Source organism: Schistocerca gregaria, chromosome 10, assembly GCF_023897955.1.
Source record: "Schistocerca gregaria isolate iqSchGreg1 chromosome 10, iqSchGreg1.2, whole genome shotgun sequence".
Taxonomy (NCBI): Eukaryota; Metazoa; Arthropoda; class Insecta; order Orthoptera; family Acrididae; genus Schistocerca; species Schistocerca gregaria.
Window position 1 is genome coordinate 214747738 of NC_064929.1, and position 275435 is coordinate 215023172.

The 275435-nt window shown below is 43.8% G+C and overlaps 1 protein-coding gene across 3 annotated transcripts; it reads left to right on the plus strand.

Moving 5' to 3' along the window:
* Positions 1-107412: 107412 nt before the first annotated feature.
* LOC126293693 (synaptic vesicle glycoprotein 2A-like) lies at positions 107413-232365 on the plus strand. Of its 3 annotated transcripts, XM_049986995.1 has the most exons (12): positions 107413-107488; positions 136751-136828; positions 159101-159262; positions 161441-161603; positions 174598-174719; positions 175426-175667; positions 186283-186455; positions 195690-195854; positions 201592-201878; positions 211367-211526; positions 221732-221859; positions 232167-232365. In XM_049986995.1, exons 1-12 carry the CDS (start codon positions 107479-107481, stop codon positions 232226-232228), a joined length of 1752 nt encoding a protein of 583 aa, XP_049842952.1. In that variant the 5' UTR covers positions 107413-107478; the 3' UTR covers positions 232229-232365. The 3 variants fall into 3 exon arrangements, 2 of the variants coding, with proteins under 2 accessions (XP_049842952.1, XP_049842953.1); XR_007552343.1 differs by lacking the exon at positions 211367-211526 and having other exon boundaries at positions 107420-107488; XM_049986996.1 differs by lacking the exons at positions 161441-161603; positions 174598-174719 and having other exon boundaries at positions 107420-107488.
* The last annotated feature ends 43070 nt before the right edge of the window (positions 232366-275435 follow it).

Here is a 275435-nt window from a genome sequence, read left to right on the forward strand (position 1 = left end):
GGGCACTGGAGAACCGTATCGGTGGAAGTGGTGGATAAGAATGGTGAATGCGAAAAAAATACAACAGTATAAACTGTATATAGACTCTGACATTGTTGCAAAAAATGAAGGCTAGAAAGAGTCAGTGGATTGGTCATGTAATGAAGTCGCAAGAGGACAGATTTATCAAGGTTTTGGTGGAAGAACCCAAGGATAAGAAGTTCTTCCAGGAGAGCCAAGAATGATATTTCTAGAAGATGTGAAGATGTGGAAGATGACATTCAATTTTTGAAATTTACTTACTGCAGAAAATATTAGAAATACAGACATTTTTGGGATGTTTTTATGTCAGCAGCAAACAGCTTAGCTATATGTGTCCTAAATCAGCATTTAACTTTGAAAAGGACTGAACATTTTTTAAACCTCTTGGTAGATAAAAAACGTGTGGTGGCCGAGAACTCGAAGGTGGGTGGGACCTTGATTTCCGTGGGCTATGCTCTTACCCGCAGGCTGCAGGTAAGCTATTTTCTCCGCAACAACCATTCTGCGAGCAGTTGTGCTCTCGCAAGGTATGAAGGTTAGCCCCTGCAACAAGTATTGGCCAAAGTGAAGCTCAGATGTTAACAGCATTCGATCTTCAAAGGAAGGCCTACAGTCCGGCATATAATTTTATATAGCTTGAAATTACTTTGTAATAACAACCTACTGACTAGTGACACATTTCCATGGGGTGAAATCCACTGTTATTCCACAGTTTTCTTTCTCTTTTTTTGTGCGAGCAATGCGAGTTACAATGCAGTGGGCCCTGCGCCCGTTCATTATGCAGCACAGCGACACAGGCGCCCGGCGGGCGTGCATAAGTGCCAGGCGTAAGCATGTCACGGGGGCACTGCGGTTTCCATTCTCTCTCTCTCTCTCTCTCTCTCTCTCTCTCTCTCTCTCTCTCTCTCTCTCTCCCCCTTCTACTACGTCGCCTTCTTCACCTTGCTCTCGTCGCCCTTCCTCATCTAGCCCGCGTCGCCCTTGCTCTCCGGAGTGCCAGAGGAAAATGCCGCTCGGCGCCGAGCACTTTATTCGGCAGATGCAGTCAGCCATCGATCGCAGCCGAAGCGCATTGGCCCACTTTTCACGGCCAAGAGTCTTCTGATAGCGACCCGTCGCAGCTAAAAGCTGAAAGCCTGATGGCATCGTACTTTGGATACACCTTCCTCATATCCTAGGAGTATTTATTTATTTTTAGGCTTCACTTTTTCGGCCAACTTCGCAGTATCTCCCATCTCTTGCAGCAATACTCTAAAAGTTTTCCTGTATAAAGGCAGTTTCCGTAAGAGCGTGCAAAAATTGAACAGCACATTCAGGTGCTCCACTGAACAATTTGAGGTAGGGAACCTGAGCCCGGAGAAGAAAAGTTAAGGAGATATAAGGAATAAAATCACATTATTGTGTACTTTTTATTTACATTAGTTAACTGCAAATATCATCACTGACACAATGAATGCACCATTTATACTGTATCTAAAAAAAAAAGTCCTTAAACTGACGGCCATTAGTCTGAATGCGAGCATGGTTCAAATGGCTCTGAGCGCCACGGGACAACATCTGTGGTCATCAGTCCCCTAGAACTTAGGACTACTTAAACCTAACTAGCCTAGGAACATCACACACATCCATGCCCGAGGCAGGACTCGAACCTGCGACCGCTGCATTCGCGGGGATCCGGACTGAAGCGCTTAGATCCGCTCCGCCACCGTGGCTGGCAATGCGAGCATGACATCGGCGGACAAGATTCTGACGCACCCTTGCAAACATCCCAGGTATGTTTCCAAGCAGCTACAATTCTAATTCTATCTACGTACCCACTAGGTATCATACACGATTGTCTTTAGCTATCCCGATAGAAAATAATGAACGGGATTCAAGGTCAGGGACGTTGCGGGCCGTGGAGCAGCACCTCCCCTTCAAATCCAGCGACCTGGAAATACTGTACCGGTACTGCTCTGTACGTCTCTGAACAACACTGAGTAATGAATGGTTCTGCGTCCGCAGCTCGTGGTCTTGCGGTAGCGTTCTCGCTTCCCGCGTACGGGGTCCCGGGTTCGATTCTCGGCGGGGTCAGGGATTTTCTCTGCCTCGTGATGACTGGGTGTGTGTTCTTCATCATCATTGACACGCAATGTCACCGAAGTGACGTCAAATGAAAATAACTTGCAATCCGGCGGCCGAACTTCCCCGCATGGGGCCTCCCGGCCAACAATGCCATACGCTCATTATCATTATTAACACTTTCTGTCACTGGACAATGTTAATACGATGCAAGAGAGCCACATTATGAACAAGTAAACAAACTGTGTACCATGACTTGCTGGTAATGATGTTCGTTCTCCTTGTTTCCGGGCATGAAATAAAGAATGTACATTAAACAGTACAGTAAGTGTAATCTTGTACGCATATTAAGACTGAAAACAGTAAAATCCCCAGAACAACCAAGGGAGGTAAAGAGGGTGTTACAAAAAGGTACGGCCAAACTTTCAGGAAACATTCCTCACACACAGATAAAGAAAAGATGTTATGTCGACATGTGCCCGGAAACGCTTAATTCCCATGTTAGAGCTCATTTTAGTTTCGTCAGTATGTACCGTACTTCCTCGATTACCCGCCAGTTGGCCCAATTGAAGGAAGGTAATGTTGACTTCGGTGCTTGTGTTGACATGCGACTCATTGCTCTACGGTACTAGCATCAAGCACATCAGTACGTAGCATCAACAGGTTAGTGTTCGTACGCTTCTCAACAACAGATTCGGTGACCGATGGATTGGTAGAGGCGGACCAATTCCATGGCCTCCACGCTCTCCTGACCTCAACCCTCTTTTTCATCTTCGAGGGCATTTGAAAGCTCTTGTCTACGCAACCCGGGTACCAAATGTAGAGACTCTTCGTGCTCGTATTGTGGACGGCTGTGGTACAATACGCCATCCTCCAGGACTGAATCAGCGCATCAGGGATTCCATGCGACGGAGGGTGGATGCATGTATCCTCGCTAACGGATGACATTTTGAACATTTCCTGTAACAAAGTGTTTGACGTCACGCTGGTATGTTCTGTTGCTGTGTGTTTCCATTCCATGATTTAAATAGAAGTAATAAAATGAGCTCTAACATGGAAAGTAAGCGTTTCCGGACACATGTCCACATAACATATTTTCTTTCTGTGTATGTGAGGAATGTTTCCTGAAAGTTTGGCCGTACCTTTTTGTAACACCCTGCATTTGAAGTAAATAATAAAAGGCTCTGAATAATATTATATTGAAATAAACGACAAATTGATTATGAAAATGCATTAAATTAGCTTCAAAGAAAGACTATATCGAGTGCAATGTAATAAAAAGACATTATTTATATTAGATGAGATCGTTGTGCATAACGTCCGCGAAACTAACGTTATTATTTTTGTCACATATATAAGAGAAAAAAGATATTTAAATTCACTTCGAGTCAGATCATTTCTTCTGCTGTATGAAAGGGACGCTTGCTATTGTAAAGCAGTAGCTCTTGTTCTGTTTGTTCTCGTACGTAGCGAATGATTCAAGTGTGTATTCTGTGCTTACTGGAAATATATTTACAAAAAGTAAGTGCATTGTGTTGCTTAAAGAAACCATGCAAACAAGTCTTCCTGAATTAATAATTGCAAGAAGTTATTCAGCATTTTTTTAGTCTCTGCTAAGCGAGCAGCGGTGATCTTTGACTGGCAACAATTGGCCGGCATTACGCGGCGTACTTAAATTCATTTTTTTTTTGTGTAACATATCACCACAGCCAGAGCAGAAAGAATCATTTCAAGTTATTTACTAACGGGAAAAGCTTCATTAATTTTATTTCGTCAAAAAAATGGCTCTGAGCACTACGGGACTTAACTTCTGAGGTCATCAGTCCCCTAGAACGTAGGACTACTTAAACCTAAGTAACGTAAGGACATCACACACATCCATGCCCGAGGCAGGGTTCGAACCTGCGACCGTAGCGGTTAATAATAATTAATAATCACAGAAAGGAAGGGATAATATAAGGCCTTAACTTGAGGAAGAAATTTCTGAGCACGTACCGTTTTCAGCAGAGCACTGTACGGCATGGAAAAACAGACCGCGGGAAAACCGGAATACAATAGAATCAAAGCATCTGAAATGCGGTGCCACATGTTGAAAAATTAAGTGGACTGTTCAAGTAAGGAATGAGGGGGTTCACCATAGAATCGGCGAGCAAAGGAACACATGGGTAACACTGACAAGAAGGGTCAGGATGAAAGGTCATATGTTAAGACATCAGGGGATAACTTCCACGGTACTAGAGGGAGCCGTAGAAGGTGAAACGTGTAGGGGAAGACAGAGACAAACACATCCAGCGAATAATTGAGGACGTAGGGTCCAATCACTATTCGAGACGAAAAGATTGTGAAGGGAGAAGAATTCGTGGCGGACGGCAAAAAACCAGTTGGAAGACTGACGACCCAAAAAATGTTCCAGACATGGCTGTAGATGTTTGTCGTATATCCAGTGGAGGGAACATCGGACATTTGCGACAGGTAAATGAGACGTTTGATCTTATTCATTTTTGGAAATAATAGCTTTGTAATCGTGTGTGTAAGTTAAAATTTACTTCAAGTTTCCATCTTCATTGAGGCAGGAGTTAAATTGTCTTATGGAATCTGATGAATCTGTTTGAAAGTCTTTGAACGGCGGTTCAAAACGTGCATGACGCTACGGACCCAAGCTGATGGGAGCAGTATTACGCTATGAGGGGCTCTCTCCTGCGCTTGCATAGGATCTGTGGTAGCAATCGAAGACACGCTAATAGCTACGTACCGGCTCCATCCCTTCATGCTCCATGTCTTCTCCGACGGCGATGTCATGTTCCAGCACTAGAATTGTCCTTATCTCGGTTCAATCCCGCGTCCGGCCATCCTGATTTAGGTTTTCCGTGATTTCCCTAAATCGCTCCAGGCAAATGCCGGGATGGTTCCTTTCAAAGGGCACGGCCGACTTCCTTGCCCGTCCTTCCCCAATCCGATAAGACCGATGACCTCGCTGTCTCGTCTCCTTCCCCAAACAACCCCCCCCCCCCCCCCAACCTTATCTCGGAGTCAGAACCGTTGTATAGTGGTTTGCGGAGCAATGCAGTGAACTCACGTTGATGTGTCGGCGACAAAGTTCTCTTCATGTAAATTCGATGGAAGCCTTTCGAGTCAGCCGAGCGGTTCTAGGCGCTTCAGTCCGGAACCGCGCTGCTGCTGCTGCTGCTGCTGCTGCTGCTGCTGCAGTCACAGGTTCGAATCCTGCCTCGGGCATGGATGTGTGTGATAACCTTAGGTTAATTAGGTTTAAGTAGTTCTAAGTTCTAGGTGACTGATGACCTCAGATGTTAAGTCCCATATTGCTGAGAGCCATTTGAATCTTCTGCGTCGCTATAGGGCGCCATCATCGCGTACACAAATAAGCGGTCAATTATTTGCACGAATTACATGGCGTGTGAGTAGGTATCTAACGCAACATACCCCAACAAACCTACCAAGAAACTGTCGGATCCCTGATGCATAGAATCAGGTGATGCATTCAGTCCCAAAGACAGACAAACAACGTATTAAGGATGTGGCCATATTGTTTTTGCTCATCAGCGTATTACTTTCATGCCACTGACTATTCGCAATAAATTGTACCCACATATGCTGCTAAACATAGCTACAAATCTGTATCACGGCTCCACATATAGTTCAGGATAGTTAACATTTTAAACACTCAGATATGTGAAAGAATGGCGCATCATGCTTGGAGTTATAATACTTTTATTCTTTACTAATAGGACAACCCAACAGCCGAGTCAACTTCAGGAAGTCCCTGACACCTCGCAGTACTTTTGACAGCTTTCAACTACGAAGCGCGAACTGCTCTAGGATAAACTGATAGCCCTCTATACAGCTATGAAGAAGTGCTGCAATAGAGACGTTCACAAAATCGCGTTGTAGACACGTGGAACAGCTGCACACAGCAGACACAAACTGTCCGCGATCACGCTTCTTAATTTCGATACCATACTCACACATTTATCTTTATCTGACACTGTCAGTGGGGTTGGGATCTGGGAATGGGGGGGAAGGGGGGGGGTGGCTGAAGGAGGGCGGCGGCTTTGTCTCCGATCTCTCGATTTAAGGCATCTATGGATAAAAATCCTACGTCAAGATCGCAGATTACCGGTTGCAACTCTACCGAGCCACCTGCAGATGAATCTAAAATATTGTTCAGTGTGTGAAACTCATAACACACTGTCGTATTTTTTTGGAGCTAAGTCGTCCTAATTCAATAAAAAAATCCGGAAGTGAAAATCTTCTTTGGTTTTGTAAACTGACAACTTTAACCACCAATCAAATGTTGTTATAGTTCTCATTTTGCCACAAACGTGTACAAACGATCAACAGCAATGATAGTTGCATCGATGCTGTACTCAAACACTTGTGCATTATGGATATTTCTTTTTACCACTGTTTCATAATTTGAATTGAATTGAGGTATGTTCTATGGGACCAAACTGCTGAAGTCACCGTTCCTTGATGTGTGGCTTATGAACAGCCGCTCGACCATGAAATCCAAGTTTTCTCACCTCCCGTCTAACTGTCATAGTACTTACAGTGGATCCTGATGCAGTCTGGAATTCTTGTCTGACGGTTTGCACAGATGTCTGCCTGTTACACATCACGACTCTCTTCAACTGTCAGCGGTCTCTGTCGAGGTCGCCCTGTACACTTTTGTGGTGTAGCACGTCCCTTCACGTTTCCACTTCACTGTCACATTGGAAACAGTGGACCTAGGGATGTTTAGAAGTGTGGAAATCTCGCGTACAGACGTATGACACAAGTGACACCCAGTCACCTGACCACGTTCGAAGTCCGTGAGTTCCGCGGAGTTGATCCGGCCCGCCATGAATTCCTTTCCTGTGCTAACCTCTTCATCTCAGAGTAGCACTTGCAACCTAAGTCCTCAATTATTTATTTGGCGTATTCCAATCTCTGTCTTCCTCTTCAGTTTTTGCTCTCTACACCTCCCTCTAGTGCCATAGAAGTCATTCCCTCATGCGTTAGCAGATGTCCTATCATCCTGTCCCTTCTCCTTATCAGTGTTTTCCACATATTCCTTTCCTCTCCGATTCTGCGTAGAACCTCCTCATTCCTTACCTTATCAGTCCACCTAATTTTCAGCATTCGTCTATAGCACCACATCTCAAATCCTTCGATTCTCTTCTGTTCCGGTTTTCCCACAGTCCATGTTTCGCTACCATACAATGCTGTACTCCACACGTACATCCTCAGAAATTTCTTCCTCAAGTTGAGGCCGGTATTTTGGCCAGAAAGGCCTTTTTTGCCATAGCGAGTCTGCTTTTGATGTCCTCCTTGCTCCGTCCGTCATTGGTTATTTTACTGCCTACGTAGCAGAATTCCTTAACTTCATTGACTACGTGACCATCAATCCTGATGTTAAGTTTCTCGCTGTTCTCATTTCTACTACTTCTCATTACCTTCGTCTTTCTCCGATTTACTCTCAAACCATACTGTGTATTCATTAGACTGTTCATTCCGTTCAGCAGATCATTTAATTCTTCTTCACTTTCACTCAGGATAGCAATGTCATCAGCGAATCGTATCATTGATATCCTTTCACCTTGTATTTTAATTCCATTCCTGAACCTTTCTTTTATTTCCATCATTGCTTCTTCGATGTACAGATTGAAGAGTAGGGGCGAAAGGCTACAGCCTTGTCTTACTCCCTTCTTAATACGAGCACTTCGTTCTTGATCGTCCACTCTTATTATTCCCTCTTGGTTGTTGTACATATTGTATATGACCCGTCTCTCTCCATAGCTTACCCCTACTTTTTTCAAAATCTTGAACAGCTTGCACCATTTTATATTGTCGAACGCTTTTTCCAGGTCGATAAATCCTATGAACGTGTCTTGATTTTTCTTTAGCCTTGCTTCCATTATTAGCCGTAACGGCAGAATTGCCTCTCTCGTGCCTTTACTTTTTCTAAAGCCAAACATCGTCACCTAGCGCATTCTCAATTTTCTTTTCCATTCTTCTGTATATTATTCTTGTAAGCAGCTTCGATGCATGAGCTGTTAAGCTGATTGTGCGATAATTCTCGTACTTGTCACCTCTTACCGTCTTCGGAATTGTGTGGATGATGCTTTTCTGAAAGTCAGATGGTATGTCGCCAGACTCATATATTCTACACACCAACGTGAATAGTCGTTTTGTTGCCACTTCCCCTAATGATTTTAGAAATTCTGATGGAATGTTATCTATCCCTTCTGCCTTATTTGACCGTAAGTCCTCTAAAGCTCTTTAAAATTCCGATTCTAATACTGGATCCCCTATCTCTTCTAAACCGACTCCTGTTTCTTCTTCTATCACATCAGACAAATCTTCATCCTCATAGAGGCTTTCAATGTATTCTTTCCACCTATCCGCTCTCTCCTCTGCATTTAACAGTGGAATTCCCGTTGCACTCTTGATGTTACCACCGTTGCTTTTGATGTCACCAAAGGTTGATTTGACTTTCCTGTAGGCTGAGTCTGTCCTTCCGATAATCATATCTTTTTCGATGTCTTCACATTTTTCCTGCAGCCATTTCGTCTTAGCTTCCCTGCATTTCCTATTTATTTCATTCCTCAGCGACTTGTATTTCTGTATTCCTGATTTTCCCGTAACATGTTTGTGCTTCCTCCTTTCATCAATCAACTGAAGTATTTCTTCTGTTACCCATTACCCATGGTTTCTTCGCAGCTACCTTCTTTGTACCTATGTTTTCCTTCCCAACTTCTGTGATGGCCCTTTTTAGAGATGTCCATTCCTCTTCAACTGTGTTGCCTACTGCGCTATTCCTTATTGCTGTATCTATAGCGATAGAGAACTTCAAACGTATCTCGTCATTCCTTAGAACTTCCGTATCCCATCACGGATACATTACTTGAATTGAACAGCAATGATGTTACTGGTAACACAATATGCATATACTACAAATAAAATAGACTACATTCATTTATGGTAATAAAAGTCTTAGATTATATCGATAAATCAATAATATACAGATGGATAAAAACACTAGGATGAGTTACATGTAAAAGAGAAAATGTGGTTTTTATAGACATTAGTATTGACAAATAGAGCTTCAAGTTGTAATAAAAACTATAGGTTAATATCTCAAGTATCCAGCCAGGAGATTGCTTCCTCAGAGACCACCTCCAGCATATTTGCGTAGGGGACACTCTGTGACTATGTGGTGTATTGTTTGTCGTTGGCGTCCGCAGTCACACTTGGCGCTTTCAGCGATTCCCCACTTATGCTTCAAGTCCTGGCATCTTCCGTGCTTGGTGCGTATGCGATTTAGGGTGGTCCATGACCTCCTAGGTAAGTGGAATCCAGGAGGGACTCGTGTAGGATCAGCAGTGAGACCTGCAGAATCGGGATTGTTTGCGAACCATTCTTCCCGCCATGCTGTTTCTGGTTGGAACCCTTCAGAAGTAAGCATTTTTCCAAGTCTCCAGGAGGGTTTCCTGGACTTAAGACGTTGCCTTTGAGTGGCATCACAGTCCTGGTGTAGCGGTAACTTGGGATTCTTGGAGCCTTTCTCCCATTCCCTTTTCAACGCTGCTTGTCGTCTTAACTTCGGTGGTGCAATATTAGACAGAACAGGTAACCATTCTGTGGGTGTGGATTTTATTGTCCCGGATACGCTTCTCATGGCTACATTCAGCTGCGTGTCTACCATGGCTGTGTGAGCGCTGTTCAGCCATACTGGGCTGCAATATTCCCCGACAGAGTATACAAGTGAGAGGGCAGTTGTTTTGAGTATTGATGCCTTAGCTCCCCAGCTTGTTCCGGAGAGTTTGTGTAATATATTGTTTCTGGCTCTCATTTTTAAAGCTGTTTCAATTAGGTGTTTTCTATATGTTAGCGAACGATCCAAGGTCACGCCGAGATATTTTGGGAATGGGTTATATAACAGCAACTGATTTCTAAAGGAAATTTGCGGTTTATAGCGAGCATGCCTATTACTCAGATGGAAGGTGGAGGATTCAGTTTTATTTCTGTTTACTTTGAGTCGCCATCCATTAAAAAATTCATCTAGAATTCGCAGATCCTGAGTGAGAGTCATTTCTGAAGTTGTAAAATCGTTAGCCTGCGTCACCAAGGCTATGTCATCAGCATAGATAAATGTTCTTGCTTTCGTTTCTGGCAAGTCAGCGACATATAAATTGGAAAGTACGGGGCCAATACTGATCCTTGTGGTAGTCCGTCATTTAAATTCTGTACCTTGATTTCTTGACCTTTTAGGCGAACTTGCGATTTCCTGTTGGATAGCATGTTATTGAGTAGTTGAGCAATCCTTTCACATGGAATTATTCTTAAGAACTTAAGAAGCATGCCTTTCCGCCATACTGTGTCATATGCTGATGTTAGGTCAGTAAACACGGCCATTGTTTTTTTCAGGTCTTCGAAGCCCTTCTCTATGTATGTTGCCAACGCTAGCATTTGATCGCTACAACTGCGGTCTCGTCTGAAGCCAGCCTGTTCTACAGGAATGTGTTTCAGGATAGTTGGTGCAATTCTGTTATAGAGTACTCTCTCCAGCAGTTTATAGCAGACACTTAAAAGTGCAATTGGTCTATAGTCTTAAGGATTGTTACCAGATTTTGACGGTTTCAGGATGGCAATTATTTTAGTTTTCTTCCTGTTGCGAGAATTTCATTAAACAGTGCAGTTAGCCACTGCACTGCACCGCACCTTGGCCAGCATGTTTAAGGAACTCCGGGTATATACCATCACTCCCAACCGCTTTACCAGATTTCAGAGTATCTAGGGCTGAAACAACTTCGGCTGCAGAGATTTTCAGTGCAAATTGCGAAGGCTGTACTTGAGACATTTTAGACTTAAGCTCATGTTTTATTTCTTTGGCTTTCTGTTTGTTGTTGTTGCTTGGTGTTCTTGTTATATTAACAATCCTGGCTGCTATTTTGTTAGGATTTATTTTGTCTGATAAGATACTAACTTTTGTGGCACTGCCAAGCTTTCTTAATAAATTCCAAGCTTTCTTACTCGAGTGTTGGAAAGACATGTTTTCAGTTAGTTCCATCCATTTCTTTTGCCTAGCTGAATCTAGGGCCGAAATCAATTCGTCTGCTACCTTGAGGTCTCGAGTCGTTTTAAATTCGTCATACAATTCTTGACATCTAGGGATACATCCAAGAATGTAATTCTTTCAGTAGCCTCTTGGAATATGTTTTCTGGCAATGGAATGAATTAGTCTACCAAAGCGGTCTTAGTGCCTAACTTTAGGTGGAATAAACTAAGTAATATGATCAACCTCTCCAGACAATTTTTACGATTTGGCTTTTTGGAAGTTCCATCGTGGCTTTGATATAGACTTCACTACTGGGATTTCGAGTCCAATTTTCACCAGTACAGGTCGGTGTTGGCTTCTAGGGAAATCACTGAGCATCTTCCTGCTGCTCTGCAAGGGTAATCCTTTGTCGTTAGTGGTAACGAAACAGAGATCGGGAGTGTAGTCCTGAGCCCATCTAGCTGAGCGGAATGTCCCTTTGTCCTTACCGTCAAGTAGTAAGAAAAGGCGTTCCATTTCAGCCCATTCTGATACTTTCTCACCATCTTCATTCGTGGTTCTGTAGCCCCATTGTGTGTTATGGCTGTTGAAGTCTCCAATTACTATTCCTGGATGTGGAATATTTTGAGCAGCTTATAGATGTTCACAATGTCTGTGTTGGCGACTTTCAGCCTGATGGTATGGATGTTATTTTCCGTTTTTTTTTTGGACATTGTTACCTCTTCAACATCATTCTTGATATATGTCGCAGATCCGTAACTTGCATGGTATGTCGCAGAAGCTAACGTGTAGCCAGGGAGCTTACACCTGGAATGAAGTTGGGTTTTGTCTGAGCAGTGGGTTTCCTGTAGTAGAACAACGTCCACCTTGTTTTCAATCAATATTTTCTCTGCTTGTTCCCTCTATGTTTAGCTGTAAGAGCCGGAGGGTGTTCCCTAAGTCCTTTGTCGGGTATTTCTTGGCAGAACTGTTTTGCTTCATTGCTCTGTATCCTCTAACAGCTGGGATATCCTAAAGCAATTTGCAACCAGCAGAGGTCCAGCAGCCTATATCTGTAGACTGTTTAGCCGTAACTTAGTTACGTTGCCCGGGGTACATCACTTGGAGGCTGGTCTAATGACTACTGAGGTCGGTGGACTACGTGGCAGTAGGCGGCAGCACGATGCACCTAATATGAGAAACGTATGTTTCTGGGGGTGTATGGATACTTTTGGCCACATAGTGCGTATCCCGTAATTAATATACATGAAGTATATATTTGTTCCTCTAACCCATCACAAATTTTCACTTTTATCCTCCTTGACTGGCTTGTAAAACTCATTGCTTTCGCCTTCCACAAATTTATCTTAATTCAATACTCCTTTTAGCTGCTTTTCAGTTCTTTTAACATATTATAAATCTCCTTTTCGTTTCTACTTAGTAATACCACGACATCAGCAAATCGTATACCATTATCTTTCCCCCTGTTGTCACACTGAGGCGTAGCTCCGTCTAACGATCCTGCCTTGGAGGCGGTTAAGTGGGAGATGTGTCTCAGAGCTGGAGAGTGACAGATGTTGACGCGAGACTGGACGCACACATAGTTTATGTATCAGCCGATAGAGGGACTGATTTAGTTTAGATTGTGCCCAGTAGAGTGCACTAAAGTAATAGAATGTTTTTCATAAACTGTTCTAGTATTTTCATAAAGTGTGTTTTAGCAGTATAAATGATGCGTGAGTGTGGATTAATGTTAATATGAAGATAATTGTTTAACGAGTTATGTAGTAGGATTTAGTGTGGAAACATTTCGAAGTAATATGGATATGAACAAAGTGGATTTTTGTGGAATAGATTTGTAAAGTAAGTTTATGGTAAAGGGAAAATGAATTCAGGTATAAATAACAATAGTAAATAACTTTATGCATAACAAAAACTTCAGCAAATTAGATAATTACGTCGGTAAAAAGTGCAGTCTTAAGGTTTACTATTTTGCGATTGGTTAAGAATGAAAAGAGCTGACTGACGCGGGAGAGTGTTATTTTGCTATTGGCTGTTGAGTAAACTGACCAATGTTAAAGCAGTACTCTTCGCGCGTCTTTCTCTTCTGGTAAAGAAGACTTAGAGTATTCTAGGGAAGAGGAGTCGAAGCCTAGTCATGAAACAGTTTGGACTTGTGTAGTAGCAGTTCCGATGGAAACGATAAATTGCCGGATCTAGGAGTGTTTCATTCATCAAAAGTGTAGTGAAGTGACGGCATAATTATTCCTATGGGCGTGTAGAAACTTCGGAATTTTTAAGTGAATTTTGTGACGAGAACAGACATATATTCCGCGTGGCGTATTGAGCAGGTCTGTGGCTAAAAACTGTGACTGCATTTGGTATCGACAGACTTAATATTTGGCGAGCATTCTCAGTCAAAAACACTCAGTATATTTCTAGCTATTACTTTTTCGGGAAATGCAACACCATAAACCTGCTAACGGGAGTGAAAGGGATTGTGAGTGACCGTGTTAACAATAGCACCGGCTTCGCAATACACTTCTTCACCTACGTTTTAGAATATATTAATTGAGGAAAAAATTTCCAACCTTTCATTTAGTAAAAAAATTTTCTGCAGAAACGTAGATTAGTGACTTTAAAAGCAGCCTGCTTCACGTCGAAGTACAGTAGGTTTCACTCGGCTTCCCTACTGATGATATGCTGAGACAATATTCACATGTAGGTGCAAGTCCGTCGTAAAGGGACGGAAAGAACCGCACCGCCACAACACCATAAAGTTGTTGGAAGCAGTTTGAAACTAAATCATCGCAGCAGATATTAAACAGATCGGTGAAAGGCAACAGCCTTGTCGAACCCCTCTCCCAATTATAAATTTTTCTGCCGTTACATCTCCTACTATTAATTTTACTCTTTGTGTAATACACACTGCAAAACACAATTAAAGGTTCAGATTTTTTGAAACCCTCTAACTATCTCCCATTGCGATGCAGAAGTTCGAAATTTGTCTCCAATGTGCCTACAACGTTCCTCTGTACTGCTGCAAAAGCGTGGTAGCCTGCGGTGTTGCCCTCTGGGACGCTTCGTAAAGAAAGATGTCGACACTTGAGAGGAAAAGATCAGAGGTCAGAAGATAACGTTAGCCATAACGTCAAAATGGTTCAAATGGCTCTGAACACTATGGGACTTAACTTCTAAGGTCATCAGGCCCCTAGAACTTAAAACTACATAAACCTAACTAACCAAAGCACATCACACACATCCACGCCCGAGGCAGAATTCGAACCTGCGACCGTAGCTGTCGCGCGCTTCCAGACTGTAGCGCCTAGAACCACTCGGCCACCCCGGCCATCTTAATGATGTCACCTTGGTTCCAAATTTCATCACAGTTGTGCCCAAAGCCAACGTGGATACGACACGCGATTGGGAGGTCGCTACACCATCTCTTACCCACATTTTGTCCCTTCGTTTGGCACCTCTTTATGGAAGTCAGAACCGTTACGCACGAATTTGAAATAACGTGGTTTTCTTATAGATGACCGGACAAAAAACATTTCAGACACACTGACACTAATAATCGACATGAGCATTTGGCATAAAGGGGCTTAATGAAAGCACCCTTCAAAAAAAATAGTTTACATAATTTCCTTCATAAGTATGATCCTGTTGGAATGTGCCATTTGGTAGTTAAAAGAAATTACAATAAACTTAAAACAACTAACTTAAACGAACCAACTAACTTAAACCAACTTACGCTAAGGAGAACACACACACACACACACACACACACACACACACACACACACACACACACGCCCGAGAGAGGACTCAAATCTCCGACGGGGGGAGCCGCGAGAACCTTGGGAAGGAGCGTCAGACCGGGCGGCTACCCCACGCAGGTTCCTGTTCACGCACGTTCCTGTAAGATAATGAAAACACGAGTGCTCCAGAATGTGTGTGAGGACAGCCGCCACACGCCCAGACAGGCCGTCGCGGCAGCACAGACCAGCCACCTGCCAGCAGCGGACGCCCGCGCCAGGTGGACGCCCTCGGAGCTGCCAGTGAAGGACCCTGGCGAGCCGGAGAACAGCACGGGCGGGGAGGTGGCGTCGCGCCGGCGGCGTCGCGGCGTCGCGGCGCCCGCTGAGCGGAACGCAGCGCCGCGACGCCGGTGCCGCCTGGCGGCCTCTTCGCAGAACTCGCAGCTGGCGCCTCCCATAGCGCCAGGTGCGACACCTCACCTCAGGGGCCGCTGGAGCGCCACTGACACCGCCACGGGTCCGATGAGCGCTGCAAGTGGCCTCGCTGGGAATGTGTGCAGAAAATAGCACTGGTTATGTACGCCCAATTACAGACCCAATCACGAAAGTACATCTACACCTACGTGATTATTCTGCTATTCACCACGTTCAATCTGTCACTCTACCGTTCCACTCTCGAATGGCACGCGGGAAAAACGAGCATTTAAATTTTTCTGTGCGAGCCCTGATTTTTCTCATTTTACCATGATGATTATTTTCCCCTATGTACGTGGGTGCCAACAGAATGTTTTCGCAGTCAGAGGAGAAAACTGGTGATTGAAATTTCATGAGAAGATCCCGTCGCAACGAAAAACGCCTTTGTTTTAATGATTGCCACTCCAATTCTCGTATCATGTCTCTGGCACTCTCTCTCCTATTTCGCGATAATACAAAACGAGCTGCCCTTCTTTGTACTTTTTCGATGTCATCCGCCAGTCCCACCTGATGAGGATCCCACACCGCACAGCAGTACTCCAGAATATGGCGGACAAGCGTGGTGTAAGCATCCTCTTCAGTAGACCTGTTGGACCTTCTAAGTATTCTGCCAATGAATCGCAGTGTTTGGTTTGCTCTTCCCACAATATTATCTATGTGATCGTTCCAATTTAGGTTATTTGTAATTGTAATCCCTAAACATTTAGCTGACTTTACAGCCGTCAGGTATGTGTGACATCGCGTAATCGAAATTTAGCTGATTTCTTTTATTACTCAAGTGTAACTTCACGCTTTTCCTTATTCAGGTTAATTGCCACTTTTCTCACGACACATATCTAAATAATTTTGCAAGTCGTTTTGATCATCTTATGACTTTACAAGACGGTAAGTGACAGTATCATCTGCAAAGAATCTGAGACAGGTGCTCAGATTGTCTCCTATGTCGTTAATATAGATCAGGAACAACAGAGGGCCCATAACACTTCCTTGGGGAACGCCGGATATTACTTCTATTTTAGTCGATGACTTTCCGTCTATTACTGCGAACTGTGACCTTTGTGACAGGAAATCACGAATCCAGTCGCACAACTGAGGCGATACTCCGTAAGTACGCAGTTTGGTTAGAAGACGCTTGTGAGGAACGGTGTCGAAAGCCTTCTGGAAATATAAAAATATTGAATCAATTTGGCATCCCCTGTCGATAGAACTCATTGCTTCATGAGTATAAGGAGCTAGTTGTGTATCACAAGAAAGATATTTTCTGAAACCGGGCTGACTAGGTGTCAATAAATCGTTTTCCTCGAGGTACTTCATAATGTTCGAATAGAGTATATGTTCGAATAGAGTATATGTTCGAATAGAGTATATGTTCGAATAGAGTATATGTTCGAATAGAGTATATGTTCGAATAGAGTATATGTTCGAATAGAGTATATGTTCGAATAGAGTATATGTTCGAATAGAGTATATGTTCGAATAGAGTATATGTTCGAATAGAGTATATGTTCGAATAGAGTATATGTTCGAATAGAGTATATGTTCGAATAGAGTATATGTTCGAATAGAGTATATGTTCGAATAGAGTATGTGTTCGAATAGAGTATATGTTCGAATAGAGTATATGTTCGAATAGAGTATATGTTCGAATAGAGTATATGTTCGAATAGAGTATATGTTCGAAAACCCTACTGCAAATCAACGTTAGTGAGATAGGCCTGTAATTCAGCGGATTACTCCTAGTTCTCTTTTTGGATATTGGTGTGACTTGAGCAATTTTCCAGTCTTTAGGTACGGATCTTTCTGTGAGCGAGTGGATGGAGCTATTGTACCAGCATACTGTGAGAGGGATCTGACTGGTATACAATCTGGACCGGAGGCCTTGCCTTTATTAAATGATTTAAGCTGCTTCGTTACACCGAGATTATCTACTTCTATGTTTCTCATCTTGGCAGTTGTTCTTGATTGCAATTCAGGAATATTTACTTTGTCTTCTTTGATGAAGGTGTTTCGGAAAACCGTATTTAATAACTCTGCTTTAGTGGCACTGTCATCAGTGACTTCACCTTTTTTATCGCGCAGTGAAGGTATTGATTGCATCTTGCCACTGGTGTGCTTTAAGTATGATCAGAATCTCCTTGGGTTTTCTACCAGATTACAAGACAGAGTTTCGTTGTGGAAATTATTAAAAGCATGTCGCCTTGAAGTACGAGCCAATTTCGAACTTCTGTAAAACTTTGCCAATCTTGGGGATTTTAGGTTCTTTTAAATTTGGCATGCTTTTTTCGCTGCTTCTGACCCGTACAGTACACTAAAAAACAAGGACGCACGACAAAGGACTTATCTATTTGAGACGGAAATCGGTAGATGTGGTGCACATGCACAGGCAAACAAATTGTTTCAACGTCAGAGAAACGGACTCTTCATGCAAGAGAAAAAGCTTCACAAACTGAGCAAATAAGTAATGCATTCGTGCACCTCTGGCATTATGGAAGCAGTTGCTCAGCTTGGCATTTACTGATAAAGTAGTTGGATACCCTCCTAAGGATATCGTACGAAATCTCCAACTGGAGAGTTAGCTGATCAAAATCCCGAGTTGGTTGAAAGGCCCTGTCCATGATGCTCCGTACTTTCTACAACTGGGAGAAATCCGGCGACCTTGCTGGCCGAGGTACGATTTGGGAAGTGCGCGGACAAGCAGCAGGAACTCTCGCTCGCCGCGTGCAGTCGGGCGTTATCTTGCTGAAATGTAAGCTCAGGATGGCTCGCTACGAATGGTAACAAAACTGATCGTTGAACGTTGTCGACGTCCCATTGTGCTGTAAGAGCGCTGCAAGTGACGCCAAAGAGGTGCTGCTGTGAGTACCCCACAGCATGACTCCCCACTTTCGAGCCATACGACGGGTGAAAGTCAAGTTGGTAGCACACCGCTGTCCGGGACGTCACCAGACGCTACTGAGCCGTGCGTGGCTCGTGTTCATGCCGTATCTCATTTCACATCCTGTTTCTACTGTACTGCCACCTCTTTATCTTAATTTCAATTACTGGTGTCACTGAGTTGCCGTCTTGCCTGCCCGTGAGCGGTAGCAGCGGCGCTTATCGACATAAGCCCTGCCGTATTGTCTTTGCGGACTGTGTCGTCGTGTGTTGTGAGTCAGTTGGTACGCGCCAGGCCGGCCGAAGTGACCGAGCGGTTCTAGACGCTTCAGTCCGGAACCGCGCGACTGCTACGGTCGCAGGTTCGAATCCTGCCTCGGCCATGGTTGTGTGTGATGTCCTTAGGTCACTTAGGTTTAAGTAGTTCTAAGTTCTAGGGGACTGATGACGTCAGATGTTAAGTCCCATAGTGCTCAGAACCATATGAACCATTTTTTGGAGCGCGCCAGCAGTTAGTTCGGACCTGGCAGTGTTCGAATTGGTACGCGGTACAAGTTCAGTCGTGGCGCGGCTGCAGTGAGGTCCGGACCGCCATGACTCGCCCGACGGTTGCAGACACACAAGGTTGGAGTCGCGGCGACTTTGGTTGGTCGTAGGTCGGTCGTCTTTCCAGACCACTTGTATTTGGCCGGCGATCGCTTATGGGTTCGATATGTGTTGGTTCAAATGGCTCTGAGCACTATGGGACTTAACTTCTGAGGTCATCAGTCCCATAGAACTACTTAAACCTAAGGACATCACACACATCCACGCCCGAGGCAGGATTCGAACCTGCGACCGGTGGTCGCGCGGTTCCAGACTGTAGCGCCTAGAACCGCTCGGCCACTCTAGCCGGCTGGCTATGTGTGCCGGCTTGTGATTCGTTCTTGTTATTGTACACTCACTGCCGTTAGCATTGTCTAGTTCTTCGTGCAAGTGTTCGTGAAACTGTGTGTAGTTTGTCTGATTTTAACTGACAAGTTATTTTAAATGTTGTCGGCGTACTGGGTCATAGGAGTCGGTCGGTCGGTGTGGATCAGCCAGGAAATCTCCGCGGCACAGTGGGGGGGGGGGGGGGGGGGCAGCTGGAGGTCTCTACGCAGTGTCTGAGTGTGTGGGAGCTGTTCCGATTGCTATGGGGTTCGTGGCTCACCGACACAGGACATGAAAGTTGAGTGGTAATTTATTTACCAAAGCCAGTCTGTTCACATTGTGCCGTTGGTTTTCATGGTTCGCCGTTGGGGGTATTCCCGTGAGCAACAGCGAGTGTTGGAGTTGGCGAAATTCTGGCCACCATCCGGTGTATTTTAACTGTATTCTGGTTATTTGAAGTCCAAGTGCACCAGAGCAAGTTTCTGCCTTGTGACCATTAGCGTTCCGGTTACCTGCACTGGCCGCTAACTTAAAATTCAGTCAGTGTCCTTTCCTGACCGTGCTGTCGCTGTCCAACACCTTTGTGTAGTTTTGACAGCTTCTGCATACTTGGTTGTGGGCGGTTACGCCTTTTACGTTTTGGCTTTGCAGTTCCTTGTGTACTGGTTGGGTGGAAAACAAGTCGTCTTCTCGGTGGGTCCGTTGACTGTCTCTTTGTTGAGTTGCCGTCGGACCGGATATAGCTGGGCCGACTACCTGTCTCCCTTAAGCGAACGTTACTATCTCGAGTGCAGACCGACCCCCAGAAACTTCTGAGCGCCACTGGCTGTACAGCCTTTTCTTATTGGTGTTTGATTGTGTCTTTTAATGGCTCATAGCCGATTGTATGAATTTGTATGCTGACAGTTGGGTTTTAAATAAAGGGCCTTCTGCCCCTTTAAAATTGGAAGTTCCTTACTTGTCAAATTTTGCATTGTTTGGGCCTTCAGCCTCATTTGAAATATTATTTAACGATAAAACCTTGCGCTTTCTGCCGTAGTTGGGTTTTAAATCATGGGCCTTCAGCCGTTTTAAAAATCAAATAGGTTGTGACCTTAAGCCATGAGATTGTGTGACATATTCAGTCGATAGTTAAGCGCGGAAAATTGCGCTGTAATATTTGGGCAAGTAAATAAAGTTATATGCGTTCGTGTGTAACTGACAGCCACTCAATTTTTGCCCCTTTCCACAATTCCAACTACCTGTTTTGTCCTGCGTATTTAACCAGGCATTTCAACTTCTTCGCTGGTCATCGAAGCGCACTTCAAAGAGGGACTCATCAATGATGACAATTCTACTCCATTCAATGAGCTTCCAGACCGAATGTGTGGGGCACCATTGCAACCGGGGCTTGTCGGTGTACAGAGGTCAGTGGTAGTCGACGCAAGGGCCGCCTATTAATGGTCCTTGTGGTCGCTGAAGCACCAGCTGCCCGTCCGATCGATGACGATGATAATGATGATGATGATCATGATGATTCACGACGACGACGACGACGATTCATCCGGAGCTATGAGTGGCTCTCTGACGGCTGCCCTGCCTTCACGTTCCGTCGTCTCTTCAGGTCTACCGCATCCTTCTTGCCACTGTGTTTGGCCACGGTTCACCCTTTCCTGCCAACATCGAGTAAGAGCATCGTTCCTATTGAACTTTCGAGCGATTCGGTGGTTACTCTAACATTCCCCTCAATCTATACGTCCTCTATCAAATGCTGACTCCTCTATGAATAGATCACGCGGGTGTTTGCGAGGCGAACTTACTACTCAGCTGCGTACACACAATGAAATTCGCTAATAGTTTGTGCTCGGTATCCACAGCTCCCTTGTTTACGATGCTTACCACCTGCGCTGTGAAACTACGATGCAGCGTCACACGTTCATTCATCTGCCGCAAAAGTTCACAATTTTGCGTTTTCCGATGGTACCTCTGTGATTATCATCTTTGATGAATTTGCGTGACTACATCGTCATGTGTGGTTTGTTTTTTCCTCAGAGTGTACTACATTGACGCTACCCAACTTCATTCCAGAATACAAAGGTCACCGAATACGCAAAACTGTTGGTCAGTTAGCTTCATTGAATATTTAAATACACAGCCTCATCTTGTGCGGACGAAGTAACCGCCTGAGATACGAAATGTATAAATGCTTAGTCTTACAGAAAAAAGCATATCTCATGTGTTGTGACTGCCAATTCGCAATTTTTCACAGACACAACTTTCATTGAGCTATGTTCACAAGTTTGCTGCCTGAACAACAAACGAAAAGGTAACAATAACGATGCTTGTAAAAAGTCTCCTAACAGAGGCAAACAAAAGTTCACTTCTAATTTTCCACAAATGTTCGTGGTCACACACACACACACACACACACACACACACACACACACACACACACACACACACACACACTAGTAAGAGTCCAATTCAGAGACGAAGACATAATCTTCAGCAGTCGACGTACACCAGGCCGCCATCCGGAGTGAACTTCAGGACTGGTTCTAGCTCCTCCAGCCAATCACGTTTTGGCGGAGTGATACTTCCTGCAGGAAGTAGTTAGTGCTCGGAATGTCTGTTTGCATTATCTTGTACACTCCTGGAAATTGAAATAAGAACACCGTGAATTCATTGTCCCAGGAAGGGGAAACTTTATTGACACATTCCTGGGGTCAGATACATCACATGATCACACTGACAGAACCACAGGCACATAGACACAGGCAACAGAGCATGCACAATGTTAGCACTAGTACAGTGTATATCCACCTTTCGCAGCAATGCAGGCTGCTATTCTCCCATGGAGACGAACGTAGAGATGCTGGATGTAGTCCTGTGGAACGGCTTCCCCATGCCATTTCCACCTGGCGCCTCAGTTGGACCAGCGTTCGTGCTGGACGTGCAGACCGCGTGAGACGACGCTTCATCCAGTCCCAGACATGCTCAATGGGGGACAGATCCGGAGATCTTGCTGGCTACGGTAGTTGACTTGCGGACGTGCATTGTCCTGTTGGAACAGCAAGTTCCCTTGCCGGTCTAGGAGTGGTAGAACGATGGGTTCGATGACGGTTTGGATGTACCGTGCACTATTCAGTGTCCCCTCGACGATCACCAGAGGTGTACGGCCAGTGTAGGAGATCGCTCCCCACACCATGATGCCGGGTGTTGGCCCTGTGTGCCTCGGTCGTATGCAGTCCTGATTGTGGCGCTCACCTGCACGGCGCCAAACACGCATACGACCATCATTGGCACCAAGGCAGAAGCGACTCTCATCGCTGAAGACGACACGTCTCCATTTGTCCCTCCATTCACGCCTGTCGCGACACCACTGGAGGCGGGCTGCACGATGTTGGGGCGTGAGCGGAAGACGGCCTAACGGTGTACGGGACCGTAGCCCAGCTTCATGGAGACGGTTGCGAATGGTCCTCGCCGATACCACAGGAGCAACAGTGTCCCTAATTTGCTGGGAAGTGGCGGTGCGGTCCTCTACGGCACTGCGTAGGATCCTACGGTCTTGGCGTGCATCCGTGCGTCGCTGCGTTCCGGTCCCAGGTCGACGGGCACGTGCACCTTCCGCCGACCACTGGCGACAACATCGATGTACTGTGGAGACCTCACGCCCCACGTGTTGAGCAATTCGGCGGTACGTCCACCCGGCCTCCCGCATGCCCACTATACGCCCTCGCTCAAAGTCCGTCAACTGCACATACGGTTCACGTCCACGCTGTCGCGGCATGCTACCAGTGTTAAAGACTGCGATGGAGCTCCGTATGCCACGGCAAACTGGCTGACACAAATGCTGCGCAGCTAGCGCCATCCGACGGCCAACACCGCAGTTCCTGGTGTGTCCGCTGTGCCGTGCGTGTGATCATTGCTTGTACAGCCCTCTCGCAGTGTCCGGAGCACGTATGGTGGGTCTGACACACCGGTGTCAATGTGTTCTTTTTTCCATTTCCAGGAGTGTATGTAAATAGCCGGTCTTTGTCATGGTGCTTTTGGTACGCCTTGGACATAGACAACCTCGTCCTCTGTGGTGTAAGATGGGTTGCCGGCCCTCAGGGGCTACCTTGACCCAAAATTCTAGCTTAAGTACTTTGCCACACAAAGGTTGAAAATACTAAATGACAGAATAAACACTGAAAGGATCCTACGAAACCGTGACCTGCTTTGAAGCTCTCAATGCAAAATCATGTAAGTTCTCAGAATAACAACTGTAATACGTAAGCATAACGTTGTTCACTAATGTTTTACTTATTTACTGTACTTTTGATTATTGTGCTGCAGACAGCTGAGAGTGACCTAAGGTCGAAACTAGCAAGCTATGTAATTTACATGCAAGGGCATTAAAGGAACGAAACTGATGGCTTGCGGTGGTAAAAATGGTTACACAATTCAGACGCTAGATAGAGGCTGTAAATCCGTCCACGAGGCAATTAACACTGTGCATACAAAATAAAAAACAATTGAAGTTGGCCAGGTGCGAGTACGACTCAGGGTTCCGTAAGAACTAAATTATATGTGCACCCCGGGTGTTTCAGAAGTGGTGGTCAATATTCAGGGATATAACAGGAATGATCGTTCAAAACAAACATGAGCTCCAAAGCGCATGCCTTAAGAGCTATGGGCAATTCTTGATTTTCGATACTGTGTAACAAATCTCTTCTACTGCAAGCTCTTTGCTTTCCATATTTTAGGAAGTGATAGAATGCATCGCCGGCCGGGGTGGCCGAGCGGTTCTAGGCGATACAGTCTGGAACCGCGCGACCGCATCGGTCGCAGGTTCGAATCCTGCCTCCGGCATGGATGTGTGTGAAGTACTTACTTTAGTTAGGTTTAAGTAGTTCTAAGTTCTAGGGGACTGATGACCTCAGAAGTCAAGTCCCATAGTGCTTAGAGCCATTTGAATTATTGATAAAACGCGTCAAAACAACAAAATTTGGAAATTTGTTGTATGGTCTTATGGGACAAAACAAAAATGTGTGTGAAATCTTATGGGACTTAACTGCTAAGGTCATCAGTCCCTAAGCTTACACACTACTTAACGTAAATTATCATAAGGACAAACACACACACACCCATGCCCGAGGAAGGACTCGAACCTCCGCCAGGACCAGCCGCACAGTCCATGACTGCAGCGCCCGGGACCGCTCGGCTAGTCCGGCGCAGCTGGGACGATACACTACTTAATGAAACGAACTTACGCTATGGACGACACACACACCCATGCCGAGGGAGGACTCGCACCGACCGTGACAAGACGCCTCAAAAAATGTCCGGTAAACAGTTGCTCTAAAATCCGTATCTTAAAGGCTATGAGCACTTGTCCATCTTCGCTACTTTGAAACAACTTTCCAACTTTTGAAATGGATAAGAGCTCATAATTTTTAATGTACCCATCTTAGAGCACATGTTAAATACACATTTTTTCTTGTTTTCGTCAATATTACCACTTCTCAAAATATGGAAAGGAAAGAGAATGTAGCACACGAAATTTGTTCCACGCTATCGAAGATTAAGAATTTCTCATAGCTCTTGAGGTATGCGTTTGAGAGTCCTTCTTCACTTGACTTTCTCGTTCCGAATGATCGTTCCTGTCATATCCTTGATTATTGACCATCACTTTTTAAACGCCCTGTATACACAGTTTCTCCATTCCGGAAATCGATAAACTTGATTTTTACCTGTTATCGATATTGATAATGACAATACTGTAGTTTCAGTAATTCCAAGACTTTCGAGTATGTTTTAATTTGAAGTGGGATAACAAATGACAATTTTTTCGTATGATATAACAACAAATTAACATTTTTCTAATTTTTTTTTCTTTGCTTGTGGTGTGAAACCTTTCTTCTTGCCAAATTTCACGGTTCTTTGTCAAGAGGAAGTACCCTCCAGGTTTTAATGAGTGAGTTTGCGGTTATCAGAACAGATAATGATGATGATGATGTTGGGTTTGTGGGGCGCTCAACTGCGCGGTTATCAGCGCCCGTACAAATTCCTAACCTTCTCTCAACCCAATGTCGCCACTTTCATGACGATGATGAAATGATGAGGACAACACAAACACTCAGTCATCACGAGGCAGGTGAAAATCGCTGACCCCGCCGGGAGTCGAACCCGGAATCCCGTGCTCGGAGAGCGAGCTGCGGACGGTATCAGAACAGGCGACGCAAAATGCCTCATCTTCTGATAGCATTCACGTAGAAGTTAACGTTTGTTATAGCGATAAGGGACCATGCAGTTTAGTATGTCACACCAATTTCAATTTCTTGCGTCTACCCGTTCCTGAGAAAAAAAGGGGCCCTAACAGACGGACGGAGAGACAGACAGTCTGGTAGCAAATGACCAACGTACTTTCTTGTGCACCACAATTCCAAATTAAAAATTTACAGAATTTTTTCCTTTGTACTGTGACACTCTTTTTCTTGAAAAGTTTCATGATTCTAGGTTAATAAGAAGTTCCCAGCACTTTTCGATGAGTGACTCTGAGAGTATGGAAATAACTAATATAATTGACCGTATCTTTTGACTGCACTGATTTATAAGCTCCAGTTGTTTACCGTAGACCTTTAAGGGTATCGGCTTCGTCGACTGAGGTATGGAACACTAATAAAAAGGGGGGACTGGTCGAGATTAGACAGGTAGTATACAGGGTGAAAAGTATTTGAACCGACATACTCTTGGAGGTTGTAGGGGACATCAAAACAAATACTTTTCCCTAATGTTATTTTTCGTATGAGGAGTATTTAAACTGGTAGCGGAAGGTTTCTCTGGCGCCAAATTAATTAAACCAACAAACACTTTTCCATTTTTTTATGACCAAGAGACAACAACAAGGTAGCATATACGGCCCAATTACATAGTCTCCAACAACACCGACCCACACATTAACGAAGAACCGCACTTAATGAGCGTTACTAACTGTGGCATGTGGGTTATCCTCACTCCAAACATGCAAATTGTGCATGTTGAAGACTCCATCACGCCAAAACGTTGCTTCATCGGTAAACAACACAGAGGATGGGAATGTAGGATGCATTTCACACTGTTCCAGGTACCACTGCGAAAACTGTGCTCTGGGTGGATAATCAACTGGTTCCAGGTTGTGGACACGCTGTAAGTGAAATGGACGTAACAATTGCTCTTGAAGGACTGCTCTTACATTCGTATGATTCGTCCTCATGTGACGTGCAATTGCACGAATGCTGATTGAAGGATTCTGCTCCACATGCTGCAAGACAACTTCCTCAAATTGCAGCGTTCTTACCGTGCGACGGCATCCCTGCCCAGCTAATATGCTAAGTGACCTGGTCTCACACAGAAGCAAAGGCCGTATGATGCGGGATACGGCGATTAGGATATTGTTGTTGATAAACCCGCTGTGCAGCTCGTCCGTTGTGCTGTGCTGCGTAGTACGCACCAACCTTATCAGTGTACTCACTCCAGGTGTATAGCTCCATTAGTAAACAGAGACAATGCACTACTACATTGGTGGACAGCAGTTGCCAAAACTGTAAATCGTAATACGGCCTCTATCAACTGTAAATCGTAATACGGCCTCTATCAACTGTAAATCGTAATACGGCCTCTATCAACTGAAGAGCGTAATACGGCCTCCAACGGTTTAAATAACCCTCGTAGGAAAAATGACATTAGTGAAAAATATTTGTTTTGATGTGCGCTACAACCCCCCAGAGTTTGTCGGTTTAAATACTTTTCACCACGTAGTTGGGTAACAGGTTAGGGTTTCGCACGCTGCGCTGGCCGTGACAATGCAGCAGCGACGCACGCCGTGTAGAGAGCATCGATTGCCTGTTTGCAGGGCACAGGGTGGCCAAGCAGTCGCGCCGCGTCGGGCGCCTCAAGGACGCGCCTGCCTTGTGGAACGCCTTGCGAAGGACACGCGGCGCCAGGAGAACACGCGAGGCGCGGAGGTGGCGTCGGAGTGGCGCGCGACGCCCGGCGTCGCCACGTGGTCCTGAGGGCATGCGCGCCAGCCGCTCAATAGCGGCCCGCTGGCAGCGCCGAACTGCACGGACGTGTGGGGCCACGCCAAGGGCGGGTCCGGCAGTGCGACGGTGCGAGGCTTCTGACACGGACGTGTGTTGCATCAGTTACGGCCGAAATTCTTTTATAATGTTAATTATAATCCGTCTTCATTGCAAAATGTTTATTCACATGACCGGTTTCGGTTCAGATGTGCGATTTCGGTTACAGGAGTAGTCCGCCCACACTCAGCAACCTTCACATGCTGCGTCACATTTAATGTGGTCTGAAGATGGTTCTAGAGGAACCGAAACCGGTCATGTGAATAAACATTTTGCAATCAAGAAGGGTTATAATTGACATTATACAAAAAGTGATCGCGGTATCCCTGCAGATATTATGTCTGTTTTTGCAAAGGACATCCTTTTGTCACCCTGTGACTGGATTCCTACTAAAGTAATCTTCCTTTCATCAATGATAAAATCTGCTACACTTATGTATTCCCAAAAAGGAAACACGAACCAGTTTCAGAACATGTGCCGCATCTTCAGGAGCGTACTAAAATAAGAATCCACAAAGGATGCATAACTGAGATTAAAATAGCTTTTAACCTATTTTGTCCTCAGTTATGCATCCTTTTTTGGACTCCTATTTTAGTATACGCCTGAAGATGCGACCCATGTTCTGAAACCGGGTTGTCCTTTCCTTTTCGGAAATAATTGATTTTTACAACTGTAGTGGATTTTATCACTGCTGATGAATAACAGTTGGTGACGTCCCGTCAAGAGAAAAACCTACGACATCATTCTTTTGTGACTGACGACATTCTCCTTATCCGTCAAGTTCGTGCTGACTTCTGCAGTATCAGTCACACCTGCGTCTGCGCACATACTCCCCGTGCCACCACACGGTGCGCGGCAGAGTGTGCCTTCTACTACCGAAAGTCATTCCTCCTCCTGCTCCACTCTCAAATGAAGCGAGGGAAATACGGCTGCCTATACGACTCCCTGCGAACCCTGACTTCTCCCGTCTCGCCTTCGCGGCACTTACTAGAAAATTAGGCTGGCGACAGCAGAATTTTTCTGCAGTCAGCCGCAAATTCCGGTTCTCTAAAGTTTCTGAACTGTAAATTCCTGTCGTTTCACAACGAGACCGATGTCTGCATCAGTGTAAATAAGCTTCTAAAATAGAAGTTTTGCTGTCCAGGACGAAGTTGATACATATGATGATTACTATTTTCAGAGAAGCAATATTGCTATATCCAGATGTGTAAGTGTTTCAAATATCTTACAAGATTCATAATTATCATACGTAACGTTGACTCAGTTTTACGTACTATCGGGTACGTCAATCATAAACTGCCTACGTGCGGAACATTGCCACCTTGCCGTTGAAAACATGGAGTTAAATTGTGAAATTTATTACAAAAAAGAAAGCGCTGAAGAGAGTACCCCGACTCCTCCGTCACAGAAAAGACCCTCCCATGCACAGTAAGCACGCTAAAATGAGAGTCACCATGAACTATTTTAGCGCTTTCTTTTACGTAATATTTTTGATTCCACACTTTACTTCCAAGTTTCCAATGGCAGATGGCATTGTGCATATGTAGGATCTTAATATACCGTAATTCACTTATCGGATGTGTGTAAAACTGAGTCAATGTTCTTTTTCTAAATTACATATGATAATTATAAATCCTGTGACACATTTGTAACACAGATCTGATATTAAATTTTCCTCTAGCCGCTCCTCGAGTCTCATCTTCGTCTACGATAATGATGGAAGCGGCAGAAGTGCTGTGGCCAGGAGTTGAACCCGAGTCTCCTTGCTTACTAGGCAGGTCAGAAATACAGCAAACATAACTCCATGGAATATCCTACTCCAGTGTCTTCCCTAACGCAAATTTCGGTTCACATTTTCAGCTTATTTTCCCCTTCTTAGATCGCCACTATTGCCGAGGCTCTCCGGCATTAGAATAGCACCCCAGCGTTGGACATAATGGGGAACTCCTTCTTGTACCGCAGGCTTAGGTCGTCTATAGATATAATTAATGGTAGGCAGTCATACAGACCGCCCTCACACTGACGTCAACGTACATCTGAGCACAGAAGTTCTCTGCCCAGTTCGTGACCTCAGCTGGAACAGTCAACATCGTCGAGCAGGACCTAAGTTATTCAAGTCCCAGTTAGTAATGTAATCACGCAAATGTTGAACGTCGTATCTCGAGACGAGTTTGTTAACTAGTGCGTGAAGTGATGCATTATCAACACTCCTGTGGCAAAGGATTTTCTCAAGGAATTGTCTTATTTATGTTGTAGCTCAAATGAGCCATCTCGCAGAGCCGTCAAAGAACCTACACTTACGGTCGGATATAGTTCCCTCTGGTCATAACATTTCGCATTCAAGTATGGAATCTGAAAGCTGATACTGTCTCAGAAGATAGTTTTATCCGTCGGTAAGAAGGAGAAACATATACCATCACGCTTCGACTTCAATAGCAAAAATCAGGACATAGGATTTGTCGAAGTGCAAAAAGCGCTCGAAAATGTAAAATAGTGCATGACGATCGATATTCCAAATTGGGTAAGCTACAGGGTAATATACGATACGTAGAAGAACAGAGAGGGACGAATAAAACTGCGAGATCAAGAACGAAGTTCTCGGATTTTTTTGTCATCAGTCTACTGACTGGTTTGATCCGGCCCGCCATGAATTCCTTTCCTGTGCTAACCTCTTCATTTGAGAGTAGCAGTTGCAACCTACGTCCTCAATTATTTATTTGACGTATTCCAATCCCTGTCTTCCTCTACAGTTTTTGCCCTCTACAGCTCCCTCTAGTGCCATAGAAGTCATTCCCTCATGCGTTAGCAGATGTCCTATCATCCTGTCCCTTCTCCTTATCAGTGTTTTCCACATATTCCTTTCCTCTCCGATTCTGCGTAGAACCTCCTCATTCCTTACCTTATCAGTCCACCTAATTTTCAACATTCGTCTATACCACCACATCTCAAATCCTTCGATTCTCTTCTGTTCCGGTTTTCCCACAGTCCATGTTTCACTACCATACAATGCTGTACTCCACACGTACATCCTTAGAAATTTCTTCCTCAAGTTAAGGCCGGTATTTGATATTAGTAGACTTCTCTTGGCCAGAAATGCCTTTTTTGCCATAGCGAGTCTGCTTCTGATGTCCTCCTTGTTCCGTCCGTCATTGGTTATTTTACTGCCTAGGTAGCAGAATTCCTTAACATCAGGATTGATGGTCACGAAGTCAATGAAGTTAAGTTTCTCGCTGTTCTCATTTCTACTACTTCTCATTACCTTCGTCTTTCTCCCATTTACTCTCAAACCATACTGTGTACTCATTAGACTGTTCATTCCGTTCAGCAGATCATTTAATTCTTCTTCACTTTCACTCAGGATAGCAATGTCATCAGCGAATCGTATCATTGATATCCTTTCACCTTGTATTTTAAATCCACTCCTGAACCTTTCTTTTATTTCCATCATTGCTTCCTCGATGTACAGATTGAAGAGTAGGGGCGAAACGCTACAGCCTTGTCTTACTCTCTTCTTAATACGAGCACTTCGTTCTTGATCGTCCACTCTTATTATTCCCTCTTGGTTGTTGTACATATTGTATATGACCCGTCTCACCCTATAGCTTACCCCAACTCATTTCAGAATCTCGAACAGCTTGCACCATTTTATATTGTCGAACGCTTTTTCCAGGTCGACAAATCCTATGAACGTGTCTTTATTTTTCTTTAGCCTTGCTTCCATTATTAGCCGTAACGTCAGAATCCTCCCCCCATGAACCATGGACCTTGCCGTTGGTGGGGAGGCTTGCGTGCCTCAGCGATACAGATGGCCGTACCGTAGGTGCAACCACAACGGAGGGGTATCTGTTGAGAGGCCAGACAAACGTGTGGTTCCTGAAGAGGGGCAGCAGCCTTTTCAGTAGTTGCAGGGGCAACAGTCTGGATGATTGACTGATCTGGCCTTGCAACATTAACCAAAACGGCCTTGCTGTGCTGGTACTGCGAACGGCTGAAAGCAAGGGGAAACTACAGCCGTAATTTTTCCCGAGGACATGCAGCTTTACTGTATGATTAAATGATGATGGCATCCTCTTGGGTAAAATATTCCGGAGGTAAAATAGTCCCCCATTCGGATCTCCGGGCGGGGACTACTCAGGAGGATGTCGTTATCAGGAGAAAGAAAACTGGCGTTCTACGGATCGGAGCGTGGAATGTCAGATCCCTTAATCGGGCAGGTAGGTTAGAAAATTTAAAAAGGGAAATGGATAGGTTAAAGTTAGATATAGTGGGAATTAGTGAAGTTCGGTGGCAGGAGGAACAAGACTTCTGGTCAAGTGACTACAGGGTTATAAACACAAAATCAAATAGGGGTAATGCAGGAGTAGGTTTAATAATGAATAGGAAAATAGGAATGCGGGTAAGCTACTACAAACAGCATAGTGAACGCATTATTGTGGCCAAGATAGATACGAAGCCCACACCTACTACAGTAGTACAAGTTTATATGCCAACTAGCTCTGCAGATGATGAAGAAATTGAAGAAATGTACGATGAAATAAAAGAAATTATTCAGATAGTGAAGGGAGACGAAAATTTAATAGTAATGGGTGACTGGAATTCGAGTGTAGGAAAAGGGAGAGAAGGAAACATAGTAGGTGAATATGGATTGGGGCTAAGAAATGAAAGAGGAAGCCGCCTAGTAGAATTTTGCACAGAGCACAACTTAATCATAGCTAACACTTGGTTTAAGAATCATGAAAGAAGGTTGTATACGTGGAAGAACCCTGGAGATACTAAAGGGTATCAGATAGATTATATAATGGTAAGACAGAGATTTAGGAACCAGGTTCTAAATTGTAAGACATTTCCAGGGGCAGATGTGAACTCTGACCACAATCTATTGGTTATGACCTGTAGATTAAAACTGAAGAAACTGCAAAAATGTGGGAAATTAAGGAGATGGGACCTGGATAAACTGAAAGAACCAGAGGTTGTACAGAGTTTCAGGGAGAGGATAAGGGAACAATTGACAGGAATAGGGGAAAGAAATACAGTAGAAGAAGAATGGGTAGCTCTGAGGGATGAAGTAGTGAAGGCAGCAGAGGATAAAGTAGGTACAAAGACGAGGGCTGCTAGAAATCCTTGGGTAACAGAAGAAATATTGAATTTAATTGATGAAAGGAGAAAATATAAAAATGCAGTAAATGAAGCAGGCAAAAAGGAATACAAACGTCTCAAAAATGAGATCGACAGGAAGTGCAAAATGGCTAAACAGGGATGGCTAGAGGACAAATGTAAGGATGTAGAAGCTTATCTCACTAGGGGTAAGATAGATGCTGCCTACAGCAAAATTAAAGAGACCTTTGGAGAGAAGAGAACCATGTGTATGAATATCAAGAGCTCAGATGGCAACACAGTTCTAAGCAAAGAAGGGAAGGCAGAAAGGTGGAAGGAGTATATAGAAGGTTTATACAAGGGCGATGTACTTGAGGACAATATTATGGAAATGGAAGAGGATGTAGATGAAGACGAAATGGGAGATACGATACTGCGTGAAGAGTTTGACAGAGCACTGAAAGACCTGAGTCGAAACAAGGCCCCCGGAGTAGACAACATTCCATTAGAACTACTGACGGCCTTGGGAGAACCAGTCCTGACAAAACTCTACCAGCTGGTGAGCAAGATGTATGAGACAGGCGAAATACCCTCAGACTTCAAGAAGAATATAATAATTCCAATCCCAAAGAAAGAAGGTGCTGACAGATGTGAAAATTACCGAACTATCAGTTTAATAAGCCACGGCTGCAAAATACTAACGCGAATTCTTTACAGACGAATGGAAAAACTGGTAGATGCAGACCTCGGGGAGGATCAGTTTGGATTCCGTAGAAATGTTGGAACACGTGAGCCAATACTGACCTTACGACTTATCTTAGAAGAAAGATTAAGAAAAGGCAAACCTACGTTTCTAGCATTTGTAGACTTAGAGAAAGCTTTTGACAATGTTGACTGGAATACTCTTTTTCAAATTCTAAAGGTGGCAGGGGTAAAATACAGGGAGCGAAAGGCTATTTATAATTTGTACAGAAACCAGATGGCAGTAATAAGAGTTGAGGGGCATGAAAGGGAAGCAGTGGTTGGGAAAGGAGTGAGACAGGGTTGTAGCCTCTCCCCGATGTTATTCAATCTGTATATTGAGCAAGCAGTAAAGGAAACAAAAGAAAAATTTGGAGTAGGTATTAAAATTCATGGAGACGAAGTAAAAACTTTGAGGTTCGCCGATGACATTGTAATTCTGTCAGAGACGGCAAAGGACTTGGAAGAGCAGTTGAACGGAATGGACAGTGTCTTGAAAGGAGGATATAAGATGAACATTAACAAAAGCAAAACGAGGATAATGGAATGTAGTCAAATTAAATCGGGTGATGCTGAGGGAATTAGATTAGGAAATGAGACACTTAAAGTAGTAAAGGAGTTTTGCTATTTGGGGAGCAAAATAACTGATGATGGTCGAAGTAGAGAGGATATAAAATGTAGACTGGCAATGGCAAGGAAAGCGTTTCTGAAGAAGAGAAATTTGTTAACATCGAATATAGATTTATGTATCAGGAAGTCGTTTCTGAAAGTATTTGTTTGGAGTGTAGCCATGTATGGAAGTGAAACATGGACGATAACTAGTTTGGACAAGAAGAGAATAGAAGCTTTCGAAATGTGGTGCTACAGAAGAATACTGAAGATAAGGTGGATAGATCACGTAACTAATGAGGAGGTATTGAATAGGATTGGGGAGAAGAGAAGTTTGTGGCACAACTTGACTAGAAGAAGGGATCGGTTGGTAGGACATGTTTTGAGGCATCAAGGGATCACAAATTTAGCATTGGAGGGCAGCGTGGAGGGTAAAAATCGTAGAGGGAGACCGAGAGATCAGTACACTAAGCAGATTCAGAAGGATGTAGGTTGCAGTAGGTACTGGGAGATGAAGCAGCTTGCACAGGATAGAGTAGCATGGAGAGCTGCATCAAACCAGTCTCAGTACTGAAGACAACAACAACAACAACAACAACAACAACAACGTCAGAATTGCCTCTCTCGTGCCTTTACTTTTCCTAAAGCCAAACTGATCGTCACCTAGCGCATTCTCAATTATCTTTTCCATTCTTCTGTATATTATTCTTGTAAGCAGCTTCGATGCATGAGCTGTTAAGCTGATTGTGCGGTAATTCTCGCTCTTGTCAGCTCTTACCGTCTTCGGAATTGTGTGGATGATGCTTTTCCGAAAGTCAGATGGTATGTCGCCAGACTCATATTCTACACACCAACGTGAATAGTCGTTTTGTTGCCACTTCCCCTAACGATTTCAGAAATTCTGATGGAATGTTATCTATCCCTTCTGCCTTATTTGACCGTAAGTCCTCCAAAGCTCTTTTAAATTCCGATTCTAATACTGGATCCCCTATCTCTTCTATATCGACTCCTGTTTCTTCTTCTATCACATCAGACAAATCTTACCCCTCATAGAGGCTTTCAATGTATTCTTTCCACCTATCTGCTCTCTCCTCTGCATTTAACAGTGGAATTCCCGTTGCACTCTTAATGTTACCACCGTTGCTTTTAATGTCTCCAAAGGTTGTTTTGACTTTCCTGTATGCTGAGTCTGTCTTTCCGACAATCATATCTTTTTCGATGTCTTCACATTTTTCCTGCAGCCATTTCGTCTAAGCTTCCCTGCACTTCCTATTTATTTGATTCCTCAGCGACTTGTATTTCTGTATTCCTGATTTTCCCGTAACATGTTTGTACTTCCTCCTTTCAATCAATCAACTGAAGTATTTCTTCTGTTACCCATGGTTTTTTTCGCAACTACCTTCTTTGTACCTATGTTTTCCTTCCCAACTTCTGTGATGGCCCTTTTTAGAGACGTCCATTCGTCTTCAACTGTGTTGCCTACTGCGCTATTCCTTATTGTTGTAGCTATAGCGTTAGAGAACTTCAAACGTATCTCGTCATTCCTTAGAAGTTCCGTACCCCACTTCTTAGCGTATTGATTCTTCCTGAATAATGTCAGGAACTTCAGCCTACTCTTCATCACTACTATATTGTGATCTGAGTCTATATCTGTTCCTGGGTACGCCTTACAATCCAGTATCTGATTTCGGAATCTCTGTCTGACCATGATGTAATCTAATTGAAATCTTCCCGTATCTCCCGGCCTTTTCCAAGTATACCTCCTCCTCTTGTGATTCTTGAACAGGGTATTCGCTATTACTAGCTGAAATTTGTTACAGAACTCAATTAGTCTTTCTCCTCTTTCATTCCTTGTCCCAAGCCCATATTCTCCTGTAACCTTTTCTTCTACTCCTTCCCCTACAACTGCATTCCAGTCGCCCATGACTATTAGATTTTCGTCCCCCTTTACATACTGCATTACCCTTTCAATATCCTCATACACTTTCTGTATCTGTTCATCTTCAGCTTGCGACGTCGGCATGTATACCTGAACTATCGTTGTCGGTGTTGGTCTGCTGTCGATTCTGATTAGAACAACCCAGTCACTGAACTGTTCACAGTAACACACCCTCTGCCCTACCTTCCTATTCATAACGAATCCTACACCTGTTATACCATTTTCTGCTGCTGTTGATATTACCCGATACTCATCTGACCAGAAATCCTTGTCTTCCTTCCACTTCACTTCACTGACCCCTACTATATCTAGATTGAGCCTTTGCATTTCCCTCTCGGATTACAAAGGGTGTAAGACAGGGATTTAGTCTTTGACCCGTACAGTTCAATCTACACAGCAAGTAACAATTGTGGAAATAAAAGAGAGGTTCAAGAGAGAGAGACTAAAATTCTAGGTGAATGGAATGAACGTACTAGCCAATAGAGAGCATGGACTGAGAGTACGTCGAAGAAAGACGAAAGTAATGATAAGTAGCAGAAATCAGAATAGCGAGAAACTTATCAGAAATGTGGATCACGGACGAAGCTAAGGAATTATGCTGCCTCGGCGGCTACATAACCCATGATGGACGAAGCCGGGAGAATATAAAAAGCAGACTAGCACTGGCAAAAATGACATTCTTGGCCAATAGCAGTCTACTAGTGTCAAACACGTGTATTAATTTTTCGGAGAAATTTATGAGACTGTACGTTCGGAGCACAGCTTTGTATGGTACTGAATCGTAGACGATGGGCAAAACCAGAACCTAACAGAATAAAAGCATTTTAGATGTGGTGCTACAAAAAGTGGTGAAAATTAGGTGAACTGATAAGGAATGAGAAGGCTCTGCGCAGAATCGGAGAGGAAAGGAATATACAGGAAACACTGACAAGGAGAAGGGACAAGATGATAGGTTACCTGTTAAGACAACAGGGAATTACTTCCATAGTACTAGATGGAGGTATACAGGACAAAAACTGTAGAGAAAGGCAGGGACTCGAATACATCAGCAAACGAGTGAGAGCCTACTGCTTTACTGAAAATAAAGTCACATTCTTTTATCGAAATGATATTGAACTAATCGGATTATATGACATGCGATCAGTTTTAACATTAATGGACACATTAGGTTTTAGTCCTCCTCATGCAACTATACTAAAAATAATCCTTTTTTGTTTCACAGGGAACCAGTTTTGAACTAAATACACCACGGGCCATTAAAATTGCTACACCACGAAGATTACGTGCTATAGACACGAAATTTAACTGACAGGAAGAAGATGCTGTGATATGCAAATGATTAGCTTTTCAGAGCTTTCACACAATGTTGGCGCCGTTGGTGACACCTACAACGTGCTGACATGAGGAAAGTTTCCAACCAATTTCACATACACAAACAGCAGTTGACCGGCGTTGCCTAGTGAAACGTTGTTGTGATACCTCGTTAAGGAGGAGAAATGCGTACCATCACGTTTCCCACTTTGATAAAGTTGGGATTGTAGCCTACCGCGATTGCGGTTTATCGTATAGCGACATTGCTGCTCGCATTGGTCAAGATCCAATGACTGTTAGCAGAATATGGAATCGGTGGGATCAGGAGGGTAATACGGAACGTCGTGCTGGATCCCAACGGCCTAGTATCACTAGCAGTCGAGATGATAGGCATCTTATCCGCACGGCTGTAACGGATCGTGCAGTCATGTCTGGATCCCTGAGTCGACAGATTGGGACGTTCGCAAGACAACAACCATCTGCACGAACAGTTCGACGACGTTTGCAGCAGCATGGACTATCAGCTCGGAGACCTTGGCTGCGGTTACCCTTGACGCTGTATGACAGACAGGAGCGCCTGCGATGGTGTACTCAATGACGAACCTGGGTGCACGAATGGCAAAACGACATTTTTTGGGATGAATCCAGGTTCTGTTTACAGCATCGTGATGGTCTCATCCGTGTTTGGCGACATCGCGGTGAACGCACATAGGAAGCGTGTATTCGTCATCGCCATACTGGCGTATCACCCGTCGTGATGGTATGGGGTGCCACTGGTTACACGACTCAGTCACCTCTTGTTCGCATTGACGGAACTCTGAACAGTGGACGTTACATTTCAAATGTGTTACGAGCCGTGGCTCTACCCTTCATTTGATCACTGCGAAACCTTACATTTCAGCAGGATAATGCACGACCGCATGTTGCAGGTCCTGTACGGGTCTTTATGGATACAGAAAACGTTCGACTGCTGCCCTGGCCAGCACATTCTCCAGATCTATCACCAACTTAAAACATCTGGTCAATGGTGGCCGAGCAACTGGCTCAACACAATACGCCACTCTCTCCTCTTGATGAACTGTGGTATCGTTTTGAAGCTACATGGGCAGCTGTACCTGTACACGCCGTCCAAGCTCTGTTTGACTTTATGCCCAGGTGTATCAAGGCCGTTATTACTGCCAGAGGTGGTTGTTCTAGGTACTGATTTCTCAGGATCTATGCACCCAAATTGCGTGAAAATGTAATGCCATGTCAGCTCTAGTATAATATATTTGTCCAATGAATATCCGTTTATCGTTTGCATTTCTTCTTGGTGTAGCAATTTTAATGGCCAGTAGTGTAAAAATTTGTCCGTCGAATGGAAGGAGTTATAGAGGAGAAACGAATTTAGGTCAGATTTAAAACTTGCTTTGCCACCTGTCAGATATTTCATGGTATTCACAAAGTGATCAAAACTTTTCCCGCTGGATATTGAAGTCCTTTCTCAGCGACTGACAGCTCCAGTAATGGTTAATGAAGGTTATTTTCTCCTGTAGTCCTGCAGTGTGGACATCATATTTCTGCTCAAACTCTGATGCATTATATTTCTGAAGAGTTTCATTAGCAAATGTGAAAGTGCAACTAAAATGGCTAAACGGTTGAAGAGATTGTTGCTGGCGACATTCATTGCCTGAACCCTAGACGAAAGAGCTAGTTACAGGTGGGTACAACTCCGTTGAAGAACCAGAGCTCCAATGAATAATTTCACGTAACACTCTTACCGAGGTGTCAAAAACCATGGGATAGCGATACGCACATATACATATCGTCGTACTACCAGCTGCGTACACAAGATATAAAGGAGCCGTGTATGGGAGAAGCTGTCGTTTGTACTCGTGCGATTCATGTGAAAAGGTTTTCCACGTGACTACGGCCGCACAACGGGAATTATCAGACTTTCGTCTCGGAATGATACTTGGAGGAATAGCAGATTGCATTTCGGAAATCGTTAAGGAATTTAGCGTTCCGCGATCTGCAAAGTCAAAAGTATGCCAAGAATATCAAATTTCAAGTATTGCCTCTCACCACGCCCGATGCCGTGGCCGGCAGTCGGATAACGACTTAGAGCAGCGGAGTTTGCGTTAAGCTGTCGGTGCTAGCAGACAAGCAACACAGTATTAAATAACCGCTGAAATCAATGTGCAACGTACGTCGAACGTATCCGTTAGGAAAGTGCGGCGAAATGGGGCGTTAATCGGCCGTGGCAGCAGTCGACCGACGCGAGTGCCTTTGCTGACAGCGCGATACTGCCTGCCATGCCTCCTCTGCTGGGCTCGTGACCATATCGGTTGAAGCCTAGACCACCTTGGCTGGTCAGATGAGTCCTCAGAGCTGATTGTGCGGTTCGAGTACGGCGCAGACCCCACGAAGCCACGGAGCCAAGTTGTCAGCGAGACACTGTGAGAGCTGGCTGTGACCCCACAATGGTGTGGGCTGTGTTCACTGCGTCCTTCGGTCCATCTAAGTCGGTCACTGACTGGAAGTGATTATGTTCGGCTATTTGGTGAACATTTGGAGCCACTGACGGGCTTCGTGCTCCCAAACATGTTCAGGTGCCACAGTTATTCACTACAAGTTTGAAGAACATTCAGGACAATTCGAGAGAATTATTTGCCTACCTACATCTCCTGGCATGAATCCCATTTGAACATTCATGGTAGATAATCGAAAATTCGGTTCGTGCACAAAATCCTGTTCCGGTAACACTTTCGTAATTATGGACGGCTATACAGGCAGCGTGGCTGAATATTTCAGCAGAGGACTTCTAACCACTTCTTGAGTCCATGGCACTTGGAGTTGCTGCACTTCACAATGCAGAAAGAGGAATACCATGATTTTTGTCACCTCAGTCAGTGTGTATAACGGAAATTTCAGGTAATTACAGGTGATAATGTTACACCTCGAATTGATGCCATACGCCGCCGCTTGTCCAACAGGCCGACAACAGGCGGCAGCGCAGCGCAACACGAGGAACCGCCCCAGCTGCCCGTCTCCCCACGCCGCTGCCGGGGGCGGCCCGCGCGGACACGCCGACGCCGACGCCGGCGCCGACGCCGACGCCACCTCCGGCGCCGCTCTGCCCGCCTGGCGCCTTCCCGCTCCCCCGGCGTCGCTGACCGACGCTCAGCGCCGCGACGCCGATACAGCGGCGCTGAGTCGTGAAGGCGCAAGCAACCACTACACTACTCCCTCTGTAAGGCGAAGCGCAGGGCCAATCCGATGCGTTTGAGGTGATCGACAAATGTACGGTCCTACAAGCGATTTGGCTCGTTTGTCGCATCACGTTTAAGGGGAAATGTTCACGAAATTGAGTGGGAAATGTCGATATTCAATAAGTTTCAATGATGAAATCACATCCGATGTGCCTGAAAAATAAATGTGTAACGCGACCTTCCCGCCACGCACACTTTTTGCAGCAACACTTCAGTATCTACGGGCTCAGATAGATAAAAGCCCCTACATTCACAAAGAGATGCTTCCAAATTGAAACTTGTATCTTGTCAAGTATACTTACAGATTCCTGGCAGATCCTGAACTACTAAAAAACTGTGTTCGTGGCAAAATCCAGAATCAAAAGTTAGTCTCTAAATTCATTTCATCTGCTGCAGTTATTGCAAATTAGGTCGACTGAGAACGTTCCCCACAGAAATGAGTAGGAAAGGAATATACAGGGTGGTCCATTGATGGTGACCGGGCCAAATATCTCACGAAATAAGCATCAAACGACAAAACTACAAAGAACGAAACTTGTCTAGCTTCAAGGGGGAAATCGGATGGCGCTATGGTTGGCCTGCTAGATGGCGCTGCCATAGGTCAAACGGATATCAACTGCGTTTTTAAAAATAGGAACACCCATTTTTATTACATATTCGTGTAGTACGTAAAGGAATATGAATGTTTTAGTTGCACCACTTTTTTCGATTTGTGATAGATGACGCTGTAATAGTCACAAACGTATAAGTACGTGGTATCACGTAACATTCCGCCAGTGCGGACGGTATTTGATTCGTGATACACGACCCGTGTTAAAAAGGACCGTTTATCAATTGCACGAAAGGTCGATATTGTGTTGATGTATGGCTATTGTGATCAAAATGCCCAAAGGGAGTGTGCTATGTATGCTGCTCGGTATCCTGGACGACGACATCCAAGTGTCCGAACCGTTCGTCGGATAGTTACTTTATTTAAGTTCTACCGATGTTACTGCAAGATGTTTCACTGCATGACAGAATGGCGATGTACTTCCAGCGTGAAGGATGTCCGGCACAGATGTCCGGCTCATAGCTCGCGTGCGGTTGAAGCGGTATTGAATAGCATATTTCATGACAGGTGGATTGGTCGTCGAAGCACCATACCATGGCCCGCACATTAACCGCAACTGACGTCCCCGGATTTCTTTTTGTGGGAAAAGTTGAAGGATATTTGCCATCGTGATCCACCGACATCGCCTGATAATATGCGAACATTACCGAAGGCGAACTTCTCGCTGTTGAGAGGAATGTCGTTACACGTATTGCCAAATGCATTGAAGTTGACGGACATCATTTTGAGTATTTATTGCATTAACGTGGTATTTACAGATAATCACGGTGTAACAGCATGCGTTCTCAGAAAAGATAAGTTCACAAAGGTACGTGTATCACATTGGAACAACCGAAATAAAATGTTCAAACGTACCTATGTTTTGTATTTTAATTTTAAAAACCCACCTGTTACCAACTGTTCGTCTAAAATTATGAGCCATACCTTTGTGACTATTATAGCTCTATCTGTCACAAAGCGAAAAAAGTGATCGAACTAAAACATTACATTTCTTTACGTACCACACGAATATTTACCAAAAAATGGGGGTTCCTACTAAAAAACCGCAGCTGATATCCGTTTGACGCATGGCAGCGCCATCTGGTTTACCCTTCAAGCTTGACAAGTTTCGTTCTTCGTAGTTTTTTCGTTTGATGCTTATTTCGCGAGATATTTGGCCCAGTCACGATCAATGGACTACCCTGTATAGAAAACACTGAGAAGAAGGACAGGGAGGTGGGACACCTGTTAAGACATCAGAGAATGTCTTCCATGGTACTAGATGTAGCTGTAGAGGGCGAAAATTGTTAAGGAAGGTAAGAGATTGGAATATATCCAGCAAATAATTGTGGACGTCGGTTGCAAGTGCTACTCTGATATGACAATGTGGCATAGGAGAGAAATTCTTGGTGGGCCGCATCAAACCAGTCAGATGAATGTCAGAATTGCAACTTGTGATGTAGTTCTCGTAGGGGGGAAGGAGGTGTTAGAGACAGTGGGCGTTAAGACAGGAAATTTCACTGAAGACATTTTGAGAAAAATAGATTTACAGTGCCTCGCTGTAGGTGAGAAGTCAGTTGAAGACCCGGAAAAGGAAAGAAGGCAGAAAACAAGAAACCAGAAGAGAAGCTGTGAAGGGAAAGAGGACCCTGTGGGCTTCTGAAGACATAAGAAAGAACGTTACCTTGAACTGTAAATTGCATTTTCTGGATATTATGTTTTTGAAACTTTATGTAACTTTTACTCACAATCTACGAAGACTAGAATTAAGAAGTTTTGTACACTTATAGATATAAACCGACCATGTTGTCTCAAGACCAAATTTTGAAATCGTGAGTGTAATCTAAAATATGGGGTAAAATTCTAGGACGTTTTTACGAATTTTATGTTATACTTAGAGAATTATATTTAAAACATTATTGAAATTCTTGTATTTTATATATTCTGAAAACCTCACGAAAGAAGCTTACTATATGCAGAAAGATGAAGCAGAAACAATGTAGAAATCTCTGGAATGGTTTCTGATATACTAAAGCTTTAACTATGGTATTTTATAAATATGGGTATAGAATATGGAAACCTGAAAAAGGAGGAGAGGTAGCAGGAAAGGGGACAGCGAAAAAATTGGTTGTCGCGAAATAGACAAAGTTCAAGAAATCTGCGACGTTTGAATTAAAATAATACCTGCGGACTAAGGAAGTAAAAGATAAAAGGCAAACTATGACAGGCAGAGAGTACATTCCTGCAAACTTAAGTATGCTGTAAAATAGAGGACTTAATTTGAAAAAGATCTTTCTGAGAATGTGCGTTTGGAGCAGAGCTGTGGACTGTGGGAAAACAGGAACAGAAGAGAATCGAATCGTTTGACATGATGTGCTATGCGATAAAATCAGGTGGACTCGTAACGCAAGGAATTCCGTGGTTTCCACAGAATCGGCAAAGCAAGAAACACACGGAAAACATTGGCAAGAAGAAGGAACAGGATAAGAAGACATGTGTTAAGACATCAGGGAAAACTTCTGTGATACTAGGGGGAACTGCAGAGGAAATTGGGGAGAGAGATGGGAATACATCCAGCAAATAAGTGAGGGCGTAGGTAGAAAGTGTTACTATGAAAGTAATTTTGCGTATTTAGTTACAGGTCCTCTGGACCACTTTAATTCTTTTACAAAAATCATGTGGAGATAGTCAGTTTACATGTTGTGTGAGAAATTTCAAAATTGATGAACACATCACTACACTTTAACAGTTTCATTTCTGTTTCACAGGCAACCAAATTTCAACCGAATAAAAAAATCGTCCATGGAGTAGAAGGAAATGTCCAGGAGAAATGAATTTAGCTCCGAATCAAAACTTGTTTTGCTACCTGTCAATATTTTATGGTATTCGCCAAATGATGAAACGTTTTTGTTGCTGCATACTGAACTTCTTTCTAAGCAACTGACAGCTCCAGTAATGGATAATAAATGCTATTTTTTCCTCTTGTTTTGTAAGTGTGGACGTCGCTGATCTCCTAACATTGTGATGGATTATACAGGGTGTTACAAAAAGGTACAGCCAACAGGAAACATTCCTCACATACAAAGAAAGAAAGTATGTTATGTGGACATGTGTCCGCAAACGCTTGCTTTCCATGTTAGAGCTCATTTTATTACTTCTCTTCAACTCACATTAATCATGGAATGGAAACTCACAGCAACAGAACGTACCAGCGTTACTTCAAACACTTTGTTACGGGAAATGTTCAAAATGTCCTCCGTTAGCGAGGATACATGCATCCACCCTCCGTCGCATGGAATCTCTGATGCGCTGATGCAGCTCTGGAGAATGGCGTATTGTATCACAGCAGTCCACAATACGAGCACAAAGAGTCTCTACATTTGGTACCGGGGTTGCGTAGACAAGAGCTTTCAAATGCCTCCAAAAATGAAAGTCAAGAGGGTTGAGGTCAGGAGAGCGTGGAGGCCATGGAATTGGTCCGCCTCTACCAGTCCCTCGGTCACCGAATCTGTTGTTGAGAAGCATACGAACCCTAACCTGTTGATGCTACGTACTGATGTGCTTGATGCTAGTACTGTAGAGCAATGAGTCGCATGTCAACACAAGCGCACCGAATCCAACATTACCTTCCTTCAATTGGGACAACTGGCGGTGAATCGAGGAAATACAGTACATACTGACGAAACTGGAATGAGCTCTAACATGGAAATTAAGCGTTTCCGGACACATGTCCACATAACATCTTTTCTTTATTTGTGTGTGAGGAATGTTTCCTGAAAGTTTGGCTGTAACTTTTTGTAACACCCTGTATTTCAGCGGAGTTTCATCAGCAAATGTGAAGGTGTAGTTAACCGCTTGAAGAGGTATCTCCACCACGGGATTTGTTGCTGGCAATGTTCAGTCATTGAGAAGACACCGCATTATTCACTGCGTGAACCGGACTAAAGGGTTATTTATGGGCGGATAACACTTTCGCGAGCATTGCACAGAAAGGCGTCCGCTGTTCAACAAATGTCATTTTCAGTACGCTTCCAGCACGGTGTCTCTGCGAGCCACGCCCCCTTTTCGACGCAGAAGGGCGTTCATAAGCTGCCCCGCGGCCGCCGCCTCCCTGACCCGCCAGTCCGACCGCCTCCGCGCGGCTCACGCAGCTGTTGCGCCTGTCGCAACTGCTCGCGTCCTAGCTAGGTGGCAGTGCGGTCGCCGGCGTCGCGGCGCTGTATCGGCGCCGCCACCGCCTGGACTCTCCTGGCATCCTGGCCTCCAGAGACCTTCGCTGGAAGCTCCGAGGGCGTCCGCCCACCTGTGCTTGGCGCGCGTTGTGTGCTACGTGCCTGCTTTCTGTTGTTGCCACTGCGCTCAGTAATCTCTGTATATAAAGGGCAATGTCCCGACTTACTTACTGACTTGCCTCACCCACCATCGCCTAGTCAGAACCACTAATGACAGGAACTTGGCATTTTTCAGAGGGTTTTGGTTTTATACTGTAGGCGTCACTTAACTACGGATTTATCGAAATAGGGCATGAAAGGCTTTTTAAAATATATCGTTACTAGGGTAAATTTTGCATATAGTACTACGAACATTGGTATTTGGTTTCTCGGTCAGAAATACAGAAATACGTGTTTCAGCATTTTTGAAATAAGTCGTCAGAGACCTGATATAGTATTTTTAAAGCTACATCTTTGAAAATTGGTATTTTACTTCTTGGTGTTCGTCCCTGGTAGGAAATGTCATACCTAACGGCCCCGGGTTCGAGTCCCGGGTGGGTCAGAGATTTTATCCGTTAAGAGGCTGGTTGTTGTTTTGTCCTAATCATCATCGTTTCACCCCCATCGAGGCGCAAGTCGCCGAAGTGGGGTCAACTCTAAATAGTTGCACCCGGCGAACGTCTACCCGGCGGGAGGCCCTAGCCACACGGCATTTCCACTTCTTGGTTACAAATAAAAAATAAATGTTTCAGTGTTTTTGGAAATTCAACCGCAAAGGGAGTAAAATGTGGGATGCAATGTTTTGTGGAATATTTCAGTATGAAAGCATTTTTAAAGCAAAATCAATTTAAATTTGAATTTGGCTTCGGTTAAAAACAAAAAATGCGTGTTTCATTGTGTTTGGAAATTGAAACCATATGCAGGTCAAGTGAGGGAAGAAAAATTTTACGGAAATATTTCATTACGCATTCTTTCTTTGTAGTAAATGTATGAAAATTTCTACTAGGCAACTCTAGAAGAAAAAAAAGATACGCATTTCACTGGTTTTTGAAATGCGACTTCTTAAGGGACGAAATGTATGAAAATATTACGTTACATTACAAACGAGTTTGAAGCTAAAGCTATGAAAACTGCTATCTAAATTCTCGATGATTTGTAAAGAAATATTTGCTGTGGAAATCACAAGAACGCGTATACATGATTAACAAAAGCCATGGACCTCACGTATTAGAATCGCTTTTTGGTCAGAGGTATATTCGGTAAAGCCCGTGCTTATATGGCCTAAAATATCGTGAAAAGCTTAAAAAGTGCTGCGATTTGTGAATGTAAAAACTCTATTAAAGAAGCAAAAAATGTCTGTGCAGACCGTACAGTCTACGCGAATAAAGCGGCGGGTCCTGAGCTAGTGCGGTATAATAAAGGCCACCAAATAAAACACTAAAGGGTGTCGCGATGCGGGGTGCTGTCCCGTAACCTGAAACAGTTTTGTGAATGAAAAGTAGCTCCAGTTGCCAATAAAACCTTTTTGAAGTCCATGACTGCCTTCGGCCTCTACATCACGCCATTTTCAGGTGGAGTCATAAACTGCCATTGTCAGTGCATAATATGATGAATAGATGAATAATTAAGATAACAGGAGATGAGAAGCAGAGCTTAGATACCTGTAATAACAGTATAGAAGGAATATACACGATTCAATAACATGAGTCTGACCGCCGCCTGTTCGACATCAACGTGCAATAAGCACTCACAGGCAAAAGGTGACAGGTGACAGCACCAACAGTGCAGGGTGTATCAACCGAGCGGATATGATGAGTGGCGGGGGAGGGGGGGGGGGGAAGTGAACAATGCTGTCGTGGTCGTAAAGCGGCTTCTCAGACATCTAAAATGGCACGATCATTGTGTTTCTGCCATAGGTGGAAACACACACCTCGCTCTGTACGTGCGTGGTTCGAGGAGCAACAGGATGGGTCTATCGTACTCTCCTGCCCACCGAACTTCCTGCATTTAAGCCCAATCGAGACTCTGTGAGACAACTTTCATCGGGCTTCTCGAGTCATGGATCTTCAACCACGGAACCTGCTGCAGGTGGCTCGCAGCGGTCTGAGCTGGAAAAGGTGGTCATTCAGGCTATCGACAGGCGGTCACATTTACGTGACTGGACAGCGTATATCTTACACTGTGCTACTGTAAAGCGACGTCAAATGATAACAAAAATAAAAGGAGGATTTAAAAAGATATGCACCCAGTGACAACGTGACAAAAATGGGTGTGTCGTAACTTTAAAATTTCCGCATTTTAGCTGAATGATCAGTGCGGCTCGTTACCACGCCAAAGATCGGATCCGGGTTCGATTCCCGGCACTGCCACCGTTTTCTCTTCGCTGAGAGGACTCGTGCGAGGTGCACGCAGCCTCGTGAGGGGTAGCTGGACCTATTAGTGGCTGCTGGAAGCTCAACGAACCCTAAAGCGACCGTAAAGGCTGCCTGCTGGCCGGGTGCCCCTCCATACAGTAACCAATGACGCCACTGGCAGAGAACGAAGAGGTGGTCGGTCGTGAAAATTGACCCGTAAATTCTACAACGCTGAACATATATATCTTATTTCAGAGTCTGCAGATGATCCTTAAGCATTGAAACCAGTCACTCCGATTTAAAGAAATTTGCGATCAAGACTTTAATTATCATAATAATTAATAGATAATACACTTTATTATTACCGCTGTGTATTAATATAAGATATTAATATTAATCCATGGTAATAACATACATTGATTAAACGGTCCATTTAGATGTTAAAATATTCAAATCATGTAGAACACTAGACTAGGTGTACTACACACCACACACCGCTAACGTTAGAACTCCACTGTCGGGTTAAGAAAGGCGCTCACAGTTGTGTAGACAGGAGGCGCAGTGAGTATGTGTTGTGCGGGTTGCTGGCCAGCTGGGCGCCGCTCGCCTCTGCCGTTACGCGCTGCGCACCCTGCCTGCCTGCCCGCCCGCCCGCCCTCGGCGGCCACAGGGCGGCGAGTTTGCGCGCCAAACGACAGGAGAGCAGCGGCAGGTAGGAGGTGGGAGGTGTACCGTGTGCGCTGGCGAGGCGTCCGCGGCTGCAAAGTAGTGGGTGGATAGGGGTGGGGAGGGGTGGGGAGGGGTGAGGTGGGGTGGGGGGGTGGGCAGACGCCGCGGCGGCCGGCGGCGCCCGTGACGTCACAGCGGGGCGGCCCGCCGGCGGTCGATACCGCAAGTGACGTCATACCTGGGCCCGCAGCGCCGTGCCGGTGCGGAGCTGCCGGTGACAGCGCGGAGGTGTGCGGGCGACACCGACTCTGAGTCGGTGTTGGTGCGGGCCGCGGGGGTGACGTAACGCTGTCCCGCGGCAGTCGGCGATCACTGCCTGGTCTCCCGAGCGTGCGTCACCCCACGCTGGCAGCGTACCTTAGGCAAGGGGAAAACCTACCCGTTAAGAGAGATGCCTGTATTTTATGTCTCAGTAACCGGTATTTTTCGGTATTTGTTTCGTCTCGGTTACAACAGATCACTTTCTTGTCTGTTTGTCCGGCTGTCTAAAACCAGTTTTCTCAGGAACAGCGAGGAGTATACAGTTGAAATACAGTCTACGGTACATAACTCAATGTAAACAAAAGATATGGACGTGTATGTCACATATTCTCATACTCGCATACTCACTCATCAAAACCTACAGAATAATTCCCGTTGACCAGGAACAATGAACTATGGCGATAACCAAGATTTCACACTACACCCGATGGAAAAATTCAAAAATTATTAATTTGTGCCGGTCGTGGTGGCCGAGCGGTATTAGGCGCTTCAGTCTGGAACCGCTTGACCGCTACGGTCGCAGGTTTGAATCCTGCCTCCGGCATGGATGTGTGCGATTTCCTTAGGTTAGTTGGGTTTAGGTAGTTCTAAGTGACTCATGACCTCAGATGTCCCATAGTGCTCAGAGCCATTTGAACCATTTTGTTAATTTGTAATTATACCACACCAAAAACATTCTTTCTTTCATTTGTTATAATTCTGTCTGCCCATCCGTCTGTTAACACCCCTTTTTCTCAGAATCGCACAAAGTGGGTATTTGTCACATAATGAGTTCTATGGTCCCTTGGCGGTATAATAAACGTCAGCTTCAAAGCCAATGCAATCAAAAAGAGACGGCCGTCTATGTCACACATTTTGATCCTCGTAAACATTTTCATCATAACCTACACGTCTTCAATGGTTCAAATGGCTCTGAGCACTATGGGACTTAACTTCCGAGGTCATCAGTCGCCTAGAACTTAGAACTAATTAAACCTAACTAACCTAAGCACATCACACACATCCATGCCCGAGGGAGGATTCGAACCTGAGACCGTAGCGGTCGCGCGGTTCCAGACTGTAGCGCCTAGAACCGCTCGGCCGCCTCGGCCGGTTCATTTATTTAATATAATTTGATAATCGCAAACTCGTTCATCAAAATCTGTAAGATGGTTCCATTGGTATAAAATCATGGAATTTGGCAAGAAACAAAATTTCTTAGTGCAAGTAAAGGGGAAAATCCAAAATTCTTGATTTTTAATTATACCACGTGAAAAAAAGCATTTATTATCCGTCTGTCTGTCTGTCCCTCTACCTGTTAAGACACTTTCTCAGAAATGGGCTGACGCATCAACTTGAAATTTCTATCTTATACTAAGGTCTATCGTATTTTGGTGATATAAAAGTGTTAAGCTTCTAAGACACAGTGCGATCAAAAGATTTGGCCAGTTATCTCACATATTTCAACAGCCGCAATCTCACTATTAAAACGTGTAGCGTAATTCTCCTTGACGCCAAATTATGAAATTGGCAACAAAAAGGTTTAAAAGTACACGTAAAGGAAATAAAAGACAGTTTTCCATTTGTAATTATGTCACACGAAAAGATTTTGCTTGTATCATTTGTTACATGTCTTCTAACTTGAAACTGTAACATTCTCGAAAGTCTTGGAACGCCTAGGGCCGATATCTTGCCAGTACCAATATCAGCAACAGGGCAAAAATCGTCGAATCGGGGAAAGTATGAGCTGTGCATACACATAATCAAGTTTGTACGTAGCCCTCAGTGCGCCAGTCCTCCTTGCACCTAGCTAATTTTTATTTTTTAATAATAACCGAGGAAAAACCCGAAATATCTATTAGCCACAGCAGCAGTGCTAAAATTTTCCGTCTTTTTCGAAAGATTTTGCATTGTTTTGAAATATTGTGTTGATAGAAAATGGGAAAGAAATCGGTGTTATTTGAACAAAAGTTCCAACGGAAACGAGTGACGAACACGTGGCATAAAAATTAGCACAGCGCTGCCGAAGCAATCATATTCCCGTCGCCGTCTGTCGTGGCCAAAGACACGCGTGAAGGTGCAGTGTACAAGACTCGCTCCCACTTTGTCTATAAGGTTGTTTCTCTCTGTCGTTGCCGGACATCCGTTGTATTGCAGAACGTCTGGAAATATTTTTTCCAAGTGACTAGAAATATTTTTTCCAAGTGACGTAGCAATGAACTTCAATAGTTCATTCGCTCTCAATAGTTCATTCGCTCTGAAGGACTGAAGATTTGTCTGCCATTTCTATCAGACGATAAAAGAGAAAGGTGATTATGATAACAGTAATAAATTAAAAACTTAACAACAATTCATTGACATAAAAATAGAAAGTACCTGATCTGCTGCCTGTAACTAAGTGATATGCGTTTATCTGCTTCTAGCTTTTAAAACGAACAAATTAACACGAAAAACGGAGTTCTTCAACTTCAGTTTCCACCGGTTAGCACTGACTATTCCTAATGCCCAAATATGGTATGATCCCAGATTACAACACGATTTGTGAGCAGAATTTCAAAAAATTAGAATCAATAAGAAAATACTCGTGACTTTTTGGTAGTTTTCAGCTAGTTATCACTTTTCCAGAAGAGCAGTCAACGGTGAACGGGCTAAGTTTTGTTTTGTTTTATTTACCTACTTAATATAATATTTTGATTCTTGGTATCTTGAACTTGAGAGAGGCAGAATTTTTCAGTCTTTGTTCGATTTCTTCGTTTACTGCAGGAAATAACAACGTAAGGCCAATAATCGGTTAATTCAGAAAGCGGTTATTTAGAGTGGTGTTAACAGTCAGGTTAAATTGGTGTGGAAAAGAACAATGTAAATCAGAACTTCTTGTTAGAACGATAATAGTCATTCCTAGGGTGCTTGCCGCATATTCTGGTCGTTGTGTACAACAATGAATTATTTATTCTGTATACAGGATGTAAACCGTAACTGTTCACAGCCTATCACTGCGGTGTAAGGAGAGTCGAGACGAAGAGTTCGATGCAGGCCACTTGTGTGGTCTATGAAGCTGGCAAACGTCATCAAATTAGGTTACAATTCATCTAATCTGCAGCGCTTGCGCATAGCGCTAGGTTTTCGATACTTAACTGGCGGTAACTATTAGTCCTAGAGAAGAAACTAAATAGGGCCTTGTTCTTGGTAGTTTAATACAGTTTAGGTATATACTGGGATGCGTTTTCGCTGGTGGCCGCCGTTTTAGAGTGATCTTCAAACTCACGCCGTTGCCCATACTCATGCCTCCCCCCCCCCCCCCCCCTCCAAGCCCTCCCATCTGTCATGATTTCTTAGTGTGTTGTTTATAGCACTCCTGTGCAAAACTTAGCGACTACGCCAATTACTTTCTCGTATTCCAACTTTATCGGTCTTCATAGGTACGGATATTACGATACCAGCTTAGTCGACTGTTTTAGTAACATTATTAATCCAAACCTTCTCATAAGATTAATGAAAGAAAAAAGACCTGTGTAAATATTAGGCGAAAACGAACTACGTTTACAATCAGATCTAAAGTTAGCCATCACAAATATAGCAGTTCCGTAATCAGGCCAGACAAACAACTGAATCTTTAATTTCATGCTATTCACAAAACTGTGAGGTAAAATTTACACATTTGTAATCGGGACAACTGCGCCTGTGGTATAATATTAGCCCACTCAATGAAGATCAAAAGAAGTCGATTCTAGGGTGAGAGAGGGGTTGGGGGTTGGAGGGTGAGCGTCGGGATTGGAGTCCTTTTTAAGGGTTACTTTTCCAAGTGTTTCTTTGCTAACTAGGAAACTGCGGCCTCTATCGATAACGTACCACAGTAAAAAATTAAACTTCATTGAATTCCTTCCAAAAAAAACCTGTTCAGTTTTTTTCTTTAGGACCGATGGTATGCGCCAATAGAGCGAGGGAATACTGAGAATCTTGTACTATGCGCTTGCTCTACAGCTTGGGTGGTTCGTGTAGGCCAATTTTAGGCTGTCTCCCGACTTGATAGACCACAACGGTCCCCTACCAAATCGCTCGTCTCCACTTCCTCCACATCACCGTGGTACGTTTCACCCTACACGGCCACATCCACTCATTTCACACAGCTGTTGCGAAATGAGACCGTTTGGGCGCGAGGGGGAGACCGGTGGTTTTCGCAACGGAATGAACTGTAGAAATCATTGTCTTGGTCACATATTAGTGTATTAAAATTCATAAGCGGTTTCGCCTTTGAAGCCGTCATCAGATCGAAACAGTGTAGCAGCAACATGTAGGTGCTGATGTTCGTTTGTTTCGAAGAATAATCAGTATTAACTGGTATCGGTTTGGAAGCGCTGAGGGCTTCATATGAGAACACGTCAACATACTGTGCTACTGTAAAATGTATTATGTGATGATCATTTATTGTTATCAAGCAGTTGCCATACTTTAACTGAAAGGTTAAAGGAAATCGAGTTCGGTTATTTATTAATTCTTTGTAATGTCTTTGTTCTTTTCCAGTAGGTCCATTTTCCTGCTTTCCTTAACGGAATGCAAAACTTCGTGAGCTACATCAAATGTGTGGTTCTCTTTTAACATGTGATCGGCAAAGACGAATTTGTCTTTCTCAATCTCCAATTTTTCTAATGATCAGGTAACGTAAATGCCACAGATCTGCCCGACTGACCAACTTCTGTATTTTTCCACAGCACCAGCATTTGATTACGTGGCCACCATTTTGTGCCAAAGATAGCAATTTGTCTTTACTATGCAATAAAAATTCTGACAAGCTGTTCTTATTCCACAACACAGATCTGCAGCTGCGTGACAGCGGCGTTTTGGTGAGAATATCCGAACTTTTACGAACATGTGAGATGGCGCACAGATTTTGTAACTACTGAGTGTCGGTCGGTGTGGTGGAGAGATTCTAGGCACTAAAGTCTGGAACCGTGCGACCGCTACGGTCGCAGATTCGAATCCTGCATCGAGTATGGATGTGTGTGATGTCCTTAGGTTATTTAGGTTTAAGTAGTTCTAAGTTCTAGGGGACTGATGAACACGGATATGTAGGGTCCCATAGTGCTCAGAGCAATTTGAACCATTTTTTTGAACTACTGAGTGGTTCTTTCTGGACAATGTTCTGGACTGTATAATATCAATCACGGCAGATTACAGCCATTGCTGAAAGTCGTAAGTGTGCTTGTCTGTGGTTCGAAATGGAAGGCAGTCTCACATAATGGGATATATGAAGCGACGCACCTTAGAATAGAAAGAAAGACGCCTGTTTGCTTCTATGTAAAGTGTCTCCTTGCTAAAGTCAAATACAAAACTTATATCATGCAAAAAAAAAACGGATATAAAGAGAGTTTAAAGGCAGCCAGAGAAAGGAGTTCATGGTTCATGTAAGTATGAGTTAAATGTCTACACAATGAAGTTTTACGAGACCCAAAATATTGCTCTCTCGGAATTACTGGCGTGGCTTCATATTTTCATGGCCGTAAAATATTTGGAATATCTTCAGTGCACCAATTTCATCCACACTGAGCAATCGAACTTCGAGAATATAACTACAAGGAAGCCCTAATTAATTACTACAGCTCGTAGTTATCTCGGTGAGACAGCCAGTTTGGCGACTAAAGAGATATCGCTCAAGCCGGTTACTTGGCTTCATAGAAACCTGTCTTAACGCATTACAGAAATTAGAGTTATCAAATAATAGAACATGAGTCGACGCCTGAACCAAAATAAGAAATAATTTTCATTGGTACATCAAGGCCAGGAGGAGGAAAGACAACGAATAACGTTACAACAGAAATATGTCAGACACAAGAGAGAGACTGCTTTACAAAGATACCGTAATAGCGACTTGGTCTCCTAAGTTTGAAACATTATGGATTCATAATTTACATTTAAGGCTCTTTTCTTTATCACCAGTGACACAGTTCATAGCTAATTCATTGTATTTGTTCGTAGCAAATAGTAATTTTGCTAATGCAGGAAAAAAAGAATACAAATATATCGTTATGCATTCCAGTTGCAGGTTGTATACTGTCAGAATCTACTAAATCTACTAAGTAGCACAATCCCATGTCAAAAACTTAACAAAATAAGGCAAGTGTAATAATTATAAGAGAGAGAGAGAGAGAGAGAGAGAGAGAGAGAGAGAGAGAGAGAGAGAGTGTGTGTGTGTGTGTGTGTGTGTGTGTGTGTGTGTGTGTGTGTGTTGTGGCAGCGTGACGCAACGCGCGCAAACACCCAGACTATATTCATCCAGTATCTAGCAACGAGAGCGACCTGCGTAAGACTTTACACATAGTTTCATACCTTTACCCTGACCGAAAGTTGAAATGAGAAATGTTGCAGAATTATGACTCTGCATTTGCTGAGCACGTACTGAGTGAGGGCCACAACTACCAGGCAGTGTCCCATGTACTTCACTTAGCAAACAAAGGTCATAAACTCAATCTGCTGGAAGCCCTGGAAATTAACAAACATCTTGCTCACATTCCAGATCTCATCCTAAATGACCAGACAGCTCAACACTTCCCCTCTCCTAAACTTCATATAATCATCTTTGTTGTTCATTACTTCCCACACACTCTCTTCCTGCATATTCCTATTTCCCTGTATTCATTATGTTATTTTGTTTTGTTGAAGTTGTCTTTGTATTCCACAAATACTGTAGTTTCAATAGTTAAGGCTTTCTTTAAACTGTCCATGTTTAACACCCCTTGTAGTTGTTTCATCAAATACTGTTCATATTTTACTTTCCTCATTTATTTAATAAAAACTGTTACACGCCACTGCTTTGACTGTAATGTTAATGTTAAAGTACAGTTCAACCACACTCTCAAACTGTAGGTCCCCCCAAACATCTCCATTTTCCTGCATTTATTTATTTCTGTTTATCTTATTGACATTGCTTAAGTTCCTTATGTATTCTGTATTTACATTGATAACTGTCTCTTCTTTTAATTGGTCGTGTATCACTCTCCATGTTTCATACCTCCTGATGCAGCCTTGTCTAGTACTAATTTTATTTTATTAGTTTTGTTTATTAATAGAGTGTGTTATGTAGGCATGCTATTCCTATTTTGTGCTAAAGGATTTCCTGTCTGCTCTATTGTTATTTATGTACTGTTCAGTTTTTACTTTTTCATTGCAAAGATGTTACTTACTGTATATTTCTTCTTCAGTCTAGATATTCTTTGCTAACATTTAACTTTTTTCGTGATAATACTCAGTAAATGTCTGAAGATGGCCTTGTAAACCGAAAACCGGTTAACATTAAAAGTAATATTGTAGAACAAAAGCAAACTGGTGCTTTTCATTTATTGAAATGAAAAAATTTATTGCTTACATTTTCGCTGTTCATCCAGTAAAACCGCCGCATGATGCATGACGTTTTAATTTATTTCTTCTTTACTACTAATTCTACTTACAACACAATATTCGGAAGTATCATTGAATGTAGCTGCTAAGTTATATCATTGCACGACACACAGTTCAGGAGATTTCGCGCCGTGCACTCTGAGATGCGTGAAAAATTTTCAGTTGCTTGAAATGCAGTTCCCGCTACCTGCATGATATTCATTATATTCATCCAGTGGTTGACAAATGAGACCACGTAACGACTTCCAGCACACTTCAAACATACATTCAACCCTGTACTAAGCTTTCTCTCGCTTGCATGCTTAACGTCAAATATTTAACACATTACTTTGAATTACGAGCAACCGCGGCCAACAAACACCGCTCTGGCTGTAGAAATTTTATTATAACTACGACAGGTTACGTGCAAGTTTAGGTGTATCCTCAGGTAATCTAAACAGGGATGAGGAAGGAAGTATTTAATTTTCTTTGCACACAGACTTCGTGAAAACTGTTACACGGAGGAGAATAGACCCACACATCAGGTACTTAACTGTCTACAACACTGTTTACGCTTTTATTGAAGCCTCTCCCCGTTCTTCACATCACTGGTAAAATTTGCCAAACAGATAAAACCGTTCTCTATTTGACAAACGCTCGTGGCAGGTTTTAATTTTATCAGTGACGTAAAGGACGGGAAGGAGCTTCAAGAAAAGTGCTAAACAATGTTGTAGACACAGTTATATAAGTACCTAATATGCAGGTCTATTGTGTTTAATGTAACAGTGTTCACTAAGCCTGTGGAAAAACAGAAATTGTAAAATACTTCCTTTCCTATCCCTGTTTAGATCACCTGTGGATGCGACTAAATTGCCGTGAAACCGGTAGTGGTTTTAATAAACTTTCAACAACCAGAACAGTATTTGTTGCATACATATGAAAGTTTAGCACGCTCACCCACTTGTAAAATAATCGGAAGTTTGAGGATGTGTTATGGATGGGAATTCGATCTTCAAATAATCAGGAGTTTACCGGCAAAATGGATCGGAAGTTTTAGGATGTGTTATGGATGGGAATTCGATCTTCAAATAATCAGGAGTTTACCGGCAAAATGGATGAAAATCACGACACTCCATCTTTCACGTAATGGTATAGTAACCTCTTGAGATGTTCAAGAAAGAATAGGCAGTCTCGGTTGCGCAACGGTGGTTTATTTGTTTTATTTTGTGACAAGTTTCACTCTCAAGAGAGCACCATCTCGGTTGCGCAACGGTGGTTTATTTGTTTAATTTTGTGACAAGTTTCACTCTCAAGAGAGCACCATCACACATCGGGTAAAAACATGCGAGAACCACTGCGAAGTGTACAGGTCCCACAATCACCAAAAATACCACGTCATCCAAATCATTTTTGGTGATTGCGGGACTTCGTGTACACTTAACAATGGTCCCGATGTCTGAAGATGCTCCGTTGAGAATGAAACACGTCACAAATTAAATAGGTAAAAGAGATAGTCATAACACTGGCGGTCGCCAGACAGGTAAACACAGAGGGAGTGCACGTTAAGTGTTTTTTCTCTTTCGTGCCAACGCAAGCGCTTTGTGAAGGAGCATTGCGGCTTTTATTTTGCCACTTTTTCTCTCTCTCACTCCTTCTGCAGTTAGCTGGGCATCCACTACTTGACTACTCATCCGATCTGCTGTGCGGTGGTGTATAACTTTCAGCGGCAGTCGGCAAAAGCGCATGCTCTCCGAACAAAAGGCAGGTGCTTGATTTGCGGCGGGAAATAAAACTGTATTTGGAATAAGTTTGACAGTAGCATGTTGAACGTTGATATCGAAGGTTCGCTCCATAACCCAAAAAAAGAGTTAAGAAAAACAGAAACAATATCATAGCATTTGTCGACCGAGAGAAAGCATCTGCACAAAGTAAAGTGCTGTAAGATGTTGACAGATCTCAGAGTAATAATTACACGCTATAGGGACAGAAAGGCAAAGCTTAATACGTACAAATACCAAGAGGGAGCAACAATAACTGAAGGGCAAGAATGAAATGCTTGGATTAACAATGATGTTAGACAGGGATACAGTCTTTCGCTTCTATCGTTCAAGCTGTACATCGAGGAAACAATGACGGAGTAAAGGAAAGGTTTCAGACTGCTATTAAAATTCACAGGGAAGATATTTCAACAATAAGATTCGCTGGTGATGTTTCTGTTCTCACTGAAAGTGAGAAAGTATTTCCGGAGTTCCTGAATGGAATGGTCTAACAAGAAAAAAAAAGTGTATTCAGAGTAAACTGCAGAAAGACGAAAGTAATGAGAAGTAGCAGAAATGAGATTAGCGATGAATCTGACATCGAAATTGGGGACCCAGATGTAGACAAATTAAGGAATTCTGCTACCTATGCAGCCAAATAGCCCTTGGTGGATGGAGCAAGGAAGACAAACAGCAGACAAACACGGACGAAAATACTACTGAGAATGTAAGTTTGCATCACAGTATTGTAGTGGTAGTCAATCGTAGGACTGTGGGAAAAAACGAAATACAAGAACTTGAGATGTGGTGCTACAGAAGAGTGTTGAAAATTAGATGGATAGGTGGACTGATAAGGAATGAGGAGTTTCTCTGCGGAATCGGTGAAGAAAAGAATACACAGAATATACCGACAGAAGAAGGCATAGGATGATAAGACATTGATTAAGAATCACAGAGTAACCTTTACGGTACTAGAGGGAGCTGTAGAGCGTGAAAACTGCATGGAAAGTCAGAGATTGCAATGCATACAACAAATATTTGAGGAAGTAGGTTGCAAGCGCTACTCTGAGATGAAAATGTTGGGGCAGAAAAGGAAGCCGCACTGTATCAGCTAACAACATAAAGAAGCTATTCTATTTTCTGGAGATCGAATGTAAACTCGTAAGATTATATTCAAGATTGTTAGTAGTATGACAATTCGATATACACTAGGTGATCGAAAGTATCCAGACACCTGGCTGAAAATGACTTACAAGTTCGTGGCGCCCTCCATCGGTAAAGCTGGAATTCAATATGGTGTTGGTGGACCCTTAGCCTTGATGATAGCTTCTGCTGTCGCAGGCATACGTTCAATCAGGTGCTGGAAGATTTCTTGGGAGTGGCAGCCCATTCTTCACGGAGTACTGCACTGAGGAGAGGTATCGCTGTCGCTCGGTGAGGCCTGGCACGAAGTCGGCGTCCCAAAACATCCCAAAGGCGTTCTATAGGATTCCGGTTGGGACTCTTGCGCAGGCCAGTCCATTACAGGGATGTTATTTTCGTGTAACCACTCCGCCACAGAACAGGCCGTGCATTATCAACAGGTGCTCGATAGTCTTGAAAGATGCAATCGCCATCCTCGAATTGCTCTTCAGCAATGGGAAGTAAGAGGGTGCTTCAAACATCAGTGTAGGTTTGTGCTGCGATAGTGTCATGCAAAAAAATGGGGGTGGAAGACCCCTGCATGAAAAACACGAGCCGGCTGGTGTGACCGAGCGGTTCTATGCGCTTCAGTCTGGAACCGCACGACTGCTACCACCGCAGGTTCGAATCCTGCCTCGGGGATGGACGTGTGTGAAGTTCTTAGGTTAGTTAGGTTTAAGCAGTTCTACGTTCTAGGGGACTGATGACCTGTGATGTTAAGTCTCATAGTGCTCAGAGCCATTGGAACCTAGAGCCACACAATAACACCACCGCCTCCGAATTTCACTGTTGGCACTAGACACGCTGGCAGATGACGTTCACCGGGCATTCGCCTGCCATCGGATCGCCACGCTGTGTACCGTGATTCGTCACTCCACACAAGGTCTTTCCACTGTTCAGTCGTCCAATGTTCAGTCGTCCAATGTTTACGCTCCTTACCCCAACCGAGGTGTCTTTGGCATTTACCGGCATGATATGTGGCTTATGAGCAGCCGCTCAATGATGAAATCCAAGTTTTCTCACCTCCCGCTTAACTGCCAGTAATTGCAGTGGATCGTGATGCCGTTTGGAATTCCTGTGTGGAAGGTTTGATTTGATGTCTTAGATGTCTGCCTCTTACACATTACGACCCACTTCAACTGTCGGCAGTCAACAGACGAGGCCGGCCAGTACGCTTTTGTGGTGTACGTGTCCGTTCATATTTCCACTTCACTATCACACCTCTAACAATGGACCTAGTGATGTTTACGAGTGTGGAAATCTCGCGTACAGACGTATGATACAAGTGACACCCAATCACCTGACCACGTTCGAAGTCCGTGAGTTCCGCGGAGCGCCCCATTCTGCTCTCTCACTATGTCTATTGATTACTGAGGTCGCTGATATGGAGTACCTGGCAGTAGGTGGCAGAACGATGGACTTAATATAAAAAAACGTATGTCTGTGGGGGTATCCGGATACTTTTGGTGACAGTGTGTCTTTCCAGAACTCGTACAGTATCATACAAAATATTAGGTATAACATCCGAACATGGGCTCTGAAAAGTAGTCCTGTTTCGCAGGTATGATGATATGGTCACAAAATGAAATAGTGCACGAAAGTATGGGAAAATGTGAACTGTAAAATAAAGTAGGTCTAAAATTTTTGCTTGTTCTAGTTCGTGTTCTGTTTTCTTACGTCATGTAGTAGATATACAACCCTTTACGTCTTCACTCACCATCTGTCCCTAGGATGACTTACGTACCTCTTTATTTCTTACTAGTTTACAGCTGATTACATGTGTAACCATTTGGTTTTCCCCAATTCTGCTGATATAATCTATTCCTTTGTATATAGATACTCCTTTTTTATTTTTTTTTTTTTTTAATTCTAGAACTAGGACGAGAGTCAGGGGGCCATATACACGGGTTCCCACGTGGATGCCGTGTTTCTTGACTTCCGCAAGGCGTTCGATACGGTTCCCCACAGTCGTTTAATGAACAAAGTAAGAGCATATGGACTTTCAGACCAATTGTGTGATTAGAGTGAAGACTTCCTAGATAACAGAACTCAGCATGTCATTCTCAATGGAGAGAAGTGTTCCGAAGTAAGAGTGATTTCAGGTGTGCCGCAGTGGAGTGTCGTAGGACCGTTGCTATTCACAATATACATAAATGACCTTGTGAATAACATCGGAAGTTCACTGAGGCTTTTTGCAGATGATGCTGTAGTACATCGAGAGGTAGTAACCATGCAAAATTGTACTGGAATGTAGGAGGTTCTGCAGCGAATTGACGAATGGTGCAGGGAATGGCAATTTAATCTCAATGTACACAAGTGTAATATGCTGGGAATACATAGAAAGAAAGATCCTTTATCATTTAGATACAATACAACAGGTCAGCAGCTGGAGGCAGGTAACTCCATAAATTCTCTGGGAGTAGGCTTTAAGAGTGATTTAAAATGGAATGACCATATAAAATTAATCGTCGGTAAAGCAGATGCCAGACTAGGATTCATTGGAAGAATCCTAAGGAAATGCAGTCCGAAAAGAAAGGAAGTAGGTTACAGTACGCTTGTTCGCCCAATGCTTGAATACTGCTCAGCAGTGTGGGATCCGCACCAGATGGGGTTGATAGAAGAGATAGAGAAGATCCAACGGAGAGCAGCGCGTTTCGTTACAGGATCATTTAGTAATTGCGAAAGCGTTACGGAGATGATAGATAAACTCCAGTGGAGGACTCTGTAAGAGAGACGCTCAGTAGCTCGGTACGGGCTTTTGTTGAAGTTTCGAGAACATACCTTCACCGAGGAGTCAAGCATTATATTGCTCCCTCCTACGTATATCTCGTGAAGAGATCATGAGGATAAAATCAGAGAGACTAGAGCCCATACAGAGGCATACCGACAATCTTCCTTTCCACGAACAATACGAGACTGGAATAGAAGAGAGAACCGATAGAGGTACTCAAGGTACCCTCCGCCATACACCGTCAGGTGGCTTGAGCAGTATGGATGTAGATGTAGACACTGGGTGATCCAAAAGATTTCGCACTAAATAAGGAAGCTCAAAGAGGAGTTTAAATACGACAACTCTGGAACAGAAACAAACGGTCTCTGAAGTAACCGTGAGCCAGTGATCATGCGTCCTGAATGAGTTACCCACGATGTCTTCCAGACAGATACGGATGCAATTAGACAGAGCACCTAAACAGTTTTCTGCTCAAGCACGTGACTTACTGAGCGCCTGATATCCCTGGCGTTGGGTGTGAAAGGGATGTCGACTTACATTGGGGGCACCTCGCGTCCATGGTCCGGTACCCCTAGATTATTACTTGTGTGAGAGTGAGTGGTGAGAGTGAGTGGTGAGAGTGAGTGGTGAGAGTGAGTGGTGAGAGTGAGTGGTGAGAGTGAGTGGTGAGAGTGAGTGGTGAGAGTGAGTGGTGAGAGTGAGTGGTGAGAGTGAGTGGTGAGAGTGAGTGGTGAGAGTGAGTGGTGAGAGTGAGTGGTGAGAGTGAGTGGTGAGAGTGAGTGGTGAGAGTGAGTGGTGAGAGTGAGTGGTGAGAGTGAGTGGTGAGAGTGAGTGGTGAGAGTGAGTGGTGAGAGTGAGTGGTGAGAGTGAGTGGTGAGAGTGAGTGGTGAGAGTGAGTGGTGAGAGTGAGTGGTGAGAGTGAGTGGTGAGAGTGAGTGGTGAGAGTGAGTGGTGAGAGTGAGTGGTGAGAGTGAGTGGTGAGAGTGAGTGGTGAGAGTGAGTGGTGAGAGTGAGTGGTGAGAGTGAGTGGTGAGAGTGAGTGGTGAGAGTGAGTGGTGAGAGTGAGTGGTGAGAGTGAGTGGTGAGAGTGAGTGGTGAGAGTGAGTGGTGAGAGTGAGTGGTGAGAGTGAGTGGTGAGAGTGAGTGGTGAGAGTGAGTGGTGAGAGTGAGTGGTGAGAGTGAGTGGTGAGAGTGAGTGGTGAGAGTGAGTGGTGAGAGTGAGTGGTGAGAGTGAGTGGTGAGAGTGAGTGGTGAGAGTGAGTGGTGAGAGTGAGTGGTGAGAGTGAGTGGTGAGAGTGAGTGGTGAGAGTGAGTGGTGAGAGTGAGTGGTGAGAGTGAGTGGTGAGAGTGAGTGGTGAGAGTGAGTGGTGAGAGTGAGTGGTGAGAGTGAGTGGTGAGAGTGAGTGGTGAGAGTGAGTGGTGAGAGTGAGTGGTGAGAGTGAGTGGTGAGAGTGAGTGGTGAGAGTGAGTGGTGAGAGTGAGTGGTGAGAGTGAGTGGTGAGAGTGAGTGGTGAGAGTGAGTGGTGAGAGTGAGTGGTGAGAGTGAGTGGTGAGAGTGAGTGGTGAGAGTGAGTGGTGAGAGTGAGTGGTGAGAGTGAGTGGTGAGAGTGAGTGGTGAGAGTGAGTGGTGAGAGTGAGTGGTGAGAGTGAGTGGTGAGAGTGAGTGGTGAGAGTGAGTGGTGAGAGTGAGTGGTGAGAGTGAGTGGTGAGAGTGAGTGGTGAGAGTGAGTGGTGAGAGTGAGTGGTGAGAGTGAGTGGTGAGAGTGAGTGGTGAGAGTGAGTGGTGAGAGTGAGTGGTGAGAGTGAGTGGTGAGAGTGAGTGGTGAGAGTGAGTGGTGAGAGTGAGTGGTGAGAGTGAGTGGTGAGAGTGAGTGGTGAGAGTGAGTGGTGAGAGTGAGTGGTGAGAGTGAGTGGTGAGAGTGAGTGGTGAGAGTGAGTGAGTGTGGCGGGGGGGGGGGGGGGGTGCGCCATGTTAAAAAGCGTCGTGTACGTGTCACAAGTCTCCGACGGAGGAGGTGGTTTCTCGACAGGATGTTTGAAGCGTCTGACGTGCCACAGTGCTATTGTTGTTGATACAAAGCAGAGCAATGGCAACGATAAACGAAGGAAACGCTGCATTTTTTCTACAAAAACAGTTGGAAAAATCACATTTCGTCATATAGGAACCTTAGGAATCGTATACGCTCGACTGTGTGAACAATGTACGTGAGGTGTACAATGACGACGATACGTGCGTAACAAGTGAGTGATCTACATCTACGTCTACATCCATACTCCGCAAACCACCTGACGGTGTGTGGCGGAGGTTACCTAGAGTACCTCTATCGGTTCTCCCTTCTATTCCAGTCTCGTATTGTTCGTGGAAAGAAGGATTGTCGGTATGCTTCTGTGTGGGCTCTAATCTCTCTGATTTTATCCTCATGGCCTCTTCGCGAGATATACGTAGGAGGGAGCAATATACTGCTTGACTCTTCGGTGAAGGTATGTTCTCGAAACTTTAACAAAATCCCGTACCGAGCTACTGAGCGTCTCTCCTACAGAGTCTTCCACTGGAGTTCATCTATGATCTCCGTAACGCTTTCGCGATTACTAAATGATCCTGTAACGAAGCGCGCTGCTCTCCGTTGGATCTTCTCTATCTCTTCTATCAACCCTATCTGGTACGGATCCCACACTGTTGAGCAGTATTCAAGCAGTGAGCGAACAAGTGTACTGTAACCCACTTCCTTTGTTTTCGGATTGCATTTCCTTAGGATTCTTCCAATGAATCTCAGTCTGGCAACTGCTATACCGACGATCAACTGAATAGGATCATTCCATTTGATACTTAAACATATGTCGAACCATGTAATTCAACAGCCTTGTCCGACAATGGGCCCCAAATCTCGTCTCCAGTGGAACGTATCAAGGGACAGTCGTTGTCAAAGGACCGAATCCTAAACATAGTAACGAACATGGAAGGTCATCCGCAGCATAGTAAGGAAGCAATTATGAACTGGTTTCGAGTAAGTCCGCAGCAGTGCGAGCGTGTTGTGCGTTAAGAGGAACTACGAATATTCAAGGGAGGACAAGGCGGACTTGTTATAAAAACTGGTGTCTGTGCGTTTCAGGGATGCTCGATACAACTTACAGAATGTGCATGATGGTGACCTACTACGTTGTCCACATCAAACGCGCGTGACACAGATTACAGTGAGCCGGCCGCTGTGACAGAGCGGTTCTAGGCGCTTCAGTCCGGAACAGCGCTGCCACTACGATCGCAGGTTCAAAACCTGCCTCGTGCATGGATGTGTATGATGTCCTTAGGTTAGTTATGTTTAAGTAGTCTTAAGTCTAGGGGACTGATGACCTCAGATGTTAAGTCCCATAGTGCTTAGAGCCATTTGAACCATTTGATTACAGTGATTTAAAGGGAATCCGGTAATGGTTCGATAACTTCAAACAGCGCTGCAGAACTGAAAGACCTGAGATAGAGAAGTTTCAAACAAAGCATCAACTTGACGATGCACAAAACTGCGGAATCGGCCTGAAAATCTGTAGGTCAGATAAACAAATCCCATCCTTTAGTTAGGAATTTGCTTTCGACGCTAACCAATCGGGGGCTGAAGAGGAAATGCACAAAAAGTAAATCAGAAATACCAAGAGTGCTGTACCAAAAACATCAACGCCTTAATGCATTCGTGCACAGTTATACCAACTGTTAATATGGATGGTAAATTGGCTCTGAAGTTATTTATTGTGCTGCTAGAAATTGGAAGTGCTCTGCCCCTTAAAATTCATTCTCGTGTGCGTGATCTTGCAAGGGGAGTAGGGAGTACTTACGTCACAGCAATCAGGAGTGGGGGAAATGGATGTCAGAGATTTTAAACATGGCTGAAACAGCAACTGTTGACATTCTTCACGATAAAGGATGACAGCCAAAACAGATGCAGGATACAAATTTATTAAAATTCTTGACCAAGGTTTCGGTATATATAAATATACCTTCATCAGAAGTAAAAAAATCCTGAACAGGGTATGTTTTATTTAATAAGACAGAAGATTTGAATTAGAACAACTTTTAATAATTTTGATGCGCTTATGTATGTATCCATGGATTTTAATGTGCGCGTAGTGTCTGGCACATACCATAAGTGCCCTCTCTCGGCGAAACCATCTGCCCTAGTGCTTCCACACTCTCGTCACGACAGTTCATAGGCGAAGTACTGATGCTAAACCGCATTGACCGTGTGCCTATAGTCATGTTGTACAAATGGAGATGATGTCTCAATTATTGACGACGCCTTGGCACAATTGTTTTATTAATCTCCATTGCATGATGTAATTTTAGTAAGTAACTAAAAGATTTCGTGCCTGTATTACTATGGTAATTTAACTGTTACTTCAGCTTTAGTGTTTCTCATTTCCGATGCTAAGGTTTTGCTAATGAAAGTGTCTTCCTGTTCAGGATTTTTTACTTCTGATGAAGGTATATTTATATATACCGAAACCTTGGTCAAGAATTTTAATAAATTTTTCTCCTGCAACTGTTTTGGCTGTCATCGTTTGTCGTGACGGATGTTAGACAACTACAAATATGGTACGAGCACTGCTTTTGACCAATAGCTGGTCAAAATAACTGGCTGTTGCTCCATTCTTGGTCTACTTGTAAAAATCGTACTCCTAAAGAGCAAACTGTCGCTCTTGAGAAGTTCTTGACATTGCAGTTGATACCACGTGAAACCATTGGACCAATTCAGCCTCTGGATGCCAAACATATTATCGCACTACCTGCGACTACACTGAAACGATAGTGACTTTCACAACAAGCTCATCGACAGATTGTTTCGTATTCGGTTGCATGCAGCCAAATTCAAGCACTCATCGTCGCCCCGTTACACTAAAATGATTCTATACGCATTCCTTAAGAGCGGATACACCTACAAGAACCTCCTGCACAGTTTGTGACTATCAAGGAGTTTGCCTTCGATCTTGGTATAGCGAACCTTTGTGATAAACTGTGGTGCACCATTTTCCATTCGGTGTTCAAGGTGCAAGGTAATGGTTTGTTTTGCACATTTCTCGAATGTCGACGATGTTTTTTCTGTGAAGTGTAACACATACGTGCCATAGTATGTTGACGTCTGCACCTCACGGACACTCATTTTTTGTCGTCGTCCTGATGCACTTGGGAAAAAAAGACGCACCACCTAGGAATTAACCGAATGGGACGGTTAGATGGTAGATTCGAGAGAAACAGCTACACGAATTGACCACGTCAGTAACACGTTCGTGCACCTCAAGCCCTTATGGAAGCAGTTACTCGGCTTGGCATTCACTGATAGTAGTTGTACGTCTGCCTGAGGGATGTCGTGCCAAATTCTGTTCAACTGGGGCGTTGCATCGACAAATTCCCGAGCTGGTTGTAGGGCCCAGCATGTGATGCCAGAAACGTTCTCATCTCGATACCTCGCTGGCCGAGCTGCGGTTGACAAGCAGGAAGACAAGCAGCAGAAGTCTCGTCGTGTGCGGACGGGAATCACTCTGCTGACATTTAAGCTCACTTTGGCCTGCCACGCAGGGCAACAAACCGGGGTGTAGAATACCGTCAACGTACGGTTCTGATGCAGGGGTGCCACGGATGGTAATCAAAGATCCTAGATCATCACTCCTGGTTGTCGGGCTGAATGGCGAGCCACAATTAGGTTGGTATCCCACTGCCGACTGGAGTGCCTCCAAACACGGCTCCATCCTGGAATCCCAGCTTGACGGTCGCCCGCCACACTGCCCGACAGCCATAGCTGATGGCCTGGGAAGCGACTTCATTTCATTCCATTTCATAGCTGGGCCCCTTTGGTATGATCCGCAACACCCTTACAGCTCAACGGCACGTCGTCGATATTCTACGCCCCGTTTTGTTGCCCTTCAAGGCAAGCCACCACATGCTAACATTTCAGCAAGATAACGTCCACCCGCACACGGTGAGAGTTTCTACGGCTTGTCCACGCGCTCGCAAAACCCTGCCTTGATCAGTAAAGTCGCCGGATGCCTTCCCAATTGAGATCGTTTGCAGCATCATGGTCAGGGCCCTCCAACCAGCTGCCGGTTCTGACAATCTAACGCGAGAATTGGACAGAATTTGGCACGATATCACTCCGTATAAGGGCCAGATGTGGACCACGGTGTTATTGACTTGCTCAATTTGTGTAGCTCTTACTCTCGAATCAGTCATCCACTTTTTCTGATATTGCAATCCTTTGTTTGTTTGTTTGTTTGTTTGAATATGTACTATATATCAGGTCTAGCGATTCCCTTCCCATTCGTATAATTCCTTCGTGGTTCGTCGTTTTTTCTGCCATAGAGTGTACACTACTGGCCATTAAAATTCTTACACCACGAAGATGACGTGCTAGAGGCGCGAAATTTAACCGAAAGGGAGAAGATGCTGTGGTATGCAAATGATTAACTTTTCAGAGCATTCACACAAGATTGGCGCCGGTGGCGACACCTACAACGTACTGACATGAGGAAAGTTTCCAAACGATTCCTCACACACAAAGAGCAATTGACCGGCGTTGCCTGGTGAAACATTGTTGTGATGCCTCGTTAAGGAGGAGAAATGCGTACCATCACGTTTCCGACTTCGATAAAGGTCGGATTGTACCCTATCGCGATTGCGGTTTATCGTATCGCGACATTGCTCCTCGCGTTGGCCGAGATCCAATGACTGTTAGCAGAATATGGAACCGGTGGGTTCAGGAGGGTAATACGGAACGCCGTGCTGGATGCCAACGGCCTCGTTTCACTAGCAGTCGAGATAACAGGCTTCTTATCCGCATGGCTGTAACGGATCGTGCAGCCACGTTTCGATCCCTGAGTCAACAGATGGGGACGTTTGCAAGACAACAACAACCTGCACGAACAGTTCGACGACGTTTGCAGCAGCATGAACTATCTGCTCGGAGACCATTGCTGCGGTTACCCTTGACGCTGCATCACAGACATGAGCGCCTGCGATGGTGTACTCAACGACCAACCTGCGTGCACCAGTAGCAAAATGTCATTTTTTCGGATGAATCCAGGTTCTGCTTACAGCTTCATTATGGTCGCATCCGTGTTTGGCGACATCGCGGTGAACGGACATTGGAAGCGTGTATTCGTCATCGCCATACTGGCGTATCACCCGGCGTGATGGTATGGGGTGCCATTGGCTACACGTCTCTGTCACCTCTTGCTCGCATTGCCGACACTTTGAACAGTGGACGTTACATTTCAGATGTGTTACGACCTGTAGCTCTACCCTTCATTCGATCCCTGCGAAATCCTACATTTCAGCAGGATAATGCTCGACCGCATGTTGCAGGACCTGTAGGGCCTTTCTGGATACAGAAAATGTTCGACTGCTGCCCTGGCCAGCACATTCTCCAGATCTCTTACCAACTCAAAACGTCTGGTCAATGGTGGACGATCAACTGGCTCGTCACAATACGTGAATCACTACTCTTGATGAACTGTGGTATCGTGTTGAAGCTGCATGGGCAGTTGTACCTGTACACGTCATCCAAGCTCTGTTTGACTCAATGCCCAGGAGTATCGAGGCTGTTATTACGGCCAGCTGGTTGTTGTGGTTACTGATTTCTCAGGATCTATGCACCCAAATTACGTGAAAAATTAATCACATGTCAGTTCTAGTATAATATATTTGTCCAATGAAAACCCGTTTATCATCTGCATTTATTCTTTGTGTAGCAATTTTAATGGCCAGTAGTGTATTTATCAGACTTTTACAGATATGAAAAACCATTAAAAAACGCAGAATTTAAGGCATGATGATGGGGAGAGAAAAGGTGGGGGGGGGGGGGGCGGCGGCGGCGGCGGCGGCGGCGGCGTCGGCGGGTGGTGTCGTAAGCCTACCTCCGACTGTTCAGTTGCAGTGGTTTCACTTTACACCGTCTAAGCTTACGCCTTTGGGACTCTTGATCTATGCAATAGGTGTCGAGTTTATGTCCTGATTGACTAGTGGTATGACGGTCACGTGTGACCTGGTCGATGCTGATGTATAAAGTTTTGTTGCGTTCTGCATATTCCTGCGAGGGTCCAAGTCCCCTGTTGCTGAACACTTAAAAATCCAGCGAGAACATTTGTTCTGGGCTACATATATTTCATGGACTGTAGTTTTAGTCGTATGGCCACAAACGGAACTGCTCAGTTGTATTTTCAGAGCACTACTGAAACACTACGAAATGAGCTGTTCAGTTACTTTCAGTGCTGCATTACAAGTAATTTGTCTCATTAAATATTAGTGTAAAGGTTATTTATGTTTGCAAGTGGGATTTTCAGCCGCCAAGTTATTGTTAAAATTAACGACGAACTCTTCAACTGTTGTTTATTTTGCACAATTCGCTACTAGTTTCGGTCAATGACCTTACCAAGCTTAGCTGGCATTCACCGAAACTAGTAGCGAATTGCGAAAATAAACAACAGTTGAAGGTTTCATCATTAATTTTAACAACTAGAGGGAAGTGTTTAATAGATCCAGTACGGCGACTCCTCTTTCTTGAACGTCACATCACTCACCGTTAAAATTACCAATGATACTATAAAAGAGTGACAGAGCACCGTAATATGGCAGTTTTTGGAAGTCCAATGTATGTAGAACGCTTTATGGCTGTATGTTCCGACGGGACGGAGATTAAAATTCTGACAGATACTGGTTTCATACATGTAAGATCACAGACCACACTCCCAGTCAGTACTCCGGTAAATTAGCGGTCGTTCATTGATTACCAGCCACAACAACTTGACGTACTACACCAACACATTGTCATTATTTACTTATGTCCTTTCTTCCATAGTACTAAAATAAAAGACTTCACAAACCATAACATCATTTATCTGAATAATTGTACCAAATCTTGAATACTCTCTGTAGCAGATACTATTTACAAACATTACAACTCGACATCCAACACTACACTCTCTGACTCCACTTTCCACGTCGATATTTGTTTTTTAAAAGTATTTTACTACAACTTGTGTGTCTCCTGCACGTGCTGCTACCAACCAGGCCAACAAAAGCCATTACTCCCTTCTAGCCACTCTCTCACTACCGCCTCCTTTCCTGTTCCTCTAATTTTACATTCATTCCTAATAACTGTACAACAGAAATTATTCTTGTACACCAGCTTAAGGGTCTCTTATAACCTAGATGGCAAAAGGGAAAGAAAAATCAGTTAATAGTTACCCAAGAAATATTCATCACAATATATTCACACAAATAACAGTTACTGGTTACGATAATGATTTACCAGTTACACTGTTCTTCATATGACTTCTGTTGCGTTAATCAAAATGAGCTCCCTTCCTTATAATGCCATTGTCCCGTGTTCTGTGAACACACTAGTAGGTGGTAGTCCTGATATTATAAACTCTAACTGTGATCGTTAAGATAGGAGGGTTGCCGAGAAAAGTAATGCACGACATTTTTTTTTTTTTCATTCTAAAACAATACTACGAGTTCGAAACGTTACGTATACAGGGTGAGTCACCTAACGTTACCGCTGGATATATGTCATAAACCACATCAAATACTGACCAACCGACTCCACAGACCGAACGTGAGGAGAGGGGCTAGTGTAATTGGTTAATACAAACGATTAAAAAAATGCGTGGAAGTATGTCTTTTAACACAAACCTACGTTTTTGAAAATGGAACCCCGTTAGTTTTGTTAGCACATCTGAACATATGAACATATGAACAAATACGTTATCAGTGCCGTTTGTTGCACTGTAAAATGTTAATTACATCCGGAGATATTGTAACCTAAAGTTGATGCTTGAAACCTCCGACGTTCAGTTGCGTGTTGTAACAAACACGGGCCACGGTCGGCGAGCAGCATCTGCAGGAACATGTTTACGATGACGACCGTGTTTACGAGTGTGGCTGTAGTACACTGTTGTGGTTTGGTCTAGCTGTCGCAGTGTCCGCATGTAGCGCTTGCTGCTGTTATTCTGCATTCGTCTCCGCACGCTGACCAACTGTAGTACACCATCTTACCAGACGCCTGTGATAGTGTAGTGTTGTAGGAACTGTGACCATGATGTATTCGAACTCTGAAAAGGCGGAGATGATACTCATCTATGGCGAGTGTCGACGAAATGCAGCTGAAGCCTGCAGGGTGTATGCAGAACGGTACCCGGACAGAGAGCATCCAACGTGCCGCACATTGCAAAACATCTACCGCCAACTGTATGCAACAGGTATGGTCGTAGCACGAAAACGGGGCCGTAACAGGCCCGTCACAGGAGAAGCGGGTGCAGTTGGTGTGTTAGCTGCTGTTGCCATGATCCCACACATGAGTACACGGGACATTACGAGAGCCGGTGGACTGTGTCAAAGTAGTGTCATGCGCATACTGCAACGTCACCGCTTTCACCCGTTTCATGTGTCGCTACATCAGCAATTCTGTCAATGGGCATTAACAGAGAATGCGTTGCAGTTCTACCTGTTTACCGATGAAGCGGGTTTCACAGACCACGGGGTAGTGAATCTACGGAACATGCATTACTGGTCCGTGGACAATCCTCGCTGGCTCAGACAGGTAGAGCGACAGCAACCATGGACTGTAAATGTATGGTGCGGAATCATTGGCGACCACCTCATTGGTCCTCACTTCATTGCAGGGGCCCAAACAGCTGCAACATACATCGCGCTTCTGCAGAGTGATCTGCCAACGTTGCTCGAAAATGTCCCACTGGAAACGCGTCGACGTATGTGGTATCTGCATGATGGTGCACCTGCACATTCCGCAATTAACACTAGGCTGACCCTTGGCAGGATGTTCGACGGGCATTTCATAGGACGTGGAGGACGCATAAATTGGCCAGCCCGTTCTCCTGATCTTACACCTCTGGACTTCTTTCTGTGGGGTACGTTAAAGGAGAATGTGTACCGTGATGAGCCGGCCCGGGTGGCCGAGCGGTTCTAGGCGCTACAGTCTGGAACCGTGCGACCGCTACCGTCGTAGGTTCGAATCCTGCCTCGGCCATGGATGTTTGTGATGTCCTTAGGTTAGTTAGGTTTAAGTAGTTCTAAGTTCTAGGGGACTAATGACCTCAAATGTTAAGTCCCATAGTGCTCAGAGGCATTCGAACCATTTTTTGTACCGTGATTTGCCTACAACCCCAGAGGATATGAAACAACATATTGTGGCAGCCAGCGGCGACATTACACCAGATGTACTGCGGCGTGTACGACATTCATTACGCCAGAGATTGCATTTGTGTGCAGCAAATAATGGCTACAATTATTGGTCTGACATGTCGGGGCACACACTATTCCACTCCGTAATTGAAAACGGAAACCACGTGTGTACGTGTACCTCACCCCTCATGGTAACGTACATGTGCGTCAGTGAAAAAGACCAATAAAATGGTGTTAGCGTGTCGACGTAATGTGCTGTTCCAGTCTCTTCTGCACCTAAGATCCATCACCGTTCCCTTTGGATCCCTACGTAATTCGGTGCTCTCCGATACACACGATCGAACAGCGGAGGAGTGGTACTCAAGCGTCAACTTTAGGTTACAATATCTCCTCATCTAATTAACATTTTACAATGCAACAAACGGTACTGATTTCGTATTTGTTTATATGTTCAGATGTGCTAAAAAAACTAACGGGGTTCCATTTAAAAAACGTAGGTTTGTGTTAAAAAATACTTCTGTGCGTTTTTTATGGTTTGTATTAACCAAAGTACACTAGCCCCTCTCCTCACGTTCGGTCTGTGGAATCGATTCGTCAGTATTTGATGTGGTTTACGAAATATAGCCAGCGGTAATATTAGGTGACTCACCCTGTATACAACTTGAGGTCTCCTCAGTGGGCGCCAAGTTTCCGTCACTTTCGACAGATACCGTAGCAGCAGGACAGTTTCAAAATGGCGTCTGTAGCTGATGTATGCTACAAGCATTTAATTTCTCACTGCAGAGAAAGGAACTGTGGTGAATATTCACAAACACTTGTGCAAAGTCTATGGAGTATCTGCTGTGCACAAAAGAGGAGTTAGTCGCTGGGCACGGAGAGTGAGGTCTTCAGAAGGCGGTTCAGCGGCGTTCCACGATTTGCAGCGGTCGGGGAGACCATCCACCATCCACGGCTGTCACACCCGACTTGTTGCAGCGAGCTGGTGTTGGCATTCGCGAGGACAGACTCCATTCGTGGAAGACATTTTGCGGATGACGAGGAGGTGATTCACACAGTGGAGCACTGGCTCCACCACCAGAACAGGGACTGGGTCCCACAGTGCACACACGCCGTAGTTTCGGGCTGGGGGAAGGCCATAAAACGGGATGTAGTTTACGTAGAAAAATAGGGTGTGTAGACATAACACCATTGTTTCATGTGTGTAATTCTCATTATGTTCAATAAAGAACTGTTGAAGATAAAAAAAAGTGCGGTGGGTGGATTACTTTCTGGGCAGCCCTCCTATTATAAATTCAATTGGTTGTTTTTTTTTCCTTACGTGTAATATCGATGCTACCATATGCTCTCTTTGATGGGATTTGTATTCACTCGTTACGTTTGTATTCACGAGTTAGTTGTAGACATATCTGATTTTGACATGTAGACTAGTCAGTTTCTTTGCGTTATTTTTCCTCTTGAGAGCTTTGTTGACAGCCGATTAGCGATTTTACACATCTACCTCTAGAAGTAGGTGATGAATGGGAATTCGGTTATGTTTTAATTATTTTCTTAGATTTGGTGGTGATCGTTTTCTACCTGAAATTTCGTCTGATTTGTGTTGAGATTATTATGTTTTACTTTTTTTACGTAATGTTTTTCGTGGTTTATGATTTGTGATTTTTCGTGTTATATGTTTTTGCTGTTCAGTGTACATCCACTACCGATGTGTGTTACTTAGTGTCTCTGGTTTGTTTAATTTTATCCGTTTTTCGGCTGAATATAGCTTTTGTGCTACCAGTAATAAAACATAACCGAATTTTCATACATCACCTACTTCTAGTGGTAACTATAACATGTTATATCGCTGATCCACTGTCATCTAAGCTGTCAAGAGGGAAAGTAACGCACAAAACCTGACTAATCTGTATATTAAAAACAAAAGATTGAACAGTACATTTACAACGAATGTCCAAATACAAATCTCAAAGAGGACAGCATATGGCAACTTCGATATTACACGTAAGGTAAACACACCATTTGAACACTACAATATTAAGACTATAGTAATGTATTTACAGAAAACGTGACGATGGCAGTATGCATAAATGAGCTCTTTGTAATGTATGCAATAAAACTCAAAGAGCAGTGTAATTGGTATATTATCATGGTAATCAAATCACTTCAAGACATGTTTTGCACAGTGGGCCCCAAGGAACACAAAAGGAGGTCAGCAGCGCTGGTCGTAATATTGATGTTGTATTGATAGCAGAATCGATTTTCGATCACATAGTGATCATCTTCGGTGCTGTACACATTGAAGTCAGACACTGGTATCATGTTATCAATAACCAAAACTGATATAACTTCTCAGTTTTGATTTTTGGTAACTTGTTACCAGTGTCTGACTTTAATGCGTACAGCACCGAAGATGATCACTATGTGATCGAAAATCGATTCTGCTATCAATACAACATCAATATTACGACCAGCGCTGACCTTCCTTTTAATATAACATATATGGTTGTGGTGCACACAGCACTCTACAGAGTCGCCAATCAACGAAAGAAGGTACCTGGGATAAGGAAGGGAGAGAGTGATAATTACATAATTAAATTCTAACGTATCACCTGAAGCTGCTGGTCCCTTATACCAAATTACCCAGAAAAAACTCCTACCTGCCCTCCGACGTTTTATCAGTGAATTTCGGTATTAACACTGTGTATTACTCCGTATATGACTTGTTGAGTTAGACAATTCTGATTCCTCGCCCGAAATCCCCTTAAAGCCACGAGTAATAATAATAAGGGATGAGCAAAGATGTGGTGGACAGACTGCGTATAGCGTCAGAGATGCGGAAAGCACGCCCGCCTGCTGCACCACTGCCGTTTAGCGCGCTGCGCCGGCAGATGGCGGCGGCGGCGTCGTGTCGCGTGGCGTGGCGTGGCCGCCCCTAACCTCTCCCAACAGTCGCCGGCGGAGCCGCGCAGGGAAGCAACATGGCCGCCGGCCAGGCCAGGCCCCACCCCGTGGCGGCGCGCTCGGTGGCGGCAACTGCCCGGCCGGCATCCGCCGCGAGGAGGTGGCCGGCGCCGGGCGCCGGGCGTCCCTCTGCGTGGCGGTGGCGCCGCGACGCCGCTGCGAGACAGAGATAGCCGACGCCATTTGCGTCCGGGGCAGGCGCACGCGCGCGGAAACGAGACGCGGCGTCGGGGTTCACAGCGCTGTCAGCGGCCAACAGCGGAACTTTCTGCCCAGGATCGGCACGCGGAAGAGCTGTTTGTAGATCAAAAATACCGTACCTTATCACCTGCACGTCAGTCTACCGGCATCTTCATCTACACAATTAAGGTCGGTTCACGCTCTAAGGCCAAAACAATACACAGTGCATTTCCAATGGCGCCACACACGCTTGCCTTCAGCAGAGCATAGCGGGACGTCAACATCAAGGTCTTTCAGGATGACAGTCAAGGTCTTTCGGGATGACACTGGCCGGGAGACGATGTCACCGTCTGCTAAAATCCCAAGTTAAAACGTATTCGCTGGCTCATACTAGTCATAGTAGTGGATCTCGTGCTTCGTTTCTTCCTAGTCTTTGTGTCTATATAATGTCGAATTTTTGTCTGCCTACCTGTTCGGTAGAAATTTAGTAATTGATTTCAAACTAAATTACGATGTGCTAGTGGCTTATAAGTTCCAGCATAGCTCAGAACAGGTTACATGGTAATCTTAACTCACTCTCTTTTCCAGTACAGTGGGTGGTGTAGTAGTGGGTTCTCGGTTTACCTGTCTCACTTCACTAACAGCTAGACACTTGAAGCTACATCCGGATGACAATCAAAGCAGTAAAAAGTCGCTTTCATGCCTCGCTTGTGCTGAAGGGTATTTGTTTACCACTGTCACTTCTTGACAAGCTTTAGAGTCTGACAGGTTTGATGTGGTCCGCCACGAAGCCCGCTACTGTACCAATCTCCTCACCTCAGAGCAGCACTTGCAGTCTACGATCTCCATTATTCGCTGGATGTATTCCAGTCTCTGTCGTCCTCTACAGCACCCTCTACCACCATGAAAATTATGCATGATGTCATAACCCACGCCCTACCATCCCCTCCCTTTTTCAAGTCATGTTTTACACGCATTCCTTTCCTCTTTGATTCCCCCCAAATCACCTCATTCTGTATTGCATCAGTCCACCTAATTTCCCTCTGCAGCACCACATCTCAAATACTTCGATTCTCTTCTATTCGACTGTTCCCCACAGTCCATGTTCCATTACCGTACAACGCTGTAGTCCGAACGAACATTCTCAGGAATTTCTTCCTCATATTGAGGTCTAATCCCATCCAGATGGTCCTGAAAATTTGTATTTGCGAATTTTTAATAGTCATTATAATACTTGTGAAATTTATAACGAAAAACGTGGGCCACATGCAATGGATAGTAGCAAACAAGAGAAATCTTGTCATCCATCAATCATGTATAGTGCATGCCCCACACATTATTTCTGTTAAATCTTACTTGCTTTCACACCTAATAAAAATTCACAATCCCAATTTTTCAGTACTATCTATATGGAGCTGAGAATCTGTAAGGAGCTAAGAAATTTTTTTTGTTATGGATGCGATTTAATATGACGTCCGTAAAAAATGATTTTCGTTTAAATATATTTAATCTAATTTTGCTTTGTTTTCCTGACACAGTGCCAATGACCTGTGACAAATAGGATGTTTTTTCGATTCAGCGTTCTTTCAAAACAGAATCTGTTGTTGTCGTCTTCAGTCTACAGACTGGTTTGATGCAGCTCTCCATGCTACTCTATTCTGTGCAAGCTTCGACATCTCCCAGTACCTACTGCAACCTACATCCTTCTGAATTTGCTCAGTGTATTCATCTCTTGGTCTCCCTTTACGATTTTTTCCCTCCATGCTGCCCTCCAATGCTAAATTGGTGATCCCTTGATACCTCAGAACAGTTACAGGATTGCAAAAACGTGCCCCTTTCATTGTGTTGGGTAATGTATAGTCCATCACGTAGCTTAAAATTAAAAATAAAGCTGCTATAAAACTGCACACACGATGTTGTCAGAAGACACCTAGTTACAGAGACTAACAAGAAAATAATTTCAAAACCACTATTTACATGAAATAGTGAAAATCATACTTATGTTGCTCTAGAAGTAGTTAGGAAGACATCGAGTCTGTGGATCCATCTGCTGTTCCCTGGTATGGTCACTTAGTAATCGTTACAGCGAGGAAGCCCTGTAACAAATATGTCTGATAAAACCAAGTGCGGAACGGCTGTTTGGGGGGTCTCTGAGCTCGGTCCCTGCTTTAGCCGGGAACAAGAGGTAGAAAGTTTTTGGTTTAGCCTGGACCAGCGGACACTTGTATAGCCCTTCCAACATATGTCTTACTGTGGATATATTATCTTATATTAAGCAAGATTTGAAGAAGGAATCGGATCTGGTACCTTGGAACATTGTGCGAATCGATTCTTTTGCAAAAGATGTTAATTGGGCTAAAATTAATGCTTCACGGCACTATTTGTATATGCACCGTTCTGATTTTACTTGCAACAACATCAACATTCAGTTTCGGACAGGAGTGAGACTAATGGTTCAAATTTGGTCCATCGGTGTATCAGACCTTTTACTAAGATGAATTTTAACCGTTGGAAAAAAATCTTACTATGTTTGAATTTTACGTGCAAGAAAAACGTTTTCCTGCAAGAGTATTTGAAGCATGCCACTTGTTTATTTTAAAATTTTGCGAATCGGTTCCATAAAGGTAGACAACTGGATAAAGCCGAAACGAAATTTTTCTATCTGATAACCATTATCCGTTGTCGCAATGCGACGGTTTGAAGTCAAGTTAAACGTAGCACTTACAATTCATTCTCACGGGAATTCAATGGGCAAAAGCGGTTTAAAGTCATTCAAATCAATAAAACATGCTTCCCTGCGATAAAATTGAAAACTTGCTTTTAACAGTCTAGCTTTATTAGGATTTTACATGCAAAAAAAAACTTGATTTGAGATTTTTTACATGCGTCACTTGTTCGTTTGAAACTTGTGCGACTCGATTCAAATATCGTAAGTACGTCGACAAATACATGTACAGACACACATACGTGGTCGTCCAGTTGTTTTGTGAAAGCTTTATCCGCTGCCACGGTTCGAAATACAACGAAGAACTTATACCTCATCAGTCATCGCCTGAATCAACAAAAATCCACATCGGTTGCCAAGCTACGGCGATCTGATGTCAAAATTTTTGGGGAGAAGTTATCAGATAGAATAAAAAATTGTGCTATTGCAGCAAAAAAGACAAAAATGTCCTGAGCAGAGCTATAGACGTGAAAGAAAGTGGCTTAATTCTCGACTTATCTGTCAGTTTCAAACATACTTAAACCAGAACATCTTGACATAATCGCTCTTTTGTACGAGTTATCCCTAGTTCTCTACCACAGTGAGGTCTCGCAGTTGCAAGATGTTGGGGCATACCTGCATCTTGCAATTTATATGGTACACGGTCCCTTCTCCTGTGGCAAAATCCAGAAAATTCGGCAGCCATTCTAAACAATATGTATCATCATATGGAACAAAAATGACACATTGTGTCATGTTGCGCGCCATGACAAATGCCATGTTGGATGACACGATAGCATGTTCCATGTTATACGCAAGTGGAAATCAGTATTAAGGCATGAATATTGGTACAAAAATTAACCCTTTTGATAGGAATAGTTGTGCACAGTGTATAAGCAAAAATCGGTACGTACATGGAACCAGAACACACTAACCGTCAAACTGCTAAAAGGAGGACAGTTCAGGTACAGTGGTTCATAGTGCCGTCAGATTGGGCGCACTATGTGGACAGGACGGAAAATATGGTCGTAGTAGAAAGCTATCAGAGGAACAGGAAGGGTTACTTTTGCGCAAAGCAAGGGCCACAAACTACTCTTGTTCCAAACTTCCCCGTAAGATTCTATGTTGAGTATGCTACAAATATAGCGCCAATCTTTCCATCATCTATCAGAGATCATCGGAACAGTGGAAAGTTCCACGGAACTGGAAGAAGACCCAGGTCATAGCAATCTATAAAAAGGATAGAAAATCGGATGCACATACTTACCGGCCAATTTCACTGACATAGATTTGTCGTAGAGTCATGGAACATATTTTGTGTTCAGACATAATGACCTTTCTAGACTCTGAGAAGCTCATCTGCAGAAACCAGCAAGGTTTTAGGAAACAGCGGTCATGAGAGACACAGCTGGCATGATATAGAACAGGCTCTAGATACCGGCTTCCAGTTTGATGGCATATTTCTCGACTTTCGAAAGGCGTTCGACTCAGTTTCGCACTGTCGCTTGCTCCAAAAAGTGCGCGCTTACGGTCTATCCGATGACATATGCGGCTGGATAGAAAGTTTTCTGACAGACAGGGAGAAGTAAATCGTCCTGAACGGGGTGACTTCAACAGAAACAAGCGTAACTTTAGGTGTGCCCCAGGGCAGCGTATTAGGTCCGCTACTTTTTACATAAACGGTCTGGTTGATGGTATTGACAGCGGCATTAGACTGTTTGCCGATGATGCTGTAGTCTGCAGGAAAGTATATCACACGAAAGTTGGGATCAAATCAAAGCGGATTTGCAAAAAATAAATGCGCGGTGTAATGGCTGACAGCAATCTCTCAATATTAGTAAGTGTAACCTATTGTGTATGACAAAGCGAAAATCTCCATTAATGTACGAGTACAAAATAAATGCCCTATCTTTGGAAACGATAACATCCGTCAAGTACCTTAGTGTGACTATTCGAAATGATCTCAAATGGAATGATCAGACTACACAAATAACGGGCAAGGCGAACTCTAGATTGAGGTTTATTGGTAGAATCCTGGAGCAATGCACTCCTTCAGGAAAGGAAATAACTTACAATACGTTAGTTCGTAGGGACCCTTACCAGTTGAGTCTGATTCAAGAGATTGAGTAGGTCCAAAGAACAGCGGCAACTTTCGTGACTGGTACATTTAGCCACGCGAACTCGTTACAAATCTTATAGAAAGTTTGAAGTGGGACAAACTTGCAGATAGACGACGCGCTAAACGGAAGAGGCTGCTCACTAAATTCCGAAATCCGATCTTCACGGAGGATGCAGAGCACATATTATTACCACCAACTTTCAAATATGACTGGCGCGAATTGTACCCTCCGCCACACAACGCTTCGTGGCTAGCGGAGTGTAGATGTAGAAACTTGTTGCCGATTTACAGTTGCCAGTAACAGCCAAATGTGTACGCCAAATTGTCAATAAAAAAGTCTTGTACTCAAGAAACGACTGCAGGAACTTGCTCTAACACCCAAACACAGACAGTCTGAACTGGATTTTGCTGAAAAATATACGTCGTGAACTTCAGAATGGGATAAAGTGACTGTCAGTGACGAGAAGTGGTTTAGTTTAGATGGGCACGATGGACTTCACTACTGTTGACATGACATTAGAACGTAGCAGCAGGTGAAAATGAGCAGAAACGTTGGTCGTGGAAGTGTCATGATTTGGGCAGCCTTCTGCGCTAAAGGTGAATCATGCTTTGATTGGCTGAACCTTAGAATGAAGCCTAATATGTACACTGAGAGACAGAATTGATGGGAATGTATGAAGAAGAACGGTACTAAACTTTAATGTTTTGACAAGGTAACGGATCTCTTTATGGCTCTGCTAGGACCAGAAAGTGGTTTGACGATAAATATACCGACATCTTGCCCGAATTTCAATCCCGTGAAACCTTTGTGGAATACTTGCAAGCCATGTTTATCGCAATGGAAGACAATCTGAGCTGTATGTGAGCTGAAAGGATCGGTACGAAAAGAGTGGATGACAAATTCACTGCAAAAACAACAAACCGTAACAAAATCAATGCTGAAGAGAATTTTGGATGTAATTAGCAAGAACTCAGGCGGGACAATGCAATGAAACAACGGGATAGTGAGTGTGTCTATACAAATTTCCATCCAGGAAATGTAAACTTATTTTGTTACTCGTGTTGTGTAAGAAACTTTCTAATTACGTCGTTACTGCTTGCGTGTTTCTACTGCTTTCATAGTAAATTCGTTACATGTGTGCTTTGGAAATTGTACTAAACTGATAGAAGCCGACCTAGGGGAAGATCAGTTTGGATTCCATAGAAATGTTGGAACACGTGAGACAATACTGACCTTACGACCTATCTTAGAAAATAGATTAAGGAAAGGCAAACCTACGTTTCTAGCATTTTTGACTTGCAGAAAGCTTTTGACAATGTTGACTGGAATACTCTTTTTCAAATCCTAAAGGTGGCAGGGGTAAAATACAGGGAGCGAAAGGCTATTTACAATTTGTGCAGAAACCAGATGGCAGTTATAAGAGTCGAGGGGGCACGAAAGGGAAGCAGTGATTGGCTAGGGAGTGAGACAGGGTTGTAGCCTATTCCCGACGTTATTCAATCTGTATATTGAGCAAGCAGTAAAGGAAATAAGTGAAAAATTCGGAGTAGGTATTAAAATCCATGGAGAAGAAATAAAAACTTTGAGGTTCGCCGATGACAGTGTAATTCTCCCAGAGACAGCAAAGGACGTGGAAGAGTAGTTGAACGGAATGGACAGTGTCTTGAAGGGAGGATATAAGATGAACATCGACAAAAGCAAAACGAGGATAATGGAATGTAGTCGAATTAAGTCGGGTGATGCTGTGGGAATTAGATTAGGAAATGAGACGCTTAAAGTAGTAAAGGAATTTTACTATTTGGGGAGCAAAATAACTGATGATGGTCGAAGTAGAGAGGATATAAAATGTAGACTGGCAATGGCAAGGAAAGCATTTCTGAAGAAGAGAAATTTGTTAACATCGAGTATAGATTTAAATGTCAGGAAGGCGCTTCTGAACGGATTTGTATGGAGTGTAGCCATGTATGGAAGTGAAACATGGACGACAAATAGTCTGGACAAGATGAGAACAGAAGAATGCTGAAGATTAGATGGGTAGATCACATAACTAATGAGGAGGTATTGAATAGAATTGGGGAGGAGATTGTGGCACAACTTGACAAGAAGGGACCAGTTGGTAGGACATGTTCTGAGACATCAAGGGATCACAAATATGGTATTGGAGGGCAGCGTGGAGGGCAAAAATTGTAGAGGGAGACCAAGATATGACTCAACTAAACAGTTCCAGAAGGATGTAGGTTGCAGTAAGTACTGGGAGATTAAGCTTGCACAGGATAGAGCAGCATGGAGAGCTGCATCAAACCAGTGTTAGGAGTGAAGACAACAACAAGAACAACAACTATTACTTCCGTGGTACCCTGCCTTTATGTTGAATTCCAGTACAGTACCGCGTGACATGATGTATCATGTCACTTTACTTGGCACGATACAATTTGTTACATGACACGGGTACTAATAGTGGCAAGTGAAGAAGAGCTAGTATGTCAACATGTTTTGATTTCAGTGTCTTTGAAGCTGGATGATAAATCGAGAAGCCAGTTCTCTTCTTTTACCTGCCTAACTGGGCCAGGACGTGTTCGGCTTTCTTGTGTTACGACGTTTTGCTGATGCTGTGCGGTAACAACACACCGGCCCCCTCCTCCCCGCCTGCGCTGCGCGTTGTTGTACATAGAATGAATGACGCCACCACGGGTGGCGTCGCAGCTGCCAGTGAAGGACCCTGGCTGCCAGGATCTCAGGAGCGGCTAGGAGGTGGTGCGTCCCGGCGCCCCCGACACCGCGTCGCGACGCCAGTAACGCCTGAGCCATCTGGCGGGCGCTGTGCGGAACTAGCACCAAGTGCGTCTGTGGCAGCGGGACTTAGCGCAGTGGTCCCCTGCGATTCTGTTCACCGTTACCAGCACTTGAAGCTCAGTGCCCGGACATCACCTCTCTACAGCAGTACGACAGAATCCTAAAAGAACTAACAGAGCGTCTTTCAGGATTAGAAGATTTTATTACCATGCAAGTCTCGCAATCGAGATGACGTTGGTTCGATTGCCGATGATAGCAACAATTACTTTTACTTTTATTTTAATTCCATGTTAAGAAATTGAGGTGTTACTTAGGAAATGTCGAATAATAATTTGGTTATGGTAATGTGCGTGAAATGATTCAAATGGCTCTGAGCACTATGGGACTTTACTTTTGAGGTCATCAGTCGCCTAGAGCAACTTAAACCTGTTTTTGATAGTAAAAAGTAATTGTTGTTTGGGAACATGAAGTCCATGAATGGCTGCAGATGGTCTCAAAGTAGGCGAACATAATCAAATGGTTGAAATGGCTCTGAACACTATGGGACTTAACTGCTGTGGTCATTAGTCCCCTAGAACTTAGGTTTAATTAGTTCTAACTGACCTAAGGATATCACACACATCCATGCCCGAGGCAGGATTCGAACATGCGACCGTAGCGGTCGCGCGGTTCCGGACTGTAGCGCCTAGAACCGCTCGGCCACCTGGCCGGCTATGCCATGGTCGAATGGAATTCACGTTAAAGCCCAGCGTCTCTTCCCTATCTGTGGAGGACATTTCCAGTGGGGATCGTAGCTTTTTTTGAGTGTCCGAATCACATCCTGGCTCGTTACTGACTACAGCGAAATTCCGCTTCCGCGTGCTTCCGTGCAGTGACGTGACGTCACATGTTTTGAACGCACGGGCACAACCGCCCTTTGTCGACTCCCGTTGTCAGCTATTGCTGTCACCCCATGGTGGAACACTGGTACATATCATCTTCGGCACCAGACTCCAGATGTCATTCAGTTTCACGCCCTCCTCCTCCGTGGCTTCTCTCTATACCCTTTCATGCTATCCGCTTGTGGCTGCCAGTACTTGAGTCCTTTCAGAATGTGGTAGTCGGGAGAATCCGCCAGCGCTACGGCAAGGAAGAGCTGGTTTGTTGGATACAACCCACAGGTCGCATAATACGAAGTCGATCTGATTTGCGTAGGAAAGAAGCTGTGATGAATGTGCCGCCAGATCACAGTCCACAGCGGCGGGGACAGGGACGCTGGCACAAGGACGGTAAGTATTCGTAAATGGTGCATAACGTAGATCTCGATACCGCGGCGTTATTTATACATCGAGGCCATGTGAAGTCGCGCAGCGCGATAGCGTACGTTCGTAAGACCGAGGCCTCCTGCACGCGGGGGGCGGGAGGGTGTCGCACAGTGTACTTTAAAGATGAACGTAGCCGTGAGAAAATTATACGAATGTAGCTTGATTACGAGGGTTGTTTGAAAAGTTCTCGTAACGGAGTGGAAATGAAGTACTTACATCGCTGAAAATTTTCTTATTTTTCAATTTAATCTCCTCGTACGAGGACGACTAAAGCACTTGGGATCAAGGCGCTGGAACATCGTTGGACCATCTCGAAAATGAGTTTCCTCCAGGGCTGCAAAATAGTTGTCAACTCCGGCTATCAATTCTTCGTTTCAAGTGACTGTTCGTCCACCAACAAAAATTTTCAGTTTTTAGGAAGAGATGGAATGACGGAGGCATATCAGGTGAATAAGGCGGGTTCGTGTTATTCTGCCATGGCGACGGCACGTGTGTGCGGGCGTGTATTGTCTTGATGGGAGAGGACTTACTTCCTTGCTAAACCTGTCCTTTCTCCTCGTATATTTTGTTGCAGCTTGTCCAGGAGGTTAGCATAGCATTCTCCAGTAATTGTTTGCCCAGTGGGGAGATAAACTACAATCACAATCCCCTTCGCATCCCAAAACACTGATGCCATCTTTCCCGCCAAATGAATTGGAAAAATTGGAAATTTGTGGTAAGTCTTGTGGGATCAAACTGCTGTGGTCATCGGTCCCTAAGCTTACACAATATTTAACTTAAACTAAGGACGACACGCACACCAATGCCGGAGGGAGGACTCGAACCTCCGACGGAGGGAGCGGCACGGACCCCCGCCGAAGGATCTGACTTTGCTTTCTTTGGTGGCGGAGAATCAGCATGTTTCCACTGCTTTGTTGTTTCGTCTCTCGGGCGCAGTAGTGCATCCAAGTTTCATCTGTGGTCACAAACCGGTGCAAAAGATCTCCTTCGTTTCTCCTACAACGCGCCAAACCTTGTTCCGATGTGTCCATTATCATGCGTTTTTGATCCAGGGTCAAGAGTTGCGATACCCATTTTGCAGATAATTTTTTTCATTTCTAATTCTTCAGTTAAAGTGTGATATACCCTTTCAGACGACATCTGGCAGGTGTGAGCAATTTCACGCACTTTCAATCGGTGATCCTCCATGACCACTTTGTGCACTTTTACAATGATTTATGGGGTAGTGGTGCATCTTGTCCGACCACTGCGCGGATGATCAAAGCTCTCCCCACCACATTTAAATTCATGTTGACAATAGTGGAATATGAAGGCGTAAAGTCCCCCGCTGTATCCTGGAAATCGGCATGACTGTCCTTTGCCTTCTTACCTTTCTTTCCTGCTTGAATCTCGATTTCTCCCTGACATGCCACGTGTGCACACTCTCACCTCCGGTACGGGATTATTTTGTGGAGAAATTCTGCACATGCCATCAAAGCATCCAAAATTTAATGGAATGGGTAGGTAATGGCAAATCCTGTAGACCATTGTTTCAAAAAAGGATGATCCTGCCACTTCCTTGCATGTATGTACTTGAAAATATAATGTATTTAAAGCAAAACTTAACACACAAAAAGACCACCCATCACTCAAAATTACACAATACACAGCTACGATACAAGACAAAAATTGGATGTACATGTTCAAAGCGCCAACACAAAGTTATTTCAAAACGGTCTTTCCATCCTAGTATCAAACTATACAATGCCTTACCAGATACCATTAAACACGTACAAAACATTGGTCACATCAAATCTAAATTGAAGTCGTACTTGGTTGATCACTGCTTTTACACAGTAAATGAATACCTACAGAAATAAATTTTTCTATGTTAACCCAATGTAGTCCCATTCAGAAGAAAATTTTTATCTTATCTTTCTGTATACAGCGTAACAGCATTTATTTAAGTATTCATCATTTATTAATATATTGATGTGTGTTATGTACCAAGGTGTAATACATGTAAAACTATTAATATTAACATAAAATCCAAATATTTCTAGCACAGCGTGCTGCTGTAGATGAAAATGGATCAATAAATCAACAGTCCAATGAACATCACGTGAACAACTCGTTGCGCTAGTGCTGACCTCTCGTGGTGATTCGGAGAACTTTTCAAACCTCCTTCGTACGATGCCGTACCGTAATCGCCATCGATAGAGCCTGGGCTGTATGAACCTGTTCCTGTTTCATGACCATCTGCGACACAGATGTAACACCAACGTACTTAAACTTCTACTACTACTACTACTACTACTACTACTATTACTGGCGACATGCGGAGAGTCTAGTTTATGACACTCCGGTCGATACCCGCACGTACATGGTTTCTAGGATTATCGCAGCCGCGCAAGTAGCGTGCCAAAATCCTGGAACTCTGGTGCGTTTAAGGCAGTCGACGTTGCGTCGCTGTACGTACTGCCGTGAGCATGGCGGTCGAAACATCGAAGAACATCCGTAAGCAAACAGTTCTGTGTTTCTTATACTGACAGTACTGACTGAACACACAGTGATGCAGGGTCACGTGTTTCGTCTGACGACTGTTGCATTGTTCTGTGTCGTGTGTTGTACGTTTCGGTTAGTGCATGTTACAGACCTCTTCAGTGTTGTGAAGGTATTTTTCACATACATCAGACTGACTGCGATAACATATCAAATAAATCATAATTAGGTTATTACTCTGTACGAGCCACCATAGACCGTGTGTCCCTTATACCAAAATTCTCAGAAGGTATCCCAGGAAAACCACTGCCAGGTTGTCGGGGGAGCTCTGGTTCACCCCGTACGTATGTTCCACGATTTCTGATCGTCTGAAACTTGCTTTAAAATTCGAACCTACACTTTTGATCATACGTTTTTAATATTAGGTGCATTGTGCTGCCATGTACTCCATATCAGCGACCTCAGTAATCATAAAACATCGTGAGACAGAGGAATGGGGCGCTCCGCGGAACTAACGGACTTCTGACGTGATCAGGTGATTGGGTGTCACTTGTGTCATACTTCCGTACGCGAGATTTCCACGCTCCTAGCCGGCCAGTGTGGCCGAGCGGTTCTAGGCGCTTCAGTCTGGAACCGCACGACCGCTACGGTCGTAGGCTCGAATCCTGCCTCTGGCATGGATGTGTGTGATGTCCTTAGGTTACTTAGGTTTAAGTAGTTCTAAGTTCTAGGGGACTGATGACTTCAGCAGTTGAGTCCCATAGTGCTCAGAGCCATTTGAACCATTTTTTTTTCGTTACGGGAATGTGTGGAAACGTGAAGGGACACGTACAGCACAAAAGCGTACAGGCCGACCGCGTCTGCTAACTGTCAGAGACCGCCGACAGTTAAAGAGGGTCGTAATGTGTAATACGCAGACATCTGTCCCGACCATCTCCGTCGTTTCTGGGTCTCCGGTTAACATACAATACAATACACAATTGAGAAGCGCTTAGTGACAAGCGTGTAGATGCACTAACGTCAACACACAGGACAGATAATGAGGCACATTATAGGAGCAATCCAAGAAAGAATAAGGTTCAACCGCCAAAAGCAACACTTCTAGATTGGAAAAGACGTGTTTTTTACCTTTGGAAGGAAAAACACGGGAGAAGAAAGATGTGCTGGAGTCTCTGTTTCGATTGAAGTCTCATATGAAGTCGAGCCTCCCCCCATGAACCATGGACCTTGCCGTTGGTGGGGAGGCTTGCGTGCCTCAGCGATACAGATGGCCGTACCGTAGGTGCAACCACAACGGAGGGGTATCTGTTGAGAGGCCAGACAAACGTGTGGTTCCTGAAGAGGGGCAGCAGCCTTTTCAGTAGTTGCAGGGGCAACAGTCTGGATGATTGACTGATCTGGCCTTGCAACATTAACCAAAACGGCCTTGCTGTGCTGGTACTGCGAACGGCTGAAAGCAAGGGGAAACTACAGCCGTAATTTTTCCCGAGGACATGCAGCTTTACTGTATGATTAAATGATGATGGCATCCTCTTGGGTAAAATATTCCGGAGGTAAAATAGTCCCCCATTCGGATCTCCGGGCGGGGACTACTCAGGAGGATGTCGTTATCAGGAGAAAGAAAACTGGCGTTCTACGGATCGGAGCGTGGAATGTCAGATCCCTTAATCGAGCAGGTAGGTTAGAAAATTTAAAAAGGGAAATGAATAGGTTAAAGTTAGATATAGTGGGAATTAGTGAAGTTCGGTGGCAGGAGGAACAAGACTTCTGGTCAGGTGACTACAGGGTTATAAACACAAAATCAAATAGGGGTAATGCAGGAGTAGGTTTAATAATGAATAGGAAAATAGGAATGCGGGTAAGCTACTACAAACAGCATAGTGAACGCATTATTGTGGCCAAGATAGATACGAAGCCCACACCTACTACAGTAGTACAAGTTTATATGCCAACTAGCTCTGCAGATGATGAAGAAATTGAAGAAATGTACGATGAAATTAAAGAAATTATTCAGATAGTGAAGGGAGACGAAAATTTAATAGTAATGGGTGACTGGAATTCGAGTGTAGGAAAAGGGAGAGAAGGAAACATAGTAGGTGAATATGGATTGGGGCTAAGAAATGAAAGAGGAAGCCGCCTAGTAGAATTTTGCACGGAGCACAACTTAGTCATAGGTAACACTTGGTTTAAGAATCATGAAAGAAGGTTGTATACGTGGAAGAACCCTGGAGATACTAAAAGGTATCAGATAGATTATATAATGGTAAGACAGAGATTTAGGAACCAGGTTTTAAGTTGTAAGACATTTCCAGGGGCAGATGTGGACTCTGACCACAATCTATTGGTTATGACCTGTAGGTTAAAACTGAAGAAACTGCAAAAATGTGGGAAATTAAGGAGATGGGACCTGGATAAACTGAAAGAACCAGAGGTTGTACAGAGTTTCAGAGAGAGCATAAGGGAACAATTGACTGGAATAGGGGAAAGAAGTACAGTAGAAGAAGAATGGGTAGCTCTGAGGGATGTAGTAGTGAAGGCAGCAGAGGATAAAGTAGGTACAAAGACGAGGGCTGCTAGAAATCCTTGGGTAACAGAAGAAATATTGAATTTAATTGATGAAAGGAGAAAATATAAAAATGCAGTAAATGAAGCAGGCAAAAAGGAATACAAACGTCTCAAAAATGCGATCGACAGGAAGTGCAAAGTGGCTAAACAGGGATGGCTAGAGGACAAATGTAAGGATGTAGAAGCTTATCTCACTAGGGGTAAGATAGATACTGCCTACAGGAAAATTAAAGAGACCTTTGGAGAGAAGAGAACCACGTGTATGAATATCAAGAGCTCAGATGGCAGCCCAGTTCTAAGCAAAGAAGGGAAGGCAGAAAGGTGGAAGGAGTATATAGAAGGTTTATACAAGGGCGATGTACTTGAGGACAATATTATGGAAATAGAAGAGGATGTAGATGAAGACTAAATGGGAGATACGATACTGCGTGAAGAGTTTGACAGAGCACTGAAAGACCTGAGTCGAAACAAGGCCCCCGGAGTAGACAACATTCCATTAGAACTACTGACGGCCTTGGGAGAGCCAGTCATGACAAAACTCTACCAGCTGGTGAGCAAGATGTATGAGACAGGCGAAATACCCTCAGACTTCAAGAAGAATATAATAATTCCAATCCCAAAGAAAGCAGGTGCTGACAGATGTGAAAATTACCGAACTATCAGTTTAATAAGCCACGGCTGCAAAATACTAACGCGAATTCTTTATAGACGAATGGAAAAACTGATAGATGCAGACCTCGGGGAGGATCAGTTTGGATTCCGTCGAAATGTTGGAACACGTGAGGCAATACTGACCTTACGACTTATCTTAGAAGAAAGATTAAGAAAAGGCAAACCTACGTTTCTAGCATTTGTAGACTTAGAGAAAGCTTTTGACAATGTTGACTGGAATACTCTTTTTCAAATTCTAAAGGTTGCAGGTGTAAAATACAGGGAGCGAAAGGCTATTTATAATTTGTACAGAAACCAGATGGCAGTAATAAGAGTCGAGGGGCATGAAAGGGAAGCAGTGGTTGGGAAAGGAGTGAGACAGGGTTGTAGCCTCTCCCCGATGTTATTCAATCTGTATATTGAGCAAGCAGTAAAGGAAACAAAAGAAAAATTTGGAGCAGGTATTAAAATTCATGGAGACGAAGTAAAAACTTTGAGGTTCGCCGATGACATTGTAATTCTGTCAGAGACGGCAAAGGACTTGGAAGAGCAGTTGAACGGAATGGACAGTGTCTTGAAAGGAGGATATAAGATGAACATTAACAAAAGCAAAACGAGGATAATGGAATGTAGTCAAATTAAATCGGGTGATGCTGAGGGAATTAGATTAGGAAATGAGAGACTTAAAGTAGTAAAGGAGTTTTGCTATTTAGGAAGTAAAATAACTGATGATGGTCGAAGTAGAGAGGATATAAAATGTAGACTGGCAATGGCAAGGAAAGCGTTTCTGAAGAAGAGTAATTTGTTAACATCGAATATAGATTTATGTATCAGGAAGTCGTTTCTGAAAGTATTTGTTTGGAGTGTAGCCATGTATGGAAGTGAAACATGGACGATAACTAGTTTGGACAAGAAGAGAATAGAAGCTTTCGAAATGTGGTGCTACAGAAGAATACTGAAGATAAGGTGGATAGATCACGTAACTAATGAGGAGGTATTGAAGAGGATTGGGGAGAAGAGAAGTTTGTGGCACAACTTGACTAGAAGAAGGGATCGGTTGGTAGGACATGTTTTGAGGCATCAAGGGATCACAAATTTAGCATTGGAGGGCAGCGTGGAGGGTAAAAATCGTAGAGGGAGACCGAGAGATGAGTACACTAAGCAGATTCAGAAGGATGTAGGTTGCAGTAGGTACTGGGAGATGAAGCAGCTTGCACAGGATAGAGTAGCATGGAGAGCTGCATCAATCCAGTCTCAGGACTGATGACAACAACAACAACAACAACAACAACAACAACAACATGAAGTCGAGAACTGAAGGTGCTTACGACTCGGTAAATCGAGGACAATAATGCGAGATGACATGAAAAAAGACCTTAAGGTCAGATCATTTGGACCGACGTTCGTAAATGAGTTCTCGGATACAGGCCGGAATTTGCGCGTTTTAGCATTTGTTAACTCAAATTCCAAATGCAGTGAACCGTGCTAAGATTACGTTTTCAGATGAATGTGCCATTTATCGCAGCAGACCTGCTAGAAACATTGTCGTTTGGGCCAAAGATTATCCTCATTAAAGAGTCGACTTAGAAAGGAATCCGCCTCACGTAGTGATATGGGCAGCGATGACATAACACAGGCTTGGACCATACTTTTTTGAAGGTACTGTGAATGGCGCAAATTATTTACATATTTTACAAACATGGTTAATACCTGAGCTTGAGGAAAGGGGGCTCACAGAATGCATAAAGTGGTAGAAGGATTGAGCACCTTCTCGCTACGCTCTTGCAGTGCGCGACTTCCCAAATGAACACTTTCCAAGACGGTGAACAGGTCGCGGTTCACCACCAAACCCATCTGCCTGGAAATGGCCACCAAGAAGTCCCGACCACACCGCACCTGACAACTCGTTACGAGGAGTCATTCAGGCGCAAGTACTCGCAAGTAGTTATGCTACAGACGAAGAACTGAGCAATGCTGTTGAGAATCCGTTTCTCGTTATAACACCGGTCATGCTCAGAAATATGCCAAGAAGGTCTTGGAGGCGTACGGAACCGTATTTATAGCATGAGGGGGAATACACCGATATACTGGACTCTTAAGACCCAAGTAAGTACTTAAGCTGAAACAAACCGAATCAGGTAGCATTCGATACGGAAATGTGGCGAGGGCCTCCTGGCGGGTGGATCCCATCGCCCGGTGCAAGTCTTTTGAAGTGACGCCAATTCGACGACCTGCGCGTCGATCAAATGAGGATGACGATGACACAATCACTCAGTCGCTGAGCGGAGAAAATCGCCAACGCAGACGGGAATCGAACCCAGCCCTCCCCCCGGCACGCTGTCCGCTCAGAGACATGGCGGACAGCACTCGATAGCAGGTAGTAGCAGGACTTGTCGTCCACCCTGTACACCCGGTATCTGCCTGCACCGGGGAAGACAAGTCAGCTTCGAACGCAGTGGATGACCAACAGCTATTTTTTAATATTTAATGTGTTTCACGTTAACAAGGGGCGAGAATCAGAAATAGCCTGGTGCTGGTCGACTTTTAGTTTCGGGACAGACGATCCCTGATGAGACACCGTCGGTACAGTTCGACTTTGTCCTCGGGCAGGTTAAGCCAGAGGCCAACATTCTGAGCTGTTGCGTAACTCGTTTTGTAATCCGGCCGAGCGTTACAGAGATTTCTCGACTAAGCGCAGTGTGATGTAACTACAGTTGCGCTCGGCCGAAACTACGGTACGGTAGTTTTGGTACAGTACATAAACGACGAAGTAAATGGGAGGATCATCGGCAATATTCGTAGACTGGCAGAGAAAGAAACAGAAATGATTGTGTGACAGAAGAAACTCCAAAACGACAAATTATTTGTTTTCTTCTTTTCAAATAGCCAATTAGAACAGAACAACGTTCAGTGTTAGGCCACGTACTATTTTGTATCCTTACACAATATAAATCCTTACAAAATATAAATTGCATTTTGTAAGAAAAAAATTAGTTGATCACATAGATTCTGCGCTTTTTTTGCAACCAAAGCCATTACTTTTGGTGCAATACAGTTTACAAGCATAAACAAAAAACAATATAATTACTGTTATTTTGTACTCCATGAAACGTTCATCACGATCAAAAGCATGACTTTCCTGTTATTACTTATAATTGCCAAATTTGTTTATGAATAACAGAAACAGGTTTTATATATTGAAGCGCCAAAGAAACTGGTATAGGCATGCTTATTCAAACACAGAGATATATAAACAGCCAGAATACGGCGCTGCGGTCGGCAACGAATATATAAAACAAGTATCTGTAAAACAAGTGTCTGTCGTAGATGTTAGATCGGTTACTGCTGCTACAGTGGAAGGTTATCAAGATGTAACTGAATTTGAACGTGGTGTAACAGTCGGCGCACGAGCGACGGGACCCAGCATATCTGAGGTAGCGATGAAGGGGAAATTTCCCCATACGACCATTTCGCGAGGTACCCGGTACCTGGTAAAACATCAAATTTCCGACACCGCTGCGGCCAGAAAAGAGCCTGCAAGAACGGGACCAACGAAGACTGAAAAGAATCGTTCAACGTGACAGGAGTGCCACCCTTCCGCAAATTGCTCCAGATTTCAATGCTGGGCCATCAACAAGTGTCATCGTGCTAACCATTCAACGAAACATTATCGATATGGGCTTTCGGAGCCGAAGGTGCACTCGCGTACCTTTGATGACAGCACGACACGAAGCTTTACGTCTCGCCTGGGCCCGTCAACACATACATTGGGCTATTGATGACTGCAAACATGTTGCCTCGTCGGACGAGTCTCGTTTCAAATTTTGTCGAGCGGATGGATGTGTACAGATATGGAGACAACCTCACGAATCCATGGACCCAGCATGTCAGCAGGGGACTGTTCAAGCTGGTGGTGGTTCTGTAATGGACGTGTGCCGTTGGAGTCATGTGGGATCCCTGATACGTCTAGATACGACTCTGACTGGTGATGCGTACGTAAGCATCCTGTCTGATCACTTGCATCCATTCATGTCCATTGTGCATTCCGACGGGCGTGGGCAATTCCAGCAGGACAGTGAGGCAGCCCACACGTCCAGAATTTCTACAGAGCGGCTCCAGGAACACACTTCTGAGTTTAAACACTTCCACTGGCGACCAAACTCCCCAGACATGAACATTATTGAACATAGGGCTATCTAGGAGGTCTTGCAAGGTGCTGTTCACAAGAGATCTCCACCCTCTCGTACTCTTTGGGATTTATGAACTGCCCTGGAAGAGTCATGTCAGTTTCCGCCAGCACTACTTCAGACATAAGTCGAGTCCATGCCACGTCGTGTTGCGGCACTTCTGCTTACTCGTGGGGGCCCTACAAGATACCGGGCGCCTGTACCAGTTTATTTGGCTCTTCAGTGTGTAACCTTGAAGACTTCAGCAATGTTTCATATGTTTTTGTTTTGTGTTTGTTATTTTTTATTTTACCTTCACTTTGAGGAAACTGCGTGCTCTAGCGCTCATAAATCTTTATTGCTTTTTCTTTATTTTTGCTACAACATCCCCTAACATTTTCGAATGAATCTCCAGTTTGCTGTAAATAATGATAACATTTAAGTAACAGACAGTAAGACAACTATAGAGAACTAATATGTTAGGTAGGATACGCTGCCGTTTATACATCCTCAGTCAGTTTTTAGGCGGTTCACGTTTCCGTTTTTAGGAGAATAGAGTAAGACAGACCATGATCGCATACGTGTGAAAGCGATCGAAATGAGTCAAAGCCCAATAGATCTGCAACACACACAACGTTCAGGTATCGCGGTTATGAACTTAACTGACCAAGGCTTCTAGTAAAACTGCTGCATCCCATTCTACCGTAACCTACTGCAAAAAAAAAGGTTCAATTGGCTCTGAGCACCATGGCACTTAACATTTGAGGCCATCAGTCCCCTATTCTTAGAACTACATAAACCTAACTAACCTAAGGACATCACACACACCCATTCCCAAGGCAGGATTCGAACCTGCGAACGTAGCAGCAGCGCGGCTCCGGACTGAAGCGCGTAGAACAGCTCGGCCACAACGGCCGGCTAGCCTACTGCAGTTTTATAGCTCTAGGCATAACACACGCCTGAACCCACTACTGGTAAAATTTTATGCGTTGTTCTAGAGGAAAGTCTCATCACGATGGAACATATGCGTCGGTAGAAAATGCAATTACATTGTGATGTGGTGGTATGGACCATTCTGAAGGGAGAATACTATAAAGGATAATCCCGTGATGATAAAACTTTCAGGGATCGTGGAGAAAGGTAAATGGACCCATTTGCTGTGAGGGACACTAATGTAGATAAGTACGAATCGAACGTTACAAGCGAAAACAATTCTGATGCCTTTGTGAGCGGAAAACATGTACCGCTACTGTTGTTGCTATGATTGTGGTAGGCAACCCACACAACCACTTAGCTGTACAGGTTGGGATAACTCAACTAGCGTACTGTGAACTGAATGGGTAGCGCTGGTGTGCAACGTCTGTACTGTAGCAGACAGCAGTCTGTATTTACAAGTTGGATGTTCTAATATCGATATCTGGTGATGCAACTTCCAAACATGGTTTTCGTGTATGACCAAGAAAATGGATGCAGTAGAGAAGCTGAAAGGTTGTGCAGCACCAATAACCCACGTAGGAGTCTTTCGGCTCTCACCATGTTTCCAAGACTGTCCCTGTGATTAAGTAGAACATGTCAACGTACTCACTAATATTCTAACCATTGGTGGGAACACGTATTCTCGTTTAGTTGCAATTAGAGTTTATTTACGAAAAATCGAATGACAAATGTGATACCACATATACTGTAATTATAATGTTTGAAAACTGTAACAACCCTGTTTATCATACTGTCAGCTTTCTATGCTATTTGGTAACATATCTAATTATCTCGTAACTATTGTACCCATATATGACGCAGTAAACATGGATGGAATAATTGGGGTAATGCAGTTTCAGTTTAATTAACAAAAAGTAATGACCATTGTTTATTCTTATTCCTTTCTCTTATTTTCCTATGCAAAAAAAGAGATGTAATCGTCTTTGTATCACATTCAATGAATTTTTATTGTAACTACCGGATGAGAGCTTTTGTGTAATTATCAGCGACTTCTGCAATGGTGATTAACGAATTTACCATACGCAACAAAACACGAGTTGTTAGCAAGAGTATATACGACCTGCCAGAAAATCGAGATCCAGCATGATGTATACTATCTTGAGCAGCACTCTGTGACGTAAGAAAATGTACATCTGACGCAATAATTGAGTTAACACCTCATTTGCGAACCATTGTGTTCTCTGGTGCCATTCTCACTTCAGAAACTTACAGGAAACATGGTCGGTGTTTATTATTCTGAACAAACTGAGTAACACCCACCATATTTCAGGAACATTTATTTCAGCTACCTTTGCCGGCCTTTGTGGCCGAGCGGTTCTAGGCGCTTCAGTCTGGAACCGCGCGACCACTACGAATCTTGCCTCGGGCATGGATGTGTGTGATGTCCTTAGGTTACTTAGGTTTAAGTAGTTTTAAGTTCTAGAGGACTGATGACCTCCGATGTTAAGGCCCATAGTGCTCAGAGCCATTTGAACCATTTTCAGCTACCTTTGACAAAATTAATATTCCTTAAAAGCGATTACTTCGAATTATTTTCTATTAACAACATTTTTCTCCAGCAAGACGGTTGCTGCGGAAGCCTCGGGTTTCTGGAGAAAGAGGAACTTTAACCTTAAATTGACACTAAAATACGAAACGAAGAAGTGAAAAAAAACGGACGAGGAAAGAAGTCTTTGGAATGCTATTGCCAGAACAAGGGACAAGTCAGCGGGACATCAGATACGGTATCGAGGCGAAAAACAGTATTATGTTGGTGCACAAGTACTTAGCGTTTTTCTTTGGTATTCCGGTTGATAGGGAGTTACTTATCGATTGCCATTCTTTATCTGTAATGCACTGTAGCTATTTGAGTTGTCATTTTGTCATCTGGCGATACTGAGTGGACTGTGAACGGTAGAAGACGGATCGTCAAGTGGACACAGCGGAACATTTCCGACATATTCTTCTGCCTGAGTCCAGTAGAGAGTGCGACAGCAGCGGAGGCTCCTAGAAACCGTTGTGTACGGAGACAGTGGCATCCGACAGAGCACGGCATGAAAATGGTTCTCTCATTTTAACGGAGACCGTTTCCACATTGGTGACATTCCACTTTCAGGGAGAACTACAGCGTATGATAAAGATCGCATGCATCCACACTGGTCCACGTCACTGTACTCGAGAACCGGCAAATGTGGTGACTTGCGATCGTTCCACTGTCGTGCGACATTTGGTTGGAATGGTGGAGATTCAGAAATCTGGGGTTTGTTTACCGCGTGCTCTAAGCCAAAATCATAAAAATCAGCCGATTATGTGCGTCTCTGCTTGCTCGTCATCAATTGGCTCATGAACAACACTGATTATTCTTATCCTGTGTTGTTCCTGGTGACGAGAGATGCTTTTCTTATGCTAATACAGGGAAGAGAAAGGACTGGTTGAGCCCAATCAAAGCAGCAACTCGCCGTACAAAGACCTGCGCGCATCCACAAAAGGTAATTTTATGGGTCTGGTGGAACAGTGACGGTGTGCTGTACAACGAATTGCTTCCCCGAGGTGTAGAGATCAGTGCCGACATTTATCGTCAACAACTGAGACGTCTCGCAGACGCAATCTAAGAACAATTACCAGGAAGACTGCGTGATGTGATCCTACTCCACATAATGCCCACCTTCATTCTTCTACACTGACTAAAACGCTATATACGAATGGAGTTGGGAAGTCATTCCGCACCCACCTTATTCACTCGACCTTGCGCCCTCAGATCATCTCCTTTTCCGTTCTCTAGCGAACAACCTTCAAAGAACTTTCTTCCCGAATGAAAATGTGTTCCGGTAACAGTTCGACGAGTTCTTCGCTTCAAAGCCACGTGATTTCTAACGTCGCGGTATCGATATTTATCGCAGCGTTGACAGACTGATGTAAATAGTGGAGGAGAATATATTATTGATGACTAAAGTCTGTTACGTGTATCTGTTTATTGAACTTATGGAGAATCTCTGCGAATTTATGCACCAATCCTATATGAACAAAATGTAGTTAATCTTAGGTATTCAGTTACACACACGTGGAAATATTAGCACAAGATAATAAAATGTGGCTGACTGTACCAAAACAATTAGACTGATAATTAGATTTTAAAAAAAGGACGTGGATGAGTTAGTGACTAACGCGCTCTCTCTCTCTCTCTCTCTCTCTCTCTCTCTCTCTCTCTCTCTCTGTGTGTGTGTGTGTGTGTGTGTGTGTGTGTGTGTGTGTGTGTGCTAACAGAATACGCGATAAAACTAGTACTAGAAATCCTGATGTCACAAAAAAATGCTTCTTGCATCATTGTGGTCATGGCGCATGGCCACACGCATTAAGCAGGTCTGGCAGCAGAAACTGCACTGCGTCACCGGTTGCCTTGACGATGACGCAGCTGGCGAGATAAAACGCCGGAGGTCATCGGGTCGGCCGCAGGTCCAAAGCATTCCGAAAGACGACTCCGAAAGACGACACCGACAGCAATAGCGAAGCCGTTTCCACGCTTGAGAGACGCGCTGTCGAGTTTTGACAGCCGTTGTATTGCTACTATATGCAGACATAATGTGGGACAGATGCTTTTGCGTTTATTGAGTACTATTGAGGTAGTGCGGTTGTTTGGGGGGTGGGGGCTGGGGGCGCGATTTCCGAGTACTACAGAGTTCACGAAATGTAAAACCAAGTGGTGTAAAGAGCAACTCGTAGATTATGAGTATTGCTTTATGACAATCTAAACAAATGCACATGTAAAACCATTGAAAAGTCACGTGACCCACGAGCAACACCACTCATTCTGACAGAGCTTCCATTTTTATGGTTCACAGCGGAGTGTCCAAGAACATTAGGGTCAAAACTATTCAGTATTCTCAAAAGCATATTGCATTCACTATTAGGTCTCACCTAGCAAACTCGGTGTTTTCAATGCCAATCATCTTCCATAAGTTCAAATGATGACATCGAATTTTCATACTAAACTAGCCTACTGAATTTTCTCCTTTCGAGAAGACCTAGGAGTGATCAGTTTTACTTACTAAAAACATTCAGCAGCCAAGATCGCTAAAATATTTATTTATTTAAAACGACGGGCTTTGGTAAACTTTTCTAGCACCTTCAGGTCTTCTGAAACGTTTCGCAACAACAACAAATTTTCAACACCTGAAGATGACAGCAAAGTTTGTCGAAACCGATTGTTTTAAATAAATAAATATTTATGCGATCTTGGCTATTGCATGTTTATAGGTAAGGTAGAGTTAAGTGCTCAGTATGTCACCCTGTTGAGTTACCGCCGGCCGTTGTGGCCCAGCGGTTCTAGGCGCTTCAGTCCGGAACCGCCCTGCTGCTACGGTCGCAGGTTCGAATCCTGCCACAGGCATGGATGTGTATGATATCGTTAGGTTGGTTAGGTTTAAGTAGTTCTAAGCCTGGGGAACTGATGACCTCATATGGTAAGTCCCATAGTGCTCAGAGCCATTTGAACCATTTTTTGTTGATTCACCGTATTGCCGCAAGGATTCTGCAGCAGGCAAAAATTCGAAAAGTAAAGAAATAAGAGTTCACACACATCTCAGAAGAACTATGAGACAAGCTAAGGACATTGAGAGACTGGAACAAGAACTGCAAGACATTAAATGGGATATCCTGGACAATATGAGACACACCTACGAGGAGAAAAAGCGTGATGATATTGCATCAGGTCACGCCAGCTTACGAAATGATGGTGTTGCTTCATCTTCGTGACGTGAAGCCGGTGGCTGGTACATGATGGTACCAGGTGGCCTAAAATCGGAGACAATAAAAACGTTTGGAAGAGGCCCATATCCATCAATGGACTGAGACCGTCTGGAAAACAAAAAGAATGAAGAAATTAGGTCTTCCACGACAAATGTGCAAGATTATAAACTGCTTGCTATCAGCAAGTACCTTTTCCATATACTTGTATATCTTTTGTATGTGCTTTTACTAGCTGACACTTAATGCGGAACTCGTATTTTCTCCCGTATCACTTTTATATCCGAGCCTATATTCTCCCGTTCATCTGCCTTCAAATGCTTTGTCGTTGTTGTTGTTGTTGCTGTGATCTTCCGTGAGAAGAACGGCTTCACGCAGCTCCCCACACATCCTGCTTACTGTACTTATCACTTGACCTTTCTCTACAGTTTTTAAAGCTCCACTTGTCTCTGCACCACCAGACAGCAAGCCCCTTATCTTACATTGTTCCTTAAATCTCTTTCGTCGCCATCTCGATTCGTAACTTCTTCATTCCTTATCCGATCTTCCCGTCTATTCTTCAGCATTCTTCTGTAACACCACATTCCGAAAGCTTCCGTTCTCTAGTGTTCATTGTCCTCGTTTCACTTCCATACATGGCTGCACTGCAGACACTCTGGAAAGAGATTTCCTAACCCTTAAATTTATATTAGATATTATAGCATGTATGTTTTTCTAGAAAGTGTTTCCTGATACATCGACGTCTGCAAACACATTCTTCAAACCACAGTGTAGTGTATGGATGAGAGTAGAATGAACGGTCCCACATGTCAAAACTTCTTCCCTTTTTCCAGTGACGTATGGAGCGCAGGAAGAATGACTCCTGCATGCTGTAATTTATCTAATCTTGTCTTCACGATCAAATTCAAATGGCTCTGAGCTCTATGGGACTTAACTTCTGAGGTCATCAGTCCCCTAGAACTAAGAACTACTTAAACCTAACTAATCTAAGGACATCACACACATCCATGCCCGAGGAAGGATTCGAACCTGCGACCGTAGGGGACGCGCGGTTCCAGACTGTAGCGTCTAGAACCGCTCGACCACTCTGGCCGGCCCTCACGATCACCATATAAGCGATACGTAGGAGGCTTAATAGTAACTCTGTATTCTTCACTGGTTCTTGAAATTCTGTAAGTAGGCTATTGGAGGCGTCTGCCAATTATAAGGTGGTTCAGCATCTCTGTAACCCTCTGCCGCGAGTCAAACAAACGTGAGTCCATTTGTGCCACCCTTCTCTGTATACTTTCAGTATCCCGGTTGGTGCTATGTAGTATGGGTGCGACGAACGCCAGCAACATTCCAATGCTATCGTCAGGTTTGGAAAAATTTTACAGAAGCACTAAATTTAGTGCAATTTCATAGCGAGATTTTTTTAATTAGTTACCACAGCGAAACTACACTCCTGGAAATTGAAATAAGAACACCGTGAATTCATTGTCCCAGGAAGGGGAAACTTTATTGACACATTCCTGGGGTCAGATACATCACATGATCACACTGACAGAACCACAGGCATATAGACACAGGCAACAGAGCATGCACAATGTCGGCACTAGTACAGTGTATATCCACCTTTCGCAGCAATGCAGGCTGCTATTCTCCCATGGAGACGATTGTAGAGATGCTGGATGTAGTCCTGTGGAACGGCTTGCCATGCCATTTCCACCTGGCGCCTCAGTTGGACCAGAGTTCGTGCTGGACGTGCAGACCGCGTGAGACGACGCTTCATCCAGTCCCAAACATGCTCAATGGGGGACAGATCCGGAGATCTTGCTGGCCAGGGTAGTTGACTTACACCTTCTAGAGCACGTTGGGTGCCACGGGATACATGCGGACGTGCATTGTCCTGTTGGAACAGCAAGTTCCCTTGCCGGTCTAGGAATGGTAGAACGATGGGTTCGATGACGGTTTGGATGTACCGTGCACTATTCAGTGTCCCCTCGACGATCACCAGAGGTGTACGGCCAGTGTAGGAGATTGCTCCCCACACCATGATGCCGGGTGTTGGCCCTGTGTGCCTCAGTCGTATGCAGTCCTGATTGTGGCGCTCACCTGCACGGCGCCAAACACGCATACGACCATCATTGACACCAAGGCAGAAGCGACTCTCATCGCTGAAGACGACACGTCTCCATTCGTCCCTCCATTCACGATTGTCGCGACACCACTGGAGGCGGGCTGCACGATGTTGGTGCATGAGCAGAAGACGGCCTAACGGTGTGCGGGACCGTAGCCCAGCTTCATGGAGACGGTTGCGAATGATCCTCGCCCATACCCCAGGAGCAACAGTGTCCCTAATTTGCTGGGAAGTGGCGGTACGGTTCCCTACGGCACTGCGTAGGATCCTACGGTCTTGGCGTGCATCCGTGCGTCCCTGCGGTCCGGTCCCAGGTCGACGGGCACGTGCACCTTCCGCCGACCACTGGCGACAACATCGATGTACTGTGGAGACCTCACGCCCCACGTGTTGAGCAATTCGGCGGTACGTCCACCCGGCCTCCCGCATGCCCACTATACGCCCTCGCTCAAAGTCCGTCAACTGCACATACGGTTCACGTCCACGCTGTCGCGGCATGCTACCAGTGTTAAAGACTGCGATGGAGCTCCGTATGCCACGGCAAACTGGCTGACACTGACGGCGGCGGTGCACAAATGCTGCGCAGCTAGCGCCATTCGACGGCCAAAACTGCGGTTCCTGGTGTGTCCGCTGTGCCGTGCGTGTGATCATTGCTTGTACAGCCCTCTCGCAGTGTCCGGAGCAAGTATGGTGGGTCTGACACACCAGTGTCAACGTGTTCTTTTTTCCATTTCCAGGAGTGTATCTCGAAATCTGTCAGAAAATCCACAGACATTCTGGTCGTATGTGATGTACACCAGCGGCAAGACACAATCAATACCTTCACAGTGTGATGGGAATGATGATATTACCGATGAAAGTGCCACTAAAGCGAAGTTACTAAACAAGGTGTTCCGACCACCAAAGAAGACGATGCGAGTTTTCCAGAATTAGAATCAAGAGCTACTGGCAACATAACTTAGAAGTAGATACGCTCGGTGCAGAGAAGTGGCTAATACCACTTAAAGTCAAGACCTCCTGTCCAGATTATATATCAATTACGTTACTTTGTCAGTCGCTCGACGAAAGATCTGTACTAAAGACTGGAAAGTTGCATAAATCACACCAATACTCAAAAAAGAAAGAGTAATACGATGAATTAGAGATCCATGATACTGACATCGATTGGCAGTAGAATTTTGCAACATGTACTGTGTCCCGTCATTGTCAGAAATATTGTTCTTGTGAAACCTAACTAGTTTCTTTATTCTCACGAAGAAACGAGTGCAATCCACAGGACACGTCATATCAATTGCATACTTTTAGATTTCCAGAAGGCTTCTGACACCGCTCCTCACAAGTGATTTCTAATTCGATTGTGCGCCTATGGAGTATCGTCTCAGTTGTGAGACTGGATTCGTAAGTTCCTGTCATAAAGATCAAAGTTCGGGATGACTGACGGAAAGCTACCGAGCAAAACTGAAGTGATTTATGGCGTTTCCCAAACAAAGTGTCTTTGGCTCTGTATTGTTCCTGATGTACACAAATGATTTAGGAGACAATCTGAGCAGCCATCTTACATTCTTCGCAGATGATGCTGTCATTTACCGTCTAGTAAAGTCACCGGACTGTCAATACCAATTGCAAAATGATTCAGACAAGATATCTGCATGGTGTTAAATGTAGCAGCTGACACTAAGTAATGAAAGGTTTGACGCCATCCATGTAAGTACTAAAAGGAATCCGTTGAATTTCGGTTACACGATGAGTGACACAAATCTAAATGCTCTCAATTCGAACTAAATACCTAGGGATAACACTTAAGAACAGCTTAAATCGTAACGTTCAGATAGGTAGCATTGTGGGGAGAGCAAACCGAAGACTGCGTATTATTGGCGGGACATTTAGAAAATGCAATAGGTCTACTAAAGCTACACTACGCTTGTACGTTGTTTTCTGGAGTATTACTGCGCGGCGTGGAAAGCGCATCAGATAGGGATAGACGGAGGACATCGAAAACGTATATCGAGAAATAGGGGAGAGTGTGCCATGGATACGATACGTGAATTGGGGAGTCAGTCATTAAAACTAAAGCGTTTTTCGCTGAGGCGAAATTTTTACGGAATTAAAATCGCCGATTTCCTCTTCCGAATACGGAAATAGTTTGTACACAGGAATAAATAAGCATCGTAATAAAATAAGACAAGAGTTCACGCAAGAAGATTTGAGTGTTCGTTTTTGTAGTGCGCTGTTCGAGAGTTGAACGGTAGAGAAATCGAGAGAAGGTGATTGAACGAACCCTCTGCGAGGCACTTTAGTGAGAACTGCATATTAGTCATGTAAATGAATGTGGGACGGTGACTCCGTTGAAAACTGGCTCTGTATTTTCCTAGTGCCTTACCAGCGATGAAGTCTGCTATCGCTCTCACCTACAATGCATCCTTTATGGTCATTCCATTCCAGAGATGTGCGAACTGTTAACAGCTAGCTATTTGTACGAGTTCAGTGATTCAACTGTGAATCAGTGATTGTCTGAGTGAAAGGATGCTACGTTGTAAGTCTGCATTTGACAAACTCTTTGCATTTGCCATTATTTGCCATCATTTTGCTTTCCACATGGTAAAACTCGTCTCCCACTTTTAGTGTCCCAGTTCGCAGTCTAATTCCCTACTGCCCTCTTTCCACTTTTATTAATGTTTCTCTTACCGGTATGCATGTGATAGCTCGCGTACCGTACATAACATGTTCCAAAACGCCGCGCATAAAAACGGGATTTTCCGGTGCTAATACTTCTATTGTTACTCGCGATAAAAAGATAGAGCGAAGTATTTTTGATAGCCCTGGGGGTAGCGACCATTTGTATAACCAGCATTAGGATCGTCTTAGTGTCACTAAGGTCAAAGTACAGGATCAAAGTATGAATATTACACTCTCCCTGCTGCTTAGGCAAATGGAGCAAATCGCTTTTTTTTTTATTTGATGTGGTAACGGTGGGCTTGATGGGATTTATGGGAGCACCATTAATTAATGTTCGGTTCCTTGGAAAGCTGCACAGAAAGCGTTTCTTCACCACATTTTCGACATCACCAGAGGACCTAGACCTAGCCGAGGATTCGGAGACTGCTATGTACAGAAAATGGCTGGAAATTTTACGAACAACCTTGAAAATTTTCTTGATATCTTTATCTATTTCCAAGACGTAGAGCTTCAAAGCTGCCCCACTTGCACACGCAAAATCCGGTATGAGAAGAAATGCAAATAATAATAACCGTAACAAATTGCTTGAATTTTAACGGTATATTCTCTAGGCATTTAAGTAGAATAGCCATCTATCAGTTTTCAAAAATGTGTGTTATCGTGAAACACCCGAAAAACTTGTATGTTTTCCTAAGACCCCTATTTCTAACAACCTTGAAAATTTTCTTCTTATCTTTATTAGTTTCCGAGGTACAAAGGTTTTAAATTATCCTACTTGTACACATAAAATCCGGAGTGAAAACGTAGTTCATAAAGTGACTTAGTGAGGAGAAATATATTCTGAAGTGTCCAAAAAAATGGTTCAAATGGCTCTGAGCAGTATGGGACTTAACATCTATGGTCATCAGTCCCCTAGAACTTAGAACTACTTAAACCTAACTAACCTAAGGACATCACACAACACCCAGCCATCACGAGGCAGAGAAAATCCCTGACCCCGCCGGGAATCGAACCCGGGATCTCAAGTGTCCATCTGGAAACTGCACCTTATAATACTGAAACACATGCAGAATTGGTTTGCACGTAAAACACGATCTGAGGCGTAAGGATTAGTCTTGCGTTATTTCAGTTTCACATAAATAAATAAATATCTAAATTTTGTTGAGCAACACAGTATTGGTTACAAGCCCTGCTACAGCAAGGAACCAGCAGAAAAATGCTAGAAAAAAATGCGAATGTGTTCCTATTTATTTAAAAGGCTTTGACTGAAAAGTGGGGTACGAACTGCCTCCATCTACCTTCTTTAACACCTTTAAAAATTATCCCGAAAATTTTGGCATGCGAACACACTGGTGCCTTTTTTTTAACATGTAGCTCACCTGAAACTCGCACAATCTCTGTAAACTGTAACTCGCTCACACCTACTAGTCCATCACTGTTTCCCGGGTTCGATTCCCGGCGGGGTCAGGGATTTTCTCTGCCTCGTGATGACTGGGTGTTGTGTAATGTCCTTAGGTTAGTTAAGTTCTAGGGGATTGGTGACCATAGCTGCTAAGTCCCATAGTGCTCAGAGCCATTTGAACCATCCATCACTGTAAACCGCTCACACCCTGCACTCCTAGTTGCCGTTTTTCACTCACTCATTCAGCCCAAGTGATTGTGATTCTCTCTCTCTCTCGCACTGCCACTATCTCATTGTTTCCTTCAAACTACTGCTATCCCTTCTCGTCTCTTCTATCTGTCTCTTCCTTGTTCACATTGTCATATACTCTGTCTCTCATTGAGTCTCACCCCTTTCACTGTATCTCTTCATTCAACCTCCTCTGACAATTTTTGCTCTCTTCACCTAGCACTGTTATGTCACTGTCAGCTTTGTTCCGCCGCAACTGTGTCCTCTATTTCTCTCACACTGCCGTTGTCTCCTTCGCTCTTTCTATACCAGAATCGTTTTCCACTATCTTTTAATATTTATTTCTTTTCCGTCTCTTTGACAGTGTCACTGTCTTCTCTCTCAGCATAAAACATTGCTGATGTGTTCGCACACCAAAATGAATGTAAAATGAGGGAGCTGGTACCCCACTTGTCAGTGAGAGTCTTTTAAATAAACAGGAACCTATGCCAGAATGAGATTTTCACTCTGCAACGGAGTGTGCGCTGATATGAAACTTCCTGGCAGATCAAAACTGTGTGCCGGACCGAGACTCGAACGCGGGACCTTTGCCTTTCGCGAGCAAGTGCTCTACCAACTGAGCTCGCATAGGAGCATCTCTTTGCTGGTAACGACTTCCCAAGACAATGTCCACTAAAAATGTACTAGTGTGTGTACGTGATTTGTTGACGTCACGAAGGGCGGGCGGTGTGTTGAACGAAAGACGCGGACGTCCCGGGCAGTTCGCCGGTGATGAGCGAGGCGCGCGACTGATCGCTCCCCGCCGTGTCCTGATGACGCGGCTCCTGGTCTGCGCGCGCAACGCCGCTCCTCGCGTCGGCTGCAACAGCTCACACACAGCGGCGCAAGGCGGCGGCCGGTCATGGCTCCCGGTGAGTACCGCGCGCTTACTGTGTAGCTGTGAGCCGTCCTAAAGGCTGGTGCGCTAGCAGGCACCGCTGCGGCGTTCCTGCAGTGTTTGAGCGTCACTAATGCGACCTGCGTACACCAAAGATTTCCAGTGTCTCCGCGAACATCCGTATCTGCGACCGACCTGGCGTTTATCAAATTCTGCGTTATTTCCTATCGGTGGATACCGACGCTTTAAGAGGTATGAGCACTTGTTCATCTTGGCTACTGTGAAATGCATCTCTTCTGCTGTAAGCTCTTTGTGCAGTTACCCAAACCTACACAATGCAGTAAACAGCTGGTGACGTGTTACTCCGTTACTGAGAAACAACAGAGCGTCTACAGCTATCTGTTTGGCATTACATACGACCTGCCCTTGCGAGCCATCCCTGAAGGATAAAAAACACACACACACACACACACACACACACACACACACACACACACACACACACACTGTACATTCAATCTAGGTTTCTCTGTGACCTCCAGTTATCAACGTAGTGTACTTATTTATTTGCCAGAGAACTACAGCAATGGGTCGTTATTTTTTAAATGTATCTTCTTCTTCTTCTTCTCCCACTTCAAGGTTAGGCCTAAAGCCTGTTCAGGTCTCGCCATCTCATCCTCGATATTCCCACAGCTCTCTTGCCCCCCGATTTATAATCCGCGTTGCTAGTTCAAGAAGTCTTTGTGGTGACATAAGAAGTACGCGATCTCTTCGTTTTTCTTTGTACTGGATTGCCTTTTGCGTTATTGGCTGGAAGTCCTAATTCTTCGTTTCTAATGTCTTCCCGGCGCTTCTAGTTGCCGCAATTCTTTCTCTCTCACGGTGCAAATTTCTGCACCATATAATAAAGTAGAAATTGCCAAGACTTCATAAAATTTCAGTTGTGTTGTCCTCGTTTAACCCTTCAGTGTTCTCCTTATTGTGCCACATACAGTCTGTCAAGTATTACTTCTGTGTATTTATATCTTGTTCATACGAAATGTCACATTCTATATACTTGAAACGGAGTGCCATTTTTACTACTTTATTACTGATGACTGTTTTTGTTCGTACTCGATGACTATCTCAAATGCCATGGTTTTAGTTTCATTTGTAGCAGAGGTTTCCAAACTTATTTTCTCGTGGACTACTTTCAAAGTTTTACTGTTTTCTGTAAATCCCTACTGCTACAGTTCTACTATTTTCCCAAATACTCCTAAAAAATGTCACATGTCACGGTCGAATCCCAAACCTAAATTCGGAGTGGTAAAAATAAAAATAGCACATTTTGTTGCCTCCTGTTTATTAAAATAATAATTAAGATTATTGTCTTAATATGATTAAAAATAAACATTGATAACTTACTAATCAAAAATCGATAAAACATCAACAATCAACTCTAAAATGCAAATAAACTATTTAAGAAAGTAGTCATAATTTTAGTGAGACGGATTTACTTGAAGAATAGACAGCAAATTATCAATACTTGGCTTGAATTTTGCAAGGAATAACCTCAAATTTCCCCCTTCTGTGATATTCAATCAGCTCTTTTTTTGTTAATAGGCTGGTAACGACACAAACTTTTTTCGGCAACATATAACGAGGGGAACGCTATCAAAAATTTTCTCGAAATTTCCCACAGCCCAGGATACTTTAGGGTATTTCTGCCTGCAGCCAAAGTGTTTGATAGCCTTTTTTTTTTAATTTCACCTTCAGCTCCCCTTGGTGCTAAGTTCAAGTAGATCCTCTTGTAATACCACATTCACCACTTCCGTTTCATCAAATCTATTTACGATCCATGGTGGTACTTCCATCGCCAGAATATCCTCAAATCTGTTTTTAAAGTCATCATGCAGGGTAATTAAGTGTTGAGCATATGCCTGAATATCCTCATCAAGACATTCTGCCTGTGAAAATTCGCGCCGACTAATATTTTGCTTCAAAAAATTTCAGTTTACCAAAAAAACGCCGAAATTACACCCTTTGTTTTTATTAAATTTAGTCTGTCCCCTTGTAAGTGCAAGTCATCAGATGTTTAAGGAATTCCTAGTTTTTTCCAGCTATTGCCCCTAGCTTCTCTCTGTGAATTTTGCCAAATGCTTTTTCATAATTAACTGATAATTGGTGAGTTTCCACATCAAATTCTCGTCTCTTTCGAATTACCTGCTTCACTGCAAAAGCATCGTCTATATAGGATGTTCCTTTTCGGAAACCTGCTCGTTGCTTCATTATAATTACGTCTCAGGTATTTCATGGTCTTTCGTTTATTATTCTGCTGTAGATTTTCTAAACAATATTCAGTATAGTTATGCCCCAATAGTTAGATGTATTACTTGTTTCACCTTTCTTATATACTAAAATGACCTTTGCTACTGTTACGGTCGCAGGTTCGAATCCTGCCTCGGGCATGGATGTGTGTGATGTGTCTTGATGTATGGATATTGTAATCAAAATGCCCAACAGGCGTGTGCTATGTACGCTACTCGGTATCCTGGACGACATCATCCTACTGTTCGGACCGTTCACCCGATAGTTACGTTATTTAAGTAAACAGGAAGTGTTCAGCCACATGTGAAACGTCAACCACGACCTGCAACAAATGATGACGCCCAAGTAATTGTTTTAGCTGCTGTCGCGGCTAATCCGCACATTAGTAGCAGACAAATTGCGCGAGAATCGGGAATCTCAAAAACTTCGGTGTTCAGAACGCTACATAAACATCGACTGCACCCGTACCATATTTCTATGCACCAGGAATTGCATAGCGACGACTTTGAACATCGTTTACAGTTCTGCCGCTGGGCACAAGAGAAATTACGGGACAATGACAGATTTTTTTCACGTGTTCTATTTAGCGACGAAGCGTCAATCACCAACAACGGTAACGTAAACCGGCATAATGTGCACTATTTGGCAACGGAAAATCCACGATGGCTGCGACAAGTGGAACATCAGCGACCTTGGCGGGTTAATGTATGGTGCGGCATTATGGGAGGAAGGATACTTGGCCCCCATTTTATCGATGCAATCTAAATTGTGCAATGTATGCTGATTTCCTATGTAATGTTCTACCGATGTTACTACAAGATGTTTCACTGCATGACAGATTGGCGATGTACTTCCAACATGATGGATGTCCGGCACATAGCTGCCGTGCGGTTGAAGTGGTATTGAATAGCATATTTCATGACAGGTGGATTGGTTGTTGAATGGCCCGCACGTTCACCGGATCTGACGTCCCCGGATTTCTTTCTGTGGGGAAAATTGAAGGATATTTGCTATCGTGATCCACCGACAGCACCTGACAACATGCGTCAGCGCATTGTCAATACATGTGCGAACATTACGGAAGGCGAACTACTTCCTATTGAGAGGAATGTCGTTACACGTATTACCAAATGCACTGAGGTTGACGGACATCATTTTGAGCATTTATTATATTAATGTGGTATTTACAGGTAATCACGCAGTTACAGCACGAGTTCTCAGAAATGATAAATTCACAAAGGTACATATATCACATTGGAACAACCGAAGAAAATGTTCGAACGTACCTACCTTCTGTATTTAGTTTAAAAAACCTATCTGTTACCAACCGTTCGTCTAAAATTGTGAGCCATATGTTTGTGATTATTACAGCGCCGTCTATCACAAAGCGAAAAAATTGGTCCAACTACAAGATTCATATTTCTTCACGTACTACACGAATATGTAATAAAAATGGGGGTTCCTAGTTCAAAAAAAAAAACTCTGTTGATATCCGTTTGAACTACGGCAGCGACATCTAGCGGGCCAACCATAGCGCCTTCTGGTTTCCCCCTTCAAGCTAGACAAGTTTCGTTCTTTGCAGTTTTTTCGTTTGACGCTTATTTCGTGAGATATTTGACCCGGTCACGATCAATGGACCACCCTGTCTATACGAGTAGTGTCTATTGTGTGGGACATATCCGACAGAACACGCTCTCGTTTATGTACAAAACTGTGTGTGTTTTGAGGCAGTTTAATTCACGGAGCACAGATACCCGGACTTCATTCATCCAATATTAAAAATGAGAGAACTTAGCGTCTTCTGACCAGTTTTACAAGTAATTGGAGATCTTCATGAAAGTTTTTCTGGCTGACACATCCTCACAAACCCAATCAATCCCTTGCCGACCTGTCTGGCGTGGTAGATGGAGACAGCAAAACGAAAGCCGAAGATTTAAATTTCATATTCAAGTATTCGTTCACACAGGAGAATAGTGGAAACACACCGTTACTTCTGCATCGGCCAGATTCCCGTATGGGCGACATAGTAATAAACATCACTCACCTATCCTGCATTTATCGTGACTGACTCTTCCAGCACAAAGTCCGAAGTGGCTGGAAAAAGTGCAGGTGTCTCCAGTATATAAGAAGAATAAAAAATGGACCAATATCCTTAATTTCGGTTTGCTACAGAATCCCTTAATATATTCCCAGTTCAAATACAATAAACTTTCTTGGGACTGAGAAGCTGATGTCCACAAATCAGCATGGTTTTAGAAAGCATCGCTTGTGCTAGACTCAGCTTGCCCTTTTCTGACATGATATATTGAGAACTACGGATGAAGTGCGACAGGCAAACGCCATACTTCTAGATTTCTGGAATACGTTTGACAAGCTGCCCCATTGGAAGATGTTAACGAAAGTACGAGTATGTGGAATAAGTTTACAGATAGGTGAGTGGCTCGAAGACTTCGTAAATAATAGAACCCAGTAAGTTGTCCTCGACGGCGAGCGTTCATCAGAGACAAGGATATCGTCAGTATTGACCCAGGGAAGTGTGGTAAGACCGATGTTCTCTATACACATAAATGATAGATCCGAGGAAGACTTCGAAGCAATTCGGATGTGGGCTGTTAGATTTGTTACCGGTAGGTTCGAACAACGCGTAAGCGCTACGGAGATACTTTGGTAACTCAAATGGAAATCCCTGCAGGGCTGGCGACGTTCTTTTCGAGAAACACTGTTGAGAAAATTTAGAGAACAGGCATATGAAGCTGACTGCCGAAAGGTTCTACTGCCGTCAACATACATTGGCGTAAGGACCACGAAGATAAGATACGACAAATTAGGGTTCATGGGGGGGTGGGGGGGGGGAGGGGGCATATAGATAGTTTTCTCTCGCTCTATTTGCAGTGGGAATAGAAAAGGAAATGATTAGTCGCGGTACTGGTAACACTCCGCCACGCACCGTACGGTGGCCTTCGGAGTATGTATGTAGACGTGGATGAAAGGAAGAAACTTTATCGCTTACTACATTTCTGCTCTTCAAGCAGTGAAACTTCAGTATCAGGCATGGAGTTTTAATTTATTACTTCGGAAGTACAGATGTTGTGCTGAACTGCGAAAAAATATATATTTTGTTGCGTAATTTATTAGATTGATTCTTTAAGAATATCGTAAGTTTCATAATCGAATTCTGGCTAGAAATATGTTTTAAAAAGTTTATTTGGGGCTCTGCGTCTAACACGCCCCCTTTTTCTCTTCTCTGATTCACACCTCTACGCTAGAATTTATTTGTGAGTTAATTTTTTCGCTCACACAATCGAAACGGACTGCAGATGAGTCTAGAAGGCTATGAGGAAGATTATCTTTGCTCGTTCCTTTGTTTACAACGTGCTTTTTTTTAAAAAAAGCATAAGTAGTGATACAAGCTAATTTAAGTTTTCAATTTTGTACATATCAACCTGTTTGTCGAAATGGGTCGTAACAGCGGACGCATATTCGAAAATGTGAGAAACGTCGAATTTCATGTGTAAAAGGTACAGGAAATTTAAATAACACTGTTGCAGATGCTGCTCCTAAGTGTGAAGAACAGTTTTCAACAAAGTCACTGAGTTCATCGAAGAAGAAAATTAGTGAAGGAATTGATATTGTTTTTACAGTGCCAAAGACGAGTTTTCAAGTGCATTTAGGTTAACTGACTTAGAAATAGTTGCCCATATGATTCATGTTTCATGTGCATGTGGTGATCGTGAGTCATAGGGCGATAGACTGTATGACAGTGACAGAATTCGGAAATTTTTAAATTTGATGTTCAGTTCAATACTTCTGCTTTCCATGGCAAGATGTATGTGACGAATACAAGATTGTGTTACGCTACGAGATGCTTAGGTGTAGGTGGAGAAGACAAATTTGATCTGTGGCTTTAAGAGCATGCCTGCAACAGTGACTAGATTTAGTGATAACAAGAGAACACTCCTCAATGCAACGAGGACTTTAAAGCAGCTGTTGAGGTAGCTGTATATATTAACAATGAAGGGCAAGGTGGACACTGTAAAGTGAAGAAAGATCTGTGGGTCTCTTGTGATGGAACGCTGTATGATGTGCCATTAGTGTGGATACTGGGAAATTTTAAGACTTCCAAGTAATGGGCAAATATTGTTCTCAATTTGACAAAAGAAAGAACAATGATGGCAGTGAAGAAGAAAGGCGGCAGCATGAACACAAGAAAGTCTGCAGGAAGAATGATCAGGGGACAAGTGGAGGGATGGAAGAAGCTGGGATGAAACTAATATTCCAAAGTTCAGTTGAACAATATGGTATTGGGTCCATGAACTATCTAGGTGATGGAGATTCCAGTGCTAAGAGAGCAATCCTTCTGGATCACAAACTAAAATTGAAAAACTGGAATGTGTGGGGCATGCTCAAAAGCGAATGGGAGGTATTTTCAGTTTGAAGAAAGAAATGAAAGGCAAGAAATCGAAGCTGGAAAGCCACTGGGTGGTGCTAACAGACTGACAGACAAGGAGATTCACTCTTTACAAATATATTGTGGAAAAACTGTGAAGGGTAACTTACATAGTGCGAAAACAATGCAGCAAGCCGTATGTGCAATACTCTTTCACAAACTCCACAGATGATAATCCTCAACATACCCATTGCCACATATCGTGGTGCAAATATCTTCAGGCAGAAACCAGTGGAAAGTCATACACCCACAAACATAGTTGGCCATTTGCTGTTCTAGATGATATAAAACCAACTTCAAAGTACCTAGCCAATCCTGAACTGCTGAACAAATGTGTATGTGGGAAAACACAGAATACAAATGAGAGCTACAATCACCTTATATAGGTGCATTGTCCTGAAACAGTATTTGTGTTCTGAATCATTGTGAAGACAGTTGTGTGTGTTGCCTGCACTGAAAATACAAGCATCGATGAAGCGTGACTGGACAAATCTCATGCAGCAGAAGAAAAAGTGCAAATGTTGGCTAGGCAAAGGAGGCATGGGAAGAGATTACTCCAGGAAGACTGAGAAGAGAATAAAGATTAAGGATATGGACAGCATTAATCACTAGAGGTGTAGCAATATTACCAAAAATTGAAAGCAAAACTTTAAATGTGAACTGCCCTAAATAGACTTCTTTTAGCTAGTGTACCTTTTCTCGTGATCTATAAAAGATAACGTGAAATTTGGCATAGTTCTTAAGAATTGTTCAATAAGCCTGTGCGGCACTTTTTCCGTTATCGTTTCTCTGAGAACAGTTCTCCTCTTAAATTTGAAATAAACAGAGCAGTCCCAGGTAACACATAACTGAAAAATTAATTTCAAAGCAACTATATCCTTAAACAAAAACCTGTTCGACGCGTTTTATGCCTATTATGCAGATGTAAACTGTGAAATTACAGTTTTGTTGCTTGATTAGTTTACGATAAAAGGTAAATTATAGAAACAATGGTAACTGAAAATTCAAATCCTTATAAAATGAATGTCGATGCGGATTCTGAAACAAAGTTTCACAGAAGATCAAGCATTATGTTGTACATAATAGTCTCCAGTTTTAGTATTTTAGCTGTAATATTTATGGAGATTTATACGTGTAAGTGCAAGAATGAATTTTTAAGTTCGCAACACACTGTGCAGGCAGTATCACTGAACGTACCTGCACTGCTATCCCACTAAGACACAGTTTAGGAAATGTGAGGTCATGAACATTTACATGCATGAATAACAAGATTATTCCTAAAACGGAGCGTAAATTTTCCAGTCTATGCTCATTCAGCATTTCATAGTGGGAGCAGTTAGCGACTTCCAGAAATCTTAAAGAATAATGACGAACCTTTTCTTAACTACTTCTCGTTTACATGCTAACCGCTAAATACTTAACACATTAACTCATATGCAATCGGATCTTTGAAGCCGTTTTACACACGGGAAGGCTAAGTTTTGAAGAATCGGGGTTTCCTGTTTCCGAAATAATTGAGTAGTAACTGTTCTGTCTTCGCGCCATTACGTAACACCAAAAATCAGCAGTGCAACGACCGCGGTTATGATACAGAAACAGGGAACGACAGAAGCGTGACACTGAACTTCGAATAGCAGAAATATGATGCGGAAATCCGTACTATAGCTTTTCTAAATAAGAGTACTAGGTGATATTGTTTTTCATTTATACTTGACTGGTGTGTCTAGTAATCTGCTGGTGGAGTGTGTGTATTTGCAAAACCTAATATTGCAATTTCGACAGTGTGACATACTCTGAATTGAACGTAGATATGTTTCTCGTATTATGTTTAATTTTTCGTGTTATCCGTAATCTTGCCGGCGGCGATGGCCGTGCGGTTCTAGGCACTGCAGTCCGGAACCGCGGGACCGCTACAGTCGCAGGTTCTAATCCTGCCTCGGGCATGGATGTGTGTGATGTCCTTAGGTTAGTTAGGTTTAAGAGTTCTAAGTTCAAGGGGACTGATGACCTAAGATGTTAAGTCCCATAGTGCTCAGAGCCATTTGAACCGTAATCTTGGCTATGGTAAATATTCCATATTTCGTTTTGATTCGTGTGAAATATAAACTGGTTTCGTCACATAGTATTCCGTGGACTCCTGTCTATTTGGTGCCGCTGACGAATCTGCGTGTGAACCGCTGGATTTCAATGCAGAGTAAGTATATTGCTCGTATTATACAGTATTTTTGTTACCATCAGTTTTTGGTACTCTCGATGTAATGGAGGCTACTGAAATTATCGTCGACTTCTGTTCTACATGACTACTCTGCAATTCAAATTTAAGTGCTTGGCAGAGGGTTCATCGAACCACAACCATACTATCTCTCTACTATTCCACTCCCGAACAGCGAGCGGGAAAAACGAACACCTAAACCTTTCTGTTAGAGCTGTGATTTCTCTTATTTTATTTTGATGATCATTCCTACCTATGTACGTTGGGCTCAACAAAATATTTTCGTATTCGGAAGAGAAAGTTGGTGACTGAAATTTCGTAAAAAGGTCTCGCCGCGACGAAAAACGTCTATGCTGTAATGACTTCCATCCCAACTCATGTATCTTATCTGCCACACTCTCTCCCCTGTAACGTGATAATACAAAATGAGCTGCCCTTTTTGCACCCTTTCGATGTCCTCCGTCAATCCCACCTGGTAAGGGTCCCACACCGCGCAGCAATATTCTAACAGAGGACGAACGAGTGTAGTGTAAGCTGTCTCTTTAGTGGACTTGTTGCATCTTCTAAGTGTCCTGCCAATGAAACGCAACCTTTGGCTCGCCTTCCCCACAATATTATCTATGTGGTCCTTCCAACTGAAGTTGTTCGTAATTTTAACACCCAGATACTTAGTTGAATTGACAGCCTTGAGAATTGTACTATTTATCGAGTAATCGAATTCCAACGGATTTCTTTTGGAACTCATGTGGATCATCTCACACTTTTCGTTATTTAGCGTCAACTGCCACCTGACACACCATACAGCAATCTTTTCTAAATCGCTTTGCAACTGATACTGGTCTTCGGATGACCTTACTAGACGGTAAATTACAGCATCATCTGCGAACAATCCAAGAGAACTGCTCAGATTGTCACCCAAGTCATTTATATAGATCAGGAACAGCAGAGGTCCCAGGACGCTTCCCTGGGGAACACCTGATATCACTTCAGTTTTACTCGATGATTTGCCGTCTATTACTACGAACTGCGACCTTCCTGACAGGAAATCACGAATCCAGTCGCACAACTGAGACGATACCCCATAGCTCCGCAGCTTGATTAGAAGTCGCTTGTGAGGAACGGTGTCAAAAGCTTTCCGGAAATCTAGAAATACGGAATCAACTTGAGATCCCCTGTCGATAGCGGCCATTACTTCGTGCGAATAAAGAGCTAGCTGCGTAGCACAAGAGCGATGTTTTCTGAAGCCATGCTGATTACGTGTCAATAGATCGTTCCCTTCGAGGTGATTCATAATGTTTGAATACAGTATATGCTCCAAAACCCTACTGCAGACCGACGTCAATGATATAGGTCTGTAGTTAAATGGATTACTCCTACTACCCTTCTTGAACACTGGTGCGACCTGCGCAATTTTCCAATCTGTAGGCACAGATCTATCGGTGAGCGAGCGGTTGTATATGAATGCTAAGTAGGGAGCTATAGTATCAGCATAATCTGAAATGAACCTAATCGGTATACAATTTGGACCTGAAGACTTGCCCGTATCAAGCGATTTGAGTTGCTTCGCAACCCCTAGGGTATCTACTTCTAAGAAACTCATGCTAGCAGATGTTCGTGTTTCAAATTCTGGAATATTCCATTCGTCTTCCCTGGTGAAGGAATTTCGGAAAACTGCGTTCAATAACTCCACTTTAGCGGCACAGTTGTCGGTAACAGTACCATCGGCACTGCGCAGCGAAGGTATTGACTGCGTCTTGCCGCTTGTGTACTTTACATACGATCAGAATTTCTTCGGATTTTCTACCAAATTTCGAGACAATGTTTCGTTGTGGAACCTATTAAAGGCATCTCGCATCGAAGTCCGTGCCAAATTTCGCGCGTCTGTAAGTTTTAGCCCATCTTCGGGATTTCGCGTTCTTCTGAACTTCGCATTCTTTTTCCGTTGTCTCTGCAACAGCGTTCGGACCTTTTTTGTGTACCACGGGGGATCCGTTCCATCTCTTACCAATTTATGAGGTATGAATCTCTCAATTGCTGTTGCTACTATATCTTTGAATTTGAGCCACATCTCGTCTACATTCGCATAGTCAGTTCGGAAGGAATGGAAATTGTCTTTTAGGAAGGCTTCTAGTGGCACTTTATCCGCTTTTTTAAATAAAATTATTTTGCGTTTGTTTCTGATGGATTTGGAAGAAATGGTATTGAGCCTAGCTACAACGACCTTGTGATCACTAATCCCTGTATCAGTCATGATGCTCTCTATCAGCTCTGGATTGTTTGTGGCTAAGAGGTCAAGTGTGTTTTCGCAACCATTTACAATTCGCGTGGGTTCGTGGACTAACTGCTCGAAATAATTTTCGGAGAAAGCATTTAGGACAATTTCGGAAGACGTTTTCTGCCTACCACCGGTTTTGAACAAGTATTTTTGCCAACATACCGAGGGTAGGTTGAAGTCCCCACCAACTATAACCGTATGAGTGGGGTATTTATTTATTACGAGACTCAAACTTTCTCTGAACTGTTCCGCAACTGTATCGTCGGAGTCGGGGGGTCGGTAGAAGGAGCCAATTATTAACTTAATTCGGCTGTTAAGTATAACCTCCACCCATACCAATTCGCACGGAGTATCTACTTCGACTTCACTACAAGATAAACCACTACTGACAGACACAAACACTCCACCACCAATTCTGCCTAATCTATCTTTCCTGAACACCGTCTGAGACTTCGTAAAAATTTCTGCAGAACTTATTTCAGGCTTTAGCCAGCTTTCTGTACCTATAACGATATCAGCTTCTGTGCTTTCTATTAGCGCTTGAAGCTCAGGGACTTTTCCAGCGCAACTACAACAATTTACAACTATAATTCCGACTGTTCCTTGATCCAAGCACGTCCTGTAACTGCCATGCACCCTTTGACATTGCAGCCCACCCCGTACTTTCCCGAGGCCTTCTAACCTAAAAAACCACCCAGTCCACGCCACACAGCCTCCGCTACTCGTGTAGCCGCCAGTTGAGTGTAGTGAACTCCTGACCTATTCAGTGGAACCCGAAACCCCACCACCCTATGGCGCAAGTCTAGGAATGTACTGTTTGTAGTACCTGTTAACAACGTGTGAAAACATGTGCGTAACTACCGTCGCATTTTTAGCAATTGCAAAGAACAATGCTCTAGACTCAGTGACTACAAAACATAGGGCCTACTCATCTACATCAACATCTATATTCTGCAAGACATGGTGAACTGCATGGAAGTCAGTGGCAAAGTGTAACACCATTCAGAGCAGAATTACGTACTCATTCCGTCGCAAGATGTAATAAAGTTGAATACCAGTACTGTTAAAATCTGCCAACATGGATTTTTCCATTAAATGCGACGAAGTATGTGAAACGGACGCTAACAAAAATAACCTAGATTACGAGCAACGTACTTACAATGCATTTAAATCGAGCACAGATTCGTAAGCAATAAGAATGGGGACAAAATGAAGGGAGTTTTCACTACGTCACAAACTTGAAGCTGACATCCGCAATCTTATGTAATCCAAAACATTATCTTAACATTTATACCCCCTTGGTTCTCCGCAGTGATTCTTACCGGCGATTTCACTATGACACATCCGCGCCCTGGTTTGGCCGTTTGGGATATGTGTCGGTCGGATCCCAAACAGAATCTGGTGCTTAGTTTGTGTTGAAACAGTTGTTTCATAAAAAAAAAGGCCAGCTTACGTCGTTTAGGGATGCACTGATCGATCCGACTACATGTCATTCATAAGTGAATCCGTTCAAGCGATACTTTCGTTTGTACACGTGAATTACGGCTACCCTTTTATTCATTCCTGTATTTTCGTTGCCATCCTAATCGCAAACGCTCACCTATCAGAGCCACACTGCATCAACGGTCTCGACCCCGCGCAACACACGGCTACGTGACCGCGCTAATTGTTAGCGCTGTATCCCGTGCCCTGAATTTCTACCGCCGATAATTATCCATTGTTTTCATTTTCTTCCTATTCACAAAAGATTCCGGCTAGAGCTGTCGGTTGCCTCCTATCTGAAGAGGGCTTTGGCGGGAAACTTTGTGAACACAATCTTCGTCGTGCCTGGCTGCTGCTCACGTGCATTCTATTCGTTCGTTTCGTCATTCGACTCGACTGAATCGAGTTATCGAGTAGTTGTACTTTCCTATGTAGCACGCGCGTCCGCGTCATCGTATTTTATACGTTTCTGTCTGGCACATACATAGCTAACACACACCTACGAGAAAAGTCGCGAATATTGTACTGTTTCCTTGTACAGAGAACCTCCGATACGTAGCGTTATAAATACGGACTATTCGCTGAGAAGGAAGTTAGTTTACATTCAGAAGCAGAACTATTAAAGCTGAAGAATGAGTAAGTAAAAAGTCCTAGTTGTTGTAAGTGCAAGTGTGAAGCCAAGAGTGAGAGTGATCAGTTGATTGTGAAGTATTAATAACGGTAATTCATGGTATTGTCTCAGTGAAAATATTGTTACGAGACTCGTTACAATTTTTTTTATTAATAACATAACAATAGTTTCCCATACCTAATTCGTAATACAAGTTAGGTATGGGAAACTATTGATGCGTGTACCTCCGGTAACACGGTGTTGGAGTCCAAACGGCTGCCAAAGGACATATTCGCCTTCTATAACTGCGAGTTTATCATCACTCTGTTTACACTGAGTGACGACATGAGCATAAGATATCCAGTCAGCAAAATCTTACAAGACCCTAGCTTGGACGTCGCGATGCAAAAGCAAAATTAGATTCGACGACAGCTAATGCTGATAGCCGCTTTGCTCATATTGTTGAAGAGGCGAAGGCAGTTATGGATGAATTAGACGTAGAGATGAGTCTTCCTTGTCTTACAGGCGGACAAAGACACAGGGAAAACTGCGATCATAATGATGCTGTGACATGGAAAAGAACTGTTTTTATTCAAACACTGGATCATGTTACGACTGACATGAGAGAACGTTCTGCTGAAGAAAAAAATTTATCGTATAAAATTCAACATACTTTTGCCCTCACAACTACTGGAACATGACGGTAATGATCTGGCACAAACTGAATCAGGGCTTAATTGAACTACCGTTCTTCGAAGAAGAATCACTCTTTGTGATTAAAAAGAGACTAATGGGAGATATTCTTCAATACAAACGAACGAGCATAAACGCCCTTCATGATCGTGACTGTTATACAACCGTTGTCTGTCCTGGGTCTGACCATCCTACTTTGTACGTGCTGTACAAAATATTTGCTTGTCTACCTGCATCTCTTGCTACAGTAGAAAGAAGTTTTTCAACATTGCGGCGTACAAATAGATGGCTGAGGCCGATAATGAAGGAGGGTCTACTTAATTTCTTAGCTCTGTCGAACACTCACATTGACATTGATTGTCCTATTGACGATGTTATTACCCAGTTTTCCAGGAAGAGTAGGCGCATAGAATTCACCATTTAAGGAAGATAACCACAATTGTAACTTTTTATATCAGAAAATGGCATTGTCTTGTACATGTGTATAATCAGTCTAAATAAAACTTTCTTAAACTTTGCACGTTTCTTGATTATATCTTATTACGGTAAAAGTAAAGGTAGCTCAAGATATCTTTAGCGCCACTGCTTCAAAGTATAGTTATTCCCTCATGAAATTTGTTGTAAATAACCCACAGCACTTCAACAGGAACAACGATGTTCGTAATTACAATACGAGAAGAAAAAAACAGACATTAATTACGCCACATTAAATTTGTAGCACAGACAAGGGTTCACAATGCTGCACGAAATGTTTTGATCACTTATCTAGTGATATAAAATGCCTGACAGATAGCAAACTAAAATTTGAAACTAAACTGAAAACGTTTCTCTTTTACAACTCCTATTCCGCAGAAGACTATTATTGCAATGTATAGATGATGAGGGGTAGGAATTACTAACATCCGTCTTTAGTTAAAAAACAAAAATCTTAACGATCAACATGTTGGCATATTAAAAAAATTCGAATATAAAATGGTTCGTTCGACATCGTCATTATTTACCGTGCAAATGATACAATGATACATGGAACAAAAAACAAACTAACAAGTAACTAGCTTACAAACTAGCTATTGGCATACCTGAAAGAATGGTATAGACATGTACTCTGAAAAGCTCAAAACGAAATTCAAAAGTAAAGTAGATGATCGAAGTAGAAGCACATTCTAATGGTGATATGTTCGGTTATTCCTGGAAAATTGACGATCTTACTGGCGAGAAATATTCCGGAAAAATAAACAGGCTACTGTGGTGAAGGTAGGTCTACATATTCCACAGATTGGGTTATCATTAGTTGAAAAATGACATGCATGTAAAAGCAAAATATCTACTTTACGGGGCCTAAGCGTTTGACTCCATTTCCTTAATGACATTTACAGTAACGCACACTGCTGGAACATGGTTAAAAATTATATCGCTTTTCACCCTGTATATTGCTTTTATTGGTCACCTTGAATGACCTATTATAGGTAAGATTTCGAAGTGAGAAGATGTGTGAACTACAGTGGAACTAGTGCGCTGACATAATTAAAAAAGAACTATTCCGCATGGAGTTGCACCTCTATGTTGTTCTGTTTCTGTGACATTTCAACAATGTTTCAATTCATTGACGTGCACAAGACAAGACAGCACGCCTTACACCTCCCGTTACTGCACACGTTTAAGGCCTATCAAAGAATATACAGGAAAGTTTTTCACAAACGTGAAAATTAAAAATGTTGTGCATAGGAGTTGAAAGCTGCAAATTTAACGTACAAGATGCAGTACCAGTTTCATTTGCTATCGACACAAATACAGTAAAAGTAGAATTAAATTTATTACTAAAGCGTACTTTGCACATGACTTCCTCCTCTTCTTGGTTATTCGAAGTGTACCAACAAAAAAGTTACCTTAACGAGGCCAAATGTGCCACATTACTGGTGCAAATACACATTTAAGAACAGAAAAACGTTCGTAATATCCTTCCTGACACTATGTCATTCCTGTAAGCACTGTAATTTTTAGTATTTAAAACAGTTGTTGCGCGTACAAGACAGAAACAATGAACAAGAAGCATTTGTAATCAGTAGTGTGCTAATATTTTGGTCTATTTAAGATAGTGGCAGGCCCCGCCTACTCCTGCTTCAAAACAACGTATAGCATGCGTCTCCCTTTTTTTCTTTTTGCCTCCATGGCAATAACAGATTCACGTAAGTCCGCAGACCACTGCGCAACGAAAGCAGCTTTTGTGTTATAAGACACAAAAATAAATTTGAATCATTTACCCCAACCAATATTACGGATGCGAGTAACATACTTACAACGAAATTCAATGAGTGCAATGCATACGACAAGTCGTAATCGGGAGCACACTGTGATGAAAGCAACGGAACGAAAACAATCATGGAAGCCTTCAAGGAAGGAAGATGGAGTGACAAACTTGCACAGCTCTACGTGCCTTGGCAGCGAGCCAATGGCGTGCTACCAGAAGTCCCACCCCCTTTCGCGTCACGGTTGGGAAGGCGTTGCTACTGCTGTCGCGGAGTTCGGTTGTCTTCGGTACTGTTCGATGTTCTCCGGCAATTGTCGTGTAGTGACGAACGCAGCCGATCAACTGCTGCAACTAATGAATGTATTCGTAGCCAGGCACGCGCCCCATTCGAATGAACCGCGGCCTTCAGACACAAACAGCGAACTTCGAGCGGCTTCGGCAAACATCGGGTGGCACTCGGCCTGTCGGGTGCCTGACTAGCTAGCGCGGGGGTGCAAAACGCTATTTTAACTTATTTGAAATACTCCGTGATTATAAAAAGAACTATTTGGGCATATCGGTTTGTAGTCCTCGCAACAAGCAAAGCACTGTACAAGCGAGGAGTTTCGAACACGGGAAGTTTCACCACTTGCTTGAATTACAACTGACAATGAATAACATGCGGACCGAAAAGCACGAATTCAAACTATGTTTGCTTCTGCCACAATTGTCCGCCTTAGCCGTGGAACTCAATTTGCGTAGAAACGAGTTACTTGTCCTTATCAACGAAATTCTGAAACATTTCTTAAAATGTTCTTTGATCGCGAAAGATAACACTTAGACACTAAAACAGGAGAAAACTGGCTTTTGCAAAATCATTCAGACTGTGTAATCACGCTTAATATGTTATCTAAGAGGTTGCACGAGTTAAGAGAACGGATCTAGATATACCAATAAAGAACAAAGATAAGGCAAGGCACAATTTGTAACACCAACATCAAACCAAAACTCCCTCATATCCATTCTGAAAATGCAAAAAAATTCGAAGATATAATTATGTTGCACAGAATAATAACGTCGGCACGCCGCCTTTGTTATAACTACAAACACATTACTTTGCTCGTTAAATTTTTACGAAAATGTGACATTTCAGGTTATACAACGGGTCTTGAATGTTTGCATGTGAAAGTTAGCAAGTTATATTTATTTGCCGTTGTTAATGTAAGCAAACAGATAAACTGCTACAAATTTTTCGTTGGTGTTCGCCATTCATGCGATCGAAACGGAAGACAATATAAAATGTCGTAGATTGGCGCAAATACTCGGATACTTCGGGAATCGCATTAGCTACCGAAAGCAATTTCTAGTGTAGTATGTTCCAGGAAAGCTTACCTTTCGTTGGGAGGTGTCTACGCCAGTGAAGCAGCGACAGGACAGCAGAAGCAAAGAACAAGGACCCGACTACGAATCTTCGAACCGCACACACCGAACACAAACCGTTAACTGAGGCGCCCCGGAAACGTGATTCGGGTCGTGACGTCACAGTTGCTGCCTGAATGAAACACTCGCAACGACTGCACTCAACCATTACAGCGCTGCCCTATTGTGACATGTTTATGTTAAAATCATTGTGTTTACGTTCAACGAGATCCCGACTGGTTTTACACGGAAACAAAAACGGGGGTATGCTTTGGCCGTTTTAGAAGTATCAAGGGCAAAAACGCCGATAGAAAGCTATGGGCAAAGAAGTGGCTGCCACAAGGAAAGAAATCCACCCACGTTCTGTTACTTAAGCGTCTGGGAGCCGATGTTTGACTTGATTATCTTACAATCGATGAATCACTCATTTCGGAGCTGCTGAACATCATCATACGATTTTTAATGAAAAAGAATACAGTCATGGCAGATGCTGTTGGCTTCATTACGATTTGTGTAACCAGTGGCAGAAGTTAAAAAGGGCCTCAAATTAAATGCTGTGGTATGACCACATCTATTAACTGTCCACCTCCGTACCACCCAGGGGGGTAGGGTTCGATTCCCGGCAGGGGACTGGGTGTTGTGTGTCCTTCATCATCATTGACTCACAAATAGCCGATGTGGCGTCATCTAAAAAAGGACTTGCAATACGGCCGCCGAACGACCCCGAATGATGCCTCCCCGCCAACAATGCCACACTATCACTTAATTTCATATATTAATTAAAACGACTCTTGAAAGCTGCAGCGTGATTTTTATTTGACTGAGTAAATACATCATGGTAAAGCAAACTATATAAAACAAAAGACGTTCATATTAACGTTATTAATTTACCTATGTACGTAGCATAAAAGGTGAACTGTAAGTTGAAGCCAAGTTTAAAGAAGAAAAATTAAACATAGTGGTGGCGCACATCATCTAATAAATACAACGACAGATAGACAAGAAATGAAGCGTTTAGCAACAGTGAGAACTGCACATTTCCTAGGAAAAGGCTTGGATATATGCTGGACTTATAACAATGATGCAAGTATGTTTTATGAATTACCGTCCACTGAATGTCGAAATTGTGGTCTTTAGATTTTATTTCCGATACATAGAGGAAATAAAATCTGAAAACAGAAATACAGAATGTTGACGGACTTTTATTCTCTCCATGTGCCGCACGAAACCATTATTGATTTCTATTTGACTGTTTTTTTTTAATGACATAAAATTTTTTATTGCTTACATTGTCCTGATAGGTATTTTCCATTTTTTTGCATATCGATAGTACCGAGTGTAGGGAGAGGGAGACTAAGAGACCAATACACTAAGCAGATTCAGAAGGATGTAGGTTGCAGTAGGTACTGGGAGATGAAGAGGGTTGCACAGGATAGAGTAGCATGGAGAGCTGCATCAAACCAGTCTCTAGACTGAAGACCGCAACAACAACACAACAACAGTACCGGGTAGCAGTATCAGAAGTTATAGATGATTAATGGGCAATTCGTACAGTAAACAGTTTTTTTTTAACACAGTTTCAATTTTCGTCACCGCCTCGGTACCCGGGCGCCAGCCACAGCACACGCTTCGACAACACACTGGACGCTCGTTGCGTATGTTGCCAACTGCTATGTTGGTGACAAGCACACATGATCGTGTCAGCTTTTGTCACCAGAGGGCCCCCGGATAACGTCTAAAAGGCGCATTGTCTGTTGCTCGACGCAGGCCGACAAGAACATATCTCAGTCAGTAAAGCGATCACACTTCGTGATTTTAACACAGATTCATCATAAATGACGGTTTTTCATCAATCGAAGAGGGCTGCGAGATTTGCCTAGTCATGCAAACAGTTACTTTATGGCATTCTGTAACTACTGCCCACACCATATGGCACAGACCAGAAGATGCAACTTAAGAGTTGCGAAACGGCGTGAGTGTGTCTTTAACTGACATGAATAAAAGCAGCTACAGCGCACTATTGGACATTTCATTCAGTTTTATATTTAATAATTTTAACACCTGTATTAAAAAACTGTTTACTGTATAAACTGTCAGTCAGTCACGTATTACTACAGTAGCTATGGGTGCCACAGTTCTAAAATTACCTGTAATATCAGAAGGTGGCATTCTAGCCTAGAGTGTGCGCGGACACAGTATCCATACCATGAGTGGAAGGTTATCATTGTTCAGGTCAGTTTAACCTAACGCACTTTTCTGTTTCCTTTTACCTTCAGATCTGAAGATGGTTCCTTAGCAGCCAAAACTAGCAATCAGTTGCTCCTATGAAACACAACTAGCTCTTTATTCACATGAACAGTTGAGTGCTATTGACAAAGGATTTCAGACAGATTCCGCATTTCTAGATTTCCGGAAGGCTTTTGACACTGTACTGCACAAACGGCTAGTAGTCAAATTGCGTGCTTACGGAATATCGTCTCAGATATGTGACTGGGTCTGTGATTTCCTGTCAGAGAGGTCACAGTTCGTAGTAACTGACGGAAAGTCATCGAGTAAAACAGAAGTGATTTCTTGCAATCCCCAAAGTAATGTTATAGGCCCTTTGCTGTTCCTTATCTATATAAACCATTTTGCAGACAATCTGAGCAGCCATCTTCGGTTGTTTGCAGATGACGCTGTCGTTTATTGTCTAATATAGCCATCAGAATATCAAAACAAACTGCAAAACGATTTAGAAAAAGTATCTGAATGGTGCGAAAAGTGGCAGTTGACCCTGAATAACGAAGAGTGTGAGGTCATTCACGTGAGTGCAAAAAGGAACTCGATAAACTCCGGTTTCACGATAAATCAGTCTAATAAAAAAGCCGTAAGTTCAACTAAATACCTAGGTATTACAATTACGAAGAACTTAAATTGGTAGCAACAAATAGAAAATGTTGTGGGGAAGGCTAAACAAAGACTGCGTTTTATTGGCAGAAGACTTAGAAACTGTAACAGACCTAATAAGGAGACGGCCTACACTACGCTTGTCCGTCCTCTTTTAGAATTCTGCTGCGCGGTGTGGGATCCTTACCAGATAGGACTGACGGAGTATATCGAAAAAGTTCAGAGAAAGACAGAACGTTATGTATTATAGCGAAATATGGGAGAGAGTGTCACAGAAAAGATACAGGATTTGGGCTGGAAATGATTAAAAGAAAGGCGTTTTTCGTTGCGACTGAATCTTGTCAAGAAATTCCAATCACCAACTTTCTCCTCCGAATGCGAAAATATTTTCTTGACACCAACCTACACAGGGAGGAACGATCACGACGATAAAATAAGGGAAATCAGAGCTCGTATGGAAAGATATAGGTTCCATTCTTTCCCCGCGCTATACGAGATTGGAATAATAGCGAATTGTAAAGGTGGTTCGATGAACACTCTGCCAGGCACTTGGATGTGATTTGTAGAGTATGCATGTAGATGTAGATGTATATTACATATTTTTTTGCGATCAAGACAAAAGATTTTTATGAAATTGAGATTTTCTAAAAGTACATGTATTTTTAACACACGAGGGACGGATCGCAGTGATGGGACGGATCGATCCCAGGTAGTCCGATAAATCGTTCATTGGTGGGCGATTAAAAGTATTCGGACACCTACTGATGGACGTTAATACGGGTTGTGTCCATCTTGATCGCCTTCATGACGGCTTGAATTCTGCTGGGGATACTTTCAATGACGTGTCTGAATGGGGGCCTGAGCAGAGTGAACCTTGTAACTCATCCCGAAGGTGTTGCATTGGGTTCAGGTCGGGACTCCGAGAAGGCCAGTCGATTTCAGGAGCGGTTGTCCGCAAATCACTGTCTGGCACAGGCTGCTTTGTGACACGGCGTATAGCAACAATCATCGTCTGCAAACTGTTCCACTACTGTGTACTGTAATCATTGCTGTAAAAATGTTCACACCCTCTCGCATTTAACGCTTTCTAAAGCGTGCAAAACACCCATGTAGCGCACAGCCACGTCCTCCGTACTCCACAGTTGCCGCTATACATGATGTCACAAGTGACAAATCAGAAAAAAATGTCCTGTACGGCCTTTCTGTCATACATTCCCAGAGTGACGGCGTAAAGACTATTTTCAAACCGACAACGAAGATCAAAGAATGTCTTAGGTCGGCCAAGGAGAAAGTGGACCCTCTTGCATTGTCAGGAATATATCGCATACCATGCACATGCGGAAAAGTTCATGTTGGAATGACTGGACGATCAATCAACACCAGGATGAAAGAACATAAGCGACAGTGCAGATGATGCGCTATGCCCCCCGCCCCCCTAGCCTTGTAATGACCATACTTCCCCAAATCGAATTGCTCAGAGTATGATAGAAATATGAGAGGGGGCTCATGCCACCTCTCATGAGACCGACCACGTAGTAAAACTCGCCGATAAGGACGTCCTGGCTGCAGAGAAGAGCTTATTACACCCGCTTGTTCAGAGACGCTGTAGAAATACAGAATCACAGGAATAACTTCAACAAGAAAGAGGAAAGCCTGGCTGCCCGTGCTGCAGCGAACGACCGTAGCAGCAAAGAGGAGAACCGCACCGGAAATGACGGCGGAGAAGCCCTCTGACGTTGGCGCGCCAGGTACATGCAGTCTGCGGCCGCGAGCTCAGTTGCAGTCCATCACCCGCAGTGGAGGGTGAATCTTTGACAATGCCAGCCACTCGTGCTGTCGAAACGTCAGAAATATCATCAGACGAACGTCGGCCGAAGAACCCGAGACAGAAGTCAATAGGCAGATTGTCGTCAAATGGCGACGAAAGCCGGTAATGACACATTCCGACGCAGAGAGATTCAGTACTTTAAAGTCTGCACCGAAGATTAAATTGAGAGCAATGTCGAATATAATCTCTGTAATGTTCATATTGGATTCACTTTTCTTTCATACTCCAAGAAGGAGTTAAGATACACTTTCGATTGTCACCTTGTAGGAGATGGACGTAACTTTTGGTGTGTGCTGAAAGGCAGCCATCTTGTTAGTTTTTATGGTTTGTGCGACGAGCAGAGGAAGTCTTAGTGTCTTGTGAACAGAAAATAGTGGAAAGTGTTTAAATTTTAAGGGAATTATTTAAAGTGACGTAGCATTCTATTCCTTTATTTCCACAGTCTTCGTGAATTTAACCGATGCCGACTTAGGAAGAAACACACTGTCAACAAAGAGAAGAACATCGATGACGACTAATGAATCAATATTGTGCCTAAAGGACTAATCCTACGTCTAAGGTGAGAACTCTTATTAAATCAACAATGACGTAAAATTCAAAAATGTTATTAATCGGAATTGTAAATTATATTATAGGCAAATTTCACGCTGCTCTGAATTTGTCCGCATTCAGGCCGGTCAATACAGTCCCTAAAAAAGCCTTTGAAAAATTCTAAAGTTCCATATCCATAATTTTTTCTCATTTCAAAAAATAATTATTATTTTTATTTATATCGCCACAAGCCTTAACAATTTTGCAACCTCAAATTGGACAACAAAACCCGCCTAAGCTACAGCGCATGCGCTAAATTCGGCAATGACTGATTGTTATACACACCTTGCACTTGGGCTAACAATTTACGGAACTAGCAATGAGTAAATTTTACTTCAAAGTTTTGCAAATTTTAACATTGTAAAATAAATAATTAAATCTTTTTGCTAGTCTGGCCTTCTTAGTACGAGAAAACTATACTTGTAACCGTTAAAAGTTTATATCGAATTTTAAACATAATTTCAGTATTGCTTAATTTTTAAAATAGCCATTCTTCTCTTATTCCTCTTACGTGAAACTTTATACTAACAATTCTAACGAAATAAAAAATTAATTCCACGATCCCAAGAGTACCATGATATAATGAAGCACAAACATCAAAGAGCTTCACAACAATTATAGTATGGCTGAAATTTAATCATTTGAAGTTCAACAAACACCTCTATCCCGTCATCTCAAGTTCCACGTCTCTATTTACGTTCAAAACGGAAATTTCTACAGTGTCCTTGGAACACACATCAAATAACTATCTTCGCAAGTGGTCTTTGGGTTCTTGGGCATCAGGTCCCGAGCAGTCTCCAAACATTGTTATCATCCGACAGTAGCAAGAGACACTGACCAGCCAAACCGTTATGACCACCGCCCATCGCCACATTGGAGCACTTAACGCGGTAACAGAAGGATGTAAGCGGAGCAGACACGGAAGATATGTGATGCAAATGGGGAAATCCACTGAGGTAGCGACTTTGACAAAGGGCATATTATTATTATGCAGAGTCTGAGAACGGATATCTCGAAATCAGCGAAGCTGGTCGAATGTTCACGTGCTACCGTCGTGAGCATCTACGGAAAGTGGTAGGACAGTGAAACCACCACTAGGCGCTAAGTTGCTGGGTCCACGACTCTTACAGATCCTGGAATACGGAGGTTTGTCTGCTCTGTAAAGTAGGATGGATGGTGATGTGTGGCATCTCTTCCGAAAGAGAACAGTGCTGGTGCACACCGTTCATCGTACATTGTTGAACACGGAGTTCCACAGTGGACCACCCCTACGTGTTCACATTTTGACACAACGACATCGTCAGTTACGTTTGAGTGGGCACGGGACCATCGGGATTCGACCGTCGATAGATGGAAACATATCATCTCTTCGGGTGGATCACATTTTTGCTACACTAGGTCGATGGTCGTCTCCAGAAACGCCGTCATCAAGGTGAACGGCGGCTCGAAACGTGCTGCGCGCCAAGGAATGTTGCGAGCATTATTATGCTATGGGAGACATTCTCCTGCGCTTTCGTGGGACCCGTGGTAGTAATAGAAGACTCGCTGACAGCTGCGGACCACCTGCATCCGTTCATGCTTGACGGCGATGTCGTTTCTCAACAGTGTAATTGTCCGTGTGTCGTAGCCAGAATCCTGCTACAAAGGTTTGAGGAGTATCATGATGAACTCGGGTTGATGTCTCGGCGACCTGTGGAACCCATCTGGTTCGCTGTCGGGCGCCATAACCACATAGGCAAATCAACGGCCCGTTATTTACGCGAATTACACGACCTGTGCGTAGACATCTAATGCCACATACCTCCACGAACCTACCAATAAGCTGTCGGAACCATGATACGCAGAATCAGTAGTGTATTTCGTTCTAAAATGGAGAAACAAACTACTGAGCAGGTGGTCATAATGTTTTGGCTCACCAGTGAACGAGCTGGTATACGAGTTCGTCAACAGTGGCAACACCAACATACAGCTCCTGCGCTGCTAATCTAATTTTCCTGGTACTCTGAATCCCGGGAGGAAGTTTGAAGCTGAGTCGACTGGCTTTAATCTCACGCGCTACTCTGCAAAATATGGAACACTGAGCCTCTAAATGTATGCCACTGTCTACCTCCTATATGTACGTGTCTGAATATTGGTGGCTGTAATGCAGAAATATGTTTCTTGTAAACTGTTCTCCTCTACAGTCTAGATGGTATTTATAGACCTGCACAGGTATTCACTTCTCTGTCTGCAGCTTTTGAAACAATCCTCACAGGTCCATACAAAGAACATTTTATGGTTAATTTAGATATATAATTAACCGTGTAAATTGGAAATATCCCACATGTGTACCAACGGCGATTTTTCAGATCTTATTGTATTGCAGCGGAATTTGAGAGCAACATAAACTCCTGGAAATTGAAATAAGAACACCGTGAATTCATTGTCCCAGGAAGGGGAAACTTTATTGACACATTCCTGGGGTCAGATACATCACATGATCACACTGACAGAACCACAGGCACATAGACACAGGCAACAGAGCATGCACAATGTCGGCACTAGTACAGTGTATATCCACCTTTCGCAACAATTCAGGCTGCTATTCTCCCATGGAGACGATCGTAGAGATGCTGGATGTAGTCCTGTGGAACGGCTTGCCATGCTATTTCCACCTGGCGCCTCAGTTGGACCAGCGTTCGTGCTGGACGTGCAGACCGCGTGAGACGACGCTTCATCCAGTCCCAAACATGCTCAATGGGAGGCAGATCCGGAGATCTTGCTGGCCAGGGTAGTTGACTTACACCTTCTAGAGCACGTTGGGTGGCACGGGATACATGCGGACGTGCATTGTCCTGTTGGAACAGCAAGTTCCCTTGCCGGTCTAGGAATGGTAGAACGATGGGTTCGATGTACCGTGCACTATTCAGTGTCCCCTCGACGATCACCAGAGGTGTACGGCCAGTGTAGGAGATCGCTCCCCACACCATGATGCCGGATGTTGGCCCTGTGTGCCTCGGTCGTATGCAGTCCTGATTGTGGCGGTCACCTGCACGGCGCCAAACACCCATACGACCATCATTGGCACCAAGGCAGAAGCGACTCTCATCGCTGAAGACGACACGTCTCCATTCGTCCCTCCATTCACGATTGTCGCGACACCACTGGAGGCGGGCTGCACGATGTTGGGGCGTGGGCGGAAGACGGCCTAACGGTGTGCGGGACCGTAGCCCAGCTTCATGGAGACGGTTGCAAATGGTCCTCGCCGATACCCCAGGAGCAACAGTGTCCCTAATTTGCTGGGAAGTGGCGGTGCGGTCCCCTACGGCACTGCGTAGGATCCTACGGTCTTGGCGTGCATCCGTGCGTCGCTGCGGTCCGGTCCCAGGTCGACGGGCACGTGCACCTTCCGCCGACCACTGGCGACAACATCGATGTACTGTGGAGACCTCGCGCCCCACAATTCGGCGGTACGTCCACCCGGCCTCCCGCATGCCCACTATACGCCCTCGCTCAAAGTCCGTCAACTGCACATACGGTTCACGTCCACGCTGTCGCGGCATGCTACCAGTGTTAAAGACTGCGATGGAGCTCCGTATGCCACGGCAAACTGGCTGAGACAGACGGCGCCGGTGCAGAATTGCTGCGCAGCTAGCGCCATTCGACGGCCAACACCGCGGTTCCTGGTGTGTCCGCTGTGCCGTGCGTGTGATCATTGCTTGTACAGCCCTCTCGCAGTGTCTGGAGCAAGTATGGTGGGTCTGACACACCGGTGTCAATGTGTTCTTTTTTCCATTTCCAGGAGTGTATATTACTATTGTGAATCCTGTATTTACTCGTTTTCTTATACTTTGATTGTAAATCTTGTTTTATACCTATCTATTCATTGTTAATCCTATGTTACATCGTACTAGAGTACGACTTCAAAAATGTGTACCACGAATTGCCGAAACCAATTGTAATATGGCGCGACGACTAATTTTCAGACAGCCTCAAAAGGAAAACCCACCTTCAGAACGACCATCACTGCATCAAATTGAACAATACATTGGCCAGCTAAAAATAACAGAGCGCCATGTGGAGACGTGGTTTCTGCAAGGACAACAGGCATCTGAAACCATTTATGATACTATTAAAGATTGCTGGATGAACAAAATAATACCGGACGGCTGGAAACAAGTCATAATCCATCCGATACAGGACAGAGACCAACAACTGCTGAGGTATATCTCTACTTCCAGTGACCTACAAAATTATGTCCAAAGTTCCACTGCATAGAATAGAAGATCAAGCAGAGCACACAACTGGCGAGTACCAAGTAGGGTTCAGAAAAAATAGATCGTGCCCAGAGCAAATGTTTAACTTGAAAACTCCTGAGGTTCAGAACAACGCGGTGGTTACATTCATTGATTTCAAAAATGCATAAGTTTCTGTAGACAGACAGAGAGCATTGGTAACACTGGAAGAAGCAGTCATCGACAAAACCACCAGACAATTAATCGAACAGGCACTCGCTGGCACAACTTCGAACATAAAATTTCTGAGAGAAGTTTTTGAACCCTTCAGGATTAACACAGGTGTTCGGCAGGGCGATGGGCTCTCACAGATTCTCTTCGGTCTGGTCTTAGATAAGGTCACGAGGAAGAGATAGACCGAAGTGAAATGTCTCTCTTTTGCAGTAATTTCTAAGGACAAAACAGATGCAAGGATAATAGATACACTTCACAAAACTGCAGCTAAAACTAGATTGCTATATCACATGAGAAAACGGAATACATTGAACGTAAACACAATAGAGAATAATATATACAAACGCAATACGGAAACATCAAAAGACTTGATAAGTTTAAGAATTGGGAAAAATGAATACAATCAAATGGGTTAGGCAACATCACAAGTGAGGAACGGTATAAGAAAATGGAATTAGCGTACAAACTCGCCCAAAACAGATATAATAAAATGTCAGTATCGTCCCATGTAAAAATTAAACACTACGCAACAGTAATTAAACCGGATGGTGTTTACGGATCCGAATGCCTAACACTGAACAAGAAAGTTACTCAGAAAAGCCTTACAATCGCAAAAGAACAAAGGTAACAACTGCACGAAGAGGAGAAATGAAGATCTACATAGAAACATAAACAATCACAGAGACAATAATAAATTTTACTGTCATGTGTACAGAATAAATGACAAATAGCCTTACGAAGAAAGCATTTAACTTCATTTCCAAATTTAAAAAACCACCATGGGATGGCTGGAAGAGACAAGAGAGGACTTGAGAAAACTTAACGTCGCAAAAAAAACACGATACACAACAGGGGAAGTTTCACTTTACTGATCAATACTGAAAAATTTCCTGTCCAACAACGAAATTCACAAACTAGGAGGAAGATGTCAAATGAATAGAGGCAGGCCATCAACTAACGTATAAAGAAGTTCTGGGAACATAAAAAGAAAAAGATTGCACTTTGTCTTATGTTCCAAGTGGTGTAAAAATGGCTCTGAGCACTATGGGACTTAACATGTGAGGTCATCAGTCCTTAGAACTTAGAACTGCTTAAAACTAACTAATCTAAGGACATCACACACATCCATGCCCGAGACAGGATTCTAACCTGCGACCGTAGCAGTCGCGCGGTTCCAGACTGAAGCGCCTAGAACCACTCGGCCACAGCGGCCGGCCAAGAGGTATATTTTTGGCCAAATTTTGTAATGCAAAAATAACATTTCCATTGTCTGGATGGCTATACAGTCACGTTCCGAAAGACAATAAATTAAAACAAAGAAGAAAATTTTTGAAAAATTCTAAATATCTGACCAAGTAAGCCAATGCCGTGAAAGCGTGAGAGGATAGTCAAAATATGTCTCGCTGCCCATGCATGGATTTTGATGGCCAGTTTGAGGCTGTTTCCGCGCTTTATAGACAACACTCACTCTCTGTCAAACCGTTCGTCTCAACTTTCCCTGCGCCACTGTGCTACGTCGTAAACAGTTATCGCTTACACCCTGTAGACCTGTAGACTGAGCATCTGCCGCTGTAACTAATGTCCGCAGGTGATGTTTTACTTGATACGTCTGACTAGAATTGCTCGTCAGCATGCTGAGGACACTCGTTGCTTTGCTCCCAACTCTCTAAGACGTTTAGAGCACCATAGCCTTGGCCATGCTGTCGAGACGCGCTTTAAACAGGCGAGTTGTGGCTGCTTTATTTTCACTTGTTGTTTCGCGTTGACAGTAAATTCAGCGCTTTGAACTGCGAACGGCCTCCTGCTATTGTCATAAGTGAAATACTCGTCGGAGGGCCGTATTGACGCGATTCTGTGTACTTGTGTTTCAGAACAGGACAAGGCCCACGTGGAGAATGGCGCGGTCGCAGCCGACACCACGCCGTTCGAGGAAGCCGTCGCCCTCACAGGTGAGGACGTGGTCTGCTTTTTCCACTGCAGCATTCACACCTGTCTTTGTCCATACGGGGGCACACCTCAAGAAACGCAAAAAATTACATGGTCAGAAAATGATCCCCAATGTCTATATCTACAGTTACATCATTCAAAGATATAGTAGCAACAGCAATTAAGATATTCATACCTCATAAATTGGTAAGAGATGGAACGGATCCCCCGTGGTACACAAAAAAGGTCCGAACGCTGTTGCAGAGGCAACGGAAAAGCATGCGAAGTTCAGAAGAACGCGAAATCCTGAAGATGGGCTAAAATTTACAGACGCGCGAAATTTGGCACGTACTTCGATGCGAGATGCCTTTAATAGGTTCCACAACGAAACATTGTCTCGAAATTTGGTAGAAAATCCGAAGAAATTCTGGTCGTATGTAAAGTACACAAGCGGCAAGACGCAGTCTATACCTTCGCTGCGCAGTGCCGATGGTACTGTTATCGACGACTGTGCCGCTAAAGCGGAGTTATTGAACGCAGTTTTCCGAAAGTCCTTCACCAGGGAAGACGAATGGAATATTCCAAAATTTGAAACACGAACATCTGCTAGCATGTGTTTATTAGAAGTAGATACCTTAGAGGTTGCGAAGCAACTCAAATCGCTTGATACGGGCAAGTGTTCAGGTCCAGATTGTATACCGATTAGGTTCCTTTCAGATTACGCTGATACTATAGCTCCCTACTTAGCACTCGTATACAACCGCTCGCTCACCGATAGATCTGTACCTACAGATTGGAAAATTGCGCAGGTCGCACCAGTGTTCAAGAAGGGTAGTAGGAGTAATCCATTTAACTACAGACCTATATCATTGACGTCGGTCTGCAGTAGGGTTTTGGAGCATATACTGTATTCAAACATTATGAATCACCTCGCAGGGAACGATCTATTGACACGTAATCAGCATGGCTTCAGAAAACATCGCTCTTGTGCAACGCAGCTAGCTCTTTATTCGCACGAAGTAATGGCCGCTATCGACAGGGGATCTCAAGTTGATTCCGTATTTCTAGATTTCCGGAAAGCTTTTGACACGGTTCTTCACAAGCGACTTCTAATCAAGCTGCGGAGCTATGGGGTATCGTCTCAGTTGTGCGACTGGATTCGTGATTTCCTGTCAGGAAGGTCGCAGTTCGTAGTAATAGACGGCAAATCATCGAGTAAAACTGAAGTGATATCAGGTGTTCCCCAGGGAAGCGTCCTGGGACCGCTACTGTTCCTGATCTATATAAATGACCTGGGTGACAATCTGAGCAGTTCTCTTAGACTGTTCGCAGATGATGCTGTAATTTACCGTCTAGTAAGGTCATCCGAAGACCAGTATCAGCTGCAAAGCGATTTAGAAAAGATTGCTGTATGGTGTGTCAGGTGGCAGTTGACGCTAAATAACGAAAAGTGTGAGGTGATCCACATGAGTTCCAAAAGAACTCAGTTGGAATTCGATTACTCGATAAATAGTACAATTCTCAAGGCTGTCAATTCAACTAAGTACCTGGGTGTTAAAATTACGAACAACTTCAGTTGGAAGGACCACATAGATAATATTGTCGGGAAGGCGAGCCAAAGGTTGCGTTTCATTGGCAGGACACTTAGAAGATGCAACAAGTCCACTAAAGAGACAGCTTACACTACACTCGTTCGTCCTCTGTTAGAATATTGCTGCGCGGTGTGGGATCCTTACCAGGTGGGATTGACGGAGGACATCGAGAGGGTGCAAAGAAGGGCAGCTCGTTTTGTATTATCGCGTTATAGGGGAGAGAGTGTGGCAGATATGATACACGAGTTGGGATGGAAGTCATTACAGCATAGACGTTTTTCGTCGCGGCGAGACCTTTTTACGAAATTTCAGTCACCAACTTTCTCTTCCGAATGCGAAAATATTTTGTTGAGCCCAACGTACATAGGTAGGAATGATCATCAAAATAAAATAAGAGAAATCAGAGCTCGAACAGAAAGGTTTAGGTGTTCGTTTTTCCCGCTCGCTGTTCGGGAGTGGAATAGTAGAGAGATAGTATGATTGTGGTTCGGTGAACCCTCTGCCAAGCACTTAAATGTAAATTGCAGAGTAGTCATGTAGATCTAAATCTACATTTATCAACGGGCAGTTAAATGGAAAGAAGACAGGTGATAAAAAAGTAAGTAAACTGTTTATTATTTCAAAAGTAATCGCCGTAACTGTGAATACATTTACGCTCCCATGAGGCGAGTTACATTTCAGCAAGATAATACGCGCCCCCACACGACTTGTTTTCGAGCTTGCCAAACCATGCCTTGGCCAACGTTGAGAACGTTTGGAGTGTTACGGACTGGACCGTCGAACTAGCTCGGACTTTTGACGATCTCCCCGATTGGACTGAATTGGACACTGTTATATGCATCTACCTTTAGGTACACACTCACCAAGCCACGGAATGGTGCGTGGCGGAGGGTATCGTGTACCACTACTACGCATTTCCTTTTCTGTTCCGTTCGCAAGCAGAGCGAGGGAAAAACAACTGTCTACATGCCTCTTATCTTCGTGGTCTTTACGCAAAATGTATGTTGGTGAATCGATTTGTAGGCGGTCTCTAATGTCGGTCCTCCGTCCAGTGATACCCATTTGAGATAGCGAAACATCTCCGTAGTACCTGCATGTTTTTCGGACTTATCGGTATCTGATCTAGCAGCTCGCCTCTGAATTGCCTCCAGAAGGACATGCAACAACTCTGCCAAGCCGAATAACTGCTTGCATAAAGGTCATAAGTGGACCAACGCGTTACTGACTTGCTCAATTTGTGAAGCCCTTTCTCTTGAATAAATCATCCAATTTTTTCTGAAATTGAAATCTTTTGCTTGGCTCTGATTCTACATCATCGCTACCGATTTAAGTCAAATTCGGAAAATTCCCTTGCGTGCGTCTTTTTTTTCGTTTTAGATTGCACGTGGTAGAAGGTTGGCACCACCAGATGCGATGAACTGCTCACCTCACCTTTCAGTAGATGGCAAATTGTACACACACACGCTCTGATAAGGTAGTGTGCTGGGCTCACCTTTGGAATGAAACGATTGCACGTGGCATGGACTCGAAAAGACCTCGCTAGGTTTCTGGAGATATCCGGCACCCGATGTCTCCGCACAGGCCAGGCAGTTACTGCAGATTTCTCACCGGTGGTTTGTGGGGGCGTAGCTGGGACTGATACCGTCTCAGGTGTGTGGCATCGGGTGCAGACGACGCTAATCTGGTGGCCAAGACATCAACGTGAGTTCAGTGTCACAGGCGTCGAATTACTGTAGCACGATTCTGGTCTTGTGAGGACAGACATTTATCCTGATGAAAGACGACAGCATAACCAGGAAGAACGTCCGCAGCTCGTGATATAGTGGTTAGCGTTGCTGCGTCTGCATCACGGGTCCCAGGTTCGATTCCCAGCCGGGTTGGGACTATTGTCTGCCCGGGGACTGGGTGTTCGTGCTGTCATCATCATTTCAAACCGTCATTCGTGACAGTGGTTAGATTGGACTGTGTACAAAATTGGACTGTGAAAAAAAAGGGACTTTGTACGGGCGATGATGAGCGCGCAGTCGAGCGTCCCACAAAGCAAACATGATCGTCATCACCACACAAAGCAAACATGATCGTCATCACCACACAAAGCAAACATGATCGTCATCACCACACAAAGCAAACATGATCGTCATCACCACACAAAGCAAACATGATCGTCATCACCACACAAAGCAAACATGATCGTCATCACCAGGAAAGACATGAAGCACGAACGGACGCAGGTGGTCCGCTACAGTCTTCACATAGTCCAAAGCTGTCACAGCGCTTTCGATTACTCTTCTGCCGGCCGGTGTGGCCATGCGGTTCTAGGCGCTTCAGTCTGGAACCGCGTGACCGCTACAGTCGCAGGTTCGAATCCTGCCTCGGGCATGGATGTGTGTGATGTCATTAGGTTAGTTAGGCTTAAGTAGTTCTAAGTTCTAGGGGACTGATGACCACAGATGTTAAGTCCCGTAGTGCTCAGAGCCATTAGATTACTCTTCTACCATAAGTCTCCTGGACGCCAGGGTGAATTTTAATTTTAATAATGAACAGCCTCAGTTGCACCGTTTACCTAGAAATTTACCTAGGTTTCATTCGGGATAACTCAACCTTCTTCAGAATAACGGTATCTGTCGTTTGTCCATAGTGGACATCGTCAAGCTAAAACTACAAACGGTCAGAATGTTCCAGTACAGCACTCGTGGCTGCCGCATCGCGGTCGCGAAGTGGGGCCGAGGCAGTGCCAGTCTGACCATAATTTATGCGTTTGTGGTTTTAGCTTGACGATGTCCACTATGGACAAACGATAGATACCGTTATTCTGAAGAAGGTTGAGTTATCCCGAATGAAACCTATGTAAATTTCTAGGTAAACGGTGCAACTGAGGCTGTTCATTATTAAAATTAAAATTAATATTATACAGCTGCTGACAGGGTCGCGAAAAAGATATTTAAGCCGAGGTGAATGTTTCCTGTAGTATGAAATTCTGCCCTCCAGCCTGCATACTTGGCACGGCGCGAGTTTCGTGCAGCCGTTCTAATCGACGATCGCGTACCAGTCGACCTGGTGTAACAGGAAACACGATTCACCCGACCAGTGGCGCCACTTCAGCCCAATCATAATGGTCCCGCGGCCAGCGCAATCGTAACCGACGACGTCCTTGGACTGAAGTGGTAATACGTACAGGCCATCTGATGCGGAACCCCGTGTTCAGCGCCCGGTCAACCGTACGCTCCGAAACACTTGTGTCTCCAGCAGCGCTGTTCGCTGTCGTGAGATCTGCAGCAGACCGCCGCCTCTCCTCATTTACAGATCGGGAGAACCTCCTAGCTGCCCTTTCTGTGACGCGTGGACGTCCAAGACTATACCGGCTACTCGTGGTTTCTCCTCCTTCAACCACTTCCCCCCCCCCCCCCCCCCACACACACACACGCTCACGAGAATAACACACGAACAGCCTGCGCCATAGCATCGCCGTTTTCCGAGATTCTATAGTTTAAGTCACGGACGATGGAGGTCAACTTTAGGCTTGTTACGAGCACCTACGTCACGCCTTCTCCGACAGGCAATGAGTGTTCAGCAGTGTTCTGGGCGCTCTGCTGCCAATGTTGTCTCCAATGCGAACATTATACGCGACTGTAGCGAGTTATTTAGTGAATTTTTATTACATTTGTCGTGAGTTGTCGTGGTTAATGGTGTTGGTGAGCGACAGGTTCTACACAAGCGACGTTATTTGCAGGATAAGGGCATTCCTCAAGAGCAAAGTAAGTGTAGGAGCATATCACAATTGTTGCTTCGAGCCGGCAACAATACTGTCGCTGTCCTTGTCTCGATCTGCGCGGACAGCCATATTTCGGACTATAGTGCAAAATAGCTAAGCAGGGATGGCTAGAGGACAAATGTAAGGATGTAGAGGCTTATCCCACTAGGGGTAAGGTACTGCCTACAGGAAAATTAAAGAGACCTTTGGATAAAAGAGAACCACTTGTATGAATATCTAGAGCTCAGATGGAAACCCAGTTATAAGCAAAGAAGGGAAAGCAGAAAGGTGGAAGGAGTACAAAGAGGGTCTATACAAGGTACAATACTATGGAAATGGAAGAGGATGTAGATGAAGATGAAATGGGAGATATGATACTGCGTGAAGAGTTTGACAGAGCACTGAAAGACCTAAGTCGAAACAAGGCCCCGGGAGTAGACAATATTCCATTAGAACTACTGACACCCTTGGGGGAGCCAGTCCTGACAAAATTCTACCATCTGGTGAGCAAGATGTATGAGACAGGCGAAATACCCTCAGACTTCAAGAAGAATATAATAATTCCAATCCCAAAGAAAGCAGGTGTTGACAGGTGCGAAAATTACCGAACTATCAGTTTAATAAGTCACGGTTGCAAAATACTAGCGCGAATTCTTTACAGACGAATGGAAAAACTAGTAGAAGCCGACCTCGGGGAATATCAGTTTGGATTCCGTAGAAAGATTGGAACACGTGAGGCAATACTGACCCTACGACTTACCTTGTAAGCTAGATTACGGAAAGGCAAACCTACGTTTCTATCATTTGTAGACTTAGAGGAAGCTTTTGACAATGTTGACTGGAATACTCTCTTTCAAATTCAGAAGGCGGCAGGGGTACAATACAGGGAGCGAAAGGCTATTTACAATTTGTACAGAAACGAAATGGCAGTTATAAGACTTGAGGGGCATGAAAGGGAAGCAGTGGTTGAGAAGGGAGTGAGACAGAGTTGTAGCCTCTCCCCGATGTTATTCAATCTGTATATTGAGCAAGCAGTGAAGGAAACAAAAGAAAAATTCGGAGTAGGTATAAAAATCTATGGATAAGAAATAAAAACCTTGAGGTTCGCCGATGACATTGTAATTCTGTCAGAGACAGCAAAGGACTTGGAAGAGCAGTTGAACGGAATGGATAGCGTCTTGAAAGGAGGATATAAGATGAACATCAACAAAAGCAAAACAAGGCTAATGGAATGTAGTCGAACTAAGTCGGGAGATGCTGAGGGTATTAGATTAGGAAATGAGACACTTAAAGTAGTAAAGGAGTTTTGCTATTTGGGGAGCAAAATAACTGATGATGGTCGAAGTAGAGAGGATGTAAAATGTAGAATGGCAATAGTAAGGAAAGCGTTTCTGAAGAAGAGAAATTTGTTAACATCGAGTATAGATTTAAGTATCAACAAGTCTTTTCTGAAAATATTTGTATGGAGTGTAGCCATGTATGGAAGTGAAACATGGACGATAACTAGTTTGGACAAGAAGAGAATAGAAGCTTTCGAAATGTGGTGCTACAGGCGAATGCTGAAGATTAGATGGGTAGATCACATAACTAATGAGGAGGTATTGAATGGAATTGGGGAGAAGAGGAGCTTGTGGCACAACTTGACTATAAGAAGGAATCGATTGGTAGGACATGTTGTGAGGCATCAAGGGATCACCAATTTAGCATTGGAGGGCAGCGTGGGGGGTAAAAATCGTAGAGGGAGACCAAGAGATGAATACACGAAGCAGATACAGAAGGATGTAGGCTGCAGTACGTACTGGGAGACGAAGAAGCTTGCACAGGATAGAGTAGCATGGAGAGCTGCATCAAACCAGTCTCTGGACTGAAGACCACAACAACAACAGTTCCCAGGCGCCCCGCCACAAAAATGTGTCGTCTGTAAAAATTACTGATGTCAGTTAATATCCCAGCTTTACAAGCGTCAGAAAAGATACTCTCCGTTCTCATCACACACACCTGGAAATCGCAAGAAAGTGATTTGGAAAAGGCTTTAATACTGATGAGTGCTGGGGACACTCATGGCACATTGATGCTACGACGGAATGAGGTGACAAAAGTCACGGGATAGCGACATGCGCTTGTACAGATGGCGGTTGTATCGCGTACACAAGGTGCAAAAGGGCTAGCACTGGCTGGGCTGTCATTCATACTCAGGTGACATCGTGAACGCGGAATGGCTGTAGGAACTAGACGCACGGGACATTCCATTTCGCGGATCGTTAGGGAATTCAGTCTTCCGAGATTCACGCTGTGAAGAGTGTACTGAGAACACAAAATTATAGCCGTTACCCCTCACCACGGGCAACGCATGGCCGACGGCCTGCAATTAACGACGGAGAGCAGCGGCGATTGCGTAGAGTTGTTAGCGCTAAGAGGAAAGCAGCTCTGCGTGAAATAACCGCAGAAATCAACGTGATCAATGTGGGACGTACGACGAACGTATCCTTTAAGGCAGTGCGGCAAAATTTGGCGCAGTTGGGCTAAGTGGCAGCAGACCACAGACGCGAGTGACTTAGTGAGTGACTTTGCTAACTACACGGCACCGCCTGCAGCACCTCTCCTGGGCACGTGACAATACCAGTTGAATCCTAGACGAATGGAAAACCGTGGCCTGGTGCGTAAGTCCCGGTGTCCGTTGGTAAGAGCTGACAGTAAAGTTCGAGTGTGGCGCAGACTCCAGACGAAGTTGTCAACGAGACACTGTGCAAACTGGTGGTGGTTCTACATTGCTGCGCCAGCCGACGTGACCGAGCGGTTCTAGGCGCTACAGTCTGCAACCGCGCGACCGCTACGGTCGCAGGTTCGAATCCTGACTCGGGCATGGATGTGTGTGCTGTCCTTAGGTTAGTTAGGTTTAAGTAGTTCTAAGTTCTAGGGCACTAATGGCCTCAGAATTTAAGTCCTATAGTACTCAGAGCCATTTGAACCATTTTTTCTAAAATGCTGCGGGCTGTGTTTACATAGAACTGATTGGATATGATTATGCTTGCCTACTTTGAGACCATCTGCAGCCGTTTGTGGACTTCATGTTCCCAAACAACAATTAATTTTTATGTCAATGCACAGTGTCACCGGGTCGCAATCGTTCGACATTGCATTGAACATCATTCTGGATAACTTCAGCGAATGATGTGGCTACCCATATCGCCCGACATCAATCCCATTGAACATTTATGGGACATTAATAAAATCTTCTCGGGCTTCCAGCCGCGACAGGTGGTAAAAATCCCCCGAGATTTCCACCGAGCTCTCCTCAGTCATTGTCAAGTGGTAAGAATGATTGCTGTGTCGCCGTGGCTGCGTCGTTATATAGCCGCATTGCTGGCTGTGACGTCACTGGTGCTTTCTTCCTCGCCATATGTGGCAATGTTTTCATCCTGCGTCCGTTGCGGCCGTTTTAACCTCGCGATGGTCGGGTCCCAGGCTGTGCTGAGCTGCAAACCGCCTCCTTGTTTATGGTCTTTTCAGAGATTTTTATTTCACTAGCTTATTTTATGACGCCGTCCCAAAATCCCTTCGTCCTCATAACGACAGACGTTTCGTTGAATAGAATTCGGTGTCCAATTTTTAATGCTTGTTCTGCCACGGCGGATTTTTCTGGATATCGTAGACGTAAGCACGTCTCGTGTTCCGTCCAGCGTCGCTCCACAGTGCGTTCTGTTTGGCCGTCGTAGTAACAGCCACACTGGCATGGTATCTTGTACACTCCAGGCGTTGTAAATTCTAGATCGTCCTTCACAGGCCTCATGAGCTGTCAAATGTTTTCTGGGGGCCTGAACACCGATGAAATGTTATATCTCTTCAGGAGCTGACTAATCTTTCCCGACACTGTACAATACAAAGGTAAAAACACAAGTTTCTTTCTTTCGCCTTCGGTGGTGTTCTGTTCTATGTTGGTGTGTTTCTTGCGTGTCACACAAGACACCCGACATCCGATTTCCCGGAAGACTTTTCGGAGGTGGCTCAGTTCTAGTGGCAGACTTTCAGCGTCTGAGACGACTTTAGCACGATGGACGAGGTATTTAGAAGACCACGTTTGTGTGCGGGATGGTGGTGGTTGAGAACGTGCACATACCGAACTGTGTGCGTCGGTTTCCTGTAGACGCCGTGGCTGAGCTACCATTGGTTTTCCATCAAACGTCAACGATGGGCAATGCACCATCTATCTCGACTTTCATCGTAAATTTGATGTGAACGTGAATGCTGTTCAGGTGTTCTAAGAATTCTCCCAGTTTTTCACGACCATGGGGCCAGATGAGAAAAGTGTCATCGACGTAACGATAAAAGCAACTTGGCTTAGCTGGAGCAGTGTCCAAGGCGATGTCTTCAAATTTTCCCATTAAAAGGTTGGCTATGGACGGAGCTAACGGGCTTCCCGTAGCCACGCCATCCAACTGGTCGAAATACTGGATGCCATGTAGGAAATACGACGATGTCAACGTGTGCTTAAAGAGTCCCACAATTGTGCTATCAAGTAACTGGGAGAGGAGATCTATACAGTCTTTGACCGGAACACCTCTAAACAGGGAGACGCGGCCACGGCGACACATCTGTCTTACCACTTGACAATAACAAAGGGGAGTTCGGTCGAAAGCTCGTGGGATTTTAACCACCTGACGCGGCTGGAAGCCGAAAAAAATTTTATTAATTCATATCGCCGCGAAATGATGCATTCATTTATGGGACAGTTCTTGCACAATTTTCTGCACCGACAATACTTTTCGCACTTATGGAGGCAGCGTGGCTCAGTGTTTCTGCAGGGGACTTGTTGAGTCAACTACATCAGGTAAAAGGACTCGATATTATCAAGTACCCCGTAACGTTTGTTACCTCGGTGTATATGCAACAAGCCACGGAGCTTCGAATTGCTGCGAAAAATATCGTCAGTTCTTAACCTAATATAAACCAACACTGGAAGGTGTGCAGACTCTTTGCGCATGTCGAAGAAAACAACTTCTCCAAGTTATGACAGTGGCACTGAAAATAAGAGTGTTTGCCACGTCATTCAAGACTGTCTTCCGATGATACCTGGCAGTCCAGCGAGTTCTTGGTGATGACGATGGAATCAGAAGATTTTATTGGTAGTCTGGATATTTCTTTGTAGTTTGAAATCATTGTTGAGAATGTACGCCCTTAACTTTTCTGCGTATCTCGCGCACTCCATGTATATGATCTGACGAGCGAGGTTTCGTCGTATCACAATTTTCGCGTCACTGCCTCATATCATTAGCTTATCGATGAACAAGGAACACGTGATCTCACGGCGGGAAGAAAATAGCTTACCGACCAGAACCGACAAGAACAACCATTATTTACGTTTTTTGTTCCCACAATTCGCACTTGCCTGAAGCAGTCTATTTCGTACGTTATTTACTGGTACCCAGAGGCCGTCACTGTTCGTTAACATATATTATAGTCTCGTAAGATCAGACCCTACAATGCACAGCTGGGATCGGTTTACGATGTCGTCCATACTATACGTCCTCTATTAACCTACCAGTTCAGACACACATTCTCTCAGCATTCATACTCATGCACCGAAACAATCTCATTTTCATCGACTGCCTAACAAGAAGACCATTCCTCAGTATCTTGCATAACAAAGCTGGTCTGAAAAGGTCTTAAATCAATAGAATTTAATCTAAAAGTATTTATTTTACTGCTAGGCATCTCTCCAAAAATATTGAAATATATACCTGTACTGTTTGCCCTTACTTTTTTTTTAATCCCAATACACACATCACTTGCCTATGCAGCGATCAAGGCAACTTATTTATGCACTGTATCAAATGGTTCAAATGGCTCTGGCTTTATCAGGAAAAATATCGTGTGCGAAATACTGCGTGTGTGGAGCAAATCTGTCATGATACACAATGATGGGTACAAAGAAACGCACAGAAAATAGCACCGGCGGAGATGGTGCAGCCGGCGGGGGTGACCGAGAGGTTGTAGGCGCTACAGTCTGCAACCGCGGGACCGCTAAGGTCACAGTTTCGAATACTGCCTCGGGCATGGATGTGTGTGATGTTCTTAGTTTAGTTAGGTTTAAGTAGTTCTGAGTTGTAGGGGACTGATGACCTCAGAATTTAAGTCCCATAGTGCTCAGAGCCATTTGAACCAAACTCAAATAGCGACACTGAACTACAAATAAAAACGACAGTTGAAAAATAAATAAACTCATAGCAGTCTGAATGCCAACAAGTGAAATAAAACCGCTACGAACTCAAGCATTAGCTTTTTTTTTTGTGCAGCCACACGATAAATAAATGGATCCCAGTTCACTTGCCGCGTCGTCTGCTTCGCTTCTCCTGCGCTTTCCTTTCCTTATGACAACGCCGCCAGTTGGCAGACAGCCTTGCGGCGAAAGTCGAGCGATGCTCCGTGACCCCAGTAATAAGACAGCGGGCGAGCGAGACGATCCCAGCACACCTCGTCATCTGGCAGCGCTATCTGAGCCGCGAAGGAATCCTTTAACCAACGCAGTAACCCTGTCTTGAGAGAATTGGCGTTATCTTTCTGAAGAATGCAAGGGTCGCCAATTACGGGGGAGTTCACGGGACGTTTACTGTCTCACTTAACTAGCTCGTTGATCATAGTGATAGTCGTAAAACTGAACTCCTTATTACAAACTCATTGACGAAAAAAATAGCAAAACCAAAAATAATCAATGTAGAGAAATGAAATTTCAGGATTATAGTTGTCTATAAAACATATTTAAGTGATTAACATCGCTAGATCACCGTTAAACGAAAGCTCGAGGTAAGCCATTGAAAATGCGAAATGCTGGCACATTAATTAAGGGTGTAACTGCTAGAAAGTTGTATGCAAGCATGCAAAAACGGGCATTCATTGTGCTGTACTGGTGCCGGATGTCAATTTGCGGGATGGAGTTCCATGGCTGTTGCGCTTGGTCCGTCAATACAGAGACTGTTTAATGCTGTTTCTGGATGACGCTGGTGTTGTCGTCTGATGACGTCCCCATCTGACGTATGAATCACCGTCAACACTGCCACGTGCCCTCACGTCACGACACAATGTCGAGACGTCAGGAATGTAAACCAGGACGTTGGCCCGAAGTCAGGTGATCGGGCACTTTGCGCCACTACGTCTCCTCCCCTTGCTGGCGGTGAAAATTTCACCGGCTCCCAGGATGGGAACCGCGTTACCTCTTACCCGAGTGCCACCTCACAGCGTCGTCTCTACAGGCATGTACTAGAATCTTTGTTTTCCCACATATTTAAAATTCCCTTGCAGTATTACTTCAGTAAAAACTTCAAACACTTCAAAGCTACAGCAAAACATTCTGCCACAACTAGAATAGGACGGCCAAGACATGGAAACAGAAAACTGCCAAAAACGCACAAATATTAATGTCATTAAATGAGGATGGGGTGAAGGTCATAAGGACACACCGAAATTACAATAGGAATCCGTTGTATTTGCCACACACTTCTTTATTCAGTCATAAAGCACTATCAAATCACTATCACAGTTATAAAGTTGATTGCCTTATGAAGCCAGATCACTTGGATAAATGACAAACAAATTTCTTTAACTAGAAAAAGACCCGTAAAAAGTTGAAAACTGAATATAACTAGTTAAACTAACTCAGATAAACTTCATTACTTAGATGGAACTAATATCCACATCATTCCTGTCAGAACTAATTACTTCCAATCAGCTAAAGAATACATTAAGTGCCAGAACACAGATCCTGTAAAATTTGGCTAGCCAACTTTCCTAAACGAAACACTATTACTAAAAGCTTCATTACAATAAAAATCTCTTCCACGACCTAGGAGGTGCTTTGAAGTGACCAAACAAATTTTCAAGTTTACTTAACTCAGTTGATTAATCAACAATGTTGTTAAAATCATTACTACTAAAACATGACCATATGACAATAGCCCCTAAAATGAGGCCGCTTCAGTACTGCGTGTGAAGTAGTGATAGACGCGAGCACAGCAAAGGATTTTAATCAATGCAAGAGATCCACGAGACAGCAAATGAAACAGAAATGTACTCAACTTTGCACTGCAATTGAACTTCAGACACCATAACTCTTCACGGGAAGGACGAAATCACAACACAGTAATAACGTAACCCGATGTGCTCCCATTTTGCTCGCGTCGACCACTGCCAATTATCTGCAACACATACACATCAGCGGTGGACAATATTCTGAGGCATGAGATACACAATCTTGTGTACAGAACAAGTGTCAATACTTTCAATGAAATCAGCCTTCGTGAGTTACCTAACCAGTCACGGCCCTTAAACTTTGATTAGCCACTTCGCAAAAGAACCACTGAAATAACGTCCTGAAGAAAAATGGCAAGAATTATATCGGCACACATTTGAAAGCCAAACTACAATTAGATTAGATTTACTTTCATTCAAATTGATCCGTAGTGAGGAAGTCCTCCAGGATGTAGAACATGTTAGAAAAACAACAATACATAAACAAATATTTAAAACTCAAACAAACAAGCTAATGTACGATTCCACAGGACCCAAGTGGAATGGTCGTCATTTTTTAATGAAGGCTATATGAAAGAATCATTTTACAAATACTAATGCAGTGAATTTAAAATAATTTTTTACTTATTTATAAGGTAATAAACATGTAATACAACTACTAAATACTTATTTACAATGAACACATTGCTGCACTGAACTGGTGCAGAAGTTAGATTGCACTTACACACACACACACACACACACACACACACACACACACACACACACACACATTTAATTACAATGAACACATTACTGCACTGAAACTGTGCATAAGTTATATTTTGTTTCTACTGAGAATTCATCAATAGAGTAGAAGTAATTGGCCACCAATAATTCCTTTAGGTTTCTCTTAAACTGAATATCACTGGTTGTTAAGCTTTTTATGGCTGCTGGCAAGTTACTGAAAATGTGTGTTCCTGAATAATACACACCTTTTCGTACAAGACTAAGTGACTTTAAATCCGTATGAAGATTATTCTTGTTTCTAGTATTGATTCCATGAATTGAGCTGTTGGTTTGAAAAAGTGATATATTTTTAATGACAAATTTCATTAAGGAATAAACATATTGGGAAGCAGTAGTTAGTATCCCTAGTTCTCTCAACAGGCTTCTGCAAGATGTTCTTGAGTTCACACCACATATAACTCTTACTGCACGTTTTTGTGCCCGGAAAACTTTAGCTTGGCTTGATTAATTGCCCCAAAAAATAATCCCATATGACATTATGGAATGAAAGTGAGCATAGTATGCCAGCTTTTTCATTTTTATATCCCCTATGTCTGACACAATTCGCATTGCAAATAGAGATTTGTTAAGACGCTTCAGGTAGAATCTCGGCATGGCTTGGAACGCCAGACACCGACTTACGCACTAGTCGTTGGACTCCTAGCTACGTGTTTAGCCATGCTTCGCGTCGGTTTGTTGGACGTAGCCACACTTCCTTAACTGCCATCAAGTGTCAAGTCGCGACACCGAATTGCGTGATAAACAACTAGAACAACTCCAAAAACTTTTTTGGTACACTGGCATGTTCAGTTAAGGTGCACGCCACGCACCGAAGCAACTAGACGAGTCCAACTCATTCGCCATGTGTGGCTTGTAACAGACTCGAAGGAGCTTGTCCTTCCGACCTCTAGCAGAAGCAAATGACCACGGGCAATGGACCGGCGTTGCACTACTCGACACGCCGCAGCGGCCGCCCACGCTCCTTCGTCTTGCCGGCTCGGCCTCTCCGCGTGCTGCCCACGTGCACAGTCCCACGTCACTGCACCTCACGCCGCGGCTCCCCCTACAAGAGTCCCAGGAGAACGCACGCGCTGCAGTTAAACGGCCGCCGCCAAGGATACGAAGAAGAGCAATCGACATCGAAGTCGACTCAAAGATGATGCTTCAAATGGCTCTAAGCACTGTGGGACTTAACATCTGAGGTCATTAATCCCTTAGACTTAGAACAAGTTAATCGTAATTAATTTGAGGACATCACACACGTCCATGCCCGAGGCAGGATTCGAACCTGCGACCGTAGCAGCAGCGCGGTTCCGGACCGAAGCGCCTGGAACCGCTAGGTCACAGCGGCCGGCCTCAAAGATGAAAATGAGAATGGATGGCAACTGGCGCCAGAAACGCACCAGCTCAGAGAACTAAAATTCACTATTATTTGCCTGATTATGTGGTTTCAAAAGGTTTTCAAAATGTCGCTTCAAAAGTTAAGTCGTTGTTGTTGCTCAAACCTTAGTCAGTCAGTGTAATTAATTAGCAACGGTATGGAGTTCGAAACTCATGAAGCATTACTCTGCTTTTTATTCATCTCGAAGAAACGTTACAGCCAAGCAGTGTGGTTCGCCTCGAGAAACCTACAGCGCCACTCACAGTCACTGTCGCCCTGATTTGCCCACCCAGATCACCCAAAATGAGTCCCATCGAACATTGATCGGACGTAATCGAGCGGTCAACTCGTGCACAAGATGCTGAACTGGTGACACTTTCGCAATTCTGGGCGGCTACACAGGCTCCAGCGCTCAATATTTCTGCAGGTGACTTCCAACGCCTTGCTGACTCCGTGTCACGTGGAGATACTGCACTACACCGAGCAAAATGAGTCCGACGCGATATTAGGTTCTTTCCCATAATTTTTGTCACCTCCGTGTAACTCTTACTTTAACTAATTATTTTACATGTTAGAGAAAAAAACTTATCTGGAACTCCCTCTAGATACACTGCCTGACAATAACGTGAAACTTCCACACGATGTGTTCTGATGACAAAGTAGCTTCGTATGTGTACACGCCAGATAGTGTCGGAAGTTCCATGCGGCTTTTCGCGGATGATGCTGTAATATACAGAGACGTTGCAGCATTAGAAAATTGTAGCGAAATGCAGGAAGATTTGCAGCAGATAGGCACTTGGTGCAGGGAGTGGCAACTGACACTTAACACAGACAAATGTAATGTATTGTGAATACATAGAAAGAATGATCCTTTATTGTATGATTATATGATAGCGGAACGAACACTGGTAGCAGTTACTTCTGTAAAATATCTGGAAGTATGCGTGCGGAACGATTTGAAGTGGAATGATCATATACAATTAATTGTTGGTAAGGCAGGTGCCAGGCTGAGATTCATTGGGAGAGTCCTTAGAAAATGTAGTCTATCAACAAAGGAGGTGGCTTACAAAACACTCGTTCGACCTATACTTGAGTATTGCTCATCAGTGTGGGATCCGTACCAGGTCGGGTTGACAGAGGAGATAGAGAATATCGAAAGAAGAGCGGCGCGCTCTGTCATATGGTTGTTTGGTAAGCGTGATAGCGTTACGAAGATGTTTAGCAGAAGTGGAAGACTGTGCAAGAGAGGCGCTCTGCATCGCGGTGTAGCTTGACAGAGGAGATAGAGAATATCGAAAGAAGAGCGGCGCGCTCTGTCATATGGTTGTTTGGTAAGCGTGATAGCGTTACGAAGATGTTTAGCAGAAGTGGCAGACTGTGCAAGAGAGGCGCTCTGCATCACGGTGTAGCTTGCTGTCCAGGTTTCGAGAGGGTCCGTTTCTGGATGAGGTATCGAATATATTGCTTCCCCCTACTGATATCTCCGGAGGAGACCACGAATGTAAAATTCGAGCGCGCACGGAGACTTTCCGGCAGTCGTTCTTCCCGCGAACCATACGCGACTGGAAGAGGAAAGGGAGGTAATGACAGTGGCACGTAAAGTGCCCTCCGCCACACACCGTTGGGTTGCTTGCGGAGTATAAATGTAGATGTAGACGTAGATGTAGATCAGCGGGTATGTGAATGAGTAGTATTTAGTGTCACTACCAGGCGTGGTGGGTGTTTTGAGTGTTGTGAACAGCGTCACACGTTGCATGATCATTGTGCAGGACAGGCAGCCACTGTGTGCTAGTGTGGGAGAGCGAAATCACGACGTGACAGGGTTTGAAAGGGGCATCAGTGTTGGTCCCCATTTAACCAGATATTGGAATCGGTCACTGCCTTGAAGCGTTCGCATGTGACGGTGACTCGATGTTGGACTGCATGGAAAAGGCTGAGTCTTCTTCCACGTCTGACCGCAAAAACTATCAGCAGCCGTAACAGGCAATTACCGTCCCACCACAACATAGGCTATATTATAAGAGGCTGCGTTTCCAGGGGGGAGGGGGGGGGGCGTGAGCGCGATGCATCGACTACTGATAAATGAGGTCGCACTGTGCTCAGCGACGAACTGCGCTTCTTAACTGCCCTGGACGGGCACGGGTGACGCTGGGAGAGACAGTGCGGTGTTACGTCAGGTTACGACTGGTAGTGCGGAGGGAGCTCTAACGGCACATCACGGGCATTCTGTGTCCTTATGTGTTACCTCCCATGTCGCACTCAATAATGACATCTTCCAACAGGACAATTCACGTCCACATAAGTGAACGCGTCTCTAGGAACTGTGTGTGTGATGTTCAAGTTCTGCTACGGCTAACTACATAGCGACACCTGTTTGCAATGGAAAAACACGAGGAGGAGCGACTCGGACGACAACTCCGTCCCAATGCCAGTGACCAGCGAGATCGACGGCAGCTGTGCGCCGGCTTACCTCGGGAGCGGACACGGCGGATCTGTGACAGCCGTCCTAACCGAATCAGGGCATACATCCAGGCCCGAGCAGCTGCAACGTCATACCTGATAAGCTGACCCACACTGCCAAGTTCTTTGCAAGTATTGAAACGCTCGCTACATCACGCAAGGCTAACAGGTAATAAGGGCTGTAGTAAGGACCAAGGGAGTTGCGGTCGGATTCATTTCACAATTGCAATTTATTATCATTTAGTTCACAAATACACTTTTCAAAGAATTATATTTGCCTCTCGGCTGAAGGCCTCCAAACAGATACTTTAGAATAAGTTCAATTTTAAAAACGCATCGCACTCAGTTAAATTTACGAATAAGATCTATACATACATGAGATCAGCATGCAGAGCGGCTGAAGGCCGCCGGATAAATCTTCAAAATTCCAAATACACTGTGATGATTACTGAAGGCAGAAGGCCACAACGTTTTAAAATGCTAAAAGGGCTGATGGCTCGCAAGGTGCACAGAAAGAGATGAACAAACGCAATAGGATGGCTGAAGGTCGCAAGGTTAAATCCTAAAAATTAAGGAAATACAGCCGGCAAAACAATGCATTAAGTTTACATATTTCCTTTTTGCAACACCAACGGCAGAGGGCCCACAATAACTTGTAAAATCTTTCAGAGCAAATTACAATAACCTTTCAAGAGATGAAGGCAATAACGTTTGGACTCTCTGTGAACATGTTTCCAGGGCTGAAGGCCCTCAATTAACTTTGCCCAATTGAAAATATAAAATACAGTAAAGCCCCAAAAACCTTTTAAAATAAACTGCAACAACATTAACACTGCCAAAGAATAATTACGGGAACAGCACTCAGGAGCCTCCAAGGGAACGGTCTGCCCTCGTTCACTTAGGCGAGACAAGCGGTGAGCCCAGCTACACTCGATTCGTCCGAACCCAACCAAGGGACAGTCACGGACCGACCGACCGACCAAACACTTGCTTGCCACAACGGACTACACGAGAATTCAAGCCCCCCCCCCCCAAAAAAAAAAAAATAAATTATAAGTATCACTTTCCCAAAACAAACGCGTATGTGAACTGAGCTGCCAAAACTACACACCATGTTTGGCAGTAACAACCGGTGAGGAAAAAACACCGCCTAAAACTTACGTTAGCGGACAGGGCAGGTAACCAGAACACTATCGGCCACAAGGCAGAAAATTCTGCTGGTGCACTTAACTATGGATAAATTAATTTAACCAATACCACCCCACGGCGCCTATCTCGAACACTTCACTCTTTAAATTCAAAATTAACAGCCTCAGTTGCGGAGTTACCTAGATTTACCTAGGTTTCAATTGGGATAACCCAACCTTCTTCAGAATTACACTTACTAATGTTTGTCCATAATGGACATTGTCAAACTAAAAATACAAATACACCAAGTGTCGTCATATTTTAAAAACTTAACTGAAGCTGCCTCAGCCCCACTTCCCGACCGCGATGCGGCAGCCACGAGTGTTGTGCTGCAACTGACAGTAACATCATGACGCCTGTCTAAGCGGACGCATTACTTCGCGCCTGCGCATAAACTGTGTGATGTGTACTTTTTGGGGCAAGACGCAACCTAACTCTTAAATTAGAATTTACCAAAAAATGAAATAAAATAAAGGTGCAAGTGAGGAAAAGGGCGTATATATTAACCTGTGCAGAACGTATTTGGAACTACTGTCTTAACATTTATTGATTATTCTTTGATCTTGATATGAAAAGGACATCACGTGTTTACAATGTGTGACCTGTCTAGGACAATATTGTGCTTAAGCGCAAAGTTTAATCACCTAATAAGAACATGGGTGTGGGAAGGACATTAGAATGCCAACATCGTCATTATTATGTCTAGGTGCATAATTTCTAAGACGTAAAGGTTAAGCATTTGCTTAGCTATAGTTACAACGCATGAACATCCTATTGACTTAGCACACAAATGGTCATGAATGAACTTATGAGCAGTCTACATCTAATCTGTAACAGCCGGAAATACTGGCCATATAAAATAGTCAATATTCAAGATTAGTATACTTGACCTGATGGGCCAGAAACAAGCCAAAACAAACTTGTGTACGTGCCAGGTTGAGCTTCATGAAGTTATGGTTATAAGTCACAGAAGAGACTACAGTAGGGGAAAATATGGCGGCAATGGGGCACTATTTCCATGAAGGTAATCCACACACGTACTATAAAAGCCTTCCGTCCCCCCCCCCTTTCAGAATCTTTTACTGCTTTTTTTTTTTTTTTTTTTTTTTTTTTTTTTTTTTTTTTTTTTTTTTTTTTTGGTCGGCCAGTGTACATTCTAATCGATTAAGATGGAAAACTATATTAACTGATGCTGTTATTATCGTAGATACGTGTAATGCACTAAACACGTAACTACTGCATTGGTGCTCAGTGTCTAGTTCAATTGCTCCCTGGCTGGAGAAAATGTTTGCCGCTTCTGTGCCATGTATTTATTTGATTTTGTTCTTGAAGGTATCGCTACAGCAAGCAGAAATCTAATAATACCACTATTGCTGGCCCCTGTTTTGATGAGAACAGAGGTGGAATCTTCCTAAACGTCGGTCGGGGGCTTGGAGACGGTGTAGTGCTTCGCCGAAACTGGTCACCAAGTAAAATACAGACATCAAAGAAAGGTTTGCATCACCTCGGTTCCGAGAGTTACGGAACCTGTACAGAAAATTGGAATAGAGATCAACACAAGCATCATTTCCGCCCTTTATATTGCTCATGAAAACCAGCGTTGCATGTTGTACTACTGTACAGCGAGACCTGCAGAGGTGGTAGTCCAGCCTGCTGTACACACCGGTACCTCTAATACACAGTAGCACGTCGTCTTCCATTGATGCATGCCTTTATCCGTCATGGCATACTATCCACAAGTTCATTAAGGCACTGTTGATCCAGATTGTGCCACTCCTCAACTGTGATTCGGCGTAGATCCCTCAGAGTGCTTGGTGAGTCATGTCCTCCATAAGCAGCCCTTTTGAATTTATCCCAGGCATGTCGTTATCCGGAAGGAAGTCATTCATAAGATGTGCACGATGGGGGCACAAATTGTCGTCTATGAAGACGAATGCCTTGCCAATATGCTGCCGAAACGGTTGCACTGTCGGACCGAGGATGTCATTCGCGTATCGTACAGCCGTTACCGCGCCTCCCATTACCACCAGCGGCGTACATCGGCCACGCATAATGCCACCGCAGAACACGAGGGAACCTCCACCTTGCTGCACTCGCTGGACAGTGTGTCTAAAGCGTTCAGACTGACCGGGTTGCCTCCAAACACGACCCCCGACGATTGTCTGGTTGAAGGCACATGCGACACTCATCGGTGAAGAGAACGTGATGCAAATCCTGAGCGGTCCATTCGGCATGTTGTTGGGCCCATCTGTACCGCGCTGCATGGTGTCTTGCTTCCAAAGATGGACCTCGCCATGGACGTCGGGAGTGAAGTTTGCGCATCAGGCAGCCTATTGCGCACAGTTGGAGTCGCAACGCGACGTCCTGTGGCTGCACTAAAAGCATTATTCCACATGGTGGCTTTGCTGTCAGGATTCCTCCGAGCCATAATCCGTAGGTAGCGGTCATCCACTGCAGTAGTAGTCCTTGGGCGGCCTGAGCGAGGCATGTTATCGACAGTTACTGTCCTCCATGTACGAACAACATCGCTTTGGTTCAATCCGAGAAGCCTGGACACTTCCCTTGTCGAGAGCCCTTCCTGGCACAAAGTAACAATGCGGACGCGATCGAACCACGGTATTGACCGTCTAGGCGTGGTTAAACTACAGACAACGCGATCCGTGTACCTCCTTCCTGGTGGAATGACTGGAACTGATACGCTGTCGGACCCCATCCGTCTGATAGACACTGCTCATGCATGGTTGTTTACATCTTTGGGCTGGTTTAGTGACATCTCTGAACATTCGAAGGGACTGTGTCTGTGATACAATATCCACAGTCAACGTCTACCTTCAGGAGTTCTGGGAAGCGGGGTGATGCAAAACTTTTTTGGATGTGTGTAAGTTTGGGAACTAGAAGGCTGAAAGGTGTTTCATTCGACATCACTTTACAAAGTCCAATTATACCCAACATAGTTTTACTTCATAATCGCTTAAGGCCAAAATTATGATAGTAATATGTAATAAAGTTGTTGTACAATCAAATGGAGGAAATACCATTCAGACACGTATAATGAGTTCTTCATTATTTGCTGCAGCTATTTGTATGAATATTTCTGCATAAAGTCCAAATGTGTGTGTGTGTGTGTCGGCAGGTCAGGGCCGCTTCCACTACGCGCTGCTGGCCGTCTGCGGCTTCTGCCTCATCTCGATGATCTTCGAGTCTCTGGCTGCCGCCTACGTCACGCCGGCGGCGCAGTGCGACTTCGACATGACGTCATTCGAGAAGGGCTTCCTCGGCGGAACCATCTACATAGGTAAAGCGCGGTGCAATCTGAAATGTCGTAAATACCTATCCCCGAGGGACGTTGGTACTATGATACTACAGGGGGTGTGACTGTGCAGCTATTTTGCTAGACAATTCATCATCATCATCATCATCTCCTTCCAAGAATTAGGTGCTGAAATCACCTGTTCCGGTCTCTATCATTCATCCATCCATCCACGCGTCCATCCACCCACCCACGTCTTACCTAGCTCTCTCCTTCCAGTCGGTCGATAACTCATCATCTTCGTTGGATATCTGGTGTCTGTCATTCTGTCAATAGTATCCTTCCATTTCATTCTATTCTCTCCTATCTTGTCATTAATTGAAAAGATATTGCTTCATTCCTCATTTTATTACAGCGTCTTACATATCTCATAAAATTTCATCTCTGCTACTTGTGTACATTTTTTTTATTTTCTGCTGTCCGTGTGCACGACTTGGAACTATATACAACAGTAGGTACAGCCATAACATTGTAGAACTTCATTTGTGTTTCCTTTCTTGTTTTTCTTCCCAAAAGTCTTCCAGTAATTCCGCAAAAGTTTGATATCTATTAACCTTATTCCCAGTGTCTTTGTCATAGTTAAAACTAATATCACATCCTAGACAACTAAAATGGGATATCTATCCCAAAATTTTCTCATTTATTATTATGTTCTATCTGACTTGATTCTTTCCTTTGAAAGCGGCACATGTAATTAATTCCCCATCACACGAAGATTGACTGCTTACTGCACAGGTAATTTGCAACGACACCCTTTGTTTCCCGTTAGTTAGGTAAGACTCAAACATTTCGCAGCATTGCTGGTGACACCATAATACTCTAATTTATTTAAGAGAATGCTGTGGTTCACACAGAATATGTTTTACATTTCAATTTACAGTGTGAGTTAAGGATTTGAGTATCTATGAATGGTTGCTCGATTATTTGAAAGGAAATATACACTGAAGCGCCAAAGGAACTGGTATAGGCATTCGTTTTCGTATACAGAGATATGTAAACAAGCAGAGTACAGCGCTACCACTTGGCAGCGCCTTTGTAAGACAACAAGTGTCTCGAGTGGTTGTCACATGGGTTACTGCTGCTACAATGGTAGGTTACCAATATTTAAGTGAGTTTGAACGTTGTCGTATAGTCTGCGTATGGGCGATGGGACACAGCATCTCCGAGCTAGCGATTAAGTGAGGATTTTCCCGTACGACATTTTTACTAGTGTTCCGTGAATATAAGGAATACGGTAAAACATCGAATCTCCGACATCGCTGCGGTCGGAAACACATCCTGCAAAAACGGGACCAACGACGAGTGAAGAGAATCTTTCAATGAGACAGAAGTGCAACCCTTCCGCAAACTGCTGGAGATTTCAATGCTGCGCTATCAAGAAGTGTCAGCGTGCGAACCATTCAACGAAACATCATCGATATGGGCTTTTGGAGCCGAAGGTCCACTACGACGCAAAGTTTTATGCCTTTCCTTGCCCTTCAACACCGACATTGGACTGTTGATGACTGGAAACATGTTGCCTGCTCGGACGTCTCGTTTCAAAGCAGATGGACGTGTACGGGTATGGAGACAACCATACGAATCAATGGACCCTGCATGTCAGCAGGGGACTGTTCAAGGTGATGGACGCTTTCTAACGGTGTGGGTGGGTGGAGTTGGAGTGATATGGGACCCCTGATACGTCTAGATACGACTCAGACAAGTGAGACGTACATAAGCATCCTGTCTGCTCACGTGCATCCATTCGTGTCCATTATACATTCCGACGGGCAATTTTAGCAGGACAATGCAACACCACACACGTCTAGAATTTCTACAGTGTGGCTCTAGGAACACTCTTCTGAGATTAAACACTTCCTCTGGTCACGAAACTCCCCAAACATGAACATTATTGAGCATATCTGGGATGCGTTGCAACGTGCTGCTCAGAAGAGATCTGCACCCCCCTCGTACTCGTACGTATTTATGGACGGCCGGGCAGGATTCGTGGTGTCAGATCCCTCCAGCACTATTTCAGACATTAGTCGAGTCCATGCCACGTCGTTTTGCGGCACTTGTACGTGTTCGTGGGGACGCAGCATGTTATTTGGCAGGTGTACCAGTTCCTCTGTCTCTTCAGTCTGCATGTAGGTACAGCTCAGTGCGCTGTGCTTGGTGCGGCAGGCATGATGGTCAGCTCGCACGGGTGGGGCTTCGTGGCGGACACACGCGGCCGCCGCCTCGTCCTGCTAACGACGCTGGCCCTCAACTTCATGTGCTCGGTGGTGGCGGCGCTCATGCCCTCGCTGCCACTCCTCATCTTCGTCAGGTTCCTCAACGGAGTCTGGTGAGTCACCGTCAGCACGTCTACCAATCTTGTCCCAGTTGGCAACTCTACGTGTCGGATGGTTCAAAATGGTTCAAATCACTCTGAGCACTATGGGACTTAACATCTGAGATCATCAATCCCCTAGAACCTAGAACTACTTAAACCTAACTAACCTAAGGACACCACACATATCCATGCCCGAGGCAGGATTCGAACTGCGACCGTAGCAGTCGCGCGGTTCTGGACTGAAGCGCCTAGAACCGCTTGGCCACCGTGTCGGATGCCTATTCCCTTTCTTATACAAGGTGAACAACAACAACAGCCGCAGACTACAGTGACGTGTTCGTGACTAGATTTGGAGGACAAAAGGTCGTGTAAACATGTGTCCGGAAATGGACAGCGTGCATGGAATGACAGAAAATCGTACCAAACGCAGTGCAGAGCTGCATCGCATCCATGTCACAAAAGATGTCCAGTTGTAGAATTTTGGAACACGTATTATGTTCGAGTATAATGACTTTTCTGTAGACTAGAAATCTACTCTGTAGGAATCAGCACGGGTTTCGAAAAACACGATCGTGTGAAACCCAGATCGCGCTATTCGTCCAAGAGACTCAGAGGGCCATAGACACGGGTTCCCAGGTACATGCCGTGTTTCTAGGTTTCCGCAAGGCGTTCGATACAATTCCCCACAGTCGTTTAATGAACAAAGTAAGAGCATATGGACTATCAGACCAACTGTGTGATTGGATTGAAGAGTTGCTAGATAACAGAACGCAGCATGTCATTCTCAATGGAGAGAAGTCTTTAGAAGTAAGAGTGATTTAAGGTGTGCCGCAGGGGAGTGTCGTAGGACCATTGCTATTCACGATATACATAAATGACCATGTGGATGACATCGGAAGTTCGCTGAGGCTTTTTGCGGATGATGCTGTGGTATATCGAGAGTTTGTAACAATGGAAAATTGTACTAAAATGCAGGAGGATCTGCAGATAATTGACGAATGGTGCAGGGAATGGCAATTGAATCTAAATGTAGACAAGTGTAATGTGCTGCGAATCCATAGAAAGAAAGATCCCTTATCATTTAGCTACAATATAGCAGGTCAGTAACTGGAAGCAGTTAATTCCATAAATTATCTGGGAGTACGCATTAGGAGTGATTTGAAATGGAATGACCATATAATATTAATCGTCGTTAAAGGAGATGCCAGACTGAGATTCATTGGAAGAATCCTAAGGAAATGCAATCCGAAAACAAAGAAAGTAGGTTACAGTACTCTTGTTCGCCCACTGCTTGAATACTGCTCACCAGTGAGGGATTCGTACCAGATAGGGTTGATAGAAGAGATAGAGAAGATCCAACGGAGAGCAGCGCGCTTCGTTTCAGGATCATTTAGTAATCGCGAAAGCTTTACAAAAATGATAGATAAACTCCAGTGGAAGACTGTGCAGGGGAGACGCTCAGTAGCTCGGCACGGGCTTTTGTAGAAGTTTTTAGAACATACCTTCACCGAGGAGTCTAGCAGTGTATTGCTCCCTCCTACGTATATCTCGCGAAGAGACTGAGGATAAAATCAGAGAGATTAGAGCCCATATAGAGGCATACCGACAATCTTTCTTTCCACGAACAATACGAGACTGGAATAGAAGAGAACCGATAGAGGTACTCAAGGTACCCTCCGCCACACACCGTCAGGTGGCCTGCGAAGTATAGATGTAGATGTAGAAGGGGTCTCTGTGGGATGCAGTGCACGCGTTCACACATCTCATCATCGACTGCCGCACTCTTTCGAAGTTTCTGGCCTCTCTCCAAATAGCATCACAGGTGTCGTGAACAAGCTGTCGGAAGGTTTACATATCAGAAAGTGGTTCAACGTACACGTTTTTCAGACAACCCAGAGGTAAAAATCCAGGGAGTTTATGATCGGAGATCCAGCAGGTCATCCTACAGGGCCTCAGCGTCCCATCCAGCGTCTGGGGAAGAAAAAAAATTGGAAATTTGTGGTAAGAATTGGAAGGAAAATCAGCATTGGGCGGTATTTTGTTGTTTTAGTGTCAGAAAAATCGATTTTCGGCCACTTAGTGACCATCATCTCGTTTGTCCCTTTGGACAAGCTAACAATATTATAATAATGGTTATACGCTTCAGCTTATGCGCTTATTATTGTTATAATATTGTTAGCTTGTCCAAAGGGACAAACGAGAAGTACATAATCATGTCGGTTAAATATGATAACAAAATTGTTTGTCTACACTTTCAAAATTTTTTTATAATGAATATTGTGTTTTCACGGCATTTTAATTATTACGTAATGGCATTTTCGTACTATTACTATTTTTATACATTTGACTCTTTCGTCTTAACGTAACAGGTTCCGTAAATCACGAACATTCTACTTCTAACTTCCTACGCCAGATGGTGTGAACTACGTTTTTTAAAAACTATGTTATACCTCATTTCATGTTATTCATATTTCGTTCCTTTTCTTTTTCTCTTTTACTTATCTTGTACTCTGACAACTTATTATCGATCTGCCTTATGTTTTGTAAGTTGGTTTTTTAAAAAACAATACGTCAGTGGATTTTAGATGTTTCCTTCCCCCTTCTTCTGTTATGTTTTTTACGTACATTTTAAATTTGAATTACTTCATCAATCACAAATGCACAAGAGGTATTTTGTGTCAATATATTGCAAAACCGGTAATATTAAGTCTTCACGTGACACATGTCACATAGAGGGCGTTCCAAGCCCTGTCACACCGAGGTCTGCTGTACAGATGCATGTTAATTTATATTATAGGTGTGTTCCTACCAACTATTATGTTCATACGCAGGTGTAGTTGTGATTTTCGGTTTTATACTCTCTGATCGCTATGTGAAAATTTTTAACTTTAGCACTGAGCATGGTCACTAAGTGACCGATAATCGATTTTGTTGACAATAAAACAACAAAATACGGCCAATGCTGATTTTCCTTCCAATTCTATCCACTATTTGGTCTTGGTGCACACAGCACGCCATGGAGTCGCCAATCAATAAAATTTGTGGTAAGATCTTATGGGACCAATGTGACTAAACTGCTGAGGTCATCGGTCCCTAACCTTACACACTACTTAAGCTAATTTATGCTAAGGACAACACACACATCAATGCGCGAGGGAGGAGGACTCGCATCTCTGACGGGGGGAGCCGCGCGAACCGTGACAAGGCGCCCCTGACCACTCGGCTACCCCGCGCGACTCCGGGGAAGAGGTTGCTAAGGTGCCGGCGACTTCTAGCGTGGAAGTGGGGTGCTGTGGGGTGCTGCTCCGTCATGCTGAAACCACATAGCCTGTAGTACTGAAACTTCCTGGCAGATTAAAACTGTGTGCCGGGCCGAGACTCGAACTCGGGACCTTTGCCTTTCGCTGGCAAGTGCTCTACCGGCAGAATTGAAGCTATCAGGACGGGTCGTGAGTCGTGCTTGGGTAGCTCGGTCGGTAGAACACTTGCCCGCGAAAGGCAAAGGTCCCGATTTCGAATCTCGGTCCAGCACACAGTTTTAATCTGCCAGGAAGTTTCATATCAGCGCACACTCCACTGCAGAGTGAAAATTCTGGGAACCTTTAGTATTGCCAAAGGCACCTTCTCGAGTTGCATTCCGCAGGAAGTCCAGGTACGTTCGTCCATCGAGGCGTTGTGGTACAATAATCGGTCCAAGTATGTGGTCGCCAAGAATCCGTGCCCTCACACTGATGCTGAACCGATGCTGATGAGACGACTCAGCCTCTCCCCCAGGATGGCCTGGATCCCACAGATGACGACTACGCAGATTGATGATGCTACTTCCGGTAAAGTTTGCTTCGTCGGTAAAGAGGACTGATGACAGAAATCCTATAATTTTGATGGTCTGATGAAAAACATCATCGACCAAACCCTTCCTGCAGAGGGGAATCCGCTGCCGATAATCCTTACACTCGTTTCAGGTCATAGGGACAGTAGCGGTCCTCATACAAGATACACAAAACCGTACTTTGGCTTACACCATGTTGTGGGGCTACTTGGCTGGAGCTTGTACCGGGGTTGATCTCAACATCCTGTAAAAGCCGATCCTCCAAATGTGGTGTACGGACAGTCCGCCGCCTCCCTGCACTTTCATTTTGTCTGAAAGGACCCATGATCACACAAACGACCAAAAGGGGGTTGAAGTGTTATGTGGTATGGTTGGTGTCTGTGAAGGTACTTGTTACGGTATAGCCGTGCCGCCTTCCTACCGTTTCTATCAGATGGCCGTACACAAACACCATTTCGACTCGTTCCCGACATGGATACTAGACTATTCTGCTGCTTACACTACGCTGCGTCAATCACACAGCCTGCAACACCCAAGCAACACACGGCACGTGCTCAGAGGAACCGTCATTCGTCATTGCCATCTACGGTGACAGCGATGCATTTCCGGACACATCATCAACGTACTTATTTCCCACTATTCCAGTCAGGAACCCGTCCCTGCAGTTTGTTGGTTGTATTAATGTTCATTCTGTGGACTACGATGGTTCGAAACTTAAGGTAACAAACCGGTTTATTCAGACAGTCAAAGAAATTCTCAAAGTTCCTATTACTTTTACCAATATGACAAGTAAGGTTTTAATTATCATCTCCACAGTTAAACTGACCATGAACCTTTTTTTTAAACATATGAGTTGGCTATTAACTGCAGAAGCTATTTATTTTCACTACTGCAATTTCATCCCTAAAGGCAATATCAAGTAGTGCACGAAAAAGCTAAAAAAGTTAAAGATACAGAATGTCCCAGGAGGAACGGTTAACATTATGGATATGACAGGAACGATCATTTGGAGCAAAAACAGTCTAGTACTCAACACAAGCGTCTCGTTTTACATATTTTAGAAAAAGTACAAATAATACGCAGCATTAACCATGATTCGCCGGACATTTTGATTGAACATACTTCGCCTAACTAGGTAGCCCTTTTGAATAACTTTTTTTTTTCGAAGCAGAGTCCAGTGTCATTTGCTTCTCCTTCTGGTTTTTCATTATTGTACGTTACACAAGTGTATTTCTTAACTGGGTCAGTATTTTCCGCACTGCTTTGATAGTCCTTACTCAGGCTTCACTGCTATAAGGAATTTGCACATTTCCCATAGTAAGGACTTCAAGTTTCGACCAATGTCCTCTTTTCATAGAAGTTGGCAAATTTTTGGTTTCTAAGCCTGTGACTATAGCGCGTTATTGCGCGTCGTTATCTGCATCCTCAGTAAATTAAAATTTGCCTGTCATTCACGACGAAGAATTTAATTATCTCACATCTTATCTTACGTTGAGTCGCTGGCTTTTAGATAGTAGTCCTTTGAATTGCTCCTAATTTTAATGTGTCCCTTTACTGCTATTCCTACCAGAAATTAAATGGTATAGAAGTTTCAATGAATTTTAATGTTTAGCAAGGCTCCAGTTCGTTTAATAGCAAGATGTTTTTAATAGGAGGGGCACGTGTGTATGTTGTTTTAACTCATGACTATGGCACATTGTTCCACGTCATCATATGAGTCTCCACTGTACAAAAATTTGCATGCTGCTCATAGAAAGGAACAAAACGTCATCGTGTTTTACGATTTATGGATAAGCTAGTTGAGTTTAACACATACAGTGTAAAATCGTGTTTTGAGGAGACCATCAAGACACATATTTCATTTATTTCATTTACACGTCCAATTCCGTAGGGCCAAATTGAGGAGCAAATCTCCAAGGTCATGGAACTTATCAGTACATGAAATTACAACATAAAAATAATAACAGATTTAAAAAATGTTTATGAACCGGAAAAAAGTCAAGCTATAAGTTTAAGTAAACGAAATCAACAATACTACAAGAATCAGCTTAATTTTTGAAGGAACTCCTCGACAGAATAGAAGGAGTGACCCATGAAGAAACTATTCAGTTTCGATTTGAATGCGCGTGGTTTAATGCTAAGATTTTTTAATTCGTGCGGTAGGTTGTTGAAACTGGATGCAGCAGTATGCTGCTCAGCTTTCTGCACAGGAGTTAAGGAAGTCCGATCCAAATGCAGGTTTGATTTCTTCCGAGTATTAATTGAGTGAAAGCTGCTTATTCTTGTCAATCAGCTATTATTGTTAACAAGAAATGACAGTAAGGAATATATATATATATATATATATATATATATATATATATATATATATATATATATATATATATATATATATATTGAAACATCAGTGTCAAAATACCCAGACTCGTGAACAGGGGTCGACAAGAGGTTCGCGAACTTACACCGCTTATTGCCCGAACTGCCCGTTTCTCAGCCAAAAATTTTCTTTTAGAATGGGAAACATTACCCCAAAATATAATACCATACGACAGAAGCGAATGAAAATAAGCAAAGCAGACTAATTGTCGTGTTGAAGGATCACTCACTTCTGATAACGTTCGAATAGTAAAAATGACAGTATTAAGTCTTCGAACAAGATCCTGAACGTGGGATTTCCACGACAGTTTACTATCTATCTGAATACCTACAAATTTGAACTGTTTGGCTTCACTAATCATATGCCCGTTCTGTGAAATTAAAAAGTCAGGTCTTAGGCAGGCTGTAGTTTTCTTGAGAACACTCAAATGAATGAAGGCTATTTTTATCAACGACAAATAACATGTTCTACTTACGAAAGTTAGGAGTTTTATTGCAGTTCTGAACTGCTCATGTTCAACACGTTCCTTAATCACTCATAATGTACTCTTAACGCCTTTCACGCAACGCTGTTGGAACGTCGTTTCCTTCCGCATGCAAATCACTAATTCAACTCGTTAACGGGCGCGCGAGTTGGTCCCGCGTTCTTCTTCCCCTCAACAAATGGCGGTACTTTTGCTAGTCTGGCTTACCAGTTTGTGTCATCCTTCGTGTAAGCCACAGACATACATTAATTGACTGGCGAAGACGTAGCTTTTTCTGGCGCCTAACGTTTGTGTGTGTGTGGGGGGGGGGGGGGGGGGGGGGGGGGACGATGGCCCGATCAGGAAGTTTTTTGGGATGAACCCAGGTTCTGTTTACAGCATCATGACGGTCGCATCCGTGTTTGGCGACATCGCGGTGAACGCACATTGGAAGCGTGTATTCGTCATCGCCATACTGGCGTAATACCCGGCGTGATGGTATGGGGTGCCATTGGTTACACGTCTCGGTCACCTCTTGTTCGCACTGACGACACTTTGAATAGTGGACGTTACATTTCAGATGTGTTACGACCCGTGGCTCTACCCTTCATTCGATCCCTGTGAAACCCTACATTTTAGCAGACCAATGCACGACCGAATGTTGCAGGTCCTGTACGGGCCTTTCTGGATACAGAAAATGTTCGACTGCTGCCCTGGCCAGCACGTTCTCCAGATCTCTCACCAACTGAAAACGTCTGGTCAATGGTGGCCGAGCAACTGGCTCGTCACAGTACGCCAGTCACTACTCTTGATGAACTGTGGTATTGTGTTGAAGCTGCATGGGCAGCTGTACCGGTACACGCCATCTAAGCCCTGTTTGACTCAGTGCCCAGGCGTATCAAGGCCGTTATTACGGCCAGAGGTGGTTGTTGTGGGTACTGATTTCTCAGGATCTATGCACCCAAATCGCGTGAAAATGTAATCACATGTCAGTTGTAGTATAATATATTTGTACAATGAATACCTGTTTATCATCTGCATTTCTTGTTGGTGTAACAATTTTAATGGCCAGTAGTGTGCTAATCTTGTGTAGGTCGACAACGCACCATTTTTAAACTTTGGAAACAGGGTGCCACGCGCTCCGATTGGCCGTGGGATTGCCCTGTTGCCGGATGCTCTGGACAACGCGTGACGCCGAATGCTTTGCCTGCCGGAGATCGCGATGTATCCAAAGCGACCCGCCCGCTCGGCGGTAGCGAGCCAGCCTCCCTCTGTGGGGGCCTGGGGGTGACCCTCTGACGCGACACAAGCTTTGTAACGTCGAACGGTGGTTTGCCGAACTCTTTCAAACGCTTTCTTCAGACGAATACCGTGCCGCCATGCTTATTGTATGACTAAATCGCAGGTGACGTATGGGAGCTCCTAAGCGAAGCTTACGTGTGAGTTCCTGTGACGTGAGATGGAGACAAACAGCAAGGCCTATTCGACATGTGTGCGTATCATGTTGGGGCAGTGACGGGGCGAGGGGCGTTCGTGTGTGTGAATCGACAACCATAACGCTGCCCGTCAACCGACGAACGGCAACAGGGCAATCCCGCGGCCAATCGGAGCTCGTGGCGCCAAGCTTCTTTAGTTTAAAAATGGTGCGTTGTGGACCAACACAACACTGGCAATTTTGGTTCCTACTGACATCAGCTATCCCGGGTTAAAATTTCGATACGCAATTTTTCTCCACTCTCTATACAGGGTGGTCCACTGATCGTCACCGGGCCAAATATATACCGAAATAAGCGTAAAACGAAAAAACTACAAAGAACGAAACTTGTCTAGCTTGAAGGGGGAAACCAGATGGCTCTATGGTTGGCCCGCTAGTTGACGCTGTCATAGATGAAACGGATATCAACTGCGTTTTTTTAAAAAAATAGGAACCTCCATTTTTTTACATATTCGTGTAGTACGTAAAGAAATATTAATGTTTTAGTTGGAGCATTTTGTTCGCTTTCTGACAGACGGCGCTGTAATAGTCACAAACATATGGCTCACAATTGTACACGAACAGTTGGTAACAGGTAGGTTTTTTAAATTAAAATACAGAACGTAGGTACGTTTGAACATTTTATTTCTTATTCCAATGTTATACATGTACCATTGTGAACTTATCATTTCTGAGAACGCATGCTGTTACAGCGCCATTACCTATAAACAGCACATTAATGCAATAAATGCTGAAAATGATGTCTGTCAAGCTCAATGCACTTGGCAATACATGTAACGACATTCCTCTCAACAGCGAGTAGTTCGCCTTCTGTAATGTTCGTATATGCATTGACAATGCGCTGTCGCATGTTGTCAGGCGTTGTCGGTGGATCACGGTAGCAAATATCCTTCAACTTTCCCCACAGAAAGAAATCCGGGGACGTCAGATCCGGTGAATGTGCGGGCCATGGTATGGTGCTTAGACGACCAATCCATTTGTCATGAAATATGCTATTCAGTACCGCTTCAACCGCACGCGAGCTGTGTGCCGGACATCCATCATGTTGGAAGTACATCGCCATTCTGTCCTGCAGTGAAACATGTTGTAGTAACATTATTTAGGAAATCAACATACATTGCACCATTTAGATTGCCATCGATAAAATGGGGGTCAATTATCCTTCCTCCCATAATGCCGCACCATACATAACCCGCCAAGGTCGCTGATGTTCCACTTGTCGGATGCATCGTGGATTTTCCGTTGCCCAATAGGGCATATATGCTGGCTAAATAGAACGCGTGCAAAAAAATCTGTGCAAAAAATTTGTCATCGTCCCGTAACTTCTCTTGTGCCCAGTGGCAGAACTGTACACGACGTTCAAAGTCGTCGCCATGCAATTCATGGTACATAGATATATGGTACGGGTACAATCGATATTGATGTAGCATTCTCAACACCGACGTTTTTGAGAGTCCCAATTATCGTGCAATTTGTCTGATACCGATGTGCGGATTAGCCGCGACAGCAGCTACAACACCTACTTGGGCATCATCATTTGTTGCAGGTCGTGGTTGACGTTTCACATGTGGCTGAACACTTCCTGTTTCCTTAAATAACTAACTATCCGACGCACGGTACGGACACTTTGATGATGTCGTCCAGGATACCGAGCAGCATACATAGCACACTCCCGTTGGGCATTTTGATCACAATAGCCATACATCAACACGATATCGACCTTTGCCGCAATTGGTAAACGGTCCATTTTAACACGGGTAAAGTATCACGAAGCAAATACCGTCCGCATTGGCGGAATGTTATATGATACCACGTACTTATACGTTTGTGACTATTTCAGCTAAATCTATCTCAAAGCGAAAAAAGTGGTCCAACTAAAACATTCATATTTCTTTACGTACTACACGAATATGTAATAAAAAGTGGGGTTTCCTATTTTAAAAAAACGCAGTTGATATCCTTTTGGCCGATAGCAGCACCATCTAGCGGGTCAACCATAGCGCCATCTGATTCCGCCTTCAAGCTAGACCAGTTACGATCTTTGTAGTTTTTTCGTTTGATGCTTATTTCGTCAGATATTTGGCCCGGTCACTATCAATGGACCATCCTGTGTACCTGCTTAAAGCAGGCTGTAGTTTTCGTAAGAAGACTCAAATGAATATAGACACTTGTTATCAACGACAAATAGTACGTTCTACTTATAGGTCACCTTTCATTACGGGTATACTATTCGAAGAAAAGCCTAAGGTGATCAAAATTGGTTAAAAGCACGCCATTAACTGCATCTGTTAATATTACGTTATTAAACCCCCTAAAACATACACAAACAATTAAAATCCTGCCGGTATTTCGGATGAGACAAATAGTAATGGAATTATTTAGCCTTATATACTGTACAAAAGCAAAAATACGTAAGACGTTTCTAGTGATGCTTCCGCTGAGACACGTTCCTTTCCTTGTATCTTCCATTTTCTGTACGAAACATTACAGCCAAACACGATGTATTGATCGTTATGTTAAAGCTCTAATCAATTTTTTCGCAGAAACGAGTGTTTAATCAGTAAATGAACAGCTGTTTACACGTCCTTTGCGCTCGCCGCCATATTGCTATTCTAAACGGCTGGCTTCAGTGACACCAGCGATACTGTATACAGCATTGCCAGCGTGTAACGTGTGTCCGTGGTGTACGCAAGCCCCTACCACTCCGTAGCGAAGAAGCGAGGCAACTGTCCCCCAACTGAAGCAGCTGATCGCCGCCATTTGCAAGGATGAATCCTAGTACTGGGGTTGTGATTTGACGTATATGAGACGCAACAAGAGCAAATTGAAGCACAAATTAAACACATGTTTGTTTAAAAAAGTACTGAGTATTCGAGTCTGTTTTAAAAGTATACTTAAATCAATTAAGTTTCTTAATTTCCGAAATACGTCTGCACAGAGACGCGAAATTTAAGAATGTAATGGTCTTTCCTGACAAGGTGGAGCGAGTTTACATCGACTTATTTGCATTAGGTAATTACATGAAACTTTTAAAGTATCAGACAGTACGATTATTATTTAATTCATTTAATTTTCCTGTGACTTCCTGTTTGCTTTTTGCCGACTACTGTGTACATTTTTCACGCTTACTTTTGTTTAGCACAGTATTTTCTACACTCGAATTTTGGTATGCTGAATTGTAATAACCCATATCACTTTAAATACGGTATGAATTTCATTCGCACATTAGTTTTTAATACTGATAGCACCTCTAATTGTGGGTGAGTTTACAACATTTGATCAAATATTTGACCATTTAGGAAGTATAGTCACCACCTGACAACACATGTTAAGTATCTAAACGCAGTTGTTCGACCTACCTCTGAGTCATACTTAATATATATTTGATTGCCTTGGTAACCTGGAAAAGGAACGTTCAATATTATACACACTGACAGTACTTCGACACTATTTAACCTAGGCCTATATTGCACGATTTCCAGGACACTATACCTTTTTCAAATGAGTTGGAAATCCAAATACTGTCGGTATAGCATCGTCCTTCAGTTGACGTCTATTTACCTAATTTTCCATGTAACAATTCTCTTCAAAATGAAGAGAGCACAGCAAATGATCTGCTATCGGTTGGAAGTTCTCTCTCCGAGTAGCAACTATCCATTTCCGATTTAGAAAATCGTTTGTAAGGGGAAACCTAAACAAAAACAAACGCTCATGATGTATTATTTCTCCATTAAAATACTATATACAACTAATAGAAAGTAACAAACAACCAGAAATGACTGACCTGTGAAATGTAACATTGTTTCCGTCATCGTCTTTGATTCCGTTATACTGTTACAATTAAAAGCAGCACACGAACGAACCCTGTTTACGCGCGGTTTCCCTGCAAATGGCGACTTCTGTCACGTTTAATGTGGGGACGCGACACTAGCGCCAATGCGCGGTCTAGTTTTTATTTAGTAAGTCTTTGGTTGTACGCTACTCCGTGCTCTGCGCTCGCTGGTGGTACACAGCGCCCCGTACTCTCCATCGCGGCGCTCGGATCGCAGCACAAAGTGGGAGCGTCCTAGTGTTCATTATGTACTTCTTAAGCCAGGGAGTCGTTAGTTTTATTGGCTGATATCACTCTGGCATAGACTTTTGTTTTACCGCCCGTAGCTGCTTTCTAAAATTGTTTTCTTGATTTCTCGTGTATTCTACTGTGTCTTTAAAATATTGTTATCTTGGGTCTCTTGTTTATAACACCTAATGATGGCCATGTAATCGCCCGAAACCAGTTGTTGTCTAAGTACTGAAAAATAAAAAAAGAAACTTACAACTGAAGCGGTATTTTCGACCTTTACGAGCAGAACAGATATGTTTCACAAAAGCGAAGATGGGCAAGTGCTCCAAGCTCTTAAGGTAGGCATTTAAGAGCCCATGTTTACTAACATTTTTTGCTTCAAATGATTGTTCCTGTCATATCCCTGAATATTGGCCGTTTTTTCCTGGGACAGCCTATATGTGTTGTGTATCTATATCTATATCACTGAGCGTTCTCTCAATTAGCTGTGAGAGTGCAGATGAATGAGTCGGGAAATAAAGCAGTCCGTGGTGACGATCAACGGTCAATAAACAAGTGTTGCAGAATTATTGAAGAAAACAAATGGCTCGAATGAATACGTAGACTCTATCTGAGAATTATTTCTACAAACACGTTTAATGAAATTCGACACCTGTCAGAAGGCGACTATATAAAGTAACTGAAATATGAATAATTATAATAGCAGTTGCGTTGTTCATGACAGAACGTGAAGTGCCCGTTGCAAACGTTTCACTGAGGCAGCCGTGTTTCATCCTTAGCATCTGCGGGCCCTCGGCCGTGACGTACGCCTACCTGGGCGAGTTCCACGCCTACAAGACGCGCACCCAGAGCATGGTCTACGCCTGCATCTTCATCGCTTTCGCCATCATAGCGCAGCCGGGTGAGTTCTCCCAGCCACTGCCCTAATATCCTTCAACCTCTTGTAAACATCGTTGCTAAAGTGTGGAAGTATTTCAGTGAGTGTTTCTTTTACATTCCAATCGTTCCGCAGACGAAACAAAGGCACATCCTAGTTATGCAGGGGATCTCAAATTGATCCCACATTTCTGGATTTCCAGTAGGCTTTCGACGCCGTTGCTCACAAGCGGCTTCTATTTAGGAGTGTGGCCACCAAGAGCTGTTACAGGACGACGTGATTCGCGGATCCAGTTATATGGCTCCTTCGGTGTATAGCGATTTTACGACTATGACGAGTGGGACCTGAAGATGGCATCAATGTAATGCCGAAACTGGTAGCACCTAGAAGTTCATAAAATAAAATAAACTTCTACAAATCATACGGCTGTTGGTAAATTATTCCATCAAGAAGTTCATGCCAGCAGTCGTCCCGCGATCCATAATGGAGCAATGAAGATATTTAAAATGGTTTTATCATTCTGAGGCTGTGGGACCACATATGAAGAAAACAATGGAAAGTGCGATGGTGCGGGGTTCACCATGAGTGGAAGATATTTCTGCAGCTGTGATAAGTTCCTCTGCACACGATCAGTCTAAGCCCCTATCAGTTCTTCCTGTCCACTGGGACCGAGTCCAGTTCGATTAGAGTGGGGCCTGGCCACAGCGCGCCACTGTGCGCCCTGTTGCAGGCCTCGCCTGGCTGGTGATTCCGCAGCCGTGGGAGGTGCCGCTGGGGGGCGCCGTGCTGCGCTCGTGGCGGGTCTTCCTGATCCTGGGCGCCTTGCCCAGCGCCGCCACCTTCCTGGGGCTCTACTTGCTGCTGCCCGAGAGCCCCAAGTTCCTGCTGGCCGCCGGCAGGCACGACGAGGCGCTCGACGTCCTCCGCCGGATGTTCTCCGCCAACAGCGGGTCGCCCCCCGACGAGTACCCGGTAAGTGCGGCTGCGGGCGGTGCCCTGCAAGGTACAACGAGTGGCGACCAAGACTCCGCGTCACGGGCTCCAGTGCGAGTGCTCAGCCTCGCCGCCCACACCCCCCACCACCACCGTCACCGTCTGCTTGCGAGGAGGAGCAGGAGCAGCGGAAAACTGCGAATGCTCTGCGCTTACATGGCAGTGCAGTCGCACTGCGTACTTCTTGCTTTTCTATGCTGACTGTGCAGGTAAGCGAGATTGACACGTGCCTTTAAGATGTAGTTACATCTTAATGCCATGTGCTACTCTTCTTTATCTGCTTTGGGCTGAAATAAGGGGAGGCGGAAGGCAAGTGTGCTTCAAAATATTTAAATGCCTGGTGTTTCCTGCATGAAACAGTTTTTGTTTTATATAAACTGCCGGCCATTAAAATTGCTAGACCAAGAAGAAATGCAGACGATAAACGGGTATTCATCGGACAAATATATTATACTACAACTGACATGTGATTACATTTTCACGCAATTTGGGTACATAGATCCAGAGACATCAGTACCCAGAACAACCCCCTCTGGCCGTAATAACGGCCTTGATACGCCTGGGCATTGACTCAAACAGAGCTTGGATGGCGTGTACACGTACAGCTGCCCGTACAGCTTCAACACGATACCACAGTTCATCAAGAGTAGTGACTGGCGTATTGTGACGAGCCAGTTGCTCGGCCACCACTGAAAAGACGTATTCAATTGGTGATAGATCTAGAATGTGCTGGCCAGGGCAGCAGTCCAACATTTCTGTATCCACAAAGCAACGTACAGGACCTCCGACATGCGGTCGTGCATTATCCTGCTGACATGTAGGGGTTTCGCAGGCATCGAATGAACGGTAGAGCCACGGGTCGTGACACATCTGAAATGTAACGTCCACTGTACAAAGTGCCATCAATGCGAACAAGAGGTGACCGACACGTGTAACAAATGGCACCCCATACCATCACGCCGGGCGATACGCCAGTATGGCGATGACGAATACACGCTTTGAATGTGCGTTCACTGCGATGTCGCCAAACACGGATGCGACCATCATTATGCTGTAAACAGAACCGGGATTCATCCCAAAAAATGACGTTTTGCCATTCGTGCACCCAGGTTCGTCGTTGAGTACACCATCGCAGGCGCTCATGTCTGTGATGCAGCGTCAAGGATAACCGCAGCCATGGTCTCCGAGCTGATAGCCCGTGCTGCTGCAAACGTCGCCGAACTGTTCATGCAGATGGTTCTTGTCTTGCAAACGTCCCCATCAGTTGACTCAGGGATCGAGACATAGCTGCACGATCCGTTACAGCCATGTGGATAAGATGCCTGTCATCTCGACTGCTAGTGATACGGGGCCGTTGGGATCCAGCACGGCGTTCCGTATTACCCACCTGAACCCACCGATTCCATATTCCGCTAACAGTCATTGGATTTCGACCAACGAGACAGCATTGTCGCGATACGAGAAACCGCAATCGCGATAGGCTACAATCCGAGCTTTATCAAAGTCGGAAACGTGATGGTACGCATTTCTCCTCCTTACACGAGGTATCACAACAATGCTTCACCAGGCAACGCCGGTCAACTGCTGTTTTTGTATGAGGAATCGGTTGGAAACTTTCCTCGTGTCAGCACGTTGTAGGTGTCGCCACCGGAGCCAATCTTGTTTCAATGGTCTGAAAAGCTAATCATTTGCATCCCACAGCATCTTCTTCCTGTCGGTTAAATTTCGCGTCTGTAGCACGTAATGTTCGTGGTGTAGCAATTTTAATGGACAGTAGTGTAACTTAGACAAATTCTTCGTAAGATATAATGATTTTCCTGACTGTCTGTGTAATCTGGGGACAGTGACAGCAAAGCTTATGACTGGGTATGTGCAGAACAACCCTATGGTCCAAATGTCACAAATTCTAAATTAGAGTGCATTGGGCATGTCCAGAAGAGAAGGGGTTCCAGGTTAAGAAGATCTTTGAAAGAAAAGTCAAACGTAGCATTGCAAGATGGTAAGAGGATATGCGGTAAAGGTCGCCTGTCAAATACATTAGAGAATATTATGGCTTGGCCACGAGAAGAAATGTAGGGAATTCAGAAAACATGAAAAAAACTGTATGGACTATCTTTTTCCATAAGCTTTCCACAAATATCAATCCAGTGCACGGTATTTGCCCGAATGATCCTGACACTTGGTACAAGTACATGCGAAGTGCCAGATATGACCACAAACATTCTTTACCTGCATCACTAATGAATGAAATCAAACCCATGTTTAGAGACCTTTGTAAAGATACCTTATTCAAGATAGGTCTTCATAGGAAAACCCAAAATTTAAATGAATGTGTGAATTCTGTCATTTGGAACCAGTTACTTAAAACTGTATTTGTTCAGCTTACAATCCTCAATTTGGAGTTTATGATGCTATTTTATGCTTCAATGGTGGTGTAATTAGAAAACTGGATGTTTTGGAATTAGTGGAAATACTGCAAAATCCTTGGTGCAAATAGATAAAGAGAGAATACGCAAAGCATGTACTGCTAATTTAAAATGCACAAAAGAAGTCAGGCAGAAAATGAGAGGGACCAAGAGAAGGAAAGAAGGTCAGTATGATTCGGATGACGCTCATCATGGTGGTAAGAAATTCTCATCAATAACTATACTAGAATTGCAATATTAAACTTTAAGTGGATTTTTTTCAAAACTAGATTTTTTTTTACTTTCAGGTAACATTATTTGACAAACTAATGGGTTCAGAAACATGAAATTTGGTCAATTTGAACTGCAGATGGGAATACGTTATTACTAGTAAATCGAGAACCACCAAACAATCAGAAATTGTTTTATAATAATTAAAGCACAAAAAAGTTAAGTTTAACAAGTGAAAGAATAAAATCTTTTTTTCTTCAAAAACCATAAGAGGTATATGTTCATTTTACTTGTAAATTGAGGCATATACAGGTATCTGATATATGTGCAGTAAAAGTTTCATTGTTTTACCACTTATAGTTCTTTTGAAAAGTGTACCTATTCGAAGGGTAAAATAGCGTTGGCAGAATAGGGATAAAAATTTCCTTCCGGTTCCCCCTAACAGACAAAACATGTTAATGGACTAAGAACGTTTAGCATTTTACTTGATAATGAGAGAAAAGCTCAAAAGTAGACTGTACGATTGCACAGAAGATTAATACAGCGATACACAGTCAAATGGCGCTTTATTCTCCCAAAGAATATACTGGTAGATGGTTCATACTGCCAAGTTCTTTGTATATTTGAATCGATAATACAGTCACAAGAAAAAAATTCACATACACTGTCAGCCTGTGAAATCTCTTTTCGTTTCCGCCTCCGCTTCTGGGTGCTTCGCTGTCCTTTTGTCAGTAGTGTTGAATGTTGGAACTGAGAGGGTTTAGGAAGTGCGGTAAGTCAGTGAACATCCAACTGATGAAATTGTTTTGTTTGATTCACGTCTCGATGTCTACATCTGCATTGTGCAAGACGCTATACGGTATGTGCAGAGGGAAATAATGAATCAGTCCAATTTTGTTTCTGCCCTATTCCATTCACAGATGCTACATATGACGACAGAGGCTGCCACTCTTCTGAGAGGGACCGTGATAATTGTGCTGCATGCTGTTGTGCGTTTCTCTCTTTGTGATGGACCGTATCATTTTCCGGCGGTGCCTGCGTTTTCATACAGTGGCCATTGTGGTTGCCAGGTTTTCGGTATTTGAGAGAAGTGTGTTTTCTCCAGGCTGGACGTGATAAGCTGATCTATGCCTATTCCTCCTAAGCAGAATGTGGAGGAAGCGTATGGGACTGGCTGACGGACGGGAGCCTTTCCCAGAATGCAGGCACTGCTAAGCATCTTTTGGAAAATAAGCTTGTTAAAGTCCTGGCAGAAAGCTGCACCTCAAAAAAGTTGCATTAGGTGGAGTGGGAAATGGCTGACGGATGTGGTTGAATCTTGTTGCTGCGGCTGTATATCTTGGAATTATGAGTGTTATTTTGATTTGCTGTGCACAAATCTAGAAATGCCATTATTTTTTGTTTTCTTCTGTGAAATTTACTTTATTGTAATTTTATTCATGGCTGTAATTTTCAGCAACTGTAATATATGTTTTTCACAGGACAATTCAGTCATCAGTTGCAAATAAATTTTATTGTGCTTTACTCGTTTCGACAAATTAATCAGCCATCTTTTGAAGGTTAATATTGGTTTAGGAGATGTCAGTATCTTTTTGATAGATAGATGTGATTCAGTTCCTGTAAACTGTCAATGATCTCACACAGTATGTACATTTCTGGACATATCATGACATTGTGCTTCATTGAACAAGAACTTAACATCTCCTAAACCAGATCTAAAATTCTGAAAAAGAGAAATTAATTTGTCAAAACCAGAAAAGCATAAAAAAATATATTTGCAACTGACGATTGAATTTGACTGTGCAAAGTTAATTTCTTGTGAACAATACTAAAGACATTAAATGCGATGTTACTGGTGTAACTGTGGTCACCTTTGAGTACAATTAATGTATCGTCTACGTATCTTTTGTAGCGGAGTGTTTTTGTAAGCTGGGTTTCTAGCTGCTGAGTACTTTCTGTTCTAAGTGGTTTATGAAAATATCGGCTATTGCGCCATATGTGTATGAATTACAAGAATACGTGGTGTCTGTTCTTTCAGACATGTCCGAAAGAAGAGCCAGCACGCATTCATGTAATTGATTTACCTGGACCGCGATTGTACCGATTAATAACAGTTTTTCTCTAAGGTGGTGCCATGAGACATTTAGTGCTGAATTGTCTCTGACTTGTAGCAGCGGGTTTGGATTCATGAATCCGTAAACAACACTGCGCGCTCTCTGCACTATTATACGGCTCCGTGACGACTACCAGTGTTGGGGGGTAAAAGAACAAAAACTCGAAGGTACACCGCGTTCAGTGATACATCAAACATTTCTGTAAATTATTTGAAATTATTTGTCCTTTTCACAATTAAAGGCTATTTTTGTACAACTAATTTATAAATACCTGTACAACGTTTTTAAATCGGATTAAAAAATATACTGTAATTACACCTCCGTAAAGATTCCTAACCCCATACAAACACTCCTGAAAATTGTGACTTCGTAGGCTTTCCCGGCGTAATAAGTCTTGAAAATCTCTTCGGGTTTGCTGCCGGATCCTAAAATCAACTTGACTCGATATTTCGGCGATCCAACTGGTCGCCATCTTCAGGAGAATGCTGCTTGCTGATGAGTCAGCGGGACTCATCAGCAAGCAGCATTCTCCTGAAGATGGCTACCAGTTGGATCGCCGAAATATCGAGTCAAGTTGATTTTAGGATCCGGCAGCAAACCCGAAGAGATTTTCACTCCTGAAAATTTGTTGTTGTGAATTTTTAATAGGTATGAAAGTACTTGCAAAATTTAAAACGGGAAGCACAGGGCATGTGTAATAACGTGAACTGTTGATGTGTCGTTTAGGAAGTGATGTAATGATGAGGTGAACTAGTCGCCACAAATCAGTTACGCACCACACGACCCGAACGCTTTCGTTTTAAGCCTTAAAAGTATTTTCATAACTATCAAAAATTCACAATGGCAAATATTCGGGAAGTCTGTATGGGCCTAGGATTCTGTATGCGGCTAAGAGAAACTATTTTATACTATTTAGTCCGATAAACGTAGTATATTCAAAATTCCTTTTTATTAAATAATTATTTTCTGTTTTTTTATTCTTGTGTGGTGAAATTTATCGGTCAATTTTTAACAGTTTTACTGTATTACAACAGAGACACGTGGTAAGTTTCATGTTTATTTCAGTTTCTCTTCACTTCCCTCAACCAATATGTTGCCTCCTCCTACGTATGTAAAGCGAAAAGACCGTGGAAGTAAAAGCTAGAGAGAGGTTCTGACTCACACAGGGGCTTATCAGCAGACGTTCGTAATCAAAAAAAATGGTTCAAATGGCTCTGAGCACTATGAGACTCAACTGCTGTGGTCATCAATCCCCTAGAACTTAGAACTACTTAAACCTAACTAACCTAAGGACATCACACACATCCATGCCCGAGGCAGGATTCGAACCTGCGACCGTAGCAGTCGCACGGTTCCGGACTGCGCACCTAGAACCGCGAGACCACCGCGGCCGGCGTAATCCAAACCTTCGCGGTTGAAACAGGAAAACGGGGAAATGGCAGTGGTAAAAGTACCATCCGCCATACACCAGACACGCAACCGATTTAATATTGCATTGTAATCTAGTCCTGAGCTGTGGCTGAAATTTCAAGTCTCTACCTCATCGGCGAGTTAGTTAAAAATTAACTAGTTGACCCGTGCGAATAATTCACACTCCGACCCAATTATATAGTATTAAGGTATGAGACCAAGACGCTGCTGTGTCCCATTGTATTTTTGTTACAATGGACCTATTTAGACGTGATCGCCATCGTCATGTTATCAGTGGAAATACATCTTAGGTACTATCCTAATTAGTCATCGATAGGTAGTATAGCAGTGGAGAAATAAATAAATGGAAGTATTTGTTAGTAAAGGATACTATGGTTTGAATAGTAGTAACAAATATTAGACACACAGTTAGAAAATGGATATCATTATAGACAATACACTTGATGGTAGAACATATGAGAAGCGGATATTATATTTGTCAGCTTCATCTTATTTCTTAAAAGTTTTTTACTTACAAAATTTCTTTCAAAAGAATTTTAGCGCTTATAATGTAATCATCGTTTAGTTTTCGGCTGCGTGTGTCTTTAGCACAAACATAAATTCGCTGGATGTGCAAACTCGTGAAAAGGCGTTGTATAACTGCCATGTGAAGGAACAGGTTGTGGTAAAAACAATCCTGCCTATGAAACGTTTCACCTTATGCTTTATTAACTGTCATGGCGAAGGCTAGTTCTATTAGACTTTTTGTTCTGTCATCTGGAAAGGCATGGTTGGATGAGTAGGTGTGAGGTTGATGCGAATTATGAACAGCATCTTACCGGAGTCGGTGAATTTAGCGGTGACGATGGACTCGCCTAAGTAAGTTACCACTAATCTTACACCATAAATTAATCCCAAACTAGCGTTAAGATTTCAAATTAACGTAATAATAGTCTTTTTCTCAAAAAACAATTAATAAGATCAGAAACCAGAACGCTTTAAAGAGTTCAAAAAATATAGTGGGTACACTTGAAAGTTTTATTTCTTCAGGTTGGGCAGAATCTCAAGTGAGGTAAATCTTTTCTCCTCCAGGTAACAAATTGGGAATGACATATGCATTTAAATGTTGAACAGCCATCGTTTTTTGGACATAGAATGGCCGTTGAACAGAATTGCGAAACATTTTGTCCACTGATTTCTGTGGCGTTGAACATGACTGTAATAAAACCATTGTAATTACAATAACATTGTTTAGAAATGAAGAATTAAATTATAAGAATAAGTATATAGACTAATAGTACTGAGGTTAGGAGTGGTGTAACGTAATGTTGCAAACGCTGTAAAGCAATTACGAATTAAAAGTTAAGTAAATGAAGCTGTAAATTAAGGTAGAAAAGTAAACGGTACTTTCCAGTGATGCTGAACGTTGATGCAATTCAGTTTATTCGCGCAGTACACACCGCTTGCTTTAAAGGAAGTAAAGAACTCCAACCGCTGCTTTGCGTAGTAGTTAAATTAGATAGTCAGCACATGGCGTCTTATAAATTCTTTACAGTGACGGGTATAAGTGATATCGTGTGATAGAACACACTTGCGTAAAGAATCTAAACAACTGCAACAGCTGTCGTACGTGTTACTTAAACAGATTGACAATAGATGACACCTTCTAAATTGGCTTTATAAAAATGTCAACATAAAGGTTTTTAACGAAGACAGTAACTTAAAACTACTTGCTCATTTTTTGTCATTAGTGCTGAGCGGAATCTTGAAAATGATGTCTCAATCATTAATTTTGATTAAGAAATACTGGAGATATGACTTATCGAAAGAAAAAAGGAAAGAAACAAACAGAGCTCAGAAATTCTTCTTTTGTAAATAAAACCACTTCTTCTTACTGCTGCAAATTACTTTATTTTGCTAAAACAGACATAATGTCTGATGGGATAGCAGCAATCAGTGATTAAATAATGTTACTTATAATCCGTCTTGATTGTAAAATTTTTTTATATTCAAATGACCGGTTTCGGTTCATTCAGAACCATCTTCTGATCTGATATTTCAGTTACACGAGTAACCAGTCCAAATCCAGCAACTTTCACATGCTGCGTCACATATGACGCAGAATGTGAAAGTTGCAGGATTTGGACGGGTTACTCCTGTAACTGAAATATCAGATCTGAAGATGGTTCTGAATGAACCGAAACCGGTCATATGAATAAAAAAATTTTGCAATCAAGACGGATTATAAGTAAAATTAATTTATTTTTGCCAGGCTCGTTTCGCTTTTTTCTTGCTCTACAGCATCTTCAGCGGGATCTATAACGATTGAATTTTGTTATATTCAGGTTATCAAACAATTCACGTCTCGTTCTTTTTATGTAAATAAGTAATTGCTTCCAGTTTGTTGTGATTTGCGTTTCCTTTCATCTGGTCTGGAAGTCGCACCACCCCTTTATTTCCCAAAAAAAGCACTTTTTCACACTGTTCACCATCTTTCTCCTTCTTTTTAGGGGTGTACTATTATTCTTTTGGCACTGGACATAGCTATTTGTTCCAACACTGTGCTTTTAATAACGTAAATATTATAACTTTATTTGTGTTTCCTCGTCTTTGGTTTGTTTACCTGCATGTTGACAACCTAACGAAGTATATGTTCAAAACCAACTTCTATCATGATGTTTATATCTGTGTATGTGTGTGCATGTGTTTTTCTTAATTGTGTGTGTGTGGGGGGGGGGGGGGGGGGAGGGGGGTTGTGTTTATTTTTTTTTGTTTTTTTTTTTGTACTGTATGGTGGGGAGGGGGTTGGTGGTTTGAGTTGCAGAGTGTTGAAGATGAATATAATAGCTGCTAGAGTGTGGTTGAAAGCTTTGGTGACAGCTGGTTTGAGTTTTGATTCCCGTGTTCTGTGGAGGGGTTCGTGGATAAGTTATTATTATATTGGGTGACATTATTATTATTATTATTATTATTATTATTATTATTATTATTATTATTATTATTATACTAATCCTCTTTGGGAGCGTTCTTCCATTACTCTATCTACTTGTGTAAACAATGAGTTGTTTGGCATGTGTACTTGATCATTCACAGTGTGAAAAAGTTCTGAATACAAAATTGTGCCTATGTTTCGGAAATAAAGCGGTAGTGCGACCTCCAGACCAGATGAAAGGAAACGCAGATCACAGCAAAGTGTGAGCAGTTACTTATTTACATAACAAATGTCCGCCCCCGGTAGCTGAGTGGTCAACGCGACAGACTGTCGATCCAAAGGGCTGGGGTTCGATTCCCGGCTGGGTCGGAGATTTTCTCCGCTCAGGGACTGGGTGTTGTGTTGTCATAATCATCATCATTTCATCTCCATCGACGCGCAAGTCGCCGAAGTGGCGCCAAGTCGAAAGACTTGCAGCAGACGAACGGTCTACCCGACGGGAGGCCCTCGTCACATTTTTCATTTCAAACATAAAAAATATATCTGATAATCTAAAAATAATAAAACTGTATCGTTATAGATCCCGCTGAACATGCCTTAGAGCAAGAAAAAGACTAAACGCGTCTGGAGAAAATAAACTGATTTACAACAAGAAAAGGCGATTTTATTAAAAAAAAAAAAAAAAAAGTATTCTGTGCTTGATACGGAGAAAGGCCACGCAAACAAGCTGAGAAGTAATATACCGGGTGACCAAAAATCAGTATAAATTTGAAAACTGAATAAATCACAGAATAATGTAGATAGAGAGGTACAAATTGACATGCTTGGGATGACATGGGGTTTTATTAGAACCAAAAGTATACAAAAGTTCAAAAAATGTCCGACAGATGGCGCTTCATCTGATCAGTATAGCAATAATTAGCATAACAAAGACAAAACAAAGATGGTGTTCTTTACCGGAAATGCTCAATATGTCCACCATCATTCCTCAACAATAGCGGTATTCGAGGAATAATTTTGTGAACAGACCTGTAAAGCATGTACGGAGTTTATGGTGAGGCATTAGCGTCGGATGTTGTCTTTCAGCGTCCCTAGAGATGTCGGTCGATCACGATACACTTGCGACTTCAGGTAACCCCAAAGCCAATAATCGCTTGGACTGAGGTCTGGGGACCTGGGGGGCCGAGCATGACGAAAGTGGCGGCTGAGCACACGATCATCAGCAAACGACGCGAGCAAGAGATCTTTGACGCGTCTAGCAATATGGGGTGCTAATAAAACCCCATGTCATTCCAAGAATGTGTGTCAAATTTTACGTCTCTATCTACATTATTCCGTGGTTTATGAAGTTTTCAAATGTCTACTGATCTTTTGATCACCCGGTATATGATCGTGATTTGTACCGAACACACAGACAGACAAGGAAGGGACCTAATAAAGACGTGTTAAATGCGGCCGAGTGAGTGGTCTGCAGGCCTCACCTCTCTGCCCGGTGTGCTCAGGTGAAGGCGCTCGAGGTGGACCCGACGCCATCGCCATCGTCAGCGGGCGTCGACGCCAAGTCCCCGCTGGCCGTCGCTCGCCACATGTGGAGGCAGACCGCCCCGCTGTTCAAACCGCCGTACCTGCTCTACACGCTGCTCGCATGCGTCATACAGTTCGGCCTCTACGCCAGGTACTCTCCCTTCTGTCTTACCGTACGTCATCGCTGTTTCCAGAGGAACCCTACACCGCACAACCCACTGCCTTGGCAGTGGCGAATGCCACCTTGGTAGTCACAACTGCTGAGCGAGGTGGGTTGCTTCTAATTTGTGTTTTTTCAAGCTACCTGATGGTACGTTGCACCAACCTTGCCCCAAAGCGAGATAAATGTGATCATTCCTTTACTAAACAGTGCAAATAAAAAAAAACATAAACATGCGTAGCGAGCTGTATGCTAATCTAGTACACTACTGCCCATTAAAATTGCTACACCAAGAAGAAATGCAGATGATAAGCGGGTATTCATTGGACAAATATACTATACTAGAACTGACATGTTATTACATTTTCACGCAATTTGGGTGCATAGATCCTGAGGAATCAGTACCCAGGACAACCACCTCTGGCCGTAATAACGGCCTTGATACGCCTGGGCATTGAGTCAAACAGATCTTGGATGGCGTGTACAGGTACAGCTGCCCATGCAGCTTCAACACGATACCACAGTTCATCAAGAGTAGTGATTGACGTATTGTGACGAGCCAGTTGCTCGGCCACCATTGACCAGACGTTTTCAGTTGGTGAGTGATCTGGAGAATGTGCTGGCCAGAGCAGCAGTAGCACATTTTCTGTATCCAGAAAGGCCCGTACAGGGCCTGCAACATGCGGTCGTGCATTATCCTGCCGAAATGTAGTGTTTCGCAGGGATCAAATTAAGGGTACAGCCACGGGTCGTAGCCACCATACCAGGTGATACGCCAGTATGGCGATGACGAATACACGCTTCCAATGTGCGTTCACCGCGATGTCGCCGAACACGGATGCGACCATCACGATGCTGATAAACTGAACCTGGATTCATCCGAAAAAATGTTTTGCCATTCGTGCACCCAGGTTCGTCGTTGAATACACCATCGCAGGCGCTCCTGTCTGTGATGCACCGTCAAGGGTAACCGCAGCCACGGCCTCCGAGCTGATAGTCCATGCTGCTGCAAACGTCGTCAAACGCTTCGTGCAGATGGTTGTTGTCTTGCAAACGTCCCCATCTGTTGACTCAGGGATAGAGACATGGCTGCACGATCCGTTTCAGCCATGCAGATAAGATGCCTTTCATCTCGACTGCTAGTGATACGAGGCAGTTGGGATCTAGCACGGCGTTCCGTATTACCTTCCTGAACCTACCGATTCCGTATTCTGCTATCAGTCATTGGATCTATACCAACGCGAGCAGCAATGTCGCGATACGATAAACCGCAATCGCGATAGGCTACAATCCGACCTTTATCAAAGTCGGAAACTTGATGGTACGTATTTCTCCTCCTTACACGAGGCATCGCAACAACGTTTCACCAGGCAACGCCGGTCAACGTCTGTTTGTGTATGAGAAATCGGTTGGAAACTTTCCTTATGTCCGCACGTTCTAGGTGTCGCCACCGGCGTCAACCTTGTTTCAATGCTCTGAAAAGCTAATCATTTGGATACCACAGCATCTTCTTCCTGTCGGTTAAATTTCGCGTAGTGTAGTAATTTTAATGGCCAATAATGTATATCTGATAGTCATTGGTAATAAAACAGTTCAAGTGAGCTATTATTTTCATAATACTATATTCATATTTACTGTTCATCTCAGTTGAAAAGTTGCTCCCTATCCAGGCAGTACGAGGGGTTTCATTTTCAGAGACGACAGAATACGTTGACTCGCAATTTACACCTCCTAACGACCAGAGACATTACTACTCAATCATGGGCAATGATGGACGACATGAAACACGGTACATACGTAATAGAGAAGGAGTGGTATGATTATAACTAAAAATGGTACACATTTTACCACAAGGGATAGCAGGAGAAACATAAATAACGTTCATGTGTGACCCTGGTCTGACCGCCTGCATAAAGGTCGATATAGTATTCTCAGTATGGAATATGGCCTCCAAGGGCACAGCACATTTTGCACCTGTTATTCATACAGCCTGGATGTGGTTTTTAGGCGGTTTTCCACATCCTACTAGGTGAATCCTGGGCTGATCCCCACGTCCCGCCTCAGTTACACCACTCGCAGACACCTGAAACACATTCACACTCTTTCACGATTTACACCCGACGCAGACAGCTGGGGTACACTAATTCCGTCCTGGAAGGTATGGACTGGCGGCATGAAGGTCATCCGACCACCCCTTAAAATTAACCATGCCAAAATCCGTACTTAAACCTGACGACCCTGCGCCCAGTACGGGATAAAAGCAGTAGCAAAATAAAAGAAAGGAAAAGATTCATACTGGCCACGAAACTGTTGAGTTCTTCGGAGATTTTGTCCTATTTCCCTCAAGACGGTTTTTAGTTCTTCCACGACTCTGTTAGGAAATGTTCGTTGAGAAGCACATCTGCCAAGAGCATCTCAGGCATGCACTGTAGGGTTTAGGTCCGGGGAGTACGCCGGCCATTCCATACGGTGATACCTTGACTTTCTGTTGTGTCCTATACGTCAGCGGTCCTCTGTGGGCAGGCGTTGTCGCCCATAATCAGAAAGTCGGGACCTAAGGAAGCCCTAAACAGACGGAAATGGTACACAATGATTTGTCTGCTACATCAGTCTGCTGTAACGGTACCTCGCGCAAAGATATGCAGTGGTGTTAGGCCACTGAGTGTAATGCCTGCCCACGCCATAACGCCTAGATGTTCATGTACGTTCTGTGTCATCTACGTGATCTCCTCTCTGTGCACACTAAATGGTGGCCAGAAACACTTGCCACAGTGATGCGGGATTCGTGGAGAACGTCACACTGGACCACTGTTGCAGACCTCATCCGACATGCCCTCTGCAGCAACGAACTCTTTCTCAACCGTGGCGTGGTCGAAGTGGGATACATTTAATAGGCTTCCGAGCATAAAAACCAGCCTGATTTAATCGCTGCGAAATGGTTCTGGCAGAGACACGTGTGCTGGTAGCGGTTGCCAGGTCTGCAGCGACCTGCCTCGGAGTGAGACGCGTGTTCCCAGCCGGCACTAGGGCCACGTATCGGTTCTCTTGAGGTATGACAGCCCGTCTGCGACCACTGGCATGCTTTCGCATAACATTTTCACACTGAGCGACCTTTTTTAAATGCGAGATGACACTTCTGGACGCACTTGTTGCAGTGGCCACATGAGTGACACTTGTAACGGCCTCGAGCCGTCCAGCTGCACTCAAACGATGTCTTGCAGACGTGTTGCCGTGCCCCACGGAATGTCGCACTAACCGGCTACACAAAGAGTTTCGTCAGACATCACAGTGCACGAACTGTCTGATGCATACACAGCGTTAGATTTCCTTTTATTATCATTGATCGGGTGCTGTAGCGATTCTCGGTTGTTCCCTAGCAATTGAGGTTGTTCCTTAGCAGTTGTCAAACTGTGTAAATTTACTACTCTCATGTCGTGTTAGCGGTTACCTGCGTGTTCATCACATAAATTAACTTGTAAAATGATAAAAGTCACAACAGACGATCACATTATCAGAATACTTCACATTTTTCCACTAAACAATATTTAACAGTCACGTCATGATACTCTTGGAACGGAGCAAAAGTACTTGAACGAAAACGAGCTATTTCTCGAGTATTTTCAGACAACAGAAGACTTACAAAATACTTACAATGATACAAATACAGGCTATGAACTGGCACTTTTTTGACTGCTATTTATATCATCTGTGTGCCCGCCTCCATTGCCACACAAATTATTATGTCAACATCAAGTTTTCATATGAATGAAAACGTAGATAAAATTGTAAACTTTATGAGTAGAAAAATACAAGAATCAAAATAGTTGTAACAGACATCTTAAATAACCATGAATTAAAAATCGAAGTTTCAGGAACATGACATATGTAAAATAATCTGATTTCGTACCATTTCTACGTCTACATTTGCGTCTACGTGATTACTCTGCTGTTCACAATAAAGTACCTGGCAGAGGGTCCCGCTGTCTCTCTACTGTTCCACTCTCGAACGGCGCGCGGGAAAACGAGTACTTAAATTCTTCTGTGCGAGCCCTGATTTCTCTTATTTTATCGATCATTTCTCCCTAAGTAAGTGAGCACCAGCAGAATGGTTTCGAAATCGGGGGAGAAAACTGGCGATTGAAATTTCATGAAAAGATCCCGTCGCAACGAAAAACACCTTTCTTTTAATGATTGCCACTCGAATTCACGTATCATGTCTGTGACTCTATCTCCCCTATTTCGCCGCCCTTCTCTGTACTTTTTCAATGTCATCCGCCAGTCCCACCTGATTTGGATCCCACACCGCACAGCAGTCCTCTAGAATTGGGCGGACAAGCGTGGTGTAAGCAGTCTCTTTGGTAGACCTTTTGCGCCTTCTAAGCCTCCTGCCAATGAATCGCAGTCTTTGGTTTGCTCTACCCACAACGTTATCTATGTGTTCGTCCCAATTTAGGTTATTTGTAATTTAAATTCCTTAATATTTAGATGAATTTACAGCCTTCAGATTTCTGTGACTTATCGCGTAATAGAAATTTAGCTGATTTCTTTTAATACTCATGTGAACAACTTCACACTTTTCCTTATTCAGGGTCAATTGCCACTTTTTGCACCATACAAATATGTTATCTACATCATTTTGCAAGTCGTTTTGGTCATCTGATGACTTTACAAGACGATAAATGACAGCATCATCTGCAAACAATCTAAGATGGTTACTCAGCTTGTCTCCTACGTCGTTAATATAGATCAGGAACAACAGAGGGCCTAAAACACTTCCTTGGGGAACACCGGATATCATTTCTGCCTCACTCAATGACTTTCCGTCTATTACTACGAACTGTGACGTTTCTGACAGGAAATCACGAATCCAGTCGCATAACTGAGGCGATATTCCATACGCAATCAGTTTGGTTAGAAGACGTTTGAGAGGAACGGTGTCGAAAGCCTCCTGGAAATCTAAAAATGTGGAATCAATTTGACATCCCCTGTGGACAGCACTCATTACTTCATGAGTATAAAGAGCTAGTTGTGTTTCACAAGAAAGATATTTTCTGAAACCGTGCTGACTACGTGTCAATAAACCGTTTTCTACGAGGTACTTGATTTTGTGAAGGAGACAACTTTCTCGCAATAGAAAGCTGACTATTTCTCCAATGAAGAATACATTATAGTCTGGTGCAGATTAAATAAAATTTGAATATCTTTAAGCAAATGTATTTGTTACTACTTGAATGACATCAGTGGTGGCGAATTAAGTAATTTTCGGTTAGTATTTCTCGTCGAAATTAGGTTTGTATCTACTTTTTTATATTTTATAGTGATAGGCTGACTGTGTTATTTAGATCTTATGTATAGGAGCTGTAACTTGAGGAAAACTTCTCATCATTTATAAACATATCAGGAAATATATAGTGGTTGAAAATGCTCCAGGGTATTTCGAAATTCCACTAAAACCAAGTGGTGCATATTGGAAAACTGAGATGGCAACAAACATTTCACAGGTAAAAGTGGTTCGAACCATCGATTTTGTCTATTTGACACGAACGGTCGCTTTTTTCACGGCACAACTGTCGAAAACCCTCAGTTTTGGTTTTAACACTTACAAGGCATGCTCGCACTGGCAAAGGTATAAGCACTCACCTTCCTCCGAGCATGAACTTTACCTACCTAACAAGTCACAGCGGGCTCTGCAGGTTAACGTGGGTATTTATTTACATTTACCTATATGTGTGATCCGTGGATCACGCTTGCTACAGTGTGCCAGGAGTCACCCTTAAAAGCTACAGTGCACGTTCTCAGCCAAAACTACGACTGTATGCTGACTTCTGAAGTTTTCTTTCTTACAGGCATACAGTGATTTATGCATACCGTAACTATGTTTAATGCCTCTCTCCCTCTCTCTAAGAAACACGGAAGTTCTTCTGTGGGTGGAAAGAATTGTCAAGCTCATGTGATTTCAGCTTACGTTTGAAGTAAACTTTACTGTGTATTACATTCTTTACATCACTATATAGGTGGGCACACTAAGGCTTGATGATGCGTAATGTAAATCGTTCCTCTTTTAGTGCTACATTTATGACTGTTACTGTTTTCAGACTACGATTAATGAATTAATGTTATAGTGTTGGCAGTGTGCTCAACTGTTTAAAAAATTGTCTACGAGAGGTTGTAAAAGCCCTCTTACCTACTCCTTTGAATGACTGAAGCGTTGACTCAACTTTTGCTGCAATAGTACAAGTGAAAGGGGTTCGTTACATCAGATACGCAGGCAGCTGTTAATCATGTGTCTAAATCAGTCTGCACGCTACGTGCTATATGTGCAGGGAACAGTACTTAACGATCATAAAATTCTCTCGGGCTTCCAGGCGCGTCGGAGCGGTTTGAACTGCTCAGCCTTTCAACCGAGTGCTGCTCGGCCATTTCCAAGTGGTGACTGTCGAATGACTGCTGCTGCCATGCCTTCAGTGACGTCACTAGCGCTCGGTGTAAGATAATGCCCTCGTTGCGCGCTTGCCGCCATCACTTCAACCCTCCGACGCCCGGGTCCAAACTGTGCTTAGCTGCAGACCGCCGTCTTCATTGAGGGTATTGTCAAACTTTTATCTGGACCACTTCTTTCATTACGCTATCCCAGAATCCATTAGCCAATGTAAATAACAGATGTCTTGGCAAAGGCAATACGGAGTCTGTTTTCTAGAGCATGTTCTTCGACCGCCGATTTCTCAGGATGCCGTAGGCGGAAACATTTCTCGTACTGTACACAGCGCTATTCAACAGTACACACAGTCTGTCTGACAAATAACTATCCGCACCCACACCGTATTTTATCTACTCCTGGCGTTCTAAGACCTACATCGTCTTTCACGGAGCTGGGGCTCTGAAGACTGAATCGATTTTATACTCATATGGATATGGTGTCTGTTCTTTCGGACATGTCCGAAAGAACAGACACCATTGATGACCTGAAGCCGTCTAGAACGAAATTATAATTATATATTAATACCTTCAGCTGCTGACGGGCGTTGATATATATCAACGGGGACAGGTGAAAATGTGTGCTCCGACCGAGACTCGAAACTGGGCTCTTCTGCTTACATGGCAGCGTTCTGAGCCACCCAGGGCACAGAGGTTAGTGCGACTGCAGGGACTATCTCGCCCACTCCTCTCACGAGACCCACATTCTCTCCTTATATGTCCACACACTACATTCCTAGTGTCCCTACCCAACACACTCATTACTCGTGGAAGAGATTCTTACATCTCCTGGAAGAACAGACACCATATCCATATAAGTTTATAGTACTGGCAATACCGGCCACGACCTTCTTCTTCTGTGCGGATGCACATATTTGCCCCGAACTCTTACGGGACTTGGTAAGAATGTCTTCCACGAGTAATGAGTGTGTTGGGTAGGGACACTAGGAATGTAGTGTGTGGACATATAAGGAGAGAATGTGGGTCTCGCGGGAGGCGTGTGCGAGATCGTCCCTGCAGTCGCACTATCCTCTGTGCCCTCGGTGGCTCAGATGGATAGACCATCTGCCATATGAGCGGGAGATCCTGGGTCCGAGTCCTGTTCGGGACACACATTTTCACCTGTCCCCGTTGATATATATCAACTACCGTCAGCAACTGAAGGTACTAATATAGAATTCTAATTTCGAATCCATTTTATGTCTTTTTTAGGTGCCGACTAATCTTTCCTGTTAGTGAGGTACAGAACGACAATAACACAAGCTTCTTTTATGTCTTCCTCGGGGGTCCTCTGCTTACGTTTCTTCGGCAACATGGCTTGTGAAATCTGGGGGTTGTTGTTGCTGTTTTTCTTGATTATTTGTCGTAAGTGATTCAGTCAGTTGTGAAGCTACCACCATCTGAAACGGCTTCTGCTTGATTCATCAGGGTCCTCAAAATAGGAGTTTTCTGGAGCTAGCAGGTAGCATGTAGGTATCAGTCTGTGTGGGTGGGTTTCTGGTAAACACTGTGGATGAGACATTCAATTTCTTTGCGGTGAATGAGGACGTCAAGGATACGCAAGGCACCGTCTGTCTCTGCCTCTGCCGTGAAGTTGGTGTTGTCACAGATGCTGTTGATGTGGTCCAAGAGTTCTCCCAGCTTCCCACGTCCGCCAGACCAGACAACGAACTTGTCGTCGGCGTTACGATAAAAGCAATTATTAGGCTTAGCAGGAGCTGTGTCCAGAATGAGGCATCTTGCCAAAGAAATGTAAGCAGAAAGTTTCGAGGAGGATACATAACAGCTTGCGTTATCACCGTTCTATAGCTCAGTAATAGGAAAGATAAGCCGGCTCTTAAAGATGCATAAAATCGTTTCCATCTTCAGGCCCTCAGCGCAAATTTGACAATTAACGAGGTCCGTGTAAGACAAAGTAGATCTCCGAACACCAGAAGTCTATAAAATAATGTGCGGGTGTGGACAGTTTTATGATGGACAGAGTGTGTGTGCTATTGAACAGCGTCATGTCGAACACAAGTTTACATCTACGGCACCCTTATATAAATCAGCGGTGGCGGATCGTGCTCTAGGAAATGGCATTCGCCGAGACATCTGCTGTTACACGGACTAATAGTATCTCAGACAGCATCACAAAAGAAATGACCAAGTTAAAAAGTTGCGAGAGCGCACTCAATATAGACAGCGATTTGCAAGTAAGTGTGGCTTGGACCCACCATCGAAATGTTAAAGTGGGCGCGAAGTGCAAATCGCGAACATTACTTTATATGGCGCTGGAATGAGCACCAGTGACGTCACAGGAGGCAGAGTGGCTATGCATGGGCGGCAGCAGCGATCATTGGACAGTCACCAGAGCAGCAGTTGGCCGACAGCTCGTGGGTTATCAACCACTTGACACAGCTGGAAGCCCGACAGAATTTTGTCAGTATGTTTCACCGTGAAACTATGCACTCAGCCTCTCTGACTTCAAACATCGGTCATTCCCCTTAGCAACGTAAGTCAGTTCCTTTCAACTATTTCATGCACAGACATTTAACTTATTTATTTACTTCTCTCAGAATTTCACAGGCGGGTGAGGTAGCATACAGGTTACTCAGAATGCTTCAATAGTAAGTGTACGGCAGACAACATTAGAGCTTCCTGTTTGCTTGTTGAGATGGGCTTCAGGTAGTGAGAAGACAGTCATAAATGGGATGACATGCCAGTGCACAACCGACACACACATTTACGGTGTCACTGATCTGCTTCCAGCTCCAACGGCTTCCTGATCTGGCTTCCGGAGCTGCTGAACCGCGTGGGACAGTACCGCGACCTCTACCCAGACCAGACCGCCACTGTGTGTGATGTCATCGCCGTCATGGCCGACCAGGCGCCGTCTCCCGTGTCACTGGGACCCTCACAGCCCGACTACTACAGGTGACCACGCCAAGGATTCGCCAAAACTGTATCACGCTAAGGCAGCCACAATTTATAAGTATATAGAAGTACACTGACGGGGAAAATATCGCAAGACCAAAAAATAATTAACGCAGAGCAATGAAATTTCTGGAATACATTTGTTTGGCTTACTTAAGTGATTAACACTGCAGGATCACAGTTAAAGGGCCAAGTAAGGTGTCGGTCAGTTTCACCTTAAAATTGTAATTTATTGTAATTTAATAACACATTTACAACCACACTTTTACAACTACGAGTTTCATACTCCAAATCTTTCATGGCTGAAGGTCCCCCCAAAAAAAAAAAAAAAATGGTTCAATTGGCTCTGAGCACTACGGGACTTAACTTCTGAGGTCATCAGTCCCCTAGAACTTAGGACTACTTAAACCTAACTAACCTAAGGACATCACACACATCCGTGCCCGAGGCAGGATTCGAACCTGCGACCGCAGTGTTCGCGCGGTTGCAAACTGTAGCGCCTAGAAACGCTCGGCCACTCCGGCCGGTGAAGGCCTCCAAACAAGAAATCTTAAAAATCAACGAAGTAACTTTCAAGTGTCTGAAGACACACAGTTACAATTACAAATATAATAATATATATATATATATATATATATATATATATATATATATATATATATATATATATATATATATCACAGTTAGGCTGAATGCCTAAAGGCAAAACTGGATAAACAAACACAAACAAGATGCAATTCAAATGGCTGAAGGCCCACAATAAAATTTTCGAGATTTTAAAATAAATTACCATAACCTTTCAAAGCCAGAAGGCCTCAATGTTTTTGCTTAAAGGGTAATTTTAAGAATAAGGTATTAAGCAGCTGAAGGCCCACAATTGATTTTCCAAAATTCAAAAATACCATAAACTTTTCCGGGCAGAAGGCTGCAATGTTTAAGCTTGAAAGGTAATTTTAAGAATAAGGTTCCAAGCGGCTGAAGCCCCACAATTAATTTTCCAAAAATTTTAAAAAAATATAACCATAATCCTTAAGTTTGAAGTAGCTGAAACTGCACTAAAAGAAAAGACAACACAACGGCAATAACGTTTCAGCAAATATCCACTTACCAGAGTTCAAACATACTTATAAGTGGGTGAAGACCTTTAATTTACATAAAACACAGTAAAACCAAGAATTTTTTTAAATAATTGGCTATGACAGATTATAAACAGACAATTAAACACTGGTGAGGAAGACAGTAAAGACAACGGCACTCAGAAGCCTCCAGGGGGGAGGTCGGTCTGCCCTCGTTTACTTAGGTGAGGAGACAGGTGGTGGGCCCAGCTACACTTGATCCTTCAGAACCCAGCCAGGGGACAGCCACGGACCGACCGACACAACGACTTGCTTGCCATCAATCAGTACATGAGAGCTCAAACACAAAGTGTTTCGGACGTAATTATCCACAGTCAAATATACATATGAATTAATCTGCCAAAATTACACACCGTGTTGGGCAGCGACAACAAGTGAGGAAAGGACATTGCCTGAAATTACGTTAGTGGCCAGGGCAGGTAACTGGAACACTAACGGCCACAAGGCAGAAAATTCCACTGGTGCACTTGAATTGTAGACAACCAATATTCCACCGCATGGCGGCTAAATTTTAGCAATACAAACACTCGGGATTGCTCACAGGAAAACCTCCACAACAGCGAACCGCCAAAACGAACCACACAACATTAATGGACGTGGCTGGGATACTTAAGACACCACTCAACTTTGACGTCCTGGGTCGGTGAGCCACAAAGCTCGTAGCGATCGGACAGCTCCACACACACTCTGACACTGCACAGGGACTGCCAGCGGACCAAGCCAACCACACCGCGCGGAGATATTCTCCCTGATCCGCAGCAACTGACCGACTGCCTTCAGAATGCCGACATAATCTAAAATAGTCGTCAGTGGAAATAAACGCCAACTACACACACAAAATTGACAAACACTTGCACGAAGACCTGAACGATACCCAACAGTAGCTAAGCACGCACGAAGACAAATCGGGAGTCGATGCACACACACATACAGCCGACTCATGAACGATCGGCGAGCCAAAACGCGTCGTCCGGTAGGATGACCGAACGACGATCGACCCACACCGTGGCCCGGCTCAAGTGATGCGTGGCTGCAATGGACGAGAAAGTCATGTCGACGCAGACCTCACTGCTCCAACCTGACTGCACTACTGCCGCATTGCAACTACCCGACTGGTAGTTCCGAACTACCTACACTCCAGATGCATTCCAACTGGCTGGCAGCCCGAACTCGCAACCCGAACTCGCTTACGGCAGACAACGACCGGTAAGTAATGGCAGTCGACCAAAGATACTACGAGAGGAGTATATCGATACGCGCTGCTAGCGCCGTTCACGGTTTGGCAAAGCAGCGACTGAGTGACAGTAGTAATTTAAATTAACGTAGTGAAGTGGAAGTACGTTAAAAACACGGTGTAAAATACATGATGGGGGGGAACACGAGCCACGCACGGCTCAAACAGGTCTAATGAACAGACTGGAGTATAAATTCTGCAGTCAGTGTGCCTGGGATAACCGCGGGAGTGTTCCTGCTGTCATACGAAATCACACTCTGGAACATAGGTGTGGATCCAGCGTGTCTAACACGCAGGTTGGGTGCAGGCCCTCAACTGACCTCCGAATAACCGACACGTGTCCATCACTGGCATTGATGCAGAACGAGCTTTCATCAGAAAACACGACAGTAATTTTCGAAATTTGTGGTCAGGTCATATGGCACCAAACTGCTGAGGTCATCGGTCCCTAAGCCTACACACTACTTGATCTAACTTAAACTAACTTACGCTTTGCACAACACACACATCCATCCCCGAGCAAGGACTCGAACCTCCGACAGGAGCAGCCGCACGGACCGTGACAAGACGCCCAAAACACGGCAAAACACGACAGACCTCCACCCTGACCTCCAGTGAGCTCTCGTTTGTCACCACTGAAGTCTCAGACAGCGGTGGTTCCAGCTCAGTGCACGCTACAGGGTGTCTGACTCGGAGCTTTCCTTGAAGTAACCGATTCGTAGCAGTCCGCTGTGTCACAGTGGTGCCAACTGCTGCTCAAAGTGCTGCTGCAGGTGCAGTACGAAGCGCCAGAGCCATACGACGAACACGATGGTCTTCCATCTCGGTAGCGCCACATTGCCGTCCGCAGCTCGGTCATCTTGCGACCGTACATTCACGTGACCACCGCTGCCAGAGGCTACATTCCTGCCCAGTCTTTCTGCAGTACCGCAGCAGGAACATCCAGCTTCCCATGGCCTCATTACACTGCTTCGTTCAAACTCAGTGAGGTGTTGATAATCGCGTCGTTCTCGCCTTAAAGGCATTCTTGAGTATCATCAACTCACTACGTCCAGTGTCAAAGGTAACTAACTCTCACGATAGTTACAGCGCGTATTTGAAGCAAGCCTGATTTGAATCTTCATTACGGCGAGTAACTGGCGCGAAATATGAATACACATCATCTTTCAGCGGAGTGGCCGTGCGGTTCTAGGCGCTACAGTCTGTAGCCGCTGACCGCTACGGTCGCAGATTCGAATCCTGCCTCGGGCATGGATGTGCGTGATGTCCTTAGGTTAGTTAGGTTTAAGTAGTTCTAAGTTCTAGGGGACTGATGACCACAGCAGTTGTCCCATAGTGCTCAGAGCCATTTGAACCACCATCATTCAGATGTAGGAACACGCCTACCAACTTTATGTTGCACAACCCCTCCTTCGTGTTGCTATTTTCTTCCGTCAGTGAACATTTAAGGGACACATGTGCAGGTGCAATAAAAACACCTGGAAACGTAGTTTCGCAAGTCTTCGTTGTAATTTAGTAGCGCTAATTACCTGCAAAAATGTGGAAAAATTGATGAAAGTTGAACTGGGGGAAAGATGAAATAGATGAAGGTATACCGACCGTGTGAATTATCCCACCCAATACTTACAGTGTATGTAGATTTCGGAAAATTGTCACTGTCATACAGCGATAACTTACTGGGAGCAAACACGTTTTCTTCAGTGCGTACAGAAACGAGATCGTTGTTGTAAAGAAGCTGTAACTGAGAAGGGAGTGAGACAGGGTTGTAGTCTATCCCCTGTGTTATTCATTCTCTACATTGAGCCGGCAGTAAATGACATCAAGGGAAAATTAGGGAAACGTGTTATTAAAGAGCAAAAAAAAACTTTAAGTTTGGCCATGAGACTGAAATTCTGACAGAAACGAGAAAAACTTGGAGGATTACACTACATGATGAACATCAACAGATGTAGAACAGGCCGTCCGAGGTGGCCACAGGCTGGAACCGTGCGACTGCTACGGTCGGAGATTCGAATCCTGCCTCGGGCATGGATGTGTGTGATGTCCTTAGGTTAGGTTTAAGTAGTTCTAAGTTCTAGGGGACAGATTACTTCAGAAGTTAAGTCCCATAGTGCTCAGAGCCATTTGAACCATTTTTTTGAAAGATGTAGAACAGGGATAATGCGGTAGTTCAGGATATTCTGGGAGATTTTGTGAATTGGTGCTCTCATGAGATGAAGCCTCCAATCTTCACGATGTTTTTGAATTTCATCATTTACATTGAAAATATTTAATTCTGTTGTAATATCCTCATTTCTAATCGTGTCTCTTCTTGTGCAGCCTTCCGTCTTTCTTAGAAACCTCTTCACCTACAGAGGTAGGAATCGATTAGATTAAATAAATATCAACCACCATTTTTAATTTCTACAGTGACTTCATTCTTCATAAATGGAAATGTACAGTAAAAAAAAAAAGGAATGACGAACATCTGAATGTAATTTCTTTTCTTTTGCAGATGATATCGTTGTTAATCAAAAGAACGAAGGTGACCTCCAAAGATACCAGCTCAATGAAATTTGCAAGAAATACAACTTTACAATTTTTGGTAATAAAATGAAAATAACAGCATTCCGAGGAAAATATCCAGTGAGAACAAAAAATGTTTTCGGGGATTCAGTTTTAGAACAAGTCTCTCAAACCTCTTATATAAGCTGACTGTGACACGGAAAATAAAATAGACACATTTCAAACTATCTTTGGTACCGTTAGCAGAACATGGGGCCATAAATTACAAAAAACATCTACATCTACATCTACATCCATACTCCGCATGCCACCTGACGGTGTGTGGCGGAGGGTACCCTGAGTACCTCTATCCGTTCTCCCTTCTATTCCAGTCTCGACTGTATAAAGTGATGGCGATTCATGCTTCATCCTATGGACTCAACCAAGGGATATCTTCAAAAATCAGATCCATAGTCGTAAAACAATAGTTAATTTGGCACTGGAGGGAAGTGTGGAGGACAAAAATTGCAGACTAAAGCTTTCCTTCAGCAAACTGGATCAATTACTTATAGGCTGGAGAGATTACCGTGATGAGGTGAATCAAACAGCAGAATACATTATATCGTACATCTGTTTTATGTTTTTAAATCTATATACGTTTTATGTGTTGACTCACATAGTCCTTTGAACCTGATGGATTAATTTAAATTAAGATTCCGTGTCTAGTGATCTCGATTTGTATGGCAGATTAAACTATTAATTCCTTTCTGTGAGCTCGTCAGCTTTTATCGGATAGTTAACCTGGCAACTGTCCACCAGTGTCAACAATTTTCACAGCAGCTTAAACTCATGACGACCGTTCAACGTGGATTCCGTGTTGCAGTCAGTTTTTCGACACGCTGGGTTCCATGGCGGCCAACTGGACAGAGCCGGACTCCGGTGCCAACGTGACGGCAGAGGCGCTCGCTGCTGCGCTGGGGAACAGCTCCTGGTCGGAAGAGGCGACCCTCGCCGCTGCAGCGGAGGATGCTGTTGCAGGAGCGGCGTCGTGTGTGGCCACTGTGAGTGTGACCAGCTTCCAGAACTCCCTCATCACGGGGGTGGGGTCGGCCGTCGCCTACATCTCCATCAGCTTCATCATCAGGGTCGTCACCAAGAAGACCATCATCAGTAAGTAGGCGCGCTCCCATCGCGGTATTCAGCCTTCAGTCTGGTGCTGTTGCCCACGGACGTCTGTCCTGCGCAAGCCTTTACGTCTCTGAACAGCCCTCTCTTTGAACCCGATTTGTAATATATTGATTTCTCCTTGCTACTGTAGTGTTATCTTGAAGCTTTGAGAAAGGAGGACAGGCGCTCCAAGGCGCGGAAGCAGAGACGATGCTGAGGGCAGACGAAGCTAGGAGAGGTATCGTTACATGAAGTAAACCGTAAGGGAAGAGCCTTGCGAAAATGCAGGCGCCACAGACGCGGTCTCAGGGAGCTAGTTACTCTTCAAGGAATTAACATTTAACTTCATATGTCGTCTAGACGCTGTGGTAGGTTGCCACCGCAGAACTTTGTAACGAACAGTCACGTACTATCGTATAAAGCCAGCTTGATACCAGCCGTAAGAACAGCAATGTCAGTAGCCTCACAGGGGTTAGAAAGAGAGCGAAAAAGCCAAAAAAACTGTTGACCTGGCAGTCCCTACTCCGGGCAGCCAGAGGGGTGGGGCTAAATGTCGTATAACAATAATGTTGCAAGCCTTATTTGGCAGAGCAGTTACGCTTAGCTTTCAGCTGAGCAATGTTGATACCAAATACGGACTTAGTGCAACATCATTAACATCCCCGCCTTAGGAGCAGTAGAGGGGACCTAACTAAACAGTGATTGGCAGGCGCCTGCAAGAGTTCTGCGGTATTGGCTGGGTGGCGTAAGTGGGGAAAACAGTGCCCCCACGCGACTCTTTAAAACCCTTAGATTCAGTGAGCCGAATCCGCGTCCGTCGACTCCAGCCTCGATCCAGCTCTGCATAAGTCTACTCTCACGTGGAGTGCCTCAGTGAACAGTGTCACATTCAGTATGTTTTGTTTTGCAACTAAGTTGTTGCCTTAAGATACTGCTAGTGTTTGCTGCTGTGGTTAGCATCCACTCCTGGGATTCTGCAATGCCTTCTGTTGTAACAGTGTTATTCATGCTTTTTCTAACCCTAGAACTAGCCTCCAGTGTATTAGTTAGTCATAGTCTGGAATAAACAACTATTTCAAACCCTTTTTGTCCAAGAGTCTCCACAACGAGTTCCCTACCGAGTCTCACCACCTGCATTTCTAGTAAATGGCTGCACCAGTGTTGGCTCACATAGAAGAAAACAATCAAATGCCTTCACTGTGAATTGTCCTTCTGCCTTCTGCTCTGTACCGCTCGGGAGGACTGGACTCGCATTCGGGAGGACGACGGTACAATCCCGCGTCCGGCCATCCTGGTTTAGGTTTTCCGGGATTTCCCTAAATGCCGCGATGTTTCGTTTGAAAGGGCACGGCTGATTACCTTCCCCATCCTTCCCTAATCCGATGAGACCAATGACCTCGCAGTTTGGTCTCTTCCCCAAACAACCCAACCCCCGCCCCGGAGCGAGACCAGTAACCCCTTTTCTCCCTCTTCCGCCTATGCCAGGACACGACAGCTTTTTGTAGTCCGGTGTTGACTCCATCCACAGTTTTCATCCGGCACACGTCCCTCCATTATCGAGTTGCTTGATGACGTTCAATGTGTCCTCTAAACCGATCCCTTCCTTCAGTCAAATAGGGATATAAATTACTTTTCTACTCAATACGATTCAGTACCTCGCCACTACTTTTCGATATATCCATCCAAACTCCAACACTGTTTGCAGCACAACATTTCAAAAACTTCTATTCTCGTCTGTAACGTTTCTGTATTGTTTCTCGTCGCCGGGCTCTGTGGCGAAGCGGTTCTAGGCGCTTCAGTCCGGAACCGCGCCGCTGCTGCGGTCGCAGGTTCGAATCCTGCCTCGGACATGGATGTGTGTGATCTCCTTAGGTTAGTTAGATTTAAGTAGTTCTAAGTTCTAGGGGGACAACGGCCTTGCCGCAGTGGATACACCGGTTCCCGTGAGATCACCGAAGTTAAGCGCTGTCAGGCGTGGTCGCACTGTTGCCATTTTTCGGGGTGCACTCAGCCGCGTGATGCCAATTGAGGAGCTACTATTAGCGGTTTCGGTCAAGAATACCATCATAACGACCGGGGCAGCGGTATGTTGACCGCACGCCCCTCCTATCCGCATCCTCCACTGAGGATGACACGGCGGTTAGATGGTCCCGATAGGCCACTCGTGGCCTGAAGACGGAGTGCTTTTTGTTCTAGGGGACTGATGACCAAAGATGTTAAGTCGCATAGTGCTCAGAGCCATTTTTTTGTTTCTCGTCGACACTTCACTTTCATATACACTGAGGTGATAAAAATCGTAGGATACGTCCTTATATCGTGTATGACCTCCTTTTGCCCGGCGTACTGCAGCAGCTTGACGTGGGATGAGCTCAACAAGTCGCTGGAAGTCCCTCTGCAGAAACACTGAGCCACGCTACCTCTGTTAGCCGTCCACAAGTGCGAAAGTGTTGCCGTTAAAGGATGTTGTGCACGAACTGACCGCTCGATTATGTTCCACAAATGCTCGATAGGATTCATGTCGGGCGACCTGATTGGCCAAATCGATAGCTCTATTTGCCCAGAACGCTCTTAAAACCAATCGCGAACAATTCTGGCCAGGTGACATAGTGCACTGTCACCCATAAAAATTCCATAGTTGTTTGGGAAAGGCTGTAAATTGTCTCCAAGTAGCCCAGCATAACCATTTCGAGTCAATGGTCGGTTAGCTTACACGAGAGGACACAGCCCATTCCTTGTAAACACTGCTCGCACCATTATGGAGCCACGACCAGCTTGCGCCAGTGCCCTGTTGACAAGCTGGGTCTACGGCTTCATAGGGTCTGCGCCACGCTCCAATCCTACCGTCAGCTCTTACCAACTGAAGTCGGGACTCGTTTGACCACGTCACTCTTCGATTTTCTCAGTCTCTTCCCAACTGAAGTCGGGACTCGTTTGACCACGTCACTCTTCGATCTTCTCAGTCTCTTCTGGTAATCCTACTCGGCAAAGGCCGCACAGCTGCACGATTCCTCCGTTGCACTAAACCCTACAAAAGTTTCTCAGTCCAGCCAAGAGTCTGCAGAGCGTGGGTCCGCAGATCGTGGTCGTGCGGTAGCGTTCTCGCTTCCCGCGCCCGGGTTCCCGGGTTCGATTCCCGGCGGGGTCAGGGATTTTCTCTGCCTCGTGATGACTGGGTGTTGTGTGATGTCCTTAGGTTAGTTACGGTTTAAGTAGTTCTAAGCTCTAGGGGACTGATGACCATAGATGTTAAGTTCCATAGTGCTCAGAGCCATTTGAACCATTTGTAGAGCGTGGTTCGGGCGACGGTCCTTACAACTGGCCGCTGCTTCCCAGTTGAGGCTGCAGGTTTAACCCTTTCATCGATCAAGACAGTCGGCGCTCAGAGCACGCCGCAACCCGTTCTATTCTGTGCCGTTTTCTCGCTGATGTCGTCCCCTGAGGCAGTTCTCACAGCGCTGACGGACTCTTTCGGAGATGCAAATATGCTCTCTATGTGGCTCTAAGTGGAAATGCAAGAAGCTAATCTATTTTACGGGGAGGTTTACTATCTTTGGCCCGAAAAAAGCATGTTCTTTGAGAATTTTTTCTCGGGACATGTTATAGATATCAATGTCAAATTTGGTCATAATGTTTATCGATATTTCCTCTAGAAACTGGATTTTTTTCGACCGAGAACGTCGAAGATCAAAGGAGGAAGTGCCGTCGGGACGAAACAAAATTTCGATGTAGACCTCTACGTGCGGTATGTCACAGGTCAGCCGGCTCGTCTGAAATCAAATTTGAGTTGACGTTAGCGAAGTATACAAGATTCTTTAGGAGTTGTACCTCGCTTAAGTTATTTGGACCATAGGAAACAAAATGGCGGCCATTTGAAAAAAATAGAGATTTTTTCATCGATTTTTCGACTTCGTCGGCCAAGTAAAAATATTTATAGTCGATGGTCGGAATAAAAGTCGTACAACTCCCAGACAATTTAGTTAGCTTCGTCGGATACAAAGAATCATGCCAATCGCTTCAGTAGATTGGAAGTTACGATACCGCTCGATAAAAAAAATGCTATTCCATAAAGTAGTCCTTCCTCTTCCTCATAGAGGGCGTTCTTCTCGATCTCGGCTATCGTGCGCTGCTCCACTCGTACGGCCGGCGACAGGCGGTTTTCGGCCGCTTCAATCCGGTGGTCGTCCGAATGCTTGGCGAACTCCGTCGAACAGAGTCCCAGGGTGACGTCCATCGTTGTCATGGTCTTCAGAATTGCTGAATACCCTTCGTTGAAGCTGCTCACTGCCAGGGAAGTAGCAATCTCCCCAGTCTTCGCACCAGAATACAAATGCTTGGAGGCTAACTTCCAAACTCAAGCGTTCAAACTTTCATTTGAATTTTGTGTTTCCTCCGAAGCAGCGGTACAATAACTCGTTCTCCTAAAGAAAAACACTGGTGCGTGAAAAAGGATGATTTCAGGCAGGTGCATTTTTCTGTTCAACCGCGAATAACAAACATTTCCGTTCCGTATTCGGAAAAACCGTTTCAAGGGTGGATTCTATACACTTTTATGGCTTAAAAATGCAATTTTAAAAAATTGATTTTTTGAAACAAAAGATAGTGAACCTCCACTTAAATAAATTTCAAGACGCCATTATGGTGCACATCTTTACAAAAACAGTAAAACAGTTAACAGCCGTGCCGTTTAACAAAGGGTTGGTTTGATTTGCGGGAGGAGAGCAGAGAGTGAGGTCATCTGTCTCATGGGATTAGGGAAGGACGGGGAAGGAAGTCGGCCGTGCCCTTGCAAGGGAACCATCCCGGCATTTGCCTGGAGCGATTTAGGGAAATCACGCAAAACGTAAATCAGGACGGCCGGACGCGGGATTGAACCGCCGTCCTCCAGCTCGGTTAACACAAAGAATTCCAGTATTACTTAAAATTGAGAGCATAGCTGGTTCAGAGAGCAGGTCTGTATTGGATCCTAATGCCGACTGGCTATCTTGCCGTGCAATATAGATCCTGAGTACACTTCGTATGGGTTCGGAAGTATTCGGACGTTGTCGAGAGATAAATAAATGGCGTTTGTTTTCTTCGTATTGGTACGGTAATACCATAGCTTCAATTGCACTTAGGCTCCCGCTAACATTTAATATGCTCAAGGTGGCTTTTCATTATTAATGTTTGACGAGGACAAGTCTTAGCTCTGCGTCTAAATGTCGGTGGCTTCCTTGCGCCCAGATTCTCCGAGTAGCATTCCCTCTGCTGGCTCGCTCATAATCCTGAACTCCACTGGCGCAAGTCTATGGTGTATTGCGCGCCGTTACCGCTGTCTCTTCACTGATGGCTCCAAAACAAAAGAGGCCGCCAGTTTTGCTTACTTCTGCAGAGAACCGCTATCCCGGGCTATGTTTAAGCTACCGGCGGAAGCCAGCATCTTCACCGCTGAAGCCCTTGCAATTAAGGAAGCCCTTCAGTAGGCGGCAAATCAGTTCAACGACTTCATTATTGTCACGGATTCGAGGAGTGCACTGGAAAACCTGGAAAAGCAGCAGTGGGCCTACAACACTAACCGCAATGCAAGTAATTAAGTTACTGTATCAGTGTGAAAGTAAACATAAACGCGTCCAGTTATTATGGATCAAGGAACATCCTGGTATCTCACGTAACGAAATGGCGGACCACCTGGCAAAACAAGGTGTAACTGATGACCAACCTTATTACACCTGCCTTCCACATACAGCTTCTGTCGCTGGCGTGAAGAAAAAGGTTCATCAAGAATGGTCACAGACATCGGAGATCTCACAACAGTCGAAAGGAAGACATCATGCTGCAATACAGACGAGTGTTCCGCGAAAAATTTGGTTCTCCCAAATCGAACTATCTAGAACTGAGACCACTGTCATAACGCGCTTACGGCTGGGTCACAAATGTTACTCTTCACATCTTTATAGGATGAAAGTTCAGCCATTTCCATACTGCGAAGTCCACACAACTGAGACTGCAGACTTCTACCATGTGGTACTAGGGTGTTCACGCTGTGAGAGACAACGCGGCAAGTTTCTTAAGACCTTGATCAGAGCAGGAGTCCCTCAACCAACATGTGTGACGGAGCAGTTTCGACAGCTGACCACAACGGATTACGTCAGTAAATAGTTTTTGGTGCTGCTGAACTGCACTATTGTTTATTAATGACGACCCAGGTATCGGCCTTTCATGCCATTTTCAAGTGATCATGTTATTACCATGTATTGCAATACATGTTAATGACATAAACTCAGTCACTTGAAAACGGCATAAAAGGCCGAAAACAAAATTAAATAAACAACTATACAGTCAAATGACGGCGTGTTCACTAAAACAAAAAAAAGACTACGTCAGTGTTACCTAGTTTCTGCAAGAAGCGGATATCCAGTTATGAGTCAGACTAAAAGTTTCGCTAGGAAGAAGTTGTGATATTCGGACTGTGCTGAGTGTGTGAGTGAATGTGCAAAGTGTGCCATGGAGTTTACCTGTAATTCCTAAGGATGTATGCTGTTTATTTTGTATTGCATACCAAATCTGTAGTTACTCACTTCTCCGACTATATGGTTACATTTTTTTAAAATCATTACTCTCCGTGTTCCGATCACGGGGACCGCACCCAGCTCGTCGCTCTATCACTGCACGTCGCTGCTCAAGAAAGCGAGTTATGCTCGTTAATTACAGCACCCCAATAAAACATAAAATTCGAAAAAAATGTGCAGCAATATGAAAGAAACATCACACACTGATGAACACAATAATCGGTTGAACAAGTTTGACGTCAGAAGCTGTTGCAAGATTCTACAACTGGTAGATTGAATGGTAGACGATGTATGTACAGATGGAGCTTTGTTGTGTCACTGGTGTTTATGACTGCCCTTGTAATATTTCTGGCTTTACAGCCAACATATCCACATACAAGAAGCTTTTCTTAGAGCAGCTGAGAAGACAGCAGTGGGAAGATGACGTAACACGATGTGAGGTAGCGATGACAGGTGGCTTGTTCGGCGTGCTACTGTCAGAGAGACAGCCTACATTGTGGTCCCCCTCCGCTATTGGCTGGTGCGTTAGAAAGTTGCGCACCAAAATGATAAACTTCGGTTATTTATCATAGAAAAACTAAACCTTGTATTTACTTTCAGTTCATGTAAAAGTATCTCTCAGTAGCAGACTGTCATGCCGTTATTTCAAATCTGTAAACACTGCTACAGGAAAAGGCAGATCAAGCTCTTCGAAGATCTTTTGGTCGCGCCTAACTTGTATGACGGGGGAAGTGGTTCGGCTGTAAGATCAGAACAGTCTCGGAAGACGGACATGTTGTCTGCCATAGTCGGTATCACTTAATGACGTAATTAGCAATGTCTGGCTATTTGGATGTGTAACTGAGAACAACTTGATAGTAATTACGCAAATATGCAGTTCATTGTCTTGTTTTTATGAAAATGTAAAGATTGGAAATTATTTGCGATTCATCAAGTGGAATGTAATTGGGCAGTTTCTCGTATTCTGGCTAATAAAAGGCGAATCGCATCCTTTATAAACAGATTAATGGAAAATTTATTTATTTAGACAATATCGGTTCCTCGCTAAGAGTGTATTGCACCCTCAAGATAACAGATTGGCGAGCTATGTACGTGCTGTTTTCGGCGCAGGGGACAACACTTGTAGAAGACTGCAGTTAACATTAATTAAAATTCCATTTAGGGCGTGGAAGCAATTGCCATCTCGCGTGTAGTGCGGTGTTAGTACAAAGGAGATCAGTGACACGTAATCTGTGGTGACACAGAGGAGGTACGAGTTTTTGTTGTAGTCTTCAGTCCAGTTTGAGGCAGCTTTCCATACTACTCAATCCTGTGCAAGCTTCTTCATCACCGAGTAACTACTGCAGCCAACATCCTTCTCAATGTGCGTAGGGTATTCATCTCTTGGTCTCGCTCTACGATTTTTGTGCTCCACGCTGCCCTCCAATACTAAATTGGTGATCCCTTTATGGCTCAGAACATGTCCTATCAACCAATCCCTTCTTCTAGTGAAGATGTGCCACAAACTCCTCTTCTCCCCAATTCTATTCAGTACATCCTGATTAGTTATGTGATGTACCCATCTAATATTCAGCATTCTTCTGTAGCACCACATTTCGAAATCTTCTATTCTCTTCTTGTCTAAACTATTTATCGTTCATGTTTCACTTCTATACATGGCTACACTCCATACAAATACATTCAGAAACGACTTCCTGACACTTAAATCTATACTCGATGTTAACAAATTTCTTTTCTTCCTAAAATCTTTCCTTGCCATAGCCAGTCTACATTTTATATCCTCCTTACTTGGACCATCATCAGTTAGTTTCATGCGTGCGGAGTGGCTGCGCGGTTAGAGGCGCCATGACACGAACTGCACGGCCCCTCCCGCCGGAGGTTCAAGTCCTCCCTCGGGCATGGGTGCGTGTGTTGTCCTTAGCGTAAGTTAGTTTCAGCTGTTGAAAATAGTGTGAAGTGTAGGTACCGATGATCTCCACAGTTTGGTCCCTTAGGAAATGACACACACTAGTTTTGCTCCCCAAATAACAAAACTCATCTACTGCTTTAAGTGTCTGATTTCCTAATCTAATTCTCTCAGCATCGCCTTATTTAATTCGACTACATTGTATTATCCTCGTTTTGCTTTCGTTGATGTTCATCTTATATCCTCCTTTCGAGACACTGTCCATTCCGTTCAACTGGTCTTCCAGGTCCTTTGCTGTCTCTGACAGAATTACAATGTCGTCGGAAAACCTCAAAGTTTTTATTTCTTCTCCATGGATTTTAGTTCCTACTCCAGATTTTTCTTTTGTTTCCTTTACTGCTTGCACAATATACAGATTGAATAACATCTCGGATAAGCTACAACTCTGTCTCGCTCCCTTCTCAACCAATGCATCATCTTGTGTCTGTACAAATTGTAAATAGGCTTTCGCTCCCTGTATTTTACCCCTGCCACATTCAGAATTTGAAAGAGAGTATTCCAGTGAACATTGTCGAAAGCTTTCTCTAAGTCTACAAATGCTAGAAACGTGGGTTTGCCTTTGCTTAATCTATCTTCTAAGATAAGTCGTAGTTTCAGTATTGTCTCGCATGTTCCAATATTTCTACGGAATCCAAACTGGTCTTTCCCGAGGTCGTCTTCTACCAGTTATCCCATTCGCCTGTAAGGAATTCGTGTTAGTATTTCGCAACGATGAATTATTAAAGCGATAATTGGATCAATTTCGCACCTGTCAACACCGGCTTTCTTTGGGACTCGAATTATTATATCGTTCTTGAAGTCTGAGGGTATTTCGCCTATGTGTGCATCTTGCTTATCAAATGGTACCGAGGAGAGAAATTTTCGAGGGAAGAATCTTATCACACGCACGTGTATATCGCCCTCTCCGTCTCTCTTTTCCAACTTGCGGTACAGGGTAACTGAGCGCAGCAGCTGAGAAGTATTCTCTGTTTGCGTTGCAGCGGTGAGCCTGGCGGTGTCCGGGGTGTGCGGCGTGTGCAGCATCTGGGCTGAGTCGGAGCTGCAGATGCTGATGCTGCCGCTCGCCTTCATGGTGCTGTCCGGCATGTGCGTCTCCGTCGTCAACACCGTCGTCGTGGACTCCTTCCCAACCTCCCTCAGGTCAGCGTCCGTCTGTTTGTTTTCACCCCAGTCCTATGACTGTTTCGATGTTCCCCGCTACGATTTCCTCTGCTCTGCCTCCTACGTCTGTCAGCAGCACTTACACCTAACGTCCTGAAATACACGAAAGAGTCAAAGATACGGGTACACCTGCCTAATATCGTGTAGGGCCCCCACGGGCATGCAGAAGTGCCGCAACACGACTAGTGTCTGAAGTAGTGCTGGAGGGAATTGACACCATGGATCCTGCAGGGCTGTCCATCAATCCGTAGGGGTACGAGATAGTGCAGGTCTCTTCTGAACAGCACTTTGGGAGGCATTTCAGATATGCTCAAAGGTGTTCATGTCTGGGTAATTTGGTGGCCAGTGGAAGTGTTTAAACTCGCAAGATTGTTTCTGGAGCCATTCTCTAGCAATTTTGGACGTGAGGTGTGTCACATTGTCCTGCTGGAATTGCCCAAGTCCGTCCAAATGCACAATGGACATGAATGGATTCAGGGGATCAGAGAGGATCATTGAGTCGTATGTAGACGTATCAGGGGTCCCATATTACTCCAACTGCACACACCCCACAGCATTGCAGAGCCGTCGCCAGCTTGAACACTCTATAGCACCTACTCGAACGTTGTGCCAAATGTGGCGTTAACATACAATAGGTGTTACCCTCTGTGAGGAATTTTGAAGTTTGACCGTGTGTTTACCTAATGGACAGAGGGTATCGAACATGAATTTCGTGTAAATGGCAGTTAGTAGAAAGACTTTAATTTTGGATGCTACGAAAGTATTGAAGTTCTCGTGAATGAAATAATAAACGGTCGACAGCCTAATAAGGCATAATAATTTGAAACATTAAGTTCAAAGATTCATATATACACTCCTGGAAATTGAAATAAGAACACCGTGAATTCATTGTCCCAGGAAGGGGAAACTTTATTGACACATTCCTGGGGTCAGATACATCACATAATCACACTGACAGAACCACAGGCACATAGACACAGGCAACAGAGCATGCACAATGTCGGCACTAGTACAGTGTATATCCACCTTTCGCAGTAATGCAGGCTGCTATCCTCCCATGGAGACGATCGTAGAGATGCTGTATGTAGTCCTGTGGAACGGCTTGCCATGCCATTTGCACCTGGCGGTACGTCCACCCGGCCTCCAGCATGCCCACTATACGCCCTCGCTCAAAGTCCGTCAACTGCACATACGGTTCACGTCCACGCTGTCGCGGCATGCTACCAGTGTTAAGGACTGCGATGGAGCTCCGTATGCCACGGCAAACTGGCTGACACTGACGGCGGCGGTGCACAAATGCTGCGCAGCTAGCGCCATTCGACTGCCAACACCGCGGTTCCTGGTGTGTCCGCTGTGCTGTGCGTGTGATCATTGCTTGTACAGCCCTCTCGCAGTGTCCGGAGCAAGTATGGTGGGTCTGACACACCGGGGTCAATGTGTTCTTTTTTCCATTTCCAGGAGTGTAAATTTTGCAAAAAGGACTTTCACTCTTTTCTCTTTGTAAAGTGTAATAAACACACACGACTGAAACTTCTTGGCAGATTAAAAACTGTGTGCCGGACCGAGACTCGAACTCGGGGGACCGAGCGAGGTGGCGCAGTGGTCAGCACACTGGACCCGCATTCGGGAGGACGACGGTTCAATTCCGTCTCCGGCCATCCTGATTTAGGTTTTCCGTGATTTCCCTAAATCGTTTCAGGCAAATGCCGGGGTGGTTCCTTTGAAAAGGGCACGGCCGATTTCCTTCCCCATCCTTCCCTAACCCGAGCTTGCGCTCCGTCTCTAATGACCTTGTTCTCGACGGGACGTTAAACAACACTAACCTAAGATCGAACTCGGGCCGGCACACAGTTTTAATATGCGAGGAAGTTTCATATCAGCGCACACTCAGCTGCAAAGTGAAAATCTCATTCTGGAACACACACGACTATCAGACGAACAGAACAGTGTACAGTAGTACGAATCATTTGCATGATTTGGCAACCACAGAAAGATAAATGGCATTTTACTCGTATTGATGATTATTATCTCAATCATTAACCAATTCAGCACAGAAAATTTATTAAAGATATCACGAGACGAAATGAAGCATATGAAGCATTACAAGAGTCCTGGTTTAACTAACACACAAACATCGCAAATTTAATGAAATACAAACACTTTTTTATACTCTCTCTTTTATGGAAATACTTCAGATTCCTTTAGTAAAAGCAGTATTTAGTTTAACTTTCTCATTATAGAGAAGAATATAGAGGGGCCTTTAAACTGTCATTTATTCTACAGGCAAAATCTGTAACTATTTCAGAGACAAATTGCATTACACTAACGTAAATTTGAAAACCCCACTTGAATTTGTTTATGTTTCATTATTATACAGCAGTTTACTCAAATGTTATTCTCAAATAAAACTTCGGAAATTAGTTTATTGTAATGGTCAAGGCAAAATCAAATTTCCTGTAAGTCACATTATGTACCTTTTTCATTACCTGTGAAGCAGGTGGTTTAACTAGCAACATTTATACACTTTAACACCGAAACTTTGGCACACTAAAAGTTAGAAACAATTCAATGGTCATTCAGGAACAGGATACTTGGTCTTTGCACGTTTAGGATAGGACCCTAAAACGGCTTTATGATCAGGACAATTTCAAAGTTCACACACGTTTTTATCACTTGAATTATTATTGAAAACGCACACACGCAAATATGCTGGTCGATACTAAGATACATAACTGATTTCCTGAAGTTGGCGGAGCAGTTGCGCAATAGTGGTAGCAAGCACGTAGCGGCTATCTGGTCTCACCTCTTGCAGTTCAAGGCTCTTTTCAGATTTCTTCTTGGCGACGTATTAATCATTTCAGAGCCATTTCATAATACAAGAGTACCATATTACAGCCGTAACCACATCCGAGGCAAATTCAACATACATCGACTCCCGAATCCCTCACTTGGTACCTATGGTGTTGACTGTACAACTGCTGGCCACTGACTGCGTAATGTGCTCTTTAACTCTATTGCCGCCCATATTGACCGCCAAAACCACCTTTTCCCTCGGGCCAAGCCTCCTTCCGCAGCGGAGGGGTCCCCTACACATTTTCCACCATATAATACACTACTGGCCATTAAAATTGCTACACCGCGGACATGACGTAATGCAGACGCGAAATTTAGCCAACAGGAAGAAGATGCTGTGATATGCAAATGATTAGCTTTTCAGAGCATTCACACAAGGTTGGCGCCGGTGGCGCCACCTACAACGTGCTGACATGAGGAAAGTTTCCAACCAATTTCTCATACACAAACAGCAGTTGACCGGCGTTGCCTGGTGAAACGTTGTTGCGATGCCTCGTGTAAGGAGGAGAAATGCGTACCATCACGTTTCCGACTTTAAAGGTCGGATTGTAGCCTATCGCGATTGTGGTTTATCGTATCGCGACATTGGTCCTCGCGTTGGTCGAGATCCAGTGACTGTTAGCAGAATATGGAATCGGTGGCTTCAGGAGCGTAATACGGAACGCCGTGCTGGATCCCAACGGCCTCGTATCACTAGCAGTCGAGATCACAGGTATCTTATCCGCATGGCTGTAACGAATCGTGCAGCCACGACTCGATTCCTGAGTCAGCAGATGGGGAATTATACAAGACAACAACCGTCTGCACGAACAGTTCGACGACGTTTGCAGCAGCCTGGACTATCAGCTCGGAGACCATGGCTGCTGTTACCCTTGACGCTGTATGACAGACAGGAGCGCCTGCGATGGTGTACTCAACGACGAACCTGGGTGCACGAATGGCAAAACGTCATTTTTTGGGATGAATCCAGGTTCTGTTTACAGCATCGTGATGGTCGCATCCGTGTTTGTCGACATCGCAGTGAACGCACATTGGAAGCGTGTATTCGTCATCGCCATACTGGCGTATCACCCGGTGTGATGGTATGGGGCGCCATTTGTTACACGTCTCGGTCACCTCTTGCTCTCATTGACGGCACTTTGGACAGTGGACGTTACATTTCAGATGTGTTACGAGCCATGACTCTACTCTTCATTCGATCATTGCGAAACACTACATTTCAGCACGATAATGCGCGACCGCATGTTGCAGGTCCTGTAGGGGCCTTTCTGGATACAGAATATGTTCGACTGCTGCCCTGGCTAGCACATTCTCCAGATCTCCCACCAATTGAAAACGTCTGGTCAATGGTAGCCGAACATCTGGCTTGTCACAACACACGCCACTACTCTTGATGAACTATGGTATCGTGTTGAAGATGCATGGGCAGCTGTACCTGTACACGCCATTCAAGCTCTGTTTGACTCAATGCCCAGGCGTATCAAGGCCGTTATTACGGCCAGAGGTGGTTGTTGTGGGTACTGATTTCTTAGGAACTATGCACCCAAATTGCATAAAAACGTAAACACATGTCAGTTCTAGTATAATATATTTGTCCAATGAATACCCGTTTATGATCTGCATTTCTTCTTGGTGTAGCAATTTTAATGGCCAGTAGTGTACAACTTCCCTACGTATGAACCAGTATTCAAAGTACAATTTCTCTTTTACGAGCATACGTGTTGTATAAAGTTTAATTATTTTTAAACATAATTTTTTTGATACTATCCCTCACAGTCTTCCACTTCCCCCTGACAGTTCAAAGATCTTAACTAGTACAGAACAATCACTTCAAAGTTACATACACAGAATTGCATAGCATGACCTACTTACTATCGATAATGGTGTTGCAAGTCCCCTGCTGATATGCACGATCCATCGATTCATGAGATTGTCTCCATACCCGTAGACGTCTACCCTCTCGATACAATTTGAAACGGGACTCGTCCGACTAGGCAACATGTTTCTAGTCATCAACAGTCAAATGTACACGTTGATGGGTCCAGGCGAGGCGTAAAGCTTTGTGTCGTGCGGTCATCGAGAGTGGACAACTGGGTCTTCGGCTCAGAAAGCCCATATGGATGATGTTCCGTTGAATGGTTCGCACGCTGACACTTGTTGATGGCCCAGCACTAGAATCTCCAGCAGTTTGCGGAAGGGTTGCACTTATGTCGCGTTGAACGATTCTCTTTAGTCATCATCGGTCCCGTTCTTGCAGGATCTTTTTCCGGCCGCAGCTGTGTCTGAGATTTGATGTTTTACCTGATCCCTGATATTCACGATACACTCGTGAAATGGTAGTAATGGGAAATCTCCACTTCATCGCCACCTCGGAGATGCGGTGTCCCATCGCCTCTGCGCCGCCTATAGCACCACGTTCAAACTCACTTAAATCTTGATAACCTGCCATTGTTGCTCCAGTAACGGATCTAACAAGTGCGCCAGACACTTGTTGTTTTATGTAGGCGTTGTCGACCGCAGCGCCATGTTCTGCCTGCTCCAATATCTCTGTATTTAAATACCCATGCCTATGATAGTTTCTTTGCGCTTCAGTGTATTTTCTCGATATATTCCAACCTCTGTCTTACCCTACACCATTAGTTTTTATACTGGGGGTAATTACCGTCTGAGGGGCAAAATGAAATTTTCTGAGAGATAAAGACAAAACCATTGATTTTTTTTTTTATAAGAGAACACGTTGTCCGTTGTAGGCTTATTGTGCTTTATTAAACTCATGCTAATGAGTATATCACTGATGATAAAAGTGAGAGATATACGTAACGAAGACTAAACATGTCAAGAACATGTCTTCTCCAAACTGTAAATAGTTATGGCAGTAGTCCAGAAATAGCGCCATTACTAGCTTATAGACAGATTGAAACGTCCCTTTAAAAAAAATAATGAATTATTGTGCTTATAAACCTCTTACATTATTTGATTTTCAAACAGCTGAGCAAAACTGAACGTACTCAGACATTTCTCTCTTTACTTATTCTGATCAACACTAAACTGACACACAATATTTTTATCGCAACGCAATCTTACTTTCAAAAATCCCTACAAAAGAATGGCCCTGACTAACTTTAACCTATACCTTTCACAAATCACTTACCTCACAAAAATCTTCGTTACTCGAACTACTGCAATACAGCGAGCGCCACTACTGCCAGCTAAATAAAAGATTCAAACTACTGAAGGCACTAACTACTGATAGGCATAGTTAGCAAATGAAAGATTTTGATAGAGGACAAACAATGTATTTACCTTAATAGTGTTCAAAAGTGATAATATATATATATATATATCAGTCCATGATATACAATATTACAAATTTACTCTTTCTGATGGACACACGTCCAGATCGTCCGCTCTCAAAATTCCGCCATCTCTCTCCCCACATCCACCACTGCTGCCCGCTCACCTCCAACTGCGCAACGCTACGCGCTGTTCACATCCAACTGCCCAATACTACAATAGCCAACAACAATGCAAACCAGCCACAGACTGCATACAGCACAGCCAGTGATTTTCATACAGAGCGCTACGTGGAGTTACCAATATAAAAACCTAAACAGCCTACTTACAAGATAAATGAATTAATTGACAGCACGTCAGAGCAGTAACTACATAAAGGCTAATACAGTACTGTACATAGTGTTGTTATTATTATTATTGATGTGATTACCAACTAACTAAACCATAGAATGAAAGATTTTTCTTGGAACACTTTTATTTTTAAAATTATGAAGGATGAGCCATATTTAGTTTGTGTTTCTTTGTGTGTGTGTGTGTGTGTGTGTGTGTGTGTGTGTGTGTGTGTGTCAGTGCGTCGGCGAAGGGGTGGGAGCGGGGTTGTTACAATGAATGACGAAGGAATTCGTAGAGCATCGAAAGATCGCATATGCTGCCCACAACTCCATCTCAGAAAAGAAAGTCACCTGTTCACAGTGAGGGCAGACACCTGCTACAGAACGTACATCCCCTGCATTACTCCTCGCCACTGAGGGTCTTGTTTGACCTGCTACCTGCAACCTCATTTAAAATCGAACAAGTTCAGATGTGTGCACTACACTTTGTAAATCTCTTGATTCCTGCACCCCTTACTTCTGAAATGGCAGAAACTGGACGCCTTCAGGCTGTTATTGCTTCGTTCCTAACCACTCTAAAAATAAGATTAATACTCTGTACAGAAGTAGCCTTTATGTAGTCACTCCTGTGTCACACTCTCAATTAAATCACTTATCTGTCTCGAAGCAAGTTATGAAGCAATTTCTGGACTACTACGGTTACTATATACAACTTGGTGAAAACATTTTCTTGAGGTATTTAGCATTTGTTACGTATATGTCTTAGTTTTATCATCAACCACGAACGGGACGAAGCACAACATGTCTGTGTAGTATGTGGACTATATGAGGAACCTGGAACCTCCGTCGCGTTAATGCTACTAATGGAGAAAAAGTAATTACTGATAACATGTATAATCAATATTAGAGTCTTACAAAATTGTGATAATAGTAATGATCTTTTGAAAATAATTCAGTGTCACGACGTAAACACAACCGATCGTTTAGTTTTTGCCGCTCAGAAAATTCCAGTTTAGACCTTGGGAGTAATTACCGCCAGGTTGGGACGCACTGGTGTAGAACACGTTCTGACGCGACCGCGACGTATCGTTGAGCGATATTTGATTATTTTTCAGCTCATTCCGTGACTACTTTTCAGGAAGAAACAATGCTTGCTAACTCTGGTAGAAGGCTTCAAACTACCTTGTTAAGAAACGCGCAGGCAGGACCAGATTTTTAAAATCCCGTGGTCCGGCTCCACCGCACTTCAGTCGCAGAGGCGGTAGGTCCCCAGGCCACTCTGCGGTTCACACATCTGTTCCGCGTTGACACGCCTTTTGTAGGCCAAGAATGGGATATCAGTGCGTAGTTCCTCCGAATTCACACACTGAAACGTATCAGATGATGTTCAGATGTGTGTGAAATCTTATGGGACTTAACTGCTAAGATGATCAGTCCCTAAGCTTACACACTACTTAGCCTAAATTATACTAAGGACAAACACAAACACCCATGCCCGAGGGAGGACTCGAACCTCCGCCGGAACCAGCCGCACAGTCCATGACTGCAGCCCGTTAGACCCTTCGGCTATTCCCACGCGGCTGAAACGTATAGCAAAACAGAACAGGTCACATTTCGTGTAACTTTGCAAGAAAAGTCAAACACTCTGTAATGTAAACTATTTTCGTGTTAAAATCGAGATGAGTTTAAAGGACAAACAATATACTGTAGTGCACAGTCATTGTAACGAAGCAGGTAGACTAAACTCTGTGACACATTCCAATTTTCCATTCAACAAAATGTTGTGTTATCAGAATTTCCTCGGATATGATTTACTTCTGCTGTTCTTGTCGCAGGGAGAAGAGGTACGTTCACGAACTCTGTGTTTTGTAATCTTTAACTACTAATAATTCATTTTTTTGTTGTAAAAACGTGTCTGCAAATCATTTGTAGAATGGCCACATCAAATTGCAAATGGTCCTCACGGGTGTGCCGCAGGATGACGGCGTGCGACTTGTAAGTTTCGCGGCAGCGTCTGTCTGACATTTTCAGGCGGTTGAACCTTACGGGTGGCTAGGTACGACTGACGGCATCCGCACGTAATAGTACTCGCGCGGGAAGAATGCGCAGACGCGGAAATCACGCAATTATTTGCAAATGGATGGCGCCATACTAAAATTAATTTGTATGTTTCTCTATGTTTCAGAGGAATAGGTATCAGGATTGTGCGTCATTGTTTGAGAGCAGGACGAACGAATTGTAAAAGCTCTGTGTTGACTACATATTGTTTATCTACAAAGCCGAACCTGCAGTTCCTTTCTTGGAGACGGACGTAGTACTTGGAAACACATTCAGTACGTGGAAATTAACGCAGTATTACCACGGTTATAAGAGTTTCCCAACTTCGAAAATGTGGAATATCCGCCATCGTCTGGTGCATTCTGCAAAGGCACTGTGTCGGCAAGGAGAAAAAAAAGCAGTGATGTATGTATGTTAATCTCATTACTGCATCATGCCATCTCACTTCCGCCGTACTTTTTCCAAGGTAAACCATTCTTCAACGCGTTGCATACGCTTTGGATCATACCGATATATTTTTTTCCCAAATTTTATTCTGCCGGTTAGGGAAAGTTATGTTACAGTAGATGGTCGTGCCGCTTTTGAGAAAGCGCTGGGTTTCGCATTAGCTTCCTGAATATGAAAGTTCCTGGCAGATTAAAACTGTGTGCCCGACCGAGACTCGATCTCGGGACTTTTGCCGTTCGCGAGCAAGTGCTCTACCATCTGAGCTACAGAAGCACGACTCACGCCCGGTCCTCACAGCTTTACTTCTGCCAGTATCCCGTCTCCTACCTTCCAAACTTTACAGAAGCTCTGCTGCGAACCTTGCAGAACTAGCACTCCTGAAAGAAAGGATACTGCGGAGACATGGGTTAGCCACAGCCTGGGAGATGTTTCCAGAATGAGATTCTCACTCCGCAGCGGAGTGTGCGCTGATATGAAACTTCCTGGCAGATGAAAACTGTGTGCCGGGCCGAGACTCGAACTCGGTAGAGCACTTGCCCGCGCAAGGCAAAGGTCCGGAGTTCGTGTCTCGGTCGGGCACACAGTTTTAATCTGCCAGGAAGTTTCATATCGGCGCACACTCCGCTGCGGAGTGAGAATCTCATTCTGGAACCTTCCTCAATAGCTCGCGCCGCGCGGGGTATCCGGTCTGAGGGCGTCTTGTTAGAGTCCGCGCCGCTGCCCCCATCGGATGTTCGAGTCCTCCCTGGGGGCGTGAATCGTGCTTGGGTGGCTCAGATGGTAGAGCACTTGCCCGGGGAAGGTAAAGGTCCCGAGTTCGAGTCTCGGTCCGGCACCGTAATTTTCCTATCAGCGCACACTCCACTGCAGAGTGAAAATCTTATTCTGGAGACGGACGGATGTTGCACAGAGTGAAAAATGGCTCTGAGCACTATGGGACTTAACATCTTAGGTCATCAGTCCCCTAGCACTTAGAACTACTTAAACCTAACTAACCTAAGGACATCGCACAACACCCAGCCATCACGAGGCAGAGAAAATCCCTGACCCCGCCGGGAATCGAACCCGGAAACCCGGGCTTGGGAAGCGAGAACGCTGCCGCACGACCACGTGATGCGGGCTGCACAGAGTGAGAGAGCGCTACTAGTCGCGAGACTGGTGGCTGCTGATGTTGCTGTGATGTTGCTGATGTCGTTCCAGGGCGATGGCGGTGTGCCTGTCCCTGTGCTGCGGGCGGCTGGGCACGTTCGTGACGTCACTGATGCTGGGCGCCCTCATCGACTCCAGCTGCGTGCTCGCCATCGCCATCCTCGGAGGCTTCGTCTTCGGTGAGTCAGCGCCGGAGCGGCTGCGGTAGCGCGGGCGTACGCAACTGACGGCTCAGTCAACTTCTGGCCTCGTCGTCAAATATATATATATATATATATATATATATATATATATATATATATATATATATATATATATATATATATGGCTCTGAGCACTATGGGACTCAACTGCTGTGGTCATAAGTCCCCTAGAACTTAGACTCAGCGGAGCAGCGCCTCTGAGGAAGTCCAGCGCAGTCCTGCACGAAACGTAAGGAGCAGAAAAAGTTCTTGGAACACGACCTCACATCCCGGAAAGTATGTCAACAACCATGTCACCCGGTCGTGAAAGCCTTCATTCTACAAACCTAACTAACCTAAGGACATCACACACATCCATGCCCGAGGCAGGATTCGAACCTGCGACCGTAGCAGTCGCACGGTTCCGGACTGAGCGCCTAGAACCGCGAGACCACCGCGGCCGGCCGCTTCGTCCTCGACGACGAGTTTTGTCCAAGTCATGTCGGTTGGTTGGTTGGGTGGTTTGGAGTTTAAAGGGACTACACTGCATGGCTATCAGTTCTTTTTCCTTAGTAAATTAAAACTATACCCCAAAGGAATGCTATCGCTTGAAATCTGAGAAGAAACAACATGTGTAAAACTATTGTGTAAGTAGAAACAGAAAGTATCAAGCCAAAATTAAAAACATTAATGATCAGAAAAAAAGCTGCAAAAGGTGTTAAAACAATATAGCAGGTGGCTTGGCTGGCTGGTCGCAAGAATAAAACAGGATGAACCATCCACTCTGCACCACTGAGTCATCTCGTATTCTCCTAAAGTCACCCAACGATGACTCCTTCCCACACGCCGCAGCATCGTCAGCAAATATCTGCAGACTGCTGCTTACTCTCTACACCAGGTCATTTATGTATATAGAGAACACTAGCGCTCCTATCACACTTCCCTGGGCCACTCCTGACGATTGCCTTGCCTCTGATGAACACTCGCCGTTGGGACAACATACTGGATACTATTACACAAGAAGTCTATGAGCCACTCACATACCTGTCCCGTGTTCTCGTACCTTTGTTAGCAGTCTGCAGTGGGAGACCGTCTCAAATGCTTCACGAAAATCTGGAAATACGGAATCCATCTGTGACCGTTCATGCATTGTTCTCAGGATCTCAGGTAAAGAAAGGGCAAGCTGAGGTTCACACAACCGATGCTCTCTAAAGCCGTGATCATATGTGGAGAGAACCTTTTTCCCCTCGAGTAAATTTATTATATTTCAACTGAGAATACGTTCAATGATTCTGCAGCAACCTTATGTTAAAGATATTGATCTGTAATTTTGTGGATCGGTTCCTTTACCCTTCGTATATAGAGGAGTCCCCTGCGCTTTTTTCCAGTCGCTTGGAACTTTGTGCTGGCCGAAAGATAATTGCAAGGCACCAATGTTGTCGAGCATTCTTTGTAAAACAGAATTTTGATTCCATCAGGAACTGGCGACCTATTTATTTTCAACTCTTTCAGTTGTTTCTCTACGCTACATATGCCTGTTAGTGTCTCCTTCATATAGGTGTCCGTGCGATGGTCTAATGACAGTAAGTTTGCACGATTCTCCTGCGTGAACGATTTCTTAAAGGCGAAATTTAAAACTACGGCTTTACTTTTGCTGTCTTCTATCGCCACATCTGACTGATCAACGAGTGACTTGATAGAAGTGTTTGACCCACTTAGCAATTCTACATGAGACCAGAACATTCTCGGATTCTCGGCCAGATCTACTGCTAAGGTATGATGGTGGTGGCATCAGTGTTTTTTCAGAAATACGTGAAATTTGGTGGAACTATGCAGAGCTCATCATCAGTGTGGTGATTCATCTGGATATGGCGTACCTGAAGAAAATTTTAGGCTCTCTTCCTCATTGAAATGAGGCCATTTCTAATGTAGACAAATTGTGCTACACTTCATGATGTGATAATTCTGATTTTTCAGGCGTTCATGCAATAACGCTCCTCTATGGGTTGTGTAGCTGACCGGCCCAGATACCCAGGTACATTAAAGTGTCCGCTGTCAGGACATGTGGAGGTGATGGTCAGGGAACGAATATGCACAGTGGGTTAACGATGAGGGTGTCTGTGTGTCAGCGAGCGTGGGTGCGGTTTTCAGGCAGTTTCCTACATCACACTAGTTGAATATTGTAAGAAAATAAAACGCCGACAGCCATCCTTATGATCTTATTTATTGTGTAGCTACCAGTTTCGACGCTGCAGTGCGCCATCTTCAGGCTATACTGAAGTGATATCTACACTGCAGCAGTGGCCAAAATAACTGGTTTACACAGATATCTGTGGCTGTTGTGATAGCTAGTGTCCGCAATACCTCGTCGAAAGGAAGGACATACAAAAACTAGCTGAATATTGAACTGGTACCGATGTGCCGCCTGAGCTACATGCTACCCAAAAATTTAGAAAATGTTCTCACGCTTAAGGGCAACGGCCTTGCCGCAGTGGATACACCGGTTCCCGTCAGATCACCAAAGTTACGCGGTGTCGGACGTGGCCAGCAATTGGATGGGGGACCATCCGAACCGCCATGTGCTGTTGCCATTTTTCGGGGTGCACTCAGCCTCGTGGTGCCGATTGAGGAGCTATTCGACGGAATAGTAGCGGCTCTGGTCACTGAAAACCAGCATAATGTCTGGGAGAGCAGTGTGCTGACCACATGCCCCTCCTATCTGCATCCTCAGCTGAGGATGACATGGCGGTCAGATGATCCCGATGCGCCACTTGTGGCCTGAATATGGAGACGATGGAGTGCTCTCACACTCAATGTGGAATCAAAAGGGTAGACAGATTCCAACATGGGGGAGGGGGGGGGGGGGGAAGGAATGGGGAAAGAGCGAAGGGTGTAGGAGGAATAAGGGAATAGAGGAAAGGGAGCAATGGGGTATGGAGAAAGGGTGATGAGGGAAGGGGGTAGAGAGGATGGGTGACTGGGGAAGTGGGTGGGGAGTGGGGGAAGGGGTAAGGGGAAAGGGGGCAGGGGGGATTGAGGAAGGAGGGGGAGTAAGAGGGAACTAGTGGCAGGGGCAGAAGAGGGGAAGCTGGAAAGGGATGACTAACACTGACAGTGCCACATCTGAAACAACACGCCAACCGCATAGAGAAACGGGAACAAGAAACAAAGAGGATCAAGAGGACAGTACTTTGTGTGGCTGTGATTTTAGCAGGGTCCAGTGATACTATTATATCTCGCCCATACTGCACCTGAAGATTGTTTTGCATGTACTGAGAAACACTTGGGCACTGCTATCCACTGTTACCTTAGAAACCTTAGTGTCTTTTTTTCTCTTGTAGATGGTGTGGTTGGTACATATTTACCACCTGGTCACAGAATCTGTACTCACTTACGCAGTGGAACACTGGAGTCATACATTCGGCATAATTTGTCTTTCTACTCACGCCAGCAGGAGCTGTCGCCTCTCGGTCGGGATTTTAAGAGCTTATGTGATCGCTCTAAGCTTGATACCAGTGCCTACCAATTTTAATTGTATATTGCAGCACTGAGGATGGTCACTAAGCGACTGAAAATCGATTTTACTGACAATAAAACAACAAATTACGGCCAATGCTGATTTTCCTTACAATTCTATCCACTATTTGGTCGTGGTGCACACAACACTCCATGGAGTCGCCAATCAATTTTGATTTTTATACACTAAGACAAAAAAGACACACCACGAATAAATTATTGTAATGCAACGGAAATTGGTAGATGTGACGTAATTATACAGACAGGCAAGTGATCACAGTTTCAGAAAAATTTGATGATTTATTCAGGAGAAAGAACTTCACAAATGGTCCAAATAGTAACGCGGTGGTCCACCTTCGAGCCTTGGCGTTGATTCACAGAACTGTTGGATATGCTCCAAACGGTTATCGTGAAAAATTCCGTCCAATTGGGGAATTACATCGTCAAAATCCCGAGCTGTTTGGAGGGACCCGTCCATAATGCTCCAAACGTTCTCAGTTGGAGAGAGATCCGGTGACATTGCAGACCAAGACAGGGTCTGGCAAGTACAGAGAGAAGCAGTAGAAACTCTCGCTGTGGACGGGCGGGCGTTATCTTGCTGAAATGTAAGCCCAGGATGACTTGCCATGAAGGGCAACAAAACGAGGCGTAGGATATCGTCGACGTACCGTTGTGATGTAAGGGTGCTGCAACCTAAGGGCTCTCGCTATGAAATGAAACGTCACCACAGGCCACCACCACTTCTGGTTGTTGGGTCGTATGGCGGGCGACAGCCAGGTCGGTGTCCCACAGCTGTCTTGGGCGTCTGCAGGTGCGGCTTCGCCGCTCATCGTGGCTGAATTCGAGGCGGCACTCACCGCTGAAAGCAATTCTACTTCGATCAATGAGTTGCCACGCCAAAGTCGTGCCTGGAGGCACCCCAGACAGTGTTGGAGAAACTCTCTGTCACCCGCCGTACGGTCCAATACCGAGGACTAATGGTCTTGGGTGGCATTTCTTTTCATCTACATCTACTTCTACGTGATTACTCTGCTATTCACAATAAAGTGCCTGGCAGAGGGTTCAATGAACACCTTCAAGCTGGCTGTCTACCGTTCCACTCTCTAACGACGCGTGGGAAAAACGAGCACTTAAATTTTTCTGTGGGAGCCCTGATTTCTCTTATTTTATCGTGATAATCGTTTCTCCCTATGTAGGTGTGTGCCAACAGAATGTTTCGCAATTGGAGGAGAAAACTGGTGATTGAAATTTCATGAGAAGATCCTGTCGCAACGAAAAACGCGTTTGTTTTAATGGTTGCCACTCCAACTCACGTATCATGTCTGTGGCACTATCTCCCCTATTTCACGAAAATATAAAACGAGTCTCCCTTTTTCAATATCATCCGTCAGTCCCACAGTCCATACTGCACAGCAATACTCCAGAATACAGCGGACAAACGTAGTGTAAACAGCCTCTTTGGTATACCTGTTGCACCTCCTAAGTGTTCTGCCAATAAATCGCAGTCTTTGGTTTGCTCTACCCATAACATTATCTATGTGATCGCTCCAGTTTAGGTTATTTATAATTGTAAACCCTAAGTATTTAGTTGAATTTTCAGCATTCAGATTTGTGTGACTTACCGCGTAATCGAAATTTAGCTGATTTCTTTTAGTACTCATGTGAATAACTTCACACTTTTCCTTATTCAGGGTCAGTTGTCACTTTTCACACCATACAGATATCTCCCCCCCCCCCCCCCCCCCCCCCCATGAACCATGGACCTTGCCGTTGGTGGGGAGGCTTGCGTGCCTCAACGATACAGATAGCCGTACCGTAGGTGCAACCACAACGGAGGGGTATCTGTTGAGAGGCCAGATAAACGTGTGGTTCCTGAAGAGGGGCAGCAGCCTTTTCAGTAGTTGCAGGGGCAACAGTCTGGATGATTGACTGATCTGGCCGTGTAGCACTAACCAAAACGGCCTTGCGGTTTTGGTACTGCGAACGGCTTAAAGCAAGGGGAAACTACAGCCGAAATTTTTCCCGAGGGCATGCAGCTTTACTGTATGATTAAATGATGATGGCGTCCTCTTGGGTAAAATATTCCGGAGGTAAAATAGTCCCCCATTCGGATCTCCAGGATGGGAATACTCAAGAGGACGTCGTTATCAGGAGAAAGAAAACTGCCGTTCTAGGGATCGGAGCGTGGAATGTCAGATCCCTTAATCGGGCAGGTAGGTTAGAAATTTTAAAAAGGGAAATGGATAGGATAATGTTATAGTGGGAATTAGAGAAGTTCGTTGGCAGGAGGAACAAGACTTTTGGTCAGGTGAATACAGGGTTATAAATACAAAATCAAATAGGGGTTATGCAGGAGTAGGTTTAATAATGAATAAAAAAATAGGAGTGTGGGTAAGCTACTACAAACAGCGTAGTGAACGCATTATTGTGGCCAAGATTGACACGAAGCCCCCGCCTACTACAGTAGTACAGGTTTATATGCCAACTAGCTCTGCAGGTGATGAAGAAACTGATGAAATGTATGATGAGATAAAAGAAATTAGTCAGGTGGTGAAGGAAGACGAAAATTTAATAGTCATGGGTGACTGGAATTCGACAATAGGAAAAGGAAGAGAGGGAAACGTAGTAGGTGAATATGGATTGGGGCAGAGAAATGAAAGAGGAAACCGCCTGGTAGAATTTTGCACAGAGCATAACTTAATCATAACTAACACATGGTTCAAGAATCATGAAAGAAGGTTGTATACATGGAAGAACCCTGGAGATACTAGAAGGTTTCAGATAGATTATATAATGGTAAGACAGAGATTTAGGAACCAGGTTTTAAATTGTAAGACATTTCCAGGGGCAGATGTGGACTCTGACCACAATCTATTGGTTATGAACTGTAGATTAAAACTGAAGAAACTGAAAAATGTGGGAATTTAAGGAGATGGGACCTGGATAAACTGAATAAACCAGAGGTTGTACAGAGTTTCAGGGAGAGCATAAGGGAACAATTGACAGGAATGGGGGAAAGAAATACAGTAGAAGAAGAATGGGTAGCTTTGAGGAATGAAATAGTGAAGGCAGCAGAGGATCAAGTAGGTAAAAAGACGAGGGCTAGTAGAAATCCTTGGGTAACAGAAGAGATACTGAATTTAATTGATGAAAGGAGAAAATACAAAAATGAAGTTAAGTGAAGCAGGCAAAAAGGAATACAAACGTCTCAAAAATGAGATCGACAGGAAGTGCAAAATTGCTAAGCAGGGATGGCTAGAGGACAAATGTAAGTGTGTAGAGGCTTATCTCATGAGGGGTAAGATATATACTGCTTACAGGAAAGTTAAAGAGACCTTTGGAGAAAAGAGAGCCACTTGCATGAATATCAAGAGCTCAGATGGAAACCCTGTTCTAAGCAAAGAAGGAAAAGCAGAAAGGTGCAAGGGGTACATAGAGGGTCTATACAGAGGCGATGTTCTTGAGGCCAATATTATGGAAATGGAAGAGGAGGTAGATGAAGATGAAATGGGAGATATGATACTACGTGAGGAGTTTGACAGAGCACTGAAAGACCTAAGTCGAAACAAGGCACCGGGAGTAGACAACATTCCAATAGAACTACTGACAGCCTTGGGAGAGCCAGTCCTGACAAAACTCTATCATCTGGTGAGCAAGATGTATGAGACAGGCGAAATACCCTCAGACTTCAAGAAGAATATAATAATTCCAATCCCAAAGAAAGCAGGTGTTGACAGATGTGAAAATTACCGAACTATCAGTTTAATAAGTCACAGCTGCAAAATACTAAAGCGAATTCTTTACAGACGAATGGAAAAACTGGTAGATGCCGACCTCGGCGAAGATCAGTTTGGATTCCCTAGAAATGTTGGAACATGTGAGGCAATACTGACCCTACGACGATTAAGAAAAGGCAAAACTACGTTTCTAGCATTTGTAGACTTAGAAAAAGCTTTTGACAATGTTGACTGGAATACCCTCTTTCAAATTCTGAAGGTGGTAGGGGTAAAATACAGGGAGCGAAAGGCTATTTACAATTTGTACAGAAAGCAAATGGCAGTTATAAGAGTCGAGGGACATGAAAGGGAAACAGTGGTTGGGAAGGGAGTGAGACAGGGTTGTAGCCTCTCCCCGATGCTATTCAATCTGTATATTGAGCAAGCAGTAAAGGAAACAAAAGAAAAGTTCGGAGTAGGTATTAAAATGCATGGAGAAGAAATAAACACTTTGAGGTTCGCCGATGACATTGTAATTCTGTCAGAGACAGCAAGGGACTTGGAAGAGAAGTTGAACGGAATGGACAGTGTCTTGAAAGGAGGATATAAGATAAACATCAACAAAATCAAAACGAGGATAATGGAATGTAGTCGAATTAAGTCGGGTGATGGTGAGGGAATTAGATAAGGAAATGAGACACTTAAAGTAGTAAAGGAGTTTTGCTATTTGAGGAGCAAAATAACTGATGATGGTCGAAGTAGAGAGGATATAAAATGTAGACTGGCAATGGCAAGGAAAGCGTTTCTGAAGAAGAGAAGTTTGTTAACATCGAGTATAGATTTAAGTGTCAGGAAGTCGTTTCAGAAAATATTTGTTTGGAGTATAGCCATGTATGGAAGTGAAACATGGACGGTAAATAGTTTAGACAAGAAGAGAATAGAAGCTTTCGAAATGTGGTGCTACAGAAGAATGCTGAAGATTAGATGGGTAGATCACATAACTAATAAGGGGGTATTGAATAGAATTGGGGAGAAGAGGAGTTTGTGGCACAACTTGAATAGTAGAAGGGATTGGTTGGTAGGACATGTTCTGAGGCATCAAGGGATCACCAATTTAGTACTGGAGGGCAGTGTGGAGGGTAAAAATCGTAGAGGGAGACCAAGAGATGAATACACTAAGCAGATTCAGAAGGATGTAGGCTGCAGTAGGTACTGGGAGATGAAGAAGATTGCACAGGATAGAGTAGCATGAAGAGCTGCATCAAACCAGCCAGCAGGTGGGTGAGATGTAAACCAATGCGTAACTGACTTTAGCAGTTCGTGAAGCTCTTTTCCTTGAATAAACAGTCCGCCTCCTTAACTGAGTGGGTGGTGCGATTGACTGCCTTGCAGCAGCCCCGCGTTCGATTCCCGACTGGGTCGGAGTTTTTCTGCACTCGGGGTCTTGGTGTCGTCATCTTGATAATTTCATCAACACGGAGGTCGTCCAACACGGTGACAACTGCAAAGGCTTCCAATTCGGCGCTCGAAATTCCTCTGGTGGGGACTCCTGGCCTTGAATGCCATACCGTAATTTCATTTTATTTTTCTTGAATACGTCATTCCGTCTCCTGCTACTGTAATCATTTGTGTGCCCATACATGGTGATCACATCCAACCTTTTCCGTCCTATTTGGATGACTTCTTCATTTTTCGTTAGTCATCTTTTTTGTATTACAATATATCTTGTCTGAGTTCTGATGAGTGGCTACTCCGGGAGACTGGTTGAATAATAAATAACGTGCATTCAGCTTAAACAATTTTTTAAAAGAGTCGTTTATCTGTCACTTTTCAAAGTCTAATGTGTGGATAAAAATTCGAAAGTCACATTTCATTTCACTCTCAACTGGTCACAGCCCAAGTGAAGCAACTGTCACCGCTTACAGTGACAGAGGTTCCGGATAGTGGCGTGGAATGCAAATCAGTGATGCTCCCCAATTTAATAAGTAGAGTTCCGACATTTTTGCTGGTGTTTGTTAGGGAACACCGTGCGGCCAGCAAGCTGAACTGATCGGTAATTTGGCGAAAGCGGGTATTATAGTTTGTATTGGTTTTTATTGCGGTTATTACAGAAAATAATGTGAGTAGCACAGTAAATTCTAGGAATTAAAAAAAGACACAGTACTGGTCATTTATAGTTTTCCTGACGACCTTGAGAAATCGGCAGGTGGTCCATGAAGCAGTTGAGAACATTTGTTATAGAGACATCTCATTTGCCGCATGGGCACAAAACATAAATACCATGTGAAGCAAAGATGTTACTGTTCTACAGGATTGATAACGGAACGAAATTTTGTGTTCGTCTTCCAGCCTGTATGCAAATAATTCTGAGGGGAGATTCTGTACATTAGTCAATGCATCCTTTTTGTTTATATCTACCCACAATTCTCAGCTGACACCACCTACCTTCCAGCCTACAACAGTTCATTGCAACCGTTTGCTATTGCAGTAATAATGTGCCATTGCTTGTTGTACATTTTTTGCTCTACATGGGGTATTTTTTATTATAGTTACATCCGTTTCACTTAGCCACCCACTTCCAGTCATTGACAACCATTAAATGAATATACTGTAGTTATCACATTTATTTTTAGTCAGAATTATATACATCTATTATTGTGAACACACTACCCAGCCTGGTGGTTCAGAAATATCGAAAATGAAATTTATTGAAATAACTTTCAACACCCCGCAGTAAATCAATTATTTCCCCAATGATCGACCTTAATTTAGCCATTTTCGGATATTATCAAGAATTCACGTGATGCCTCCCGATACTACCTGTGACGAGATAAACTAAACTACAGTGGTACTTGTTAATGTCTCCCTACTTCTTAGTTTCTGAATATCGCTGTCTGTACGTCCTATCTTTGACATATGGGCTAGTTTATGGAGTCATACGTATCAACATTAATTTTCAAAAACCTATTTTTTGTTACGGTTAAATATAAAGCACTGAAATCCAGCACACCTCTGTGTATGCACTGTCATGCGGCTGTTGATAAAATAGGAACCTCTCTTTTTTGTTTACAGTGTGTGGTGTCTTGTCTATGCTGCTGCCATCTGAAGCGAAGATGAAAGAACTCCGGCACTGACGACGCAGACGTCGATGACTCGTGTCGACATTAAACAGCTACGGAGTACTGAGTCTGAAACCCATTCTGTGATATTTCGTTGTGACACTTTTCAATGAAAGATATGTCTGTAATAAAGGAGCTGCATTTTTCTTTCCTACGTTTGTACATTGTTTTCAGGTAGAAATAAAACAATAATAATAAAACAAGTAATAACTATTTTGCTTGCAACGAATTGCACAGCCGTAACCACACTTACACCTTGTCCTCGTCTCAGTGCAGTGGGGAGCGGTGGACTGAAATATCCACTATACATGTTTTGCTCTGAAGACTACCGCTACGTAACGACAACTGACTGCACTGGTCATCCACCCACTGGTCTGTGCCGCCTTCGCAGGCAGCGTGGTGCTCTCGGAGCGGTCGGGCGACGAGGTCCGACCGGAACAGAAGAGAACCGAAGCATTTGAGATGTGGTGCTACAGACGAATGTTGAAAATTAGAGCCGCGAGGGATTAGCCGAGCGGTCTCAGGCGCTGAAGCCATGGACTGTGAGGCTGGTCCCGGAGGAGGTTCGAGTCCTCCCTCGGGCATGGGTATGTGTGTCTGTCCTTAGGAAAATTTAGTTTAAGTAGTGTGTAAGCTTAGGGACTGATGACCTTAGCAGTTAAGTCCCGTATGACTTCACACACATTTGAACATTTTTTTTGAAAATTAGATGGACTGATAAGGTGAATGAAGAAGTTCTACGCAGAATCAGAGAGGAAAGGAATATGTGGGAAACACTGATAAGGAGGAGGGACAGGACGATAGGACATCTGTTAAGACATGAGGGAATGACATCCACGGTACTAGAGGGAGCTGTAGGAGTCAAAAACTGTAGAGGAAGACAGAAATTGGTATACATCCTGCAAATATTTAGCACATCAGAGGAATTCGTGGCGAGCCGCATCAAACCAGTCAGAACACTGATGGCAAGAAAAAAAAAGTTCTGATGTTCAGCATCAGAATAGTCAGCGAAGTTGACAGACGAAGCTTGTCCGGCTATTTTCATAGTTCCATACCTCAGTCGGTGAAAACGGAGCCCATATGGGATCAGTCTGTTGTCCGTCTATCTATGTGCGCAACTGTTAAAAACCATTTTTCTCAGGAATGGTTAGACGTCTCAAGTTGGAAGTTCTGTCACATATTAATGTCTGTGGTCCCTTGGTAGCGTAAAACATTGAAGCGTTTAAGTCAACGCAATCAAAAGTTACGTCCATTTATGTCACATATTTAGACCCTCGCAAACTCATTCAACAAAACCTATAGGGTACTTTCCGTTGGTCTAGAATCATGATCATGACAGTTGAGAAGGAACAAGATTTCACAGTAAAAGTAAAAAAAAAAAACTGTAAACTGGAAATTTGTTATAATATCACGAGAAAAAATTTTTTGTCATTCGTTATCTGACAGTCAGTATGTCTGTACGCATCTTAAGGCTTCCTTTTCTGGGGAACGGGTAGCCGTATAACGTTAAAATGTACAGTATGTCACTTACTGGTGTCCTTGATTGCTTATCGGCATACGAAATTGAAGCTTCTAATCAGTGCAACCTAATGAAAGGTTCACTTAAGCCATGTAATTCATATTCTGATACTCAGTCAGCAAAACCCATAGGGTACTTTCTGTTAGGATAGAATCATGAAATTTGCAAGAAGCAAGGTTTCACAGTACAAACAAAGGAAAAAATGTGGAAAATGTTAATTTGCAACTATATCATACTTTTCTGTGGTGTTTGTTATCTAACTGTCAGAGTGTCTGTCCATCACAGGCTCTTTTGATTGCATTGACTTTGAGGTTTATATTTTGAGCAGCAGCAAGTGGCCAAAAACCTTACAATGTGACAAAAATTCCAACTTCGTACTGCTGCGTATTCTTGAGTAGAAAGCGTGTTAGGTGATGAACGGTCATGCCGATAGTCGGACAATAAATGACATAAAAGGTATTTTTTTCGTGTGATATTATTACTAATTAATACGTCTCGCATTTTCTTGTGTACTTTTGCTGCAATACTTTGCTTCTTGCCAAATTTACTGTTCTAGGTCAAGTGAAAGAACCATACAGGCCTCGATGAGGGAGTTTCAGATTTCCAAAACATGTAACGTAAATGGTCGTCTACTTTGGTTGCGCTGACTTAGAAGCTTTTATTCTGTGCACCGTCAGGAGACCAAATACCTTTCTCCGTGACACAAATTTCAACTTGATATCTCTACGCATTCCTGAGAAGGAACGTGTTAAGTGATGGACGGACATACCGAGCTAGTCTGTCAAGATATGACAAAATAAAAATATTTTTTTCATTTGATATTATTACAACAAAACATTTTTCGCATTTTTCCTAGGTCAACTGAAAGTACCCTGCAGGTTTTGATAAGCGAGTTTTCGGTTGACAAAATATCTGACACAAATCACCGCGTCTTTTAATTACGTTGACTTTGAAGCTTATATTTTGTGCACTACCATAGCACCGAAGACCTTAGGACGTGACATAAATTTCAGCCTTATACCTCTACCCATTCCTAAGAAGAAGGCTGCGAAGTGGTGGACGGACATCCCGAAAGACGGACAAAAAATTACAGGAATGGTGCTTTTTTCGTGTTAATTTATGACAAATTAACACTTTTCGCATTTACTCGTGTACTCTTGCTGTTAAATCTCGCTTACCCCGCTTCTTTCCGGATTTGACGATCATACAGTCAACTACAGGGTTCGACGAGTGAGTTTTCGATTACCATAATCTGTGAGATAAATGACCGTATCTTTTGATTGCATTGACCTGCAAGCTTACATTTTGTACAGCCCAAGGGAACAAAGACATTGCTGTTTTTATTCATTTTGTTTTACACGTCTAGTTCCGTAGACCCAAATTTAGGAGCAAATCTTCATAGTCATGGAATGTATCAGTACACTTAATTACAAGAGAAAAATAGTAATAGATAAAATAAAACGTTTATGAATCCTAAATAGACGGCAAGAAATAAGTTTATATAAAAGCAATCAACAATGTAACAGAGGAATTTGCTTAATTTTTCAAGGAACTACACGACGGTATAGAAGGGGTGACTGATGAGATAACTGTTCAGTTTATATTTGAAAGCGCGTGGATTACTGCTAAGATTTTTGATTCTTGTGGCACTTTATTGAAAATGGATGCAGCGTAATAGTGCCCTCCTTTCTGCACAAGAATCAAGGAGACGCACTCCATCTGCAGACTGAACTCCTGGCCGGTATTAACTGCGAGAAACATGCTGCTTGTTTGGAATAAGCTCATATTTTTAAAAGAAACGACATTAAAGAACATATTTAGTGAGAGGACAATGTCAGAATATCCAGACTAATGAACCGGAGTCAACAAGAGATTTTCTGAACATATACCAGTTATTGTCTGAACCACCTGTTTCTGAGTGAAATATACTCTCTGAGAATGAGAAGGGTTACCCCAACATACAGGGTAGAGCGAAATTCTCGCACTCGGGCTTCGCAGCGCCAGTCCTCACATGCCAGAGATTAAAAAAAAAGTCCCTCACAAAATTTCGTCCGGAGAGTACGTCCGGCAGAAAAAGGAAGTTAAAGTGTGGCAATCTGGCAACACTGTAACTACATGTATGGTAACTTTCTCTATCAGCACTTTTTGCTTGTGCTGTACAGTTGGTGCAGTGGATAAAGGTTTCGGTGAGCATACAGGAGGACCAGGGTTCGATCCGGGGTTGGGGCGCATTTCCTTTATTTTCCAATTTCATTCTGATATTTCATACTGTAATATACACCATTTCTTAGGCTACATATACCCTAAATTTAGAAAATTTTGTATCGCTGGTTAGATAAGTAAGAAATAGACAGCTGAAACAAACGATCTGTTACAGGACATAATAATTACAAAAACAATATCAATTTCGAGAAGCTAAAGATGATAACGTAGTTCTTGTCACCTACACTACATGTAATATGAGCACTAACAAGCGAACCTCCCCATCGCACCCCCCTCAGATTTAGTTATAAGTTGGCACAGTAGATAGGCCTTGAAAAACTGAACACAGATCAATCGCGAAAACAGGAAGAAGTTGTGTGGAACTATGAAAGAAATAAGCAAAATATACAAACTGATTAGTCCATGCGCAAGATAGGCAACATCTAGGATATTAAGACCTCTGAGAGGTCCTTGGTTCAAGTGTTCCCTCGAGTCAGAAGTTTACTTTGTTTATTTTCGCAAAGTTATGATATGTCCATTCGTTCATGACGTCTCTGTTCACTGTAATAAGTTTAGTGTCTGTGTTTTGCGACCGCACCGGAAAACCGTGCGATTAGTATACCTTGCCGGATTTAGATTTTCTTGTGGATGTGATAATCACTCAAAAAAGTGATGAAAACGTAAAAGTTTGTAAGATGATAACTGTCTGAAAATAAAAAATTAAAATTATCACTCGAAGGATGACTTGATCCAAGAACCTCTCGATCCTCAGCTGCTCACGCTAACCACGGGACCACGGCGCTCCTGCGCTACCGCTATCCTTGATGTTGCTTATCTTGCCATGGATTACTCAGTTTCTGTATTTTGCTTATTTTTTTCATAGTTCTACACAACTTCTTCCTATTTTCTCGATTGATCCGTGTTCAGTTTTTCAAGGCCTATCCACTGTGCCAACTTATAACTAAATCTGACGGGCTGCGAGGGGGAGGTTCCCTTGTAAGGTGTCACACATTACAAACCAGTGACAATAAAAATGTCCATATTACTGTCCGCATGACCTGTAGATTAAAACTGAAGAAACTGCAAAAATGTGAGAAATTAAGGAGATGGGACCTGGATAAACTGAATAAACCAGAGGTTGTACAGAGTTTCAGAGAGAGCATAAGGGAACAATTGACAGGAATAGGGGAAAGAAATACAGTAGAAGAAGAATGGGTAGCTCTGAGGGATGTAGTAGTGAAGGCAGCAGAGGATAAAGTAGGTAAAAAGACGAGGGCTGCTAGAAATCCTTGGGTAACAGAAGAAATATTGAGTTTAATTGATGAAAGGAGAAAATATAAAAATGCAGTAAATGAAGCAGGCAAAAAGGAATACAAACGTCTCAAAAATGAGATCGACAGGAAGTGCAAAATGGCTAAACAGGGATGGCTAGAGGACAAATGTAAGGATGTAGAAGCTTATCTCACTAGGGGTAAGATAGATACTGCCTACAGGAAAATTAAAGAGACCTTTGGAGAGAAGAGAACCACGTGTATGAATATCAAGAGCTCAGATGGCAGCCCAGTTCTAAGCAAAGAAGGGGAGGCAGAAAGGTGGAAGGAGTATATAGAAGGCTTATACAAGGGCGATGTACTTGAGGACAATATTATGGAAATAGAAGAGGATGTAGATGAAGACGAAATGGGAGATACGATACTGCGTGAAGAGTTTGACAGAGCACTGAAAGACCTGAGTCGAAACAAGGCCCCCGGAGTAGACAACATTCCATTAGAACTACTGACGGCCTTGGGAGAGCCAGTCATGACAAAACTCTACCAGCTGGTGAGCAAGATGTATGAGACATGCGAAATACCCTCAGACTTCAAGAAGAATATAATAATTCCAATCCCAAAGAAAGCAGGTGCTGACAGATGTGAAAATTACTGAACTATCAGTTTAATAAGCCACGGCTGCAAAATACTAACGCGAATTCTTTACAGACGAATGGAAAAACTGGTAGATGCAGACCTCGCGGAGGATCAGTTTGGATTCCGTCGAAATGTTGGAACACGTGAGGCAATACTGACCTTACGACTTATCTTAGAAGAAAGATTAAGAAAAGGCAAACCTACGTTTCTAGCATTTGTAGACTTAGAGAAAGCTTTTGACAATGTTGACTGGAATACTCTTTTTCAAATTCTAAAGGTGGCAGGGGTAAAATACAGGGAGCGAAAGGCTATTTATAATTTGTACAGAAACCAGATGGCAGTAATAAGAGTCGAGGGGCATGAAAGGGAAGCAGTGGTTGGGAAAGGAGTGAGACAGGGTTGTAGCCTCTCCCCGATGTTATTCAATCTGTATATTGAGCAAGCAGTAAAGGAAACAAAAGAAAAATTTGGAGTAGGTATTAAAATTCATGGAGACGAAGTAAAAACTTTGAGGTTCGCCGATGACATTGTAATTCTGTCAGAGACGGCAAAGGACTTGGAAGAGCAGTTGAACGGAATGGACAGTGTCTTGAAAGGAGGATATAAGATGAACATTAACAAAAGCAAAACGAGGATAATGGAATGTAGTCAAATTAAATCGGGCGATGCTGAGGGAATTAGATTAGGAAATGAGACACTTAAAGTAGTAAAGGAGTTTTGCTATTTAGGAAGTAAAATAACTGATGATGGTCGAAGTAGAGAGGATATAAAATGTAGACTGGCAATGGCAAGGAAAGCGTTTCTGAAGAAGAGAAATTTGTTAACATCGAATATAGATTTATGTATCACGAAGTCGTTTCTGAAAGTATTTGTTTGGAGTGTAGCCATGTATGGAAGTGAAACATGGACGATAACTAGTTTGGACAAGAAGAGAATAGAAGCTTTCGAAATGTGGTGCTACAGAAGAATACTGAAGATAAGGTGGATAGATCACGTAACTAATGAGGAGGTATTGAATAGGATTGGGGAGAAGAGAAGTTTGTGGCACAACTTGACTAGAAGAAGGGATCGGTTGGTAGGACATGTTTTGAGGCATCAAGGGATCACAAATTTAGCATTGGAGGGCAGCGTGGAGGGTAAAAATCGTAGAGGGAGACCGAGAGATGAGTACACTAAGCAAATTCAGAAGGATGTAGGTTGCAGTAGGTACTGGGAGATGAAGCAGCTTGCACAGGATAGAGTAGCATGGAGAGCTGCATCAAACCAGTCTCAGGACTGAAGACAACAACAACAACAACAACAACATGACCTTCACAGCAGAATACGCTGTCCTCATAATAACAGATGCTGAAAGCGACCTCCCTGTACGTCCAAACACTGAGCAACCCGCCGGATAGTACAGCACTGGACTCTAAGCAGCAAATCTTCACAGTAATAAGAATGGCGTCAACGAGTGCTAACAATTCTTTCACATTCGTCGGCGGAATAGAGTACATATGCCGAACATGAGGTGGAACATCTTCCAGCACATGAGGCAGATAGTTTGAGAGGAATGGATGGCACCTTCATGCAGTCAACCGGTCAGGGGGCCCAAACGCCTGTCGCCCAATATTCCGGCCCAGATGTTGATACCAAAGCGAACTTGATAACCACAGCCGCGGGTGACATGCCCTCACGATTGAATGCTCCTTCATCTGACCATATTACGGTGTTCACGAAGTCATCGTTGGCTTCCTGTTGTTGTTGGAACCATTCACAGAATTGCGTCCGCCGATGGCGATCTGTAGGGTGCAGGTATGGGAGGGGGGGATGTATGAGGATAGTCACTGTTCTCGAAAGAACAAATACCATTGATAACCGAGAAACTTCTCTACAATAAATGATAATTAATTGAAACCCTCAGCTGCCGACAGGTGTTGTTGATATACCTCGATGGGGACAGCTGAAAATGTGTGCCCCGACCAGGACTCGAACCCAGGATCTCCTGCTTACATGGCAGACGCTCTGTCCGTCTGAGCCGCCGAGGACACAGATGAACAGCGCGACTGCAGGGACTTACCCCTTGCACGCTTCCCGTGAGACCCACATTCCCAACTGTCCACAATCTACATGCGTAATGTACCTAACAGATATTTGCCCATCCACTCATTACTCGCGCAAAGTAAGATGACGATTCCCGTAAGAGTTCGGGCAACCTGTGCGCATTCGCACAGACGAAGGTCAATGGCTGGGTAGTCTTTACCTATATATATGAGAACTGTTGATGACCGTGCAGCTTCTCTAGAGTAAATCTGGATGGCGTCGACGAGGCCATCTAGCAGCATATTCACGAGCGGCAACACCTGCTCGGTTATCAGATGCACCAAGGACCAGAATCATATCCACATATCCATCGTTTGTGTATGACATACGTCTGCCACACTGGTTTGGAGGTTTACAATGAGAAAATTCAATACGTCTACGCATGTACATTGGAGTCTGTGACGGGCGAGTTAATCCAATCGCAACTAGTCCATGTCTGGTGGACAGTGCATACAGTATAAACACACTGTCAGTTCTGCGCGCTGTTCCACCTAAAGCGCATTACCCCTCTGACAGATACTATTCTGTATGATTCATCCCAACACCGCTAGCTGTAAAATTTTCGGTTTCGAATTACAGTGTTTCCCTAACGGTAAGAGACGTGACGTTTTCAGAATCCCATCGATAGAATAACAACAACCACAACAACAACAATAATAATAATAATAATAATAATAATAATAATACATCGTTAAACGTACTAAAGAGCATGTGGTTACCAGACAGTGTTCAGAGGCATAATTGGTGGGACCATGGTGGTAACACATACAAATAGTAACCGAGTTTGGACATTATTCGCAAAGCACTTTGCTAGTCCTACTGGTAATGTGAGGCCCTAACGAAATTTAATTGATCTGAATGAGGCAAGAATAATAGTTAGTACTAATCCATGGGACCATTGGAGGAGGATACAAAGAAAACAGGTTTTGCATCTGGTAGATGAAGTGGTGTGAATAAATTCACGCCCACGAAGCGGAAAGGGCTTCATTCAAAGTTGACCAATCCTCCATTTCTACGATTCTAGTATGTAAGTGCAAATGTTTTCTATAAGAACCACTGGAATCGCTGTTGACGATTAACATGCCAGATACCGTACCAACTGGACTACATTTACCAAATAAAAAAACATATGCCTCAAGCCAGGATCGAACCATCGACTTCATGCATGCTAACCCAAAAGTCTATTCACTGCACCAACTGTATAGCACGACTAATATTTACTGTCAGCGGTAGTTACCATGCATATGGTTACAGTGTTGCCAGATTGCCACTCTTTAACGTCCTTTTTCTGCCGAATGTACTTGCCGGACGCAATTTTGTGAGAGACTATTTTTTCTCTTTTTTTCTTTTTTTTTTTTTTAAATCACTGGCATGTGGGGAGTCGCGCTGCTAAGCCCGAGTGCGCGTATTTCGCTTCATCCTGCGTAACCATACATCATAAGGGAATGAAAATCAGCAAGTAGACTAGTTTCAATTCCAAGCTGTCACTATTGTTGTAATAGTAAAAATGGGAGCATTAACTCCCTGAACATCCTGAACGTGGGATCCCTCTGGAGTGCCCACTGCCTTCCCTACTCACAGTAAAATGCTGAGAATTACGGGAAAAACTAAACTGGGTAGCCGCGCGGCGTGGCCGCGTGGTTCGAGGCGCCATGTCACGGACTGCGCGGGCCCTCCCGCCGGAGATTGGAGTCCTCCCTTGGCCATGTTTGTGTGTGTTGTTCTTGGCATAAGTTAGTTTAAGTAGTGTGTAAGTCTAGGGACCGATAACCTCAGCAGTTTGGTCCCTTAGGAATTCACACACGTTTGAGCATTTGAAACGTCTGCGTTACTTTAGTTCAGTTACTACACTAGAACGATTTACGGAGATAATAACAATGATCTCAAATTTTGTTCTCTACTAAGAAAGCAACTATTTCTGTTAATACTATTAACCCACAACTAATACCAACAAGACAAAAACTTCACACAATTTACTGTCGAAAAACAAACATTCAATCGTCCACTGGAGCACCAACTAAACACAGTGAGCGCAACTTTTTAATGAAAATATCTCACTGGAAACAGCAAGAAACACCCGCTAAAAACTACCGTAATAAATTTAATACTCGTAAAAAGCTACAGCGTAGAAACTACTTTATAAAAACACACTGATCGAAATTTTCCGAAAATTAATTCAACTCTTATTTCACAAATAAACAGCTCGAGACATTGTTAAAAATTACTAAATTTCGTAACCGAAAGCAGTGCAAAAAATCCATTGTCACTACTTAACTTCAGAACCGCTACAGTTGCAACTGCACGCTACGAAACGTAAACATTCTGCTGAGGCTCCGATGAACGACGCAAGCACACTCAGGAATAAGACCGCTGGAATCAACGAAACAACAAGAAACACTGAGACGAATGAAAAATCCACTAATAAATTACTTTCACAAGAAATATTGTCACCAACAATCGTTGAAATAAATGTCTGAAACCTAAAACGTTAGAAAATGATGGCGAGTAATTTGAAAAGCAGTCCAGCACAAATTTCAACTACACACCTCTACCCATTCCTGAGGACAAGGGCTGTTAAGTGATTGTCGGACATACTGACGTACGGACAACAAAAATTATTTTTCGTGTCATATTATTACAAATCAAAACATTTGGTATTATCTTGTACATGTTTGCTGTTAAACCTTGTTTCTCGCCAAATTTGACGATCCTACGTCAACTGAAAGTACCGTAGAATCTACGATGACTGAGATTTCTACTATCAGAATATGTGACATGCATCACCGCATCTTCTCACTGCTTTATGCAAGAAGCTTATGTTTTCTACAACACAAAGGGACCGAAGACCTTAGTACGTGCCGTTAAGTCTCAGCTTGATATTTGAAACCCTTCCTGAGAACAAGACAAGTATGGACGGGCAGACCGACAGACAAATAACAAGTAATATGAAAGATATTTTTTGTGCTGTTATTACAAATAAATACTTTTGGCATTTTCTTGTGTACTTTTGTTGTTAAATCTTCCTTCCTTCCAAATCTGACCATCCCAGGTCAACTGAAAGAACCCTGAAATGTGCGACGACTGAGTTTTCGACTATGAAAACATGTGACGTGCATCACCGTATGGCACTGACATAGATGCTTACGTTTTGTACACCGCCAAAGCAACATCGACTTTAGCACGTCACATAAGTTTCAACTTGGTACGGCAAACTGGCCCAGAGAAAAAGGGGTTCAAAGGCGGAAACACAAAACGACTAATGAATAAAAAAATTAGAGAAAAAGTATATTTTTCTGATATGTAATTACAAATTAGCAATTTTCGGTAATTTTCTTACTTGCCCTGCGCAAACTTGTTTCTTCCCAGGTCTCATGATTGTAGGTCAACGGAAAGTTTGATACAGCTGTTGACGGTGCGTGTTTCCGAGTATCAAAACATGTGACATGAATGGCCGTAACATTTAATTGCCTTGACTTAGAAGCATAGCCGCGCGGTCTTGGACGCCTTGCCACGGTTCGCGCGGCTCGGCTCCCCCCTCCCGTCGGAGGTTCGAGTCCTCCATCGGACCCTCGGACATGGGTGTGTGTGTATGACTTCCTTAGTGTAAGTTAGTTTAAGTTAGATTAAAGTAGTGTGTAAGCCTAGGGACCGATGACCTCAGCAGTTTGGTCCCATAGGAACGTACCACAAACTTAGAAGCACAAACCTTTTATATCACCTCGGGGCAACCTACCTTAGTACATGACATGAATTTCAACATGCTACACCAAACTGTTCCTGAAAAAAATATCTGAAAGATGTAAATACAGAATGAGCAGAGAAAAATCAGAGCAAAAAAAGTGTTTTCCTCGTTATATAATTACAAGCTACCAATTTTCTGTTATTTTCCTTTACTTGTATTGTGGTATCTTGACTGTTTCGAGGTCTCAGAGGATTTTAGGTCAAAGGGAAGTACGCTACAGTTGATGACGGTGGGTATTTCCGAGTATGTAAACATTTGACATAAATGGCCGTAACTTTTGATAGCCTTGAGAAAGAAGCATAAAACACTTACACCGCAAAGGGACCATCGATTTTAGTGTGTGAGGTAAATTTCAGCCTGATAAACCAAAGTGTCCGACTGAAGAAGGGTCTCAAAGGCAGAAAAATGAAACTATTAACGGATGAAAAAAATGAGAGAAACGTTATTTTTCCGTGTTATATATTTAGAAAAAAACATTTTTTCGATTATTTTACTTTACTTTTATTGTGAAATCTTGGTTCTTTCCAGGTCTCTTGATTCTACGCCAACTGAAAATACCCAAATACCCGTAACTTTTGATTGCCTGGACTTAGAAGCATAACATTTTTACACCACAAAGGGACCATTGATCTTGGTGTGTGAAATAAATTCCAGATTCATACGCCAAATTGTCCCATAGAAAAAGGGTCTAAAAGACGGAAATACACAACGACTAACGGATAAAAAAAAGTTAATGGAAAAAGTATGTTTCCGTCTTATTTATTTACAAAGTAACAATATCCTGATTTTTTTCCTTCACTTGTACTGCGAAACCTTATTTCTTTCCAGGTCTAACGATTCTATGTCAACGGAACATACGCTACAGGTGTTGACAGTGCGTGTAGTAGACTATCAAAACATAATACATAATAGGCCGTAATTTTTTACTGCATTCACTTAGTTAGTTGTAGTTAAAATCCTCGCCCTTGCCGTCGGAAATTCCACCTGCCTACACAAGTAGTTTTGCCACAATTCTGGTCGTTTTCTTCAGAAGGAAAGAATACTGTGTTTAAGGTACCGTTGATATCGAAGTCATTAGAGAGGAATTGTGTGAAGGATGGGGAAAGAAATCGACGGTAAAAAAAAACCATCGCGGCAGTTGCCTGGAGTGATTTAGGGAAATCACGAAAAATCTGAATCTGGATGGCCGGTCGCGGGTTTGAACCGCCTTCCTCTCGAATGCGAGTCCAGTGTGCTCGAACCATTGCGCACTGCCTTTTCTACCGCAGTTCTCACGCGCTCGTTTCTCTTTATATCGCTGTATCCTGTTCATCTGCTTTCACATACATTTTTCTACATTTAGAGCCAGCTGCGTCACACCAACTATAATTATGTCTAACTCGTCTTGTGCCCTCCTACAGTGACTGGACGACGACACCTTCCCGTGCACCACAGCATCGTCAGCAAACGACAGCACATTCCTGGCCAACCTATCCGTCAAATCATTAATATATATACAGAACAACAGCGCTCCTACCACACTGTCCTGGGGCACTTCTGACAATACTGAAATCTCTTCGAACAAACGACGGTATGTCTTGGACGTGAAATTTAAAACTTGGGTTTTCATTTTGCTATCTTCACCTGCCTCACCAGATTGGTCAGCAACTGACTGGATGGAAACCTTAGACCCGTTTAGCGATTTCATACAGAACCAGAATGTTTTCGATTCTGTGGCAGATTTTTTTGCTAAGGTATGACGGTGATGGTTGTTGTATGCTTCGCGGATGGATTTTTTCACAGACGCACGAAGCTCTACTAACCTTTGCTTGTCGCCAATTGCGCATTCTCTTTTGAGGCGACAATGCAGAAGCCTCCGCTTCCTGAGCGGTTTCCGAATCTCGTTATGAAACCACGGTGGTTCTTTTTCGTCCTTAATTCACTTACTAGTCAGATAATTCTCCAGACAACTATTTACAGTCTCCTGCAACTTTTCCCATAATTCTCCTACGTCCAACTTACCGGAATTAAGTGATGTCACTTCACTAAGTGAAATTCTAGCAAGTGCTTATCAGCTGTATCTGGCAGAAATACTTCCCTAGCCTTCTTGACTTCTTTATTAACGTTCGTAATCATAGTTGCTATAATGACATCATAATCGCTTATACCCGTTTCTATACTGACGTTGTTGATAAGCTCTGGTCTATTTGTAGCTACAAGGTCTAAGATGTTTCCATTGTACGTAGGCTGCGGAACTACTTCAAAAGTTCTTCACATGACAGTCTATCTCTACCACCCGCAATGAATCCGTAGACATGTCAGTCCATACTCGGTAGGTTAAAGTTGCCTCCAACTAGCAGTGCATGATCTGGGTATTTACGCACTACTGACCATAGACTATCTTTAAATGACTCTGGAACTGTCACAGCGGAATCTGGTGGCCGGTAAAGATATCCAACAATTAACTTGGTTTCACCTAGGCCTGTTATACGTGATCAACTTCATTGCGTACTCAACTTCGACCTCCATAGAGACAATCTCCTTGTCAATTCCGATGAACACTCCCTATCCTATCGACTCTAATACGTCCGTCCGATATACGTTCCACGACTCTCTAATGAGTGTTGGTCATCAACTATGCACTCTATTTGGAGAATAATTGTCACAAAATTTATTCATATGAGCGAATGTGTCGAACTATTGCTTAATCAGCAAAGTTCTGTGGAATAAAGTTGAATTTTATATCAGTTTCTTTGTAACGGAGTCATGAGCACATGTTCGTTCCAATTCTGTGAGCGCACATTAACAACCAGAAATTCAAAGTTTTGCGGATGTTTAAAATAGCCCGTGGTCTAGGGGTAGCGTCTTTGATTCATAATCAAAACGTTTTCGCTGTCGGCTTCGATCCCCGCCACTGCCTAAATTTTGATAAATAATCAGCATTGGCGGCCGAAGACTTCCGGCATAATAAGTCAGCCTCATTCTGCCAACGGCCTTGTCAAAGAGGGCGGAGGAGCGGATGAGGTTCAGGGCACTCTCTTGTCCTAGGGGTGCGAAATTGCCCCTAAAGGCGGAAGAACCAACAATGATCAACGACATGAGGATGCAGAAGGCAATGGAAACCACTGCATTAAAGACACGTAACGTGTATCCACAGGAAATGAGGACTGTAGTTGAAGAAGTGTCATGATGATCTCTCCATTGGCAAAAGATTCCGGAATAGTCCCCCATTCGGAGCTCCGGGAGGGGACTGCCAAGGGGGAGGTTACCATGAGAAAAAGATTGAATATTCGACGAAAGGATAATGTTCTACGAGTCGGGGTGGGGATGTCAGAAGCTTGAACGTGGTAGGAAAACTAGAAAATCTGAAAAGGGAAATGCAAAGGCTCAATCTAGATATAGTAGGGGTCAGTGAAGTGAAGTGGAAGGAAGACAAGGATTTCTGGCCAGATGAGTATCGGGTAATATCAACAGCAGCAGAAAATGATATAACAGGTGTAGGATTCGTTATGAGTAGGAAGGTAGGGCAGGGGGTGTGTTACTGTGAACAGTTCAGTGACCGGGTTGTTCTAATCAGAATCGACAGCAGACCAACACCGACAACGATAGTTCAGGTATACATGCCGACGTCGCAAGCTGAAGATGAACAGATAGAGAAAGTGTATGAGGATATTGAAAGGGTAATGCAGTATGTAAAGGGGGACGAAAATCTAATAGTCATAGGCGATTGGAATGCAGTTGTAGGGCAAGGAGTAGAAGAAAAGGTTACAGGAGAATATGGGCTTGGGACAAGGAATGAAAGAGGAGAAAGACTAATTGAGTTCTGTAACAAGTTTCAGCTAGTAATAGCGAATACCCTGTTCAAGAATCACAAGAGGAGGAGGTATACTTGGAAAAAGATAAGGGACGATTTCAATTAGATTACATCATGGTCAGACAGAGATTCCGAAATCAGATACTGGATTATAGGGCGTACCCAGGAGCAGATATTAATAGACTCAGATCACAATATAGTAGAGATGAAGAGGAGGCTGAAGTTCAAGACATTAGTCAGGAAGAGTCAATACGCTAAGAAGTGGGATACGGAAGTTCTAAGGAATGACGAGATACGTTTGAAGTACTTTAGCGCTATAGATACAGCAATAAGGAATAGCGCAGTAGGCAACACAGTTGAAGAGGAATGGACACATCTAAAAAGGGCCATCACAGAAGTTGGGAAGGAAAACATAGGTACAAAGAAGGTAGCTGCGAAGAAACCATGGGTAACAGAAGAAATACTTCAGTTGATTGATGAAAGGAGGAAGTACAAACATGTTCCGGGAAAATCAGGAATCCAGAAATCCAAGTGACTGAGGAATGAAATAAATAGGAAGTGCAGGGAAGCTAAGACGAAATGGCTGCGTGAAAAATGTGAAGACATCGAAAAAGATATGATTGTCGGAAGGACAGACTCAGCATACAGGAAAGTCAAAACAACCTTTGGTGACATTAAAAACAACGGTGGTAACATTAAGAGTGCAACGGGAATTCCACTGTTAAATGCAGAGGAGAGAGCAGATAGGTGGAAAGAATACATTGAAAGCCTCTATGAGGGTGAAGATTTATCTGATGTGATAGAAGAAGGATGGGGTGTCCAGTATTAGAATCGGAATTTAAAAGAGCTTTGGAGGACTTACGGTCAAATAAGGCAGAAGGGATAGATAACATTCCATCACAATTTCTAAAATCGTTAGGGGAAGTGGCAACAAAACGACTATTCACGTTGGTGTGTAGAATATATGAGTTTGGCGACATACCATCTGACTTTCGGAAAAGCATCATCCACACAGTTCCGAAGGAGGCAAGAGCTGACAAGTGCGAGAATTATCGCACAATCAGCCTAACAGCTCATGCATTGAAGCTGCTTACAAGAATAATATACAGAAGAATGGAAAAGAAAATTGAGAATGCGCTAGGTGACGATCAGTTTGGCTTTAGGAAAAGTAAAGGCACGAGAGAGGCAATTCTGACGTTACGGCTAATAATGGAAGCAAGGCTAAAGAAAAATCAAGACACGTTCAGAGGATTTGTCGACCTGGAAAAAGCGTTCGACAATATAAAATGGTGCAAGCTGTTCAAGATTCTGAAAAAAGTAGGGGTAAGCTATAGGGTGAGACGGGTCATATACAATATGTACAACAACCAAGAGGGAATAATAAGAGTGGACGATCAAGAACGAAGTGCTCGTATTAAGAAAGGAGTAAGACAAGGCTGTAGCCTTTCGCCCCTACTCTTCAATCTGTACATCGAGGAAGCAATGATGGAAATAAAAGAAAGGTTCAGGAGTGGAATTAAAATACAAGGTGAAAGGATATCAGTGATACGATTCGTTGATGACATTGCTATCCTGAGTGAAAGTGAAGAAGAATTAAATGATCTGCTCAACGGGATGAACAGTCTAATGAGTACACAACATGGTTTGAGAGTAAATCGGAGAAAGACGAAGGTAATGAGAAGTAGCAGAAATGAGAACAGCGAGAAACTTAACATCAGGATTGATGGTCACGAAGTCAATGAAGTTAAGGAATTCTGCTACCTAGGCAGTAAAATAACCAATGCCGGATGGAGCAAGGAAGACATCAAAAGCAGACTCGCTATGGCAAAAAAGGCATTTCTGGCCAAGAGAAGTCTACTTAATATCAAACACCGGCCTTAATTTGAGGAAGAAATTTCTGAGGATGTACGTCTGGAGTACAGCATTTATGGTAGTGAAACATGGACTGTGGGAAAACCGGAACGGAAGAGAATAGAAGCATTTGAGATGTGCTGCTATTGACGAATGTTGAAAATTAGGTGGACTGATAAGGTATGGAATGAGGAGGTTCTACGCAGAATCGGAGAGGAAAGGAATATGTGGAAAACACTGATAAGGAGAAGGGACAGGATGATAGGACATCTGCTAAGACATGAGGGAATGACTTCCATGGTACTAGAGGGAGCTGTAGAGGGCAAAAACTGTAGAGGAAGACAGAGATTGGAATACGTCAAGCAAATAATTGAGGACGTAGGTTGCAAGTGCTACTCTGAGATGAAGAGGTTAGCACAGGAAAGGAATTCGTGGCGGGCCGCATCAAACCAGTCAGTAGACTGATAACCAAAAAAAAAAAAAAAAAAAATTGAAATGCTTCCTAAAGAGTACAGAAGGCGGGCCACCGTATTTTCACTCAGTCATTTTATAAATTTAAGGTAATTTCTTTGTGACTTGTGCTAGATCACGTAGGTGTGTGCGATCCGTTCTGAATCCACTTGAGATATCGGAGTGATTTCATAAAGTGATTTTATGAAACTAGATACCGCCTTTTCGAGAGAATTGTAGTTCGAATTTAACCTATTTTTAAATATGTACGTCTAAATATAAGTCGGGTTTGGCGATGTGTGTTGCGGTAGTTCACATGGTACATAAATCGAGACTGATTCAGATGATGTTTATGTAATGTCCTGTAGTACGGCATAGCTCTTTAGAGGGCCATCAGCCATGTCTTACGTGATACTTTGGTAATTTTCGTTGAGTTGCTTTTGTGAATGATAACGCGCTCCATGTGCTCCCGCCATTGTGTCTTCTGTACGGTAATGCCACTATTTTGAATCAGTTGGTGTCGAATAATAGCCCGCAAAAAGTTAAATTGATTAATTTATCTCAAATTTTAAACTGCGAGGTAGACTTTATTTGTAGAGTCAATACACAACAACTCGAGTTCCTAAACGATATCAGATACGGTGGCTACACCGATAGTGTACAACGTAATTCGTGTATTCGTCAACGTGCAGCTATACAAAGCCCCTCAAGAATCTCAGTTTTGCTTCGCTTTTCGGCACTTGAAGTAGGCGCAGTTTTCGGAAAGCCTACAAAGCACACCTCCTGCCTTTTTGTTACAGGTTTGACGTGCTAGTGTGTGAACGTGATGTTGTGTGCGGCTTCGTGGAACAACACAATAATCCGTGCCCTCGCCTGAATGTGACTGAACGTAGAAGACCAAACAACACAAAATTTATAACTCTTGCCATTAATCGGGACGTGTTCATCGCACCTATAACTAAAGTCATATCTACAGACGAATGGAAAAACTGGTAGAACCCGACCTTGGGGAAGATGAGTTTGGATTCCGTAGAAATATGGAGACACATAAGGCAATAATGACCCTACGACTTATTTTAGAAGCTAGATTAAGAAAAGGCAAACCTACATTTCTAGCATTTGTAGACTTAGACAAAGCTTTTGACAATTCTGAAGGTGGCAGGAGTAAAATACAGGGAGCGAAAGGCTATTTACAATTTGTACAGAAACCAGATGGCAGTTATAAGAGTCGAGGAACATGAAAGGGAAGCAGTGGTTGGGAAGGGAGTGAGACAGGGTTGTAGCCTCTCCCCGATGTTATTCAATCTGTATATTGAGCAAGAAGTAAAGGAAACAAAAGAAAAATTCGGAGTAGGTATTAAAATCCATGGAGAAGAAATAAAAACTTTGAGGTTCGCCGATGACATTGTAATTCTGTCAGAGACAGCAAAGGACTTGGAAGAGCAGCTGAACGGAATGGACAGTGTCTTGAGAGGAGTATATAAGATGAACATCAACAAAAGCAAAACGAGGATAATGGAATGTAGTCGAATTAATTCGGGTGATGCTGAGGGAATTAGATTACGAAATGAGGCACTTAAAGCAGTAAAGGAATTTTGCTACTTGGGGAGCAAAATAACTGATGATGGTCGAAGTAGCGAGGATATAAAATGTAGACTGGCAATGGCAAGGAAAGCGTTTCTAAAGAAGAAAAGTTTGTTAACATTGAGTATAGATTTAAATGTCAGGAAGTCGTTTTTCAAAGTATTTGTATGGGTGTAGCCATGTATGGAAGTGAAACGTGGATGATAAGTAGCTTAGACAAGAAAAGAATAGAAGCTTTCGAAATATGGTGCTACAGAAGAATGCTGAAGATTAAATGGGTAGATCACATAACGAATGAGGAGGTACTGAATAGTATTGGGGAGAAGAGGAGTTTGTGGCACAACTTGATTAGAAGAAGGGATCGGTTGGTAGGACATGTTCTGAGGCATGAATGGATCAAAAATTTAGTATTGGAGGGCAGCGTGCAGGGTGAAAACCGTTGGGGGTGACCAAGAGATGAATACACTAAGCAGATTCAGAAGGATGTAGGTTGCAGTAGGTACTGGGAGATGAAGAAGCTTGCACCGGATAGAGTAGCGTGGAGAGCTGCATCAAACCAGTATAAGGACTGAAAACCACAACAACAACATACAGGGTGGTTCATTGGTCGTGACCGGACCAAATAGCTCACGAAATAAGCGTCAAACGAAAAAACTACAAAGAACGAAACTTCTCTAGCTTGAAGGGGGAAACCAGATGGCGCTATGGTCGGCCGGCTGGATGGCGCTGCCATAGGTGAAACGGATATCAACTGCTTTTTTTAAAATAGGAACCCCCATTTTTTTTACATATTCGTGTAGTACATAATGAAATATGAATTTTTTAGTTGCACCACTTTTTTCGCTCTGTGAGAGATTGTGCTGTTATAGTCAGAAACATATTGCTCACAATTTTAAACGAACAGTTGGTAACAGGTAGGTTCTTTAAATTAAAATACAGAACGTAGGTACGTCTGAACATTTTATATCGGTTGTTCCAATGTCATACATGTACCTTTGATAACTTATCATTTCTGAGAACGCATGCTGTTACAGCGTGATTACCTGTAAATACCACATTAATGTAATAAATGCTCAAAATGATGTCCGTCAACCTCAATGCATTTGTCAATACGTATAACGACATTCCTCTCAACAGCGAGTAGTTCGCCTTTCGTAATGTTCGCACATGCATTGACAAAGCGCTGACGCATGTTGTCAGACGTTGTCGGTAGATCACGATAGCAAATATCCCTCAACTTTCGCCACAGAAAGAAATCCGGGGAAGTCAGATCCGGTGAACGTGTGGGCCATGGTATTGTGCTTCGACGACCAATCCACCTGTCATGAAATATGCTATTCAGTACCGTTTCAACCGCACGCGAGCTGTGTGCCGGACATCCATCATGTTGGAAGTACATCGCCATTCTGTCATGCAGTGGAACATCTTGTAGTAACATCTGTAGAACATTACGTAGAAAATTAGCATACATTGCACCATTTCGATTGTCATCGATAAAATGGGGGCCAATTATCCTTCCTCCCATAATGCCGCACCATGCTTTAACCAGCCAAGGTCGCTGATGTTCAACATGTCGCATCCATCATGGATTTTCCGTTGGCCAATAGCGCATATATGCCGGCTAAATAGAACGCGTGCAAAAAAATATGTGCAAAAAATTTGTCATCGTCCCGTCATTTCTCTTGTGCCCAGTGGAAGAACTGTACACGACGTTCAAAGTCGTCGCCATGCAATTCCTGGTGCATAGAAATATGGTACGGGTGCAGTCGATGTTGATGTAGCGTTCTCAATACCGACGTTTTTGAGATTCCCGATTCTCGCTCAATTTGTCTGATACCGATGTGCGGATTAGCCGCGACAGCAGCTACAACACCTACTTGAGCATCATCATTTGTTGCAGGTCGTGGTTGACGTTTCACATGTGGCTGAACACTTCCTGTTTCCTTAAATAAAGTAACTATCCGGCGAACGGTCCGGACACTTGGATGATGTCGTCCAGGATACCGAGCAGCATACATAGCACACGCCTGTTGGGCATTTTGATCACAATAGCCATACATCAACACGATATCGACCTTTACCGCAATTGGTAAACGGTCCATTTTAACACGGGTAATGTATCACGAAGCAAATACCGTCCGCACTGGCAGAATGTTACATGATACCACGTACTTATACGTTTGTGACTATTACAGCGCCATTTCTCATAGAGCGAAAAAAGTGGTCCAACTAAAACATTCATATTTCTTTACGTACTAAACGAATATGTAATAGAAAATGTGGGTTCCTATTTAAAAAACGCAGTTGATATCCGTTTGGCCTATGGCAGCGCCATCTAGCGGGCCAACCATAGCGCCATCTGTTTTCGCCCTTCAAGCTAGACGAGTTTCGTTCTTTGTAGTTTTTTCGTTTGATACTTATTTCGTGAGATATTTGGCCCGGTCACTATCAATGGACCACCCTGTATATCCTCGAGTTCAAGTTAGTATTTTAGACGAATAAATGCAGATAATTATAGTGGACCACATTTCGAAATCAATATAATGAGATCACCATTCCCTTTCCTTACTAATTGGCAAGACCACTGAAAAGAATGGCTTGAAATATTACAGAAAGGAATTGCAGGAAGAATGGTTAAAACGTTAATGGAACAACATGAAGTAATATTTCCACTATTATCATGATAGAGCGAACAGTTACCGTCCTCTCTGCTGAATGTGTTTGTTCGACGCGCAGCTAGTGTAATCCGTTGCGTTGTTAAATTGATTAGATTAGGGTTCAATGCAGAACCAGTAAATATAACTAAAACCGGGCTGTTATTCTTAATTAAAATCTCTGTACCAAGAACCCCAGCATATTTCAAGAGTTAAAGATGGGCGCAGGTATTAAAAGAGACTAGATACGGGAGTGAGCACAGTTTACATAGTCTCGAATACAGAGTAAAACAGCGCACAATATGAGAGAATTTCCAATTCACGTACCGTAGTTTTATCATGACGCCACCCACGGTAACCACGCACCATTACAAAGGCGCAGCAGATTGGGAGGTCTATAACTGTCTGTGGGATACTGAGATGGTCATTAGGAACCTGCACAGAACGGAGGAGCACCTGCGGCATGTAAAGATGTTTAGAACAGTGGTTCAAAAATGGCTCAGATCACTATGGGACTTGACTTCTAAAATCATCAGTCCCCTATAACTTAGAACTACTTAAACCTAACTAACCTAAGGACATCCATGCCCGAGGCAGGATTCGAACCTGCGACCGTAGCGATCACGCGGTTCCTAACTGTAGCGCCTAGAACCGCTCGACCACCCCGGACGGCTAGAACAGTGGAAAGAACGCGTACACTCGTGAGTGGAGTCAAATGACTCCTGCGTTGAAGGCGTCCACCATCGGTGGAACAGATCACATACCTACACAAAATGCCTTTTTCTTTTATCGCCAGTTTATATTTTATATTCTCTTTAGTTCTGCCGTAGACATAACATTTTCTGCTCAAGTAGTAAACCTCGTCTTCTGTCACCACCCCAATTTCCTCATAATCATCTAATCTGTTTCACTTCATACCATATCGATTTTTTACTACCGTTGATATTCATTTTATAACTTCTTTTCAAAACACCATTCATTTCGTTCAACTGTTCTTCCTACGCCTTTGCCGTCTCTGAGAAATTTCTCACTCACTCATTCAGTCCAACTAGTTGTCATTATTTCTCTGTGTCTCTCTGTCACTGTCTCCTGCGTCACAATCACAGTGCCCTTCGTTCTGCCCTCTTACTGCAGTCTCCCTGTTGCTCTCTCTTACTGCTAACATCTCATTCCTCCTTTCCCACTGCTGCTGTCTCTTCTCACTCTCACTATCTCTCTCTTCCTCCTTGTCATTGTCATATACTCTGTTTCTCATTATCAGTGGCTCTCACTTCATCCTTCTCTTTACTCTGTCCCCCTCCCTCCTGCACTGTTTCTTTCACTCTTACCCTACCACTGTTCTGTCACTGTCATGTTCCACTACCACTGCGTCCCTTTCTTTCTCTCACACTGCCATTTCTCCTTCGCTATGACACAACTACTGTCCACTTTCTTCCAGTAGTTATTACTTTTACGTCTCTTTCCAGCTGCCAATGACTCCTTCTCCTACCGCATAAAAAATTTCAAATATTTTCGCATGCCAAAATGTTTGTGAAAATTTTTAAGGTGCTGATGAAGACAGAATGAGGCAGCTGGTACCGCACTTTTCAGTCTGAGTATTTTAAACAGAAGTATTTTCTCCTTCTTTGTGGTCCATAGGAACATTTCTCCGTTGATTCCCTTCTATTCCGTACCGCACCAGGGTACGTCACACACATGAAAAGAACTTTACAGATCAGCAAAATTTTCGTCGTTTACTTATATGCAATTGAAACAGCACAAAACTAATATTCCGCCTCTCAGCGGATGTGCTTCGGTACTACAACATTAGGTTCCCAGGACCCTTCTGATTAGGGCAGAGACACTTTATATCATACTTCTTCGTGCTAGGTCATTTTATAAACTTCACTTTCCCCTCGTGCCGTGCATATTTTACGTGTTCAAGTAGGGTAATTCTGAACATTTGTACCTCAGAACGTTTTTAAGGCTGTTCCATATCGGGATCTTAGGACTATATCGTAAAATTTTCAGCCATTTGCTGCGCATAGCCGTCGTCGAATTCAGGGCACGGCTTTGGTCCTTAGAAATCATAAACAGCTTAAGGACCACTGTAGACTACACAAATGCATAAAGAACTAAACGATTTGCTCCATTTGGTTAACCACGAGGAAGTGTGTAATATTCATACTGTACCCTGTACCGTAGGATAGCGACACTAAGACGGTCCTTCTGTCTGGTATTCAAGTGGTCCCTAGCTCAAAGGCTAGCCAAAACACTTGGCCCTACATTTTTATCACCACTACAGAAACAAGTATGAGCGCCCCAAAATCCCGTTTTTATGCTCTGTGTTTTAGAATATATTAGTTATAGTACGCATGTTCCCGCATGCATACCTATAAGAGGAACGTGATCAAAAGCGAAAAGGGAGCAGAGGGGTGCAGTAGAATTAAATCGTACTTTTGTATCCCGCGTGGGTAGGAGAAGGAGCAGGAAAAATACGTCGGTACTGCAGTCAGTTTAAAAATGGGTTACTGGTGCAAGAAAGAATACATAACTTTGGGCAGATGCGAAGTCACCGACCCGTCGCATGGAGAGCAAACTGAAGGGAAGTTTCCTGGCTGGCTGCACCTGATGAAAAGGGGCGAAGCAGCTGCGGGGCTCGTAGACCTCCACAGCACCGACTAGAGGGCGCTGTCGTCTGTGTCTCGTGGTTGTGCCAACCTTTGAAACTGTGCTTTGCTATCGATACCACAGCACAATACCAAGGAAATTAGATTACGAAATGGGACACTAAAAGTAGGTGACGAGTTTTACTATGCGGGCAGCAGAACAACTGTTTATGCCAAATGGAAAGAGCATCTAAAATGTAGACCTACAATGCAGCATCCTATCACCTACACCACCACTGATTCACAGCTGGAATAACTGAACTCGTACAAATAGCTAGCTCTTAACAATTGATCCTACCTTTTTTATCAGAAACAGAAACCGAGGGGCGAGCCCCGGAATAATCCAGTTGTTATGTGCTGTTGTTAAGTGATGTTCAAATTGGTTCAAATGGCTCTGAGCACTGTGGGACTCAACTGCTGTGGTCATTAGTCCCCTAGAACTTAGAACTACTTAAACCTAACTAACCTAAGGACATCACACACATCCATGCCCGAGGCAAGATTCGAACCTGCTACCGTAGCAGTCGCACGGTTCCGGACTGAGCGCCTAGAACCGCGAAACGACCGCGGCCGGCTGTTATGTGATGTACCGGTACTTTGGAACGTATTAGGTAGCGCATACTGTCGCATGCGTGCTGACAGAAAAAGTTCTAACCGCTCCGCATACCAAAACAATACAAAATATCTAGAATTTCTACAGTGTGGCTGTAGGAACACTCTTCTGAGATTAAACACTTCCTCTGGTCACGAAACTCCCCAGACATGAACATTATTGAGCATATCTGGGATGCATTGCAACATGCTGCTCAGAAGAGATCTCCACCCCCCTCGTACTCGTACGAATTTATGGACGGCCGGGCAGGATTCGTGGTGTCAGTTCCCTCCAGCACTATTTCAGACATTAGTCGAGTCCATGCCACGTCGTTTTGCGGCACTTGTACGTGCTCGTGGGGACGCAGCATGTTATTTGGCAGGTGTACCAGTTCCTCTGTCTCTTCAGTCTGCATGTAGGTACAGCTCAGTGCGCTGTGCTTGGTGCGGCAGGCATGATGGTGAGCTCGCACGGGTGGGGCTTCGTGGCGGACACACGCGGCCGCCGCCTCGTCCTGCTCACGACGCTGGCCCTCGACTTCGTGTGCTCGGTGGTGGCGGCGCTCATGCCCTCGCTGCCGCTCCTCATCTTCGTCAGGTTCCTCAACGGCGTCTGGTGAGTCACCGTCAGCACGACTACCAATCTTGTCCCAGTTGGCAACTCTACGTGTCGGATGGTTCAAAATGGTTCAAATCGCTCTGAGCACTATGGGACTTAACATCTGAGGTCATCAATCCTCTAGAACCTAGAACTACTTAAACCTAACTAACCTAAGGACACCACACACATCCATGCCCGAGGCAAGATTCGAACCTGCTACCGTAGCAGTCGCACGGTTCCGGACTGAGCGCCTAGAACCGCGAAACGACCGCGGCCGGCTGTTACGTGATGTACCGGTACTTTGGAACGTATTAGGTAGCGCATACTGTCGCATGCGTGCTGACAGAAAAAATTCTAACCGCTCTCCGCATACCAAAACAATACAAAATATCCCTCACTGTCTTCGCACATGCTCCTACAACGCTTCCTAAGTATTTATGTTGAGAGATTTTTTTAGAACAAACCAGGAAACCAGTTTTTGAAATAAACGAGTGCAGAAGCAACAGAAATACCGAGGTGACAAACGCCATGGGGCAGCGAAGTGCACATACACATGCGACGATTGTGGCCGCGCGACGGGCACTGACAGGCTTTTAACGCGGAATGGTAGTTAGAGCTGTAGCCATTGGACATTCAGTTTCAGAAGTCGTTATTGAATTCAATATTCTGAGGTGCACAGCGTCAAGAGTGTGGCAAGAAAATCATATTTCAAGCATTGTCTCTCACCAAGGACAACGTAGTGGCCGACGGCCTTCAGTTAAAGACCGAGAACAGCGGCGTTAGGGTAGAGTAGTCAGTGCTAACAGACAAGCAACACCGCGTGAAATAACCGCATAAATGTGCGATGTCCGACGAACATATGCGTTAGGACGTGCAGCGAAATACGATGTTAATGACTATGGCAGCAGGCAACTGACACGAGTGCCTTTCCTAACAGCACGACATCGCCTGCAGGGCTTTTCCTGGGCTCGTGACCGTATCGGTTGGCGCTAGACGACAGGAAAACCGTGGCCTGGTCAGACAAGTCCCGATTTCAGTTAGTAAGAGCTGATGCCAGAGTTTGAGAGTGGCGCAGACCCCACGAACCCACGTATCCAAGTTGTCAACGGGCACTGTGTAGGCTGGTGGTGTCTGTGGGCTGTGTTTATGTGGAAACCACTGGATCCTCTGGTCCAACTGAACCGATCATTGGCGGGCAACGGTTACGTTCGGCTACTTTGAGACCATTTGCAGCCATTCATGGACTTCACAAACAACGATGGAGTTGTTACAGATGACAATGCTCCATACTATCGGGCGACAACTGTTCGCGATGGGGTTGAAAAAAACTCTGGACAATTCAAACGAATGATTCAGCCACCCAGATCGTCCTACATGAATGCCATAGAATATTTATTGATTATAACAAAATCTTGTACCGGCAACACTTTCGCAATTGTGGACGGCCATAGTATGGCTCAACATTTCTGCAGGGGACTTTCAACGACTCGTTGAGTCCATGACGCGTCTAGATGCCGCACTGCGCCGGAAAAAAGGAGGTCCGACACTATGTTAGGAGGTACTCCATGACTTTAGTGACTGTATTCTACAGAAAGACAATTATTAAACTATATGAAAAGAAACGTAAATTACACTACTGGCCATTAAAATTGCTACATCAAGACGAAATGCAGATGATAAACGGGTATTCATTGGACAAATATATTACACTAGAACTGACATGTGATTACATTTACACGCAATTTGAGTGGATAGATCGTGAGAAATCAGTACCCACAACAACCACCTCTGGCCGTAATAACGGCCTTGATACGCCTGGGTAGTGAGTCAAACAGAGCTTGGATGGCGTGTACAGGTACAGCTGCCCATGCAGCTTCAACACGATACCACAGTTCATCAAGAGTAGCGACTGGGGTATTGTGGGGAGCCAGTTGCTCGGCCACCATTGACCAGACGTTTTCAATTCGTGAGAGATATGGAGAATGTGCTGGCCAGAGCAGCAGTTGAACATTTTCTGTATCCAGAAACGCCCGTACAGGATCTGCAACATGCGGTCTTGCGTTATCCTGCTGAAATGTAGGGTTTTGCAGGGATCGAATGAAGGGTAGGGCCATGGGTCGTAACACATCTGAAATGTAACGTCCGCTGTTCAAAGTGCCGTCAATGCGAAAAAGAGGTGACCGAGACGTGTAACCAATGGCACCCCACACCATAACACCGGGTGATACGCCAGTATGGTGATGACGAATACACGCTTCCAATGTGCGTTCACCGCGATGTCGCCAAACAAGGATGCGACCAAAATGATGCTGTAAACAGAACCTGGATTCATCCGAAAAAATGACGTTTTGCCATTCGTGCACCCAGGTTCGTCGTTGAGTACACCATCGCAGGCAGCCCTGTGTGTGATGCAGCGTCAAGGGTAACCGCAGCCAAGGTCTCCGAGCTGATAGTCCATGCTGCTGCAAACGTCGTCGAACTGTTCGTGCACATGGTTGTCGTCTTGCAAACGCCCCCATCTGTTGACTCAGGGATCGAGACGTGGCTGCACGATCCGTTACAGCCATGCGGATAAGATGCCTGTCATCTCGACTGCTAGTGATGCGAGGACGTTGGGATCCAGCATGGCGTTGCGTATTACGCTCCTGAACACACCGATTCCATATTCTGCTAACAGTCATTGGAGCTCGACCAATTCAAGCAGCAATGTCGCGATACGATAAACCGCAATCGCGATAGGCTACAATCCGACCTTTATCAAAGTCGGAAACGTGGTGGTACGCATTTCTCCTCCTTACACGAGGCATCACAACAACGTTTCACCAGGCAACGCCGGTCAACTGCTGTTTGTGTGTGAGATATCAGTTGAAACTTTCCTCATGTCAGCACGTTGTAGGTGTCACCACCGGCGCCAACCTTGTGTGAATGCTCTGAAAAGCTAATCAATTTCATATCAGAGCATCTTCTTCCTGTCGGTTAAATTTCGCGTCTGTTGCACGTCATCTTCGTTGTGTAGCAATTTTAATCGCCAGTAGTGTAGTTACAAACTACCGCGTGCACGCACTTTCTTCAATATATAGACGTCACTACAGATATTCGGATTTCGGTTATGACATCTTCGATATGCTCGCCATCGTTGCCGATGATGTGGTGCGGATTAGTGAAACTCTGCATGACCCGGTGAAGCGTTGGAATATCGATGCTGTCGGTCACCTCCTGAATGGCTGTTTTCAGCGCAGTACTGGTTTTGGGGTTATTGCTGTACACCTTGTCTTTAATGTTGCCCCACGAAAACGTGTCCGGGTCCGGAGACTCCAGCGGCCAATCGAGGCCCATGCCAGTGGCCTCTGGGCAGCCCACAGCCAGAATGCGGTCCCCAAAGCGCTCCTCCAGGACATCAAGCACTCTCCGACGGAGTCGAGCTGCGTCTTGCTTGAACCATATTCAGCCAAAATAAGGGTCACTTTGGATAAGGGGGATTAAATCATCTTCCAAAATCTTCACCTACCGTTCGGTAGCGCACCGATTATTCCGTGATTGGACATTCCACACCACAGAGTCAGCCGTTGAGGGTGAAGAGACTTCTCGATGGTGAAATGCGGATTCTCAGTCCCCCAAATGCGCTAATTTGGTTTATGGAGGAACCCATCCAAATGAAAGCGGACTTCGTCGCTAAACCAAACCGTACGTGCGAATAGTAATTCCCATCACCCCGCGCGGCCAACCGTTCAGAAGTTGTGACGATTTTATTTCACACAGTTCAATAACTGTCACCCTGTAAATGTGCTATTGAGGGTCACAGAGCCACGCGCGCACCCAGTCACAGGTCAGAGGAGACAGCTAAACATAGAAAAAAAAACAGAAGCTCTGCCTAGAGACGGCGCCGTATTTCATCGGATTTGCCGGCAAGCTACGGCTCGCCTTGTTTGTAAGTCAGCAGGCGGCAGATGTCTTGCGTCAGCCTGAGAGCCGTGAGACGAAAACACGGGCTGTGCCGCGTCGCGCCGCCGCGATCACGTAACGGCAAGTGGGGGGCTCAGGGTGACATCGGCAGCCGTCCGAATTGGCAAGTCACGCGTAACTGGGCAACTGTTTCTACTGTACCCGTGCAATATTATGATTTCCAGTCTGGCTCCCATGTTAGGGAACAAACTAAAAAACCAGCCATGTGCGAGTGGACCACGCTCGTAGTGGATTCCATACGAACCTTACCAATATTATATGTTACAAAAGAAAGCGTACAATGTGCGTGCCGCTAAAACCCAGGAACGAGTCCCCATACGATGAATGGTGCGGTAGCTCTCTATCCGCCATCCATGAAGGAGGTTACCGTCTCTACGTGAATGGCGTGCTTTTCAAGGTACCTTCTACAAATTTCTAGAACATTCCAGAACATTAGGGGGTATTCGAGACCATTACACAACATTTTAGAATGTTCTGAAATGTTCCAAAATGATCCGTAATGTTCAGGAATATTCGAGAACAGTCTGGAAGATTCGGGAAGGTTTGAGAATGTTCGGGAACATCCTCGATCATCCCAGATCATTGTGGAACATTCCAGGACATTCTCGAATGATGTGAAATGTTCTGGATCAATGTCGACCATTCGAAGCTTTTTTGATATGTCCTGGAATTCGCCAGTGGTGGGGCTACCCGTTGGAAATCGTATATAGAGTAAGACCCGTCGTGGGTTCTAAAGTCAGTTTTTTATCAGTGACGAAGGGAGGAACTGAAAAAGTACTCAAGTGAGGAAATAAAAAGAAGCAGTGAAGTCTGAGTAGTCAGACGCAAAGAAGCAGTGAAGTCTGAGTAGTCAGACGCAACGAAGCAGTGAAGTCTTCCAAAGCACTTATTTATCTTACCATGTTCCCAGTTTCTCATACAGACCGTCGTGTAAAACAGAAGTAGTATCAGGCGTTCCCCCAAGGAAGTATTTAGAGGCCCTCTGCTGCTCCTAATCTACAGAAATGATTTAAGAGACATTCTGAGCAGTCCAGTCATCTTAGATTGTTTGGAGATGACGCTGTCATTTACCGTCTAGTAGTCATCAGACGACCGAAACCAATTGAAAATTTATTTAGAGAAGATATCTGTATAGTGCAAAAAGTGGCAGTTGAGTGTAAGTAAAGAAATGGCCGAGGTAATCCATATGAATACTGAAAGGAGTCCGTTAAATTTAGATTACACGATAAATCGCACTAATCTGCAGGCTGTCAGTTCAACTAAAAACCTTGGGATAACGACTACGAACAACTTAGAATGGAACGATTACATAAATAATGTTCTGGGGGAAGCAAACCAACGGCTGCGATTTATTGGCAGAACACTTAGAAAGTGTAACAGGTCTACTAAAGAGACTGCCTTTCCAACGTTTTTTCGCCCTCTTCTGGAGTACTGCTGTGCGGTGTGGGATCCTTGCAATGTAGGATTCACGGCAAACATTGAAAAAAATTCAAAGGAGGGCAGCTCGTTTTGTATTATCACGAAATAGCGTAGAGTGTGTCACGGATATGATGCGTGAACATGGATGCCTGTCATTGAAACAAAGGCGTTTTTCGTTGCGGCAGGATCTTCTTGTGAAACTTGAATAACCAACTTTCTCATTCGATTATGAAAATAATCCATTGGTGCCACCAAAATAGGGAGCAATGAACATCACGATCAAATAAAAGAAATCAGAGCTCGCATAAAGAGGTTTAAATACTCGTTCTTCCTGCGCATCCTTGGAGAGAGGAACGTCAGAGCAACAGCTTGAAGGTGGTGCAATGACCCCTCCGGCAGGCAGTTAATTGCGAACTGGAGAGTAATCATGTAGGCGTAGATTACAATGCACTGCTGTTGAACTTATAAATAAGATAGCTGGCTGGAAAATGCTAAATAATGGCCTTCCAATTTCCTTAGTGACTCGTTTGTTCTACAGCATTTGAAAAACTAATCTAGCGAATGGCAGAGTCACACATTAAAAGAAACAACTGGTTAGCACTACGTAGTTTGGATGTCAGAGAAACTGCACAACCAAGACATTTTCACCGAATATCAGAAACGATGAATAACAAAACATGACCTCCCGGTGTTGGGATCTGTCCAACGCACTTAACACTGTAGGTCCTTGTAGGAACTGAAACAGTCTTTGATCGCGCTTGTGTTTATATAATTTAATTATTGCTTTCGAGAATGATAATCATCATCAGATTAATTATTTCCATAAACTTAGTAAACGGAGCATATAAAACTTCTAGCCATGATTGGCATCGTCACATGATAATACTATGATAAAACTCATGAGTCTTAGGATAGGATTGCCACTTGCATACCGACTCATGAATGTTTGTCATAGTATTATCAGTCTTTTAGTTCTCGTGACAACGCCTAAAAATTTTGTTTGCTTAGTTTGTTAAGTTTACGGAGAAATATAGATTTATAATCATCGTAACGAACGAAACCAGTAATTAAATGGTTTAAAGAGATATGCAGTCAAATACTGTTTCCAGTTTCTTCGAAATCTTAAACATCGTATCGCTGCTACCTTCATGATAATTCCCTTCACCATTCACCAAGTGTAGATCTTCGACCCCTTCAGAAAAGAGGGCAAGTAGAAGTGCTGTATCAATCTGGGATGGGAGAAATAATAATGAGGGGGTAGGTATTTTAGAGCTCCACTGGATTCAATTTTGAGTCCGCTTATTTTGGTTATATATGTGAACAGCCTCCCGTTTAACGTACACCAATGAGAGTTGGTGCATTTACAGAGAGAACAGGCGTTATAGTTGGTTTGTTTATATAGTAATATAGTTAATTGTTCATAATATGCTTCAAGATAATAATAAGTGGCTGTGTGTAAAGCATTATCCCTTGCTTACGAAAGTTAAAATTCAGTTCCGTACAACAAATATAGTAACAGCGACAGTTGGGGTATTATTGCACAGCTTTGTGAACAGCCATCTAGCGTACTACGAGGAAAACAGCCGATACCATAGACAAGGTTTACACTGATGCCGCATAACACTATGGTCCCCTGCTTAACAGATGTTGGTCCAAATTCGGAACACAGTACAGCAACAATTCCTGAGTGGCGTGGATTGCAAAAGTCCCTGGAATGTTCCCTGAGGTGTGTGAGGCCAGATGTCTGAGTACAGGCTGTTGTTGTTGTTGTGGTCTTCAGTCCTGAGACTGGTTTGATGCAGCTCTCCATGCTACTCTATCCTGTGCAAGCTTCTTCATCTCCCAGTACCTACTGCAGCCTACATCCTTCTGAATCTGCTTAGTGTACTCATCTCTCGGTCTCCCTCTACGACTTTTACCCTCCACACTGCCCTCCAATGCTAAATTTGTGATCCCTTGATGCCTCAAAACATGTCCTACCAACCGATCCCTTCTTCTAGTCAAGTTGTGCCACAAACTTCTCTTCTCCCCAATCCTATTCAATACCTCCTCATTAGTTACGTGATCTATCCACCTTATCTTCAGTATTCTTCTGTAGCACCACATTTCGAAAGCTTCTATTCTCTTCTTGTCCAAACTAGTTATCGTCCATGTTTCACTTCCATACATGGCTACACTCCAAACAAATATTTTCAAAAATGACTTCCTGACACTTAAATCTATATTCGATGTTAACAAATTTCTCTTCTTCAGAAACGCTTTCCTTCCCATTGCCAGTCTACATTTTATATCCTCTCTACTTCGACTATCATCAGTTATTTTACTTCCTAAATAGCAAAACTCCTTTACTACTTTAAGTGTCTCATTTCCTAATCTAATTCCCTCAGCATCACCCGATTTAATTGGACTACATTCCATTATCCTCGTTTTGCTTTTGTTGATGTTCATCTTATATCTTCCTTTCAAGACACTGTCCATTCCATTCAACTGCTCTTCCAAGTCCTTTGCCGTCTCTGACAGAATTACAATGTCATCGGCGAACCTCAAGGTTTTTACTTCCTCTCCATGAATTTTAATACCTACTCCGAATTTTTCTTTTGTTTCCTTTACTGCTTGCTCAATATACAGATTGAATAACATCGGGGAGAGGCTACAACCCTGTCTCACTCCTTTCCCAACCACTGCTTCCCTTTCATGCCCCTCGACTCTTATGACTGCCATCTGGTTTCTGTACAAATTGTAAATAGCCTTTCGATCCCTGTATTTTACCCCTGCCACCTTTAGAATTTGAAAAAGAGTATTCCAGTCAACATTGTCAAAAGCTTTCTTTAAATCTACAAATGCTAGAAACATAGGTTTGCCTTTTCTTAATCTTTCTTCTAAGATAAGTCGTAAGGGCAGTATTGCCTCACGTGTTCCAACATTTCGACGGAATCCAAACTGATCCTCCCCGAGGTCTGCATCTACCAGTTTTTCCATTCGTCTGTAAAGAATTCGCGTTAGTATTTTGCAGCTGTGACTTATTAAACTGATAGTTCGGTAATTTTCACATCTGTCAGCACCTGCTTTCTTTGGGATTGGAATTATCATATTCTTATGGAAGTCTGAGGGTATTTCGCCTGTCTCATACATCTTGCTCACCAGCTGGTAGAGTTTTGTCATGACTGGCTCTCCCAAGGCCGTCAGTAGTTCTAATGGAATGTTGTCTACTCCAGGGGCCTTGTTTCGACTCAGGTCTTTCAGTGCTCTGTCAAACTCTTCACGCAGTATCATATCTCCCATTTCGTCTTCATCTACATCCTCTTCCATTTCCATAATATTGTCCTCAAGTACATCACCCTTGTATAAACCTTCTATATACTCCTTCCACCTTTCTGCCTTCCCTTCTTTGCTTAGAACTGGGTTGCCATCTGAGCTCTTGATATTCATACACGTGGTTCTCTTCTCTCCAAAGGTCTCTTTAATTTTCCTGTAGGCAGTATCTATCTTACCCCTCGTGAGATAAGCTTCTACATCCTTACATTTGTCCTCTAGCCATCCCTGTTTAGCCATTTTGCACTTCCTGTCGATCTCATGTTTGAGACGTTTGTATTCCTTTTTGCCTGCTTCATTTACTGCATTTTTATATTTTCTCCTTTCATCAATTAAATTCAATATTTCTTCTGTTACCCAAGGATTTCTAGCAGCCCTCGTCTTTTTACCTACTTTATCCTCTGCTGCCTTCACTACTTCATCCCTCAGAGCTACCCATTCTTCTTCGACTGTATTCCTTTCCCCTATTCCTGTCAATTGTTCCCTTATGCTCTCCCTGAAACTCTGTACAACCTCTGGTTCTTTCAGTTTATCCAGGTCCCATCTCCTTAATTTCTCACATTTTTGCAGTTTCTTCAGTTTTAATCTACAGGTCATAACCAATAGATTGTGGTCAGAGTCCACATCTGCCCCTGGAAATGTCTTACAACTTAAAACCTGGTTCCTAAATCTCTGTCTTACCATTATATAATCTATCTGATACCTTTTAGTATCTCCAGGGTTCTTCCACGTATACAACCTTCTTTCATGATTCTTAAACCAAGTGTTAGCTATGATTAAGTTGTGCTCTGTGCAAAATTCTACTAGGCGGCTTCCTCTTTCATTTCTTAGCCCCAATCCATATTCACCTACTATGTTTCCTTCTCTCCCTTTTCCTACACTCGAATTCCAGTCACCCATTACTATTAAATTTTCGTCTCCCTTCACTATCTGAATAATTTCTTTTATTTCATCGTACATTTCTTCAATTTCTTCGTCATCTGCAGAGCTAGTTGGCATATAAACTTGTACTACTGTAGTAGGTGTGGGCTTCGTATCTATCTTGGCCACAATAATGCGGCTACGCAGTCATTTAGTACCCGATATACATCTACAGCTACATCTACATTGATATTCAAGCGCCTGGCAGAGGGTTCATCGAACCACCTTCACAATCATTCTCTGTTATTCCAGTGTCGAAATGCGCACGGAAAAAACAAACACATATACCTTTCCCTGCTAGCTCTTGTAATCTCCCCCTCACTTATCGACCTTAATGATAGTGGAAAATTAAACCGCGCGTACCTAATGGACATTTGGGAAGAGCAATCGTCACCGAAGTTAATCTTTCGGTAAAGAGGGAGGAAAGGGTTACATCTAAATGAAAGGAAAAATGCAAATGAAACTGGTGGAAATTAATTTTGAAAAGGGGTAAAGTTAATAAAGAAAGTAAATGTGCGGCCGTTACGTTAACATTTAACTAGCGGTAATTAGATATTTGAGATTTCGGGAAATTACGGTCGCCAGTCCTATGGACAATTACTATAGTAACTGAAAAAGAAAGGTTATTACACATATAATTAGTACTAGAAGCGTGGCAACTGAAGATTGACACGTGTAGAGTGAAAACTGAAGGTTTGTCAGAAGTAATAAATTTCGCTGCTCTCTGACTTAATTTAGCAAAAGAATTCATAAAACCGGAAAACTGAAAGTTAATTAAGTGACTGAAATTAATGGTGAACTTTGTTTCTGAAGCACTACGAAATTCAATAAAATAAGGTCAGTCTTGGGCTACCTCAACAATCATTTCAAAAACTACTTGAATCTACACAATTTAGAAGTAAGAGATTTAACTTTGAACTTGAATTAAATCATTCTGAACAATTAACAATAGTAAAATTTAGTATGTACCAAGCTGAGCTGCAGTCACAGGTAAGCTAAAATAAGGTAACGAAACTCCCACTCTTAATTTGTGCTTGTGTAATCTAAATATTGTAGCCAGCTATGAATACTTTAACTGAACTTTGAAATTAAAGCAGTGAAATGGAATGATATTACTTTAATGCTGGCGTTTAATTTCAACGACACTCGAGTTCATTTCGGAAAAGGAAGGGACCCTGCTTGGTAATGCAATTGGGACAATGAGCAACATTGGTTCATGCAAAGTTGCTGTAATTTTGTGATTTGAACAGTTTGAAAAGCTGAGGTCTGCCATACAGTTCTAAAACTTTACGTGCTTCCAGTCTTCCCTTGTTGGTTCATTGAAGGTTTGAAGCTGTCGATCGAGAAGGTGGCGACAGTCACTCATTGTCGGCCGTCGCTGTTGCAGAAGCTGGATGTTGGCACGCCTTCTTCTCGACACGGTCACCAGGCGAAACGGGTTCTTGATGTGCGCCAGCTAATGCTTCCAGTCCGCGACTGTGTCAGAAACTAACATAGCAAGTCGAGCGCAATTACATGCTGCCAAACACCGACAGCGCGGCAACTCGCGGGAGCATTACACAACACACCTGCTCCACCGCCCTACTCCAGCCAGACTCCCTCTGCTCTGCCCGCGCTCCACGAGGCAGAGTTAACACTCCCAAAGATCCTAAACACTTTGGTTCTCCACACGACCAATCAATGTATTCGTTCGATAGCATAGTTTTCCCTGGGCAAGACCCAGCGTAAAATACAAATAATATTTACAAAACAAACCAATTATACATCGACATAAATGCATATATATATATATATATATATATATATATATATATATATATATATATATATATATATACAAACAGTAAAACAATTACAATATATAAAGACACAGAAATCTCATATCTTGAGGTAACAAAACAAGGAAAAAATTTATCGTACAATAGATGGAAATAGGAGGATATGCATTTCCGGCGTTACACTCTGATTACCTTTATTTTATTATTACGATCGTTTCTCCCTATGTAGGTCAGCGTCAACAAAGTATTTTCACATTCGGAGGAGGGACTTGGTGATTGAAATTTTGTGAACATATTTCACTGCAACGAAAAAAAGCTTTGTTTTAAGGATGTCCACCTGAAATCCTGTATCACGCCAGTGACACTCTCTCCGCTATTTCTCAATAATAGAAAACGTGCTGCCCTTCTTTGAACTTTCTCGATATACTCCGTCAATCCTATCTGGTAAGGATCCCACACCGCGCTGCAGTATTCCAAAAGAGGACAGACAAGTGTAGTGTAGGTAGTCTCCTTAGTAGATGTTACGTTTTCTAAGTGTCCTGCTAATAAAACGCAGCCTTTGGTTAGTCTTCCCCACAACATTTTCTATGTGTTCCTTCCAATTTAAGTTGTTCGTAATTGTAATTCCTAGGAATTTAGTTGAATTTACGGCCTTTAGATTAGACTGATTTATCGTGTAACCGAAATTTAACGGATTCTTTTAGCACTTTGTGGATGACGTCACACTTTTCATTATTTAGGGTCAGTTGCCAATTTCCGCATCACGTAGATATCTTTTCTAAATCGTTTTGCATTTGTTTTGATCTTCTGATGACTTGACTAGTCGACAAGCGATAGTATCATCTAAGACAGCTGGTCAGATTGACTCCTAAATCGTTTATATAGATAAGGAAGAACAGAGGTCCCATAACATTATCTTGGGGAACGTCAGAGATCCCTTCTGATTTACTCGATGACTTTGCGTCAGTTGCTACAAACAATCACATCTCTGGCAGGAAATCACGAATCCAGTCACGTAACTGAGACAATATTCCGTCACCACGTAATTTCACTACAAGCCAGATGTGTGGTACAGCCTTCTGGAAATCTAGAAATACGGAATCAATTTGAAATCCTTTGTCAATACACTCAACACTTCGTGTGAGTAAAGAGGTAGCTGTGTTTCACAAGAACTATGTTTTCAAAATACGTGTTGTCTGTGTCAATAGACCGTTCTCTTCGAGGTAAATCATGATGTTGGAACAGAACATATGTTCCAAAATTCTGCTGCGTATCGACGTTAATAATATGGGCCTGTAATTTAGTGAATTACTCCTACTACCTTACTTGAATACTGGTGTGACCTGTGCAGCTTTCCAGCCTTGGATACGACGTATCGTGGAGATCTCCACAAAGTATGATAACTATCGGACTGGTACTTGATGTGTACTTTTATTTCCGGCAGTTTGTATCCAGTATATTACATACAGTGCCTGAGATAAAAAACGGATCACCCAGGAAGAAACAAAATGGAACTTTACGGTTTTATAGGGTATGTGATGTTATTTTAGCGAGTCAAGTTCACAAAGAAACTTGGCAGTCCACTTATCGGCACGACGCTGCATCCTTCTGGCGTGGATACGGGCACTGGTTTTGTCGGGAAGGCTGTCTCATAAAGCCGTCGTATTTTCTCCTGAGGCAAGCTGGCCCATAGCCGTTACAAGTGATCCCTGATATTCCGGATATTCGCACTGGGACAGAGTTGGTGCCCGACCCGGACCCACACGTATCTGTCGGGGACAGATATGTCGGTATCACTGGTCATGGGAGTAGCTCAACATCTGGCAGACAGTTCACAAGCGCTGTGTGTGTGCGGACGATCATTATCCTGTTGAAAAATGCCATTACGTTACTGTCATATGTGAGGTGACATGCGAGGACCAGTCACTACCAGCCGTCACCCAAAGTCATACCTGATGACTCCCCAGACTGCGACGCCAGGAGTCAACCACTGTGCTTCGTCAAAACACTGGAAGACTGGAACCTGTTCCCAGAGAGCTGCCTTACTCACCCACGATGATCCTCCTGGGTAGTCCACAGCCACGATTCACAGCTGAACATAATCCGAACCCATCATCAGTAGCTCATGCTTCGCGGTCACTGTACCCTGCCAAATGAAGCCTTTTGTAAAAACTGTTGCATCCAGCGGTAACGCATTGGTACAGGAATCTTTTTAAAAGTTCCAGAACGAAATTATCACTCTGCAGTGGTGTGTGCGCTGATATGAAACTTCCAGACACCTTAAAACTGTGTGCCGGACACAGAATCTAAATCGAAACCTTTGCCCACAAGCTGTGACTACACCGTGTCTGCCGGCGATTGTGGCCGAGCGGTTCTAGGCGCTTCAGTCTGGAACCGCGTGACTGCTACGGTCGCAGGTTCGAATTCTGCCTCGGGCATGGATGTGTGTGATGTCCTTAGGTTAGATAGATTTAAGTAGTTCTACGTTCTAGGGGACTGATGACCTCAGATGTTAAGTCCCATAGTGATCACAGGCATTTGAACCCATTTTGAATACCGTGTCTTCGCAATATCCTTTTTTCGGTGATTGCTAGTTCTGCAAGGTTCGGAGGAGAGCTTCTGTGAAGTTTGTAATGTAGGAGGTACTAAAGCTGTGAGGACGGGCCGTGAGTCGTGTTTGAGTAGCTCAGTCGGCAGAGCAGTTGCGCGCGAAAGGCAAAATTGCGGCACCCAGTTTTAATCTTCCAGAAAGTGTCAGTCTTATTACAAGTTGATTGTAAAAACAGTAGTTGGTTGCTGATCTGTAATTCACGTTTCGCGCAGGTAGGGCATCGTTAGATAACATGGACGTATTCAGGGAGGATAACCAAATACGAATAGCTGGCTGGCATGGTCATATACCGTACTACCAAGACCATCTAACAGCACACATTCAGAAAATGGGAGCAACGTACATTCATGAACGCATAGCCGTGTTCTCTGCTGCTATGGCTCCTTTTGACGTCGTGTATCAGATAATTCCATCTCTCTTATATTTCTTACTCACATGTTTCGTTCTGTCTTCTCGTCGCCCAGATTTATTTATTTCTCATTTGCAGTACATTCTCTTCTGGTTCTCCTTTCGATGCGGCTCAGGCTGCTGGCATTAATTTTAACGTGACACATGCCCGTGCCGTTAATTTTAACGTGTGTCTCCACGAACTTATACTTTATCTTGGTAGGGTGGAATATGACCATTTACAACCTTGTCCTCCCTGTCCTCTTTCACATTATCTGCTGGAGCCCTACCTCGACGAAAAGCGTAATAAATGAATGACAAATCTGCAATTACGACTATCGTTGCAACCAGCCGCTTGTGTCGTTAGCGGCAACCTACGAATGGGCCGGTAAGTCGCCAGTCCGGGCAATGTCAGTCTCCGACCAGTACCGTCGAATGACGAAGAATGTTGCAGCGACTACGTTACTTCTTCTCGGATGGCACGCGTAGATGTGAAGGGGCTACGATGTGCCAGGTGTACAAAACGGCGGCCCTCCCTTTCGACCTTCAGACGTGGTGGGCCACAGTGTGGACGAGCGAGTCGTGTGCCGGCCATCGCGTTCCCAGGCAGTCCAGCACCGCGCCACTCTCCCATCCGAGTGCCCCTGAAATCCTGATACTGTACGATTCAGCCAGCCGGACGAATCGAGACCCACAGCTACGGCCCTTTGAAGGTGCTGATAACGCCGTCTCACCCGAGTACGCGGAATCTCCGTAACTTCCTTAGTGGTCATTCACTGTCTGACGCTGTTCAACACCATTATACATCCTACGAGTCATGGTAACAGCAATGAAGCTCAAAATGTGGAAAATTATACGTTAATGGGGACGAGTAAGGAGAAAAAACCGTAATGTTCGGATATAGCATTTGTAGAGTCCTGCCGGACATAGTCACGTCGTTTTAAATATCTGCGTGTAAGATCGCAAAGCGATGTGAAATGCAAAGAGCATGTGGAGACGAATGATTGACCTCGGTTTATTGGGAGAACTCTGGGAAAGTGTGGTTCGTCTGTAAAGGAGGCCGCATACAGGATGTTATTGGGATCCATTCTTGAGTAATGCTCGAATCTTAGAGATCCGTGCAAAGTCGGACTAAAAGAAGACATCGAGGCAATTAAGGGGCGGGGTGCTAAATTTGTTGTTGGTAGGTTCTTCTCTAGAAAGGTTCCCTTAACCGCCTGGGCCATCCGGACACGCTTCCTGGCTGACCCAAATTCCCAATTTGACATACGTCAATTCAGTTTCTTTGTCCATGTACCCCTGGCTCGCAGAGTAACCTGTATTCCCGCAAGAGGGAACGAAATCTGCTGTGCAAAAAAAGTGGCTCTGAGTACTATGGGACTTAACATCGGAGGTCATCAGTCCCCTAGAACTTAGAACTAGTTAAATCTAACTAACCTAAGGACATCACACACATCCATGCCCGAGGCACCTGCGAGCGTAGCAGTCACGCGGTTCCAAACTGAAGCGCCTAGAACCGCTCGGCCACAGCGGCCGGCCTGCTGTGCATCTGCACTGAAGAAACGGCGTTTGACTGTCAATCCTATTGAAATGTCACATGCCCGACAGAACAGACACCACGCACATTGATCTGTTACGGTGGTGCTTCGGGAACGCATATGGGAACCCCTGGAACGAAAGCGACGATCATTTCGAGAAGCGCTGTTGGAGAAAATTTAGAGAACCGACATTTGAAGCTGACTGCCAAACGGTTCTACTGTCTCGGACATGCTTTGCACGTGAGGACCACAAAGATAATATACAAGAAATTAGGGCTGATATGGAGACATACATAGAGCCGTTTTTCCCTTGTTCTATTTGCGAATGGAACAAAAAAAGAAATTACTAGTAGTGGTGCGCGGTACGCTCCGCCACGCACCGTAAAGTGGGTTCCACAGTATGAGTGTCCATGTAGACCTACGCTGAAGCGCTAAAGAAACCGGTATAGGCGCACGTATTCCAGAAAAGAGCTAAGTAGAAAGACAGAATACGGCGTTGTGGCGGGCAACGCCTATAGAGGACAACAAGTGTCTGCCTCATTTGTTAGATAGGTCACTGCTGCTACAGTGGCAGGTTGTCAAGATTTAAGTGAGATGGAACGTGGTGTTATAGTCGGGGCACGATTGATGGAACACAGCATCTCCGAGGTAACGATGAATTGGGGATTTTCCCGTAGATCACTTCACGAGTGTACCGTGAATATCGGGAATCCGGTCAAACATCAAATCTCCCACATCGCTGCGCCCGGAAAAAGATTCTGCAAGAACGGGACAAACGACGACTGAAGAGAATCTTTCAATGTGACAGAAGTACAACCCTTCCGCAAATTGTTGTAGACTTCAATTCTGGGCCATCAACATGTGTCTGCGTGCGAACCGTTCAGTAAAACATCATCGATATGGGCTTTCGGAGCCGAAGGTCCGCTCGTGTGCCCTTGACGACTGCACGACTCAAAGCTTCACGCCTCGCCTGGTCCCCTCAACACCGACATTGGACTGTTGATGACTGGAAAGATGTTGCCTGGTCAAACGAGTCTCGTTTCAAATTCTATCTAGCACATACATGCACTGGTATGGAGACAATATTATGAATCTATGGACCCTAAATGGCAGCACGGGACTGTCCAAGCTGTTGGGTGCTCTCTAATGGTGTGGGGCGTGTGCAGTTTCAGTAATACGGGACCCCTGATACGTGTAGGTACGACTCTGGCAGGTGGCACGTAGGTAAGCATCCTGTCTGACCACCTGCATCCATTCGTGTCCATTTTCCATTCCGACGGACTTCGGTAATTCCAGCAGGACACTGCGACACCCCACAAGTCCAGAATTGCAACAGTGTGGCTCCAGAACACTCTTCCGAGTTGAAACACTTCCGCTGGCCACCAAACTCCCCAGACACGAACATGATTGAGCATATCTGCGATCCCTTCCAACGTGGTTCAGAAGAGGTCTCCACCCCCTCGTACTCTTACGGATTTATAGACGGCCCTGCAGGATTTATGGTCGCAATTCCCTTCTGCACTACTGCAGCCATTAGTCGAGGCCGTGTTGCCTGCTCGTGGGGGCCCTGCAAGATGTTAGGCAGGTGCAACAGTTTCTTTGGCTCTCCAGTGTAGAGCACTAATGAACTGTGGTGTCAATTCTACCTGTGACAGAGAACTACAATTGT

Bases quoted from the DNA above. Each gene is read 5' to 3' on its own strand.
- LOC126293693 (XM_049986995.1), top strand. The intron at 136,829-159,100 runs GTGAGGACGTGG...GTGTGTCGGCAG, and splicing joins GGAAGCCGTCGCCCTCACAG to GTCAGGGCCGCTTCCACTAC. The intron at 174,720-175,425 runs GTGAGTTCTCCC...GCCCTGTTGCAG, and splicing joins CGCCATCATAGCGCAGCCGG to GCCTCGCCTGGCTGGTGATT.